The 257,411-nt window shown below is 40.6% G+C and overlaps 13 protein-coding genes across 18 annotated transcripts; 7 read left to right on the forward strand and 6 right to left on the reverse strand.

Moving 5' to 3' along the window:
• Positions 1 to 3,070: 3,070 nt before the first annotated feature.
• Positions 3,071 to 51,038, forward strand: LOC117542456. The gene is made up of 58 exons (XM_034210148.1): positions 3,071 to 3,124; positions 3,209 to 3,230; positions 3,563 to 3,679; positions 4,358 to 4,615; positions 5,352 to 5,621; positions 6,326 to 6,589; positions 8,828 to 8,946; positions 10,714 to 10,963; positions 11,259 to 11,519; positions 11,609 to 11,869; positions 12,536 to 12,787; positions 12,975 to 13,235; positions 13,327 to 13,590; positions 14,388 to 14,645; positions 14,752 to 15,009; positions 15,333 to 15,590; positions 16,149 to 16,409; positions 16,509 to 16,766; positions 17,480 to 17,740; positions 21,478 to 21,744; positions 22,311 to 22,574; positions 22,882 to 23,139; positions 23,231 to 23,494; positions 23,825 to 24,085; positions 24,823 to 25,083; positions 26,278 to 26,547; positions 26,985 to 27,245; positions 27,851 to 28,111; positions 28,626 to 28,883; positions 29,507 to 29,776; positions 30,206 to 30,469; positions 31,104 to 31,364; positions 32,115 to 32,378; positions 33,216 to 33,476; positions 33,976 to 34,197; positions 34,735 to 34,995; positions 37,244 to 37,504; positions 37,585 to 37,845; positions 39,486 to 39,743; positions 39,830 to 40,090; positions 40,664 to 40,713; positions 40,872 to 41,082; positions 41,237 to 41,497; positions 41,770 to 42,033; positions 42,131 to 42,391; positions 42,603 to 42,863; positions 43,134 to 43,394; positions 43,496 to 43,753; positions 44,366 to 44,629; positions 44,746 to 45,006; positions 45,478 to 45,738; positions 46,826 to 47,086; positions 47,740 to 47,997; positions 48,452 to 48,712; positions 48,961 to 49,248; positions 49,786 to 50,022; positions 50,127 to 50,192; positions 50,291 to 51,038. The coding sequence occupies exons 1-58, from the start codon at positions 3,071 to 3,073 to the stop codon at positions 50,575 to 50,577; spliced, it is 13,947 nt and encodes a 4,648-aa protein (XP_034066039.1). The 3' UTR covers positions 50,578 to 51,038.
• A 2,275-nt stretch (positions 51,039 to 53,313) lies between these two features.
• LOC117542470 lies at positions 53,314 to 54,661 on the forward strand. Its single transcript, XM_034210170.1, has 2 exons — positions 53,314 to 53,415; positions 53,796 to 54,661. The coding sequence occupies exons 1-2, from the start codon at positions 53,364 to 53,366 to the stop codon at positions 54,488 to 54,490; spliced, it is 747 nt and encodes a 248-aa protein (XP_034066061.1). The 5' UTR covers positions 53,314 to 53,363; the 3' UTR covers positions 54,491 to 54,661.
• A 4,162-nt stretch (positions 54,662 to 58,823) lies between these two features.
• henmt1 (HEN methyltransferase 1) lies at positions 58,824 to 65,310 on the forward strand. 2 transcript variants are annotated; one of them, XM_034210189.1, is made up of 9 exons: positions 58,824 to 58,948; positions 59,192 to 59,304; positions 59,760 to 59,894; positions 60,099 to 60,281; positions 61,281 to 61,464; positions 61,887 to 62,127; positions 62,314 to 62,413; positions 63,476 to 63,633; positions 65,113 to 65,310. In XM_034210189.1, exons 1-9 carry the CDS (start codon positions 58,865 to 58,867, stop codon positions 65,232 to 65,234), a joined length of 1,320 nt encoding a protein of 439 aa, XP_034066080.1. In that variant the 5' UTR covers positions 58,824 to 58,864; the 3' UTR covers positions 65,235 to 65,310. The 2 variants fall into 2 exon arrangements, with proteins under 2 accessions (XP_034066080.1, XP_034066081.1); XM_034210190.1 differs by having other exon boundaries at positions 62,317 to 62,413.
• Positions 65,311 to 65,435: 125 nt separating this feature from the next.
• On the reverse strand, positions 65,436 to 99,839 carry fam102bb (family with sequence similarity 102 member Bb). Of its 2 annotated transcripts, none has more exons than XM_034210192.1 (11): positions 99,564 to 99,839; positions 95,748 to 95,868; positions 94,787 to 94,816; positions 94,227 to 94,343; positions 93,070 to 93,116; positions 92,014 to 92,108; positions 75,400 to 75,498; positions 73,040 to 73,268; positions 70,603 to 70,739; positions 69,498 to 69,567; positions 65,436 to 68,329 (listed from the first exon to the last, which is right to left on the reverse strand). In XM_034210192.1, the coding sequence occupies exons 1-11, from the start codon at positions 99,707 to 99,709 to the stop codon at positions 68,287 to 68,289; spliced, it is 1,134 nt and encodes a 377-aa protein (XP_034066083.1). In that variant the 5' UTR covers positions 99,710 to 99,839; the 3' UTR covers positions 65,436 to 68,286. The 2 variants fall into 2 exon arrangements, with proteins under 2 accessions (XP_034066083.1, XP_034066082.1); XM_034210191.1 differs by having other exon boundaries at positions 75,400 to 75,501.
• Positions 81,820 to 91,354, reverse strand: LOC117542484 (myosin heavy chain, fast skeletal muscle-like). Of its 3 annotated transcripts, none has more exons than XM_034210187.1 (3): positions 89,715 to 91,354; positions 85,829 to 89,683; positions 81,820 to 85,584 (listed from the first exon to the last, which is right to left on the reverse strand). In XM_034210187.1, the coding sequence occupies exons 2-3, from the start codon at positions 86,348 to 86,350 to the stop codon at positions 83,461 to 83,463; spliced, it is 2,646 nt and encodes an 881-aa protein (XP_034066078.1). In that variant the 5' UTR covers positions 86,351 to 89,683; positions 89,715 to 91,354; the 3' UTR covers positions 81,820 to 83,460. The 3 variants fall into 3 exon arrangements, with proteins under 3 accessions (XP_034066078.1, XP_034066079.1, XP_034066076.1); XM_034210188.1 differs by having other exon boundaries at positions 81,820 to 85,510; positions 85,550 to 85,584; positions 85,829 to 91,354; XM_034210185.1 differs by having other exon boundaries at positions 85,829 to 91,354.
• Positions 99,840 to 101,300: 1,461 nt separating the features above from the next.
• Positions 101,301 to 111,991, forward strand: LOC117542487 (calcium-binding mitochondrial carrier protein SCaMC-1-like). Its single transcript, XM_034210193.1, has 10 exons — positions 101,301 to 102,000; positions 103,230 to 103,356; positions 103,460 to 103,547; positions 104,981 to 105,092; positions 108,027 to 108,185; positions 108,511 to 108,663; positions 108,859 to 108,966; positions 109,338 to 109,505; positions 109,639 to 109,789; positions 110,919 to 111,991. The coding sequence occupies exons 1-10, from the start codon at positions 101,821 to 101,823 to the stop codon at positions 111,098 to 111,100; spliced, it is 1,428 nt and encodes a 475-aa protein (XP_034066084.1). The 5' UTR covers positions 101,301 to 101,820; the 3' UTR covers positions 111,101 to 111,991.
• A 446-nt stretch (positions 111,992 to 112,437) lies between these two features.
• On the reverse strand, positions 112,438 to 114,390 carry LOC117542471 (transmembrane protein 69-like). Its single transcript, XM_034210171.1, has 3 exons — positions 114,280 to 114,390; positions 113,630 to 113,674; positions 112,438 to 113,524 (listed from the first exon to the last, which is right to left on the reverse strand). The coding sequence occupies exons 2-3, from the start codon at positions 113,672 to 113,674 to the stop codon at positions 112,754 to 112,756; spliced, it is 816 nt and encodes a 271-aa protein (XP_034066062.1). The 5' UTR covers positions 114,280 to 114,390; the 3' UTR covers positions 112,438 to 112,753.
• A 1,053-nt stretch (positions 114,391 to 115,443) lies between these two features.
• On the reverse strand, positions 115,444 to 119,374 carry tm4sf4 (transmembrane 4 L six family member 4). The gene is made up of 5 exons (XM_034210172.1): positions 118,886 to 119,374; positions 117,675 to 117,764; positions 116,998 to 117,143; positions 116,510 to 116,687; positions 115,444 to 116,180 (listed from the first exon to the last, which is right to left on the reverse strand). Exons 1-5 carry the CDS (start codon positions 119,054 to 119,056, stop codon positions 116,166 to 116,168), a joined length of 600 nt encoding a protein of 199 aa, XP_034066063.1. The 5' UTR covers positions 119,057 to 119,374; the 3' UTR covers positions 115,444 to 116,165.
• Positions 119,375 to 120,473: 1,099 nt separating this feature from the next.
• On the forward strand, positions 120,474 to 124,330 carry LOC117542476 (glutathione hydrolase proenzyme-like). Its single transcript, XM_034210177.1, is given in 5 exon segments — positions 120,474 to 120,704; positions 121,969 to 122,122; positions 122,207 to 122,240; positions 122,243 to 122,359; positions 123,949 to 124,330. Coding segments are annotated over 5 exon segments (624 nt in total). The 5' UTR covers positions 120,474 to 120,604; the 3' UTR covers positions 124,168 to 124,330.
• Positions 123,269 to 149,354, forward strand: tm4sf18 (transmembrane 4 L six family member 18). 2 transcript variants are annotated; one of them, XM_034210174.1, is made up of 12 exons: positions 123,269 to 124,155; positions 126,076 to 126,228; positions 126,306 to 126,393; positions 127,424 to 127,601; positions 128,624 to 128,780; positions 129,162 to 129,344; positions 129,619 to 129,703; positions 133,878 to 133,973; positions 143,943 to 144,167; positions 146,729 to 146,797; positions 147,304 to 147,446; positions 148,884 to 149,033. In XM_034210174.1, the coding sequence occupies exons 2-10, from the start codon at positions 126,163 to 126,165 to the stop codon at positions 146,770 to 146,772; spliced, it is 1,122 nt and encodes a 373-aa protein (XP_034066065.1). In that variant the 5' UTR covers positions 123,269 to 124,155; positions 126,076 to 126,162; the 3' UTR covers positions 146,773 to 146,797; positions 147,304 to 147,446; positions 148,884 to 149,033. The 2 variants fall into 2 exon arrangements, with proteins under 2 accessions (XP_034066065.1, XP_034066066.1); XM_034210175.1 differs by lacking the exons at positions 123,269 to 124,155; positions 126,076 to 126,228; positions 126,306 to 126,393; ... (2 more) ...; positions 129,162 to 129,344; positions 129,619 to 129,703 and having other exon boundaries at positions 148,884 to 149,354.
• A 4,213-nt stretch (positions 149,355 to 153,567) lies between these two features.
• Positions 153,568 to 163,231, forward strand: cp (ceruloplasmin). Its single transcript, XM_034210173.1, is given in 25 exon segments — positions 153,568 to 153,877; positions 154,754 to 154,998; positions 155,082 to 155,234; positions 155,237 to 155,293; positions 155,499 to 155,672; positions 155,753 to 155,844; positions 156,008 to 156,170; positions 156,267 to 156,405; positions 157,081 to 157,220; positions 157,678 to 157,818; positions 157,912 to 157,956; positions 158,563 to 158,777; positions 158,981 to 159,119; positions 159,214 to 159,426; positions 159,612 to 159,816; positions 160,025 to 160,164; positions 160,279 to 160,407; positions 160,633 to 160,739; positions 160,906 to 160,961; positions 161,121 to 161,192; positions 161,592 to 161,683; positions 162,278 to 162,417; positions 162,509 to 162,565; positions 162,831 to 162,936; positions 163,037 to 163,231. Coding segments are annotated over 25 exon segments (3,207 nt in total). The 5' UTR covers positions 153,568 to 153,716; the 3' UTR covers positions 163,063 to 163,231.
• Positions 163,232 to 219,908: 56,677 nt separating this feature from the next.
• Positions 219,909 to 222,820, reverse strand: LOC117542457 (protein FAM111A-like). The gene is given in 4 exon segments (XM_034210149.1): positions 219,909 to 220,041; positions 220,272 to 221,235; positions 221,238 to 221,333; positions 222,787 to 222,820. Coding segments are annotated over 4 exon segments (1,227 nt in total).
• Positions 222,821 to 250,198: 27,378 nt separating this feature from the next.
• LOC117542482 (protein ANTAGONIST OF LIKE HETEROCHROMATIN PROTEIN 1-like) lies at positions 250,199 to 251,702 on the reverse strand. Its single transcript, XM_034210183.1, has 2 exons — positions 251,219 to 251,702; positions 250,199 to 250,757 (listed from the first exon to the last, which is right to left on the reverse strand). Exons 1-2 carry the CDS (start codon positions 251,542 to 251,544, stop codon positions 250,523 to 250,525), a joined length of 561 nt encoding a protein of 186 aa, XP_034066074.1. The 5' UTR covers positions 251,545 to 251,702; the 3' UTR covers positions 250,199 to 250,522.
• Positions 251,703 to 257,411: the final 5,709 nt, after the last annotated feature.

Raw genomic sequence — 257,411 nt, forward strand, 5'->3', positions numbered from 1 at the left:
GTGAAGAGTCTGCAATTATTTTGCCTGCTCTGCTGAAGAGTTCCTCCAGAGAAGGCAGTGAGCAGCCGATGACCTTCTGGGCTGTGTTGATGACCCTCTGAAGGGCTTTCCTGTCTTTTCTGAGCAGCTGGCACACCACGTGGTTAGGCAATATGCCAGGACACTCTCTATGGAGCAGCGGTAGAAAGACACCAGAAGCTTCTCCTCCAGGTTGTTTTTCCTGAGGATCCTCAGGAAGTGGAGTCGCTGCTGGGCCTTTTTCACAAATGTTGTGGTGTTGATAGACCAGGATAGATCTTCAGCAATGTGTGTGTTGAGGAACCTGAAGGCGGGAACCCTTTCCACACAGTTGCCGTTGATGTACAGTGGATCTGGTGTTGTGCTGTTTTTCCTGAAGTCTATAATGAGTTCTTTTGTTTTTATGGAGTTCAGAACAAGGTTATTATCTGAACACCACACTGCCAGTCTCTGGATTTCATCCCTGTAGGCTGACTCATCTCCTCTCTCATCAGTCCAACCACGGTTGTGTCGTCCGCGAACTTGACGATGGTGTTGGTGGGGTGAGTGGGGGCACAGTCATAGGTGTACAGGGAGTAGAGCATGGGGCTCAGCACACAGCCTTGTGGTGAACCGGTGCTGAGTGTGAGGGTGGAGGAGAGGTGAGGGCCTATTCTCACTGTCTGGGGGCGGTTAGTTAGGAAGTCCTTAATCCATTGGAAAATGTTTGGGGAAAATCCTAGGTCAGATAGCTTGGAAACCAATCTTCCCGGGATGACTGTATTAAAGGCAGAACTGTAATCAACAAAGAGCATCCTCACATAGCTCCCCTGGTGTTCAAGGTGGGACAGTGCACTGTGAAGAACAGTGGCGATGGCATCCTCTGTAGACCTATTTGCTCTATACGCAAACTGATTTGGGTCGAAGGTGGGTGGGAGAATGGTTTTGATGTGCTGCAGGACCAGCCTCTCTGAACTGAACTGAACCATTTGCTTCAATTGGACCAGAGCTGCTAAAAAAAAGTCATTTGTAACAAATGAAATCAAACCATATGTAAATAGTATTGATTTATACAGCAACTAAACCCTCAATGCTTTTGTTTTGGGGTTGGCAATCATTTTTTATATCCAGATTAAAAGCTAGCTACATTTGTTTATATACCCTTACCTATGTCTAGGTAACATGTTGTTTTAACAGCATTTAAATGACTGGATTTCAGTAGGCTGTTAGACCCTGTGTCATAACCAATTTCAATGGTGGACAAAAACGTCTCTTTTTCACCCTCAACAGAACTTTCATATATTCAATGTCATACAGATTGATCACCTGGCCTATGGCTATCTGAACTTTAATATTGAAAACCTTTTGCGCTGTATTTATATCATTCTTAGGAACAAGTTGCATCATGATATGCTTAATACCTGTGACCTGTAACAGTGTCTACCTCTGGACAATATCACAGCCATATAAAAATACAATGAAATATCAAGGTGTTCACATCATTTGTCCTTTTTTTTTACTGACTTTAAGCTTTAAAATTGCTCTATTGTTTAACTGGGGCAGCTTAAGTTCCCCGGCATTTTAATGGCCCATATCCACTTTCTTGTTGACTTCCTTTTTTCTAATACACGAGGAGGGACTATGCGGTGATAGCCCTTTATTCTCCCATGATAAAAGATCCTTTTCAGCCCTGCATTTACCCTACATGAAGCTAGCTAAGGGATTACTCTATCTAGGAGGAAATTATCTTCACTTTTCTTTTAGAATCCTTACCAAACCTCCAAAAGTTAAAAACGTGACTTAGTAACAGCACCAAACATGATGTGTTTTGTAAGTACATCCCATTGAGATAGAGTCCAAAATCCCAAGTTTGCATTCTTGACTTCGGTTTCAGTGGCACTTGTCTCTTTTGCCAGGGCGGCCCCTCCCAAGCCTTTATCTCTCTGCTTCAGGTCATTCACAGTGTTCCCATGTATTGTTACAAGGATGAAAAAAGCAGTTAACACAGAAACAAAGCATGTGAAGTCACAGCATGCCTACAGATTTGTGATACTTACAGTAACTTGAATGCATTTGGGGGAAGGATGGAAAAAATCAATCTACATGTGGACCTGTGAATAGAGACTATATACAAACACAGGGAGACAAATGATAAATGGATGAGATACACAATGTTTTGACAGTTTTCATCACAACACCAATCTCTTGCTGGGGGTTGATCCTGTGTTTGAAAGCATGTTTCTAGGGCAGGGTTATGTCCATCAGGAAAGTAAACTGTGGCTTCTGAATACAAAAGTCATGACTTCTGCGATAAGATCTATTTGAATTGGATCCCCATTTTATGTGTTTCCTAAGGTACTTTGTTGTTGCTGCAGTTTGATTTATTTATCTTCTTATTAATTTTCTTTGTGACGATTTAACCTTCAAGATTTATGGTCCATCTACATTTTTTGTAATCAGATTATGATATTTTCTCATAATTTAGGAAAGGCTTATAAAATGATGATACTTGTGTTTTCGAGCTTCTAAACAGGATGAAGGACCCTCACAACATTAGTGAAACAAAGGTGTACACATTGTTCAAAAACGTATATGATAAACATATTTTAAAGTTTCATTATAGATGTTTTACAATAGATTTTGAGACTGTGGAAAAAAGCTAAGACTTTAAACTTAGAAACTACAAGCAACACAGGAACACATTAGTGTTGCTGTCAAACTTGTTTGCATAAAAAAACACAATAAGCAAGCAAACAATCAGTAATGAGACCTACTAGCCTTGATGGAGGTTTTACAAAATGATAGATTTGAGAAAGGAAATGAGAGATATAAAGAGAGGAAGAAGGTCAGAGAGAGAGAGAGAGAGAGAGAGAGAGAACTTAACATCACCAAACTCTCATCCTTCCACCCACCAGGTTGCCTGGGGCTGTTGGTGGGGCAGCCTGTCCCCATTTGGGGCTCACTGATTGGTTCACATGCAAGCGGGGCTGAAGCACAAAAGAATCCAGAACACCTTTTGTATTTGTCCCCCTTGAATACTAAACTAATTGTAATCCCGCTGTCAATGTCAACGATGGGATTGTTGGGAGCCATAGGCTTTTCCTTAGCCTTGGTATCTCTAACTCAGGTATATCATTTTATATCTTAACAAAGTGGATTTAACTAACATGTGTATTACATAGTTTGATTCAAATGTGTTTGTTATTTGCAGATACCTCATAGTGCTGCACAGGGTAAGTGAACTTACGTATATATATCTGTAATATATAAAATAATGTTGGCTTGTCATTTAAAGCAAAGTATTATATTATTAATATTTATACTTGTGCAACATTGATGATATTGTGTGTATTTGTGATGTGTTTTTGTTGTCTGTATCCAAGCTCATCCCTTCAGTGTCATGTATTTCCATCTCTTTCAGAATGCAAAATCTTGTCAGCAGTGGCCACAGGTCCCTCATCAATTCTGGTAAAATGGGAAAAGTATCCTCAGGCAACAAACTACTTTTTGGATTTAAGGGTGACAAACAGTACACGCAATGCACCAGTTGTGGTGACCCTGTCAGGTACCTCGACAGAGAAGGATGTCTATGGTCTGCTGCCAGGAACTGACTATAAAGTGACTCTCAAACCCTTCGTGTTCTACTTTGCGATGTGTGTGTCTACATATGAGGCGTCCACAGGTAAATAATTCAAGACATTTGCGTAGAATAGTTTTAGTGCCTCTTAAAGGTAGGGTATGTACGTTTGAGAAATCGGCTCGAGATACACATTTTGTTATATTCCATGGAATGCTCTTAACATCCCGATAGCAATGAATATCTTAAGTGCTTTGACAAAAAATCCATAAAAAAATGTCATCTGTGGAAGCTGTAGTACTGTAAAAAGCACGACCAATCATTTTAGCCGGCCCGGCTAAAATAACTGGATGGCCTACCTGCCTGTCATTCTTCCATCTGTGCACACACTTATCTCGTGCCCTCATTGGTCATGTGCGCATTCGTGTGTGTTGGAGGAGGGGCTCTGTAAGGAAGTGGCAGATTTTCTCCGGTCGTGTATTTTCAAATTCTAGCGATCTCGAGCCGGTTTCTCAAACTTACATACCCTTAAATTGTGAGAAATACTGAAATTATTGTTGTTTTTGTTTGACGGTGACATACAATTTTACCAAACGTAATAAAAGATAGAGAATTTAAGAATCCCAAAACAGTCATTTGAAAAGAAAGGAATAAAATGAGCGGTATCACAATGAGTACATTCATATTTCATCTTTACGCGCAAAAGGGCGCCATTACGCACGGATATAACGTACATTTTAACATCCTTAACGATGTTTTTTCTCTATTGCTCTTTCTTCACAGTGCCCGACACAGCGCAGATAAAGATTGGCACGCCACTGTCGAGTACTTCAGTCAGGGTGGAGTGGACTGTGGTTCCCTCGGCGTCGCGCTACTACCTTCTGTTGTACCAGGCCACAGGACCGGTGGTCAACGTGACCTCCACCGACACCAGTGCTGTGGTGCAAAACCTGAAGCCCTCCACCAACTACGACTGCTACGTCTTCACAGCTAACAAGGCCGGCATGGGGAGCAAAAGCAAAAAGAGGACCATCACGACCTGTGAGTGATCCCTTTCTGTACATGTGGAGCCTAGAGGGGGAGGATGTAGATAATCTAAAGACATAGATACTCCAAAAGTGACTTGTGTTCCCCTAATGTTGTGGCTAATAATGACAAAGCAAATATGTAAATCTGGTTATCTTATTATTTTATAGTTTTATTTTTCCTTATTTTACCTCTTCCAGTTTGCGTTAATTTTAAATGTTGCCTTAACCCACTCATTCATTATATCCACATTATGGCTGATATTTTGTGAAAACACCAATGTTAAACCCCACAAACAATATCGTTTCAATACATCGTGTACAATGATCAATGGCAAATGTGTAGAACTTTTCCATGAAATCAAATGAATCTGGATGATTCCAAAAACTGTTTCTGTAAAAACCAGCAGGATGGGAGTAGAAGTAATATGCTCAATTGCATCTGAGCAGATGGTGCTGCTGAGATTTTTAGTAATCTTTAAATTCCTTATCTGCATAAACAATACAATAATTATATTTAAGTTAATTGTATTTGGGGGAACAACGCAAGTTTAAGACTCAAATATTTTAAAACCTTGGGAGTTTTTTATACAAAGTACGTATTTCTTCATGTTTTCTGATTAACATGAACATACCCTTTAACATGGCTGAATGTGTAATTGGCAGTAATAGCAGAATATGAATAAAACAATTAACAGTGACTCTTGGATCAATGGAGCTGTTTCAGACTAACAGCTTATATCTTTCTGTAGTGGTGCAGCCCCCGACGGGCCTCACAGCAACATCCACCGGCCTGGGAACAGCCAGGGTCACGTGGCAACCGGTGAAGGATGTTCTGATATACCATTGCACCGTCCAGGACATTGATGAACCCAACATCCGACCCGCCTCGTACAACGTCTCAGACACTAAGCTGGATGTTCAAGGCATCCTCCCATGCTCCACCTATCTGATATCAGTGTCCTCATTCAACAAGTTTTTGGTGCCGAGCGAGTCCACAGAACACACATTCTCCACCAACAGTGAGTCTACAGAGCCAAGACACTTTCAATAACTTGTTGATTATGATCTAGGTCAGCTTTTCTTTCAGAGGCGTTCCTTTCAGACATGCAGAATATGATCCTCAGGGGAAAAAGGGTTCAGATACCCTGAGAACCTATTATTTAACGAATATTAAATATACAGTGTATACATCTTCATAAATATATATTTAACATTTCCACGTATCAGATACATGTGTGTATTAAAACCACACTCCAGTACGGATTGGTGTAGAAAATAGGCCTTGAATGATAGGAAACTCAAATAGTCCCCACTATTTAAAGTTCTATAGTGATAAAGCTACATTGGAAACAACAAGTCCATGTTAAAAACGGCAGGAGGAGAGCTTAACAGATGTTTCAGACAGTTACATTATGATGCTTTAAAGTTTTTTTCAGTTAATAAGTTCTGTGGTCTGAGAAACCAATTTACCATTTTATCACGAGGTGTTAACATGTAAACTTTTACATGGAAACCTTTGTTTTGGTCAGAAAATTGTATAAAAGCAGTTACATAAACATAAAATAGATACTAGAAGGAATTATGTCTGGTTTTGCTTCCTAACAATATATCTAACAGCTCCTTTCTGATGTAAAAAATCACTTTACTAGTTCAGCCTTCTTTTTTTCAGTTGTTTTTTCATGCAACATAGAAGAAACAAACTAATGTCCTGTGTTACTTACAGAGCTGAGACCAGTTTCAGAAGTTTCCGTAGAATACGCCTGCTCGCCCCAATCTGCCACGGTGCAATGGTCGGCAGTGTTTGGGGCCGACTCCTACAAGGCCTCTGCGATTGGTGAAAACGGCACGGAGCTGACGTGCACCAGTGTGAGCACCAGCTGCCAGATCACCAGACTGAGCTGTGGCCAGAGCTACGACGTGCACGTTACTCCTATGTCAGAGAACTGCAAGAACAAGATGAACGCCACCTCGACCAATTTTCAGACAGGTGAGACCCATCAATCACAAAGAAAAAAGCAATGATCAATTAACTGACATACATACATACATACATACATACATACATACATACATACATACATACATACATACATACACACATACATACATACACACATACATACATACACACATACATACATACATACATACATACATACATACATACATACATACATACATTCATACATACATACATACATATATACATACATATATACATAGATATAATAGGACATGCATTCTGGCATATTTTCTTCAAGGTCCTTTTGATAAGATGATCAATAGAGATAGCATGGCAATCTCAAAACCATCCATCATTCAGAGGTATATTTGCAGCCATTGCTTCAAAATGGGCGCCATTGTTTTTTCCTCCAATGACTCAGCATTAACTGTTTAGCTGTTGTAAATCTCACCTCACATTTTTTTATAGGCTGAGTTACACTCCTCATTACATGTCAAATTAAGTCCATGTGTTGAATCAGCGGAGTGCCACTTTAAATAGGAAGCTTTCACACTACAAGGCTGACCACTATACAAAGTTTAAATCTCAGTTAATAGGACGATCTACATTACCCTTGAATCATTACTTTTTTTCAAACAAATGTGTTTTTATTTGTTTATTTCTGTTTCCCAAATAGCACATTTATGTACATTTACATTTTAAATACAATTGAAATGAACAGCATGTCTTACAATAACAAAAAATAGGTATGAAAACATATAAATAATGGTGAGAAAATACCAAAAGGTCAACAAAAACAACCTAGAAACTCAGCACTGATTTAAGTTATCATTTCCCATAAATGAAGTGATCCAACCAACCAGTCAACCAACCACTAAATGCCACTCAACTGACTGAATGGCTCTGCGTCTATTCAATGATTGGATGACGAAAATGTTTACCGCTCCACCCTGCTATCTATTTTGTTGCAGATAGTTGATCCCTTCATCTCACATATCACTCTATTCTGTTAGAGTGCTCAGTTGAGATTTTCTGTCCAACCCCACCCCTGAGACCACATTGTGCACCGCCAAGCTGTCGTGACTTGGGTGATGCCTAATATGATTTAATTGTTCAAGAATACAGGCATTTAATACTTAATAAATAACTCACTCCGGTGACCTTAGACCTTTTTGGCCCAACAAGCTATTTAGATTTAGAATTGAGTCATTCTTACTATACTGCTTTTGTTGGGCTATCATAGGCCTCGATGAAGACTTTGTTTTACTAGTGTTCCACCAATAGGGGTTTTTCAATGACCTCTATCAATATATAGAGAGCATTTGATCAAATACAATAACAAATTAGATTATTTTTCTGTTTAGTTGAGTACTTACATGAATGATCAACTTGAATAAACAATAGTGGATATCCTAGCAGTTTTCTCAATAAGAAATATTATAAGAAATAAATATTCACCTTGTGAGCGCAGCGCACCCTAAAGAACATTATTTGGTTGACTTATTGATCTGTTAATGCCACTAGTTTAACGTTATTTTTGATTTGTGCAAAGATCTACATTTGAATTTTGATATTAAAATGACACCAACCTCACCACTGATTAATAATTACATTAAAAAGTTAGGTATTTTAAGAAAGTAATACATATTTTGTCAGGTCAGGATATGTTACACATCAGCTGCTTCTATACAAATGTTCTTACATTTTAACAAAGATGAACTTTCAATCTATTAATTCTGACTACGGTCATATCAATCAGGACAGGGGTCATTAGGGAATAGCTGTTTACAACTTTCCACCCCTTTCCAGTTTTGTAGTGTCTAAATTCACACGTTTATTTGAATACATCACTGTGTCTCCTTGAAAACTGGGTCTCTCATTGAACTCCACTGTCTATATCATATTGTGTTGTGTTCAGGCTCCTAAGAAAGAGCCTGTGTTTGTGCTAAACCTGAAACCTCATACAGTGAAAAGCAACACTGCTGTGTAATCTTCAGTATCAGGGCGTTTTAACCTGAAAAGGGATTTGAGAAGCTCACCTTTGATGATGATATTTAAACCCCATTTACTTCTTCTTTTAACCTCTCTTGCCTTTTTAAATGTTATAATAGTTAATCTAATGATTTTAATCTATCAATCTTTCAATCTATCAGTCTTTCTATCGATCAATCAATCTATTGGTCTATTTCTCGATCTCGCTATCTAGGATAATTTAGAAAAATTAGATTTCACAGTAAATAACTGATATCAATTTCCTTTAAGCTCCCTGTCCTCCCAAGAACCTGCAGCTGGAACGAGATTGTTCCAGCACAGGCATCGACTTTTCCTGGGATCACACAAACAAGACAGAACACTACAGGGCCCAGTCAGTGGACTCCGAGGTACTGTATTGTGGACTAAACCTGTTTGCAGATACAATGTTTGATGTACAATGATTAAATAATTTAAGAGCATCCTTTGAATTAAATAAAGAAAAGGTTTGACATGTTGCCTATTTGGTCTCTCACTGAGATGATCACTATCAATATCACTTTTGTGTTTTATATGTTATAAAGCTACGGCCAACAAACAGTTAGCTAGGTTTAACATAAAGACTAGATACAGTTGGCCATAGCTAGCATAGCGCTGTCTGAAAGTTAAACATTCACCTTTATGGCACCTATGAAGCTCACCAAGTGACTTTTTTGTATGGTTTGTTGACTTTAATCTGTCCAAAAACTGCCATGTAAATAACAAGTTGTGTTTTTTAGGCGTGCCTCACTGTTTTCTAGCTGGAAATGTGATTCCTGTAGTCTTAAACAATGTATGATCAACCTTTGGACCAAGACTAACTGTCTTCCCCTAAACCAAGCTAAATGGCTGCTAGCTTGAGCTTTATTTGTATCAAAACAATGGGGAGAATGGTATACATGTGCTCATCTACTGTTAGCAATATGGCACATAGCCTACTGTTCATATATGTCCACAATTTTTCAATGATATCTGTAATTTAGTGGTCAAAGTTATTTGTAATCTCTCTATAGGGATTGGTCCAGGAGTGTTTGACTGAATACAACACATGTTATTTCACACAAACAGTGTGTGGGCGACAGTATTACTTCACAGTGTACTCTGTCGGAGAGCATTGCAACAGCGAGATCAGCTCTACAGTTGACATTCGCACAGGTATGAAAACATTGTCACACATACACATATCATGTTTACAACAAAACATCACATGTACATTTGTCCATTTTCTTTTTAGTTATTTTATATAATATCCAGAGTTGGGAGAAGTACTCAGATCTTATACTTGAGTAAAAGTAGTACAAGAGTGTAGGAATACTCTGTTACAAGTAACAGTCCTACATTGAAAATATGACTCAAGTAAAAGTACAAAAGTATTTGCTTCAAAATATACTAAAAGTACCAAAAGTAAAGTACTTAGTAGATTGGTCCATTTCAGAATACTATATGTTTTGATTATAATTATTGATGCATTAATGTGTTTATCAAAGCTGGTAAAGGTGTATACTTGGTATACTGCAGAGTAGCTTGTGAATTTACTCCAGGTGTAACTAAAGTCTGATTTGAGTGTTGATTATATTTCACATCATTAATCCAAATCTGCAAAGTAACTAAAGGTCTTAAATAAATGTAGTGGAGTAAAAGCACACGATTAACCTCTGAATTGTAGAGGAGTGGAAGTACAAAATAGCACAAACTGGAAAAACTAGTTCAAAATTGTACTTAAGTATAGTACTTCAGTAAATCTACTTACTAGTACCTACTATGATTATATCCCCACCAGCCACAAAAAGGCAAATAAAAACAAAGACCAGATAGAAAAACATTGTTTTAATTGTGAATGAGTCTATAGCAATTTCATTTCCAGAATTTGAAGTTGCTGAACTTTTGTACAACTCAATTTCAAACTTTGTTGAATAGCTGAACCGAGCTCTGGGACAGTGTTCCATTGTCATGTCAGCACCCCCTGGTGGGGTCTCTTAAAAAAACATTTCAGATGCAGTCCTATTTCAAAACAACACTATATATTTAACATTCCTTAGCTTGCATTTTTTTGTAAGTATCCTTTTATCAATTCCAAATAAAAACTGAAAATCAAGTAAAATAACATTTGCCCGTTTCCAGCACCTTGTGTTCCCCAGAATATACAAACCTCAGCCGACTGCAACTCAGATGTTCTGCTCAGCAAGTGGGACCTCGCCGAGGGGGCTTTACGTTACACTGTGGAGGCTTTTGGCAACAGGGAAAATGACAACTACTACAACTGCACCTCACAGTCCAACAGCTGCGCTATACAGGGCGTCAAGTGTGGAGAGTACTTGACCATCTTCATCACAGCTTTTGACGACGAATGTGCCAGTCCAAAGACGCTGGCGCCTGTGGCTGAGACAGGTGAGAAGAGTAGTGCATGCTAAATATAGAATATGATTAGCAGATACATTAATAATAAAAATAAGCTTTAGTACAAGAGGTATAACTTTTTAAGGATAAAGGAATGTGTAAGGCTTCACTTCCGTATGATTGTGATTTGGGATGAATTGGCAACCTTGACTCTGATCACCTGAAACTGTGCAAAGTGTTAAAGGTGGAATTTATTTGCATGTTGTATTGTAAGTCGCTTTGGATAAAAGCGTCAGCTAAATGCAATGTAATGTAATGTAATGTTAATTTGACCCCTCTCCTCCAGTCCCATGCATTCCTCAGAATGTCACAGCCGTAAAGGAATGTGGAGCCGACTCCATCTCGGTAACCTGGTCAATGTCCGGCAGTGCGTTATTCTACGTCGCCATGGCGATGGACAATTATGGCGTCATTCACAGCTGCAACGCCATGGATTTGATGTGTAATATCGAGGGGATGAAGTGCAGCACCAACTACACGGTGTACGTCATCTCCTCCAACTTCTTTTGCAACAGCTCTGTGAGCGAGATGATCCCCATAGAGACAGGTACTGTGAGGCTGATGTTTTATTTTCTATCAGTTTCATTTCAAAGTAGCCAAATAATGTCTTGTTTCTTCACCTTTATTTCATTCCAGCTGCTTGCCCATCGGACCACATTACTGCCTCTCTGGACTGTGCAGCCAACGAGGCTCTGATTTCGTGGCGCGGTCGGCCCAATATTATGTCCTACACCGCCACCATCTTGGATGAAAACCAAGGGCTCCTCAGCTGCAGCAACACTAATACCAGCTGTAGAATACCCAACCTGAAATGTGGCCAGCTCTACACTGTCACGGTCAGCCAACACGATGGCATGTGCCCCAGCATGCCCTCTGAGGCCATCCACATGGAGTCTGGTATGAACACGTTCAGCTCTAAAACATGGGATTTATATATGTTAAAACATCATATTTTATGTTATCATTTATTTCATATAGTGGTATGAAACGAGAAAGAAATACCTCAGATTATGTACTTAATTGCAGTTCTTTAATAAATGCTTTTACTGTAGGTACATTTCCCCACTGGTTGGTTAATTTGATTTCTTATCACAACAATTTTGCAATTTGTAAGAGAGAAAACATGTATTTTCTTAATTTGGAAAACTTGATTTAAGATAATAATAGGTCAGATACAGCATGTAGTGCTGACTCCTAGTTGCCAACAATAAATCAGTTGAGTGGTAGAGGCTTCCTTCTTATATTGATGAAGTTATATCAGGCAGTGTAGAGATGAGCCTGACAAGAGGAGTCCTGAGAACGGGCGCTGTACAAAGGATAAACCTTTTACAAACATGTCTCTGGTGCCACCATCCGGCCAATCCTTTCATCCATCTTACATTTGTTTTCTGGTGTGTTATGTGCATTGCAGCACAGATTGGCCACATCATAACTGCCTATACATTAGCCTCTACATTGCGAAGTCTCTGCTTTACCCTTTGCCTGGACACAGTGTCTTTATCAACCGGCATGTAGAAAACATTTGAGGAGCGTACTTAACATTTCTATCTTTTATCTGTCTAGTTCCTTGTGGGCCCAATGTGACTGCCGATTTAGACTGCAGGTCACAGGTACTGACCCTCAGCTGGGATGCAACAAGTAATGCAGAAGGCTACACAACGGTGGTTTCAAACAACAATGAGACAGAGACCTACATCAACACGGAGCCCGGGCTGATGCTCAGCACACTGGAGTGTGGACTCGATCATAAACTGAAAGTAACATCCTTCAACAGCACCTGTGTTAGCCGACCCACAGTGTTGTCCAAGAGGGAAAGTAAGAGTTGTTTCACCTTTTGACATACATAATATGTCTTCAATCAATCATAAAAACGTGTAAAGCATGCAAGTTAAGTTAAGACTTAGTATGAATGTATGGCTTCTGGAATGTGAGCAGCTTTCTAGGACTCTAATTTCAACAATTTCCTTAAAATGTGAGCTAATGTGAATTTGTTCTCCCTCAGCACCTTGTGTGCCCACGGATGTGATGGTGACAAGAACCTGTGGGAAGACTTCTGCAAAAGTAAAATGGAACGAAAGCCGTGGCGCCCTGCACTACGAGGCAGCTGCGGTGGATGAAGCCGGTCAACCCTTGCTGTGCTCGTCCAATCAGACTTCATGCACGTTGGAGGGCCTCGTGTGCAGCCAGGTTTACAGTGTAGGGGTGACCGCCACGGACGATACCTGCACCAGCAATAAGAGCTCTGCTGTGATACTACGGACAGGTATAGATGAGCAGGAATCCATTTCTAAGATGTGTTTATCCTTTTTACAGTCCATGTCATACTCTTCCATGTGTTATTGCCCCTTGCTCAGTGCCCTGCCCTCCCGCTCAGCTCAACGTCTCTGTGAACTGTGCCAATAACTCTGCCATGTTAACCTGGAGCAGCAGCCCCAATGCAGTGTCCTACACTGGCAAGGCAGTGAGCGCAGACGGATACGTTGTGAACTGCGGCGCAGGAATGGAGCTCGGTTGCCAAATGGATGATCTGCATTGTGGCATGGAGTACACCTTCACTGTGTCTGCCTCAGACGGCGAGTGTCAAAGTCCTGACAGCAAGCCGGTCAACAAAACAACCGGTGAGATGGAGTTTTAGTCAGATTATTTTTCTTAAAAGTCATTTTCTCTAGGCGTTACAGTGCACCTCCATCTTCCTTTCTTTCTGGATGAGTCCTAAAAAACACCCTCTTCCTTCCCATATTATATATTTACAGGGTGTATCTGCGTATGCTTTGGAAAGCTCTGTGACCGTCTCAGCCCTAGGTCTAAGTGCACATTCAGTATAATAATACAGCCATACAATATAATTTCACTTTATTTGATGCATGTCAAGAATGAAGGGATAGAATTAGCTATTCATGTTTTTTATGATTATTTGTATGTTGGTCTCAAACCAAAAACGCAGAACATACTACAGTATATAGGTTATATATAGTTGTACATATTTTCTAGTATAAGATTTAGATTGGCACACAACACTAGCGCAGGAGTCAAGGCACCACCTCTCAGTGAAGTACCAAGTTCGAGCAAGTCCCAACGTAAAGCTCCAGAACAAAACCTAAATGGGCTTTGCTTTAATGGTGTGCCAACTACTTTTTTTTAAAGGTCAAGATAGTATTATTGTATCTGAACCAAAAGGCGCACCTGTGCCATTGGAAAAATAAGACAAGAACTAATACTAAATATTCTCACTTGACTAACCTGGAAACGTTACAGTCTTGTTTTATTACTTACTATGAGCATTATGTCTGACAATGAGTGTGTTACTAAGGCAATAAGATGTGTGCGGTGGAGCTCTTCTACAAATTATTAATTATTTTCTTAAGTGTGTGTGTGATCAAACTGCCACTAAGTCTCACTTCTTGCCTCCTATCAGCCCCATGTGCTATGGAGAGCGTGCTCAACAGCCTGGACTGTAGCACCAACAAACTGACCATCAACTGGGCTCCGGCAGGCATGGCGTTAAACTACAGCGCCACCGCCCTGGCCGGAGACGGAACTGCTCTTCACTCCATAACAGAGGGTTCAAACTGCTGGATGGATTTACAGTGTGGGCAGCAGTACAATGTGACTGTCAGAGCCATCAGCAGCACATGTGAAGGACAAAGCAGCGTCCCAGAAACAGTTAACTCTGGTAAGCAGTGGGCCTTTTGTAAATGCAGCAAACTAAAGGTCATGATCTCTTGACGGTAAAATGTTCGCTTTACTAATTTTTACTACCAACATCTTTTCTCTCTCAGTTCCTTGTGTACCTGTGAACGTCCAAGGCGTAGTGGAGTGCTCCACTAAAACGCTGCAGGTGTCCTGGGATACAGCTGCCGGCGCAGATTCCTACAGCGCCACATTAAACGGAGCGGGAGGTTTCTCTTATTGCGCTACAGCTGGGGATATCTGCGTCTTCCCTGATCTGGAATGCGCTCAGACGTATACGTGTGGTGTTGTGGCCCTGAATGACAGGTGTAACAGCTCTGAGAGCTCCATAATCTCAGCAACAACCGGTAAATGCACTTTTTTAGTTATAAATAAGTCTGTGTCTCTTATTTTGGAAAATCAGTGTAAAAGCTTTTACTGTATAATGTCTTTTTTTCTTGAACTTCCTTTTGAGAATGTTTGTGTTTCTGGAAGCATTTAGAGCATAACATTTTCAATATGTTATTGACTATTTATTTAAAGCCTGGTGTGTTTCAAGCACAGGTAATGCAACAAAGAAAAGCTAATGCTTAGATTAGATCTGTCAACATATACAAAAAGTGCAATTCCACAAGTTACTAGTTTTCTGCTCATGCTATACATACAGCTTACATCTCCCCCCCTCTTCCAGCTCCCTGTGACCCCACAGATGTGGCAGCCCTTCTGCATTGCAGCTCGGGCGTGGTGGATGTGACCTGGTCTGACAGTGCCGGAGCAGATAAATACACTGTCCTTGCTGAAGCCAACGGACACACGGACTCCTGTGAGGCCAGCAGCTCTTCCTGTGAGCTGACCCAGCTGCAGTGTGGGGGGGACTACACTGTGACCGTGCTGGCAGGGGACGGGAAGTGCAACAGCTCCATACACGCCAAAACCAACGTAACAACAGGTAAACATACACACAATTAGGAGTGATGATGAGGAGGAGCAGTTTCATTTACCTGGAAACTGCTGCTGATCATTTTGAGTTTATTGACGATCCAATTTTAGGGTTTATTTTCTGTTAAGTCACTTCTTAAAATTATATTTATATACAAAGGTATTTCATACATTTTTTATTAATTGATTATTTTTACTTTTAATTTTGCCTTATTTCATTATTTGGTTTTTCTTATATACACCTCTGTTTGGTCAAATGTATATAACATATATAGACAGTTTAAAAGTTGTAATCATTGTTCGATTGCTGTGTTTCAAACTTTGTTTTGAAAAATTAAATATAAATTAAGTTTAGCACTATAACAATTATAAGCATTATAATAATATGTGAATGACGATTGCTAAAATGAAGTAAAAAAACAACCCACCCGATACTCTCAGAGATCTTCTGAAATAACCCTTAAAGACGGCATCTGTTTGTTGATGAGATTAGTTTTGTAGACTGTATCTCAACAAAAGCTTCCTCTCAAAAGACACATTTAATAACGTGTCACAATCCCCTGCCCAGCCCCCTGTGCTCCAGAGATAATTGACTACTCCCTGGACTGTTACTCCAACAATGCTACGGTCACCTGGGTTAAAGACGAGGATGCCATGAGCGTCACAGTCAACGCCACCTCCACCCAGGGACAGAGGACGTCCTGCAGCTCCACCAACAGCAGCTGTGTCCTGGAGGTGCTGCAGTGTGGACAAATCTACACCGTCCAGGCCGTCGCTCAAGGAGTCCAGTGTGCGAGCGAACCCAGTCCTTCTTTTCAGATTGTCACAGGTAATTGAGTTCTTTTTTAGTGGTGGGCTGGATAAAGTGTTCAGGAGGTCATTCAAGTATGAGGTGTTCAGGAACTGACTGCACTCCCCTCTTACCCAGCGCCCTGTACCCCTACAAACGTGGAGTACACATACTCTTGTGTTACTGGCATCGTCTTCCTGAGCTGGGACGAGACTTTGGGAAGAAAGAGTTTCCAAGCTGAAGTGTCTTCTGGAGACCACATGGTGTCGTGCAGCACCACGCAGACCGACTGTTCCCTGACATCGCTGCTCTGCGGGCGCATGTATGACGTGAACGTGATCGCTCTGGCCGACCACTGCAACAGCAGCGTGCCAGGGGGAACTCAAATACAGACAGGTAGGAGAGCGAGAAGGACATGATGGGATCTAAAGGGTGGTGGATGACACAATGTATGTACTTAAATAAAATGTTCGGGTACCTGTACTTTATGTGATAATATAAATGTTATTCTACATCTACTCTATTACATTTTGGAAACAAATATTCTACTTCTAACTCCACTCCACAATTAAGTTATGAATTACTTTATAGATTCAGACTAAAAATACAAAACATAAATTAATCCTAATCAATTATGATTATTATTATAGGTTTACCTAAACGCCAGTGTATAAGGTAATTAAGATTAGCCCCTCCTTTACCAGCTGCAACTTTAAAGTGTATAACACATTAGTGTTTCAATAATTATAATAACAATATAAAAATGATTAGCTTTAAAATAGAAAATACTTTAAATCAATCAAAACTTGAAAAAAGTCATTATAAGCAGGCTGAATTTGGTAAACATCCAAAGGGAAATCCATGCGATGAGGCTGAGTCGGTTAAACATATCTTCATATCATGGTGTACATTTATAAGTAGGAAATGATGACACAGTTACGGGAAATAGAGCGGGTAAAGGACAGTGTTAAAAAGTATATAATATATAATGTGTCAACAGTCTACAAGATGAAAAGTGTTGAATAAAGAGACACCTTACTAAAAAATACAAGTAGGTGTAAGCAATTTGCTTTCATTAAATTATGTTTCTTATTTTGTTTTCCCATCAGCCCCCTGTGCTCCCATGAATGTCAGTTCCTCGCTGGTGTGTGACAACAACACGGCGGCGGTGAGCTGGCAGCTCAGCCCGGGTGCGGTTCACTACAATGTGAAGGCGATAGGCAGAGATGGCGATGCCAAAGAATGCAACACTAACAGCACTAGTTGTCTCATTCCCAACATGCACTGCGCCCAGATCTACCTGATCACTGTGACCCCCTTCTCTGATGGCTGCCAGGGCATGTACAGCTACCCACACACTTACATTGCAGGTGAGCTGGAAACATGAAGTTTGACAAACACAAATGGGCATCAAGTCAGTCCTATGTCATTCTATTAAATTAGAATGCAAAGTAGTAAAATACAAATACTAAACGTGTGATTCATTGGTTGGTTAATGAGGCATACTGAATGTTGATGCAGTTCCTCCAGATACCACCATTTGTCAGTGGTGGAAAGTCACTAAGTATATTTACCAAGTAATTAACTTAAGTACAATTTTTCTTTTCTTTAGTATCTTCATTTTAAGCTTTTAACTTTACTTCAGAAGTGAATATTGTATTTTATACTAAACTACTTTTACCTTAAGTTATTTTAGCTATGCAAAACAGTAGACAAATAAATGATGACGTAGTGTGGATGAAAAGAAGACTTTGTTAATCCTGGGAGGAAATTCCCAACAGCAGTATATTGATGTGATTAAAATTAGCTGCACATTTTAACCTGTTAAGCCCCGAGCCTGTTTTCCAGGTCTCAGGCTCGAAAATGACATTCCCAGAACAAATGACCATATCTTCCGTTCTAAAAGGGGAAAATTAATAATCTTTTTTGTCAAAGCAATGATAAACCTATGAGTTGGATGTAGAAGAGTCAGAATCAATATAGATTTATTTTTATTTTAAAGTAAATACAGATTGAACATAGTAAAACAAATTAAATTATTTTGTCCGTCCAAAAAAAAACACATTACTTGTAGTGAAAACCACCCTTGAATGATGGGAATGGGATAGCAGACTAAAAGCTTTAGGAATACAAACTATAACATATAAGTACCCTGTTTAAAGATTGATGCAAAACAAGTTAAATTTGACCTTTTTAGAGAGATTTAGCAAAGAAAACCCACTTCTGGGGTCATTTGGGTGGATGTGACCTATCCCTGGCCCCTTGGTCGATTTTGATGATTGACATCTCGTTTTAACCGCTAGAGCCAATGGAATCGAGGGGAACTTCCACATACACACACACGTTATCAATTAAGGAGTGAGAGTGACGCGTAGCCAAAACTGGAAGCTGCGATCAACTCTGGTGGCTACCATTACCAGCTAACATTTATTCTCCGATTTTTGCATAAAAATTGAATTATGGATTATCAATAATGTTTTCAAAGTGACAGACACATTGGATTAATAATAACAGAATAACAGCTAAAGGTGAGCATATCTCCATGCAGTGGCGGTTCTAGAACATTTTACGTGGGGGGGCAAAGTGGGGGCAAGAGGTCATGCCAGGGTGGCATGGGAGGGCCACGTGGTATTTTATACTGTATATAACCTATTTATTGTTAATTCATGCCCTAACACAAGTGTTCTTAATGCACAAGAGAAACAAGGTGTTCAGACAAACAATCGGGTGCCCTTTGAGTCCCCCAAGCTTACCTCAACCATTTTAAATGAAAGGAAACTACAAAATGTAATTTAAAGCAATGAATTAATGGAACAGGTTTTTTTACATTACAATGTCAAACTAAATATATATTTAGTTTTTCAAAAATTGGTTTTCTTAGTATTAGACAGACATATTTGTATGTCCTCACTAAGCATTATTACATATTAATTTAATATCAAACAAATCAAAATGGCCAATTATCCCAAAATGTTGCTGCTAATATAATCATATTGTCAACTTTAACTGATCAAAAATAAATTCTGAAAAAATACTTGAATTATCTATGAAATTGCAATATTGTCCCTCAGTTTGTTTCAACCCCGTCACGCCATACCATTTACCCTCCTATTAAAATAATGGATCAGTCCATGTGTGATCTGCATTGAGGGAATTACATCACAAAAGTGTCCGTTTCTTCTCTTACCTATATTTCAGTTTTTGTATTTTCAGATTAAGATTGACAAGCTCAACATTTCAATTTATAATTAAGTACACAAATGACATCACCCATCTCTTCAGAGAGCTGAAGGTGACCTGTGCAGCAACACATTTCAATCAATATTTGTCAATACTAAGAGCTGCTAGATTGTGCTGCTGTAATGGAATATGTAAGGAGAATAAGAACATACCATGTGGTCCAGCTGGAGTTTCATCTGCCTCCTGATCCCTGCCTCTGTTCCTCTTTCTGACACTTCATCTTTATTCCTCACATACATTTCTTCTTCTTCACTAATGTCTTCATCTCCTCCTCCTGCTCTGACCCTCCTGGTCTCTTCATCTCCTCCTCTTCCTCCTGCTCTGACCCTCCTGGTCTCTTCAGTGAACTCTCTTTTCCTCTTTCTGTTCGTCCTGATCACTTCTCATATGTCTTTGTGTTGTTGTTATTGAATCACTCCTATACTCTGGCCTGCAGGAGTCTACTTGTGAAAAGCACTGGTACAAATGCTTGTATAACTTTACACGTTAGGGCCATGTAGCCTAGCTAATATGTAGCATATCATATAACATCAGAAAGTATTGATCAAGCGCACACAGGCAGCTGTGTTTGGATCCAGTTTTTACAGTAAAGGATGTATCCTGGTTTCATTGATCTGGCCTCATTGCTGTGATGTGTAGTTTACGTGGATTTAATAGTAGGCTACCGCGTAGTTTAGCAAAGTGATCGATCTCCCAGCTAACGCTGTCTGCGTAGTATTTTGTAACGTAACGCCCCAAACAGCGCCCGTCTGTTAAACGCTATCGATTCAAACGGCAGCGTTTTTATTAATATTTAGTTTCAAGCTCTCGTCCTTAGTAAAAACAAAACTAGTGGAAAGGGAAATGCTCCCAGGGGAAGCTGATCCATAGGTGCTGGGACAGCTCGCTCCCTCTCTGCAGCGGTGTGAGCTGCGGTCTGTGTGAACGCCGCTCCGCAGTTTAATGCAGGGCCGTAGCTGCGTTTTTAACGGGCCTAAAATTATATTTAAAATTATTCACTTTTAACTAATGTAATGCTTGTTTTGTTGCTTGAGAAGCTTGTGGAAATAGTGTAGGTTTGTTTTAGTACAGTTTTAGGGAAACAAAAGTTAGGGGGGCAGCTGGGGGGGCAAGGCTCTACAGTGGGGGGGCAGCTGCCCCCCCGTAGATCCGCCCCTGTCTCCGTGTTTGGCTACCTAAAGCTACATCGTATGTTGTCTGCATTTGCTTCTCCTGTCACGAGTTCTGATCGCTCAGTGATGATAGTTATATTTCTATAATCTGTGGAATCTCAGGATATTAGCTAAGCTTGTTTGTGCAGATCCGATAAGTATATCGATCGGTATAGCTAGAGTTCTGTGCTAAGTGCGTTAGCATGTTTTCGCTCAGGGCTCATTTAGACCCATCTTGTGAGACTTGTTTTGTTTCGGTAAAAATGGTTTGCATCATCAGTTAGCTGAGTATCTTCCCGTTTGGAGGTTATGACACATACACTCATAGTTTTTTAAATATTAAGAAGTGTTGTGTTTAAAAAAAAGAAGAAAAAAGACCCGCTGAGGGGGTCTTTGGGGCTTAACAGGTGATGTGCACAATAATTATAGCCTAATTTTATAATGTTAATATTATGAAATGGGCCATTCTGCATAACGAGAACTTTTAGTAATTGGGATGGAAATACTTTAACTTAAAATCTTTTTAAGCCAATAAATGAATATTGGTAATACTGTGTAATATTATGTGTTACTATAAGTGTTCCTAATAAAAGTTCAGTGTGTTTGCAACATGCCACAGGTATCTTAGTTCTTGTATTAGATTCATTATTTAACATTGTTGTTGCCTTGTGCCCACTCAACCAAACCCTACTCTCTCTTTCTCCTCCTCCTTTAAGGCCCCTGCCCCCCCACCAGTGTTCAGGTGTTCCTGCAGTGTGTCGGTAACATGGGCGTTGTGACCTGGACAGCTGCCCTACAAGCAGACCTGTACGTGGCCACAGCGGTACCCTCTACTGTGGGTGGGCACAACAACACCTGCACCTCCAACGGGACAAACTGCTCCCTCATGGACCTCTACTGCGGCGAGACGGCCGTTGTCACCGTGGTTACCATTGAGAGTGGCTGCATGAGCGAGCCCAGTCTGCCTTTTACTTTCCAGTCAGGTCAGAGAATGTATACGTGGATAATTAACGAATACTTACACAGTGTTATTTTGGATTACTTACTATGAGAAGAGTGCATGGGTTAAATGAAGACTAGAGACAGAAGGATATTAAAGGAGATTATTAATTTCTTCGAGAGCTGTCATTTGGATACAAGGAGCTTTTTAATGAGATTTGGACAGAGCCAGGCTTTCCTAAAATGTCCATTTATTTGTGTTTTAAATACTGTTTTCAAAGCTGAATAAAATAAACAGCAATTTCCCTTTTTGGCTTTATTTATAATTTAGTAATTGTTTGGATAAAAAAGTGTATTCTTACCTAGTAGAAAATAACATTACTTGAATTCCCAAAATTCCACTTCAACACAGACTTTGTCAATATGTTAATATGAAAAAAATATTAATTTGATCAATGTGTTAATATGAGAAATTGGTTACATGTTTATTACGTACAAGAACATCTTAATTATTGTTCTATGTATTGTTTGAACTGTTATCATATTGTTGCTGATCTGCAGAAATACGTAAGGGAATCACTTCATTTACAGTTTTTTCTCTTGTTCTCAGTCATCTGCCCACCCACCGGACTGATGGGATTGACCACCTGCAGGAACAGTGACATCAGAGTGGGCTGGGACCCAAGTCCAGAAAGTGGTGTTGAGTACTTCCTGCACTCTCAGGAGGATGACGGGGCCACTGCCAACTTCACCACATCCATGACATCCCATGTGCTCGCTGGGCTAAAGTGTGGCGAGCTGTACACCCTAAAGGTCGCTGCCACTGACGATGAGTGCACCAGCGTCTTCAGCGAGCCTATTCAAACTGAAACAGGTTAGTATAACGTAAAGACCTGTCTTGAATGCTGACTTACAACAATGCAGAGCTAAAAGCTGGTTGTATATCTGTGAATGTAGTTTTTTAAATCCTATTTCTGTTAAGAACACAGGGTGAAATGTTGGTATTTCTGGTTTTTATGCACCCCAAAAATGGATCAAACTTCCCAAAAACCTGCAGTCTTCACCAACGCTGAGTTGTTCTTGTTCTTCTTATTAAGTGTTAATGTTGATGTAAAGCACTTTGAAGATGTGCTATATAAATAAATGTACCTTACCATACCTTACCTTCTCTTTCCTGCCAGCTCCGTGTCCTCCCACCAACCTGACTGCCAGAGCCTACTGTGGCACCAGCTCTGTAACGCTGTCCTGGGCACCAAGTATCTATGCTATATCCTACACCGCTACAGTGACCGGTCCCCAAGGCCATGTAACTTCCTGTTCATCCAACACAACAACCTGCTCAGTGAAGCTGGATTGTGGACTCCAGTACATAGCAGTTGTGTTTGCTTTCAGTGAGACGTGCAACAGCAGCCTGGGAGAATCTCTAACCTTTGACTCTGGTAAATGATACCTGCATATGTCCAGGTTGCTCTGAATGTTATGTAGCTCAAAACCAATGATTCTCCCCCTCTCCCCTTTTACTTCCCACAGCTAAGTGTCTGCCTGACAGTGTGGAAGCAGACCTAGACTGCACCGCCAACTCCTTCGCAGTGCAGTGGAGGGCGAGAGTTAGCGATGTCGGTTCTTACACAGCGATCGCCATCGGCAGTGACGATACCCGTGTAACATGCAACTCCACCAGCACCAACTGCAGCATCCAGAACCTAAACTGTGGCGTCACCTACAGCATTGTCGTCACAACACCATCAGTTAACTGTGGCACCATCAGAGGCTCCGACTACATAATGCAATCAGGTAGCAAAAGAGCCTGAGTCTCAATCTACATAAAACTCACTACTCCTTAACTTTTCTTAACCTTAACTTCTGCATTCTAACATAATACTTCTCACATTGCAGATATGATCACAATTAAGAAACTCTGTGTCATTTAAGTCTGCCCTCAATAAACACCATCTGAAAAAAGCATATTTTAAATACAGCTTAATGCCTATAACCAAAAAGCTTTATAGTTTATAGATTTATAACAGAAATCCTGTTGAGCTGCAAGATGTGCACAAAATGTGCTATTTAAATAAAATATATGTATTATTTGACTCTCTAACTCCTTCACCTCTTCACCCTCAGCCCCATGTAAACCAGATGGGGTGTTGGTGGATCTGCAGTGCAGCACTGACATGGCGGTGGTGACCTGGGAAAACTCCGGGCCAGACCAGAGCCAGACGGTGTCGGCAGTGGACAGCAGAGGGATGACCTCCACCTGCAACTCCAGCAGCTCCAACTGCACCTTCGACCAGCTGAGCTGCGGGGAGAGCTACGTCATCAATGTGGTCGGCCACACAAATACATGCAGCAGCGACCCAGCTGTTTCAAAAAGGCTCAACACAGGTAGTTAAAGCTTAGCAAAGGACAACGCACAGTCCACGCTATTGGAAATTCATGGTCTCCAGGACTAAATAATCACCATGTAATCAAGAGCAGTAACAATACAAATATAGGTATGCCAGTGTACTTAAAAACACTTACAGGTACTACTGTATCGTAATGCTTTTTAAGCTTGGTTGGTGAACACAATGTGATGCAACTAGTGTGATTACAAAAAAAATGTCTTCCCCGCAACACTAAGAACTCAACATTGGTTGAATAATCAATAATAAATACATATCAAAGTCTTTCAAAAGTTGCAATCTACAAAGCAAATAGCATCTTATTCAATAAACTCTTCGTATTATTTGTATATTAATCTGGAAAGTAACTTTAAGGTAAATGTAGGGGTGTAAAAAATGACAACCTTTGCCTCTAAAGTGTAATACCAAATACTATCAATATAACAATTGTTCAAGGATTACACCAGAAAGCTTCTATGCTTGTATCACTTGGTTACTTAATAGAATAGGGTACAACAATAGTTGAAGGAACTTCTCAGATATACGTTCAAAAACATTATAAAACTATAGACGGAGACACTATGTAAAATAGGGAGAAAATTACCCAAGGTCATATGCAATGTCATTAGAAACACTTAAATAACACTATTCCATCACTGATGCTGGCTTAACGTTGCTCGATAGCCACAGAAAACTGACATTAAAGTGACCCTGCCTCATATCCCCCCCCCCCTCCAGCTCCGTGCATTCCCACCCACGTTTCTGCACAGGTGGACTGTGGGACTGGGATCACCGTGGTGATGTGGGACTCAGCTCAAGGGGACACATCTTACACCGTCTATGCTTGGGGAAACCTCGGCCACAACGCTGAATGTAACAGCACGGACACCAACTGTGATTTCCCTAACCTGGCGTGCGGGCAGGACTACTCCATCTCAGTGGTGGCTCGCCATGAGTCCTGCGTCAGTTTGCTCAGCGAGTCCATCAACGCCTCCTCAGGTAATGAAACAAAAGCAAATCAGCTGATAAACGGTGACGGAGATGCTGCATGTGTCTCTGCAAAGTAACGCAATGCCTGAAAGGAAATTAAAGTTAAATAACAAATGCAGTCATGAATATTTACAACATAGCCAGAACTTATGAGAGAGACAGATTTGATGAATTTGAGCTGATCAGCCTTGGCTTTATCATATTAGGACACACACATTTTCCCAGATTCTTTGCCAACATGAGCTACTAACCGTAAGCTACAGGATACAATGATTTGTGAAAATAACTTTGACTTTGAAAACCTGAAGCCGAGTTGGCATTACATTTCTTGGACAGGAAACTTCCTTGAAAATGTGCAATACAGGGTGCTGAACAATACAATGAATTTAGCAGAAAAATAAGAAGTTTTTATTGGATTAAGGATTACATTTATGAAGCAGTCTAATGATCCACTATAGCTGACATTGATAAGCTTTATCAATAGTAATTTTTTGTCAGGAATAAGAACACACAAATGGCACAGTCTAAGGATTCATGACTATTACTGTTTATGTTGCGTGTGATACCACTTTACCTTTTTGGAGACTTGCTGACATAAATTATTGGGCTAATAAGCAACCTCTGTATCATTGTGCTGAAAAACACATTTTCCACTGTTTCCTATGGTCGCCACTAGGTGCCTCTAAACCAGGATCAATAACAGAAAACCTTTATTCGTTCAGCCCCCCTAACCCTAACCCAACAGAGGGGACATTTACATTGTTACGGAAAAGGTAAAGAGCCAAAATAGCGAAATATTAAATAAGAGGCATGCATAACATATTTGAGATAGAAATTACACAAATAAAATGTACTAAAGTACCCATCCAGGTGGACACCCATAAGTATGGTAACTGTTTTATAAAATGTATAAAATAAGTGTAGCATGTAGAAGTAGTGAAATAGCAGCCAATTAACAGTAGTGAAAGTAAACATATATATTGCAGAGTTATGACAGATTCTGTTACAGTAGTTGAAAAGTCTAACTAAGAGAAAACAGCCAGTAATAATAATAATTATAAAGCAGTATTTACGTGTTTTAGTCTTTAAAGAGATTTATTTTATTTAGAGAAAGTGTCAGGCGTGTTAATAATTCCCTCAAAACTCATTCTTAATTTATACCATACACAGCAATTGTGTATTTAAATGTCCCTCTCTGTCCAGGTCCTTGTCCCCACAGCGGTCTGCAGGCGACCCTGGACTGTGACACCAACACCGCTGTGATATCGTGGACGCCAGGCAGCGGCATCCTCTACTACAAGGCCTCGGCCTCTGTCCTTGCCTTTAACGCGGTGGCCCCTCTGACCTGCTCCACCAACGGCTCCTCCTGCAACATCAGCTCTCTGACCTGCGGACAGTCTTACAGGTTGAGAGTCAGTGGGCAGGGACAGAACTGCCCCAGTCCGGCCCAGGACTGGCTGCAAATCATCACAGGTGTCTTCTTATGCTTTGTAGAGTTTGGCTGCCAGCTACTTTCATCTTATTTTTTCAACTAGATTCGTTTTTAAACGGTATATTGACTTCTTTGAGCCAACCATCCTATTATTTGTACCCACAAAAATCTTGAATTCATCAAAAATATTTCAACCTTTTTAAACGACTTTTACCAACTTTGTTAGCTGTTTTAAAAATAATTTTCACAACAGTTTGTCTAATTATTTCAAGCATCATTTTATAAAATATTATTCTACTTAAATACTATTTACCAATTGCTTTGATCCTCTTACTGTTTGGACATGAGCAGAGAAAAATCAGTATCTATCTCTTCAAAAAATATTTTAAATCTATTCTTTAATACAGATTTACTCTTTTATCGCATGTAATGATGCATTTAAACTAACTAACTCGCCATTCTTCTTTCCCTTCTCCAGCTCCCTGCCCTCCAACCAATGTGAAAGTGAACTCTTCCTGTGAATCGAACAACATCTCGGTGTGGTGGCAGGCCTCAGAGGGCTCCGTGTCCTACACAGCCGTGGCCGAGGACGAACAGGGCCGTAGCTGGTCCTGTTACACCAGCAGCAGCAGCTGCCAGATCTCTGGCCTGCCCTGTGGACAGCAGTACCACGTTTATGTTGCTGGTGTTGACGAAGAATGCATTGGAGCCAAGAGTGATGTTAAAGTGATTCATACAGGTAGGTATTATAAAGTCATATTTGGTGACTTTTAACAACATGTGTGAATCAACTTGTGAATCAAGATGAGTTCATTCACATCTTCTTCATGTTTCACATACATTCCTTCCTAAATGTCGTTATCTCCTAGTGGTTTTATCCAAAAATTATCTGTGCTGACAGAATAGTTTGATGCTATAACCAGAAAGTACAACAATTACATTTAGACTAAATCCATATAATACATTCCTGTACATTTTCATTATTGTTTAAGTATTATAGTATTATATTCAACTTTTCATGAATAACAGAATAATCTGCTAATATTATTACTATTTACAGACGTATAAATGAGTTGGACAAAATGTTTCAAACGTGTTTCAAAAATATGTAGCAAAGCTTTAAAGTTTGGTTCACAATGTGCATATGCACTAAAGATTATTTATAACAACTGTTAGTAATAGTTAATTTTAGATATTTTTATTTCGATTCCAGCTCTATTTCATTATGTTTTGTCATAGTTCATTGGTATTGTTATTGGGAGATTATTTGAATAAGTTCGCTCATGCAGCTCACAACACGTGAGGGTCTGGCTCGTCTCTAACCACTGTCCCCGTTCTGTTCAGCTCCCTGTGTGCCACAGAACGTACAGAACGACCTGGACTGTCTGTCCGGCGTCTTAAATGTGACCTGGCAGTCGACGGGTGACGTTTCTCAGTTCCGCACCTCCGTGGTCAGCAGCATAGGACACGTCAGCACCTGCCAGACGGTTAAGCATCACTGCGTAGTGCCCAACATGCTCTGCGATCTGACCTACAATCTGACAGTGGTGGCTCAAGATGAGGCTTGCAACAGCTCCCATAGCCCCACACAGCAGGTCCTTACAGGTGTGTAAACCAATATATCAGCTCTTTAAGAACAAAAAACCTCAACAACTGAATTCAATGAGAGTATAAAGTTATTCAAAGGAGCCAAGAGTGATGTTAAAGTGATTCATACAGGTAGGTATTATAAAGTCATATTTGGTGACTTTTAACAACATGTTTGAATCAACGTGTTATCAAGATGAGCTTATTCACATGGCGTCTTCTTCATGTTTCACATACATTCCTTCCTAAAGACAACTTTATGTGGGATTGTCCTTATTTGGCGTCGTAGTGGTTTTATCAAAAAAGTAACTGTGCTGCCAGAATAGTTTGATAGATGCTACAACCAGTTTGTATTAAATACAAAACTTTGTCTATTTGAATAAAAAGAGTCTGTTTTTACATTTTTGGTATTTGGCTGTTATTTTCATTTTAGAAAATATTCTGTCCATTATATATATGTAATGCCGCAGGACATTTTAGTTTTACTGTCTTCTTCTATCCTCACCTCATCTCCTCCTCTTCTTCATCTCAGCTCCGTGTCCTCTCCTGAACTTCCTCCCCGCTGTAAACTGTGCCACCGGCGTTGTATCTGTAACCTGGAACAACAGCATGTCAGGGGTTGTGTACACGGTGACGGCGGTTGATGCTGCAGGTCAACGGCAAAACTGCAGCGGGTCAATCGGCTGTGATCTCACCACGCTGCAGTGTGGGACGGACTACAACGTCACCATCACACCCTCCAGGGACGGATGTGTGGGCAGAGACAGCCCCACAAAGATGATCAAGACAGGCAAGGATCAATATTTTAGTTTTACTTAAATAAAGAGGTACATACTGTCGTGTCAAATGTTCATATAATCATTTAAATAATATCTATAGATTATGTCTCATACTCTGATTGCCTTTTACTCGTTTAAATAGTATTTTTAGCCCTATATGTGTTTAACAGAGACATAAGTTTAGGATTTACATTTCAGGAAGGGCAAAAGGTGGATTTGCAAATGGTTAAAGGACTGGGGGGTTTTATGGTTTAATGATTGGGATGTTTAGATAATGTCTAAAAGAATTGATGGGTGGGACCAGTTGGCTGTTTTCTCTACTATATAGTGTGACTGTAAGCTGTGTTCTGGGTGCAAAGCCATGTTATCCTTTGAGGATGAAGTTGCTCTGTTCCTGCATTTGAGATCGATTTAAATTGTATATAGACTTTCTTTATTACTTTATTAAATATAGCAAAAGTCAAACTTTGTCCGTTTCTCTTAAGGGATTTAGAATTTCCTCCACACTGTTCTTTATTTTTGGGATATAATAATTTACTCTTGATCGATCCTATTTATGTGTCTTCTTTTTTGACACCGTGAAAACAGTCATGTTGAATAAACCTAACCGCCACCTGTTCCTGGTTCCCTGCAGTCCCCTGTGTGCCTCACCTGTCTGAAGTGGAGATCGACTGCCTGGCAAACTCTGCCTGGGTGATGTTTGAAGAGTCTGCTGGGGCTGAGGAGTACGTCATCATCGCTACCGACAGCCAAGGCTACGAAGAGACTTTTGAGTGTAACTCGACGTCAGAGGGAATGTGTTCGTTGCCGTCGCTGATGTGCAACAAAAATCTCACCTTCACCCTCGAGGCCCGCGACCAGCAGTGCCCCAGTGCACAAAGCAATGCTGTCATAACTGAGACAGGTAGAGAAAAGAAAGTTTGAACACAGTCATACTGTGCTGTACAGGCTGAAATCAATTGAAGTGATTGGGGCTGTGATGAACAAACAGTTTTTGAGCGTGGTGCCATACACACGCTGTTTTTGGTTGTAATATAAATGGTATTTCAAGCAATAACTTTGTCTTCATTGGAGAGCGCATCTAGTTAATCAGAGTAAACAATCCCTATGTGATGTTGACTGGCAATAGTCACCACAACTGTTTGAAAATTGATACATAGTCTATACATAGAGGATTTATTGGTAGAAACTAAGAAGATATTAGCTACTTTTCTGAGAAACCCCCACTAAAGTTTGATATGTTCAGTGAAGGATACTATCTGTAGCATCATTATCCTAATCTAATGTAGCACTGTAGTTGTTGTTGTATCTCACAGTGTTACTCCTTCCCCAGCTCCCTGTCCTCCTTCGGACATTAACACATCAGTGGATTGCAACACTGGCACAATCAGCATCGACTGGATGACCATTCCTGGTGCGGTAACATACACGGCTACGCTGGAACAGATAAACGATGGCACCACCTACTGCTGCACCACGCAAAACCACAGCTGTAACATCACCGATCCTCCGTGTGGAGAAATGTTTATTTTGCTCATTGTAGCTGAGGGACGAACATGCAACAGCACCCAGAGCGAAAGGAAGATCGTCAGGACAGGTATATAAACTGAACATGTCACATCATGCATACACTACTATTTACAGAAGGCGGTTAAAGAAAGTGGAATTTAAGGTCACATATTATGCAAAATCAAAATGTTCATGTTTTTTTACATACATATTTGTCCCCTCTGTGTAAATTGATTCTGAAAGTTTCAGGAAAAAAGATTCCCTCTCTTTTTGTCCTGATCCATTTATATAAAGTCTGAAAATGAGCTGATCAGATTTGGTCCACTTTGTGATGTCATGATTTTTTGGGATGTGTAACCATTAGCCAATAACCAACTGAGGTACCCCCCCCCCACCTTATCACCTGAATCTCCTCCTAGAGCACCAATGTGTTTTTTTAACCAAATATCTCTCAGAGGGGCGTGGGGAGGGGCTCCTTATTTTCATCTAAAGTAACAGACAGAGAATCAGCACTTTTGAAACAGGCCTGAAACAGAGGGGATTATGGGATGCTGTAATGATCTGTTTGGTATTTGAGAGACATGTTTTGTATATATCTGAGACCTATAATATATTGAAGAAAAATAGTATAATAGGGGACCTTTTTTAAAGAAGAAAAAAATGATCAGGTGTAAAAGAAACAATTAAAATGCTACATTTCTAAATTGACCTTTCCCCGTCAGAGCCATGCATTCCTCAGAACCTGAAATCCAGTCTGAGCTGCAGCAACAACGTGGCCTCCATGTCGTGGAACTACAGCAGGGGAGGACAGGTTTACAGAGTGAGTGCCGTGAGTACCGATGGACATGTCGACAAGTGCAGCTCCTTCGAAAACCAGTGTGATCTGACGGGTCTGAGCTGTGGAGAGTATTACACAGCGACTGTGCTGGCAGAGGACCAGGACTGCCTGAGCAAACTGAGCAACAGCGTGACAATCAAGACTGGTATGTTTAAGCTATAACTGCTAACTTATGGATACTTCTTAAAGTAAGGCAAGGCAAGTTTATTTATATAGCACCTTTCAACACAAGGCAATTCAAAGTGCTTTACAAAAATGAAAGACATTAAGAAAATGGCATTTAAAATCAGTCATTAAAAAGAAAAGATAATAAAATAAACATTAAAAGAAAAAGTACATGGATAAAAGTTACAGTGCAGTTTAAGATGTGAATAGTTCAATTAAAAGCAGCGACAAAAAGAAAAGTCTTCAGCCTGGATTTAAAAGTAGTCAGAGTTGCAGCGGACCTGCAGGTTTCTGGGAGTTTGTTCCAGATATTTGGAGCATAATAACTGAACGCTGCTTTACCATGTTTAGTTCTGACTCTGGGGACAGAAAGCTGACCAGTCCCTGAAGACCTGAGAGATCTGGATGGTTCATAATTTAGCAGGAGGTCAGAAATGTAATTTGGGCCTAAACCATTCAGTGCTTTATAAACCAGCTCAGTATTTTGAAATCTATTCTTTGACACACAGGAAGCCAGTGTAAAGACTTCAGAACAGGAGTGATGTGATCCACTTTCTTAGTGTTAGTGAGGACTCGAGCAGTGGAAGATCTTGGAGTGGTTGTTATGATATCAAATGATCTCCAAAATACATTTAATATCATAATCGATTAAGTTCTCAGTCATTCAAAACTCTAAACTAAACTCTGTAACAACGACTTTAAGCCACACATCTTTGTCTCTTCTTGCCAGTGCCCTGCACTCCTGCAAACGTCTCCTTGGCGGTGGACTGTGAGGCCAACACTCTGACGACGTCCTGGACAGAGAGCTCAGGAGCGGACTCGTACATCGCCACGGTGCAGGACAGTTACGGACAGACCACCAGCTGCCAGGCCATGAACAAGGGCTCCTGCAATGTGACTGGGCTCGGCTGCGGTCAGATCTTCCATGTGTCTGTTGTCTCATCTGATGGGTACTGCAACAGCCTGTCCACTCCTATGGAGGACACGCCTTCAGGTAGGATGGAGACAGACGTGTACCGTACGTTTCGAAGAACATAAACAGATTTTAAAGCATGCAGAGGGAAAAGATGACACTTAAAAATACAGTTACAGTTGAGCTTCTTTTGAACCTCTATGGTTTATAACATTAATTGATATAATATAATTGTGTGTGCTAACCACACACTTAAAAAAAAAGAACTAATAACTTTAGCTCATACAAAGCTATATCTACAAAATGTAAATACAATTGTGTATTTTAAGCTGTTTTGCTTTGTAATTATCCAAACCACTACTACATTTGTTTTTGATATAGAATTATTTCAGTGCAATTTTAACTTTAACTAACAAGAATACATATCATATTGCTGGTAGTATTAAAGCTTTAGACAATATTAAAGGTAGGTTAGGTAAGAATGGAGAAACCAGCTCGAGTAAGCTAGAATTTGAAAGTACACAACCAAAAAAAATCTGCCCCTTCCTTCAGACTTCCTTACAGAGCCCCTCAACACACATGAACAATGAGGGCACGAGATGGAAGGCTGACAGGCTGACAGGCAGGTAGGCCATCCAATTATCTGCCGCGGGCCGAGGCAGATAATTGGATGAAATATTTGTATATATTTATTGTCAAAGCATTACATTTATTCATTGCTATCAGGATGTTAAGAGCATTCCATGGAATATAACAAAAAGTGTTTCTGAAGTCAATTACCTACCCTACCTTTAAGTACTACAATCACTGTATATTTATGATCATCAGTAAGCTTGTCTTTCTTTTTTCGATTTCTTTGAAGCAATGTAGTATGTTTAAAGCACACTAAAGTTGTAACTGTCCTACCTCTCGTCTCAGTTCCCTGTAAGCCGAGACTGATCCAGGCAGTGATGAGCTGCTTCATGCGGACGGCCACGGTGATGTGGTACCCGGCCGATGGAGCTCTGTCGTACACGGTAATGACCTCCACCGCGTCAGGCCACAACGTGAACTGTGAGACCAACACCACCAGCTGTGTGCTGGAAGGGCTGCTGTGTGGCAACAGCTACTCTGTGTCTGTGACGGCTTTGGGATGGTCCTGCTCCAGCATCGCTCACATGCCAGGACAGCTGGTCACTGGTGAGGGATAGCACCTCACAAAGCTACATGCCTAAAGTCCATCCACTCAGTTTTGTGTTTTAAATATTGTCAAACATAATAAACAAGGTATTCTCAGGTTCCTACAAAAAGTATGGAATTGTATTTTAGTTTCTCCAGGTCTGTACAGTATTCATAAGAGAAAAGAGTGTACAATATAAATGTATTCCAATATTTGATTTTACATGACACAGAATTGCAGCTAAAATTATATGCTTTGACCTCGTCTGGGCCGTTTTAATGTGCTACAGTACCTAGTGACAATCTTCTGGCAATTATTTGGCTACTTAATAGCATAGGCTACAGTTTATAGTCAGAATGTCACATACATGTCAGTTAAGTCACATAAACACCCAGCTATGTGTACTAAGATATTACATATGGTCCTAAACATATACAAAGAAGAATAGAAATGTAGGGACTTTGAAATGGAAAGTGTGTAGGTAGTAATTTGTACTCATGAACACCTTCTCTCTCCCAGAGCCGTGCATCCCTGAGCAGATCACCACTGAGTACAGCCTTTCCATCGGCCAGGTGCTGTGGGACATGACTGCTGGGGCTGATTACTACACAGTGGAAGGGGTGACAGATCAGGGCCAGATGGTCTCCTGCGTCACCAACGACACTTACTGTGCCATGTACAACTTTGACTGTGGCCAGATGTACAATATAAATGTCACAGCAAACAATCAGGTCTGCCAAGGCACGTCAATCTCGACCGAACCCTCTTCAATAACAACGGGTAAGAAAACACATTGATGAGTTTTTGCATTGTCAAGGTTCTTAACGGAGTGAGATCTCTCTTTGATAGTCTGCACTGATAGTGTCAGTATGAGTGTTAGGATCTAGGACCTTAAAATTATGTTTAGCAAATGAGTTTTTGACAGGAAGTTCAATTAACAACTGTTTTTCAGTCAATTTTCATGTAAACATGCCCAACTTTTTCTTATTCCAACTATTCAATTCTGATGGTTTGCTGCTTTTTTTTTTACTTACTATCACTAGGTTTTGGGGTGTTGGTCAAACTAAACAAGACATTTGAGAGCATAACTTTACTGAATTAACTGAATTAAATGAGGAATTAATCAGCAGCATAACCATGAAGGAAAGAAAAAGTAAATGTCGCTTTTGGCACATTTTAATATCTTTTGATATTTCCAATTGTTTTAATGTATGTAGTACAGATGAAAAATTGTATCTGCATCCTTTAACTTGTTCCGTCTCCTTTTTTTTCCATCAGAGCCTTGCCCACCCCAAAACGTGCAGACCACTGTGCAGTGTCAGAGCGACGTGGGGGTCGTGTCGTGGGAATCCAGCTTTGGGGTGGTGGGCTACGAGGTCAGCCTGGCCGGACGCGACGGCCACTCTCTGTCCTGCTCCACCAACGAAACGTTCTGTACAGTGGAAGGCCTCCACTGTGGAGTTGTCTACTACACTAACGTCATCGCCATCGGAGAGACGATCAACAGTGACGAGTCCACTACTGTCCTGCTGGTCTCAGGTATGCTGCTGTCAAACACTGGCTTCATTATAGTAATATATTACACAATGGAATATACTATATTATATGGAATACTCTTTGCCCTTGCTGACTGCTGTGAATCTGATCAAGTATTTCAAGTGAAAACATTAGAGGATAATAATTATACATCTGTTAAAAAAAATTCAAACAGTCTCTTACATTTCTCTCAGGTAGAAAAGTAACAACATTTGGTTTGGAAACACTCACATGGCAATATTTCATATACAAAATAAAAACCTCTTCATGGCTTGAATCACCAACTGGGTAAAGATAAGAGCCCTGTGCTTGGTAACTGAGCACTATTTTCAAAATGAAATGTCTTCTGTTGATTCTCTGAAGACTAGGGTTGGGAACCGAAACTCGGTTCCAGATGAGAACCGATAAGAAAATGCCGGGTACCGGGTACCCATACAAAATACACAATTTCGGTTCTGCTTAACGGTTCCTAAACGCGGTAGACCCTGTATTCCAGCGGGTCCGTCTGCACCGCGGTGCTGCGGTGACCCGGTGGAATACAGGGCGGACCTGGAGAATCACAGAACGGCCGGTCGTCAGCGGGCCGTTGACGGCCGGCTCGGTACGCTGACGGCCGGCACCGCCCTTCATTTTTTTAAACGGCATCATATAAATTGCGCTGACAGGCGACAGAGGTCCACAGTTGCCCCGCAGCGATGCTCCCCCCGCCCTCCCGTAGACATTTCACGAGCTCAGTCACTTCATAACACCAAAGATAGGTCGCGGTAAACACTCTGAAGTGAGGCTCCACTACACTAAAAAAGAAAAAGAAAAGGCAAAGTGTAATGCCTGTTAATAGCTTGCCACAGGCATAGCTCAGTTAAAATAAAGCACAGCTATTGTGCAATATATTTGTATTGCATGTATATTTTTTAGTAACAATTTCAGTTAAAGCTTTTAAGAATAAATATATTTTTGTTATCTAAACGTTTGACCTCTTTATTTTACAATTTTGGAATCGAAACGGGGAATCGATAAGAACCGGAATCGATAAGCAGAACCGGAATCGAAATCGGAATCGATAAATTTCAAACGATACCCATCCCTACTGAAGACTAACACTGTAAAACAATATTTTGATGACTGTTTTTTTCTCCTTGTGAGATAATTTTTTTTTTGAGATAATCCTGATTTAAAAAGGAAAGTAATGTGCCAAGGAATGTACTTCAGAGTAGGGGTGGGCGATATGACGATATATATCGTTGTGACGATATTAGGTCTCCACGATATGCTTTTTCTGAGATATCGTATCTATCGTGATAAAAAAAAAAAAAAAGAAATTGAAAAAAAAAAACTATAAAAACTATAAACTTTTCTCTTCAGTTATGCTAAAGTATTTTATTGCACTTCAAGTCTAAAGTTTACATTTTAATTGTTTGGCACTGACTTTTCCTCATTGATGTTTTATGTTTTACTTAGTTATGTTTTACCCTCCTTTTTATGTTTATTGATGTTCACTGCTAGTGCTACCTCAGAAAGTTCATTTTTATACTGAGAAACTGTGCCTTGAAGCCATATCAAAATGTTGAATTGTTCATTCAGGGATTCATTTCAGAAATAAAACCAGCTTGAAATGCTATTTTGGTCTGTTACTCCTTTTTGTTTTAGTTTCTGTTGCCTTGTAGGTGCTTGTACTGTTAAGTAACTTGAAAAATAACCATAATAACCGACATGAAAAATATCGTGATATATATCGTCTATCGTGATACTGCTTGAAAAATATCGTGATAATATATTTTTCAATATCGCCCACCCCTACTTCAGAGCATGCAAATGTAGGAAACACGGAAAGATAGCATTCAACAATACAAACAACAATAATAAACATTTAAATTGCATATGTTTTGCAGTAGTAAATGTATCTTTGTATCCTAAAGAATGCACCGAATGTACATATAATTGTCCTTTGTTAGAGAGAGAAAACCTCCTCAGGGTTGATTCGCATCTATTTTTATTGATAGTGGGCATTCCTAAATTACATACACGGCTTCCCAAAAGATTTGAAAATATGCAAAAAACGAACTTTTAAATGGCAGTAGGCAGGCCCCAAACTAAATCCTTGCATTGAATATTAAGTAATTGGATGGTGTTAACATAAGCGCATCATTTGCAGTTGATGTAGGTCTACTAGATTTTGTGTGAAGATCAATGCAGTGTGATCAATGAAATTGAACCCATATCCTATTTGTCTTTCCGTCCCTTCTGTGTCCAGCTCCCTGTGCAGCTGAAAATGTCGAAGCTAATTTGGATTGCGACAACAACACAGCCAAAGTCTCCTGGAGCTCAGCCAACGGAGCAGACTCTTACACTGTGAACGCCGTAGAAGATGAAGGCCACGTAGCTTCATGTGAGACCGATGAGCTACAGTGTGTTCTAACTGGTCTGCACTGTGGTCACACGTATAACATCAGCCTCACATCCAACAGCGACCACTGCCAGACTGAGACAACAAATATTGTCACCTTAATCACAAGTGAGTTGAGAAACATCTAATCTCTACGTAGCTGGAGTTGAGTGAATTGATCTCTGATATTTACTCAACATGTTGTGCAGGACCCTGTAAACCGCTGCATGTTGCAGTAGACCAGCAGTGTGGGAACAGCACGGCCAACATGTTCTGGGAGGAAGGCAAAGGAGTGGAGCTCTACCTGGCTACTGCCACCTGCAGCATGGGAATGACCATGCAGTGCAACTCCACCAACTCCACCTGCAGGTTCTACAACTTGAACTGCGGAGACACATGCACGTTCTCTGTGACTGCGTACACTCACATGTGCTACAGTGACATCAGCAGCACTGTGGAGATCCAGACAGGTAGAGCTCATTATTCTCAAATAATTAAATGGTTAGGTTGTCCACTGATGGATTCAGGGATTGGGTTTTTGGTAACATAAAGACGAAGATTGTCCACCCTCATCACAGTTAGAAAAAGTGTCCTCTTAGTTGCTTTTCAAGAAGTTTCTCTCTACTCTATTTATTTTCTATTTATTTATTTTGCATGCAACAGTCCAAGAAAGAAAAACGGATTCAGGTGTCTAATTTTGGCAGTATTTAATTAAAACTGTCGAACCAAAATACCCAAATTGTAATAATTAAAAGATATGTTATGTTTCATTGTGTCTAAACAATTGGTTTATAATAGTGGATTAATTGATAGGTCGATTCATCTATAACAATATTAATAATTGATAAATAGTTTTAATAGTTCTCGAGTGAGGGAACAATGAAGTGTGAGATGGGCCGGAGAATCGGAGCAGCGGGAGCGGTACTGCAGTCGCTTTACCGCACCGTTGTGACGAAAAGGGAGCTGAGCCAGAAGGCAAAGCTCTCTGTCTACCGGGCCATTTTCGTTCCTACCCTCACCTATGGTCATGAAGGATGGGTCATGACCGAAAGAACGAGATCGCGGATACAAGCGGCCGAGATGGGTTTTCTCCGCAGGGTGGCTGGTGTCTCCCTTAGGGATAAGGTGAGAAGTTCAGTCATCCGGGAGAGACTCGGAGTTGAACCGCTCCTCCTTCACGTCAAAAGGAGCCAGTTGAGGTGGTTCGGGCACCTAGTTAGGATGCCACCTGGGCGCCTCCCTAGGGAGGTGTTCCAGGCACGTCCAGCTGGGAAGAGACCAAGGGGTAGACCTAGGACCAGGTGGAGGGATTATATCTCTTCGCTGGCCTGGGAGCGCCTTGGGATCCCCCAGTCAGAGCTGGTTGATGTGGCCAGGGAAAAGAAAGTTTGGGGCTCTCTGCTGGAACTGCTACCCTGTGACCCAACCACGGATAAGCGGGAGAATAATAATAATATATTTTATTTATAAGCGCACTTTTCATTTGCGTAAACAAAACTCAAAGTGCTACAAAATTAAAAATTAAAAAGGGTGAAACAAAACAACAAAAACAATAAAAACAATAAAAAAACAATTTAAAAACAATTAAAACAACATAATAAAAGCTGTGACATTCATGCCGGCATGGCATAATGTGGGGGATTTAAAAATCTAGTTAAAGGCTATTCTAAAAAGATGCGTTTTTTGGCCTTTTTTGAACGCCTCCACAGTCTGTGGTGTCCTCAGCTGGTTTGGGAGGGCATTCCACAGTCTCGAGAAGATGGATGGATGGATGGAAATAGTTTTAAATATTTCTTGAAACAAAATTCATTTATTTTAGCATTTAAAAGATGAATAATGTTCAATAATACAGTATAAAACTTTTTCTATACATTGTACAAAACAAATCGATTTAATATCTAAATGTTAAACTAGGGCTACCGGTTCTATGGAGATTTGAAAAACCCCTACTTTAATTTTCTGATATCATTTTTAATCAAATGTATTCATCTTTTTAAAAATGTTTTGCCATTTTGTCTCCTACATTTCTGTCTGTCACCCACTTTTATAAAGACACCCAGACAATTCATCTTAGGTTTTTGTAATTGATAAAGAAAATGTTGTTCTCCAGAACCCTGCCAGCCAACTGGCCTGACAGTCAGTGGGTCATGTGACAACGATACGGTGGTGTTGGATTGGTCGGCGGCTAAAGGTACGTCAGGCTACGTGGTCACCACCACAGGAGATATGGGATACACCTCTGCTTTCCAAACCGACGAGACAACGGTGGAGGCTGAGCTGCCGTGCGGACAATCATTCACCTTCACTGTAAAAGCTCAGGGTGACCGATGTGACAGCGCTGTGAGCCTGCCTCAAGAGTTCCAGACATGTATGAGTCTCTTTTATATTTTTGATAATGTGGTGTACAATATATTCATATAAAAATGATGACGTAACAATACATCTTCTTCTCAGCTCCCTGTGTGCCCGTGCATGTCCAGAGCTTCACATCGTGTGAGGACAGCCTGGGCTCAGTTAGTTGGGCTGAGAGCGATGGGGCGGACTCTTATTTGGCCATCGCAGTTGGACAGGAAGGCCACACCCACATGTGCACCACAAACACCACCAGCTGCACCTGGGACGACCTGCACTGTGGGGACTTTTACACCGTCCACATCATCGCCAACGACTACATGTGCAGCAGCATGCCGAGCAACAGCACAACATTACGAATGGGTAAACAAGCTTTTGTACTGTGCACAGCTAGAAGAAAGAAAAAACTGTCCTTAAATGTGAAGTCAAGGATTTTTTTTTTAACAGGGTGTGTTAAAGGCTAGACATTAACATAAGCAACATTTTTTTTTAAAACGACAGAATGGAAAGATATGTTTGAAATGAACGTAGAAAATTAAAAAGTTAAATACAATTGAGTGAAACCTGCTTTAAGTGAGGCTCTGAAATAATCTTAAGCTAAAAAGCACATGCATCACCAACACATCTGAAACAATAACAAACACACATTTTTTTACTCCTAGCTTTCCTAAATGATTATTTGTGTTCTGTTTTCTGTGTTTTATATAATTACAATTTATTGGCAGGGTTTTAAATGTTTGTAAGAAAAATCAAGACTTCCGATTAATCTCCTTGGTCTCAGTGAAATTGTAACATGTGTTTAAAATTATGTTTGACCAAATTACTATAATTTATTATATTAGTCAAGATACTAATCAGCAGATCAATGTAGAATGATAATAGTGTTTTTTTCTTTGCAGCCTTAATCACAGCTAAACTTTTGTCTTCTGCTTTTAGCGCCGTGTATTCCTCAGAATTTGACAACCTTTCTGGACTGCACTACGAAGGTGAATATTTTACTATCACAAGCCATTTCTCTCAATGTTCATCCCTAGTAAAATTGTAAACTTTTCTGTCTACATTTCTGACCTTCTGAAAGGGTTTGAATATATAAACTGAAAATGACTGACGATACTAACTAACTATATTATTATCTGTTTGTAAGGTGGGATCGCTGACCTGGAATGCCAGTGACACTGCTGAGTTTTACACTGTGACGGCAGAGTCCAACAGTGGCCACAAAGTGCAGCTCAGCACCACCGACACCTGGACCTTCATTTCTGAGTTTGAGTGCGGCCAAGAGTACTTCCTGTCTGTTCAGGCGGCAGACTCTGTGTGCACAAGCCGACCAAGTCAGCCATCAACACTTGAGTCAGGTAGATTACTATTTTCTAGTTATACTCTATTTTATAGCAGTATTTTATTGAACATTTGAATGACTAATATGACTAATTATTTCCTTATATTCTGTTATCTAGTTTGTTATTGATTGTTAGCTTTAAAACGTGTTGTTTTCTGTTCTCCCCTCAGTGTCCTGTCCGCCCATTGGTGTCTCCAGCTTCATGAACTGCGGTTCTAACATCGCTGTAGTGTCTTGGACCGCCTCGGCTGGGGCGAAGTATTACACCGCCACGGTGACGCAGGAAGACGGCCAATCAATTAGCTGCTGGTCTGACGGCGAGCAGTGTGGCATGCCAAATGTCCAGTGTGGACAGAACTACACTGTAATGGTCGTCGCCTCCAACGAGGAGTGTAACTCTGACCCCAGTGAGGCCGACACACTGCAGTCAGGTGAGACAATTTTATCCTCTTCTTTTATGCCTTTTTTTATTCAGCAAACAAGGTCTGCAAATACTATTGGTCAAGTTTATTTTAGGTGACTTTAAGGGTATTTAATGTTTAATTGTATTCAAAACGCTCTCAACTGTAGTTGTTTTCTATTGCCCATGCATGTGATATCAGACATCTTTAAAATTAGGCTTCTTTAGATGATCTCAAATGTTTTGTATCTCTGTGACTAGATAATTAAACGTACCCCATTCTCCTCCCCCTGCCTTTTTCAGTGCCGTGTGTTCCTACTGACGTGGAGGTGACGATAGACTGCTCCAAAAATCAGGCTCTCGTTGGCTGGAGTGCCAGCGAAGGGGCTCTGTCCTACAAAGCGACAGCTGAGAGCGTACAGGGAGCCTTGTCCTCCTCCTGCATCAGCACAAACCTGACCTGCACCCTCACCAACCTGATTTGCGGGCACACATACTCCGTCCAGGTGGTGGCTGAGGAGGATATTTGCTCAAGTTTACCCAGCCCAGATATAGACTTTGAATCAGGTAAACAAATGAATGGGCATGAATCACCTTTGGATGTTTACTTGTGAATCTGTTAAAGTGTTACTTCAGTCCTCCATTTCTTCCCTCCCTCTCTCAGTTCCCTGCACGCCCAGCATTGGCTCCGTGGCTCTGGACTGCTTCACAAATTCGGCCCTTTTGAGCTGGACTTACGCTGAAGGCGCCCTGGCCTACACTGCGACAGCCCAATGTCCTGACGGCCAAGTTTCCACCTGCCACTCCAACTACACCAACTGCGAGTTGAAGGGCCTGCAGTGTGGTCAGACTTATGATGTCACCACCGTGGCTTCAAATGAGAACTGCAGCAGCCCTCCAAGTGCCATGAAACAGGTTGAGTCAGGTGAGCTCTCATATTAATAACACAACATGTTTAGACCATCCTTTCCACTGATATGGATGTGGTCTGAGACATAACTGACTTATTAGTTGACAATTCAGCCAGGAGAGGTTAGCCAGATAAAGATTTCCAGGTTGCTGTTAAGTTACTACAGAATATAAAGTCTGTTAAATCAATACATCTGACTATTCCTTCTCTCCCTTTCCTCCTCCAGTGCCTTGTCCTCCTGAGGATGTTGTGCCTGTCCTAAACTGCTCCACCAACACAGCCCATGTGTCGTGGCAGGCCAGCAAAGGGGCTGATTTCTATATTGTCCAAGCCTTCGGCATGGAAGAACATGAATCTGTTTGTGAGACAGAGACACAGTCGTGCGTCCTACCAGAGTTCATGTGTGACTTCACCTACAACATCAGCGTGATTGCTGCCAACAGCATCTGCAATGTCTCAAAGAGTGACGTCTCGCATCTGCAAGCAGGTGAGGAGGATTTAAGAGATTTAACACATTGAGGCCTTGGAGCAGGATAGGAGAAAAGTGAATATATCTAATTGTATTCTATATACAGTACCCATCCTAAAAACGGAAAGAAAGAAACACGTAGATCTTATGGTTCTGAATTCCATAAGGCTGAAACTAATTTAGGCAAAAACTAATTCTTGGCAGGACTGATATTGCTAACAAAAGATAATTATTGCACCTTTTCTGATCCTGAATCAAATCAAAATGATTGTTTCTGTGCCTGTGCAGTGCCCTGTGTTCCGCAGCAGGTGGAGGCCTGGTTGAATTGTGAGTCTGGTGCTGTGGCTGTCTCCTGGGAGCCTTCTAAAGGAGCATCATCATACACCACAATTGCCCAGGGCAACGGGGGCTACGAGTCAACGTGCAACAGCAGCACGACAACGTGCGTGTTCGATGACCTGCTGTGCGGCCTCAACTACTCCATCACTGTCAGCGCTTCAGATGATACATGTGGCAGCGCTAAAAGCTCTCCGTTGGTGATCAACACAGGTAGAATACCTGTAATAATTAATGTTATATTAAACCTCTTTTTATACATGTCTATGTTCACACTTGTCTGTGTGTGTGTGTGTGTTTGTGTGTGTGTGTAGTGCGGTGCATACCACAGAATGTGAAAGCAGAGATGGTGTGCAGTAATGACACAGGTGTGGTGTCGTGGGAAGAAGGAGAGGAAGTGTCCTCCTACATGGTGCGAGCTTTTGGGCCCGATGGTGACAACATTAATTGTAACAGCACAACAACCAGTTGCCAGCTACCCAACATGCATTGCGGCCAGCTGTACAACCTCACAGTGACAGCTGAGGATGGACAGTGTGACAACAGCAACGCTTACCTCGACCTGCAGTCAGGTAAGATTATCAGTAGGGTAAGTGGCATTTTCTATGCCTATAGAGTTGAGTGAAACAGTTTTTTATTGGTTATCTGACACTAAGTTACATTTAAACACTTTTATTATCTATTTTTAACTAACCATAGATAGTTAACAGTTTAATAGGATTGTTTTGGGCTGTTATTATTAGTAATGGAAGGTCAGTCTCAGATAATAATACATTTGGTCTGAGAGAACGTACTGTAATATAACAGCAAAACATGTGACAGGGCAGCCTAGAGATGAAGATGTTTCATAGACCTGTCCTTTCGGGACCTGGTTAAACACCAGTTGGTAGAATAAAACGTTTTTTATTGGTAAACTTAGAGCTAAACATGTGTGGCCACCAATGTTCCCCTTTTTGCAGTTAGTGGACTTGATGGGTGTGTTAAACTTGCTTTGGAGAATAAGTATGCAACACTACAGTCAGATGAGAATTATCTGTTATTTATATCTCTTTTCCTCAGGATTTTCTCAGGAAGAACAATTTAGTGTTTGATATTTGCTTGATTAGACAGAACATTCCAATGTTTAGAAATATTAGTTATAAAGGAACTATATCGCCTCACTACTCTTTTTCTCTCTCTCCCAGTACCTTGCAGTCCGACTAACGTCAAGGCGTCCCTACTCTGCGACTCAAACTCTGCTGCAGTGACATGGGAGCGAGCCAGTGGAGCACTCACCTATCGTGCAGTGGGCGTGACAGAAGATGGCAGCCATCAGACTGAATGTAACAACACCATGACCTTCTGTGACCTGAGCGACCTGCAGTGTGGACAGACCTACAATGTGAGCGTGTACGCCCAGGATGAGTCCTGCTCCAGTGTGGAAAGCAACAAGGCTTACGTACGAACAGGTATTGTTAACATCTTGTGAAGGCTTGTTGTGACTTTATACAAATAGTCAGAGTATTATGTATTGTTTTATTAATCTTTGCCTCTCCCTGCCTCCCCCCTTTTCTTTTCCTTTCAGCCAATTGTCCACCCCAGAATGTGGTCGTTGATTCACAATGTGATGAAGGCACCATCGTTGTATCTTGGTCCCCCAACACAGACGCCCAGTACTTCCATGTGGCGGCAGTGAGCAACACAAGAGCGAGACTGTACTGTAACTCCAGCGGCACTGCCTGCACCATAAAGGATCTACCATGTGGACAGAGCTACAACGTGACGGTGCTGTCTGTGAGGGATGGCTGTGAGAGTAAGCCCAGTGCTGTGGTAGAGACTTCCTCAGGTAAACCTCAAGCAGAAACCCACTTTTTTGTCAATTCACTGCAATTTATTAGCACAATTGTCAGGATTTAGGACTGAGAGTAGGACAAAATTGCCAAAATAGGCATTGTCAAGATTCTCCACAAGGGGGAATAGCTGCCCAGTTATTTTCAGACCAAAAGCAAGGCTTTAAATCCTGCGCCATCTGACGAAAAGTAAATACATGGGTTCTACAAATTAAACACATGCAGCTACTGAAGGCAATACGTTTTACAACTACCTTTCTTGAGACCAATGCTCAAGATATTTAGAAATAAATATTGGCCGAGAACCAGCGATGGGATTACAAACGAAAATAATCAGTCCTTATAGATGGTGGATATCCACATGAACTACAGCTGCTGTTGTTATTTTGAATGCCTGTACAGTATATGATACACGTTATCCGCAGATGTAAAGTGTGAAGGTGTAACGTTCTGATTTCCCTCCACAGCTCCATGTGTGCCCAGGAACATTGAGGGCCGACTGGACTGTGTATCCAACAATGCCTGGGTGACGTGGGACGCCTCAGAAGGAGCCCTCAGCTACTCTGTACTGGCCACGGGGGTCGGAGGTCACAACTCCAGCTGCACTTCCACCAGCTCTCCCAGTGCTGTCCCTGATCTTGAATGTGGGACGCTTTACACCATCCACGTCACTGCCGTCAACAAACACTGCCGCAGCAATCACAGCGCCACCTTTGAGCTTGAGACAGGTATTCAACATGATTCTCTTCTCTCAAAATAACAATTCAAAGTGCTGGCTTGTTGTCTTTAAAACTCTTCTAGAAAGTAATCAAGTAAACATTGTATCGTATTAATATATTACCAAACACACTCTTAATGTTGTCTGGGACATAACTGTTACACTGACATCACGGGTCTGTGGTTCCCACCCTTTTTAATATTTTCAATAGCTTCCATGTCATGTGACTCCATATCAATGCAGCATAATACGATAGTAAAGTTCTGGACTATTTCATCAAAACAATGCATTAAAACACTAAACACAACTTGTCCTTTGACCCCTTGATTGTTGATAATATTGATGAGAGCAGCTTCAATTCAAATGTTTCCAGTATTCGAGTTATGGCAGTTAGTTTCGGTTTTATTTGTGAAATGAATAGTGTTAGATTGGGAGGTGAGAACAGCATGTTGTGGGGGAGTGAATAGTTTAATGGGAGAGTTGATAATTAGGAGTTAGGATTCCTTTACAATGAGTAGTGTTCCCCCCACTTTACAGCTTGTTGATCAAGCAGAGATGTTCCCTTCTAAAACCACAGATTGTTTAATTGAATAGTTGTCTGTAATAAAATTGTTATATAAAATAATAATTTTTGAAGGAGAACAAGGTTTTTTCTTCACTTTTCTATCCCTTGAATCATTGTGTAACCTCTCAAATTAATGTTATGACCCATTGGCCCCTACTGTATGTTGAGAGCAGATTGATTGTTTGAACTGATCATCTGCAATATAGTTTTTAATTTTAATTGGAGCTTTATAATATATTATCTTATCAAATGTACATCTGCTTACTCAAAGGGAAAAAATCATCAGTGATATCGAAAGGAATATAAAAGTATGTGATGGTTTTAAAGGGCTTATGAAGGACTAATGCTATAACTCATAAAGGCTTATAACATGATGCCATTTCTGAAGGTTATGAAAGAACAAGACATTAGGAGAATACCAGGCTTAACTGTTCTAAAATGTACTTGACTCTGACTTATTTTATTGAGTATTTCATACTGCTTGTGTTTGAATCCTCACGCTATCCTTTTTCTTATGCGTCCTGTCCCATAGGTCCTTGTGCTCTCTCATCTATTAGCGCAGTGATAGAATGCAACAGCAGCACGATCCTGGTTGAATGGGAAAAGATGGACGACACACCCCTCTACCTGGTGACCGCTGAGGGCCACGACCAAACCCTCATTTCCTGCAACAGCTCCTCCAACTCCTGTGTACTGCCGGATATCCACTGTGGCATGCATTATAGCATCATAGTATCAGCTTCTTCTGATAAATGCAGCAGCCTCAGAAGCCCTCCAAAGAAGATCAAAACTGGTAATTAATTCGCCAGTATATCTAGAACTAGCGTTTCTCTTAGTCCTGGGTCAGTTACTCCTGGATGTGTTTATCCTGTTTAGTCAACCACATCCTGTTTTTATTTAGAAAAGTTTTATTTAAATAGAACGACGAAAGGCGTTTTAGTCTTATATTAGTCAAACCTATTTCACGTATAATTGTATTTCCCTTATTATCCTATCATAAATACAGATACTCTTCTTATTTGGTTCCTCCTGACTTGGCTCTTTGGTGATTTGTATTATGCACAAATATTAAACTACCGAAACCCGACCACACGACAGACAGAAAGGGACTTTTTAAATTGAAATAAAATAAGAAAAACTCTATTTATAAGAATTGTATGTAAAGTAGTTATATGCAAAACTATTTTACAAGACATGCTTGAGCAGGGCATTTGAAATTGCCTCAAACTATACATAAACTCAATCTAGTCTATATACAGTAATGGATAGATTATTGGCAATGCAGTGTGTCAAGTTTTTCTAGTTGCCAGGGGTATTGTTATTGCTGTTGTTTCTTTATGATATTTATGTGAAATTAATTATTTCGTGGACACCCGGGAAGAGATAAAGCAGCTTGTAATATAAAAATAAAACAGAACCATAAAACGTTTTCTCTGCCCTCCTTAGCGCCCTGTGTCCCGGACAATGTGACAGTGGAAGCATCGTGTGAGGAGAATGGGGCCACAGTGATGTGGGGACCCTCCCCTGTGGCGAAGTCGTTCCTCCTGACAGCAACAGGGAGGGACGGACATGTTGCAAGCTGCGACACCTCAGAGAACAACTGCACCCTGACTCACCTGCACTGTGGACAGCTCTACAACTTAAGCATCACTGCCAGTGGAGACAACTGCACCAGCCAGCCCAGCACCTCAACCTTCAGGACAGGTAGAGACACGATGGGATATTTGTATTTATAGGACATTAAAGTGGTATATTGAAATCTGACAACAAGACAATTGAAACATCAAAGAGTGGAGGTAAGGAGGATTTTCCGGCAAGACATTTTCTATTATGATACTCCAATATTCATAAGTTATCAATTTTCAGGGTTTGAAAAAAAGCTTTTACTATCGTTTACTATTATTCTGTATATTCATCAATATAATTAACAATATGTACCATTTAGCTGCTACTTTCTACAGTTTTGTTTCTACTTACTACACTGAATTTTACTGGACTATACACTTTACTAGTTACCTCTCCTAGTTAGATGTATCTCTCCCTTTCAAATCTTAGCCAACAAGGATGAGTTAACATTATTGCCAAAAATGTAGAACCTGCAAACCAACTTTTCCTGATCAAATCTCTGATTGGAGTTATTTCCTCTCTGTGGTCGCAGTGCCCTGTGAGCCTTCCGGTCTCGCAGTGGATATGGATTGTGAGGCCAACTCTGCCATGCTGTCTTGGGATGCCAGTGAGGGCGCTGTGGAGTACTTTGCCTGTGCCCAGTCTATGGATGGAGAGGCGTTCTACTGTGAAAACACTGCAGCTTCCTGCACCATCGAAGGCCTGAAATGCGGAGGCGTTTACAATTTCTCTGTTGAAGCTTCAAACGGCGTCTGCAACAGCTCGTTCAGTCCACCTCTGCAGGCGGGAGCAGGTAAAACAAATTGATATTCACCATAATGGGTCAAACTAGTTGATTTAGTTCATTTTTACACAAATAAACGTAATTGTTGAGTGGTGAATATATCAAAATGAGTCCTAGCAGAAAGTACAGAGAAAAAGTGTATGTCATGTTTTCAAAGGGATACATTTAACAAGTAGTTGCTCTGAAGAACAAGGGCTAGAAATGTTTTCTTGGCTAATTTAACTGGTAAAATGCTCAACTTATCTCTCCCTCCTTAGCTCCATGCCCTCCAACTGGCGTCAATGTCAGAATACAGAAGATAGACCAAGGTCACTGGGCCATGACGTCATGGGACAGCGTCAACTGTTCTGATGTTGAGTACCAAGCGAAGATAACCGGCCGAATCCAAAACAACCCACAGTCCCTGATGGATGTCTCTTCTTACTGGCTGCCCAGGAAATACTTTGAGTTCCCAATGCCTTGCAGCACCGCTTATAATCTCACTGTACGCTCCAGAAACGCAGCTGCAGCCAGCGGACAACCCAGTGCCTTTAGTGGAGTCACAGGTAATGCTAGACTGCAATTAACCCCAACCTTATATACAATAGAAGATTCATTGTTTTTTTTAACTTATAAATATTTTTATTAAAAATAATCTTCCTTTCTCTTTTGAGTTTAGATTTACGTGGAAAAAAGGTCAACACTATACTCTTCTATACTCTATCATTTATTTGGAGTATACACACATTAAATACCTTGCTTAAAACACACTAACATGTAATTAGATATACTGAAAATAGTTATTTATGTATTTGTCATAAATACAAATTTGGAGGCTGATGTATAGCAATTGTGAGAATATAAAACATATAAGAGAAGTTTTAATTGTTGACAAATTATTAACATTTTTAAACACTAATTTGTCTTTATATCAGCTTAAAACTAGTTATTTTCTGTAACACAATTACAGTATGACCATTTATTTATGTTGGTAAACTACTTATTAATGTGAAATGGGCCTGAAATTAAGCCTTCAAATTATGATCGATGTTTTAAATGTAACAACAGTCATTATTTTAACTTCATTTCCACTGTGTTCCCAGTCCCCTGTGCTCCGCAGAATGTGCAGTTCACCGGTGACACAGACTCAGCCGAGCTTTCCTGGGATGCGTCAGTGTTTGCCACGAGATACAATGTCTACAATTTGTCAGGGGAAGATCGAGTTGAGCTTTGTAGCACCACCGGGCTCTCCTGTCAGCTTACCAACTTCGATCCTGACGCCACTGGAGTAACGGCCAGCAATGAAGAGGGAGAGAGCATCCTTAACCAAGATATTACAGGTGAGACAGGCAGGGCCAAAACATCAGACATGAAATATCTGCCTGGCTCTCACAGAAAAAAATAATGAGGTGTGTGTTTAATGCATATTCCTCACCTTCCTTAGGTCCAGCAGTAGTTCGCAGAAGAAGAGATTTGCAGGACAGTGCACGCTATGCCAGTTTAGACAAAGGTCAGTGTAGTGTTATTACTGTACATCACCTTGAAAAAGTATGTACTATGATCTGTACTATAAAACAACTGGTAATATCTTACCCATCTTTCTCACAGATCTAAAAATCCCGAAAGTGCTGAATGTAAAAGTAAGTGGACTTTCCTTGTATGTGAATTGGACGTCAGTGAAGGATGCAACCGAGTACAAAGTTGTGATCGAGGAGCAACAGAAAGACCAGCAGGCCAATCAGCAACCTAGAGTGAGAATCGTGCAGGGTAATTTTTACAAAGAGAACGACCTCAAGCCGCGGACCAACTACTGCATCAGGCTGGCAGCCAAAAACACCGTCAACCAAAGTGAATACTCCAAGCCAATCTGTAGAACCACCGGTGTCTCCTCATGAAAAATCATAGATCCACTTAAATGGACACTGGACTCAGCAGAAATATCTTCTTAATTGTTATATGTTTGTTTTCTTGACTCTATAGCATCCTTAACACCATTTGAAAGGTTCAATCTTTAAGAAACTTTAAAAGGAAAATTGTAAAAAAGAAAGTTATTACTACAAAACTACAAAACAATGATTCTGTTTCATCTCAAGAATGCATCACGATCAAACCAGGCGAAACATTTTAGATTTGAATGCTTATGAATCAATTGTTTTAGTAATAGCATATATACTTTTTCATAACTGTGGCTGGTATCCTAGAATAACAAAGTATTGCTGAATATTGTATTTATCAAAAATGGATTTATTTTTAAGATTGACCATTAGATTCTGTGGATGATTGATAAACTAGAAAAGTAGTATACAAAATAAACTGGTAATTTATCAAGCAATATTTTTCAAAGCCATTCAGTATATATTCTTAATGATGTCCTATGTGTCTTCTCACTTTGTGAACACTTTTACAGATATTGAGTAAAATAAATCTGTGAAACATTAAAATATCCCTCTGTGTAAACAAAGATGTTTGAAACCTTTCTTTAAAAAAAAAAAAATCTAAACTTAATGTGTGTGTGTCTGAATCCATCCAAAACTAGTGAGCTGAAAAGTTCTTGCAATCTAATAATCCTATTCTTGAGTTGAGACATTTATCTCTTAACTCCTTTATTCCAATCATCTTTCATGTTTCCTTCCCTCTCTATCTCCATCTTGTTCCTCCCCAGACACCTTTTCCCATCAGCTTTTTAAAGGTCACCTATTATGCAAAATCCACTTTTTCATGTATTTTATATATACATACAAATGTGTCCCCTTTCTCTCAATTTGTCCTGATCCATCTGTACAAAAACCTGTCGGAAAATTAGCTGAGATTTTGGCCACTTTGTGTGCAACCATTGGCCAATAACCAACCAAGGTAACACCCGCCCAACTTATCACCTGAATCTCCTCGTAGAGCACCATTGTGTTTTTTTTTTTTAAACCAATCATCTCGAAGAGAACCATGGGGTGTGGCCGGTGTGGCAGTTCATTTGTATTTAAAGCTTAAGACACAGAATTAGCACTTTTGAAACAGGGCTGAAACAGGGGTTTATGGCATGCTACAATTCATGATATGTTTGGTATGTCGAGCCAAACACTTCAGAGACATGTTTAGTATATATCTGAGGCCTCTAATATATTGTTGAGAAAGAGTATAATAGGAGACCTTTAACTTTGAATGATCAACTATTCCATTACCATTCACTCTCCCACAACATGCTGTTCGCACTACATCCCTTTTGAACTACCACTTTTCATTATGCATTCCACAAATAAAACCAAAACTATCTGCCATAACTCGAAGGTTGGAAACATTTGAATTAAACCTGCTTTCATCAATATTATCTACGCACAATGGGTCACAAGGTTATGTGTGACTCCACTTCGAGCGATATAACTATTAACAAAGCACTTATATACTAATAAAGGACTGGCTTATCTAAAGCTAGTTGAGTAGCACTTGAAATGTTTGGCTCTATGAAACCTGATGTACTTATATGATTCTGTTTTCTTCAAGGTTGTGTCTTCCTGGTCGAATGTACTTATTGTAAGTCGCTTTGGACAAAAGCGTCAGCTAAATGCAATGTAATGTAATGTAATGTTGAGTCAAAGAACAAGTTGTATTTAGTGTTTTTAATGCATTGTTTTAATGAAACAGTCCAGAACTTTACTGTTTTGTATAAAATAGAAGGTTGACTACAATCCAACAATATACTACTTGTCCAGTGTAGTAATACAATGCTGCATGATTTGGAGTCACATGAAGCCTATTGAAAAAATTGCTGAATTTGAATTAAAGTATTCATTAAACATTTTTTAAAAGAGGGCAAAAACCATGGCAAAAACCCAATAAAAAGAAAAGTGTCCAACTCGTCCAATGTATTCATACCCAATGCTGCATTAATTTGGAACATAATTGTGTACCAGGCCAAGCAGAATGTGTATGTATGGATAAGGTAAGTCAATAGATAAGCAAAAAGCAACAAAAAAAACAACCACAATAAATAACATAATTCGTGATAAATTACCAGTTTATATTTCAAACTTAATATCTGGAAAGGTTTGGAGCACTTGTATTAGAAAGTGAGTGCATAATAAAACATGGTTGAGCTGAAACAAAATCAAATAATCTCCAGTCCTGAGAGCACTAGTTTTTGAAGGCTACTGACCTTTAATATCAGAAATCAGAAACAGGTTTATTGCCAGGTAGGTTCTATGAGATGAGACAGAGCCGTATAATAGGGCTCTGAGATGAGAGTAACAAATGCGTCACTTCCGGGCAAAAATAACGGCTCCGCCCACCTTTTGGGGAAAACAACGCTGTCAGTTGAACGGCGGTCAATACAAATTCTGAAGTTTTTGCCAATCCGATCAGAAATTAAAGAAAACCGGAGATTTTTGGATCTTCAAAGAGCCCGATTACAATGGCCAGACAGGCAAACTATTACATTAAATCATTGGAAAACGACGATCGGGCTGGTTAAATTAAAAGCAGCAGGCGGGGCTGTCATTTCGCCAGCTGTTGTGCGAGGCGGAAAATAATTGTTTTATGATGCCAAAAAGCTGCTGTGTCGTGTATTGCACCTCAAACATACAAAAAAAACCCGGAGTTACGTTTTTCTGTACTTCCTCTAAGAAAAAGGGACAGTAAAAGAAGAGCTCTGTGGCTTCAGGCTATTCACAGAGGACGAAAATCACAATCAATGGGACCCGGCCAGTCAATACTGTACGTCTGTGGTAAACACTTCATCACAGGTAAATGATGATGCTAACGAGGCTAATATCAATCGTTGAAGTAAATAGATGTAATGTTAAAAGTTTAAGAAGTGGAAGTAGATGCTGTATTGAAATATAAAAAACGGACAAACCAAGGAAATTAGCCTGCTGCCTGTACACACAGGGTGACATTAGAGAACAGCTCATTTGGCTCAGACTGAAGCAAATTTATCAATTCATTTAAAAGTTCAAATTGGTGAATATTGAGCGAAATGGGGGGGTGGGGGGCGGGTCATTATCAAAACAGTCATTATGGTAATTTTTTTATGATCTACATATTTTATAGGCGCAGTGAACTTAACCAAAAAACTGTCAAGTTTGTCTCTGTATTTGGCTAACACCTACCTTCATGGTTTAAGGATACCATGTGAATGACGGCGAGCATCCAGATTATGTTCCATCCATATTCCCACAACGACCATCGTCAGAAGGCTCTAAGAGGCTAAAGCGATACCAAAGGAGATATGCTGTTTCTCAGCATGAGGTCCTGCCAGCAAAAAGGCAGCGAATAAAGCCACCTACAGAGGCTTCTCCTTCTGAAACCCCTGAATATTTTAATACAGCCTATCCTGAAGCCCCTTTCACTGAGGATTCACTTCCTCAGCCCTCTGATGATTATGAACTGAGTGACACGCCAGCATTACATAGGCAGCAGGTTTCCATTGCCATAGAGGTTGCCAATCTCAGGAGAGAAAGAGATGAGGCAAGAAGAGAAAGAGATGAGGCAAGAAGAGAAAGAGATGAGGCAAGAAGAGAAAGAGATGAGGCAAGAAGAGAACTCCAGAACTGGTCTAAGGAGCGTTTGTCTGTTCATGCTATTAAAGGAAACGACAGTGCATGCAGGGCCATGACTGGGCTCAGCTGGTCAGTTTTTGACTGTCTTCACCGATATTTAGTTCAGTTCATCAAATCATCACCAAAAGGTTTTAGATTGTCTACCCAGGACCAGCTCTTCCTTTGCTTGCTCAAGCTACGCCAAAATCCATCGATTGCTTTGCTGAGCCAAATACTACACAAACCAGAACCCACCGTCCGCCACATATTCCAACGTTGACTGAATCTTTTGTATGCGAAAATCACTTTCCTCATTCACTGGCCTGACAGGGAGTGCATCACCCAAACCATACCACCAGTGATGAAGGCCAACTTTCCGCGCCTCACATCAATTATAGATTGCTTCGAGATCAGAATTGAACATCCAAAAGCCCTTAAAGCCAGGTAAAGGTGCCAATATTTATGGGTTAGCCAGGTAGCTTTGACAGTGTTCGTACACAGGTCTGAATAAGTAATACGAATGAGTTTGATCATTTACAGGTCTTGTTTTTTTAAATGTATTCTCAGATAGAGGGATGCTTATTGTACCCAGCCGCTGCATGCATCATATCAAATATTAAATGTATTATTGAAAACAAATAAAGGTCCATTAAAGGTTTGAAATCTTAAACTTGAAAATGAGTCCTGTTCATCTAACCGTGTTTTTGTTTCTTCTTTTCAACAGGGCAAAATCATACTCTAATTATAAGAAGTGGACTACAGTCAAATATTTCATAGTGTGTAGTCCTGCAGGAAACATCACCTTCTTGTCCAAAGGTTGGGGAGGAAGAGCATCAGATGTCAAGATAGTTAGGGAATCTGGCTTTATTTCACCCCTCTACCACCATCCTGGGGACCAGGTAATGTTTCATCTTACATAAAGTGCACATATTCTACACTAACAGTTCATCACATGCATTTTCTTGGTAATCATTATGGACAAGTGTTGTTATTTACTGTTTGACTGCAAACATTAAAAGCAAAAGGCCTACATCTTATGCATTACTTGTTTTAGATCTTGGCTGATCGGGGTTTTACTCTGAAAGATGAGTTTGCCTTACTTGGTGCCAGTCTCGAAACCCCAGCCTTCACTCTCGGCAGGAAACAACTCCCAGGCAAAGACGTTGAAGAGTCAAGAATGAAATCAAAATTTCGAATTCATATTGGTAAGTATACATTCATTATCCACAGACTGGTAAACTATTGCACATATCAATATGATGGAAAATAAATTAACTCTTTTACTAAATTAAGTTATATAAAAAACAGCACTAACGGACTGTAGCAAATTGTATAACAGTGCAAACAAAGTACTTAACAAACAATTACTGAGAACAATGGTAAAATGTGAAGTTTTATACTTGAAAATATTTTGAAACAACTGATGGGTGAACAGAACGGGTGATCGGTGTGCTGAAGCGAAGATTCCACATTCTGGATGGGCCGCTCCCTGTTTGCTTCGTAAAGACCCTGCGGGACGAGATGGAGAACAGGGATGTAGCCACCATTGACAAGATAGTACATACCTGTGCCACCTTGGTCAACATGTCAGGTAGCATTGTGTTCAATAAAAACAGACAGGGGGATGTATAGGTCAAATCAGTCCTGCTGTCTTTTCTCTTTGAGTCACTTAGTTTGGGCCATGGCAGCAAAAGAACAACTCTTCAATGACTATCCTTCAGCTTTTTAAATCGACCTTACTGCTCTGCTCTCCTTCCAGGAATGACAGTTGACACCACGTAATTATTCTGTAAATGTAAATAAACTATGTATTAGGAATTGTCTTAGCTAGTATTAACCTAACAGCCACCTAACAACAAATGCTCGCAAATGTTAATGAACTATAATTATAAATAATTGTTTAGGTTTTGTGTTTTACCTGAAGCTCCTGTTCTGTGTCTGACACAGCACTGTCTGTTGACTCCTGAAATTGTTATACATAATTTGTGATTATTTGTATTGTTTCATAATATTTGTGTGCCATGTATTACATAGTATAAAGATATAACAGACAGTGTATTTGCAGTCTCTAAGGAAAATGTTTTATACCTGAAGCTCCAGCTCTGTATCTGGGATTGTGGTTCCCGCCAGCTGTGGGTAGATGTGCCTGGCCCAAAAACGGCTAATGGTGTCCACTGCCTGACACTGAAAATCTTCATCTTGTTGGACACGGAAGATAACGGTTTGCTTTGGCGTCCAGGTGATGAAGTCTGCATAGGTTGTTTTGCACACAAACATCTGCATCTGCACCTGTAAAAAAAAGAGGAAGAAAAAGTACAGCATAGACTCCAACTACTTACCTGCAATTAACAAAACACAGATAATACAATTCCTTATGAGTTGTTATTTATTGTATTACCTGGGTGTAGTAGCTGTGGTTGGTCCTCAGCGACAACAAAGTGTCCAGATGTCCTCTCTTGTCTGCTGGCCAGTGATCAGCTGACAAATCACTATTCCACTTCAAGGGGCACTTTACCTCAACCACCCCCTTTCCACAGCAAACGCAGTGTACATAAGCATCACAGCTTACACCAATGTAGGGCTTCTCTCTGCACACTCGGAAGCCTGCCCGTTGAATACTGATGCTTGTGTGGGGTTTATATATGTCACTGGAGATGTTAAAGTGGGTGCTGTATATGCAGTTGTAAGACCCAGTGCATACTTGTATGTCTCAATTGCATCTTTTTCGTGTTCCCTACCCCAAATGATGCCTGGTGTTTTCAGCGGATTTTTGCGTGACTCTTTCTGCACAATATCCCTCAGCAGTGATTTTGATGGTTTCTCAAGAGATGTGTGGATAACTCTGTGTGCTGATGTACCTGTTACCCTCCCAACCCTCTGCTGGTGCCAAGATGAACATTCTGCCTGGTCTTTTGTCTCTTCCTCTATTGCCTGTACCTGATCATCTGAACATTCTGACAGATGTTGGTACCAAGGCTTTGGTTTGAAAGGGTCTGCAAAAGCCTTGAAAGTGCTCAGACCAACAGGCAGTTCTCCTGAGGCAGACAGCATTTCCAAGAACTGTTGTTTATTTTCTTCATTCGCCATTGGAATGACCCTGCAGTTTGTTCCTGTGTCCCTTTTTTTGGCTTTGTCTCCATAGAAGTCTATATTGATGACCATGTCTGCCTCAACTTTTTTCGTGCAGACTTTATTCCAGGCACAGGCGATGCTGGTTGGTGCCACACTTGTATATCCAAGACGAACTGATGCCTCCAACTTAAAAAGCAGGGCTCCGACATGGGAACAGCTTTCTCCTAGTCTAGAGTAAAAAATATATTTTTTAAATAAATACTTTTTCACCAAATAACAAAAGCATTTCTTCCCTTCTGAAGGATTACATAGGTGGCATTGTGACTGTACTATTAGTGTTATGCAGTCAGCTTACCCTGCCATGCAATCACAGTGAGCAGCTGTGACCTCTCCAGTCTTGTTAACAGCAACCCAGGTGTTGTGGGGTTTATCTGTAACTCTCCATGATGGCTTTACATGGGTCTTGAAGACTGTTGTGTCAGCACAGGGTTTGTGGTGAAGAACCACATCCACCCAGCCACTGGTAAAAAAGGTATGTGCTTCCAGAGACCTGAAGTTCTTCATTGAACTTGCTGTGTAAATCCCTAGAGGACAAGTTAGCAGACACACATCTCTAAACCTGCTCTGTCACATCTAAAAACATTTAAAAAAAACATTAGTAGTACAACCATGGGCAATGATAGTGAGATTATAAAGATAGACTATAACATAAAATCGTCAATTATCAACCCTACCTATAACTAGATGCTATCATTAATTAGCTTGGTAAACCCCCTATTTAACACGTTATTGTATAACACATATTTATAGTTTAAACAGTAACGCAAATTGGACAGACTATTACAACGGACAAATAATGTGTCTTAATGACGTCCTATACAAACTACCTGGAGATTCAATGAGGTAGTTATAGATGTCAGGATATGACACCTCAGGCCATTGAGTCGGATCATTTGTCCACTGGTCCACCGGCAGACTGAATGGACATTGATCGCCTACTGCTTTTAATTTAATCATATATCGAGCCCGATCGTCGTTTTCCAATGATTTAATGTAATAGTTTGCCTGTCTGGCCATTGTAATCGGGCTCTTTGAAGATCCCAAAATCTCCGGTTTTCTTTAATTTTCTGATCGGATTGGCAAAAACTTCAGAATTTGTATTAACCGCCGTTCAACTGACAGCTTTGTTTTCCCCCAAAAGTGGGCGGAGCCGTAATTTTCGCCCGGAAGTGACGTAGGTGTTACTCTCATTTTTAGGCCTACTAGGAATTTGACTTGATGTGGTGCATACATAAAAAACAAGAAATCTAATATAAAACAAAAAATATTTTGCACCGTAATAAAATATAGTTAAATAGCAATACAAATAAAGCAGTAATTTACATGGAAATAGAATATTAACCAAGGTTACCTCTACTGAAGGCCAGCTGATACAATTATACAAATCCTGCTTCCAAGTAGCATTTTACACAGGAAAAACATAATGTATTATTGGTTGGGAAAGACCACAGACTCAATAACAGCGCCTTCTTGTGGACGGCGGGGCTGCCTGTGGTTAGCTTAATACAACTTGAAGTTGAAGATGGAGCCAATGTTCACTCCGGCGCTGCACAGACAGAGACATCAGTTTGTCATCGATTTTGTCAAGAGGAAGAAACCCAAAAAGGTAAGTAAGTGAGAAACACACTTTATCCAACATTTTCTAACGATATCGCCGTAGCTCTTTTCTGCATGCACCGCACGTGAGCTAACCTTAGCTTTATTCGCACAACATAGCTAATTCAATTTATTAGCATTCGGCTAAACTGAGTTTTGTTTTATGTTATAAAATTAACATTAGTTATGTGACTTCTACGGACCAGCTTACACTTAAGTCACAAACATATTGTTTCTCCCTGCTCCACCACAGGTGTTGGACTTGGGCTGCTGTGAGTGCGTTCTTCTGAAGCAGCTGAAGTTTCACCGTGAAATTGAACTGCTGGTTGGACTGGACATCGATGGTGTCCAAATAAAAAAAAAGATGTAGGCTACGTTTATTTAGAAAATCAAAATGCATGAGTTAAATATCTGGGGAGAGCCTTTATTGATTATAAATGTTACGATATGGCAGATTTATGCAGAGGTGAAAACAATTATTGGTCGAGTTTATCAGCAGAAAATGTAAATATTGGCTGGATGTAGCTTTTTAGATGTGAATACTTTAAAATACATTTGGATATGAATTGTACAACCTATAGAAAATGTGATGGCCATTTTTCACTTTAAAGTTTAAAATGATCAAACAATTTGACGATTATAACACTAAATACAGTTATTTGCAACCCAAGATGTATGCAAATGCATCTCAAATAGTGAAATTGATGGTCACTGCAATGCACCTTTCCACCACCATGCATTTCACTTTATTGTTGTTGTTGTTTTGATCAGTTATACTGTGTGGATTTATAATGTGTGCACCTTGCTTGTATGTCCTTCAGGCATGGATTAGCTCCTATATCAACTGACTATCTGCAGCCAAGTTATGATCAGCTGCGCATCGAGCTGTACCAGGGCTCCGTCACTGAGAAAGACTCACGCCTCAGAGGATTTGATCTGGTGACCAGTATAGAGCTGTAAGGGAGTGTGTGGTTGTTGCAGTTCAATGTCTTCAAGGTTCCTTCTTTAGCACCTGTTAGTATTTTTGTTTGTAATTTACCTATATGGTGTTGTCTTTTTCCGCACTATGTTCACCTAACCATCTATCGTTGAGGTGTTTCTATCTATCAGTCATTCGACCCATGATCTGAACCCCATGTTTCCTCCCTGTCTGTCTGCAGCATTGAGCATCTCACTCTTGCTGATGTGGAGCTTTTCTCTGAGGTGGTGTTTGGTTACTTGACCCCTGAGGCGGTTATCGTCAGTACCCCAAACTCTGACTTCAACCCCTTTCTCCCTGGACTTGTGGGTTTCAGGCACATTGACCACAAGTTTGAGTGGACCAGAGCAGAGTTCAAGTCCTGGTAGGCAGGTTTCTCATTTTCAGACTTAGAGTGTAGCGAACAGCACTACATTGATCGTGTTGATGAGGATGGTAGTGACAGGGAATGTAAATGGATACATTTACTCTAAAATACAGCAGCACTGTACACTGTAGATATTTGGTATTGTGGTTTTTATAGTATATTTTTTCAGATTGTATTGATATTTTTATGTTATGAATGTATGTTTTTGACTTTTGCATTACTTTGCCTGCATTTTCTATTTCCTCTTATGTTTATTGTATTCAAGGCCAATTATTTCTAAGAGAAAACCTACATGGCTACCTTATTCTGATTCTATATACCAGTGGCGAATCGTGTCTATCACAACTGGACCTTCTGTAGACACACACACACACCCCCCCCCCCCCCCCCGCACCGTTATAATATCCGTCTTTTCACTGAATTGCAGTCTTGAAAAGGGTACTCGCAACAATTCTGCAACTACTTCATCTTCACCTGTTGCACAAGAATACGCCCATTGGCTACAAATCAATATATGATTGGTTGATCAAACTGTCAGTCCAAACGTACGCTCTCATTCAGTGCAACGGCCAGGGCATTCTATCAAGGATGTAGAATACCTTGGTTGAAGGATATTCTACCCAGAGACCCAGAACAAGATCTGATTGGTTGCTTTCTTTTCTAACACAAAACCACTGAAATGCGTAGTGCATGGTCCGAGAAGGACAAACAAATCAACGTAACACTGTAATATTACAGATCAACAACACGGATACCATTCTCATTTAATCATTTTATATACATTTTATTTATATAATTAAATTGATTTTTTTGTTTGTTTTATCTGAGTGTTCCAGGGTATTCTCTGAATACCTTGAAGGCCCTGACGGTTCGCCACTGCTATATATATATATATATATATATATATATATATATATATATATATATATATATATATCCCCTAATGAAGGAAAGAAGAATCTAACTGTATTTTGTCAACATTACAACCCTCCTTAGGGCTATGAAGGTGTGTTTGCAGTACGGTTATGGGGTGGAGTTAACTGGTGTTGGACAGGCACCTCCAGGTCAGCAGGAGCACGCCGGCTTCTGCTCCCAGATCGGTGTGTTTCACCGTCTCGGGGGCAAAGAGCGTTACAACATGTTTGATGAAGATGCTGAGGATGTGTTTTCATACACTCTTGTGAGTAAACAAGAGGCAGATATCCAGTCTTCAAAGAAACAACCTGTTGCTATCTAACTGAATAATGGTGACTTTGTCCCCCTCGTTCCCTCCCTGCATATTTCTGGCTGCCCATTATTTCCACTACAAAGTAAAGGCAACAGAAGTATAACATGTTTTTTCTCGCTTGGTTGTTGTAATTTATTATAATGTATTCAACTTACAAAAGCTTTCTGGTTGTCAGTGGTTGTTTACAGAATCCCTTTAGGCTGGTAGCTCATTATTAGATCAACGTAGATTGAAGTACTGATGAAACGTCTTTACAATGACCCTTCTCTTATAACTAACCTAAACTGCATATAAGCCTGAGGCACACATACTTCTCCTTGATTTTTTATTATTTATCTTATTATATTTGAGTAAAATAGATGTTTATTTTTCAGCTGTATAGTATAATCTACCCCAGCCTGCATGACAACAACATCTTGCGGAGGGTCCTGATGTGTGAGGTAGTTTACTGGGCGGAGAAGCTGAAGAGAAGATGGATCGCAGAGGAGACTGGCGAGAGGGATGACACAGATGATCTGTGCCAGGCTGAGGGTGAAGGGGGGGAATGCTTCAGAGCATCGGAGAGACATGTGGACACTGAAGAGACACAGACGGGTGAACAACGGGCCTTAAAAGGTTGTATACAAATTTGGTTTGAAAATCCTTGAGGTGATTTTTGTCAAACCCTTGTGTGTGTTTTCTCTAATTAAAAGATTTCTGCAGGATATCATTGTGCCTAGCAGCTTAAGTTACAATGTTCCTTAACAGATAAACAATTAGTCACACACAAACTTAATCATTTTCTTAAAAAACATTTCACAGCAGCATGTGGAGCAGAGATGAAAACCCTGGTGGATCAGGAAGAGGAAGATGGAGAGCTGTTTTGGAGACACAGCAAACCGGATTCTGACAAATGGCGCAGGTGAGTTTCCTAAAGCAAGATGAAGATGAGTTATAAGCAGGGGTGCACATACATTTTGGGGTGCACATACATTTTTTGCCCTGGTTCTCAAAGGAGCATCTGGAGATGTTGCTTGGTGCGCATCCTTAAAATGAAATAAACCGGACCTTTTGAGGGGTACTTGACTTTATGAGCAGGGGGGGGAGGTGCGCTAGTGAGCACGCAGCAGGGTTGTGCGGAGCGCATAAAGCAGACCCTTCACGCGATAGCGAGGGGTAGAGCGAGGGATCGCAGATGCCGTCGTCCTCGTGGACGGAATTTTACTCGCGAATTATACTTTGGCGACCGTTAATATACCTGGGCGGCCCGCCCAAGTAAAGTCTATGTGTGGGAAACCCTGCTATCTTACCAGTTCTTATGCAACTCGCAAATACAACTCTCTCTCTCTCTCTCTCTCTCTCTCTTTTTTGGCGGGGGGTGCGCACCAGTTATGTGCAGCCCTGGTTATAAGGCCGTTTCTGGAATGCAGATCATGAACACAGGCCTTGTTCATGGGTCCTCTCTACTTTTGGCTGGCCGTGAAGATGCTGCCATTCCTGATATACAGTTGTTTCATACATTACATGTTTATCCATCCATGTTACCAACTATTAAAACGAATCAATGTGCCCCAGTAACCTACTGTAGTCTTTCAAACTCCTATATATATAGAATTAGAATTCTGTACAGGTTTTTTTCTTTTTCAAATTTGTATTATTTTTGTTTTAACCCAGTATTACTGCCTAGCTGCAGAAACAGATTAAGCTACACCAAATGAACCATTTAAAACTTTTTTTAGAATTAGTTTCCAGTCTAGCAGCAATTGCAGCAAACTGATTGGTTTAAGAAAAGTTGATTTGATTTAAAAAAGCTTTTGATAGAATACGACGACAGACAAAGCTTCATTTCGAAAACCTCAATGGGAGTTTGAAAGTAAAAGAAATCTAGCACAAATGTCATTATTGATATCCCGGTTGAGAAATATTTCTAAAAATCTGGCATCACCTTATCACCGATAACGCCCCCCTTTGTGTGTGCTGGCAGGCGTGTGTCTGTCCCTCTGGCTGTGCTCTGGTGCTGCTGCCCCAAAGTCAGCGTTCTGAGTGGAAGTGTCAGTAATCTCAGACTCCTCCTGATGGATGAACCCGGAGTTAACCTGAGCCAGGACGGCTCTGCGATGCTCCTGAATCACCAGGAACAAGGTAATGTTACCAACACTTGTGTCTGTGTAAAACATAAATATTTACACCTAGGAGGGAACTTGACCACCATGTTATAACAAAATCTGAGTATAATATGTCATAAAAAAGTCACTGTGAACATCAACTGGACCAGTAATAATAAAATGCTAAAATGTATTTGTTTCCACTTGACCCAAATGAACTGCAGGAGTTAAAGCATCTTTGTTAATTAAGTAGTTCACAAAGTTTGCCCAATCACTAATCTTACAATTTAGCTCATTACACTTCCAAACAAAAGGCATCATGAGCAGAATTGTATTGTGTGTGTATTAGGGCTGTCCCGAATACCATTTTTCGGGCTCCGGGTATTCGGTAGTAATCAGCAGCGAATATTCGGTGCGGAGAGATTTTTTGTTGTAATAAAACATTTTTTCATAACACACTCCGAATCCGAGACACCTGACAACACGCTGTTAAGCAGAAGCGCAGAAAGAGCATACTATTACGATTTATATTTATTGTCTCAGTACTCTCTACATTAAAACGAAATGTGTCCTCTGCATGTAACCCAGCCGCAGTGCAGCGCCCGGGGACCAAATCTGGTTCCAAATTCCGTCTATAACGTTTTACAACCTGAAGATACAAAACACATATTTCTGTTATAACAACAATACTTTTAATAACATAGCCGTAACAGTAGGCCTAACAGTGTAATACTTGTTACCGATACAGTATTTAAATAAGTGAAGAATGAAAAATAAATGAACGAACTGTATGCCAATAATTGCCTTAGCCCCAGATGTTCCCACATTTTCACTATTCGGATACAATTGAAAAACTAATATAAAAAACAATTCGGTTGCTTGCTTGCAACTATTTTCCAAGCAAAGTAAGTGCACGATTTAATCATGTGTAACGTTAGTTTAAACGGCGGATAAAGCAGCTTCATTATGGCAACTTGACAACAGCTAAGCTAAGCTAGGCTAGTACTTACAGCATCCGGTGACTTTTCAGAGTTGTTGTGCCACCGTGGTAGGCCAGTTTCTTGTCGCATATTTGGCACACTGCCTTCTTCTTACCGTAGTCCAATTTAAAATGGTCCCACACAGCTGAAGTCTTCGGCATTTTGTGTTCAGGTGTGTGAAACGAAGTGAAGCGTGCCGTATGCGTTCGTGACTGTAAGTGAACGCGATGTCAGGAGCACATGCTGAGATTGTATATATTTTAACAGTGCAATTCAAAAGTATAAATATAGTATAATAATATGGCAATTCACCTTTATTGATGGCATACATTTAGAAAAAAAAAAAAAATATTGAAAAAAAACGAATATCCGAATAATGAAATTGAAACCTGAATAGTTGGCCAACGAACGAATATTCGGGTACAGGAAATACACATACACACTATGTGTATTAACTGCGGTGCTGCTTATTCTATGAATTTCAGAACTCAAGGTTGTTCTGGTTGTGACAATGTTCCTTCATGTGTGTGTTTCAGACCTTGATGATGATGATGATGAAGAAGAGCATCGTGCTGATTTGGAGGACAGCCCATATGCAGAGGCCCGCCAGTGCCCCCCCAGCGCTGAACCAGAGGAAGACTGGGAGGCAAATGTTTGATCTGAAGTAGGTGACTTCTTGAGTCAGCAATAGTTGACCTTGGTTACTACTGGACAGTCTAAGTGTATTCACATAACAGGCCTTTAGAATAGGAATAAGCTGAAGGCTCAAATGTAAATTGTAAAATAAAAAGTGAGAAGAAAAAGGTCACATTGTAATTGTTTTACATTATACCCAAGTTGAAGTGCAATCTAAAAGAGGTCAAGGTTTTTAACAGTTTAATTCAACAGTGCCATGTACACATTTGAAGCATCCAGTATACTCGTATAGGAAGCAAATGTTGGTCAAAAGCACAAGTCTGTAACAGGAAACACTGGACAGTGTCATAACAGCGCAGAACACCACTTCACAGGAGAATACACTTTACAGTTTTATATAGACAACAGCTTCACAGAAGAGAAGAAGAAACCATGTCTGTAACAACATGTTCGGTACCAAGATGATCACAGGTAAAACTCAATATATTTTATCTAAAAAAAGAAAATAAACTTCCAATAGTTGATATTTGGTTACCATAAATCATAAACTTAATACTGTCTTATGTAGTGAGAACATTTCTTTTCCAAACAATACAATATTTAGCAAAACTATGGCACAATATCAGCAATTTATGATAAAAAAAGAAAAAGTTTTCTTTTATAGATGAGATTTCAACATGGGACATTTACACCAAGCCAACAATGAAAAACACAAAATGAAAACATGGATTTACAGTTACATCATACACGGTGCAGATATCTGCTGTTAACATGACGACAAAATGTTTTCCTACATGCTGAATAGGCAAGCAAAATGGTTCCTTCAATGTGTTCAATATTCAGATTAAAACAAAATGGCACAACATCAAATTAGGACATACATGAATATGTGTCAAGTTCTGCAAGCCAACAAAAGGACGTCTTAATCATGCAGAACACACCAACGTAAAAACAGAACACTGACGTATAGTTAAAACACCATACACTGATGAAGCTTGTGCGGATATTGATATAACAAGTATAGTTTATCTAGAAGAGGAGGTATCCTACCTCTACTATGGCTTATGACGGGAGACAGAAGATTACAGATACTGTACGGTCTGTTATCACTAGTTATAAAGCGGCTAATATTCTCATTATGCATAGGGCTGTCAAGATAATAACAGTGTGTTGTGTACTTTGGCTGATTTGCTTATGAACTGAATACATTGTGCACCTAATCTCCTATTAGGCTGGATGACATTTTCAGTAGATTTATATTGTTTGATGATATTTTAGCACTAATCGTTTATGTATTGATTGCGTCGGTTAATCAGACTGTTGTCAGATCTTACAGTCCAGATGTTCTGAGGTAAAGATACACATTTTTTAAATCTAAAAACAGGTGCAGTTGAGTATTTTCTTCATGGCAGTGGATTACTGAACTAGTCCTTCACTTTACAATCTTTCTCTGTACAATCTTTGAGTGATACAAATTACGATATGCGTCAGTTACACAGGTTGAATTGTTAGTACGTCACAGGATCTTCCATTTGTTCACAGATGGTAGCTTCCTGGTCAACAGGCCAGCTCAGAAAGATGTAGTTAACCTCGCTAAGCAGTTATACATTAGACACATAGCAGAAAAGCTGGGCATTAGATATATGCCCTTTTTTATAGTCGTTTTTATCATAGAAGCCCCTTTTTATGCTCTCTATTTACAGCCCTACAAAGGCAGACAGCTGTCACTTGAGAAGAAAGGCAAACTGCTTAACAGACAACACAGTTGTAATACCTTCATTTGAACAATTAAGGCGGATTATATTACCAATAAAATGAGTTGCCATAGGATTAAGATTATACAAAAAAGAGCAAAAATAAAAACAGATACTGTACTCAGGATAATCTTTAGGGGATTTTGAGAGGAAACAGTTTGTACCATCATGTGTTATTTCAGCTTTATTTTCCTTTTAAACTTGTTTGTTTACTAAAATAATCTTTGTTAAATGTTTATAGTCTTTAGATTATATAATATAAATGTATTTGTTTGTTCTGTTATAATGTATTTATAGTGAAATCATTTATATGTGATTTTAAGGTAGCTTAGTAATACCAACGCACCTAAGTATAAGTAAAAGGCAAAGATGGAGGTAATTAGATCTGCTGAGAGAGTGAGATCAAGAAACTGAATTACTTAGATGTCAGTTATTGTCCTAAAAACCCAAGTTCTGAACAAATGTATTGATTCTGCGCTTGCCTTTGTAGGGCAGATTATTTCTGCAGGATTATTTCTGCAGGATTTACCAAAATAGTGCTCAGCAAACAAATACTAAGTCAGCAAATTCTTATGTTCTCCCAATTTCTCTTTGAAAGTACCTATACAGCAATTCTTACAAGAGATTGTGTTACTGCTAATTATAAAATGTGCCACACACACACACACACACACACACACACACACACACACACACACACACACACACACACACACACACACACACACACACACACACACACACACACACACACAGTCCACTCATCAAATAGCTGATGCCTCTTCTTTGTAGTAAAATATTCTCAATTTCCAAAACTGTTATCAGAGTGCCAACAACTACAACGTTTAAGCAGCGTATAGGTGAATATTAAAAAGAACACCCTATTTGAAAAGGAAGCCTAAAACAAACACTGAGAGACTAAAGGAATGTATTGAAAGCGCATTGCATACTCCTCTTCAGTGTGAATTTCAGTGCCATGATGCACACCAATAACTTGTCTTCTTCAAGTTCCTAAATGTTTAAAATGGGTTTGGTTTGAATGCTCACTGATAAAGTGTGACCTCAAAAAGATTAGTCTAGAAACACCTAGAAAATGAGGCGTGGACAGTTTTCGTTACATGTTATTTTTTCAATATCATATCTGTATGTTCACCTTCTCTGGGAGCTACAGTGTCGAAAAAGACATATGAACACAGGAGGGCGCTGTTGTCATGTCAACCGTTCAGAGTGATCAGGCCCGCTGTAGGAATGCAGATTGATATCGACACAGGCTTGCCTCGATGTCATCGGTGTGAATCCCCATCTTTGAGGCTGCGGGTCTTAACGCTTTATCACCACCTGCTCATACGCTCCAGCACCAACCCTGGGATAACCGGAAAAGACAAAGTTAACTTGCATATCTCACCAGGTCATTATTTAAATATCAGTAAAATGCACTAAAAGTTGGGTTAACTTTCCTCTGGTAGTCAGCTCTTTATTATGTTAAAATATGTTTTAACCTCTCACCTGCCCCTCAGTGGGTGGTTGTGCTGTTTTATATACTGGGCACCATGCCAGGCTAAGCTATTCTCTACCTCTGACCTAACCTACTTTAAACTAGGGCTGCTCAATTAATCGTATTTTAATCGCGATTACGATTATGGCTTGCAACGATTACGAAAACAACGTAATCGAAGTAAAACGATTATTTTTTATTATTACTTTTTTTTTAAAATTTTTTATTATACTTAAAGTTCAGGGTACTCAACTGTTAAAAACATACTGTTCATATTTTTTTTTCTCCAATAAATGGACGTTTTCAAAGTCAATGAATAATCACATTTAATAATCGCAATTACAATTATTGACCCAAATAATCGAGATTATGATTTTTGCCATAATCGAGCAGTCTTACTTTAAACCTGCCTTCAACTCCCACTCTACTCAAACAAAGAGCAGATCTCAACTTGACCCAACCTTATATCTGCATTGTGTCTGCTTGAGTTAAACTGCTGTGGCTAGCCTCTGCTGGCTGATGGGCGGTATTATCTCAACACCATGGACCACTCAGCACTACAGAAGTTATCCATACTTATCTAGCTGCATGTGTCTAACAAATAGCTACTTGTTTTAGACCATTCTTCGACCTAGCGCATCTTTTTAAAGCCTTGGATCCTATCCACAGCCAAGCAAACAGTAGAGATCTTTCAGCATAACAAAATCTACATTGTTTCAGCTAATGTCATGTCTTTAGATTTGCAAGTATCTAGTCGTAAAACTGCAGTACTGGACAAGTATGACAGCAATAAAGGAAAGGTTTATTATAACAAATCTTGGCAATATATCAGCTAGTTGTGTCAGTTTGAAGCTAAGTGCTGGACAAACTATCAGACTGATATTGGCATCCCTAGAGAGCCATATGACAATAAAAGCCTCAACTAATAAAACATAGTTATTGTACTCCGATCCGGAGAGAGTTCCAAGTGCCATTACCGGTTGACCCCGCTACATCTCCTATGAGCAACAATTGTTTTATAATGACTAAAGTTCACCTGGTAGGGAGGTGATGGCTTCCCAGCGCCGTGCTTCCCCCAGGGCCGACGAACAGGCGCAAGCCTTCCTCTGAAACAGATAGAGTAGCAGTAACATGCGGTCAGTACTGAGAGTGCCCACATCCTCCTGTATACCTTTTGTTATGACGAGCAGCCAGTTGCTAGGCAATCTAAAAATAATCATGTATTGACAGCAGCTTTCTTTTCCTAGCTTTGAGATGGATGAAACCTTGGAAAGAAAAACAATGCCTCACGCCTCAGAGTACGACTGAGTCATGCTGTGGCAAAATACCACGAGCTCATTACTGTCATTCAAGTAGCTGTGCATTTTACACATAGAGACATACCACAGACTAGGGCTGCGACTACTGATGACCAATACTATCAGCTCTTTTTGATTAGTTGATAGTCAAATAATAAGTCGGCAACTATTTTCATACATTCATTCAGCATTTGAGTGAATTTGCATCCAAACATTTGCTCATACCAGATTCTTAAATACATTTTTTTGCTTCTCTTTCATTTATATCATTGACAGACAAAACATAAACCCATTATAAACTTGGGTTCCTAAATTGGATGAGCATTTTGCAAACTTTTCTGTCATTTTATTAACAAAATAACTTATAAATTCATCAAAAACCCATAAAAAAGAGAACATTTGAAGGATTGTTAGATGAAGTCTGGTTATTATTTTTATTTAAAAAAAGGGAGAAATGCAGGGTCTGCTTGAGACACATTCCCAAAGACATCCTCATCAGTCCAGAACTCTAGAGTATTACATTTACAATTATTAACAACAGAGAAAAACCTTCACATGTCTCCAACCAAGAAGCTAGAGTTAGCTTATGTTTGGCTTTTTAACTTAATAAATACAAATAAAAAAGCCGAACGATGGTTTTTTCCTTTGAGTAATAGATGGATGGCTACAGAGTATAAGAATACTTCTGAGTTTTGTTAGCTAAACCATTTAGAGACGATGTCCACAATCTGCCAACAGCACATACACAACTATGACTACCCAAAGAATGAAATCCTGCAGATATGGCGGTAGCGATAGACTTGATAAAGGACACCATGTTGTTTCTCTGGATGTGTAGCCTACCTTCAGCACTGGAGTCTAGTAGGCTTGGTGTGAAGTCTTGACTCTGGAGAATCTTTTCCACAACATCGTCAGCATCGACCCGCGTGTCGTCCATTCTCTTCAGCTGAGACTCCATGGAGTCCTGCTTAACAGGGTGTCTGAGGGGAGGATGTACCAGAGTCATTTTATGTCTGATTGGCCATTAATGGCTTCCACTTCTAACACATGATGCTGCTTGTGTGTTCACTAAGTTTTTAGTCGACTAGTTATCACCAAACAATTTGTTTTTTGTTGATATCAACACACTGTTTAAAATCACTTTTGTTGCCACTAATATTACAAACTACATTATGGTCATCATGGCAAAAACATGTACTACTCTAATGACATACTCTACAACTACTTTTATTTATTTTATTTTATTTACGTCATATTAACCTGACTTTTTCTACATGTTTTATGACATTTTATTACTTACTTAATTATTACTGGCTTTAGGTAATATTTTATTTTAAAAACAAATATACTGTCTTATTCTATGACAATCTATACCTTGATTTTATAAAAATACAGACCTAAAACTTTTATGAGAATATACTATGGTTTTGAATGACAATATATATTGTGTTTTGACATAATGTAACTTTTTCATGGCATACTATATGATAGTATAGATTTCAATAATATTTCTGCAATCTATTTGATGAATGTTCTGTTTTTTTAATTTAAAGGAACCATTCAACATTTTAGGAAGTGTGCTTTATCATCTAGAGTTAGATGCCAACACCGATACATCTCTTGTGGGTAAATAACTGAAGGGTTGAAGTAGCCAGCCTGTCTTAGTCTGAAGTAGGGATGGGTATCGTTAAGGTTTTAACGGTACTACTACTTTTATCGCTACCGCTTATCGGTCCGGTCTTTTAACGGTACCCGTATCGGTTCTTTTGGAGAGAAAAAATAAGGTAAACAAATTGTGAACAAAACTAACATTGCTTTTTATTTAAATTAAATACATAATATTTCACATCAAAAGAAACAACAACGTTTTAACAAATCGTATTAAATAATGTGATGACAGAACTGTAAACAGAATAGCTGAAACTTTAACAAACTAAATAACTCAGTTACCTCTAATCATTAACCCATGTTTGTATCATTGAGTTAACTCCGTGTGTTGCTGCTAGCATACATAACACCTGACGTGGAAACGTTACCCGTGGATGGAGCTACAAAGCTACTAGAAAGACAGTGGAACCCGGTGCATTCCTCCGTCTGAATGTGGAGCACTTTTGCTAAATGTTTAGACAAATTGCTCGTGTTACTGCCCTTACATGCTAAACTCTTATTGCACTTTAGGCAACGAGCATCGAGACGGGTAGTTTAACCACACCTCGGAGCGCGTTCTCTCTGCCATCTCCTCAGTGTGTGTGTGTGTTGCTGCATGTAGCAGCTGCGTGTGTGTGTAAACTGCCCCGCCCCCTCGCAAGCAGGCATTTGCATTTTGCAGTCTTTTTGCGTATTAGAAACGGAGTTGGCGACACTAAAACTGCAATATAATGTTTGTGTAGCAATAATACACATGACATATATTTTTTAGATGTCTCCAGTACCGATAAAAAGACCGCTAACGTCGGAGCTTAACGGTACCACGGTCTTTAATAATTCAGCCCCGGGGCCCGTTTAATACCGGGGCTCGGTACCCATCCCTAGTCTGAAGGTAACACAATGTGCCTACCACCACTTCTAGAGCCCCCCAATTAACACATTCATTCTAATTGGTTTCATTAATAAATCCAGGACTTAAGTGTAAAAGAAAATCTGGTTTTAGAGGGATATGAGCCAGACGATCTGTTGGTCGGTGCAGTCATTTCATGGAGCCTTGTTGTCATGTGAGGTTGTCGTGCAGCCAGTGGTTTCATATTTTATGTGGAGATCTGAGAGTGGTATAGATTGTATCTCTCTCTCATGCTACATGCCACAGTGTCAGAGGAATTTAAATAGAACAACATGACTGAAAGTTGGTCTTTGAAGAGATTGGCTAAATATGAAGTGCAGCTTAACCCATAAAAGGTAAAACCCTCACCAGTCGTGAGTCTGAACAGCTTATGGTCTCATGGTTGGACATTTTTAGATCACACAAATACAATGACTAACGTTTTCATAAGTACCAAAAGCCCCCTACTGACACCTCATAATGAAACCACACTCTTCCGCTGTTCTGCCTCGCTGCTTTCTACAGCTGCTTCCTGAAATGTGACCGTCTCAGGTGGGGTTTTATCTAAAGTTTGTTAGCTTCCTTTAACTAACGGCTTCTATGTTTTGTAATCATTACACACAATAAAGAGATTACAATGACTTACTGATGGTTTCCTCTATTAAATAGGCCTATGACGATGATTATTATCTGGATGTGCTTTAAATCAAATAAAAGTTATATTTCTTTACTAAAATGACCTACCTGTTGAGGCGTTCACAGGACGAGGCGCTCCGTACAGGTGTCCCCGCTGGGTTGCTAGTGGTTGCGGGGGGGACCGGGTGTTCAGGTAGAGCTGGACAGGGTCTGGACTCTCGGTCGTCGCTTGGCTCTGGGATGCTACCGATGCCCGTCGAGGCGCTGCCCACTGAGTGGTTTCTCCGGTGGCTGAACTCTGACATGCTGGAGGAGCGGGAGTGACCTGTGCTGTATCCTGAGAGATCAGGGGGGGAAGCCGATCAAAAAGAAGCTAAAACTCGAGACAAAGTTGAGGGGGATGGAGATTCAGGAGATCAGGAGATCTGACCTGTAGGTTCACCAGTAACAGTGACCTCTTTCACATTGTCTTTAGAGTCGACTTAGGGTTCACTTTTTTTAGGGTATATTTATCATACTCTCTAAAAGTCGGTATGAACTGATCTCTGACCAGCAGCTAAATGTGTTCGATATAATGAGAAGCACATTTTAAAGCGCATTGGATAATTGTGCTATATAAATGCAGCCAATTACCCCTTCACTAGGTTAATGCATCTGATTGGACAGTCATGATAAGATCCTGTACATAATACTGCAAATGTGTATTGTATTGTAGCATTCCAAATATTTCAAACACCAGCTGCAGCAGTTTAACAGCAGTGGTCTAGAATGCATTATGCAAATATATTAGGGATGCTCCGATCGCCAATTTCGGGGCCGATCGCCGGAATCAGTATCGGCCGATACCGATCGAGTGGGCGGGGCCTAAATGGAAGATTTAAACATCACTTTAAATCTTCCATTTAAAGTGATGTTTAAACTCAGTTAATGGGGCTCATTCACTGGAGCTTCCACAAACAACAATCAACTTAATTATTACATTCAAATGATGTACATTATTCAAGTTTACATTCACTTTGGATAATAACACGGGAGAAATGAGCGGAAGCGCTCTCTTTTCCTCTCTCCCTCTCTCCTGACAGCCTGTCAGTATCTCATGCAGCTCACTGATCCAGTAATGAGTGACCCGACAGTGAGGAATAAATATATTTATAATAACTAGTTTAGCTTGTTCCAGAGGTAGATAAAATAGCTAAGTGTGTTAGGTCTAACTCTTGTGTGTTTCGTCCCGCTTACCGGTTCGGCGGGCGGAGCTGCAGGATTTCTGCTTCACACACGTTGCATACCGCTATTTTACTGTCTTTTTCGGACACCTTAAAATAATGCCAGACCGGTGAAGCCATTTTGGCGAGCTTGTTTTGCCGCACACAGAGAAAAGTGTCATGTATTTTACGTCATGCGATCGGCTCTCGCGATCGGCATGTTTAGAGAGCACCGATCGATCGGTAGAGAGTGAGTATCGGCCGATCTCGATCGGTGACCGATCGATCGGAGCATCCCTAAAATATATGTACACACACATTTACATTTTTGCTTTTCAAAAAGACAACAATTGTAGAAGATAGATGTTCAGCCTTATATCTGAATTAAAACATGAATTTGATATTTACATTGATCTGCTGTTCATATGAGGAACCAAAACAGTATTTATCTGGTGAAACCCCCTTTGTTGGGCTGTTAGATTTTAATTGCAGTGTTAAAAGATGTTGCACTTTAGTAGAGTTGCGGTGACATGCACACACTGGCACGACTGCAGGAAGGAAGGCTGAGGCATCCAGAATAAAAGAAAAACACTTCTCACAACTTGTTTTCAAGAAAGCATAGCATCTCTCCCTTTTTTTATTATTAGGGTTTTTATCTTATATTAATGTTGAGCATTTTTTACATTATTATAATTGTCATATGTTATCAGCCCATATTTCCTCTTCCTGGTTCAACTGTGTAAAATGCTTGACAAAGACTTGTGTGGTAAAAATTGCTGTATAAATAAAGTTTATAATTACAATATCAGTTTACTCCCGCCATGATAGAGCAATCGTCTCACACTTATATGAAGCAGGAAATAGATTTCTAAATGTATAATCAAGAGAGCCATTCAAACTGCTCTCAGTGCATCTCTACTTCCTCTCATCTTTTATTGCAGTCATCTGATCCGTCTGTAATGGAAACTCGAGCCTCAGGTTTGAACTGCTTTGGTGGAGTGTCACTGGAAAATCATTTTAATCGCTTCCCACCTCTCTTTAGTAAGAAGCTTTTCTCCCTTGGAACTTACCACACATTTTCTCCAGTAATAACAAATAATTGTAGGGAAAAGACCTGTGCGTTATGAAGTTGAGGCTGGCATCTAGTTTAGACAGAACTACATACTTTATCTGTAGAAAATGGTATGTATAACTGCCTAACATCCATCTTAGGTCAATAACATTAATCTTAAAAACTTGACCTGTTTCTGATGTGGGGTCCCATACCTGAGAGTTTGGACTGTTGGCTGGCGTAGCTGGATGTTCGGGAGTGGCCACAGCCCCCGAGTTCATCGGAAACAACAGGACACTTCCCTTCTCGACTCTCTGCTAGATGAGAAAGAATAGGGGAAAAGACACACTGAAAAACAAAGTGCTGAAAGAGTCCAGACAAAATGTTAAGTTAAAAAAGCTAGATCAAGCTTTTCTTCAGCCTCCTCGAATCAGAAACTTGGGCCTAACGAGTTTTTAAACCATTGCTCATTATCAGAGCTCAAAACACCAAAGGTGTGGCATATATAGTTGTTGTGAAAGGAATAAGGCCCCTTTTCAAATATGACCTAGATTTAGTCTCAATTTAGACAACAGAAACAAACCCAGTTTTTCTCATGTTACATTACATGAGTCATCCATATTTTGTAAAACCTTGAGTTTTTTAATTGCTGTGTTGATTTATATCTTATTTCTGCCAACAGATACAAAAAACTGAGAAAGCTCCACTCTGCCTCCTACACACTTCCTGCAGCTTTGCGGCTATATTATTCAGATTCAGTAATTTCTTTGAATGGGTGACAGATTGAACAATGGGAAGTTATTGCAGGTATCACAATTTTAAAGGACTTATTTGAAGAGGGTAGAATGATGTGTTTTGATCAACTAAGATTGGAATACAAACTAACACAAAACACACTTTTTTAGGTTCCTACTGTAGCAGGACGGGGGCAAATAGAACAAAAAAATCTATATATTCCTTCCCTGTTCAAAGGGGAGTGGCTCAACAAGCCACACCTGAGAGCTGGGGGAAGCTAATCAAGACAGTAGGCTTGTTTGAGACAAGCGAGACCTGCGCAATTGCGATCAACGTCTTGCTAGTGCGTTGCATGATGGTTAGTCATTTTGTCCGACTTGCTCTGGAGGCTCGCCTACATGAGACGTTGAAATCTCGTGGGACAAAGACGCCCGCAGCCTTGAGAGCGAGGCGCGGCGAGGCGGCGCGGTTCCTCTCCACGGGCTGCGGAAGCGAAATGCTTGATGGGAAACGACTCGCTGGTATCTCGAGCTGAGCGCTCATTGGTGGGTTTTTCCACGTGCTGCTGATGAAACTCTCCAATTGGCTCGGCAAAAGTTTGTTGTTGTTTTGTGTCACTTTTACGTCGCCACATCCATTCCCATTTTTCATCATTGTTCCACAATGTTTATCATCATGAAATTAATATCTATATATGTTATACTTTGCACTGCTTACCGTTTTCATACTTTATATATCTTAGCATATTCATACACACTGTTCATACTGCTCTCAGGCTGCTGTGTATATCTAGTGTATTCATACCCCTCACTGTTTATTCATCATTCAATTCATTCTATCTTTTATTCTGTCTATTGTGTACATTACTTTTCACTTTACTGCTTTCTGCACTCCTGGTTAGAAGCTAAACTGCATTTCGTTGTCTCAGTACCTGTAATATGTGCAATAACAATAAAGTAGAATCTAATCTTGAGCAGGAACAAATGTATTTACTTAGTACATATCTGACATTAATGATTAAACATGTGTGCATTCTTTATAAATGCAAACCGAGTCGAGCCGACTCCGGAGGTGGCGGTATGCACCTTAAAGTTGTTTGCAATCTGCCAAAAAACTGAGAGAAGAAGAAGAACAAGCCGACTCCGAGCTGTCCGACTTCAGGCGAGCTTTTTGAGACCTCCCCCGGCTGCGATCGGCTATTCTCGTCTACTTTCGAGGCGAGCCGCAGCTCGTCTCAAACAAGCCTAGTAAGTCACACCTGAGAGGTGTGGGGGAGGGAGATCTTAAGGCCGCTACACACCAACCTGGGACCAAAGAACGCGTACCGAAGGTGTCCCGACTTTTACGTCCGCCTACGAACACACTGCAAAGACTTCAGTCGACGAGTGGCAATAACTGTCCTTACCAGCAGGCAGCGGTAGTGTGTATTCGTCATTCAAAAGAGGCAACAACCGGAAGACAGACTGCGTTATACACCGAGAGAAGAAGAACAGACTGCGTGATATAAACAAACAACAAATAGCATCTGGGTTCCATTTTCACTCTCTCTCTTCGATCGAAAACATGTATCGTACGGTACTGGCGTTATCAGCAATTGGAGTGTTGCTTGCGGCTGCAGAGATTAAGAAGCGGAAGCGAACAATCAGGAGAAACCGCACTAAATGGGTGAAAACATGGATACTACAGCGAGAAGCTCAGGGGGCTTTCCCGAACCTGTGTCGAGAGCTGTCCCAGGAAGATGGAGACAAGACCCTGAACTACGGCAGGCCACCCGGCACCAATATTCCAGCTCGAGCCAAGCAGCACAGGGATGAACTATGCCAATATTTTAACGGTGTCGTTGCAGTGCCTTTTCAGTGGGATAAGATATAGCAAATATGTCTAAAGAACTGTACAATGTAAACAATCGACAAAAATACAATACGATAAAAATAGTGTGTAATACAATTTTTGAAAAAAAAGGGAAAAAAAGAGTTTGCCAAATATGTCTAATGCTGTGTTATCAATGGCTGTAGTATCAAGGTACGAAATAAAGTTTTATATTGCCTATCCTGCTATTTGTATTTATTCTTTTAATCACACAGCGTTAATAAAAAAATTGCCTACATAACTGTCAGTTGCAACCGTACATTATTATTGGTTTAACTACTAACAGTATATTTTTAACACATTTTAAAATGACCATCTTGAACAGCTACAACATTAAAATACTTCTAGGCAGATTGTGGAGGATAATGGGAGAAAGAATAGAGGGGCAGACAGAAACACCCATCTGAATAATGGCCACTACTTGCAAAATATACATTTTCATGTGATGCTCACAATAGGTAAATGAACAGTGGTAGACAGTAGCTCTGTCGGTCTGTGTGTGCCTTCTTAATCGTTTGTTTTGGTCCCTCACTTCCGCTTCGCTTCTCATGCACTGATTCGCTAAGCTGAACAGCCAATCAGAGTGATTTATTTGGCCGACTTTCTTTGGCCAACTGTCTACCGATTCAACAAGTTGAATCGGCCGCGGGAGGTGTGAAAATTTGCCGTAAAGAGACTACGGTGCAGTACACACCAACCTGAGTAGGGCGCCGCGAATGCCCGACTGCCTCTGACTCCCAAAATCGGGTTGGTGTGTCAGGGGCTTTACTCCACTGCAGAAAGAGAACATGAATGGAAGTCCAGTTGTATTTTCGGGACCTTTTCTGGTCAACCAGGCTGTTTTTGCGTGTCACTGAACCAAGGAGCTGGTGAGGTAAAACAATTCACCTTCCACATCAGTTAACCTGCATTCTCTGTGATCTTCCCTGGCCTGCTTGGACCCTCCTGACTGAACTCTTCATTGCGTTGGGGAACTCCAGTTCGAAACCCGCTCCCGCCCCACTGCGTCAGGCCGTTGTGTCCTTGGGCAAGACACTTCACCCGAATTTGCTCCTGTGGGTATTGTCCACAGTAGATGACCATTACATGTATGATCTGTATGTGTAATGTGTATTTGTAAAGCGCTTTGAGAGTCTTTGATAAAGCGCTATAATAAATATAAGGATTATTATTATTATTATGAACTCTTCATTTAGTGGGAATGCTGACACAGCATTCCAACTATCTGTTATGCTACGCACAAAATTATTTATTATTCCGCCGGGTTATTTTGCGTTGCTTCTTCTCCATTGAACATCGCAGAAACTCCGTTCAAACATCAAAACGTTCAGCTCGGTCGGGAATCAATGGCTTTTATCATTCATAACTTTCAGAATTCCAGAGATACATCCCATAATACATCCCATTTTTAACATGGAAGTCAATGGAGAAATTCTTCAACTTCAACAAATCTTCATGCAACTTCAACTGCTAACTGCTCCTTCATACTTTCACTCAGAAACCTCATTCCAACTTTAAAATGTCACACATCTTTCTGACATTATTCGTGTAACACAACTTTTAAATCTGGTAAAGAGGCCTTCTTCAGATTTTAGAGTGCGTGATGTCACAGCTAGAGTGGAGGACAGATTTAATGTTGCCTTCATATTTTCTTTTAAACCTGCCATAATTCCCAAAGCCTACATTCCTGAGACATAATTTTTCATGACAAACGTATGAAAACATCTCGTACATGTAGCGTGAAAAAATAAATAAAATTAAGCTAAATAATTAAACAAAATGCCTCTTGAGGGCATGAAGTGACAACAACTTTCAACATGTCTCCATTAAACTCCATTGTAAATTCAGCCTCATCTTTCCCCACCACAGCAGCCGCACACCTTTAGTTAATCTGCCAAAAAGGCCACATTATTAACCCGAAAGTATACAAAAGGTACACTTCAGATGCTCAAGTTCCTTGACATGCTTCACGCTTTGAAATGTCACCGATATCTGTTACGGTTCTTCAACAAAACATTCACATGTAACAGGTTTATCTCTCATTCAGAACAATGAAAATGCTTTCCTCTCACTGATCACCATGGAAACCTTTGATCACCATGGAAACCTTTGATCTCTGGACACGTCGTTAGCTTAAATATAAACACCTGTGTCATGGAACACAATGTAATAACTCCAATTGACATAATTAGAGCAGCAGACTAATGACGTGGTCACTGGAGTTTAACAGACTGTCTCAGCCTATTATTTTCCGTCTGATGGAGACTTCACACTGACTTCAACATGTTCCACATATTTTAGACATTATTGGTGACGTATACTTTTAGTTCTAAAGTTTTCAGTTCAAATATTCTGCTGCTTTTTCATGCATTTAGACTTTTATTTTCTTGTTCTTATTTCACATTCAAGTCCCCTCTATGCATGAACCCTTAAAGTACTCAGCCACACCACTTATATACCACGTGCGACTGTTGCTATGTCAGTTAATCTTTCAAATGCAAGGTTGTTTGATTCAAGCTCTTGTAGTCAATATGTCAAGGTATTTATCCCTAACATTTTCTCAGCTAACTAATGACACACACTCAGAGGATCTTTATAAACGTTTTAAGTATTGCACATCTTTAAACATGACTCTTATAAATCACTTTTAAAACCAGCGATGCACTACAGTGTCAGCTTTTCTAAAATAGAAACTTCAATGTTCAAATCTTTCTAAATGATTCTACTTTTCAAAGACTACAAATAATCCCAATAATAATCCGATTTTCAATCTTCCAACTGTTGATATTTTTTGGTCAATTAACAAACCTGTTACAAATGTGTTGTTCAACAAATTTGAGCCTTTGCCACATTTATTTGAACACCATGGAAACCTTTGATCTCTGGACACGTCATTAGCTCAAATATAAACACCTGTGTCATGGAACACGATGATGTCATAACTCCAACTGACATGCTCAGAGCAGCAGACTTCAAATAATGGTTAATGGTCCTGCCCTACATCAATTATGGGGTGTCATCATATGCCGTTTCCATGGAAACGCATGCCTTGCCATAAAACACGATGTCGCTGCAACTCCAATGGACACGGTCCGATCGTCCCCCAAACTTCGCTTGTATATCACCGGTCCATGCCTCAACAGCTTTACGCCAAATCTGAGATCTCACCATGGGCTGTTGCCATGGAAACTCATCCCTCGCCATAAAACACGATGTTGCTGTAGCTCCAATAGACACGGTCCGGTCGTTCCACAATCTTCACCTGTATATCAACTCTCCATGCCTCAACAGCTCCACATCAAATATGACATATGCCGTTTCCATGGAAACAGCACCACACTTCAGATAATGGTTAATGGTCCAGCCCTCAACAGCTCTACGTCAATTATGGGGTTTCATCATATGCCGTTTCCATGGAAACACATCCCTTGCCATGAAAGACGATGTCGCTATAACTCCTATGAAAATGTTCAAAAAGTGCTCAAACTTCACATGTGTGCTAACAGTCCAGCCGTGAAGACATCTACGGGACAGTTTTGAGATTTCTTCAAATGCCGTTGCCATGACAACACAATGCTCGCCATGAAACACGGTTTTCTCATAACTTCAGTGAAAATGCTCCAAATGGCCCAAAACTTCACAGGTTTGGTAACGATGCAGCCATCAACGCATCTAAGCATATTATGGGATGTCATCAAATGCCATTGGCATGGCGACAGATCATTCAACATCAAGTTAGTTCAAACGTTTGCAGTTCAAATATTCTGCTGCTTTTCCAAGCCTTTTTACTTTATTTTCTTCTCTCATCACACATTCAAGCCCCCAGTGTTCATGTATCATTTCAATCTAAATTATTCACTTTCTTCTTACACAATACATTTCAGCATAGCAGTTTAGCGTCAGCTTTTCAGCATAAAGCATTCCCACTAGCAATTTCTTCAGGAATTGCATTCTCTAGTTCAACATGTCATTACCCAATCGGTTCTACGCATGTGCGAATACGCCGCTTATTCCCATGATGCTTACTAAAGTATGTTGAGGCAATTTAAAGCCCTTTTTTAGGGATTTAAATCAAATGTTATCTTTGGTTTGATTAGTTAAAAAATAGAAGACTTAAAAAGTTCCTTATTCGAATAAAATACCTCTTGTTTTGGTAAAGAATGTCTACAATAGGGTGCTAATTTAGTCATTTATTAACAAAGAAGAGTTAGTTAAATGCTTGCATAGCTTAAATAAAGTAATTGTTAAAGTCATTCAATGAAATGTATATCAATATATACTATATTTATTCAGCATTGGAAGACTTAATCAGATCCTTTACTTAGGAAAAGTACTAATTAGCACAATTTTTTGCTAAATGTACTCCCAAGTATCAAGAGTAAAAGTACTCTTTATGAAGAATGGATATTTTCACAGTAGTATATTATGGTAATTGTATTATCCTGTTTTTATAAATGTAAGAGCATTCAAGCATTGTAGTTTGACAATGTGGACCAAATGTAGATACTACAAATACTGTGTAGATTACTGGTGCAGTACTGCAATATACCATATCAGCATATCAGGTATTTTATATGTGCTAAGTAACTAGTAACCGTGTGTTAAAATAAATGTAGTGGAGTAAAAAGTAAAATATTTTCTTCGGAAATGTAGATGTAGAGATTTGCTCAATGAAGGCTGAATACAACCAATATTTGTATTAAAATGTCTTCTTAGTCTGGTACACAATTATATTAATTTGAACACTGGGCAGCAAATGTGGTTGCACTCTGCCACTTTCAGAAAAACATCCATCACAAATTCTTGAAATTTAAATGGTTGATGACTCAACATTTATTGAATAAAGAAAATTGACAAACATGAAAATAAAACATAACAATAATGTGGTATTAGTAATATTACCACTAAAGCTACTCAACGGACCATGTGTTGAGATTGTTGACTAAACTTCACCTTTCCTGGGACTTTGACAAGGGACAATATGTGATCGCTTCTTCTCACTTTTGAGAGACAACCTTAGGAATTTAGTGATAATTGAAAGAGGTCCAGCTACAGCCTGCTTTCCAACCATCTTCTCAAATAGCTTCTTCTCACTTTTGAGAGACAACCTTAGGAGTTTCTCAACTGTCAGGCTCTCTTCTAAAGCCAGATTCTTCTTTTTGCTCTGGATCTTCTTTGAGGCTCTGGAGAAACAAATATGTTCCTTCTTAATGGCCTCCTCCAGTCTGCCGTTAGATCCTCTGTCGCCCTGAAGCTTCTTCTCATCAATGTGCAGTTGAGACTGACCTTTTTTTTATTTTATTGGTGACGCTTTGCCCAGCACCCATACGTTATCAATCAATCAACATTTATATGGCCCAATATCACTAATTTTACATTTTTCTCGGGGGACTTTACAGTTCGTACAGAATATAAATAGCATAAAAAGACACCCTCTGTCCTTAGACCTCACATCGGACAAGGAACAATTTCCAAAGAAAACTGACAGTTACCGCGGGGGAAAATGGAAGAAACCTTGGGGAAAGCAATAGCGGTCGGACGTGCAACAGATGTGTGAAAATTAAAACATTTAAAATACATTTAAAAAAAATACATAGTCAAAATTAAAACAATAAAAACATATTTGCGTCTGTGCCAGTCGCACACTAAAAATGTCCTTGGACGATAATTTTCTAGTGTGCTGTACAATTTGACTGGAAGAGATATGGACTGAACTCTGGGCGTGGGTTTCCTTGAGCATAGCTGAGCCTCTCATGTCTGACTTGGAGGGCAGTGTGAGTCTTGAGCAGCTCACGATACTCAGCGTTGATGTCACAGTGCCTCCTCCCTAGATTGGTGTACTCCTGCTGCAGGTGGTAAAGCGCCTTATTGCTCTCATCCAGGGAATATTTCTGCTCCCTGAGCCTGAACTCGGAGTCAATGATGTTTCCGAAGTTGTAGTTTGTCTCTGCACATTGTTTTTCCTGAAGCCTGGGGAAGATTTCCTGAGCCTTCTGCAGAGACAAGGTCAACTTGTTGTTTTCCTCCAGAGTTGTGATCTGCTTCTTCAAAGCTTCTTGAAGCTCGACGCGGTGCTTCTCACACCTGGTCCTTTCTTTTTCCAAACCGGAGGAGATCTGATCAACAGTATGGTGCAGCTCAGAGTTTCTTGTCTTTTCCTGTTTAAGGGCTTCTTCGAGATCGGCCTGTCTCATCTTGATCTTTGATTCCTCTGCTTTGAAGTCATTTACAATGCACTGTAGATTAGTGATGGTAAACTGATTGTCAGAAATGCTATCATTTTTCCTTGACAGCATCTCTTCATGGCCCGCAGAGAGAGAGCGGAGTTCAAATCTTTCTCTGTCATATTCTCTCTCCAGGACAAGGAATTTAGCCCTGATGTCAGCATTTTCCATCCTTAATGTCTGCATGTCGTACGCAGATGCATCTCTCAGTTGAGTGAGGATTGAAAGATGTCCAGCTGACGCCTGCTTTCCAACCATCCTCTCAAATCGCTTCTTCTCACTTTTGAGAGACGACTTTAGGAGTTTCTCGGCTGTCAGGCTCTTTTCCAAAGCCAGGGTCATCTCAGACAGCTCTTTCTCTTGGCTCTGGATCTTCTTTGAGGCTCTGGAGAAACGAGCCCCCTCCTTCTTAATGGCCTCCTCCAGTCTGCTGCAAGCTCCTCTGTCGCTCTGAAGCTTCTTCTCTTCAATGTGCTGTTTATTGAGAGCAGCCAGTTCACTTTGCAGTCTTTTGTTCTCATAGGCGAGGTGTTGGTTCCCCCGAGTCAGACGGGCCAGTTCTTCTGCTTCCTTCTTCTGCTGAGAGACAGCAGCCTCGTAGTCCCTCTGCAGTCCCTCTAAAGCCAGGGTCTTCTCAGACAGCTCTTTCTCTTGGCTCTGGATCTTCTTTGAGGCTCTGGAGAAACGAGCCCCCTCCTTCTTAATGGCCTCTTCCAGTCTGCTGCAAGCTCCTCTGTCGCCCTGAAGCTTCTTCTCTTCAATGTGCTGTTTATTGAGAGCAGCCTCCAGTTCACTTTGCAGTCTCTTGTTCTCATAGGCGAGGTGTTGGTTCCCCTGAGTCAGACGGGCCAGTTCTTCTGCTTCCTTCTTCTGCTGAGAGGCAGCAGCCTCGTAGTCCCTCTGCAGTGAGCTGCTTTTTGTTTCCTCCTCTTTGAGGTCTGAGGCACACTTATTCACTCTATCCTGTAGTGAGGTAACAATGCTGACCTTGGCTACAATGTCGCTTTGGAGATTCAGAACATTTGACCGCAGGGATTCAATGTCTTTGTCTTTTTTCAGACTTTCCTCCTGCCGCTCAGTGAGGCGGTCCTTTATTGCTGTAACTGAGGCAGTATTCAACACAAGCAGCTCTGAGATTTCTCTTTGGTGCTGGCTGGAGGATGCGTGCTGAGCTATCTGGAGCTTCTCAATCACCTTCTTGTCTTCTTCAAGCTCAGAAGTCATTATAGTGATTCTGTTTTTCAGCTTTGCTTTGCCATGCTGCAGCTCTTTTTGTGACTCTTTCAGATCAGCGTTTATGATCTGTATTCTATCACAAAGGGAATTATTTTCATATTGCTCATACTTCAGAGCCTTTGCAAAAGCGTCTTTTTCTTTTTGCTCATGCTTCAGGGCTGCTTTGTGCTGAGCTGTAGATGTTTTCTCCTTCATCAAGGCCTCTTCAAGAGCAGCTTTGGCTTTTCTCTCCTCGTCCAGGGCTTCCTGAAGACCAGATGATTTGTCATATCTCTCAGATCTTGCATTTCTCACAGATAATTTGTCAGATCTCTCAGATCTTTCAGAATCCTCTGTCTGTGAAACATAAAACAATTATTATTGTGTTGTCTATGTGCAGTGTTTTTTTATTAAGAAAACAGAAGTGGAGTTAACTCTGCATCAATAGGGGTGAAAAAGTATGCTGTGATCAATTGCATTAAAGATGATTTACTATTTTGATATTTATTTTTTGGAAAAACTTTAGTAAAGAAACTAAAGCTTTTTTACAGTTTTCATGAGTGTAATTGTACACATGTGTGCCACTGAATTTCATTCTTACCTCATCAAAGGAAGTGTCTCTGTAGTTTTCTCTGTTGCTGGAGATGGAGGTCTGCTCCTTAATATCTTCCTCCACCTCCTCAAGAATTACTTCCATTTCATACTCTGTCTCATCAAAGTTCGCAATCTTGTTGATTTCGGACTGTTTCTCATCACTAAAGTCCAAAATGTATTCGTTTTCAGACTCTGTCTCTGCTGCAAATTCCAAAATCTCTTCCATTTCAGACTCTGTCTTATCTAGGTCAGACATTTCTTTAATTTCGGACTCTTCCTCATCATGAAGGTCTTCGAAGTCTTCATCCACCGAGTATACAAACTCTTGATCCTCCTCAACTTCCTCCTCCACCTTGTTTGCAAACTCCTGCACTCCTGTTTCCTGCACCTCCTCCATGGTTTCCTGCACCTCCTCCAATGTTTCGTCCTCGATCTCCTCCTCAACAGAACTGTCCTCAGAGGGACAAGTCTTTCGGTGCCATGGAGAGTCGTTGTACGTCATGTTGAAAACTGATCTTTCTCTGTCCATCTTATTATCGTGAAGAAATGGCTGCTTCTTACTGATAATGTGAACTCGATGTGGCTGGGATAAAACCTGGCTTGTTATCGTCCTGCACAAACGAGTTGTGTAGCTATTTAACCAGAGAGCATACTCTCTTGCAGCCACTGTGATATGACATCAGGTTCAGTATGACTTTAGAGCTGAACATTCCGCAATGTGCTTTAGTCTTTCTACATTCCATTTCAAAGTATTCCACATTCCATTTCAAAGTATTCTACATTCCATTTCAAAGTATTCTACATTCCATTTCAAAGTGTTCCACATTCCATTTCAAAGTATTCTTCCTTTCCTCTCCTTGGTATGTAGACATTCTAAAAGTATGGAGGAAAGTATATTTTAAGTCACCTGATAAGCAAAGTCCTCAATGTCTTTCCCACAATGGAACTCCTGCATGGACTTGGTTTTATACTGGACAATCAAAGATGATTAACAAAAGGCCTTACAAATGTATTTATCAATGCATCAATTATTTGACAGGTTTAAAATAAACAGACTTCCATGTAGCCTTATGCTGCGTTCACACCGGACGTGATGTGAATATTTGCTTTGCTCTAATCGCATCGCTCTAAACCAGGGATGGGCAAATGGCGGCCCACCTCCTCTTTTTGCGGCCCTCAGATTAATTTATAAACAACGTAATTAATAAAAACAAAAGAAACGTTTTGTAGTACTGATACCGTCCACTAGATTCCTAGTTACGTCGCGAGCCGCATACATGATTTCGTTCAGCAGCCAAATACTGCAAAAATAATCTGTGACGCGTTTGTGTGTATTGTGTTTGTTTCCCGGGGAAACACTCACAACAAACACCGGCTGTTGTTATGCCTGCTGTGACGTTAAGTTACCGCGTATAATTATGCCGTTACAAGCTTAAAAGTTGTATTTATCATCTGAATTTGGAAAAAGAAGTTTAATATTCTAAAAACCAAGACTTTGTTTATTTGAAATCAGATGAAAACAAACTGTCACGGACCCTGCCGTGTTATCTATGATTACTATACGCGTACATTCATAATTTCAGCAGAGTGCGGGTTGACATTCCCCTTATTGTGGAATAAAGTGAATGCAGAGACAGGCTACAAGTGTCTTAGCTAGGTTCAAGTTAGACAACTAATGTCTGGGTTAGTGTTCATGAATTCATGTTTATATCATCCTAATGGTTAATCTTGATGCACACACATGTTCCATGCTTTCCAATAGTTTAACATCGTTTTATTCCACTGTTTAATAACCTGTGCAATACAAACATGCCACTTGTAAAAAATTAAACAACATTTCTGTGAACTGATATGTTTAGTGAGCTTATTAGAGGATGTTCCTTGAAAGGTTGAAAAATGTCAATGAAGATGTCAGACTTAATATTTGTTAATAATTACATACAATACATGGAATTTGTCCGTGTGTTCCAAGTGAATCTGTAGCTCCCTGGTGGCCAGTACATACATTATGTGGTCCCCACCACCACCATCCAGGTTGCCCATCCCTGCTCTAAACGCTCAAGTTTCAGCGCAGCTGTCAGCTGTGTTTACTCCCATCATTCAAACAAGACGCGCTGGCTAGGGGGCTACAACTACAACAAAATGAACATATTTTACCGTGATTTAATTGTAATACACGTTTCAAAATGAACGCATCAACCGCTTCATGCGCGCCGTCGGAGCGAATTTGCGTCTGTCCGCGTCTCTGCATTGACTTTACATGTAATCGTGCCGCCCCCAAACATCGCATCGCGTCCGGTGTGAACGCAGCATTAGACAGGCCAATTATTGGCTGATTTGTCAACCATTGAGGATATATTAACAGAATAAAAAAAAAAATGGTTTATTGATGATAGATTTATTAGATAAATTAAATGTGTATGCAACAGCAGTGGAGGCCTATACGACAGTCCACTACAAAAGATTGCCAGACCTCACTTAAATGTACATTCTTGGTTTTGTAATTTTGTTTTACTTTCAGAGAGCAAGCACTGCACTGGTCCTCGATGCATAGCCTGAGCCACTTAGATATGTGTTTATCTGACAACTAACATGAGGCATTTAGTACAGAGATATATAGACGGAACAGCTTCTGTACGTCGTGTTTCTTCACTGAAGTGCCCTTCTTTTTCTGCCTCAGGCCGTGAATCGGGTCTTATTATTGGTAGGAGACCATCCGGACTCACCTCCCCGTTAGCAATATAAACTGGCTTTGATGCGCTCCTGCTGCTGGTTTATTTTCTACACCGCAGGCCACTGTAAAGTGAGGCAGGTCCCTTGATAATTGTTTACATTGATGGAACTTAAGGGTGACTTGGAGATACACCACAAAAAAAAAAGAAACACAGGAGGACAGACATGTGAAATACACAGACCAATTAGTTAGTTTACACCAGGGGTGTCCAAACTACAGCCCGGAGGCGAAATGCGGCCCGCAGACCATTTTGAATCGGCCCCCAGCTAATTCAAAACGTATAATGAAATATGGCCAACTTAAATATACATGTTCAAATATATTACACAGTATTCATGTGTAAATAAGCCCAATTTTCAAATAAATTCAGTCAATTAAAGTTGAAAACAGTTGATGAGAAAAAAGCCCAATAATAAATGCTGTTATATGCCCTTCATATTTCCTCTAATTATAAGCAATCTGAAGCTTCTGTTTTAAGGAATCGGCATGCCAACACTTATTGTAACAATAACAATAAATGAAACCCTATGGAGAGCTTTGATGTAGGCTGTTTTTTTTCTTAAACGCATTTTCAAGTATCAAGAATAATTTACCTACATTTGATTGATTTTTCCAACTTATAACTGAACTTATGAGGCAATATACCTCACCTCTAGGGAGTGGCCCAGCCCTTCGTATATTTGTCTGTACTGTATGTGAAAAAAATAGTTTGGACACCCCTGGTTTACACCCTTTTCGTTAAAACCAAGAATTTTATCTTTCCAAAGTCAAGATAGCATGGATTTATTAAAAACTATTTATTTTATTTTTGACATTCCAAGCTTCTAAAAATATATTGTAAAAAAATCAATCAAAATAAAAACCCATAATTCCTCCTAATCTACCAAGCGACTGATTTCAATTGATACTGCTCACACAAATGAAACACACCTGCTCATACACTGCAAACATCTACAGCAGGGCTGTTCAATTGGCGGCCCGCGGGCCAAATCCGGCCCGGGGTGATATTTACTGGCCCTTTGAGTATAATGTTAAAAAGTAATCTACTTTTTTTTTTTGGGCCAGAGTGCCTTTATTCCAGAGAGGGTGTTACATTGAGAGATAGAGGGGAAGACATTGCCTGAAAACCTCTGGGGGCTCGGGTTTCTAACCCACCTACTAGCTACTGTAGTGACAACTCCTGTCATTTATTGCATCTCTGCGTGAATGATTAGATCATTTCACCTAAATTAAATCAAATGAAATGATGTTGATGGTTAACTTAGCTTCACATGTACTGAGTTCTGAACTTGCCATTTAGATCTATAAAGGCCTTGGGGCTATGTTGTTTGATTTAATTAAACACAATATATGCAGTCCACTATGCTGTATTTACTGTATCTGAAGCTCTTATTTCAAGCCATCTTTTTCCCGGCCCCTTGCTTTGGATCATTTTCATCAACCGGCCCCCATTCCAAACTAATTGAATAGCCCTGATCTACAGAGACACAATGAGTTTGATGTGAAAGAGCATCGCAGCAGACCAATACACACGTGGTCTGCGGATGCTAACACACAACCCCCATAGACAGAATTGCAAACACTCCTATTTTTAACCATGTAAGAGCCTACAGGGTCGGAGCAGATTGTAGCTAATCTCAAAGAGAACTAGTTTAAATAATACATGAAATAGCCGCGCTACACTCTGAAACCTGCAATAGGAACAACATTGCAAGACACACAGAACAAGAGCAAGAGGGATGAAACTGGGGAGGGACATTTAGCTGGATAAGAACTATTTGTATTGTGCTCGATGGGTGGGTGATAAATAGCCGTCATATAAAGCATGGTTGGATCTTTCCACAGAAAAATGATGTAGAGCAGTTTAAGGTAAACAGGGTGGCGTGGGATATTGTGATAAATACACATTATTATTGCAGTACACAATTATATAAAAAGTTATGTTTCCTTGCCATTCCTTGTGCCCTTGCAAAGCCACATAATATAACTTTACCGGAAATCCACACCACAACGATGAGATGATGTTGAAGAAATGCACCCATGAGCAGTGAGTTTCGACAGCTATGTGGATGGGATCTAATCTAAGATTAGATTTAACCTTTTGATTTCAAGTCAAAGGGTAAGGAGGAATATTTAGGCTCTCTGAAGGTTATTATGGATATGTCAGTTTCAATCCAATGTAAATCTACACCGATTATCAGCATGAGCTTAACATATTAAAGGAAGGAAGGTCAGGTTGTTACATTATTTGTTAAACATATACAAAAATGGTTGACCCACCAGTCCAGCAGCAAGTCCTAGGTTTGATTCATAGTTGGCTGGACCTTTGCTTCATGTCAGTCCCCTACTGTATTATCCCATATTACCTGTCTCTCATTTCATTTCAAACCTTTATTTAACCAGGTGAATCCCATTGAGATCATCGATCTCTTTTTCAAGGGAGATCTGCAGCAAGTAGGTTCCACATGAAGACATCAAAACAGAAAACAACAGAAAAACTAAAAGGACATCATATAACATAATTACAATTTACATACCTATCGACAATGACAGGTACCAACAGTATCAGATTGCATAGCATCTATCCGAGCTTTAAAAACATGCAGTGGAATCATTTGCTCAATTTCCATTCTTTTTGCAGACTGTTCCAAGCAAGAGGAGCCGCGCACCTAAAAGCTTTCGTACCCAAGTCAGTCCTAGCACTTGGCACATGTAACAAAACCACATCATGAGATCTCAGGCAATAGCTACTTGCAACTCTCCGTGTGATCAGAGAGCAGATATAAGATGGTAGTTTACCCAACATGGCTTTATATATGAACGTGTACCAGTGACTGAGCCTCTGAACAGTTAGTGGCATACAGGGTACAGTGATGAGTAAGTGCTTTACAATTAGTAACAAATCTTAGTGCACTGTGATAGGCGGCATCTAACTTGATCAGGTAATGGGCAGGTGCATTCATATAAACCAGATCACCATAGTCCAGCACAGGTAAAAAGGTCACAGTGACTAGCCTTTTCCTGGCCTCAAGCGAGAAACAGGACTTGTTTCTGAAAAAGAAACCTAGCTTCACCCTCAACTTTCTAAGCAGATTATTGACATGAAGTTTAAAAGAGAAGCAATTATCAAGCCAGATACCAAGGTATTTATAACAGGTAACCACTTCAAGTACTTGTCCTTGCGTAGTAACAATATCCAAAGTGGTCTCTGGTGTCTTTTGAAAATAGCATTACCTTAGTTTTATCAACATTTAAAATAAGCTTAAGCTCAGAGAGCTGAGTCTGAATAATATTAAAAACAGCCTGCAATTTAAAAAACCAGTGACATTTAAGAAACCGCCAAAACAAATATACACATTAGAACCCAGAACTCCCATCAAGGGCCTGCTAATGTTTGAGAAAGCCAATGGGATGGCTAAGCAGGGCTGAGGAGTGTAATGTGGCGTGATTTGTCTCACCAGAACATCCTTTCTGTGAGTCGCCTCCTCTCCTCTCCTCCAGCAGGCTCTCTCCATCACCCTGGATCCCGATCACTGTGGCTGTGGAGGGGGGCCTGGTGACACGGAAAACAAAATAAGCCTTTATTCTCCTGAATCGTATATATTTCAATGTGTCAATTGTTTAAAAGTCAAATGCAAGGTGAGAAAGACAAAAACAGGGAGAAAAGTGGGGAGGAAATGAATGAGTTGAATGATGATTATCGTGATTGATCAAGTACAACACGATTAAGTTAGCTGATAACATTTAAGCATTCAGCAAGACTACACATACCAGATACTCTGTACTTAAATACATGCTACAAAGAAGGAAAAATAAAGCTGTTGTCATTCCGGCTACTGAATCATTTTTAGGTCAATATTTGCCCTTGGGTTAGGCAGCTTTTTCCTTTCTGTACACACACGGACCTTTACAAAGAAATCATATTTCTACAATTTCTACTAGGACACTTAACATTATAATGACTGTATTGCACGATGAAATCAGTCAGTGTGTTTGACATGGGAAGGGCCTAATGTACCAACAGTTCTTTGTACTTGCACATTTCGGGATCGTTTGATTCCCATTTATTGTTTCCAAGAGGTTGAAGCACGGTGTCGGGAGCTGTCAATAGACTTCTTGGATCGGCTCCCAACCAAATGTGATCAGCAGCAGAATTTGTCATAACTTTGGCACATGATACAGAATATTTTCTTCTTTAAAAGATTTTTTTTGCAATCGTTTCATGTTTGATAGTGGTAGTAAAGATACAGACGGGAAATGTGGGGAGAAAGAGAGAGGGAGGGGTTCTGATATTTCAAAGAGGACACCGCTTTAAATTACAGTCCGGTCCAGTCTGGCTCAGGCGGGAGAAAAGCTGATTTCACAGGCTTTTTTTTGCCCAAAACTTTAGCAATTAATTAGTTTCTAATTAAAAGTGAATCTCAGACACCAACACTGACAGACGTAGGAATACAGTTTGAACAGCAGAGCGAATCAGATTTGGCACCAAGTTGAAAAACATGACTTTAACTTACGTTTTAAAACAGGGGTCTCCTGACATGAGCTGTGTACTGATGATGACCTATGAAAAGAAAAATAGACGTGTTAATAATTTCAGGTTTCACTAGCATTCAATGCTTCCATTAGCCTGGATTCTTATTTAAACCTTTTGGTAACCCTCTAATACTACTACACAAGAATCAACCAGCTGCAATCTGCACTCCCTGATTTACTTAAAAGACTTGATTTGATTCATTAGCTTTCTCACAAACTAGGAAATATTCTACAAGACCTAAAGCAAATTATGGCTGTATTTGCCAATAGTTTTCCATGTTTTTCCCCCAATGGTTTATTTCCTGCTACAAGCTAACAGACTACCTGTGTACCTACCTATTCGTTGTTGTAAGCAATGCTATACAAAAACCTTTCACCTTGCCTATTTATTAGTTAAGAAAAAAAGATCAGGCTTCCAAACACCAAGGTTACCTCTTAAAGAAGTAAATCGGAGAGTGGACACAGCACCGTGGCTTCAATGGGCGCTTTCACACCGGAGTACTTTTCCCAGGAATAGTTCTGATAGTTCTTGGGATTTTGCGTTCACACCAAAAAGATCTGGAACTAGAACCTAGTTTTTGCAAACCTTTTCACCCCCAGATAGTCCCTGCTAGAGAGCAGGGACTTTCCTGGGGAGAAAAAGGTTCCAATTTCTGATTGGCTGGGCGAATTGCAAACCACGCCCTGTAAAACTCTGAAAGGTTTTGTGAAGCCGCCATTTTATTTGCTCGCATTAGCATTATTAGCATTAGCCCAGCGCACCAACGGAGAGAGACTAACTTATGGCAACACAAAGGAAAACATGGGAGCGGTGGAGTGATGAGGAGGTGCCGGCGCTTCTGGCGAATTACTCGGAAGGCTTCAGTAGAAGCTGATGGCAGCTTCTACTGAAACCAGTCGGACTGGCCCAGTCCCCAACTCCGGGGGACTTCGGGTGGCAGTATACGGCGTGAAGTTGTTTGCGGCCTGCCAGTAAACCCAAAGCAGAAGAAGAAGAAGTGACGTCAGCAGCTTCATTTGCGTAATCCTCCCTCAGGGACTTATTCCGGTGTGAACGCGATCTACTAGGACAGTTCCGGGACTAAGTACTGGGAACTAAGTACAGCAAAGTACTTGGTGTGAAAGCGGCTAATGTTACCTTGAGAATGGAGTTATCCTGGCGAGTATTTTTGGTATCGTAGCCTTCCAGCAGACATCTGCGAGTTGTATTACCTGAGCCAGCAAACTCTGCTAAATTCAGATCTGCAAAACCAAGCTGAAGGAGAAAGAATGACACATGGTGAACTTTGTTTCCTCTCAGGAGACTGACAATTTGCCCAGTAAGCACTTGGATGTAAAATGTCAGGTCATCAGAGAAGATTCAGGGAAACTGAACAATGTTAACACTTTTGATGAACAATCCTTCTTCGCTGACATCTAGTGATCCTCTACAATATTCATATTTAGTTGTGGGGAAAAAGCTATTATCTAGACTAGAAAGTCCACAAAAATAGGTTTTGTATGCTGAATAATTACTAGCAGATAGTGAAAGGGAGAACACATTACTTAATGAGCAAACCTGCAGGCAGTGAAGGCCATCTGTTTGCTAAGGGCTCACATGGCTATCTACATAAATGTGTCAGATTCATGTTAATGCAGATGACCTGGAGGTTGGGTTAGGAGATGGGGGTCGGATGACGTAAGTAAATGAGTAGTTACCTTTGCAAATGCTTTTCCACCTTTCAGCTCCTGGAAAAGAGAAGCATAAAGACCTTGATTAAACATCTAAACTCATGATTAATTTAAGCACGATTGAGGTTTGTAATAACCATTTCCCTAGGAAATGTGTTTGCAATTCATTTTCAGTTGCAACATAATTTAATTGGCAAAGAAAATCAATGTTATCACAAAAAATGAACAAAACAGAAATGGCAAAGTGTCAAGTATTAATACAATTACAAAAACAACTCATGAAATCAGGTTATGGAGTAAAAGATAGACCCTTGCACTTTCTGTGTGTTTGTGCAAAAATATTTCAAATATGCTACTATACTCAAATGACATGGACATTTTGCTGTTGGGTCTAATGGCAGCAGCTGCTTGACCTTTACATGTTTATAACAAAAATACTGGAAAAAATGGGGACCAGCAGTGAAGGCAAAATAACATAGGTTTTTCTTGGTACTTGACATGTTCTTTGTCCTAAAACGAAGAGGGCAGGGCACGCCAGAAATAGCTTGCAGCTACAATGTTGAAATACAAGACGCATTTAATCAGGAAGGCTTATTCGGGCTTATATATTCGTTATATCGTTTGAAAAAAACAGCAGACTAATGTTTAAGATGAAATGTTAAAGGATTTAAACTGAGAAAAAACTACACTGTGATGTACTCTTCCAATTGCTTGCTAGCTGCGTTTTAGAGTTCATATTTCACTCTCATGTTTCGATTTGCCCTAAAATAAATGTAACCAATACCATGATTTAACCCAGCTACAGCAGTTCTACTAGCAAGGATGAGACTCTCCTCTCTGTTGCACACTGAGAAGAACACAGGGTTTCCTGTTTGCATTAAACACATGCCTTATGCATCTTTAACTTGTTTGTTTACATGCAAAGCATCACGGTTCAAAAACACTGAGGTTTATATATATATATATCTCAAGTTTGGACATACTGTACCTTTCTGACAGACACACGGCACACACAAGGGTCCAGTACACCCGTCCCTGCATTGGCACTCATCTTGCAGGGGAAAGAGAACCGTTTCTTCCATCGTACACTGTTAGCATGCACTGGCTCCCTGTAAAGGAAAACCACAAAAACCACAGTCACTCACTTTTTGTAGTCCTGATAACATCCTCAAAATAATGTAATTCCTACTAATCAGCCCATAACTATGAGATAACAAGTAAAACCTCTTATGTTGAATTCATCCTCATATCTCTCTCCCTGCTAAAGGCTAATGAGTCAAGTTGCCTACTGTAGGCGAGCTCATGTGCATGGGGTTTTTTCTGTCTACTTAATTAACTTGTTAATTCATTAGTGTTGTGGAATATTTTCCAAGGCCCATAACTTTGACCCAGTGCATCAGTTCAAACTGTCCTGACTGAGCACAGGCACCTGTAACCTTGGCTGCTGTGCTCTCAGTGTTTTGTCTCCCTGTTCCTGCCTGTTGGCGTCAGCTGATAGAGGTGTTATGATTCTATCTTGTTATGCAGCATGTTGATGATGCTCTCTGAACTAGCTAAATACATGGGTCTGGGGTAGAGTTCTTCAGAATTGACGTGGCAACTCTACCGTGAAGTCAGAACCTCTGACTCTTGGACTTGTGATGTGAATCCTCCGGCCGTTAACTCCAAATAAACCATCATGTGTTTGACATCAAAGCTACTGCTCTTCCCGTGTCTCCTTCCTGAGTAGGTGACTCCCACTGCATAGCTACACAGAAGTTTCCTCTACAAATAGTGTCTTGTTTTAACAATTGATTAGTTTGGCTGCTGAAACCAAAGGTGACGGGGACAATTGCAGCCCGTTTTTGGCAAGAAAGTGAAAGAGAAACATATCTGCACATACCCCCATCCCCGGCCAATAACTAGAGGGAAAAATGAGTGTAGCCGTCTCAGTGAGAGGATGAAGTGAAAGAGAAAGGAGCGTGGATGCGTGGGCAGCATTACGATACCCCAGATGGCCTCTTTTTCACAGACGTCCTCTCCTCTCCCACTCACCTAACCAGCTCCCTGCTGTCAAAACAGCCCACATGCCATTCATTTAGATGAAATGTGATGGATTTAATTCAAACAGAGCTGTTGAATTACTTCTCAAATGACATGCAACCACTGACATACATTTGACAACAGTATGCAAAAGATATAGAGGCAAAAAGCTCAAAACAAGGAATACCCAAGGATAATGTTGTGGTGAAAGACGGCAAAATACTTGAATGATTACCAGGGTGTGCAGATCCCTGTTTACAGAGTTAAGACTGACTGCTTCTAAAGCCTGAGCCGTGCACTACATCTATTCCTCACTATGAATACAAAAAGCAGCAGATGCGTGACTAATGTTTTACAAATGCTGACTTCATCCTGGGGTTGATACATTTGAGAGTGAACTCCCAGAGTCGGAGAGGGAACTCCCAGCCAGCTGGACACTGTGTGCTTCGGGAATGCATGCAGTGCACTGTAACTCACAGCACTTCTCAGTGCAGCACAATCCTATTAGTCGGTGTGGGTAATTGTGGTTTTAATCACATGCGGAGGTCACATCTCACATCTCTATACGCGGGTCAGATATCTTGTTAAACTACAGCTGCTCTCTTTTTAAAAAGCAGCTGCGGTCAGGTCACATAAACACATTGTTACACAGAAACAATGCTGTAAACCTAATGACAAGCCAGACCAAAGGGAAAAAAGGCTGCTACTACAACACTCTGCACTTCCCTTACAGTCACAGTTTGGGATGACTCAAAGGAGTGTCAGAGGAAACATTGAAGCTTGGGGGTCTAACTGCAGCAGAAAATGTGATTTAACAACACTCAAATTCCTCTGGCTAGAACATTTCAGATCCAGAACATAATGTTATGATTAGAATCTCAAACTTACGGACGTCATTGTCTGGGTTAGAGGATTAAATAACCTCTTTCAGCTCCATTGGCTGCTCGGATGTGACAAAATGTACCAGGGAACTTGAGGTTACATTAAAATGTCCTTTACCGTCATGACCTTAGTATCATCCTGATTCACAAAGTCGGACACACTGTGCTTTTTAGTCAAACCATTTTATAAGAGTTATTTACTGTAGAGCACACACAGGGCTGGTTATATAATCAGGGTGAAGCCATCTGATCCCTGCAGCCTTGCTCCAAAACAGTGCTTTTCTCTTAGTCAAATGTTAAACAGACATCTTATTTATGAAAAAAAGCAAAAGCGGTTACAGAGAAGATGACAGTCTTTGCTTGACTTAACTTGATGTAAATGTAGTAGAACTATCATGATGCTACTGTAGAACAAAGTGATAGTAAATAATGATAAAACGGCCACTTCTTTGAATGGACAGTTATGCTAGTTCCCTTTAACAATTGCTTCAGTGAAAGAGTCCTGTTTTGTATTACATAAACATTATCACTTTGCACATTCAGCTACACAGAACAATACTTACAATCTTAGCTCAAACTATATTAATGTATCAATCCATCTATCGACAGAAAAAAGCCTGATGCACACATTGATCCTTATTTTCAAGGTAAAAAGTTAGCTGTTTCTCTTAGGATTCTTCGATCATAAGTTGAATATCTTTTTGAATCAAGGCTGCAATATTTATATCAAATCAATAGACAGATAATGCATCTGCAAATAATTGTATCATTCATTAATTCTTAAAGCAAAGCATTTTTAAACCAAAGAAGCCCTCAAGCTTCTCAGTTATGATGATTTGCTGCTCCCCTCTTTGTTACAGTAATATATTCAACAATGCTAGTATTTTTTTTAACTTGGTGCTTCTGACCATTTTCTGAAACTTCATAGACAAAATGATTGTTCAACTATTCAAGCACATAAACTGAACATCGATGAAAATCGTTGCAAAACTAACCCATGTGTGTTCTTTAAGGCACAGACTTTAACTTGTACTAATGAGAGAAAGAAAACCTAAAACAGGTTACAGAAGAGATGACCACCTTCACTTGCCTCGACAGTCAGAAATGTTGGCATTTATGACACTGTGGACCACAGGCTGATTTTGAATAATGGGTATGGGGTCTCTTCTTGTCATGACAAACGTTTCCTTAAAACCTATAGTGTAAGCAACCACTTTGAGTAACCTAGAGTAAACTATTGTGTCACATTATTCCTACTAATTTACACGAGAAGACATTTCCACCAATTAATTGGCACAGCATTGTCTTACTGCTTATCACTGTATTATGCGCTGTGATATGCGTTGTCCTTGCATGTTTTCTGATCAATAACAGGTTGACAACGCAAGACAAGCAAAGCGGCTTCTTCAGTGATAACTGTATGACCAAACCGAGGCTAGAGACAGTGGCAGTCATTTGTATCGATTAAGCATCAATAGACGGAGGAGTCATGTTTAGCTTGGTGGCAGTTATGTGAACAGTCAGCTGGATGCTCAAATCGATTCCACAACCAGCGAGGAAGTTAGCCTGGACACGAAGAAAATACCTGACGATAAAGAGGGTATTTCAGGGCACTAACCACCACACATGTTGAAGTGTGTTTACACCAGGCGATGCCAACACGTTGTCTACAGTCCTGCTTCATTTAGAAAACCCGTACTTGAATGCAACGTCCAAATAGGACAACTAAAAACACCGACAAGTGACTAACGTTAGCTAGTTTCTGGACATGTAGCATGTTAGCTGGTTTGCTAATAATGCATCATAGTAGGCTGCAGCTCCTCAGCTACTTTAACCTGTAGGCTACAGATAACAGGTCCAGTCAGGTTTTGCACGACTGAATTAACACCAAACACCCTCACCGAGATGACTCCTCTGAAAACCCGCCGTCCAGCAGCCGGACTTTACAGAAGAGGACACCGTTCACAAAGGGGACCGAGGAGAGCTCGTCCAGCTCAAAATCCACCTTGAACTTGAATTTCTTCTTCTTCATCATCATTAAATCCATACACTGATTCAGTACTCTAGAGAAGATGCTCAAATCTCGCCCGTCGCTGACATTACAGCCCCATTGTGTCGGAGTGTTGTGCTGTGGGAGGAGGACGTTGAAGCTGCTGGGGACAACCGTCTATGTGACACTAACGAGGCAGGGGAGAATAGCTACTTCCTGGGGAGATTTTCCAAATAAAACATTATGCTTTCACTTGTACTTGTATACTGTGTGTTTACCTGTGGTGGAAGAAGTATTCAGCTACTTTTAAATGGCATTACTAAAGTGTAATAATACTTTAACATGAAAGTTAGAAAGCAATTATTTAACGTGTGTTTCAATGTAATGTTGCAGCTGTTAAAGGTGGGTCTTTTAATTAGTTTGAATACCGTCCTTGCCTGGTGAATGATAAAGTCATATTTCAACCAATATTAGTACATTTATTGTATTACATGTTGTATCAACTATATCAATGATACAATGATACAACATGTATCAAGATGACGTGCTAATTATAGAATATCATTTAGCTAAACAAGGAATTAAAGCTATCAAAATAATGCATAAAAAGAACAATATGTTCATATGATGAGAAGTAGAATATAAATCCATCACACTTGTGATTAAATGCACTACTCAAGAAGAGATACATTTCATCACCACTGGATTGATTGCATTTGTGTCCCATATACTGTATCTGTCTTCCTTTTATTTTTGAAATAAATGAGGATGTACACGGATGGACACTGACGACAGTGTAACTTGACTAGAGTTGGATAAAGCCCGCCTTCTCTTCAGTCGCCCCCCGGCGGTCAATCTGAGAACCAGCAGCACTGATTTGACAGATTACAACAACAAAGTGAAACCAGCTGCTGTTATGTAACATTTGTCGCCACGTCGTGGTATCTTCAAGGCACTGCAATTAAGCTTATACTCAACTGCACTTTTCACATCAGTTAATTGTAATCCTTTATTTAAAAAAAGAAAAGTAGAAAAAGATAACCATATAACATGTTTTATTTATATTTCTTACAACTTTGTAGAACACAAACTGATACGATTGGTATAACTGAGAGAAAAAGAAGAATGATATGAATGAATAGGCCTACATACATAAGTAATGATTATAACAATAATTATATGCTGGTTGATAACATGATCAAACCATTAATTGACCATACTAGTATTCTTTTTTTTGTTAAATATTTGTTTTAACATTTATGTGTGTGTAGGCTCACATGGAGGTGGCTAAAACTGCATTTCACTGTGCAATCCTGAATTCTATAATGACTATAAATCCTTGAATATTCAAAAGATAAAACATTTGAAAATATAACCTGCATAAACTTGAATAGTTAGACATAGGTAGGCTATTATAGCTACCATGTTCATTGCTATTCCAAAACCACCTTTAGTGCAGAACATTAGTTTGTAAAAATCTTCGATTGATAATCAGAATGTAAGATTTTTCTGAAATGCAAACTTAAAGTGGCTGTGGGATATGGACTCCTCCTCCCCCATCTCTTCCTCTTGCCTTCAAAGTATTGGAACCTCAATTAAAAACTTTTGGGGACATGTTGCCAGGGCCAGCTGCCGGATTCCTGTGTGTATGACTCACTGAACTGAACCAGACTGCCCGCATCGCCTGCAATCCTCTATGGGCAAGAACCGTACCCGTGGGCAACTATATTTATGAATATCCATATTTGCGTGTGCGTGGGTGTTACACTGCAAACACTTAATTATAATTATTATATTTAGCGAGGGTTTTCCCGCTGAAGGGTGTGTCTCTTTAGTGTGTGTGTGCGCAATAAAGGAGGAGGTCTTCGCAGGCAAACTAAACCCGAGTGTCGCCACCCTTCTGCTGCCAACCTACCTCATCTGCAAAAAGCCTTCCGTAAATATATCATAACAAATACATACCGTATTCTTTACCCTCCGACTTATGCGGACTTTTGTTTACGACTCGGTCTGCGAGCTGCACTGCGGAAATCTCTCTGAAACAACACGGGACGATCCTGCTGCTTCAAACCAGAAGTGCAAGCCCCAGGAATCGGGTTGTGTGTGTTTCCACAGCAGAAGTTTAATTTGGCGTCTGTGTAGAGCCTGTTTTCATTCTCAGTTCAACAATGTATCAAGTCGTAAGGAAGCTGTTTTTCACGGACTGTCAGTGTGCTGAAAATGCGTCGAAAACGTACGATGATCTGTTCGCCAAGCTGGACACCAACAAGGATGGGAAGGTGGATGTGTGCGAGCTGAAAGCAGGCCTGGCCGCTATGGGCATCAAGACTGGGAAAGGAGCAGCTCAGGTAGAGCCACAGACACAGTAAACAGCATATATTTAGGCCTCAGAGAGAGACAGTTGGCACAAATACTTTATGTAGTACAGCATTCCTAACAGACTCCAATGATGTTCTAGTCACCTTAAGTAACCTTAAAAAACAAGGCCTCAGTGAGAGATGTACTGCTAAATATTACAGATATATTGTACTTCATTATTTGTTATACTTCAGGACTGCAGCTAACAACTATATTTAATTGTTTCACTGTGTAATGTGTTGATTGTGTTTTACATTATTTGAGTAATCTTTTAGTAGCCTATGCAAAATGTGAATAAAGGGGTTGAACTTATTGTAAGAGAGTTTCAGAGCCTCAATTTCAGTCTTATTGTCTAGGCATTTCTCTTCCTTCCCCCTAAAAATAACAAATAACCCGGAGCACACATTTTTCTTAACAATCTAGTTTTACTACAAAAATAACAGAATGCGCTGGCTGGTAAAGAGCTGGGAGGAAGATGACACAATCTCTGACACTGTCTCATGGTTCAAACTGTAGGTGCAGGTGGGCTTTTATTGTGGGCTTGGGCTAGGAAGGTCCCACCTTTGCTGAACAAATACATTCCTTACGCTCATCAGTGGGTCTGATAACGGTACAAGTATGAGTCAAGGAAAAGAAGGAGAGGTCACTGCTGTGTGTGGCCAGGTGTTGTAAAACAGGAGCTCTCTCTATCCATGCTAATCGTATGATAAAAGGTAATACACCTGCGCACTACGACAGGTTCCTTTAGTTTCAGGAGGTGACATGGTGGACAGTCACGAGTGATACTTGATCTTCCATACTTTGGAATTTGTTCTCATTAATATATTTCTAAAGCTCATAACACACTTTGACTTTTGAGACCATTTAATAGTAACAATAAATGCCAGGTTTAAGTTTATCAAGTAACAAACAGTGTTGCAAAACTAAAATAAATTATGTTTTGATATCAAACAGTCTTTCTACAAGCAAGGATAGTCTTTTCATGTACATCATTCTTTAAAAAGTGAACCATTTCAGTTGTAAATGAATAAAAGCAGGAAGTATCGATTGAATGGAGATGTTAGTCTGCCACCAACTGTCTGATAGAAGCAGCTGCTGTATAACTGGCAGGATTTAGCAAAGCCTCTCCCTCCACCAGGTGAGGGGGTCAGAAAGCCGACAGACTCTGAAACTGCTTTACAGGAGAAACATGATTTCTAATATTCTTTGTTTTCTTTAGAAAATGGTTTCTTCTGGAGACAAAGATAAAGATGACGGTCTCGACTTCAACGAGTTCTCCAACTATCTAATGGAACACGAGAAGAAGTTACGACTTACCTTCAAAAGCTTGGACAAAAACAATGACGGTATGGGGTTGTTATCTAATCGAGCAAAGTTTTAACAAATGTGGAAAATGTAAAAGCTGATTTTAAATTATGGAATTTTCAAATTAGTTTTTATTTTCAACAGGTCGAATTGACTTTTTGGAGATAAAGCAGTCCCTAGCCGATCTGGGAATGGACATCAGCAAAGATGAGGCGCAGAAGATCCTTAACAGGTATTATTACTGCTCACTATGTAGCTACTGTTAATTTAGGAAGCTCAGTACAGTACCATGTGCTCTAAAGAGTTAATTGAGCCTTAATTGCCACTTCCTAGAAAAAAAGGCTCTTATGTTCCTCTTACTTGAGGATCCAAGAAATACTACATGTACCCAAACTGAAAGTGAAAGAGAGATATTTGGTGAAGAACAGTGTAAGACACTGATAACAGGTTTGGACCGGCTGACGGCACATGATAAAGAGCTGGCAACATGTGTTGAAGAACATATCAGCACATGTAGGAATAATGAGAGAGTTTTTTCTTAACTTTGATTACACAATTGTGCATACAATTGTTTCTGTTAGCTTCTTTACTTTGGTTGTAAAACAAAGGTATTGTCCAGATGAGAGCAAAACATGTTAAGGCAGACCTATGTAAATGTGATGCTAAAACACTGTTCATTTGGTTATCATTATCTTTCAAAAAGATACAGTATTTGCAATGCAATTATATGTTTTGTACGTACAATATTTAATACATCCCGTTAAACCCTTCATATTGTTCTTTGCTTTGCAAGTTAGGCTGGGTTTATGCAATGAGCTTTACACAGTTGGTTCTGTATTTGCATAAACATAGAAGCAGCAAACATGCAGTGAGACAGTGAGACCTAGAAAGAGAAGGAAAGCAGGATGTGCATGACAGTGAATCACACAGAAAGAGAGTTTGACCAGCAGAGCTGATTTAGAGGAACATTTTATAAAAGATGAACATTTAAATCAAACCAGGACATTCATTGATTACAGAAGAGACTGAAGTAGATTTGAAGGAGACACATGGTTTCCTTGTTTTTTGTATTCATTTGTCAACTATGCAAAAATAATCCACCATATTGAGTAATGCCATTTTTACAGTTATTGTTGTTGGAATGCATGACTTAAATTTCCATAACCTGTGACCTATTTCTTGTTCGCATGCTCCCTTGCCACTATCTGTTTCCATTAAGCTTTTGCCTCTGTCTCCCTCTATCTCTGACTTGTGATGTAATATATATATATATATTTTTATAATTGTGCATTGCTGGATAACATTTACATTTTGTTTGCAATGTTTCTTTACATTCTTGTTGTTCCAGATTGAGTGTCAGTGTGTGTTGCCGTTTTAGGTGCTGAGCATCACATAGCAGCCAACAGTTAGAGGCCTTCATGTCATGTGACTCCTCTATCCCTCTCTCTACTCACTTTCTTTCAGCTCTCAGCTACACTGTATCTAATGACATATGTTAATGAAGGTCAACCAACATAAATATGTTTAAGATAAATTAGATTTACTGTTAAAACCCTAATTGGCAGTGTTTGCTTCAGTTTTGTATTTTCTGATTTTCAATAAAAACAGCATAAACGGTGAAAACTATTTAAATGAATCTTCTGCTCCTTTTTATTTGTTGTACAGTATTGATGTGGATGGCACCATGACTTTGGACTGGAATGAATGGAGGGAGCACTTCCTGTTTAACACAGCCACCAACCTGCAGGAGATTATCCGCTACTGGAAGCACTCCACGGTATGTGTGTGTGTGTGTGTGTGTGTGTGTGTGTGTGTGTGTGTGTGTGTGTGTTGGTGTGTGTGTGTGTGTGTGTGTTGTGTGTGTGTGTGTGTGTGTGTGTGTGTGTGTGTGTGTGTGTGTGTGTGTGTGTGTGTGTGTGGTGTGTGTGTGTGTGTGTGTGTGTGTGTGTGTGTGTGTGTGTGTGTGTGTGTGTGTGTGTGTGGTGTGTGTGTGTGTGTGTGTGTGTGTGTGTGTGTGGTGTGTGTGTGTGTGTGTGTGTGTGTGTGTGTGTGTGTGTGTGTGTGTGTGTGTGTGTGTGTGTGTGTGTGTGTGTGTGTGTGTGTGTGTGTGTGTGTGTGTGTGTGTTGAACATGGTGATACTCCTAGAGCTAAAACACTGACCAGAAAAAAAAAAAAAAAAAATGTAATTTACAACTAAACATATTGTATCTTTTAGTTTAATGAGGTTTCAATTAATGCATGGTGCTTCCAGTTTAGGAGACATTTAGCAATCACATACGTACTGTCTATAATCAACAGAGGCTTAATTAGAAGCCCTGAAAATGATGCGTACTTTAAGCATTTAAGTCTTCATTTTGCTCTGGTGCCTAGACCAATCCGGCCAGATCGAGGATGCTCTCACAATGAAAAAGACATCTCTAGTTAGAAAATTAATGTTAATTAACATGGAACACACGTGGAGGCCACTATCACAGACATTTTTAAGAACCAATTCACAATAAGGGAAATTGTAAGAGACAGTTGTCAGCTGATGCTGGATTCGGGCCACACCTTGGCAACAGATCAGTAGTAACTCTAATTAGAGGTGAGAAAAGGAGCGAAGGAGGTTACATTACATTACATTACATTGCATTTAGCTGACGCTTTTATCCAAAGCGACTTACAATAAGTACATTCGACCAGGAAGACACAACCTTGAAGAAAACAGAATCATATAAGTACATCAGGTTTCATAGAGCCAAACATTTCAAGTGCTACTCAACTGGCTTTAGATAAGCCAGTCCTTTATTAGTATATAAGTGCTTTGTTAATAGTTCTAACGCTCGAAGTGGAGTCGAAAGAGATGAGTTTTCAGTTTGCGCCGGAAGATGTGCAAGCTATCTGCCGTCCTGATGTCAATGGGGAGCTCATTCCACCATCTTGGAGCCAGGACAGCAAACCCACGTGTTTTCGCCGATGGGAACTTGGGTCCCCCTCGCAGCGAGGGCGCAACGAGTCGTTTGGCTGATGCAGGTTGAGATAGAATCTTGAATTGAATTTCTTGGAAAAAAGGTTGTTGTTTTACGTGTCAATTTATACAAGATAAAATAATCCTTTATAAAACCGCATTGGGAAATTCAGGTGTCAAACTTATTAAGAACATTCTGGTCCTGTTCCAGACATTTTTTCTTAGAGAATATCAATATCACATTATTTATACAATATCACACTATTTGAGATGTCTGGCTTTATAGAAACCATCTGGTACTATGGTTGCATGTCTGAGCCGCAGCCAGCTCCAGTCAATGGCCGACTAATCTCTGACGTTTGCTTCCTCTGTTCACCCACACAGACCTCGGAGGTTAAATAAACCTATGGTTGCTAAATTGAGGCGGAGATAAGCTTATTTCAGGAGGATTATCTTGTCCGTGGGTTGGGACAGGTCACTGAGAGAGGAAGTGAGTCAAGAACAGGACATGAGCGAGGTCGCTGAGATGAAGCTTCGGTGAGACGGGAGCAGTGGCTGGTAACGTCTATGGCACTGAGAGCGTCCCACCATCTCGATTGTTACTGGCCACTCGGGATTCAGCATTTAAATCAATTTATGAGGGTTGTGTAAAGGATCCTGAGAAACAGAGTTTAGGAGGAAGCTTGTGCAAGACTGGGACTATATTGCAGCAGATCAGCATCTTAATCGAAGGCCTGGAAAGCCATGGCTCTGCTGCACCGACAGCAGCAGGAGCAGCAGCGAAACTGGTTTTTCATCAGCTTAGAAGATGATGGGGGGATCTATGAGGTGGAGGTGGACATGGTGGGTTTGTGTTTGAGTGTGAAAGCCATTGGTTGTCAAAACATTTTTCTATGGATTAGCTCTTCCGGAATTGTCAGACAGTTTTAGCTTCTCACAGATACTGAAATATTTGGCCCATTCATTACGAGAAATTGGGATAATTATGTGTAGGCGCTTCAATGTTGCTCTTTGTCCACTAGGGAGCGCTCTCAGGTTTGTCCAATACAAATCTTTTACACCAAATCTAAATTAATGTTAGGATTCTTTATCTTATATCCTTCCTTAGTTCATTAGTTTGTATGTAAGCTATTTTCATTTTCTACACTTTGGGGGGAATGTTTTTTACCACCTGCACCATTGTGATGCAAATAGACATATTATAATGTCAGTTTTTTGTTGGGACTGGAACATAATAGGTTTTATCTATTTCCGATCAGATCATGCGGCATTCCTTAAAATACTAAGTCTGAAATAAACATAAAATTATAATATTACCAAAGCTATATTTTCCAGGTTTTTTGCAGGAATGTTACTCTCCTATATAACAAAACACTTTAATCTAATTGTACCGAAACAACAATTATAAAGTGGCATGCAATGACGTCATTGATCTCACAGCATGGACCTGAAGTTATATAAGACTCCAGATAAGGACGTGCAGTTTGGCCAGTACCGCCGGGCATTAAGTTCAAAGCCAAGCTGCTAATTGTGAGGTGAAACTGCGATTAACCTACAATTAATCTGAGAAGTAAACGTTCATACTGTAGGTTTGAAATTACTTTTGAAACAAAACAAAGCTCTGAGGAAAACCCTAAATTGTAATTCTGCAACACATTCATGTGCATGAATCTGTGTGAGCGTTAACTCGCTCCTTGTTAATGTTAAGAAACTGAACTCACAGTTTAAACAGCATTTGAGTGATATGAATATGATGTGTGTAGGTGCTGGACATTGGGGACAGCCTCTCCATCCCAGATGAGTTCACAGAGGAGGAGAAGACGACCGGCATGTGGTGGAAGCAGCTGTCAGCGGGGGCCATGGCCGGAGCCGTGTCCCGCACAGGAACCGCCCCGCTGGACAGGATGAAGGTGTTCATGCAGGTGGGTCAAACGTTTTTTCTGTCATGTAAAATGAATATATGTTTATTTATACATTTATTTTAATATATATACTTAACAAAACCATATTTACTCAACAGTTGTAATGGGTGTATATATGCTGAGCTATCATATTATGATCAAATTGAAAAAAATCTAAACAGTGAGAAAAGTGATAATTCATAATTCTCCTCATTTAGGGGGTTCAACTGTTTGTAATTGTTTTTGATGTAGCCTAAAGTGTAAAACCTTTAACACTGCATACTGTTAATGTACTTACTTTTGAAAGTGGTGACCTACAGTGCAATGTGTGTTTTGTAATGTACAGGTGCATTCTACCAAGAGCAACAAAATCAGCCTGGTTGGTGGTTTTAAGCAAATGTTAAAAGAAGGAGGCGTGGCGTCTCTGTGGAGAGGAAACGGTATCAACGTACTGAAGATTGCCCCTGAGACGGCCATTAAGTTTATGGCCTATGAGAAGGTAAACACAAACTGAACACAATACCTTCGGCAGGATGTCGCTGTAGATGTAACTTTTGAATGTCAAAGATCCTTATATTCGTGTATGTGGCATTGTATAAAGACTCCCTAAGTAGCAATTTCAGCTAAAGTGTATTACTTCTGACAATAACAAGCATCTGTATTCATTGAGTTTTCATGCATCACTCGTCATTAGTTCAAGAAGATGCTGTCCAGTGAACCAGGAAAGGTCAAGACCCACGAGAGGTTCATGGCTGGATCGCTGGCTGGAGCCACAGCACAGACTGTCATTTACCCCATGGAGGTAACACCTGTGTTCACTCTTTGTTTCATATCAGAGTGTTAATAGTTAGATAAAACTTATTTTTGAATCCCTTTGATAATAATAGTTATTTATTTTGTTAGGTCTAAATTGTCCTCTGAGCATCATTTTCCTCCTGAAGTCGTGCATTTTTCATTCTCCTGAAAATAACGACCAAAGAAAATAAAGATAATGCAGTTTCCTTCCTTTTTTGTAAAAAATATAATGTTTCAAAATATAATTTATAAATTGTTCAGCTACAATCAGACTGAAAGCTTCCGCTCCTACTGTATTGTTAGCCTTGCCGGCTACAAAGCGTTAGTAGCAGTGTTGTCATGTAAACACGGCTTGACTGATAATCTTCGTCCCTGCAGTTGATGAAAACCCGCCTGACCCTGAGGAAGACCGGACAGTACACAGGAATGTTGGACTGTGCCAAGAAAATCCTGAGGAAGGAGGGAGTGAAGGCCTTTTACAAGGGCTATGTTCCCAATCTTATAGGTATCATCCCCTACGCTGGCATTGATCTGGCAGTCTACGAGGTTCGTGGAAAATGAAAGCTCTTCCTACAACATCATCTGTCATTAAAAGCACTTTCACTTGTTTTATAGATGACATTTTGGATTTTGTGAAAATAACAATAGTCCTTTCTTAAACACTTCCTTCTCCCACCAGAGCTTGAAGAACTTCTGGTTGGCCCGCTACGCCAAAGATTCAGCCAACCCCGGCATCCTGGTGCTGCTCGGCTGCGGGACCTTATCCAGCACGTGTGGTCAGCTGGCCAGCTACCCCCTGGCTCTGATCCGCACCAGGATGCAGGCACAAGGTAAAGAAAACCAAATCCCATTCAGAATTCTGTCAAATGTTTCTTTAGCGCTACTGGTAGGCTATTTACCAAGTCTTCCCGTGATCTTACCCAGAAGTGATTTCAATGATCGCACAGTTGTTGGATTATTTTCAATACAAATTAAAACAATACATAAATTATTTGAGCAGTACATGTTGTTTTATTGGTAGAGAAAAAGCACTGCACTACTTTAGCTAAAGTAAAGATTGGGTATATTAAAGGTGGGGAAGGTAAGTTTCAGAAACCGGCTCGAGTGCACTAAAATTTTAAAGTACACAGCCGAAAAGAATCCGCCCCTTCCTTCAGACTTCCTTACAGAGCACCTCCTCCAACACACATGAACGCGCAATGCACGCCCAATGACGGCACGCCCAATGAGGGCACGAGATACATTTGTGCGTGCACGAGTATCTCGAGCCGGTTTCTGAAACTTACCTACCCCACCTTTAACTAAATATGTCAGCCTGCATTCATATATTTTAATTAGCTACATGGCTATTTGTATGTGAAGTTTACTCCCTTGCGTCTTTACAGTTGTGGGTTACTCACATCACTTTCATATTGCCCTTTTCCAGTTCTTAGCGTGAAGCTAAAATAAACAAAAGCCAGATATGTCCCTTTTGCTGTAATTAATGGAGGCTAAAAACCCTGGCATAGTGAACATTAGAATTGCATTCATCAAGTGGACACAAACTATTCTGAATATTTGCTTATGTTGCTTCGTATATATATTGGACGTCTAATATTAACTAAAAGGTTTGCCATGTCAACTTTATAGGGTGTTAATACAAATGTATGTCAATGATATACTTACAGTTTTTTCTGCTGCCCACAAGTGGTCAAAACTAGTTATCGCAGCTTAATCCAAGGGTTCTTTACTTTCTACGAATGGCGTTTGGCACAGCAAACCTTATCACACACGATATGGGTTCTATGGTGGCTGATAGTAATGAAATGGGCGTAAAGTTAATGGAAGAAAAACATCAGCATTACCTGTGTCTCAAGGTCAAATAAGTACTTCATGGGAAGGTGCATACACTTCACACTCTCTTTTACCAAAATCCAGCTTTTATTTTTTGTGGTGTTTCCCATTTCTGTATTTCCTCAGCTTCTCTTGAGGGCTCAGAGCAGATGCCCATGAACCTGATGGTGAAGAAGATTCTGCAAAAGGAAGGCTTCTTTGGACTTTACCGTGGCATCCTGCCTAATTTCATGAAAGTCATACCAGCAGTCAGCATCAGCTACGTGGTGTATGAGCACATGAAGTCTAGCCTAGGCATTCAAAAGTAGGCAGCAGAGTAACGTGTGTCAGAAGTGTAAGAAGATTTGCAACAGTTTTTTTTCAATGTCAGATCCCGTCCATTTGAACAGATTAGGGAATCTTGTCATGTTAAGAATGTGTTTACCTGTAGATCACCAAAGTCTCAAACTGCTGCAAGTGGAGCCGTTGTAGAAGTTTTTAAGTGATGCTGGACTTTGGCAAAACTGTTAAGCCATTCAAAAAGAAAACATAGTTTACAAACTCCTGCAGTGCTTACACAGGGCTAATCATGATTAATAAGACTTCTACAATGTTTCCCACTGTATGTTCTTTGTCCAGCCTGCGTTTACCTGCGTGCACCCACAGATTTAAGTGCACTGTCAGTATCGGGGCCCACATAGCGTTGGATATTAAGAATCAAAAAACCAAAGATGCTTGGAGAGGTTTTGTTTGTTTCATTGTTTTTTTTAAATGGCAATGTTTTTGTATCTGTCACTTTAAGTTTGTATCCTTTCTATGTCATTGGTTTCCCTAATATTTTTACCGAAAGGCACACTTGCTCATTTGGGTTAACACTTTTATTTCTATCTTTATCAAAGAAAATTGGCGTATTTCACTTGTTAAGACACTTTATATAGTTTCCCAAAATAGGGTGTGAGTGGGGAGTTTTTCACTAAGAATCTGAGGGGAACTTTTGAAGTGAAATACTGTATACTACGATGATTCACAGGCTCGTATGTTTGATATTAGTATGTCATTTTGTGGGAAATGTTGAGAGGGAATGTAATGTGCCTAAGTGCTTTTTCTCAGATATCTGTGGACCTCCCCCCCCTTCATGTTTGCCTTGCCTTTCTTTTCAAATGTGGTTCATTATATGCTGGTGTTTACATTAATAAAGACATTTGAATATAAAAACTAAATGTGTCGTCAGTCTTCTATCAAATGTATTGTAATGATTACACTTGATGTTAATCCTATTTATGGCACGACATATTGAGGCAAGCGTAGTGGTGATATCAAAACATATTAAGTCTGATAACTTGTATTGTAAACCCAGATGTACTCAAGGTGTTGTGAGTCTGACCCCTGAGGCTTTAAGTACAGATTACTCAACTAGGTAATAGCATTTCCCCAGTGATCTCAATACTCCTGACTTTAGCCGTCTGATCCTGGCAACGTAAAAGGACACAGTAACAGCAGCTCAGCTGATTTGTAGCATTGCTCTAATGAAGTGACTTTTTTCTTATCATAAAAAAACATCTTTGCCTATTCCAGAAAATTGACAATTTTAAGGAGTCAGTTTTGGTTCTCACTTTTTAGACTATAAAATGCTATAAGGAGCAAAAAAAATACAAATACCATCATATTTCGGATGACAAAAGTGCATTTATTTAACGTTCATTGACCTTCAACATTTTATTTTCTTCAGTTATTTTATTGTGTGGCATTTACTGATACTCTTGTAGTAGTTTCAAAATACAAATGTTTAATCTGAATTATTTGAAACATTGTACACTAACCAATAACGTCTACACAGAGGGCACGTCTTGATAATCTTCTGCTTTTACAGAAGCCAGTTGAGCAGGATCTATAAAATACACAATTGTGGTATCTGAAGGCCTGAGATTAGGACAGAAAAACTCCAATATCAAGGACATATAGTTTCTATATTTGCATACTATTTAATCTGAGAATAGTTTTTTTTCTGGGTATATTCCATTAATTAGAATTGTACCCAGAAAAGAAAAAAATGCCACGATGGTCAGGACAGCGCGCAGGGCTTTGAACCAGCTGGGGTAAGTGGGCAGCAGAGCCAGATCATAATGCAGCGCTATTCCTAGCCCCATGATAACCATGGTGGCTGCAGTAACAATGCTGTCGCTCATCATCATGGACACACAGGCTAACAGCGAGGGAACCACACTGTTGGACAGATTTATCCAGTCAGGTTTGGCTGGGCTACTCTCAGGAAGAGCGAATCCCCAGCGAGCCCCGCCCACGAAGGAAAGGATGGAGGCGCCGTAAGCTAACTGAGCATAAGCCAACTCTGGATAGTAGTTCTCAGTCACAGCCATGAGCAGAGTGGGCGTGACAAAGGGGAGAAGCCCTGCAAATCCAAGGTATAAGGCAGGTTTGGGACCCTTCCACAAGTCCTTCATGTCATAGCGCAGCAGATCCAGCTCTCTGGGAGGTTCTGGGAGCTGGGGGCGCTTCTTCAGCCTCACTGCAGAGGAGTGGAAATGCTGGTTCCTCACGATAGATGGAACTGCATGTGTCTGGGTCCTTTGGAAGAACTCAATCTTCCTGGAGCTGAGGACAGAGGAAGATTTTGCTCCTCTGTCGTCTCTTGCTGTTGAGGCCCAGCAGGTCTGCAGGGAGCTGGATCCACCACCAGAGGCTCCGGGGAGGACTGATGTCCAGCCTCTCTGTGCAGGACCTGCCCAATGCAATACCTAAAGATAAGACATTTATGTTAAGATTACATATGATTCACCTATAATGATACATTAAATAAACATGAGCAAACAAGCTTTTGAAAATCATAAATGCTTTCTCACCTGCTTGGCTGCAAAGGTGCTTCTTTTAAATATAAGAGAGAGCATCTGATGTAAAAAGTAAACAGAGATTTGGTTAGACAGAGCAAAGCCACTCAAAGCCTAAATAAAGACTCAAATGGAATTTAAAGTATGAATACAAAGTACACTGTTTCTGTTTCACTGTTTTCGATAATGTATTATATCTATTACATTTTTTTTAAAACACACTTTATTATGATTGGCATTACCAAAAATTGTGTTTTTGTAGTATTTACATTGGACCAAAAATGTCAACAGCTATTATTACTATTATAAATATTGTTGATATAAGAATGTTGATACGATAGATGCAAAGCGTATTTTTGTATAGCTGCAGTCTACTGTTTTCTAGTAAAGGTACATACAAAAGAACATATTTAATCCTCTAATGACTGAATTTGGCATATAGAAATCACAGCTATCTACATGTGTTTCCCTACCCAAATACATTTTCGGAAACAACTGTCCAAATGTGGAATATGATCTAAAATACAGATCTACTCAGAAACCAGTCTGTCCTTCACCTGTTCATCTTCCTCTCTCAGATACACTAACGTTACACCACTGGAGCCTGCCTTAGCACGTAGCTAACAATTTAAGCTACATTCACGAAACAAAGATCATACAATTACCTCTGTTTTAAATTGAAAGCATCATAATCTACTGTTATTTATTCCTGGGGTCACTCAGAAGGTAGTGGAACACGTTGGTACGCAGCCTAATCCTTCCGTGTTCCACAAGAGGCGCCCTGGAACTACAGTTCCGACACAACACAGAAAGAGCACTGTATTATGTTTCGAACTGGACGCGTTATATATTTTTTGTAAGGCAAGTTTATTTATATAGCACCTTTCAACACAAGGCAATTCAAGGTGCTTTACAAAAATGAAAGACATTCAGACAAAGACATTTAAAAACAGTCATTAAAAAGAAAAGATAATAAAAGAAAAATACATGAATAAAAAGTACATGAATAAAAAGTTACAGTGCAGTTTAAGATATGAACAGTTCACACAGAAGTTCCACTTTACTGATGAACACAACGGCTCAGTTTCAATTAAAAGCAGCGACAAAAAGATAAGTCTTCAGCCTTTGTAGGTGTTAAATAAATATAAATTAACTGCTGAACTTGTTCGAATTCATAAACATTGGGCAATCACGGATTATACTAAAGTCATAAATGGAATTCCCCATAATAACTCCCCCACCTCTACAGACATAAAAAAGAAAGCACATTTTAGTTCTTTAATTTTTCCAATTTAATATGTATTTTTGATTTGATTTTCTGCAGGCTTTAGGTAAAAAAAGGGGCATGTCTTTATAAGACAATATTACACTACAGCTTAACAAACAGAATTGTATATATAAAGTGCTTTGCCAAGTATTATTACTACAATGGACAAATAAAAAATACTCCTGTTTTATTTGATGTTATTGCTTTTTATATTTAATATTAATACTGGTGAAAAATTAGCAGTTTTCAAAAAAGCTATTTAACATTTCCAAGAGTTGTCAATAAAATAGAAATCTACTTTTTCATAAAGATAAACTGTACATTTTCTAAGGGAATAAGCAATTAAGGACAACACAAATGTTGTATATTTGAACAGGATGTGTGCTGGGAGGGATGCAGCATCGTTGATATATTGATATTTTAAACATTAGGGAGGCCATGTCTGGATAATGTGCGAGCCCCAGCTGTGGAGTTACAAAGTTTCCTTGTTTTATAACGGTTAAGGATATAGAGAAAGACAAACTGGTTCAAAGTTACATTCAGTCTATGAGTCTCATTTAACAGCCATTTCTTTATTTTTGACAATGCAATGATTATTAGCTAAGGTTAGATAAAACTAAAAACAAACATATTATTTATTACACCTTTTATGTAGAATGAAATCAGATCAGTCAGCCTTACAGAAAAACAGTATGCTTTAATATCAGATTAGATAAGTGAGTGCCTCATGAGAAGGCCTACAGTGTGTACAAAGGAGAAGTGAAATAAGCCACATAACAGTTACTTCCATGCCTAAAGTGAGCAATACGTTTAACATATAAGAAACATTTGAAATAAAGTAACTTTGCTTCAGTACTTTTGATTCGAACAGCAATAAATGTGTCAGTGAGAAGTGCACAATAATTGTATCAATAGTGCGGATGCATTTGTCTCTATTACCCTTTAACCCCCAGCAGGGGGCAGTCAAACTACATAAACATATTTATCTAAAGGTGGGAACTATCTTTAGTTCTAACATGTTGCTCCCTGTGTTTAAGTTTAACTACTGTAGATAAGAAGAAAAACATTTAAAGTAATAGCAATGTCTCCCGATTGTCCAATCACTTTTCATACATAATCCTTAGAATAAGAGCTATGTCATTTCACCAGTGTTGTCATATATAATGCGCACACACAATGTAATCAATGAGCTCATGGCACAAAGCAAGAAACCACTGTCATCCTCTCAAATAATAATAAAAAAGGAAGCAGCCGCCTGCAGACTGTCACAGCTGTAGGCAGGGCTCAGACGGCATCGCTCTGAAAGACAAACACCAACATTTTTATTACACTGAAATGTAATAATGTAATCCATCATCGTTTACTAACCCCAATCCTCAAACTGTACTCAGTTGCATAATTTACTGGTTAATGAACAATTGGACTTGATTCCAAAAGTAGACGTAATCTGGAATTAATTGGATTAATTAGTGGATAGAATATGCATTAGGGTTTTCCCAGGAAAGGATGTTTTTTTAAATCCTGCCAAATACAATCCTCTTTTTGTATTAAAACTCGTCAAATTATGTTTTATATTATCGATTTATTCACACAGATTAACTCGACTGGACTCATCATGTGATACTGACCCCTCCACAGCAGTCCCCACACAGACATGCCAGCAGGCCGTTCACCACCTGCACAGCACACAGCGCCATCTGGATCAAACCCATGACCAGCAGCACGGAGAACAGGGAGAGATGCCAGGACACCACGCCAGGCGGCTCCAAACACTTCGACCAGATATCTTTGTCTGACAGGTAGTCACTGGAGTGGGAAGGTGAAGAAGAGACAAAAGGTTTATTTAAAAGGTTTTAGGAGCTTTTGTTTTACTGTGTGGTAAGAAATCAAATGCTACATTGGGGAAACGGTAAGCATCTTTGATGAAATAATTAATGAAAGAAGTTTGTCATCAGACTGACACTGGAACTGACCCTTTAACTTTCTTTGGATGGTAAAATGATGTTCACTTTCTTTGATCCATTATTACCCACAAACGTTATGTTAAAGGTATAGTTTGCTTTAAGAAGAGTGCTTGTCAAACAGCTTGATACTTAATACTGGCTGTGTGTCTTACCCATTTGAGAAGGGTGTGTCCCATGTTACTGCTTCGGTATTGTTAACCACACATTGAGGTCCTTCATTAATAGCCACAGCAGAAACTATAACTGAGTAACCAGCCCCTGCAACACCGACAGCTGCAAACAGTATGGAGCTCAGCATCTACACAGAGAGGGAAAGAGATAAGAGAAGTTACTCATATTTGCAATCAATACCGTTCTCGTTTCTAACTCCTGTTACTACAATGGAGTTTTTATTCTTTCACTGTGCAGATAACAGGCTGGGTGAGGGTCACCAACAGAGCATTGACAACACAGAGCTACTGAGGTGCGTGTGTGTGTGTGTGTGTGTGTGTGTGTGTGTGTGTGTGTGTGTGTGTGTGTGTGTGTGTAGGGGTGCTGCTTTCCACACCTTCACATTTTTTAAGTATTGATCAGTCTGTGCCGAAACAATGCCAGCTCTCTGTGATAAAGTCATGTGAAACTCCCATTAGACTCATTTCTTGTTACTGTACTGGACATATATCACAATTACCTCACATCAATTTGTGTTCAATGTGTGTGTGTTTATGCTTTTTGGTATTTATTGCTCAGTAAATTATGGAGGGTGTGTACATAGTGCAATTGGGTTTGTTGTAGAAGTGATGAGACTTATGATGGTGAGAAGTTAAACAGCAGTGAAACATCTCCTCACCGCAAATCTCCGCCCGCAGCTTTCATTGCCACAGCAACCACAGCAATCATTGTTCTTCAGACCCAGAAAGACCAGAGCTGGGAAGATCATCTGTCACACACACACACACACACACACACACACACACACACACACACACACACACACACACACACACACACACACACACACACACACACACACACACACACACACACACACACACACACACACACACACACACACACACACACACACACACACACACACACACACACACACACACACACACACACACACACACACACACACACACACACACACACAGATATAAAGATGATGTTTAGATAATGCCCATCTGCAGGAGGAAATGAAACTGCTGAATGTCCCGCAATAAACATAGAGATATGAAATACTGTAAAACTAGTTCCTAAACATATTAATGATGCGCCCACTATCAGCAGCATTATCAGATGTTTAAAAAAATATGCCTTTAGATTAAGTTTAAATACACTTTCTTTCACATTTCCAAACATAGTCTAGTAGCTTTAAATGGATGGATAGATTATTTAATAGCATTCCTATAATACTATTCTCATGTATTTTCTAATGTTTCTAATGTGAACTAGCAGTGCAGTACATGAGATCACCACATCCTTTATTTTTAAACTTACACAATGAGTTGATTTTCTGTTAATATTTCGATAACATATTTTTTTCTAAGGTACAAAATGTTATTCGTTCTTCAATTACAGTATTCTAAATGTGATGGCTTTCTTTTTGACTTGTATTATATCTAACTGCATATATTGAGGTCATTGACTGCTAAACAGACAAAACGAACAATCTGGCGACTTTCAGAGCTAACATATTATAAAGGGCATATTTCTTCTATTTTCTGAAATATTATAGAATACACAATTATCAATTATTCAAGGCACATTTAACTGCAATGAAAATAGTTTTTAGTTGACGCCCAAATACATTTCAATAATATTATCTATAATCTATTTTCATGAGAATACACAGACATACTGACACTGTCAACAGAAGCCTCACATATCACTCCAGTAGCAATAGATTAAATATCGAAAACTACACACACATATTCAGACTTCTGGAAGAATCCAGATTTCAGAGCAGCAGCTGATATCATAGTGTACATCCTCTACTACACAATGCCAGATTCCCCCAGCTTTTACTCTCAGTGTTGTAACGTTAAAGATACTCACCAGCACTCCAGATCCCAGAATGCCTCCAAAGTACCAGACTTGCTCTGTGATGTGTTCTTTCTCCACAGGTTTCCCCCCAGGGAAGAAGAGCAGGATGTTGCACAGCACACACACAATCGCCAGAGGCATCAGACTGATTCCCAGACACTTGGCAAAGTTGCCTGAACACATTCTAATGCTTCAACCTCCTCTACTAGGGAAAACTACTTAAACTATCTCAACACTCCACCTACACTGGCAGCTTTGTTTTAAACTCTTGTCCAGTCCTCAATAATAGTACTCCAGCAGCTGGCTGAATATTAGGCCTATATTTATCAGCAACTGCAGCTTCCACACACCTTCTAAGAGTGTTTTCTAATACTTCTAAAGCTTGGTTCGTCTGAAAGCTCTGTTCACTTCACTTGATATTTAAAAATGAGCTTGTCTGCCTGACCTGTCCCTATTTGGCTGATGCTATGGTTGAGCCTTTATAGCCCACCCTTCCCTCAGTGATTCACTTTTATAGCAGCTGTAATATGGCAGGATCACACACAAACTCGTACAAACACACATGCACATGTATGCAAACACACACACATTAATGCTGGGTAACACGCCTGTGTGTGTGTGTGCACACACACTGGCAAAGACACAGTGGTTAATGTTCTACTATGTGTTTGTTTATATGGAGACAGAGAAGGAAGTGACAGACAGTTGGTCGATAAGCAGAGGCCTCAACGCTGATCTGCAGCTACCGCAGGTTAGTGAGTAACAAAACAAGACTTCAAAGTTTAGGACGCTCCATTAATCAACTCATATTTACTCATAATGTTTCACGATGTTACAGGTCGACAGATGTGAATCAGATGTGTGAAACATAATATGTTGAAACAATGTTCTGCATTTATCACAATAAAACTTCAAAACTGCACTACCTTCCTGGATATCACTTTTAATCACAGATATAATTAGTTTGGCTAAGCAAATTGGTCATATAGTTATCATCTGTAGACTTGAGTTAACATTGATTAAATAGACAAACGTCATAAAATCATTGATTTTGAATGGATTACATTTGCTCTTAGTGCTGTGAAAAAGACAAACACATGCACCAAAATGAGTCATTAATCTGTGAACATTTGAACTAAATTGGTTTTAAACGAATCCTGCCTCTGCTTGCACTGACGATTATGATTTTTACTTTCATTTGTAAGTTAAAAAGAAGAAAAACGGGGTGTTGATGTTATAAAATAATACAAATCTCAGACAAATGGTTTGCCCTTGTCCCGTTGGAATTAAATAAAATGTCACATATATTTGTTAAAACTCTCGCAACAAACCTGAATTTAAACAACAGTTTGTAAATATGAGTAGGCTAGAGGTTAGTTTCTTCAGAACTGTTGCTATCCAAACTTTGTCCTGTTCTCTGAACTATGGGTGATCCCTCTTGAAGTGTTTTCTTTTTACCTGAAGATGAATGGGAATATCAGCCTAGAACAGGATGCAAGATTGAGGTTTTAAAATTTGAATTAAACTAAAATACATTTCCACATTATTTTCTGCTGAAACTTCAGCATCCATCGATGTATTCTGTAATCACGTTCTTTGCTGCCGACCTAGTTGAGACAGACTCAATGGATTACCGATTAACAGATCAGAAGCCGAAAGTTCAATGCGGTTTAATTTTGTTCAGTAATTGTGCCTTGTTGTTTTCAACAGTCGCTGTTTTTTTAAAGCGCGATGGATACCGACTTGTCTTTCTGCTCTCGTCGGTCTCCTGTGGTGTGTTTACACGGCTGCGCGGCGTCCAGCCAGCCGATAGCCTCCAGTTTAGGACTCGGTGAGTGGAAAGCAGTTGCCATAGAGATTCAAAATATTTGATGGCAAAATGACAAGCATTTTATTAAAAAATCTACTAATAAATAATAAACCGAGAACAAAGCCTGGGATATTCCACAATGAAGTTGCACCATAAAAAGAACAGTCCATAAAAGGAAGAAGTTAGTTAGTGCATTGAGTTTTGAGCTAACTCAATGCTAGCAAACTAGCTACAAAAGCACAACAATGCTAAGAGGGAACATTTGAGGATCAGAAACAGAACATTTGAGACCCTAATAAAGTGCATTATTGGCACTGTGACATTTTTTGAATAAGACATTTTCTCATTCTTAGACCACACAACTATTGTTTTTGATGCAATATCTTATAATCATTTAACCCTCAATGGCATACTGTTGCCCTCAGGCAACAAACCACTTTTTTCGACCTCACACTGGCCCTCCAAATATATATATATATTTTAAATATACACAATGTCACCTGACATGCTGGTGTCCAATAAAATTAGGGAATTATATGGGTGTGGCATTTTGTCTGGGGGTGGAGCAGTCCTTTCTGCAAGCAAAGCTGCAGGGGACTCGGGGCCACCAAGGTAAGATACATTAAGATACATTTCACTTTTTAACATATTATAAATGTACACAACTTAAATAACCATACAAATCTCCCTGATCTTAATATTACATTTTGGCTTGTTTTTCCAAAGCACTCTATTCAGAGATTATAGCAACAAATCCTAATTTTAAAAGTCTGAAACTGAGGAATGTTTTGGCAGTTTAGCTCGAGACAATAAAATGATTTGTCCAACTACTAAGCGTTTCACCACCTCTAGCCAATACCATTAATGCAGTAATACATGCAACCTCTTATCTATGTTTTATTCATGATTTAAAAATAGATTCAAGACTGCCAATGGTTCTTGATAATACTCATAGTAAGGTATTACAGATTGGTTTAAAAATGACAGCCCGGCATTCACAGGCAATACATTTCATATTCATATTGTTGCTTCCTCAGATGCACAGATGTTCATATAAAAGGCTCATTCTCTCTTTGCAGATGTTTAATCTTTCCATGTGCCTATGATATTTAAGATACCAATTTAGATTCGAGCAATTTAATTTGTGCAGCTTACAAACACATTTTTGGAATGAAGGGTTACAAAGTTGGATGCATTGAAAACGTTTAAAATAGAACCCAAACTGTTTGCACTGATAAATAACCGTGCAACATTATTCACACAAAGGTTATGTGTTTGTGTCCAGACATCCTTAAGCGTGGTGGCAATGCAGCAGATGCTGCGGTTGCGATAGCAGCAGCACTGGCGGTAACAGAGCCATGCAGCACTGGACCTGGTGGAGACGCCTTCTGCTTGTTCTACAACGGAGAAACCGGAGAGATCACAGGAATTAACGGCAGGTGGAGAATCTTCTCTCTCCGCTGTTTTTTTCTTTCTTCATATTACAGAGTGGTTAGCTGAGACTCTCTCTGTGTCCTTCTCAGTGGTCGTTTGCCCAGGGCGCAGACCTTGGACTTCCTGGAAGGACTGGTTACACTGCGGGGGCTCCTCCTTCACCTTCTGATGCCCTGAATGTCACAGTACCAGGGGCCCCTGCATGCTGGTGCGATACCGTGCAGCTATTTGGAAGTCACAAGGTTGAACTGTGTGTATGTCTTCTTGTATCTACACTGAACAAAAATATAAACGCAACACTTTTGTTTTTGCTCCCATTTTTCATGAGATGAACTCAAAGATCTAAAACATTTTCTATATACACAAAATAATAATTTCTCTCAAATATTGTTCACAAATCTGAAAAAATCTGTGATAGTGAGCACTTCTCCTTTGCCGAGATAATCCATCCCACCTCACAGGTGTGGCATATCAAGATGCTGATTAGACAGCATGATTATTGCACAGGTGTGCCTTAGGCTGGCCACAATAAAAGGCCACTCTGAAACGTGCAGTTTTGCTTTATTGGGGGGGTCTGGGGGGGTCCGAAAACCAGTCAGTATCTGGTGTGAGGGGTAGGGGTAGGGGTAGGGGTAGGGTTAGGGTTAGGGTTAGGGTTAGGGTAATGTTGTGAATTGAGTGGCCCATGGTGGTGGTGGGGTTATGGTATGGGCAGGCGTATGTTATGGATGAAGAACACAGGCCACTCGATTCACAACATTACCCTAACCCTACCCCTAACCCTACCCCTAACCCTACCCCTACCCCTACCCCTCACACCAGATACTGACTGGTTTTCGGACCCCCCCAGACCCCCCCAATAAAGCAAAACTGCACGTTTCAGAGTGGCCTTTTATTGTGGCCAGCCTAAGGCACACCTGTGCAATAATCATGCTGTCTAATCAGCATCTTGATATGCCACACCTGTGAGGTGGGATGGATTATCTCGGCAAAGGAGAAGTGCTCACTATCACAGATTTTTTCAGATTTGTGAACAATATTTGAGAGAAATTATTATTTTGTGTATATAGAAAATGTTTTAGATCTTTGAGTTCATCTCATGAAAAATGGGAGCAAAAACAAAAGTGTTGCGTTTATATTTTTGTTCAGTGTATATGCAATACACAGGTGGCCAAAAGCCCATTAAATGTAATGCTTTAGATGACATAAACAAGCTAAACATAAACACTGCAAGTGGAACCACATTGACACACACCACCAACACATCTGGAAGTAAGATTCTTAGTGTGTTTCAGACAGTGGTGTTAAAGGTGAATCAATCTATCATTGAATGCTGTGGAATTTCCCTTTTCTTCAAACCCTGTTTTAGTAAAAACAGGATTACCTGGGCCATCTCGGAAGGGTTTCTACATATTATCCACCAAATGTGGGCAAGATTTTAGGAACACAGTGTGAGTTTCACTTCACTAACAAAACAGCTCTGCCTGCTCACATTTAAAGAAGGGTATTAGACAAACACAAAATGTTTACTACTGTGCGGTTTGTGGCCTGAGCATGTGTTTTGGAAAACTTTATGTTGTTAGCTAAAATAGAACAGCTCAACCGAGTAGTTAATAGCCCTACATTATAAAGTAACCAGTGAAATATCCTCTTATTCGCAATGATGATTCTGATTATTAGATGGGTTTTTTTCCCGACTGGAAAACCTTTAAAGGAAGTGACAAGTTTCTAGTCTCCACATATTTCTTGTGAAAACAATGACTCACACTTCCTGCTCAGTGAGGTTTCCTGTGAGGTAATAAGCGCGTGTTTCCTCTCCCCATTTCCCTAGCTGTCCTTGCAGGAGGTGCTGAGCGGGGCATCAGAGCTTGCAGAGGTGGGGTTTCCTGTTGCCGAGGTAACAGCTCACCACTGGGCGAAATGGGTGGCTGCTCTGAGAGATGATGGGAAGGAACTAGGCGGAGACCTGCTAATTGATGGTCATGCTCCTAAATGTGGTCAAGTATTCAGAAACCCTAACCTGGCCCAGACCCTGAAGGTAAATCTTTAAACTAAAACAAGCAAAAAACACATGTTAAGGGTCATATGAGGAGCATGAAAGGTCCCCTATTATACTGTTTTTCATCAATATATTATAGGTCTCAGATATATACAAAACATGTCTCTGAAGTGTTTGGCTCCAAACACCAAATAGATCATTGTAGCATCCCATAATCCCCTCTGTTTCAGCCCTGTTTCAAAAGTGCTGATTCTCTGTCTGTTACTTTAGATGAAAATAAGGAGCCCCTCCCCACGCCCCTCTGAGAGAGATTTGGTTAAAAAGAACACAATGGTGCTCTAGGAGGAGATTCAGGTGATAAGGTGGTGGGGGTTACCTTGGTTGGTTATTGGCTAATGGTTACACTAGCCAAAAAACATTATGACATCATAAAGTGGCCAAAATCTGATCAGCTAATTTTCAGACAGGTTTTTATATAAATGGATCAGGACAAAAAGAGAGAGAATCTTTTTTCCTGAAACTTTCAGAATCTCTTTACACAGAGGGGACACATGTTTATGTATAACAGACTTGGAAAAGTGGACTTAATAGGTCCTTGCGAACATAGTTGCATGGGTGTGTGCAGACTAAGTAACATTCATAAAACGAGGTTCAATCTGTAGTTTCCTGTCAGTTTCCCTACATAACTATGTCTGACGCCCACCATTTGGGTGCGGTCCGCTTGTGTGTCACTATAAAAGCATGCGCTGATCGATGCTCGTCTTTATTACTACATTAAACACTCACTCTTTAGTAATTCAATAAAGCAGGAACACTGCCAAGCCATGATAACCCCTGCACTCCCTCACACTCCCAGACCTTAGGAAAATGAAACAATAGGAGTGACCTCAGCTTCATTGATCGAGGGTTTCCATGGCACCATAACGGTCATTCCTCAGCAATGACGGGGTGTGTCTTTTTTGTGCTGAAAGCTCACACTCACATCATCCTGTTCATTTGACCACATCACACCAGTTCTGGCTTCCCTCCACTGGCTTCCTGTCCATTTTAGAGTCCATTTTAAGATTTTATTGTTTGTTTTTAAATCTCTTAATGGGCTGGCCCCAGAGTACATCTCCGACCTTTTACAGGTGTACATCCCCTCAAGGGCTTTGAGGTCGGCTGATCAGCTGCTGCTGATAGTCCCAAAAACAAAGAAAAAGACCAGGGGAGACCGAGCGTTCTCATCGGTAGCCCCCAGGCTCTGGAACGACCTGCCCCCTCATGTGAAATTGTCGCCCACTCTTGAAGCTTTTAAGTCCCGCCTAAAGACCCACCTCTTTTCCCTCGCCTTCATGTGCCTTGTATTTATTCTTATGTGTGGTTTTTTATCTATTCGTGTAATATTATATTTTATTATAATGTTATGTTCATTGTGAAGCACTTTGGCAAACCCTCTGTTTTTAAACTGTGCTATATAAATAAAGTGGATTGGATTGGATTGGATTTGCTATCATGGATTGGACTTTTAGAGATAAACAATAGTGGGCACGTAACCCGCATATTTCCAAACATTTGGACTACCTATGTTGTAAATGTATTATCTTTTCGATTTACACACGGCATCTATTGCACGTCTGTCCGTCCTGGGAGAGGGATCCCTCCTCTGTTGCTCTCCCTGAGGTTTCTCCCATGTTCCCCTTTAAACTGTGGGTTTTCTCCGGAAGTTTTTCCTTGTACGATGTGAGGGTCTAAGGATAGAGGGTGTCGTTTTTTCTCATACTGATATTCTTTACACACTGAAGACCACTGAGACAAATGTAACATTTGTGATATTGGGCTATATAAATAAACATTGATTGATTGATTGATATATTTCAAACTGTATACATGCTGCATTACATCATATTTTAACGTTTGTGTTTTATACAGTTTTATTTCATGTGGCTGGATTGAAAAGTTGACTGAATTCATCAACAGGAGCTGGGAGAGCATGGCAAACCAGCTTTTTACCAGGGCAGAGTGGCCCAAGCCATCGTCAATATCGTAATCCAAAATGGAGGAGTCATGACACTGGATGATCTCAGCAGCCATGACAGTGAGGTCGTCACCCCTATTAGCACAGAATACAAGGTGATTTCCGCAACAACTTTTCTGTCTTTTCTTTGACTACTTGGTCAGCAGCATGAATGACTCAATTGTGTGTCCAGGGTGTGCGTCTGTGGGAGCCTCCTCCTAACAGTCAGGGATTGGCTGCCCTGCTGCTACTCAACATCCTGGACAACTTCCCTCTCAAAGGTATATCCTGGCATGCTGACGTGCCATCAATTACTGCCTTATACAAGAGAATCTCAAATATAGATATTATTCTTGTAACATTGGTGATCAAAATGGCGTTTGGCAGTGTTTACTGATGATTTATCTGCTGAAATCAGAATGACCTAGATTTCCAATTCTCTACCATTCTCAAGTGCTAAAGAAAGGGCATTGTCCTGATTTTCCAAGATGGAAAATGCACCAAGCAGCTCTCAATACTTTAATTATGAGCCAATCCTCACACCCAAATATTGATGATTTGCCCCCCTCACTTTGTGGAAACAATTAAGCATAAGCATGCTCACATTATCACTCATAATAGTCTTGGTTTTATTTGTCTGGGAGAGGATGTCCTGCTCTTTATATTCCCCCCTCTACACATTACAATGGAGGAGGTTGTGATTCCATTGATGTGATTCAAAACATTCAATAATGACACTTAAAAAACACTGCAACAAACAATGATCCATTTCAGTGAACTTTTCACAGTCCATGGATTATTTAAAGCTCTTGAGATATTCGCCCTGGTTCACCCGAAAAATAGTCAGTGGGATTTTTCTATTGGATTTTGGACTATTGCAAAAAACAAGCTCTGTGGAAAACAAATATGTATGCACTACTTTTTGTTCAGTAAGATACTCTTCACAAATAAAAACACCTTTAATGCTATTGGAAGCCTAATGGCAATAGCTAGCAAAAGCAAGCTTATGTTAGACTACAGTTAATATTAAACAACGGTTGCATGACCTAACCTATACCTGACCTATAACATTGCTAACAGGCTTAAAAAAAAGAAGCTTTAGCTGCTTTGACAAGTTTGTACAGATGGATGGTTGTTGAAGGTTGCCACACTGTTGATGTTAAAACTACCACAATGTCCAATATACATTTGTCTGAAGTTGCTATGATATTTTATTTACTTCTTAAAGAGGATAAAACCAAAAGTCACACAAAAAATAAGTGTCTGTTGATGATATTGTTCGATTTGCACTCATCTGTTGTGTGTGTGTAGCTGCAGGCCACAACAGCTCTGACTACATCCATGTACTGGTGGAGGCTGTGCGCTTGGCACAAACAGATGCTGTGCGTTACCTGGGCGACCCTGACCATGTGACCATCCCTTTGGAAACGTTGCTGGACAAGAGCTACAGCCACCAGCGAGCACAGCGCATACGCATGGACAGGTGTGTGTAAGTGTGTCTGTCTGTTAGTACCAGTGTGTACCAGTCATTCTCTGTTGACTTTAGATAGGACTGTAGACTTTTACTCCCCCCCCAACCTTAACGTCCATCCCTTCATACCTTGGTCTCTCCTCCACTGTTCTGTTTGCGTGTGTGTGTGTGTGTGTGTGCGTGTGTTTGTGTGTATTTTTTGGCAACAAAATATATTTACTTTGCAGTATCGTAGACTTTGAGCCTTTGGCCTTCATCAGTTCTAAAACAAATAGACAAACACACTTAAAATGTCTTGAATAACATAATGATATCTTTATACAAACACATACATATGTTTTTGCTGTGTACAAATACATATCCCAATCATACACATGTCATAGGTTTAGTATCACCCCAAGTCAACCATAATCATTTGAATAAAGCGTAAAATAAATGTGTATCAGAACCTGATTACCCGCAACTATGTTTACATGTATAGTATAAAACAGCTTACTGGTAGAAATCAAGCAAAGGCAGTAAATAAGAGATCATATTCACATGCACTGCAATAACCTGTAAAACCTGTGTTTACATGCTGACAGTCAGATTATTAAGTAAACTCCCTATGACATTTTTAAACCAAGACTGGCTTATGGTTTAGAAGTGCTTTATGGCACCTGATGCTGAAGAGTATTTTGTGTCCTGGTCTTAAAATTAGGAATGATAAGACAGGTAGTGATAAAGCACACAATTATTTAGTTTTTAACTTATAACTTGTGCAGTATACTAAATATACAATTTATTTCAATTTTTGAAAATATATTTACATGTCAATACAATTATTTATCTTTCAGTGACTTTATAAAAAGGGTTTCTATAAAGCAGTTTTTGCTGCACAAACATGCTTATTACAAAAAAGAAATTCCTACAGTTAGATGGCCGGATTGAAATCACCCTGATGCGTTAATGCTACATTTTAACAGCTGGTGTCGGCAGATGAAAACAGCAGCAACATGATTAATCTATGCATGTTTTTAATTGTGTGTATTTTTCTGCAGGGTCATGGAAGAGGTGGAGCCCGGCTTGATGACAGGAAGTGACACAGTCTATTTTTGTGTGATCGACAGCCAGGGCAACGCTTGTTCATTTGTCAACAGCACATACATGGGCTTTGGCAGTGGGCTGGTCCCTAAGGATTGTGGATTCTCACTACAGGTGACTACAGGACACATAGAATGGATTGGTGTCTTTACTCCTCAATGACAGTAACCAAATATATTTAAGTTGTGGACAAAACAAGACATGTAAGGAAATGTTTAGACCACGAAAAACACAAGGAATGAAACAAGATGCATTTTTTTAAACATTATGATCCCATTATCACATGGTATTGTTACATTCTCTTACAGACCAAACCTATATGGAGACGCATTGCTGTAGTCAAGTAATATGTAACAAATGTAATATCCATGGAACACAGAGAAGTAGAATTCATAGTTTGCTTTTAAGAATCACCCTTAAACCTTAAAACTAGATGAGGATCTAGAAAAAATGGATGTGTGTCATTAAATGAGATTTCTACGTTATTGCCCACAGAACCGGGGTGCCAGCTTTTCTCTGCATCGTGGCCATGTCAACTGTGTCGCTGGAGGGAAGCGGCCGTTTCACACTATAATCCCTGCACTTCTCACTGACTCTGCAACCACATCAGAAAAACCAGTCCTCCTTGCTGCGCTGGGGGTGATGGGCGCTTTGATGCAACCGCAAGGACACGTCCAAGTATGATTGAGAATAGACTGGGCTGAATAAGGAAATGCAGAACAATATCTATCAGATGAAGTATGGGAAATATGTCCCTGACATGTTTGTTTTTAATAATTTACTTTGTATTTGACCGCAAAAGTTGCTATTGATTATATTTTGGTCACACTAGATCAGAAAGTGGAGAAATCCAAATTTGAGACACTTATGACAAAATCATAATAACCTGAACGTTATAAACAAGTTTAATGTGTTTATGAGTTATGATATGATATTGCTCTTCTGTGTTCAGGTGTTGCTAAATATGTTGGCGTTTGGGATGAATCCTCAACAGGCTCTAGACGCACCAAGAGTCTATGTACAATATGACCACACAAGTAAGTATACATATACGAGTCATTGAAATGTTGTGAAAGAAGTCAGTCAGTGTATTACATTACATTTAGCTGACGCTTTTATCCAAAGCGACTTACAATAAGTGCGTTCGACCAACAAAATACAAACTTGAAGAAAACAGAATCATATAAGTACATCAGGCTTCATAGAGCAAAAACATTTCAAGTGCTACTCAACTGGCTTTAGATAAGCCAGCCCTTTATTAGTATATAAGTGCTTTGTTAATAGTTCTAAGATGTGTAAGCTATCTGCTGTCCTGATGTCAATGGGGAGCTCATTCCACCATTTTGGAGCCAGGATAGCAAACCCACGTGTTTTTGCTGATGGGAACTTGGGTCCCCTTCGCAGTAAGGGTGCAGCGAGCCGTTTGGTTGATGCAGAGCGGAGTGCACGTGCTGGGGTGTACGGTTTAACCATGTCCTGGATGTAGGAAGGGCCAGATCCATTCGCAGCATGGTACGCAAGTACCATTGTCTTGAAGTGGATTCTAGCAGTTATCGGAAGCCAGTGAAGGCAGCGGAGGAGCGGCGTGGTGTGGGAGAATTTAGGAAGGTTGAAGACCAGACGAGCCGCTGCATTCTGGATGAGCTGCAGAGGTCGGATGGCACATGCAGGTAGACCAGCCAGGAGGGAGTTGCAGTAGTCTAGGCGTGAGATGACGAGAGCCTGGACCAGAACCTGCGCCGCTTTCTGGGTCAGCATCCTCCTGATGTTGTAAAGCGTGTATCTGCAGCAGCGGGTTGTAGCAGCTATGTTTGCAGTGAAGGACAGGTTGTTATCTAGGGTCACACCCAGATTCCTTGCAGTCTGAGTCGGGGAAACAACAGAGGTGCCAATGTTGATTGTTAGGTCAAGAGTGGGACAATTTTTTCCCGGAAGGAAAAGCAGTTCAGTCTTGTCAAGGTTGAGCTTGAGGTGATGAGCAGACATCCACTGAGAGATGTCAGCTAGACAAGCAGAGATGCGTGCGACGACCTGGGTCTCTGAGCGGGGAAAGAACAGAATTAATTGGGTGTCGTCAGCGTAGCAGTGGTATGAAAAACCATGCGGGCTAATGACTGTTCCGAGCGAGTTTGTGTACAAGGAGAAAAGGAGGGGACCAAGAACAGAGCCCTGAGGGACCCCTGTAGTTAATTGACAAGGGTCGGACTCGGGCCCTCTCTAAGTAACCCTGTAGGTGCAGTCTTTGAGGTATGAGGTGAGGAGGGAAAGTGCAGAGCCTGAAACTCCAAGTGCTTGGAGAGTGCGAAGGAGGATCTGATGATTCACCGTGTCGAATGCAGCAGACAGGTCCAAAAGGATGATGACAGAGGAGAGGGATGCAGTTTTGGCAGTGTGCAGTTCCTCAGTGACAGCAAGGAGGGCAGTTTCTGTGGAGTGACCTGCCTTGAAACCAGACTGGTGCGGATCCAGAAGGTTGTTCTGATGGAGATAGCAGGAGAGTTGTCTAAAGACAGCGCGTTCAAGTGTTTTAGACAGGAACGGGAGGAGAGAGACAGGCCTGTAGTTTATAACATCCGACGGGTTGAGAGTGGGTTTCTTTAGGAGAGGGTTTACTCTTGCCTCCTTGAGACTGTTTGGAAAGTGACCATAAGTTAGAGAAGTGTTGATGAAATGGGTGAGAAACTGTAGAATATCAGGAGCGATAGTCTGAAGGAGGTTTGAAGGGATAACAAAGTCGCTTGACAGAAGGGAGGAGGTGGAAGGGGCGTTGGGGGGGTCCAGGAGGGAGGAGAAGATGGAAAATAGTTTTTTGGGATTGGAATAGGAAGATTGGATCTTATCTTGAAAGAAAGTGCTTTTTGCCTGAGAGATCGAAGCAGAGAAAGAGGAGAGGAGAGCCTGATAGGTTAGGAGGTCGTCACGGTGTTTGGATTTCCACCATTTCCGCTCTGCTGCCCGAAGGACGGTTCTATTAGCACGCAGTGCATCATTTAGCCAGGGAGCAGGAGGGGACTGACGAGCCTGCCGAGATGTGAGAGGACAGAGAGAGTCCAGAGAGGATGAGAGAGTGGAGAGGAGAGAGGAGAGTTTCTGCAGCAGAGTTTTGAGGTAGGAGTTGGAACGAGTCAGAGGAAGGGAGGGCTGAGAGCACCGATGAGGCAAAGGTAGAGGGGGAGAGGGAACGAAGGTTACGGCGGACAGGTGCAGGATGGGAAGAGATTAGTTTGTTATGTTTGGAAAGTGGTAGAGAGAATGAAATGAAGAAGTGATCGGATGTGTGGAGCGGGTTTACAGAGAGGTTAGAATTAGTGCAGTTCCTTGAGAATATGAGATCAAGGACATTGCCAGCTTTATGAGTTGGTGGGGACGGAGACAGTGAGAAAGCAAAGGCGGTTAACAGAGATGTTAGTTCGTCTATCTTCCCTGTCTGGAGGTTGAAGTCTCCGAGAAGTACAGCGGGAGGACCAGTTTCAGGGATGTGTGAGAGGAGATGATCTAATTCCTCCAAGAAGTCCCCCAAGGCGCCTGGTGGACGGTAGAGAACAACAATGGTTAACTGTATAGGATGGGTTACTGTGACGGCATGGAATTCAAAGGTGGAAGGAGTGAAGTTAGGTAGCTTGAAGAGGGAAAAGCTCCATTTGGGAGAGAGCAGGAGACCAGTGCCACCTCCTCTGCCAGTGGGTCTAGGTGTATGGGAGAAGGAATATGCTGTGGAGAGAGCTGCTGGGGTGGATGTGTTGGATGGAGTAATCCAGGTCTCAGTGAGAGCAAGGAAATCCAGGGACTGCAGGGAGGCGTAGCCAGAGATGAAGTCAGCCTTAGGAACAGCTGACTGGCAGTTTCACAGGCCGCCTGAAACTAGATGTTGGATCTCAGTGGAGCATGTGGGATAGACGAGAGCAGGCCGGTTATATCGATTACGAGATACACGGGGCCAGTGATAATTGCGAGAAGACACAAACAGGAATGGAGAAAATACACATGATTATAGCATGAGGGGCTAAACAACCAAAGAAAATAAAACACCAGCGATACTTAGCTCAATCAGAGTAGGATTTGCCTCCTCTTTGCCTCCCTCGTGACTCCCGCAGGACTCTAATGTCTTTGTCAGTCTTAGAGACTCCCGCAGGACTCTAATGTCTTTGTCAGTCTTAGCCTGTCTGAGGCTCCAGGAAAGTGCTACCTAAAATGGACACCTGATTGCTGAGTTCTCACAGCTGTGGGGCCATGTCCCTTTAATTAGTTCACTCTCTGCAGCTGGTGGCCCTCAAAAGGAAATCTAGACTGGCTTCCTCCTGACTTGTTATTGTCTTTTAAGTGGCCCAATGGTTTTACAATTACATTAAACCCTAAGTTATAAAGTTACGAGTTTAACCCTTAATACAGTTACACCTACTCAATAAAGCTCTTAGTATTCTACAAATGTTTAAATCAAAGTTAACCCTAGCAGTCAGTTAGTTCAGTTTTAAGGTTTCAGTCAAATTACTTGTCCCAAGTTTCTGCCTGACAGATACTGTAGCGGTTTTGAGATTTAAAATCACAATTTCAGTCAGATCAACTACAGAGCATTGATACAGAGTACACACACTGAAACAGAGAAGTCTAAAAGCAGAATGTTACTCACACAATTCTAGAAGTCTCCAGTTGCTTTCCTGTCAAAATCGAGTTGCACACTGGCAGGTCAGTGATTAGGATAAGATTTAAATACAGTTTCTGGGGGGGAAGTGGGGGGAGTGGCCACAGATCACAGCTGATGGGCCTCAATCGAGACTGGCTTCCTCCTGACTTGTTATTGTCTTTTAAGTGGCCCAATGGTTTTACAATTACATTAAACCCTAAGTTATAAAGTTATGAGTTTAACCCTTAATACAGTTACACCTACTCAATAAAGCTCTTAGTATTCTACAAATGTTTAAATCAAAGTTAACCCTAGCAGTCAGTTAGTTCAGTTTTAAGGTTTCAGACAAATTACTTGTCCCAAGTTTCTGCCTGACAGATACTGTAGCGGTTTTGAGATTTAAAATCACAATTTCAGTCAGATCAACTACAGAGCATTGATACAGAGTACACACACTGAAACAGAGAAGTCTAAAAACAGAATGTTACTCACACAATTCTAGAAGTCTGTTGCTTTCCTGTCAAAATCGAGTTGCACACATTCTATGCCTATGTAAAGCCTCATATTCAGGTTACATTTTCTGTGTGTAGCTGAGCAGTGGTCTGTTAATCTGGAGGAGGGCGTCAGCCAGGAGGTAGCTGAGGAGCTGAGAAGAAGGGGCCACAAAGTCAACTGGCCAATCACAGGTAACCTTTGTTATTTATTATTATGTTATGTCACTTACAGTTGCAAGAAAAAGTACGTGAACCCTTTGGAATTACCTGGATTTCTGCATAAGTTGGTCATAAAATGTGTTCTGATCTTCATCTAAGTCACAACAATAGACAAACACAGTCTGCTTAAACTAATACCACACAAACAATTATATGTTTTCATGTTTTTATTGAACACACCATGTAAACATTCACAGTGCAGGGTGGAAAAAGTATGTGAACCCCTAGGCTAAAGACTTCTTCAAGAGCTAATTGGAGTCAGGAGTCAGCCAACCTGGAGTCCAATCAATGAGACGAGATTGGAGGTGTTGGTTAAAGCTGCCCTGCCCTATAAAACATACACACCAGTTTTGAATTTGCTATTCTTAAGAAGCATTGCCAGATGTGAACCATGCCTCGCACAAAAGAGCTCTCAGAAGACCTACGATTAAGAATTGTTGACTTGCATAAAGCTGGAAAGGGTTACAAAAGTATCTCTGAAAGCCTTGATGTTCATCAGTCCACGGTAAGACAAATTGTCTATAAATGGAGAAAGTTCAGCACTGTTGCTACTCTCCCTAGGAGTGGCCGTCCTGTAAAGATGACTGCAAGAGCACAGCGCAGAATGCTCAATGAGGTGAAGAAGAATCCTAGAGTGTCAGCTAGAGACTTAAAGAAATCTCTGGCACATGCTAACATCTCTGTTGACGAATCTACGATACATAAAACACTGAACAAGAATGGAGTTCATGGGAGGACACCACGGAGGAAGCCACTGCTGTCCAGAAAAAACATTGCTGCACGTTTGAAGTTTGCAAAAGAGCACCTGGATGTTCCAAAATATTCTGTGGACAGATGAAACCAAAGTTGAGTTGTTTGGAAGGAACACACAACGCTATGTATCCAAAGGGTTCACATACTTTTTCTTGCAACTATATGTCACTGCTTCAGAAAGTACACAGTACCCTTTTTATTCAATCATTCATAAAACACCAATGAAAAATAACCAAACGGGCGAAAAATACCGTAAAGATGACTAAAAATTGTAATGTACATGCACATGCATTATGTTGCAGACAGGATTTGTTTGATCTTTCTTTTCTCTTGCCCTGGAATCATCCTAGCTGGTTTAGCTTTTACTCTATGCCTTTTTTTTTTTATGGCGTGAACATGGTATGCTTGTTATTACCATTCGATTTTGATCCCCCTACTATCTTCTACCTTTTTAGTTCTGGAAGATCAGCACCCCTCAATTAAACTAAATGTCAAATACTGGGATATTTTGGTTAACAGTGCATACTTGTGATAGATAAACAGATAACAAATGAAACATCAACATTGGCTCAACACATTTTATTTATTTATCTTTTCATTCAAACACACAGGCCACAAACGGTCTCAGTTTGGGCGGGGACAGATCATCACAGTGGGGGATTGGTGGAACCCATCTGTCAATCAAACTGATCCTCCATCCAGGGTGCTGTGGGCGGGATCTGACCCCAGAGCAGACGGATGTGCTATTGGATACTAAACAGAAGCGACCTTCTCTACTCTTCTCTGTTTATGTCAGGGCCGTATTCATGGAGTCAACATGGGGGGGGACCAAAAATTCAATAAAAATTTGAATACTAATTTCCTGCCATTCTAAAGGAAAATACATAAAAAATCACTAACACATTGGATACTTTAAAACCTGTTAAACCCCATGCCCCTGCCCGTGGGGGCAAAACACAACAATAATCACGAAACTGTGTCTCAGGCATGGGTGTAGGAAGTATCCTCAATGTGGGTGGGACAATTTGACGCGGGGTATGGGCGGGCGGGGGATACCTAACCTCCTCTAGGGGGGTCCGGGGTAGTGTTAATTTCGTCAGCTATTTTTTAATTTAGTTTTAGTCTTAGTCCCGTGTTAAATTTCCTTTTTAGTTTTAGTCATATTTAGTCACCTTCATCCTGTTTTTATTTAGTCAAGTTTTAGTCGACTAAAAGTCTGAGCATTTTAGTCTTATTTTAGTCGACTAAAACAGTAAACATTTTAGTCAAGATTTAGTCGACTAAAAGTCTGAGCATTTTAGTCATATTTTAGTCAATGAAAACTAATTATTTAGTCTACTTTTTGTCAATAAAAACTGTTGAGTATTTTTTAGTCATCAGATTATATAGAACATTTCAGTCAAACAAACTAGCCAAAACCAATAATTTGTCATTTTAGTATATATAAATAAATAAGATTATATCTTGTCCTTATTTGATGAAAAACTCAGGTTGAATGATTAAGAAGCTTTGCAGAGAGTATCTGCTCAGGTTTGTGGTGTTTTAACCAGCTGTGTTTTGGCCACATTGCTTCCCTTCTGATAAAACAATGCATTCGCTTTTTTTCTCCGCCTCATTGTAGTGAAAATGGGCCCAAATATCACATAGTTTCTTTCTCCCAAGCAGTGGTGGCTTTAGACTTTTTCGTTGTCAGTAATTTTGACGGATCGTAACATTTCCGTCATAACCCATTATTATCCGTCGAGTGCACAATTTATCAATCACTCGCGCTGACGGGGGGATATTCGGTTAACGCGAGTGCGACCACTGCTCCCAAGCCCTGTTGCCATTTCATTTTCTGTTAAATAAGGTTAGTTAGACCATGAGTTAGACCCGAGTCTTCCTGACAGTTCACAGTGTGCCGCTGCCCGGTGTAATTCAAATCTACCGCCGCGCGCACCGCAGACACACACAGCTGCTGCCCAGCCGCAGCCCCGGAAATGGAACTGCTGGGAGAAAAACTGACTATCAGAGATTTAACGTTATCTTTGATAATATTTCGTCTCCTCATTTTTCGTCAACGAAAGTAAAGAGAGATTTTGGCATAGTTTTTATTTAGTGAACTACATTTTCGTCTCGTCACTTTTCGTCAACGATATTGCATGATGATTTCGTTACAGTTATTGTTTACTGCCGTCGGTGCCGTCTCGTCATCGTCTCGTTTTCGTCATGGAAAAAAAGGTCGTTGACGAACATATTTCGTCATGGATTTAGTCAACGAAATTAACACTAGTCCGGGGGCATGCTCCCCCGGGAAGATTTTTTTTTAAATGTTGAAGTTAAAAGCATCAATCTGGTGCACTTTGAGAGCAACATTAGGGAATAAATCTATGGATACATCTCAACAACACCCATGTGAAACAGAACTGAACAGATTTACTTTTTCTTTATGCATATTTTACAAATCACTCCCTTTTTAAACTGTAGTATGAGTTGGAATGATTTCATACCTGTTATTCTCTTATTTTGTATAACTATAATGATCATATAAAGGTGTGCCTTGGAAATACTTGTTTTGCATCAATCTTGATACAGGGTACTTATTATATGTTATAGTTTGGATTCCTAAATCTTTTAGTCTACTATCCCATCATCCAAGGGTAGTTTTCACAATAAGTAATGGTTTATTTTTTGCACGGACACTATCATTATACATTTCTTTACTATGTTCAATCTGAATTTACTTTAAAAACATCTATATTGATTCTGACTTTTTCTACATCCAACTCACAGGTTTATCATTGCTTTGAGAAAAAAGATTATTCATTTAACCATTTTTAGAAGTGAAGATATAGTCAATTGTTCTGGGAATGTCATTTTCAAACCTGAGACCTGAAAAACAGGCTTGGGGCTTAACTGGTTAAAATGTTTTACCATAATGTCTAATTGTGCATTGTATTACATCGCCCTATTTTATCTAGTTTAGCTTTTCTTGTTTTGTTGTTTGTAATGGCAGAGATTAGGGATGAATAAAGTACAACTATAACCATAATCACATTAAAGCATTTCAATCCATAGAAAGGTCTGTGCCACACAATTTCAGTAGAAACAGGAACACTTTATTGCCCTTTTGTTTTACAGCCACGACTCGCACTAGCTGTTTGCCGCTCATTCAAAATCAAAAAGACCCCCAACTTCCTCCCAGACACCCGCCCAAAAAGCCCAACCCTCAAGTTAAGGACCCAAAAGCCTTTTTGCGCTTATCGTTGGCACTGATAAAAGACTGGCATATTCCTTCAAGGTCCAGTTTCTTCTGGTGCACATGACATATGGCCACATTATTCAGCCTCGTTTGACTCATCGATGATCTAAGCCATGTCTTAAGCCTCCTCAGGGCACTAAAACTCCTCTCAGCCTCTGCAGAAGAGGCAGGGACGACCAACAGAAGCCTTACTAAAGCTTCCACCTGACCGAAGAGACCTCTCACCTCTGGCACCATTTCTCGAATAATGCTAGCAACATCTGAGCTTGTTTCATAGGTGTAATTAGCCCCAAACATGGCCAGCTGCACCTGCAGTAGTCTTGAATTCAATTCAGGATACTCTTCTACCACCTTGTCCATGTCTCCGTGTAGCAGCACATTTTCAAGCTGCTGCAGCTTGTGGAATCCAGCTTGTTCAAACCTCTCTATGAATTGAGTATTCACTGTGTCCAAGGCATTGTAGAATTGGACTCTGTACAAGGACTGGAAATGGGATGCAGCCTGACCGGTGTAACGCTTTGTAGGTTTGCGGACATGAGGGATCTGAATTGGTTGTAGGTCCAACTTTGTTGCCACAGCAGTTGCTTTCGAGAACAATACATCAAAATGCTCCTCCGTTCGTTTGACCTGCATGCTTGTTTTGACATGGTCTACAGCCTCCAACATGCCTGAAACGGTCTGTTTCCTAAGCTGCAGGGAGGTGTTCAGGCACTCCAAATCCCCCATCAGGTCTTCAGCCATTAAAAGGCCGAGCACAGTGTTCCCTTTAAGAAATGTTCCATGAAGATCATTGGCCTTGGCTGAAGTTTCAGGTGAGCTGCATGATGCCATTTCTTCAAGGGCCATCAGCACTGACTCATACTGCTTGAGAACTGAGCGGATGGCAGGGGTACGTACAGTCCACCTGGTGGGACAGAGAGGCTTCAATGAGGTGAAAGTTGAACCATGCTCTGATTTTGCGATATTCTGGAAAATCAACTTGAACTTGCCAGATTGATTAAAGAAGCCCCCCAATTCATGGACCAGACCCATTGCATCTCTTACTAGTGGAGAGGCTCCACAGGCAGCCTGCGTAATTAAGTTCACGCAGTGGGGACCACAGTGACAATACACAGCCAGCGGTTGTTCTTTCCTTAAAATGACTTGTACTCCCTGCAATCGTCCAGCCATGTTTGCGGCACCATCATAAGTTTGTCCTCGGAGTTGAGACAGAGGAAGCTGAAGGCGCATCATCACATCACATGCCATCTTGGCTATATTTTGCCCTGTTGTTGATGACACTTGGTAGATTCCCAGGAATTCTTCCTTTGGTTGTAGATCTGCATCTACAGAGCGCACACATATTGACTCCTGCTCAACTCCTGATATATCTTGGGTGCCATCAATGATAATTGCGAACTGGACCACTGGCATTGATGTTATTTCCGACACAATTTATTTGATGATTGTATTGGCCATCACCTTCAACAGTTCGTTCTGCAATTCCGGACTGGTGAAATCGAGGGAACCTTTTAGCCAGGAGGTCAGCTCTGCATCGCCCGTTGCCTTGTACTTTAGAAGCTGGCTTAAAATCCCACTCTCCTTCTGATCGCCTCGAAAAGCCAGACCTTGCCGCAGGGGGGGGACGACATTTTGAGTGTATCTGAATATTGGGGGGTATGTGTCCCCCCCAATGTATATGGTGAATACGGCCCTGGTTTATGTAATATTCAGATATATTGATCACGAAGCTTTCTGAAGGCAAATCCCTACATGAGAAATGTAGAACAGTAGTTTTAAACATCTTGCAGTAAAATCATCCACAGAAATCTCAAAACTCTTTTCCAACTCAGGTTTATGACATTGTCATAGCACAACACATTACAGCTTCATGAATTAGATTATAATTACATCTATGGTTCATTTATGAGCTGATGCACTATTACTACGGAAATATAGATAACCACATTGGAAAACAAATCTTTGTGTAACATATCAGATATGTCTTTCCTTAACCCTGCCCTTTTTTTCAATAGATAATTACAAATATAAATGATGGGACGGAGTGGCGCAGTGGGCTGTGCGCTGATAATCAGATCAAGGGTGGCGTTGGGGAACTCCAGTTCGAAACCTGCCACCACTGCGCCAGGCCGTTGTGTCCTTGGGCAAGACACTTCACCCGAATTTGCTCCTGTGGGTACTGTCCACAGTACATGACCGTTACATGTATGATATGTGTGTAATGTGTACTTGTAAATCGCCTTGATGACTTCGAGATGTGAAGATGGGCGGAGTGGCGCAGTGGGCTGTACGTTGATCATCAGATCAAGGGGGCGTTGGGGAACACCAGTTCGAAACCCCCCTCCACCGCCGCTGCGTCTGTAAAGCCGTTGTGTCCTTGGGCAAGACACTTCACCCGAATTTGCTCCTGTGGGTATTGTCCACAGTACATGACCGTTACATGTATGATATGTGTGTAATGTGTACTTGTAAAGCGCTTTGAGAATCTGGAAAAGCGCTATATTAAATGTAAGGAATTATTATTATTAATTTTTAAATAAAAGACAATGATCATTTTACGTCACCAATAAATGACAGTTCCATCTTTTTTCTCTAGGTGACATTTAACAAAACCTATTGAGTGGAGGAAGTGTACAAATCTGACGTGAACCAAGTCAATCAGTGTTATGTCCTTTTTCATACTGTTCCACACTTAAAGTGAAGCATATGTACTGATTTAACAGTCTGTATTTCAAATGATCTGTGAAGTATGCTGGATCTATTTAAACAAATGCCAAATAAATGTAATTTATTTCTAAGTGATGCTAAGTTTATTAGACAGTTCACGAAATAAACAGGTGTTGTTCTTTTACATTTGCAAGGCGTTATGGATCTATTATTCAGTAATATACATTTGTTTTAACAATAATTGAATGTATTATCATAGACTCCAGATGTTATTGTCTCCCCCCCTGACTCCCTAACCTTTTCTGTAGCCATCAAACATCGAGTTTAATGGTCACATTGCCATTAAATATTATTTTGCCCAGAGGAAAAAACTATTTCTATTTCTATTTATTTGAGTAATTTATCTTTTTTCAATGTTTTTTCTCTCTCTTTGTTATAGTTGTTTTATTCTCCTTACGATTAGGGAATGCCTTTGCCTAAAAATGATGTGTGAAAATAAAATACTATTATTTGCCAGCCTCGATAAGATTCGGTCTGCCAGCTCAAACCATAATAAGCACAAAAGATATCTCGCAGTTTATTATGCCGATAACTGGTCAATTAGCTGAGGCTTTTCCAACTCCACAAGTGTTTTTGATGATTATACTGTCAACCTTCAGGACATGAGTTCATGATATGGTACTTGGCTTCTGATGCTTCTATTGCATATCATGTTTTTTAGTCTAAATGAAGTGTGTGTTTTGCCCTTGTGTATGTTTAACTTTATGATTTAGTAAATGTTTAAGCTGTCAGGAAAGGCCCCCTGTAACCCATCTAATTACCAAGCAGACAGGACAAATACAGAGACAGAAACACAGGATATTACAAGATACTGTATGCAGTTTTAGGGGTTATAAGAACATATAAAACAGCTTGCAAACCTCTTGTTCTCTGCAGCAGGCAGCTCAAATAATGATTCCACTTCAACACTAATCTCTTAAAGTAGAATCTTAATGTCGGACTTTGTTTCACTGTTGATCTCCTTACAGCTCCAAACCGCACCTGGTACCAACTGTTTACACCTACTGTATAAAGAGCCATGTGTTCAGTCACTCAAACACACGTGTTATTCTTAATCTGTCTTAATTAACACTGGTTGAAGCAGCTCGTTAGTAGCCGGTCTGAGTTTACAGCGCCGTTTATCTGGATGTGGGACATTCCAGCTGGATTTTGAAGCAGCTCACAACATGCTGGGCCCCTGAAACACACATAATAACATACAGTGTTAGTAGCTTTCTGACACAGCACTATCAGCAGTCATGTTTTGCCCCACATAGACCTGCTGAGCTGTTCTATCATTCTGACCTAGAAACAGGGGGCCTTGCCAAAGGGGAATATTGAAAATATGTCATTGGATTGGATTGGCATATACAACTAATCTACAAAGTTAATGCTACATTTGAAATGTGGAACACAACTATAAATATTCGGCAATGAAATAATAAAAGACAAAAATTAATGTTATTAATGAATAATTAATTAATTACCCCATAAGTCAGGTTTATGATGTTGTCACATTACAGCATTGTAGCATAACACTTTACATCTTCAAAAAGTATCTTTTTATAACGCATCTTGGGTTCAAGCTGTGTTTATAAGCTGCACTACTTAATTTGCACTTAAATATAGAGCAACATATTGGAAAACAAATGTTTGTGTGACATACCGAAGCAAACCTCAGCTCTGCCTGTTGGTTGATATAACTATCTGTTTCCATGTCTTTAATTAGTTGCTGCTTATCAAAAAAATAGACAAAATCTTATAGACAAAATGATCAATTATTGATATTTCTGAGTATATATAAAAAATATACTGTGCTACATATTATACATGTGAACACCATGTGGATAAAAGGGGATACAGAAAAAAAAGCACTGTTGGTATTCTAAGGAAATTAATACTTCAGAATTCTGTGTGACTAAAAGCCTGTGGAAAACACACACACACACACACACACACACACACACACACACACACACACATACCATGTATACATCACTTCAGGGGACATTACATTGACTTTAATGCATTTCCTGGAGACTTATCCTAACCTTAACCATAACCAACACATGCCTAACCCTAACCCTTACCCTTAACCTTACCCTAACCTCCCGCAGAGAAACACCCTGAAATAATCCCTTAATAAAGTATTTTTAGGCGTGTCCCATGTCTCACCTGCACCACCTCTCTAGACCTCGGCCTGGGTTTTAAACACTTTTAGGGACACTTGGTTGACTTTATTTTAATATATTTATTATTATTATTTTACATATTTGTTTTATATTATACATATTTGAACATTTTGGGTTGATGTGATTTTTATTACCAGCACTTATTTTTAATAGCACTTATTTTTAAAAGCACTTTTATGTATTTATTTTATTATTTTTTAACACTAATTTTACCTGCATGCCGATTTTAAACAAAGTCAACCTCGGTCCTTTTAGCCAGATGTTTTTTAACCCACTTACCAGGTCTTTTACCAGATGCTGTGGGACGCAGCCTCGGACGCTCCACCGGGGGAGACCCCCGCCGCATACGCTCTGTGCTGCAGCCACTGCTCTCTTTTATCACTTTTATTTCATTTTTTAAAAACATTTTTAACCCAGACCAAACAGGGCTTTTATAAACCTTTATTGGTTTTACTACAGGAGTTTTTAAATAGGTTTTTAAACACAAAATATTGACCCGAGAGCCCGTGCACCACGCTGTGCTCCCCAAAACCCTAACCAAGTCTTCACCCTAAAATTAATGATTCCCCTCTCATGGGGACCTCCAATTTGTCCCCATAAGGGAGGTGAGTCCCCACACTTGACTGTGTAAACAGATTTAGGTCCCAACAAGTATAGTAATGCTAGACCACAACACACACACACACACACACACACACACACACACACACACACACACACACACACACACACACACACACACACACACACACACACACACACACACACACACACTTCCTATGAGTGTGTTTCCTAGTGCACATTGTGTCATGGTAGAACCTCCTCTAAGGAAGGAGCATCTGTTCAACACCCCACACACCACTAACACACACACACACACACACACACACACACACACACACACACACACACACACACACACACACACACACACACACACACACATACAAATAGCTGGCATTCGTCACTGCTTCTTTTTGTTTCCTGGCTCCCCAGCTGCTCGGACCCTAACCCTCCCCTCTTTCTCGTGCTCTCCTCAACCCACTCCAGTTCTCTCCTCTCCTCACTGCAGTTGTGTGTGTTTTTGGGTGAGCGATGTGTTGTTCCGTGGGTTTCGCCCGGTCTCTGGGCCTGGCCCTGCTGCCTCTGGCCCTCTGCTGTATCGTGGCCAACCTGCTGCTTCTGTTTCCCATGGGAGAAATCACCTACATCCAGCAGGACCGCCTGGCCAGCTACATCTGGTACTTTGGTGGACTAGGAGGAGGGGGAGCACTGGTGAGTAAACAACTGCCTTTATGTTCTTATATGATGATGAGTATTTGTTATATGTTTTGGTATGGTCACATTTTCTTTGATAGAAACTTTTTCAGTTTGGGTCATCATCTGGCTTCTTTAGGTCAAAGTTAGTTGTCTGAGTTGTTGGGCATGTGCTCTCTAAACACCAGGTGCTGGTCATGCAGCAGTGACTTATTTTGAAGAAAGATAACCACATAGTAAGGTCCCATTACTTTACTTAAATTAAATGGAGAGCATGGTAATCCTTTCTTTAAAAGCTATACTTTAGTATCATGGGATATACTTTAACAGCATGAGGTCCAAATTTACTTTTTTTATTTGATTTACATTAAGATGTCTCTACCCACTGCAAATTGTTTATTTATTCAGTTTGAATGCTAATCAATAATAGAAAGTACATTGTTTTCTTGGTCTGAGTCAAGATATTTGACCAAACCCTGATTTCAAACTTGAAATATCATGGCTTTTTTCTTCTGTATACATACGTGCAAAATTTGTCTTACCCTTTATAAATAAAATAAAAAACCTTGACTTTGACTTTACCATAATGAATACAGAGAAGTTGAAATGTTTCATATTGATGCAACACGGCAGCATCTTTCCAAACAAATAATCTGAAGGGATTATTTTGCCGGGTAGAAGAGGTTTAACAGTATGGAGAAAGTTTTAACAAAGTTCAACTGGTACCACGTGGTTAAACTCATCACTATTGGTTGCACTGGAAAGAGAAATTAACTGAAACTAATAAGTGACTGTTTTTATTGCACTAAAACTAAAAAGAAAGATTCTTTAACAGTATTTCAGCCATGTGACGCTAGAGCTCAGCACCGAAAGTACTTTTGAAAAAGCATCAAAATAAAGCAGCATTCACTGAAAACTAACTCTGCTACATGTAGATACACTGTACTATGACGTCGACTCAAGCCTTACTTACTTTACATCCATAATGCTTTTTGTTGCAAGTTGCATTTATCTGTATGCAGACTCATAGAAACACGATTTTTAGGCATTTTTTTAAACAAATGTAAATGATTTCCCCTTCAACCACTCAGTCTGAGTGTGCCTGCAGTTGCTCATTGAGAACAATTAAGTGTTGTGTGAATTCACACTTAATCCGTCTGCTACATGCTGCTGATCTGATGGGTTTATGCTCTGACTGAACTGAAAGGAGCTGTTCTTAATTAGTTTTTTAAAAAAGACAGTCTCTCCTCTGTCCTACCTTAAACCAGATTAACCTCGCTGACCAGACTAGCACTTGTTTTGGGTATATACAGCTTCACTCTGTAAAATATTGTGATTTGTTTTGGTGGTTTGTAAGAGAAAAGAGAGCTGATAAACAGTGTTGCACCAAACTGATAGATACCATATCTAAACACCAAACAACTCTAAAAAGAAAGTACAATGTAAAAAAGAAGCTATACGTGACCAAGCATTTGTCCTCTACAATACCATATCAACTTTCTGATGCAGAAGAGGGACAATTTAGTCCTTCTCACTTAAAAAAATTACACTTACTTTAGTTTGTGCATGTTCTTTTTGCATATGTTATTAGAAGTATTTCTGCAAGCACTTTTTCCATGCTGTTTTTATGTTTTCCTCTTTGGGCTTTTCCTTTCTTCTTGGAAAAGACAGAACATTTCAAAGTCAAAGAGCAAACTGAACCCCTCTGAGAGAAATCTATCTTTAGCTTCCTCCCTTCCTCTCTCCTGCTCTTCCTCCCTCCTTTTTCCTTGTTTCTCCCTCTTCCTTTCTCACTGTGTGCACTTCCCTCTGTATGTTCAGTATCTCTATTTTGCCCTTTTATGTGACGATGCTCATGATCTCTGAGGCCTTGGGAACTTCCGCCCCCTCAGTTGGGACGTGATTTAAAGACCGTGACCGCTGGGAGAGAGACAACAGCACAGGAAAGAGGAGGAAAGGAAAAGGGAGGGAGGGAAAGTAAAATAAAACAACCTTGAAACAAACAAACACACAACACATGTATTTAAAATCTATGCCTTTCTCTCGCAGTAAGGCCATCCAACTACATAACAACAAATGTGATGAATGCTCTTGTTTGACCACTTATTGTGGCTACTATCAGAATAATTGTCAATTAATTTATGATAGATGTATGTATGGTCCCAGGAGGGGTAATCCTAAGGATTTAGTAACCCCTAGACTTTATATGTAGCTTAAAAACAAACAACAGTCAAATCTCGTTATGCTAACGTAGCATGCTTACCGTCTAAAGCTGTATCCAAAACAACACCAACACGTTTGCTATGTGCTGTTTATATAGATTTGAATTTGTAATTGTTTTGGTTTAGGATCTATATTGATCTGGCTTTTATTGATAGGAAATGCTTCAAGTAAATGCAAAGAATAGCAGGTTTAATAAGACTGAAATATGAGTAGCTAACGTAGCTTTAGCATTTATATATTTAGTCCTACTGTACTACTTTCCTATCTTAAACATATCAATGTATATAATATCCTTTAATGACTTAAATTAATTACATATTAAATGCTGCTGTTCATAAATGTCTCTCTGCTTTCAGATGCTGTTTCCTGCTGTGGTATTTATCACTCTGGGGAAATGTAACTGCTGCTGGAATGAGAGCTTAATGGTAAGCGACTTACCAAACTATCAATAACACTCAAAATCAAGCCTGGACTTCATTTGATGTTCATTAATTCTACACACAGACCAATATTATCAGATGTTTTCCCCTTTTCTTAAATCGAAATATGAAGATTGTTTGTCTTTCACCCCTTGTGTCTCTTCATAGTGTTCCCCTTTTACTACTGTTTCTCAGTAAACTGCACAGTTGTCCTTAAGCCGCCCATACTGTCGCTTTATGAGGTGGAATGCTAATGCTAATCCAGCAGTGATAATTCAACAAGGGTCCCATTGTTTGTCAATATTCAACAAAGTAAGCTTGGCTCCCACCACTCAAGCCACAGGCACAGCTGTGTGTGTGTATTTCACAGTGGCCTCTGTATCTGACCTACAGTATGAAACAGCTAAATTAAACAGTTTACATTTAAACAGACAGGCAGGCACACATAAATTGACAAGGGCATCTAAACACATTCACTTTTTAAATCACTGTGTGTGTCTGTGTTCTCGCAGATGTGCGGTTCAGTGTTGGCAGCTGTTGTCGGTCTGGTGGGATCTGGCTACTGTTTCGTCATGTCAGGGTTCGCCTTGGTGCAGGGTCCACAGTGCTTCACCTCGCTTGGATGGTCGTACCCTTTTGCAGACCAGAGCGGCAGGTAGGGAGATACTGCACTGTTTGTGGTGGCATGGGTCTCTTCATTCATTTAGTCTTTAAAAAGTCAAAAGAATTGTGAAAAATCTCTATAAAAAATGTCACTGCTTGTGCTCCTTACATTTTAGGGCATTGTTGATTAAAAAAAAATTGACAAATGATTATTCATTATAAGTATTGTCGATTAATCACAAGTCAATCATTTTAGCTCTAATTTGTTTCTAAAGAGTATACATACTGTTGTTGACGCTCTCTTCTCTGTTATCTCAAATAAAATGAACCTCAATTATAAAGGTCATTAATACATTTAAACATACTGTATCTAGGTTAACCCAAGTTCAACACATGGTAAGTGTAAGAACATCAACTGCACCAAACCATATAACAACACTTAAACAGCTGCTATAATGCTGTGTTTTTTACTTCTGCGATTTGGAATACAAGGTGCCCTTATATAGAAACACTGGACTTTGCCTCCACCAGTTTTTATTTTTGCATTCATTAAAAACATTGTAATGTGGCATCGCTTATTTTTTTATTCATCAGTGTGTTCTGAGAGACAATTCTTCCCCTTGGTATTTCAGCACTCGAAAACGGGTTTATTGCCAGGTAGGTTCACACATACGAGGAATTTGACTTGATATAAAATATAAAACAAAAATCTCCATATAAAACAAAAAATCTAAAGAATCTTTAAGGACACTGTAATAAAATATAGTTAGATAGCAAGAAAATAAAGCAGTAATTTACAGCGAAATAGAATGCAGTGAATTATAAAATATGAAATAAGAATATGTGCAGTAAGCAATATTTGAGCATTGTGTGCATTAATGTAATGCATATAGAGTCTACGTTGTGGCTGAGGTAAAGTGTCAGTGTCAGCCGGGCCTTGTTTAAGAGGCCGGTAGCGGAGGGGAAGGAACTGTTCAGGTGGCGAGAGGTTTTGGTCCTGATGGAGCGCAGCCTCCTGCCAGAGGGGAGGGGGGTGAACAGTTTGTGTCCAGGGTGGGATGGGTCGGCCACTATCTTCCCTGCCCGCCTCAGGGTTCTGGAGGCGTGCAGGTCGTGGAGGGATGGCAGATTGCAGCCGATCACCTTCTCTGCAGAGCGGATGAGCCGCTGCAGCCTGCCCTTATCCTTGGCTGTGGCTGCGGCGTACCAGATGGTGATGGAGGAGGTGAGGATAGACTCGATGATGGAGGTGTAGAAGTTCACCATCATTGTCTTTGGCAGGTTGAATTTCTTCAGCTGCCTGTCCTGGGCGATGATGGTGCCCAGGAAGCAGAAAGACTCCACAGCAGTTACTGGGGAGTCACACAGAGTGATGGGGGCGGGTGGGGCTGCGTTCTTCCTAAAGTCCACAACCATCTCCACTGTCTTGTATTTAGAAAAATGCAGCTGCTGTCTGTGTTTGATTGTCTATTGTCTATCTGTGTCCCAGGTATCTCTTACAACCAGAGACGTGGTCACGGTGCCTTCAGCCGGTTCACATCGTAGAGTGGAACGTGACTCTGCTGTTCGTGTTGATGGGCCTGGCTGTGCTGGAGTTCATCATCTGTCTCTGTCAGCTGGGAAACGGTCTAGTCAACGCCGTCTGCAGACCCTGTTGCTACAAGCAGGAGTATAGTCTTAATGCTTAAATCAACAGACAAACACAGATACACCTGTAAGTAGTAGGCTCTCCTGCTGAGACATACGTGCACACATAAACAAATCACACACTCTATTGTATGCACACATACAGGACATCAATGGACATCAATGGACACAAATAGACACGGCATTGTCTAGACACTGCCTCATTGCCAAGCACAAGTGTATGTGTGTGAGTACAACTAGGGTTTACTAAATGTCTCCTAAACTGGAAGCACCATGCATTAATTGAAACCTCATTAAACTAAAAGATACAATATGTTTAGTTGTAAATTACATTTTTTCTGGTCAGTGTTTTAGCTCTAGGAGTATCACTACTGTATGTTCATTAATGTTTCACACAACACAACACACACACAAACACACACACACAACACACACACCACACACACAACACACACACACACACACACACACACACACACACACACACACACACCACACACACACACACACACCCACACACACACACACACATTATGGAAACTGGCCACCGTCAATGGAATCACTATGTTATAACCTTTAATTTGCCCTGCTTATTGACAAAACTCACTATGCAGTCATTGATAATTATGGTCCTCTGGTGCAGCCAGAAAACAAGTTTTAAGACAGATTGTATTAATATACTCTATAGAAACGTAGAGGATACAATTAACTTTGTTGAAAGAAGACTTAGCAGAACAACATGTACAAATGGAGACAAAGTAAATCAGCGTTGGAAAACATAATGGGAGATTTCACTAAAGTAAGTATTGGTGTGTGTGAAGCTTTAATTTTTTTTTTTTAAAGAAGACAAAGAACTGTCTTTACACTCAATATACAACTGTTTCATTAGCTTATTTCAAGAAATGTATGTTCAGTGTCAACGTTGATTGCTTTCTTAATTATCATTGTGACGGGGCTCTAATTTTCCGTTCACAAAAACTGGCCTAGTCGGTTGGGTTACGCTCCAAAACTTTATTTATAACAGCAACAACAAAAATAGCGAACCAGCACAAGTTAGAAAACAAAATAAAATCCACAAACAGGCCGTCCATCACTCATTAGAGTAAACATGCTCTGGGTTGCCTTCTCTGCAACCAACTCCCAAACATGTCCCAACTGTTGCCTTCATTGCAACATTCTTCCGAGTGACACAGTCCAAAAAAACCAAGGAACCAACACCGTCCCTTTTGACCCCATAGCCCCTCCCACAGGCTCACCGTCAACAGGTGACACAATCAACTCAAAACCACATTTCAACAAAAGAATCCGACCCAAACATAAACAGGTTAACCACCTGTTAACATAATCATTCCCCATAATTAAACAAACGTAAAATAAATAAGAAATTGCATGGTTCATTTGACGGAAGAGAGCAGGAAATGTTTGGCTGTCAGTGGCGGAGTCAGTCACTCTGTGACCCGCTCCGTCAAGGCAAGGCAAGGCAAGGCAAGTTTATTTATATAGCACTTTTCAACACAAGGCAATTCAAAGTGCTTTACAAAAAATGAAAGACATTAAGAAAAAGAAATTTAAAATCAGTCATTAAAAAGAAAAGCTAATAAAATAAACATTAAAAGAAAAAATACATGGATAAAAGTTTCAGTGCAGTCTAAGATATAAATAGTTCAATTAAACATTAAAAGAAAAAGTACATGGATAAAAGTTACAGTGCAGTCTAAGATATGAATAGTTCAATTAAAAGCAGCGACAAAAAGAAAAGTCTTCAGCCTGGATTTAAAAGTAGTCAGAGTTGCAGCGGACCTACAGGTTTCTGGGAGTTTGTTCCAGATATTTGGAGCATAATAACTGAACGCTGCTTTACCATGTTTAGTTCTGACTCTGGGGACAGAAAGCTGACCAGTCCCTGAAGACCTGAGAGATCTGGATGGTTCATAATTTAGCAGGAGGTCAGAAATGTATTTTGGGCCTAAACCATTCAGTGCTTTATAAACCAGCAGCAGTATTTTTGAAATGTATTCTTTGACACACAGGAAGCCAGTGTAAAGACTTCAGAACAGGAGTGATGTGATCCACTTTCTTAGTGTTAGTGAAGACTCGAGCAGCGGCGTTCTGAATTAGCTGCAGCTTTCTAATAGATTTTTTAGTGAGACCTGTGAAGACACCATTGCAGTAGTCCAGTCTACTGAAGATAAAAGTATGGACAAGTTTTTCCAAATCCTGCTGTGACATTAGTCTTTTAATCCTAGATATATTCTTTAGGTGATAGTAGGCTGATTTAGTAACTGTTTTAATGTGACTGTTGAAACTCAGGTCAGAGTCCATGACTACACCTAGATTTCTGGCTCTATCTGAACATTGCAGACTGAAGCTCAGCGCTAACTTTTATACGTTCTGACTTGGCTCCAAAAACCATTACCTCAGTTTTATCTTTGTTTAATTGGAGAAAGTTCTGACACATCCAGTCATTGATTTGTTCAATGCACTTACTCAGTGTTTGAATTGGAGCATAGTCTCCTGGTGAAATTGTTACGTACATTTGTGTGTCATCTGCATAGCTATGGTAACTTATTTTGTTGTTTTTCATTATCTGAGCCAGTGGTAGCATGTAGATGTTAAAGAGAAGAGGCCCCAAGATGGAGACTTGAGGAACCCCACATGTCATATTTGTCAACTCAGATGTGTATTTACCTATAGAAACAATACCTATAGAAACAATCATTATTAAATGTATTTTATACATTTCTAAAACCCAACAACTACACTACTGTTGTTTTGCATGAACAGGTAATACTACAATTGAAGTTATCACTCTATATTCTTAAGATGGCCACCATCTTTGTATCATGATGTTGGACATGACACGAGATGAGCTCTTGTGTCATTGTTGGGTTGTTGTTGCAAGAAGAGATGCACATTATTTAGTTGTTTATCAGCATGATTAATTTGAAAGTGTCCTTTCTGTCCTGTTTGATTCTGTGTTGGATAATTTAGAGATAATGAGCAGATTTTTATTTGTGTGTTTGTACATTTGTTTTTATTTTCAGAGCATTTTGTTGTAAATTGTTTACGTCTTTCCGACGCTAGACCAGTGTTGACAAACATTTTATATATATTTTAGTGACATATTTTTATAATGTACATTTGTTTGTGCTACCTTGAATAAAAAAATCTGAAGTTTCGAGTAAGTCATTAAGCTGACCTCTGTTAACAAAAACAGGTTGAATTGTGTGTGTGTGTGTGTGTGTGTGTGTGTGTGTGTGGGGGGGGGGGTGTCTGTATTTTTTGGCAACAAAATATATTTACTTGGCAGTATTGTAGACTTTGAAACTTTGGCCTTCATCAGTTCTAAAACAAATGGACAAACACACTTAAAATGTCTTAAATAACATAATGATATCTTAACACAAACACATACATACATATTATTTTGCTGTGTACAAATATCCCAATCAATGTGAATGCCTGCTTGAATCCCCTGCTGAACTGCTTTCAAATTTTAACATTAAATTAAATGTTTCCATCAACTTATCTGGCATTCAACCAATGTAACTTTTGTTCCAACTTGTTCTTACAGAGGAGGAGGGTCTCTGACACAAATGTACCGTAAGTCCATGTGTGTTCAGTCCTGGAGTTTCCAGAATTGCTGGGTATTGACCCACATCAGGACTGAAAACTGAGTAAATGTGGTCTGAGACCCCAAGAGCCAAGCCCATTACAAAACGTATTTTTAGCAAATTAATCGGAATATTAACATAGTTGATGCAGGAAGAAAAAGTTCCATTTATTTTCATAGCATAATTGAATACAATTACTTAAAGGTGGGGTAGGTACGTTTGAGAGACCGGCTCGAGATATGCTTTTTGTTATATTCCATGGAATGCTCTTAACATCCCGAAAGCAATGAATATCTGAATACGGCTCAAATAACTGGATGGCCTACCTGCCTGTCAGCCTTCCATCTGTGCACACACTTATCTCGTGCCCTCATTGGTCATGTGCGCGTTCGTGTGTGTTGAAGGAGGGGCTCTGTAAGGAAGTGGCAGATTTGTTCCGGCTGTGTATTTTCAAATTCTAACGCACTCGAACTGGTTTCTCCAAAATGACCTACCCGACCTTTAAAGAAAAATACAAAATCATAAACCAGTCTTCAAAGCCGACTTCACTAAACTGACTTCAGAATCAGATGGAAGCCCTTCAAATGAGTGCTGAAGTCATAAACTACTTAGTTTGGAAAATTCTTTTACCTATTCTATGTCACATTTGGACATCATCTTTGACCTGAGGCCCTTCATCATTGGCTTTTCATGAGAACACTTGAATTGTAGCCACATTTCCAAAAGTACAGAAAAAAAAAAGTCAGTGGTAAAATATGTTGATCCCAAGTGGATGTTGCATAAAAAAACGTTCTGTTCTGACATAAGTCACTCTATCTCTGTGACAGGTTGTTTCTGAATGTCAATGACCCCTCTGCCCTGCTTGGCTGTTCCCAGCAGTCATCACATGGGGTATAAAGACACACAGAGGGGCAAAAGTCCCTCAGACAGACTGACAAACAGCTCTCAGTTGTCTGCACTGTTGTCATTATCATTATACTGTATTCCTCATCATTGAACAAAAATAATCTTCCTGCAGTTTTGAAGTGGACTTGCTGAAGTCTCAGCGCTGCATCTTCAAAATGCATCGGTTGGGATTAAGGGGAGTGTTGCTGCTCTGTTTTGCAGCAGCATGTGTGTCTGGGATGAGGAGAGAGTACTTCCTTAGGATAGAGGAAGTTTCTTGGAACTACGCTCCAACTGGAATGAACATTATTCAAAACCGCACGCTGCAGGAGGATGAGTAAGTACATTCACAGTACACTGCCTTCTTTATGGTGGAGTCAGCCAGTCAGCGCTAACTGATCCAAATAGGAAAAGCAAGACTCCTCATTACTTAAAGAGATAATGTAATCTCCAATTTCTCGGTCCCTTAAATATCCATTACACCTCCATTACATTATCTCACTTAAACTCCATGGATATTTACAGTTTACCCCTTCGATGTATAAATATAAACTTAAGTAACTCTATTTCAGAAAAAGATCTAAAACAACATTTTGATTATTTAAATTTTAGATTGTTCACAAGTCTGTTATTTGTTATATACTTTTTGTGCAAAAGGCATTTTACTTTACTTTTTACTTTTAAAAATTAAAATAAATCTGCCTGTTCAGGCTACTCTTGTTCTATATTTGAATTATTTATTTGTCCTTCTAATATCTCTGGTCAACATGCTTTAAAACACAAACTGTACTCTCAAATCGACTAGATAGGATACATTCAGAAACAGAAATAAATCTACATTTTTATGTAATTAATGAAGAATGTATCAGGTTCATGAAGGCCTCACAAGACACACCTTGAATAATCTCAGCAGAATGTTTGTGTCCAAAATATTGTCAAGTCCATTAAGAGTGTACAGATAAAAAAGTTATTTAGTACACACTGTTATCTGGAACATTTGAATATCACTGAGTCATGGTTAATGTTATTAGTGATGTGCTTTTCATCACAAATAAAATCTCCAATTTGAATGGCTTGATGAGCAGGTAGACATATATATTTTTAAGCATCTACTTTAGTATTTTTGTGTTTTTTTCAGTTGCTTTAGCCTATTACAGGTTTTTGAGATATTTTAACTGTTATCCATCATGTTCCCCATTCTCTCTCTCTGCAGAGAAGCCTCAGTATTTTTAAAAAAAGGCCCCCAGCGTATCGGCTCCACCTACAAGAAGGCCGTGTATAAGCAGTACACCGACTCCTCCTACAGGACAGAGGTGATAAAGCCAGACTGGCTGGGCTACCTTGGACCTCTGCTAATGTCCGAGGAGGGAGACACTGTCATCGTGCACCTGAAGAACATAGCAACAAGGCCTTACAGCATCCACCCACATGGACTGAACTACAGCAAGGGCAATGAGGGTGAGGAATGAATGAATCATAAGGCAGACTTAATAACAGAAAGATAGATATGTGACCTTGTGAGCTTGTTTCTGTCTCTTCAGGCGCTCTTTACCCCGATGGTACTGGTCCAGAGCTAAAGCGTGACGACTCAGTGGCTCCAGGTTCCATAGTAACGTATGAGTGGACCCTCCCAGAGACCCACAGTCCAACACCAGAGGACAGCAATTGCCTGACCGAATTCTACCACTCCCACGTCAGCCCACCAAAGACATCAGCGCAGGACTGATAGGACCCCTCATCATCTGTAAGAGAGGTACAGGAACACTTTAACCTTATGGTATCTAGTGGTAAAACTAAGTACATTTACTGCTGCTTAAGTACTATTTTCAGGTATTTGTACTTTTATTTCCCCCTTTGTATTGTCCCCTCTATAGCCACCCAATTTTTTATGACCTTTTGTGAACTTTCCCCTTCAGTACATTAATGCATATTGTACCTAAATGTCCTTTTCTCTGTAGGAACTCTGGACTTACATGGAGACAACTCAAGCGACTATCTGTACGCTTTGCTGTTCATGGTGGCAGATGAGAACTTCAGCTGGTACCTTGATGAAAACATCAGGACGCACATTACAAGTCCTGCCAAGGACCTGAAGAATGATGAAGATTTTATTGAGAGCAACAAAATGCATGGTGAGGGTGAACATCCTAGTCTACATACAAATACCCATACCCTTCCATTGAATACCTTTAACTCTGAGTATGGATTACAGGCATAAACGGTTTTCTGTACGGTAACCTGCCTGGACTGACCATGTGCCAAGGCAACAAGATCCACTGGCATTTGATTGGCTTAGGCAATGAGGTAAATATTGAATACTTTGTATAGGTCTTCCGGTTGCTGTTGCTCAAATTAAATGCTTTTCAAATGTTTAAAAACTATTCAAGGATGCAAGTCAGTTTGACGTAATGTCTTGGTGTTAAGCATCTGGTCTGAACTCAGTTTAAATGTAATTTATCTCCAACAGGTGGACATGCATTCGGTTCATTTCCATGGCCAGATCCTGACCGTGCAGAACCACCACACAGACACAGTCAGTCTTTTCCCCGCCTCCAGCACCACAGCTGAGATGGTAGCTGACAACCCCGGACACTGGCTGCTGGCTTGCGGCATCAATGACCATTTGACAGGTGGGCTAACTTCCCCCATTCTTATTTTGATTCAAGCAGGATGATCTTGCCACAAATGTATAACTGTGCAGTATTTTCTTTTGTTGTTTTGTTCAGCTGGAATGCAGGCTATATTTGAGATCAAGAAATGTTTTCCCAACGTCCATAAACCCCAGCCACACGGTGAACTCAGACCCTTCTTCATTGCTGCTGAAGAAGACATCTGGGATTACGCTCCCATCCCACCAACTGATGGGTCGGTTACTGTACACACACACACACACACACACACACTCACACACACACACACACACACACACACACACACACACACACACACACACACACACACACACACACACACACACACACACACACACCACACACACACACACACACACACACACACACACACACACCACACACACACACACACACACACACACACACACACCATGTATACATCACTTCAGGGGACATTACATTGACTTACATGCATTTCCTGGAGACTTATCCTAACCTTAACCATAACCAACACATGCCTAACCCTAACCCTTACCCTTACCCTAACCAAGTCTTCACCCTAAAATTAATGATTCCCCTCATGGGACCTCCAATTTGTCCCCATAAGGGAGGCGAGTCCCCACACGTGACAGATTTAGGTCCCCACAAGTATAGTAATGCTAGGCCACACACACCCACACACACACACACACACACACACACACACACACACAAACACACACACACACACACACACACACACACCACACACACAACACACACACGCACGCACGCACACACGCACACACACACACACACCCACACACACATGCACACAATTTCACAAAAATGTCCATGCTGGTTCTTGATGTATAGAGTCATCAGTTAATCATGTGTACTGTGTCACTGTGTGTGTCTGGCTGTGTAGTGAAGCAGAACAGTTTGTAACAAGAGGTCGATACCGTATTGGAAGCCGCTATAAGAAGGTCCGCTATGTGGAATACACTGACAACACCTTCACAACAAAGATGCTACGCAGCCCAGAGGAGCAACACCTTGGAATAATGGGTAATCCAGGATGTGCTGGAGTTTTATAGATGTTTCAGATATTAGGTATTTTATGCAACCAATTGGCTCGTAGGTAATGCTAGCCATTATTGTAATCACCTATTACTGTATTCTGCAGTTTACTGTTTTTGTTGTTGTTGTCTATTGATGTATTGAATGTAGTGACATTTAATATAATTGTTGTACCAAACGAAATGTTGGGTACAACAATTCTCTTCTCTTCTGACCTTTAAGCATTGTCATTAAAGGCATTGATCATTTTAGTCCTTGTTCATATGTTGGACCTCTTTCTTTGCTGTCCTGGAATCCATTACATAACAGGACTAGGGTTCAATGCAAAACTTTCAAAAATATTTTAGAAAGATCTTGTTACCACAATGAGATATCTCCATAAAAAATGAAAACCTAATGCTCCTACATTTCTAACATGTGTGATTGTATCCATCCATGTCTGCAGGTCCAGTGCTGAGAGCTGAAGAGAAGGACACTATCAAGGTGGTGTTTAAGAACAAAGCCAGCCGGCCTTACAGCATACAGCCACATGGTGTTCAGTACAGTATAGAAGACAGTGGGACGCTCTATCACAATGAACTGGAAGGTAAATACAAGCACATATACACACACTTTTATCTGTGCACAAGACACAAAAATGAAATCCATTTTTTTCCCCTCCTAAATTTCTTCTCCTCAGAGTCCCATACAGCAAAGAAACTACGCGAGTTGAAAAAGGAACCAAGTGAGTAAAAAACTTGAATTAATACAATACCAGCCTGAGGTTAGCGTGAATTATACTTATCACCAATTATAGACTGTTGAAAAGGAGTACAAATACTTTAGTTGCAGTAACATTACCATGGGCTTTGAAACCTTGAGTTTGTCATTTTGGTCATTTTGTTCTTTTCCTAAAATGAAACAAAGAGGGTGGAACTGAGTACAACCAAATGCCAAACAAGGCAATGTTATTCAGCAATTACAGTTTAATGTGATGCACATGAACACATTGTGAGTGGGTTTTCAGACAAAAAACGGACAAAACCTAAATTGTACAAAACTTTAGCAGAGACATGTCAATCACAAGAAAGCCATGGCCTAAATCATATGCTGCTTTATCTTCTATTTTATTCTCGAAATCTATTTTTTTTAAATGAACAACTTGCTGTATTGAAAACCTCGTTAGTAATAAATCAAGTTTTCTCATAGACTTTGCAATTCGACTTCTTCTTGCAACCACTGGAGTATCAGAAAGAATGCCAGCAGGGGGCTTCTTTTTTTTTTAAACAAGGAGGTGGCCCCTCTTACCCTTATAATAACTACGTTTCTCTATATAAATCTATGTAATCAGGAGTAGTGACCCCTCTGCCAGCTGCTCTAGTCAGACCCGGGACAATCTACACCTATGAGTGGACAGTGCCAGTGGGTGCTGGTCCAGTGCAAGGGGAGGCTGACTGTCTGACCTATCTATACTACTCTGGAGTGGACCCTGTTAAAGACACCCACTCTGGGTTGATGGGACCGCTCCTCATCTGTCGACCTGGGTCCCTGAAGAAAGGAGTCCAGGTGAGAAGCTTGCACAAAATAATTTGTTTGATTAGGTCACATCGTATTGTGTCTGTTATTCTCAGGTCTGATCGGACGTCTGCTGTGTTGGGACAAAAAGGCATTCTAGAAAAGGAGACTTCAAATCAAAATGACTTAAATGTAGCAATGAAACCATCATTTGACACCTTTCCTCTTTTTATTTCCCTCTTCTCCTCATGTAGAAGAACTATAACAAAGAGTTCCACCTCATGGCCACAACATTTGATGAGAACCTGAGCTGGTATCTGGACGAGAACAAGAGAACCGTACTTGGTCCTGTCACTGTTAACGACGCCTTTATAGAAAGCAACAAGATGCATGGTGTGTAGGAGACACACATTCACACCTACTCACTCAACCTGTAACTTCCTTATGCTTGGCCCCATTTGATGTTTGTTTTATCTCATATTTTTAGCCATCAATGGCTTTGTGTATAGAAACCTCCCAGGTCTGACCATGTGTAAGGGGGATAAAGTAACGTGGCATGTGTCAGGACTGGGTACAGAGACAGACGTCATCAGCCTTTACTTCCAGGGAAATCGCTTCATCTACCGCCAGAACCGACGGGACACCATCAGCGTCTTCCCTCACATCTCACACACTGTCACTATGGAGCCAGACAGCATGGGTATGTAGATCCCTCATGCTGTACACAGGCACACACACTGTCATCCTACAGTGTGCTTGTAAGACAATTCAGGGACATTGTTACAACCTATAAGGTTTTAAAAAGCTCAACACGTGTCTGGTGTTGATATTAGGCATGGCCTGTGTGTGGTATATTACTTTACATATGATGTGTGTGTGTTTCAGGTCAGTTTGAAGTGGTGTCAGCTACAGTTAACCAATATCGTGCTGGAATGAGAGCTAACTACACGGTACAGAAGTGCAGCTTGTTGCAGCGTCAGGGTGAGATTATGCTCCACTCAAAAACCTACTACATCGCTGCCATGGAAGTGGACTGGAACTACTCTCCAAATCGTACCTGGGAGACTGAGATGTTTCGCGGACCGGACAGGTACAGAATCACCTACACATGTACAGTATAACCAAAGTAAATCACAAATAATGGGTACAGAATATCAACAGAAAATTGTCTGTAACATTTGCATTCAAAGATAGATGTGAATGGACACCATGCACTTCTCATATATACATTTGTGCAGTTCTTGTTATATTTTAACATTATTCTACACATCTGAGCCTGTCTCTCTCTCACGCTGCAGCCCTGCTCCTGCCTTCCTGGACCAGCAGGGTGGGTTTATAGGCTCCAGTTACAAGAAGGTGGTCTACCTCAGGTTCACCAATAAAAAGTTCACTCAGCAGATGGAAAGAGCAGCTGATATGGAACACCTCGGTATTTTGGGTAGGCTTTCAGTACATTAAAAATTCAAAAATTGTGATTATAAAAATACTTTCAAACATGCTGTATTTTCCAGCGTGATTTTTCTTGAAATAACAACACTTTTCCTTCTTCCAGGTCCAATGATTCATGCCGATGTGGGAGACAAAGTTACGGTGGTTTTTAAAAACATGGCGTCTAGGCCTTATTCCATCCACGCCCATGGAGTCAAGACAGAAACCCCAGATGTCCATCTCACCCAACCAGGTAGAGATGTAAAATATCAGCTTAGAAAGAAACTGAACATTTTCAATGCAAGTTTTTATTTATATATTCATTTCATTATTATTTTTGTTATACAACTAGAGCATGTAGCTACTGTATGGCATTTATTTCTAAAAATATCAAGACCGTTTTATTTGGCCTCAGTAATCTGTGTCTTTTCCTCATCCTAATTCTGGATTCTATAACTTGAAAACATGTAATTCCCAGGCGAGACTCACTCGTACTACTGGTACGTTACGAAGAATACAGGACCAACCCCAGAGCAGGAGCAGTGCACTGTGTCGGCATACTACTCCACTGCTGATGTTACCAAGGTAATCACACACACACACACACACACACACACACACACACACACACACACACACACACACACACACACACACACACACACACACACACACACACACACACACACACACACATTTACACACACATTTACACACATAAACACACTTATTTTGTCTCACTGCCTAACAGGACATGTACAGCGGTCTGATTGGTCCGTTGGTGATCTGTCGTCGTAGCTGGAGCAGGTGAGTGTCCCTGCAACTTAAAAAACAAAACATTTGAACTACCTAACCTAGGTCATTCTTATTCATTTCATTGAGTTCATATAATGCGCTTGTGTGATTTAGCGGGGAGTATGTTATAGTGCTAGTGTTCACTTTTATAAACAATGTTCCCTTCTCCAGGAGTTTTGGTGCGCGGAAGGAAGTGGAAGAGTTTGCGCTTCTTTTCCTGATTTTTGATGAGAATGAAAGCTGGTAAGTGAAGACTAACCTAAAACTAACCTAAAACTTTGTAGTCCTTTAGTAGCACACACATATAAATTCAAAACCAGATCCATATCATTCATTGTATCTAGCGACGCAAAGGCTGTTTTTGATTTAAATTCTGAGGTAGTGTGCCTGAAACCTATTTTGCCTCTTTAATGGCATGGAATGGAATTTCAATTGTGCTATAAAAATAAAAACCAAACACTTTAGTCTAGACACTATTTCACAGATAATCAAGATAGTCCACAGTCCAACTGTCAGCATTTAAAATGGGAGTATATCATCAGTAGAAATAGTTCAACACCTTTTGGGTTAAATTAAATTGCCCTTTATAAAACACATCTCTTTCAAATGTTTGGCAATTTATCGTTGCTGTTGTTATTCCAGGTATCTGGACGAAAATATCCGGACACACATCAGAAACCCTCGCCCAAACCTGAAGGATGATGAAACATTCATAGAGAGCAACAAGATGCATGGTGAGACAAATATGTGCACAAAAAAAATGGCATCATTTTGAAAGATTGGATATTTTTGTTTCATCATCTAATATAATGTGCATTGTAAGGGAAACTTCTGCAGCAATGGAGAGTCAGGACTCAGAGAGACACGAGGAGAGTTGGAGCTTTGATGTCAAACAATGATAGTTTATTACAAGTCAACGGCCGGAGAATTCATATCACAAGTCACAGCAGCAAAAGGTTCTGACTGCACGGGTGGGTTGTCATGTCAATTCTGCCCAGCCTATCTCTCGATAGACCTTTTAACTAGTTTACAGAGAGTTAATGAGCATATTGGGGAGACGTAAACATCTGGAGGAGACACAGGAGATGTCTCTCACATCTGTGGAGCTTAGAAAGCCAGCGTTCTCACAGTCGTAAACTCCCCTATCAGGCCATAAAACTGACCCTTAAGTGCTGGAGCACATTCCTTAAAGGAGATAACAGAATATTGGTTGGTTATTAACGTCAACAGGCAATAAGGTTAAATATCTAGGAGTAAAGACAGAATTATTCCCTCACATGCATAATGTATTCTCAATAAATGTTTGTTTCTGTTTTCTGTGTATACAGCCATTAATGGTTACATGTATGCAAATCTGAATGGTTTGAACATGGAGGTGGGTGATAAGGTGTACTGGTACCTGATGGGAATGGGCAACGATGTGGACATACACTCTGCCCACTGGCATGGACACAGTGTGGAATATAAGGTATGCAAAAAACACGAACATGCAATACACCTGCACAATCGCACATTTTACAAACTGGTAATCATAAATACCAACTCTTCTTTCTCCCCAGCTGGGTGGAGGCCCTCATCGTACTGATGTGTATGAGCTGTTTCCAGCCACCTTTCAGGTAAAACCACCAAAAAAGCCAGATTCAGCTGATTCAATTTGTCTTTTGAAACTTTAAAAGTGCTTCTTGTTTTATTTGAACACCAATAAGTTAGGTGTAACTTCAGTGATCGGTGTAACCCCAGCAATTTCGTTATTCATCAGCTGTTTTATAGATACATCTTTAATCCTTTTAACAACGTAGTTATTTCCTTAACATACATGTTCTTTATCGAAGTGTTAGTTTGCCAATCTTTTTTATCTTTGACTATCTTCTCCCTGTTCAGACAGTAAAGATGCGTCCTCAGTATCCAGGTACCTGGCTGCTCCACTGTCACGTCACTGACCATATTAAAGGTGGCATGGAGGCGATGTATACTGTTACCGAGAAAGGTAAGGGAACATTTGGGAAGCAAGACACATTTGCTCTGTGGAAAATAGTTATAACATCAGGATACTGTACAAAGAAAACATGTTGGTTTGTCTTCAACAGCAAAGAAGACAGGACTATTTGGCTGAACTTTTGAAAAAAAAGGATCAAGAAAGAAGACAGCAGGTCAAGCTAAAGTTTTATTCCAGAATCAAATTCAGTAATTTGGTCTTGTTCCATATTGCGTAAATGATTGTAATGTCCCGAAAATAACACCAAACCTGTAAAACTACAATAAAGAAAAAAATGTAAAAGTGTTATGACAGTAATGTGTGTCCTGTCACAACAGCAGTCAGGCAGCAGGGGGCACTAGAGCCTGACAGTACATTGCCTTGCCCTTTGAATTGTTTGAGGCAAAGAAGAAACTGTGACAGGTGGATTTTCTGTTTACAGTATCATCACTTTAATGGACTGAAATGTAGCAGTGGTAGCAGTCTGTGTTCTGCATGGCGTGATTGCTACAGTGTTGTAAATCAGCTCAGATGTTGCTGACCCATCTGTCTGTAGCTGCTTCATGCACTGTGATGGTCTGACTTTCTAGAAACATAGTAGCCTACACTTGGTGCACTGCATGAATGCAAGACTAACACTTGTTCTGCTCGTCGTGAACCATGTTCAGATTAAACCCAGGAAGCAATTTATTGCTGTGCTAAAGCAATAAAGTTGCATGTTGCCACAGACCTGGCAATTCCTATTTTCATCCAGATGATGTCACTGTGATCGAGGAAGTTTGAATCAACATACAACTCGAAATGCACTGATTTATGGGGCTTCAACATGCAAGGTCCACGAGTCCTGTCCTCAGATTACCCTAGACTTGGATTTTCAAATAAATCTGCAGTTTGCCACTTTCATTGTTCTATAGGAGATTGTGAGGATTAACTATCATCACCTAACACACACACATTAATAACAATTAGAAACACACACACACACACACACACACACACACACACACACACACACACACACACACACACACACACACACACACACACACACACACACACACACACACACACACACACACACACACACACAACACACAACACACCCACCACACACACACATCACACCACACACACACACACACACACACACACACACACACACACACGCTGACCGAGTGCAGATCAGTGTTATGTAAGCAGTCCTCCATTAGCTGACAAGGAAATGGAATTTAAAAGATTCAGACCATGAAATGTGGCCCATAATGCCAGTTCTGATCTAAACCTGTACTGAGTCTCAATGACGAGCTCTGTCATATCAAACTATGAAACTCTGCCTGACACTCTCACTCTCAACCATGGTGGCTTTACCAAAAGCCAACATAGTGTGTGTCTGTTTCTAGTTGTTGTTGAAGCAAACATATTATATATATATAAAGATAGAGGTGAGATTTGATGAAGCCAGGCTATCAACATGTGAGGCTAAGATATTCAAAATAGCCAGAAATCCAAAATGCTAAGATGTCAAATGAACAGATTAGTTATCCAAATTTGTCTTGAAGGGCTCACCAGAGGGAAGACCATGATGTTTCCCAAATACAATGTGTTCACCAATAAGGTGGCCATGTTTGACATTTCAGAATCAGCTTGTAAGAAACGTTTTAAAATGTGGCCCTTCCAATCTCAACTTAAAAAAAGTAATTCATAGGAGCTCACATTTTTGCAAAGCGTATGGAACAATCGAACGGAACAATCGATCGCCATCCTGGCTGGATCCACCATTTCTGTTTTGTGGCCTGGATGGCTTTCGTTGAGTATGAGAAGTGTCCTGCGTTCTACACTCAACTTTTTTAACACTGTGAGTGCACCATCTGGGTATAAAGTGCATGAATGGTGCTATACTTCACATTGGGACAATAAAGTCTGTGATTGGAACTCACTTACACACTCAAAACATCAAATGTAAGTACAAATGTAACATTCCGACAAAGTACAGCTCTCATGGCCTATACTACAAACTTGTTCACATCTTTAACACATTTTAACAAAAGATGAGAAAGAAGGTAGTCCGGCAATAACATCTTTATTGAATTTTAATATTTTATATAGGGTATCCATTTTCTAAAATAACCTATTAGTTCATACTTATCTTTTCAAGATGATATAACATATGTCATACTGGAGCTATTGAGAGATAAATGGGTCTCAATAAGATGTCCACTAGACAGAAGATGGCATTATATTAATAAAGATGAAAGGCTAAAGTTTCTAACTAGGAGTACAGACAAATATAGGAAAAAATACTTGTACCTATATTTTTGCTGGTTCGTCATCACCTCCCATGAGGACTTGTTATCTTCTTAAAGTTAATTTACAAGTGCTTGTCAAATGTGCATCTATTTTGGAGTGTGTAATTCCATTTCATGCAGGTGTCTTTTAAAGTGAGAAGCAGACCGCCCAGTATCAGGCTCTAAAAAAGTGCCCTGTTAAAGAGCTGCTGATACAAATGCTTGTTCTGGCTCTGCCTGGACAGAGGGCCTATTAGGTCTGATCGCCTGTGACATCAGCATGTTGGAAGCAGATGGCTTGTGGTGCCTGCAGTCGTATCTCTCTCCCACACCAGGCTCTCTGGGCACATTCGACATAAGCTTAATTAATGATGTGATAGCTGCAGAGGTGTTAAAAAGAGCATGGAGACAGGCGTGAATTCCAAGAGCTAAACTGGCTGGTAATACGATGTGAAGGGATTTCTTACCACTTGCTTTCCCACATGCTCTCCCTTTCTCTTCCTGTCTCTCACACTTACTCAGATCGACCCAGTTGGAGCTCTACAGCATGCTGTGTGTAAGAAACAAGTTGCAGATCTAAGAACTAAACAAAGCAGATGTTTTCTGAAGGCGGTGCTTTCTGTGAGATCTCACTCTACTAGCAGCCTGTGTTTCTTAAATATATAGAGCTAGTCATACATGTGTCAAATATGCAAGTCAATTTGGATAAATAAAGATAAGCTTTTCGATCTCAGTTTTGTGTTACCTACTTGTTTGGCAGTAATCAGTAATAACAATGGTAATTAAGTATGTATGTAAAAGAATCAACAAATATTTGATTCAGCTTCAAAACCAAGTTAGACAACCACAGTCATGATGACGGTGAGGAGGGTGATCATTCACTTCCAAACAGACTTCTAGCTACAAAAAATATATACATTTTAACCACAGAAAAAAGTCTTGTTACCCCTACCACGCTGGAAAAAAACATACTTAACCCTTGTATGGTGTTCGGGTCTCTGGGACCCGTTTTCATTATTTAGCTAAAGAAAAATGATATGATAAATCATTTTATCAAACCCACACTCAATTTCCTTGGCTCATTTTCTGTGAAGAACATATATCAGAACACATTTTCAATGACCACCCACTGTACACCCCCCCTACACATTTATATTACGTACAGGATGTTCGGCCCGAGGCTAACAAAAGTGTGAAAATTGTAGGTCCTGTGCACCTGTCTGGGCCTTCTTTTTGTGTGTGTGTGTGTGTGTGTGTGTGTGTGTGTGTGTGTGTGTGTGTGTGTGTGTGTGTGTGTTAATGTGTGTGTGTGTGTGTGTGTATCACGGGTGTGTATGTGTGAGACTTTTGTGTTTCTGCCCCTGCCATTCCCGCACAAGGTTGCAACATTGTTGATAAATTCAAGCCCCGACACCTGTCTGCTCTCACATTCCTGCATTATGTTTTGCGGGTACCAATCTTTATTTTTTTCACATTCTTCGCCAGTTTGGGTCCTTATCACAACTGATCTAGATGGCCAAACGATTCTTTGCTCAGAGGGCCTTGCAAATGATTTTGGAAGAGAGAGAACCATTCGATGATGATGTAGAGGAAGAGGAAGATGTTTCAGAATGTGAGGATCACATTTCTCAGAATTCTGAGTCTGACAGTTACTTTGAAGAAGAGGATGAGATTGAGCATCAGCTAGTTACAAAAAAAAGACGAGCCACAGGACCAGCCGGTCAGCGGGCAAAAAACCAGTAGCACTTTAAATCATTAATGTGATCTAACAAAAGAGAAAAAAAGAGAAAATATTAACCATATATGCTGTTTATATTGCTTGTGAGATGAAGTAAACATCTGTTGAGTATTAAAAAGTACATAAAATTGTTTGATTGTGTTGAATTGAAGCCCAAAAAGGCAGCGGGTCCACCAGACACACGAACACTGGCTGAATAACAAAAATATGAACACCACACAAGGGTTAAGCACTTGTTTCTATGGAAACAGAGAAGGTCAGGTGTCAGGGGACAGCATGTGTGATCTCCATGAACCTCACGGTATGTATTTACATCGAAACACACCAAATGAATTCCTTGCTATACCATGTAGAGAAAAACAAAACAAACCTGTCAGCTTAATAAAACATGAAATTAGGCCATAACATCAGCATATATTTTGTAAAAAAATTAATTGCTATATAAATGATTTTCCCAGGTGGCAGTTCTCCAATGCTGGAAGCATACTGTAGCATGTTGGGACATCCTGCACAATTGGAGGTCACAGAGTTATATCATTGTTTTTATGGGTAATCCTACTCATTGTGCCTTTTAAAGGTTATTATGAGTTGGCCTCTCTGAAGAACCAGCACCTTACCGTGGTAGAGAGGTTTGTGTGCCCTGATGAACCTGGGGGCTGTGTTGTCTGGAACCTTGTGTTCCTGGTAGGGTCTCCCATGGCAAATTGGTCTCAGGCAAGGGGCCAGACTAAGATTGGTTCAAAAGACCTCATGAAAGAAAAACTAAGAAGTGAGGATACCCGGCCCGGAGGAAGCCCGGGGTCCCCTTCTGGAGCCAGGCCCAGAAGGAGGACTCGTCGGCGAGCGTCTGGTGGCCGGGCTTGCCACGGAGCCCGGCCGGGCCCAGCCCGAAAAGGCAACGTGGGCAACACCTCCGCTTCTCCGTCCCGCGGGCCCACCACCTACGGGAAACATCGATGGGGTCGGGTGCGCTGCCAGAAGGGTGGCAGTGAAAGCGGAGGGTCTCGACGGACCAGACCCGGGCGACAGAAGCTGGCTTTGGGGACGTGGAATGTCACCTCTCTGGGGGGGAAGGAGCCGGAGCTTGTGCGGGAGGTGGAGCGTTACCAGTTGGATCTGGTTGGGCTCACCTCTACGCACAGCGTCGGCTCTGGAACCTTACTTCTGGATAGGGGTTGGACTCTATTCTTCTCCGGAGTTGCTCAAGGTGTGAGGCGCCGGGCGGGTGTGGGGATACTCACAAGTCCCCGGTTAGGTGCTTCGTTGTTGGAGTTTACCCCAGTGGACGAGAGGGTCGCCTCCCTACGCCTGCGGGTTATGGGGGGGAAAACTCTGACTGTTGTGTGTGCTTATGCACCCAACAGCAGTTCAGAGTATACGGCCTTCTTGGAGACCCTGGAAAGAGTCCTGTATGGGGCTCCTGAAGGGGACTCTTTAATCTTGCTGGGAGACTTCAACGCACATGTGGGCAATGATGGAGACACTTGGAGGGGCGTGATTGGGAGGAACGGCCCCCCTGATCTGAACCGGAGTGGTGGTTTGTTACTGGACTTCTGTGCTAGTCATGGATTGGCCATAACAAACACCATGTTCGAACATAAGGATGCTCATAAGTGTACGTGGTACCAGAGCACCCTAGGCAGAAGGTCCATGATCGATTTCGTTATCGTATCATCGGACCTGAGGCCGTATGTTTTGGACACTCGGGTAAAGAGAGGGGCGGAGTTGTCAACTGATCATCATCTGGTGGTGAGTTGGGTCGAGTGGCGGGGGAAGCCTCTGGATAGACCTGGTAAGCCCAAACGTGTAGTTCGGGTGAACTGGGAACGTCTGGAGGAGGCCCAAGTTCAGGAGGCCTTCAACTCACACCTCCGGCGGAGCTTTTCGGGCATTCCTGTGGAGGTTGGGGACATTGAACCAGAGTGGTCGGTGTTCAAAGCCTCTATTGCCAAAGCCGCGACGGGGAGCTGTGGTCTCAAGGTCCTAGGTGCCTCAAGGGGCGGTAACCCTCGAACCTCCTGGTGGACACCGGTGGTCAGGGAAGCCGTCCGACTGAAGAAGGAGGCCTTCAGGGATTTGTTATCCCGGGGGACTCCCGAGGCAGTTGCAAGTTACCGACAGGCCCGAAGGGCAGCAGCCTCATCCGTGGCCGAGGCAAAGCAGCGGGTGTGGGAGAAGTTCGGAGAAGACATGGAGAAGGACTTTCGGGCGGCACCAAAGTTGTTCTGGAAAACTGTCCGACACCTCAGGAGGGGGAAGCAGGGAACCATCCAAGCTGTGTACAGTAAGGATGGGACGTTGTTGACCTCAACTGATGGAGTGTTAGGGCGTTGGAAGGAACACTTTGAGGAACTCCTGAACCCGACAACTCCGCCCTCTATGTTAGAGGCAGAGCTGGAGTATGACGGGGGATCAACACCAATCTCCCGGGGGGAGGTCACTGAGGTCGTCAAACAACTCCACAGTGGCAAAGCCCCGGGGGTGGATGAGATCCGCCCGGAAATGCTGAAGGCTCTGGGTGTTGAGGGACTGTCATGGTTGACACGTCTCATCAACGTTGCGTGGAAGTCGGAAACAGTGCCGAAGGAGTGGCAGACCGGGGTGGTGGTCCCCCTTTTTAAAAAGGGGGATCAGAGGGTGTGTGCCAATTACAGAGGCATCACACTACTCAGCCTCCCCGGGAAAGTTTACTCTAAGGTACTCGAAAGGAGGGTCAGGCCGATTGTCGAACCTCAGATTGAGGAGGAACAATGCGGATTCCGTCCTGGTCGTGGAACGACGGATCAGCTTTTTACTCTCGCAAGGATCCTGGAGGGGGCCTGGGAATACGCTTATCCGGTCTACATGTGTTTTGTAGACTTGGAGAAGGCGTATGACCGAGTTCCCAGGGAGTTACTGTGGGAGGTGCTGCGGGAGTATGGGGTGAGGGGGTCTCTACTCAGGGCCATCCAATCTCTGTACTCCCAAAGCGAGAGCTGTGTCCGGGTCCTCGGCAGTAAGTCGGACCCATTTCCGGTGAGGGTTGGCCTCCGCCAGGGCTGCGCTTTGTCACCAATCCTGTTTGTAATATACATGGATCGGATTTCGAGGCGTAGTCATGGGGGAGGGGGTCTGCAGTTCGGTGGACTAAGGATTGCACCACTGCTTTTTGCAGATGATGTGGTTCTAATGGCTTCATCGGTCTGCGACCTTCAGCACTCACTGGATCGGTTCGCAACCGAGTGTGAAGCGGCTGGGATGAGGATCAGCACCTCCAAATCTGAGGCCATGGTTCTCAGCAGGAAACCGATGGACTGTCCACTTCAAGTAGGGAATGAGTCCTTACCCCAAGTGAAGGAGTTCAAGTATCTCGGGGTCTTGTTCTCGAGTGAGGGAACAATGGAGCGTGAGATGGGCCGGAGAATCGGAGCAGCGGGAGCGGTACTGCAGTCGCTTTACCGCACCGTTGTGACGAAAAGGGAGTTGAGCCAGAAGGCAAAGCTCTCTGTCTACCGGGCCATTTTCGTTCCTACCCCCACCTATGGTCATGAAGGATGGGTCATGACCGAAAGAACGAGATCGCGGATACAAGCGGCCGAGATGGGTTTTCTCCGCAGGGTGGCTGGTGTCTCCCTTAGGGATAAGGTGAGAAGTTCGGTCATCAGGGAGGGACTCGGAGTTGAGCCGCTCCTCCTTCGCGTCGAAAGGAGCCAGTTGAGGTGGTTCGGGCACCTAGTTAGGATGCCACCTGGGCGCCTCCCTAGGGAGGTGTTCCAGGCACGTCCAGCTGGGAAGAGACCAAGGGGTAGACCTAGGACCAGGTGGAGGGATTATATCTCTTCGCTGGCCTGGGAGCGCCTTGGGATCCCCCAGTCAGAGCTGGTTGATGTCGCCAGGGAAAAGAAAGTTTGGGGCTCTCTGCTGGAACTGCTACCCCCGCGACCCGACCACGGATAAGCGGAAGAAGATGGATGGATGGATGAGTTGTTCTGTTCTCTGCACTAAGCATAATAAAATTGATCGGAAACTATCTTATGTGATGAATTTCCCTCTTTAAATCCAGTGATTAAACTGGATTGAATGAACACTGAGCTAAGGAAATGACTACAGCTGGGTGCCATAAAGAGTGACTCCACCAACGATCATATTTCTCAGAGTAATACACTGACCCTCCACCACCTCATTTTAAATAGAAGATATTATATTAACCTCAAGTAGATAGAAAGTCCCTGCAGCATTATTCTTCAATCTAAAACATATCTTTCATACTGAGCATGAGGCAAAATGACATACATTAATTCTACTGTAAGTGATCACACAAGCTAATGTTAGACAGATTTTGGGAGGTATTGCTTCCTTTTCATTTGTAATAGCTAACAGCACATTAGTTTACATTTTTGTAATATTTTGTTAGAGTTACTTAACACTTTCTATTGCCACATTCTGATGGTAAAAATGCCAACAGTCTTTCACATATTGATGCCGCACTATTGCAGCTCATCCCTGCATGCTGTAGTCTGTTTACCATTTTCTGTCGATCAGAACTAGACTTTTTTTTTTTTTTTGTGCATTGGTCAAATTGCGTCAGGAAGCATTTTTACATTAAGATTACATTACATTTAATTTAGATGATGCTTTTATCCAAAGCTACTTTAATTAAATGCAATAAACCACAAATATAAAAACTCAGAAAAACAAGAAAAATGCAGATGTATTCGCTTCAAATAAGTGCAGGTGCATTAGTTGCAAAATGGGGTAAATTGTTAAAGTGAAATTTTTTTTGTTTGGTTTAATGACCAAGGATCAAGAAAAACGGTGGGTTCTCAGTTTGCGACAGAACATTTATAGACTTTCTGCTGTCCTGATGTCAATGGGGAGCTCGTTCCACCACTTGGGGGCCAGGAAAGGGTGGGTCAAAATCGCAGTTATCGAGTAGCAAGCTGATTTTCTTATGCATTGCGAAGACCAATTGATACACGTTGATACACCTCTTGAAAATTGAAAAATTCATTGAAGAAATTGAGGTGTAATATTGAGGCATCGGTGCTTTACGATACTACAGTCATGAATTAAAAAGAAAAATATGTAGACATGTGAATCTGTGATTTTTAACTTTAAAAGCTGCTGTAAAAGTTTTATACAATCCAGCAAGCAAACAAATGAAGAAACAAAACCAAAATATCATATGTATGTAATAAAGCACCCTTAAGAAAGGGATTTGGAAGATTTGTGGTTAAGAAGTAATTCTGTTAGAAAATTGGCCCACTTTGGAAAATCAGAGACTTGGTTCATCCCTTAAGGCTCCTCTATCGTTAAAAAGCTATTATCCTTCTTTACCAAACGTGTCCTTGACTTGGAACATTTATAGTTGAGGTTTGTAGGGAATAATAGAAACGTTAATTTGATCCTCAAATCTCTGTATCTGCGCCATCCATTATGTGTGCAACAAAATTACTTTATTTATTTTGATTCTTAACATGATGCTAAAGGAAACACAATGTACACATTTCTCGGATGCACTTCTTGATTTATATAAGAGCTAATTTATTGCTAACTTTATTGTATCGTTTTTTATGACCTTGTTTAATACTTGTGTGTAGCCATGGTAATGCAGCAACATTTTGTATGGTTGGGTTTTGTTGTGCAGCAGCTGCATCAAGTCAGCTGTTCATGCTGTACATTAAGGACTGGACTCTGGGGTGGAATAACAAACATTGAGCTAAATAATACAGGACAGAAGATATGTGATTGTTGATCCGACAGTATTTTTGAATAAACATTGTTTTAAAATAAAGCAAGAAGTTTGTTTTTGTTTATCTCTAAGGGCCTTTGACAGGGGTTAGGGTAAAGCCAATGTAGTTCCTCTGAACAATAAAGTTCCTTATAGAATCAGTTACCGATTTACAGACAAACAAACAAATAACATAAACACAAACATGCTTGTCTTGTATTTCTGATCTGTGACTCGATGATTCAGTTGTTGCATTTCCATTCAGCAGGAAGGCCGTTTTGGATCGCTCTCATTAACTCTAGAAAGCTGTCCGCTATCACACACCGCACCAGAATATGAGAGAAAATTGGCACCTTTGCCCCCAATGCCGAGAGAATTAAAATGAGGTGTTTAAAATGTTTGAGACTAGACACTTTTTCATTGATTGTAAAGTGGAGCAAGAGTTTACTATTCAACCCCTGTTTGCTTCAACCTGACTTAAACCTCAAGGCCTTGAATCGCTTTCTTGTTTGGAAAACACAGAGAGGTGGTGATTGAGTTTCTAAGCAGATCATGTTATTCAATTATCAGCATCAAAGGATCCCTGTCAAATGAATACTAAAATCTAGGCATAATTATCATCAACAAATCAAAGCAACCTCAAGATAGTAGCCTCTGTCTAACATCAGTCGCTATAGTTGGTGCCGAACAATGAAAGAATGCTTTCTTTGTTAATGCATGATTGGTACTTATGTGTTATTACAGCCCCTTTACACAACCATCCACTAACAAAGGTGTTTTACTCGTGTTGCCTGATATTAACATTCAGAATTCTTACTTAATATATTTCAAAACACACTCAAAAAGTACAGGTAGTAACTATTCAAAGACATGTGTGGGTCTTCAGAGAGAAGAAGTGCCGCAGGAAGAAAGAAACGATTTCATGAAGTGCTTCTTGTTTTCATTTTATAGAGTTCATCTGAAAGTAATTATTCCCAAAATTTTAGCTTAAGCATAATTCACAACTCAAAAACGAATTAAAACAAAAATAAAATGGAGAAACAAGTGGCATTAATTAAATGCCATTTTAATTAAAATGAAGAACTCCTCTTTCATACAAATAAAATACATCTTTAGTCATAAACAAATACAGCTTCAAATATAATATAATGTGTTGGACCAATAAACAAAGTGAATTAAAAACATAGAAATTACATTTCACTTGCACAGCTAGTTTGAGAATGCTCAGAATTACTCTCAATCAGAAAAGTTAGGACAGCAAAGTCTCAAAATGGCCTAAATAACAGAGTCTTTACACCCTCATGGCTAAAGAGTCTCAAATGTACCACGCTTCTCTCAGTTCTTAATCCGGAGCCAGTCCTCACACCCTGTGCAACAGGTGATCTGATCTGCCCTGCAATCAACTCAATGGGACAATCCGCTATAACAAATGAAACAAGTAGCAAAGAAGCAACTGCAACATACTCTGAATGAGTCAAAGTCAACCAAAAAGCAGAAATGGAGGTCCTTTGGGATATATTATAACCCCCACATGGTTGTTTGGCAGGTGTGTAAGAATTCACAAGAGTCCACAAAACGAGCTTTACATTTCTGTGCTCACTTTTTGAACAGGAGTCCCTGTTTGGAGTGAAACAGCTTGTATTTGGTTTTATTGGTTTAATATTAATGTGTAATTCCATCAACTGGCTTACCAAGACTTTGTTTCTCAGCTAGACATACAGCAGTTGGTGTCATGCAGCAGACAGTGAACATAATGAACGTGTAAAGGTAGTAGTGAGTCAGAATAAAATGAGATGAAAAGTAAAAAGCTCAATTCAACATTGATACTGTGCCACCATTAACATAAATCAGAAGCACTGTGATGTAGGAGGTAACCCATGGTTGACATGAACTAAAGGCCTGTCTGTTCTGTTCTGGTCTCCTCTCTGTAATAAACCCCCATGGTCGACTTAACTGCATGTCAACACGTTCACCCCATCTGGCTATTGGCATTTCCCAGTGGGTTAAGAGCAGCGAGGTGTGCTGGGTGGTGCCACATAAATCACTGTAGACTGTAGAGGATGTGACCATCATGCAAAACTGATCACAAGAGTCAGAGGGGGGGGGCCTTGTTCGACTGTTGAGACTGTATGTATGTGTGGGGTTTTCTATGACTGGCTACAGATCACACACACAAACACACACTTGTCTTGCTGTGTGCTCCTTTATTATTGATGCTCTCCATATCCCCACATGCATCGCGGGCCTGCACTGTATATTATAACGCTGTTAAATGAAACATAAATGGATGTGGTGAAATTACAATAACATGCCTCTCTGACTTTGCCTCTGACAGTGAATCCTGGTGGTTTGGGGGCTGAGCTGCTGCAGTTGAATGGGCGGTAATAACTTATAACTAGTATATAGCAATATCTGTCAGAGATATCCAAAAGCCTCTTTAGCGCTGAAGATATTAATATGCGAATCATTCATTCTCGCCCCAATATAAAAACCTAATTGAGACTCCTTTGAGATTTACATAATTCATGTTTCTGCAAGCGGTGGTCCGATTTCAGATGTCTTGGGAATCCAAAGATCTGCGTAATTACAGTATGAGGAATGGCCGACCAATGCATCAGACAGAAGTGATTTTCTTGCCATGGTTCTGCTTATTCTATTGCTCTTTCATTCTTCAGCCTCCCCTCCATACTCGGTACCTGGGAGATCAGACAGACACATTATTACTGCTATTTTAGAGCCTTACCTTGAATAGGTTTCCTTCTCAGAATAACAATGGACTGGTGGCCAGATTCTATAGTTTCCATTGCACTGAAGGATAAGAGGTATGAATAGCAAAAGTTTGTTTATTATCTCCAGGGCAGGCAGTTAGTATAGCAGACATGAGTCTGCTCTTATCAGTGTGAGGCACAAAGAGCTGGAGCTCTGGGGTGAGAAGGGGTCAGAATGTGATCCTCTCCATTGTGACAGTGGACGTGGTGACAGACATACAAACAGTTGGATCTTTTCATGACTGTGTAGCGAGATAAACAGCTTTAAAGTTAATTTATTTGCTTCATGCTTGCGAAACTGTAAACTGTGTAAACTCCTTCTCGAGTGTCAACCACAAAATATTTGGCTGCATTTCCACTGCAAGGCAAGTGGAAATGTGGCTCTTCTTAACCGGCTCTAATTCTAATTCCATAAGTTGTGTATTGTACCTGGTACCTGTTAGGCCTACTTGGTTTAGGACCACCTTGTTGGGGGTTCCATGCAATCTGAACCAATGCTACAAGGTTTAATTGAAACAGAGAATTGTCACTTGTTCACGTGTACAAACAATGCCGTACAACACTAAAGGTGTTCATCTGTTATGTTTTTTATTAAAAGGATTCAGCGAGTGTCCCTTTGAAGAAGATTTCACCACAGTTTCATACGCCGCTATGTCTTTCAGCTGACTCCCCCACCAACACATGCTGTCCTTGGTTCATTATATAGAGACAAGTACCTGGTACCTGTTATCTGAACACATTCAGAAAAGATAAAACAGCATATACAGTAATCTGGGGTTGATATCCAAGAGAACATTCAAATGGGGACATACCGGTGGCAGCACTAGACAGTGAGTTATGAGCGTATTCAATCCAGGGCAGATGTAAGCTCCACGAGGTGGGATTCCGGGAGGTGACACAGCGAAGTGCAGCTCCAAGGTCCTGATTGGCTCTTTCGGCCTGCCCGTTAGTCTGAGGATGATAGCCTGAGGAGAGACTGACAGATGCTCCAAGTGCTCGACAGAATGATTTCCATACCTGAGATATGAACTATGGCCCTCGGTCGGAAACAATGTCTGTTGGAATGCCATGAAGCCGGACCACATGATTGACTAAGAGGTCAGCAGTTCCAGAGGCTGTGGGGAGTTTAGGAAGAGGCACAAAATGAACCGCTTTGGAAAAGCGATCAACAATAGTGAGAATGGTCGAGTTACCCTGTGAAACCGGGAGGCCGGTAACAAAATCTAGGCCGACTCCAGGGACGACTAGGGACTGGGAGAGGCTGGAGTAGACCGATAGGAGCCTGGTGTGAAGACTTGCTACGGGCGCAAACAGTGCAGGCCAGCACAAAGGCTCGAGAGTCCGCTTCCATAGAAGGCCACCAGAAGTGTCGTATCAGGAGGGATAGGGTCCAACTCACACCCGGTTGGCAGGCAGAGCGGGAAGCATGGGTCCATAGGAGAACCTGTGAGCGGACAGAGTCAGGTACAAACGGTTATCTGGACCATTTCCTGGATCTGGATGGTCTCTCTGTGCCTTCCTCACTGAGTTCTCAATCTCCCATGTTACAGCGCCCACCACTCTGGTAGCGGGGATTATGGTGTCAGGAGCTATGGGATCCTGATCTACTGCAAATTGCCGGTACAATGAGTCAGGTTTAAGGTTTCTAGAACCAGGTCGGTAGGTAAGGGTGAAGTTGAACCTCCCAAAAAACAATGCCCAGCGTGCCTGACGGGAGTTTAGTCGTTTGGCAGTTTGTATGTAGACCAGGTTCCAGTGGTCTGTCCACACAATGAATGGATGTTCAGAGCCTTCCAGCCAGTGCCTCCATTATTCCAGCGCAAGCTTTACAGCAAGCAGCTCCCTGTTGCCAACATCATAGTTGCGCTCAGGGGTTCACAGTCGAAAAAAAAGCACAAGGGTGAAGCTTTTGGTCGGAGACTGAGCGTTGTGATAGAACAGCCCCCACACCGGTGTTGGATGCATCAACCTAAACAATAAACTGAAGAGATGGGTCAGGGTTCCTAAGAATAGGAGCCGAGGTGAAACATCTCTTCAGCTCAGAGAAGGCAGCCTCAGCCTGAGTAGTCCACGAGAAGGGGATTGCTGGGGAGGTGAGTTGGTTGAGAGGACCGGCAACACGACTGTTGTCTCTGATGAACCGGCGATAGAAATTGGCAAAGCCCAAAAAACGTTGGAGCTGCTTCCTGGTGGAAGGTTTGGGCCATTGTGCCACTGCTTGGACCTTCTCTGGGTCTGTTCTCAGCTGACCTTGCTCAATGATGTAGCCCAGGAAATCCACTGAATCCACGTGAAATTTGCATTTCTCTACTTTGACAAACAGCTTGTTCTCGAGGAGCCTTTGTAGAACCTGCTGCACATGTTGGGTGTGTTCCTCCATGGTCTGTGAGAATATCAGGATATCATCAAGATACACAAATACTGAACGGTTCAGGAAGTCACGGAGGACATCGTTCACAAGAGCCTGGAAGATAGCTGGGGCATTGGTGAGTCCAAAGGGCATCACTAGATACTCGAAATGGCCTAGTGGGGTGTTGAACGCCGTCTTCCACTCGTCTCCTTGACGTATGCGGACCAGGTGGTAAGCATTCCTGAGGTCGAGTTTTGAGAAAATTGTGGCCTTCTGTAGGGGTTCGAAGGCTGAATTGATGAGGGGCAATGGATACTTGTTCTTGATGGTGATGTTGTTAAGGCCCCGGTAGTCAATGCAGGGGCGTAGGGAGCGGTCCTACTTGGATACAAAGAAGAAGCCTGCTCCGACGGGGGAAGAAGAGGGTCTTATGATGCCAGCAGCCAGTGAGTCTTTGATGTATGGCCATGGCCTCACGCTCAGTTCGGGACAAGTTAAACAGGCGACTGGATGGGAGAGATGCCCCAGGAAGAAGATCTATTGTGCAGTCGTAAGGGCGATGAGGGGGCAGAAAAAGAGCTCGCTGCTTGCTGAAAACCTCTCCCAGGCTATGATAAACCGGAGGGACAGCGGACAAGTTGAGTGGCTCCTGCTGAACTGGGGGAATACCGACCTCTGCTGGGGGAATTGCAGACCGCAGGCATGAAGAGTGACATAAGGAACTCCAACTCCTTACTTGATTCTCCGACCAGTCCATGCGGGGGTTGTGCAGTTTTAACCATGGCTGGCCCAGAACTAGGGGTGTGTGAGGGGAGGACATGACGTGGAACTGAATCATTTCATGGTGATTACCGGACAGGACGAGCTGTAGGGGTTCGGTGACATGGGTAACGTGTGCCAGGAGCTTCCCATTCAGACCTCGAGCATTGAGAGGAGCTGTCAGAGGTTGAGTTGAGATGCCGGCTGAGGCAACCAGTTGGGCATCCAAAAAACTCTCATCAGCCCCAGAGTCCACTAGGGCAGGCAGAGAGAGACTGTTGATTTAACAGCAGTGTGGCTTCAAGTGGCTTGCGGGTCTGGGGGGTTGAGGAAGAAACAGCCTTGCTCACCAGTATCCCCACCTTTACTGGCGAGCACCCTCTTTTGGGCGCTGGGGGCATGTGTCCACGAGATGACCGGAGTGAGCACAGTAGACACAAAGTCCTTCTCTTATTCTCCGGAGACGTTCTTGGGGAGTGAGTCGGGCTCTGCCTAGCTGCATCGGTTCCTCTGAAGACAGGAGAGGAGAAAATACTTCAGATGGAGCACTAGGACTTGGGAAAGTCTCCGACCTGAATCTTGCGAGAGGAGACGACAGGGCGAGAGGGGAGTGACCTAGGAGATCGGCTGGCTCTTTCCCTACAGCGCTCCCTAAGGCGGTTATCCAGTCTTATGGCTAGGGAGACCAACTCATCGAAGTTAGCTGATTCATCCCTCACTGCTAACTCATCTTTAACAGAATCAGTTAGCCCGGTTTGAAAAAACCTCTGCAGCTAAGGTCCTAAATTCCACTGAGTATTCGGCTACACTACGGGAGCCCTGTCGCAGTGAGAGGAGGCGTTTAGTAGCGTCCCTACCGACGGGGTGGTGGAAAACTTTCTTCATTTATTCTGTAAACAAAGGTTGGACTGACTCTCCCATACAGCTGATGCCCAGGCTAGGGCGCTACCTGTAAGTAAACCTATCATATAACAAATCTTAGCTCTGTCTTTAGCATAAGTAGACGGCTGCTGCTCAAACACAAGAGAACACTGTATTAAGAAAGATTTACATGTCCCTAAGGCACCTGCGTACCGCTCTGGAGTGGGAATGTTTGGCTCATGTGAAGGGAGAGCGGGCTGGGCTGGAACCGGTGCTAACTCTTGTGGGGGAGCTGGATCCTCAGGAGCAGGCGGAGCAAGATGAGTTGAAACCAGGTTGAGGTGATGTCCCATCTGTGCTACGTTGGCGGCTAGTGATGCGAGGTTATCCATAACCTCTCTGAGCATCTGGTCATGCCGGCCCACGAGGACGCCTTGGTTGGAGAGAGCCTCACGAATTGGGTCTGGGCCTGCTGGGTCCATGGTGGCCAGATTGTTCTGTTAAGATTATGTTTTAAACAGGACCCAGGCGCAGGCAATGACTGAAGATGTTTAAATGGTTTATTGTTTCGGAGACTCAGGCAGGTTTGGTGATTATGGAGGTCCGGAGTGGAGGTAGTCAGTTCTGGCTAGACTGATAACTAGGCAGGCAGGTATGATGCATGAAGAAGCAGGCAGGTTGGCTGAAAGCTCTGGTGGATGATGGCCGAGGGCTTGCACTGGAAACACAAGAGAAACTAGTTACAAAAAGTACGGAATTACACGCAGACAGGATAACTGAATGGGCAGCCAGGAGGATGTAATACCACTGGTGTAGAAAACAATCTGGCGGTGAGTTGCTGGGAGACTGGAGTAGATAAGCTGTGTCCTGATTAGATGATGAGGGACAGCTGAGTCGGACGGCCAGGTGAGAGCAATCAGGCTGCTGCCTGCAAGGGAAACCACACCCTCTCCACACACACAGGGGAACAAACAGGGACACAGTTTGGACCGTGACAGTCTTTTTCTCAAACTGATGTCCATTCATCATCATCTGCTACCTTCCTCACTAAGGCACAACAGAAGGAAATATTTCATCGTCATCCAAAAAAACGGTCCTCAGATTCTCAGTTCTTTGATGAATGAACTAATTTGATGGAATGCTTGTGTTTCTTTTTGGCTGCTGTCTTTCTGTGTTTTCACATGCATGACTTTCTATTATTTTCCTAAGCCTGTCTTTCCTGCCTATCTTGCACTCTGTCTGTGGATCTGCTCCTGTGCATCCTGTCTGCCCAGGAGTCTGTCTCGGTCTCCCTAAAGAATTAGATCCCATGTCAAAGGAAATCAATTTGACAGGCAGACAACTCTGAAATCATCCTAACGGCACTCCTATGTTCCTCTATACTGCTGACCTTTCACATCCACAGTATCAGCACTTATTCTGTCAGAACAGCAGTTTCAACCGGGATCCTGTTTACTCTTGAGTCAGAAAGAAGAGACAGAGGATAAGAGACTAAGGCGACACAGACACTTGGCTTCCTTCCTTATAATCAGGATTTGTGACTGCTGTTGTTTGATTAAAAAGAAGCAAAGCATCAAGAGTAACAGGGCGCTTCAGCACAACACATGCTTTGTTTAGTGAAACTGCGTCTGAGGTTAGACATCTTTCACAGAATGTCAAACTCAACTAGCCAGGATGTCTACAGATTCTCAGCATGATGTCATTGAACGATTACAGGTTCCTATTGAGCAAAGAATTGTGTGCAAGGATTCATTTGATCTTTCCCACAATCTGAGCATTTAAATGTCACATTTCTACATGTCAAGTCATGGAAGTAGAACAAAGGTATCAGAGATACATCTACATCATCAGCTTTATTGAAAATATACCACTACCAATGTTTCCACAGAGGTGACTGGTATCGTACAGCACTGAGACACAGATTTGAAAGCAGCATAATGACAGAGTTATGTGAAACATTCAATCGACAGATACATTTGTACATCAGATTTCTCAAGAGAGCATGGAACGTGTTGACCCGTGCATTACAAAACATTCAATTGCACTACACCACCTTCGTTTTCTAAGCAGCATACACAAACAATCATTATAAGCAACCTGGAGCTTCTGGAGGCTCACGTTAACCTTATCTGAACACCAAGAGAATTTTCTAGCCAACATGTTAGCTTGTCAAATCAAATCAAATCAAGTTTTATTTATATAGCACATTTATAAACGATTTTTGGTCGAGCCAAAGTGCTGTACATAAAATAAAAATAGCCTACAGTAGAGACACTTTACAGCAAATACAACAGCACAGATTGTTCAGAATATCAGTATGAGAAAAAACGACACCCTCTATCCTTAGACCCTCACATCGTACAAGGAAAAACTTCCGGAGAAAACCCACAGCTTGTGTATATAAGACACACACCGCTGTATACATTCATCATCATCAGCCATTTAATCTGTGATGATGTGTCCCAGATACTTTGTTTTACAGCCAACAGACAGCATGACAGATAGAATAATGGAAAAACAAGGTTCGTATCCCCTTTTGCTCTGCAGATCATTACAGCGCTCTTCTTAGCATTGTATTTAACATCAAATTATAGAGGCTGTCTAATATTGTTCACTGACCATGACCCTACATCTAAACAGGAGGCCATTTATGATACTTCAGGGTTTACTGACCTAACATCCTTTAAAAGTCAGCCTCTTCTTAATTCCTGGCCACCCTCTTTGTTCTTCCTTTCAAGTTTAAGTGAGTGAGTTAAACACTTTAACAAGAATTGAAAATAATATACCAACATCCTCAAAAGGTGGATAACCCTGTTCAGAATGCAAGGTTCAAGGCTATATGGAGGTTATACTATTTTAAATAAATTACTTTCGGGTCTTTTCTTGTGGAAAGCATAAAAACACAAAATCACCTACCGTTTTACAAAAAATAAATGTTCCTTTTTTCCAGTTTTTATCGTCACCATTTCTCTCCCAAAACAACCCTAATGAGCTTTTCCTGATGCCATCCGTTACGTTGAGATCTGGTCAGGGAATTAGCATGGTTATGGTTAAATAAAACCAGAGCTGACATTGGTTGGAGGATACAAACAACAGTCTTGCATGCTTTTATTGCGATTGCTGCTTCACCTAAAAACAGTTTTTTTCCATGAGTGGATTCGGAGACAATGGAACCCACCCACTCCTGTAAGCAACAACACACAGACTGCATAGTTGTTTAGTCTCTTTTCGATGTTGCTTCTCTCTCTTGTCCTATTTTCCTTTATTGTTCTTTTGAGTCTCTTATGGTCATTAAGTGTCTCTATTTAGTCGTTGTATGTTTCTTTAGAGTACCCTCCTTGGTGGTGCATGTGTCTTTGAGTGATATTGGTTTTAGGAAAGCCAGAGGGGGGCCTGACACTTTGAGACCTTCTAAGTCCTGCTATGCAAGAAAGAGAAAAGTTAAACATCTCTTTTTAAAACAGCAAATATTTAATCATCAAAAGCTAAACCTTATTTTCTGAGTATGCACAGCAGCTTGCTGTGAAAGCACACGCTCTCCAGCAGCATAATGTATGTTGTATCTGCTTTCAGTGAGAATACCTCTTTATTTTACTGTTGGTCAAGAGGATAGTCGGCAGAAGTCCCAGAAGAATTAATTATAAACCTTTTACAAAACAATCTAATGAAAACCTGTCAATCGTTCTGCTCGTTTTTGTGATTCACTCGTCTCTCCATCTCATTAGAACAACACAAGATTCATGTTTAATCCCTATTTCAGTCATGTTCACTTTTAGAACAATTTACTGTATCGTTGACCACACTCAAGGACTGGAGATCAGGGAGAGAAAGCTGCAGAGCGAGAGAGAGTTCACAGAATTATCATGCTGTATCGGTGATTCTGATATTCTGTACATCAGGGAAAACACACATCTGCGATCCCCTCTGCAGCCTTGACCTATACTTCATAGCACTTTCTCATTGAGATTCATTGGAAACATTTGAGTTGGCTTACTTTTCCTGGATGGTTTCACAGCAACAAGTTGAATTCAAAATCAGTTTTACAGAGCATCTCAAACATTGTCATTTGTCTGTATGGTATGCTGGAGAGTAATTGGTGTGCTGTTCGGAGGAACCAGACAAAGTTTCAGAAATATTGATGTGATAGTGTCTGGCACAACTCCATTTAAACTAAACTAGGGTACATGTATCGACTGGTGATCTTCTTTGTTTATACAGCAACACCTGAAACTGTCTGATGGAATTAAACTTCCATGGCGTAAAGCACTGCAAAGCACCCAAATCGCTCAGGGACCTTCTATCTCTGCACTTTCCTGGCTTCTGGCTATAAATATGAGGAAATAGAAGGTGAATGCATTATAAGACGGAAATCAAAAAGCTGGTAAAAATGACTAGGACAGGTGGCAAGCAGGTCTGCCCACCAGGGAAGGGTTTGCAATTTTCTATCAGGATAGACTCCCAGGAACTTTACCACAATTTATTAATATTTTATTTTTCATTTACCTTGAAATGTCATGGCCCTGTGAGGTTTCTGTTGGAAGACTACCAATGGTCATGCACTTTTCAGCCAAGTGTATTTTTTGTAACCAATTTAAAAACCAAATGTTCATGAGTACATCAGATTTAACCAAAAGTTAGGCGCTGTTATATGGAAGCAAACAAGAGACAGAAGTATTTGAATTTTATTAGACACCGAATTTATAGCATTGAAAATAATTACTTTGAAAATCATGTATCTGAATGTTTTTGCTCCGAATTTACCTATGTGAAATAAAAATGTAAAAATTCAAGTGAAAAAAATTCGAATGTTCAAATTCAGATCCCAAAAATTCGACGTCAAAAAATTCGATTTCAAAAAATTCGGTGTATAAAATTCGATGTCAAAAATTGCGGTGCAGCATCATCCGGGCTACTCAGACAGGATAAGCAATCGAGCCCTAATGCAATCAAACTGACTTGGCCTATCAGAGCACGGCTTTGTCAGTCATGTGATCACAACAACCCGGGAGAAAAATGACGGAGAACAGCGGGGCTCGCCGCTCGGGTAAGTTGTCAGTTTGTGCTCTTTATCTTACAAGCAGTGAGGGCTCGACAGCATTTGTATCTTACATTAGCTAGCTAAATGAGTGAAGTAGCCTTGTTGTTAGCAAGCTCCGTAGTTATCATTAATTGAAGTGAATCACAACGTTACCGTGTCCTTTTGTGTGTGTGTGTGGGTTGGTTGGTTGGGGGTGACGGTTTGCAAAGTAACGTAACGATCACTTCGGTTAGATAGGTCAAGTAGACCATGCTACACTATACGAAATACTCTCTTACAAAAGCCCTGCATTTAAACATGTTAATGTTACTTTAGTAAAAGTATGCTAGTATAATTAGGAAAGTGTTGTTAAAGTATTTAAAGTAGACACAAGTTATACTATTATATCATTTGATTTATTGTTATTACCGATGCACGAGTTGACTTAACTGTTGTAGTTGGAGCTCATTTTGAACAATGAGCTAACTAATTATTACTTTCATAATGGTGTAATGTGCCGACTATTTTCTACATTAAGAGGTTAATAGATGAAGGTCTGGTTTGTTCAAAGTCTCAAAATAGTAGGACCAGAGCCCTAGAGCTCTGAGTAGGACATGCTGTCATAATTACCCAGAGTCCGAAGTGACACCTTTACAATGTTAAAGCTGTTAGATAAATGTAGTGACGTAAAAACTAAAGTATTCAAGATAGTGTAGTGGAAAAGAGATAATGTTTTTTTTTAATGTTACTAAAACAACATCTCTTGTTTTGGACTGACAGTAATGATTCAAGAAATAGTAAATAAATAAATACACACACACATCAATCTGTTGTGGATGGAACACAACAAATGGTGCTCTTACCTGTGATGCCTCCTCCAAACATTATAACCACACAGTATCATTCAAACTATAAGTAACAGTTCTAGCTACTTGACTTTAGACAAAGAATTCAAAAGACAAAATCAACACAATTTATTGAAAAACCAATCTTTATTTTACGGTGCCTCTCCTTTTGTTTGTATTATTAAACCCTTTCAATCTAAAAAACTGATCAACTCAACAGTTAACTTTATATTTATTATTGTCCAAAGCATCTAATAATAATAATAATAATAATACATGGGACTTTTATATAGCTTTGCATGAAACTCAAAGACTATTACACAATTTTGTTCCCCTCTCATATTCACAGGATGGATGATTAGAGACTTTGGGGGAAACCTCAGCTTTATGAACGTCCTGTCTGTTGGTTTGGCCGGAGAGGGCTGAGGGTCTTTCCCTGCGAGGAGTCCTCCTCGCAGGGAAAGACCCTGCAGACCTGATGGAGAAGGACCAGGCCTGATGGAGGAGGACCTGCACCAGCTGCACCTACAGAACTTAGCCCATGCTGGGCATAGCTGTTACCACCTGCACAGGCCTAGCCTGTCAATTAACAGATTAACATTTAGTGTAACTTATGTATATTATTTCGTTTTTATTTAAAAAAAAAAATGGTGATGGTTCATGCTTGATAACTTTTAGTTCACATTTCAATAAATTGTATTTGCACTCCTTTTGTCCGTTATTCTTACTGAAACTGTTAGATTACACATTCACATCTGACTGAAGATTGGTACCATTTATTTATGACGTTCCAAACTCCGCGGTACAAGGCACAAGTGATATGAAGCTCATAAAGTGAGGCAAATGCATTTGATCAGCTGACTTTTTTTTTTGCCAAACTTTATAGGCCTGACAATAATCACACTGTTTCTGAGGTGCAACGTAAAACACAAAACAACACACAAATGAAGTTCCTGTTGGACTACAAAACTATTCTCTGTCTCTTAATGTCCTGTACTGCTCTTAAATCTCATCACATCAGCTTCTCCTTTCCCTCTTGGATGTTCTTCTGGACCCTCAGAGAAAGAGAACATGGTGAAGCAGTCCTGTCTCTCAGGCGTGTCCTTTCCTAACAGAAATATCAAAAAACATATTATTGCAGAGCAAGTGTGTTATTTAAGAAAGAGGTGTGTTTGTTTCTTCAGGGGCTATAAATATAATGATTTTATTTTTTATTTGAATGTGTACTACAAAGATAATCAGGTTATGAATAAACCGTTCTAAATTCATCAACATTGAAATAAATGTATTATTAAAATAATATTTAACTGTTATCAAAACTTAGTGCAACTGTAGAAGCTTGCTCTGTCCGGTTGTCTCACTGAAAGACAAAGGGTCGCAGCTCTCACTATGTGATGTTGCTTGGTAAAATGTAAATGTAACCTTTTGCTAAGAAAGTACACTCAACATCACTGATGTGTAGGTGATCTAGTATTCAACCATGTTTAATGGCATGTATATCAGTGTATTGGAGTCATTACTTTATGCATTCTTTGTAAAGCATGAAAAAGGTGTACCTTGGAATCCGTGCTGAAGTTCTCTGCTGCTAGGACTCCAGATCTGTCTCTCCTCCTCTGGTCCAGCCTGTCTGGATCACCTTGAGGACACTTTGAACAAACAGATGTAAAGTTACATGCGTGGCTTACAGACTTCTTTACATGCAAACAAATGTTTATCTTCTTTTAAAAACAGGTCATAATCTTATTGTTATACTTAAGAAATGGCTGGATATCACAGTCCTTATACTGTATCAGTTTGATTGAGCATTATTGTGTAGGTCCTTTTTATTTTACTGTTACTTTGGATGAGGTTTTCATGAGTCAGTCAAATTAATTTGTTTTCATGCCATATTCATATGTATCACACACATAGGGGTAAGACACAAACCTATTGAACAAATGCAATGCAATGGATAAGCTTCATTTCCACTGAAGTCACAGATAACGTCATATATCATATTTAAACAAATAATTTCCTTGTCACTAAAGCATTGACTACGCTATTCATCGTCCTTAAATGCAGGAATTAAGTTACATGTTCCGTTGTACAGCCACGATAAGGCTGTTTCTCAAGTGTGAGGATAATACAATTAAAAGAGGCATTGGTAATAATATTAAAAACAACAATGTTTGGGTCGTTCGTCGGATAGGCGGTTAGCTGCAATAAATAACTCCAGTTCAACAAACCATATTACAATATCTAAGGGAGCGTTATTATCTTGAAATGTGACGTTCATATTTTAAAGATACACACATTTCATTGTGAGGTTGATTTAATATACACTAAGCCTCTCTTCAACAATACGTTGACGTTAGCTAGTCTATTTTATGCTATAGTAGAGCATAGCGAATTTAAATGAACCTTAACAATGCATACAGTAACCTAAATAGCAAACTAACTATCTAACGTACAAGGATGACCTTATTTTAGCAACCTCGCACAGAAGCCTTTTGGTATATAGTAGCATCCCACTTAATGTTTTACACTCTTGGATGCTACGCATAGCATCGTTAGCACAGATGGAGCTACGATTGCTCAAATGCTACCCCAACTCTAAACATTCATTAACGTTAGCTTAATAAAAACACCAGTAACATAACATAAAGTACGCAGGGTTGACTTACCGAAGAAACTGCATTCATGGACGGTCTGTTTCAACCGCAGATAAATCCTATATTTGCATGACGAATAGTCCACCAGGAGCCAACACAACAAACATGGCCGAGTTCAAGTAGTGTTCTCCTCATGCGCTGAGCCGCTGTAGCATCACGGAGCTCACGGAGCTAGCAGAGAGGAGCTAGGAGCAGCAGTCCCGTTGTCATGAAGGGGGAATCTAACTATATACAGAATATGTTTTTGTAGATCCAGGCTAGAAACATGTTTCATTTTTTAAGTTGGACATTTTAACAAAGGGTCTACGGGAATTGCTCCCATCTGCATCCATCGCCTACAGTTTGCAGCATTGGGCTTCACCGCACTGTCCCGGGGTTTGCCGCTTGGCTCTGATAGGCCAGAAGTCGGTTTGATTGCATTAGGGCTCGATTGCTTATCCTGTCTGAGTAGCCCGGATGAGGCTGCATCGCAATTTTTGACGTCGAATTTTACACACCGAATTTTTTTACATCGAATTTTAAACACCGAAATATTTGACGTCGAATTTTTTTCACTTGAATTTTTGGGATCTGAATTTGAACATTCAAATTGTTTTAACTTGAATTTTTACATTTTTATTTCACATAGATAAATTCGGAGCAAAACAAATTCAGATTCATAATTTTCAAAGTAATTATTTTCAATGCTATAAATTCGGTGTCTAATTAAATTCAAATACTTCTGTCTCTTGTTTGCTTCCATACTGTTATTTGTGTAGAGTATATCCCATTAAATCAATCTGTACGTACTGTATTCCATGTAATTGTCAACCAGGAAGAATAAAGAGTTAAATGGTCGGGGTGGATGAGGGGATCTAAAGACACCAGGCTTTAAACTAGGAGACAGTTGATTTTATTTTTATTAGCATACCCAGAATCCCTTATGTACCTGTAGCTTATACATGTGTAGATGTGAGCTGTCAGGTTCATTTAGTTTATTTTCTGTTCAAACTGCAACCCAATAGCCAGTACATTGTTCCAAGTTATTTGAAAGTTATACATTAATGACATTTGTAATTAACACAGTATAGCCACAACTTATTTTTGTAGTATCCTTTGTCAAAATACATAAATGAATACCAATTGTGTTTAATGTTATATAAATTCATATATGTTTTGGGTGATACAGCTTACATGCGTGATATTACAACTAAAAGTGGTGTCCCTGTATTAGCATTCCTAAATACATATCCTCTGCCTTTAGTAGTGATTATTGTCGCCATTTTCAATTTTCTTACTTTTTCACATTGCACACAGTTTCCATATAACATTGTTATTTGGCATTGTGTTCAAAAGCAACTGCTGCAAGCGGGATATGGTAGCTATGAAAGGAGCAGTATAGAAAAGCTGACTGAGAGAAACAGAGAGCTTGGGTTTCCTCTCTCCCCGGGCCCCGGCTCAATGCAACATTACGACAGAGTAAAAAGTAGGACCCTTAAGAAGCAGCCCAAAAAGGAGTACACATTTAATTCCGTGTCTTCCTTAACGGTAAGATTGGTCAGAGAAGTTATCTGGGGAGGATGGGAAGTAATCATTTGATGAAAGTGGAGCTCCGAACCCATTATAGACTCTGGAGTCTAGTGTTTTAGGTGTGCTGTTTTCTACCAATGCACATGATGTGATGTGAATAGATGTTATATTTATATGAATGATTTTAGCTCATTTAATGTTACATTGAACTCCCTCAGCACAAACCTTGAGGAAAGCAAAATGTTAGCATGTTCAGGTTCCCATGAATTAACGTAACTTACAGTATAAACTCCAAATAAATATCAAATTGAATAGTTTTCATTTTATTTTGAAATGTTTTCTCTCAAAACAGATATGTATGCTGAAGAACTGTTAGGTTTCCCGAGAAGTGACTGGAGATGAGAACCCGCTATGCAAGCACTACAACTGAGACTGTGGTGAAGTGTCAAAAAGGCTTTATTTTGTCCACGACACTGACAAGGAGTTGACGAAGCACACATAGAGGGAAGACGTGGAGCTGGGCTGCTCAAGAGGGGAGGCTGGACGTGGCAGGCAGAGCGGCTGGAGTATGTGGATCTGGAACAGGAAAAACAAGCAGGATTAGGAAATGATCTCCCTTCACTAGGAGCATCAAAAAGTCACTAGGAAAAAACACTAGTAGGCCTGGACGATAGTTTACCACTGAAGAATAAACGAAGAACTGGCGAAGTCTTAAGATGGGAACCAGGGTTTTAAGCAGGTGCAGGTGAGTAGTGGCAATCAGTGAGATGAGCAGCAGCTGAGGAGGTGAGTTGGCGGGAATCGGAATGTAGGTAGCCACGCCCAGCCAGGGAGACAGACACATTGACAAACAGACAAAACAAACACAGAAAGGGGAAAAAGGAGGAAGTACTGCAGATCCTCACAAGAACACCAACAATAATTGTCAGATGCACTTTCTAATTTGGATATTAATATGTGAGCTAAGAGATATTTTAACGTTTGTTTGTTTCTGTTCTTGACTTTTCATGTCACTGCTTATTAATTATGAAGGACTAATTGTATAATACAGATAGAGGTTATTGTGGGTCTATGTCCAGATCAATTTAGTATCAATTTCTTCAAGCTTAACTTGAACAGAAAGGTTGGGTCATTGCAATTGGCTAATCTGGGCAAAACATTGGACATAAAAAGGAAATAGTACTCTGGTGAGCATTAATTACCTCTCGTTTCTCGATGGGCTTTTTGTTTAATGATCAGATATTTGGAGTTCCCCCTGTACAGCAGAATAGGTGTTGTTATAATGTGTTGTTCCCCTCCATGAGCTCTCTCTGAGAACTTGACCTTTTTTGGAGAACTGGGAAAAATTGAGCTGTCTTGGAGGATGAGCTGACCTTTTATCCTGAGATCTCCTGTTTGGATCTCATGCTGCTGAGTTTGCTTTAAAACACTTTTGTGACTCATTCAGTAACAGTCCAGTGCTGTGCTGTCTCTTGCTGCAGAGTGGGTGTGTGTAATGGGGTTTGGTGAGAAGGGTCCCAGATGGACCAGATAACCTCTAATCACTCCCTAAGAGGGATGAAACTAAACTTTTATTGTGCTAGATCAAATGAGAGGAGGGAGTCAGATTTTCTATTTCTCCCTGAACTCTTGACAGGTTTTCTGACTTTCCGAAACAGGCTGGATGTCCCACAGTAAAGACAGTGCTTTTACTTTACCCAAGTGATACTTAAAAGGCCAAGTGTCTAGGATTTTGGTAGGATCTATTAGCAGAAATGGAACAAAGTATACATTCATGAATGTATTATCACCTGAAACTAAGAACTGTGTTGTTTCTGTTAGCCTCAATTAAGCCCGCTTACATAGGGAGAAGGCCCTTTTTTATGGAGTAAACCAAATTGGCACCACCATGACTGCCATTGGTGAAATTGCCTGTTGAATCCCATGTTCTCCGAGCTAGGCAGCGCACGAAAACTGACAGGTTTGTCTTATTTTACAGTTTGTGTACTGATAGGCAGTCTAGATCCCAAATGTATGCGCACAAACACGTTTAATAACGGTCCTGTGAGTACATAGGATTGAGTGGCATTGGGCCATAACAACAAACTAAATAACCTTTGCTCTCCTCTTCCTTTTTGGAGGATCCACGCTAACCTTCAGGTTGGGAAACACCTGGAAGGTTCCTCTCTAGAGCTACTGTCTGTTCTTGACTACTGTAGAAACATGTTGCTGCAAAATGTTTCCCCATGTCTATTTCGATGTATAAGGGTCATTCAACAGACTGAAATAAAGTTTTAGGTGACTCTATACCAGGGGTGTCCAGACTTTTTTCACCGAGGGCCACATACAGAAAAATGTACGTAGGGCTGGGCCACTTATAGAGGTGAGGTATTTTGCCTCATACATTCAGTTATAAGTTAGCGAAATCAATCAAATGTAGGTAAATTATGCTTGTGAGTGTTGGCAGCTCATCCCTTAAAACAGAAGCCTGAGATTGATTATAATAAGGAGAAATAGGAAGGGTGTATTTCAACAACACGTTCTCATTCCTAACTCGTCACATATTGACGATCGGGCCCCCCCTTCACGTCACCTTATTACGCACTGAGTACCCCTCGAGTGTCAGTTTTCAACGGACAGGGCGTCCGGTTGGGGCCCTTACCGATCATCAATATGTGACGAGTTGGGAGTGAGAATGTGTTGATTTCAAGCTTGTTATGTAAATAATTAATTGGGCTTTTTTCTTATCAACTAAGATATAGAAAATGTTTTCAACTTGAATTGACTGAATTTATTTGAAAAGTGTTCTTATTAACACATGAATACTACTGTGTAATATATGTTTACATTTATATTTAAGAAGTACAATATAAGACAAGCACAAGTTTCATTTGTGGGCCATATTCCATTATGTCTTTTGAATTTGTGCCGATTCAAAATGGTCCGCGGGCCGTAATTTGGACACCCTTGCTCTATACCAGTGGTTCTCAAACTTTTTCTGTCATTCCCCACTTTGAACAGGTGGGCCTTTTCAAGCCCCACCTGTTCCTCATAGCTCCAATAAAATGGTAGGCCAAGCTTAAAATTGTCAAATGTATCGTTCTATAACAGGGGTCTCCAACTTTTTTTAGGATGAGGGCTACTTTCAAAAAATAAAACAAGTCGTGAGCTACTTTTACTCCTCTTTTTTGTTTTTTTGCAGTGTATATATTTAGCACATTTTAACATTATTATATGCTACCTTTAACCTTTGAGTGCTGTTTGGGTCTGTGGGACCCGTTTTCAGTGTTTACTAAAATAAAATGTATGCAATTTAATTATTTGAACCTGCTTTATTTGGTGGTGGACGTCACATCCTCTGGGTCCAGGAAGATTTTTTTTAAATGTTGAAGTTAAATGCATCAATCTGGTGCACTTTGAGCTAGGGCTGCTCAATTAATCATATTTTAATCGCAATTACGATTTTGGCTTGCAACGATTATGAAAACAACATAATCGAAATAAAACGATTTTTTTTCTTTTTTTAAATAGGCTTTTCAGTTGAATTATACTTAAAGTTCAAGGTAATCAACTGTTAAAAACATACTTTTCAAATTATTTTCTTCAATAAATGGATGTTTTTCAAAGTAAATGGTTAATCGTTTTTAATAATCGTGATATCAATTATTGACCCAAATAATCGAGATTATGATTTCTGCCATAATCGAGCAGCCCTACTTTGAGCCCAACATGAATTGATGGATACAGCTCTCAACACTCCCGACTGCAACACTGTTGTGTGTGTCTGTGAGAGCATTTCACGTGTCTATGAGAGATTTTTTACCAGTGGCGAGCCTGTCTCTGAGGGCCTAAGATATTCTACAAAATAATATTTAAAAACATTAAAACAAATTATATTTTTCTTTATATATTTTTTTAAAATATGTTTTTAGTAATATTTGTCATTAGTTTTACCAAAAATAACTTGATTAAATTGTATTTAAAATAACATTTCCAAATAAATAAATCCTTTGAATCTGCCTATTCAGTTTCTGTTTGAATGTGAAGGGTTAAATGAAAGAAGCACCTCTCTGCGAGTTACTGTGAAGAGAGGAGCTGATTGGACGTCCAGCTATGAATTCACAGAGGGCCAGCTATAGTAACTGAACGAGAGAGTAATGTCAAATGACAGTACAATTGACCAATCATATCTTCCCTCTAAATGGGTGGGCTTTATTATTGCGGACTTTATGACAAGTTCCGCCCGCTGTGAAACGTTTCTTGTTTCCATAGCAACAACAACTGTCAACAGCGTAGACTCGCCTTCAAAATAAAAGCATGCCCAATTACACTCAATTTTAAAGAACACAAATTGGGTTATCTACAGGTGTTGTTTTGTGTGGTAGAGGGTCGCTTTCATCGATACGTTTTGCACCCCGGGCGGGCCGTTGTTTTGATATTCCACCAGTGTGAAAAAAAAGAAAAACATTTTTTTAAATAATTTTTTTTTTTTTTCTTGACCCACCTATCACATCTCTGCGCCCCACCAGTGGGGCGCGCCCCACACTTTGAGAAACGCTGCTCTATACTAATGAGAATATAGTAAATATTACATTATCATTAACACAGGTAGCCTTTAATCTGCTGCTGCTCTTGATTAGCAAGATTTTCTGTAGTTTTTTGAAAATTATTTTTAAACCAGAGAATTTAAATGACATGTAGTTCAAATATGCAAATGTTTGAGCTCCTAATTGTTCACTGCAGACGATTGTGGCTAAACTCTGTTCTGCTTATCCGAACCTCCTGAGGAAAACACTGATTAATCTGCCTGCCCACAGCAATAGTTTATCCGTTTTCTTCGGGGGTCATCTCTTATCTTGTACGATGGTGCTGTGAATCACAAGGACATACTGAGGACAAGTGGACAACACAATAAGTCATGTCACAAACACTAGGTGATAACATGTTGAGCTGAGTCTTTAACATACTTGTTTTTAAGTTATTCTGTTTATATTAAACCCACCCCACATTTATGTTTGGATCTCTTTCACCTCTATTAATAAAATCTGTTGTATTATCCATATCGAGAATACCTTTCATGTGTAAAACCCAATTGTTTGGATGATGTGGCCAAATGCATGTTTTCGAGAAGTAATGTGTACATTCAATTCAATTCAATTCAAAACCTTTATTTATCCAGGTAAAATCCCATTGAGATCAATGATCTCTTTTTCAAGGGAGACCTGCAGCAGTAGGTTCCACAAGAAGACATAAAAACATAAACAACAGAACAACAAAAGGACATCATACAGCAAAATGTACAGAGATTACAATTTACATATTTAACCACATGTACAGGTACCAACAGCATCTGATTTTGTAGCATCCAACCGAGCTTTAAAACATGTAGTGGTACTAGCTTGGTAATTTTCCATTATTTTTGCAGACTGTTCCAAGTTAGTGGAGCTGCACATCGAAAAGCTTTCTTCCCTAAGACAGTCCTAGCACTTGGCACATTTAATAAAACCACAGCATGCGATCTCAGGCAATAAGTACTTTCAATTTGCAGAGAGATCAGGGAGCAGATATAAGATGGTAGTTTATCCAACATGGCTTTGTAAATGAAAAAGTACCAGTGACTGAGCCTCCGTACAGTAAGTGATGGCAAAACCGCCTTGGTATACAGGGTACAGTGATGCGTAAGTGCTTTACAATTTGTCAAAAATCTCAGTGCACTGTGATACGCAGCATCTAACTTGCTCAGGTAATTGGCAGGTGCATTCATATATAACAAATCACCATAGTCCAGCACAGGTAAAAAGGTCACAGTGACTAGCCTTTTCCTGGCCTCAAGCGAGAAACAGGACTTATTTCTGTAAAAGAAACCTAGCCTAACCCTCAGCTTTTTAAGCAGGTTATTTACATGAAATTTAAAAGTGAGACAATCATTGTGGTGGCGTTTTAATCCTTGTCTACCATTTAATAGCCACCTCTATCGGGGTTGTGGGTTTTGACGCGCCTCTCTTTGTTTCCAAACAATTCAGCGGAGATCGTAGTTGAATCAGATGAGCTTTATTCACTGATCCACACGGTGCATACAGGAGGACACATTTCTTCGCTTCATAGTAACTCAAAAGTGTATCATTTTCCAAAGTAACAAAAAGAACACGATCAAAAGACTTTTCCATTTCCCCGTCTATCACCCCCAGCTGTGTCCTATCAACCTACCATATATAGGCATACCCATGCACGTGATACTGACGCACATATAACAAATAATAAGTGAGCCTTAAATTAATGCATTTTAAACCATAATGTGACTCACAAAAATAGCCAATAATTTACAGTATAATCTAATTTATATTATTATTAAGCCCAACATTCAGACAATAATAACAAAAGGTAAAATGGCTCTAACATACCAGCCCCTAATTGCTTATTACATAGCAATTACCAATAATAGTACATCAACAGAGTCATTTTAACAAAACATAACGTCCATCCGTAGCATATTTGTATACTTAAGTCCATAGTATATTGTATACTTTCAAGTCCATGTATATTGTATACTTTCAAGTCCATGTATATTGTATACTTTCAAGTCCATGTAAGACTAGTACTGGAGTGTGTAGGTCTAGTACTAATTGTCTGTAATGGTCGGCGTTCAAAAGGCAGCCTTTGATGGGGAGGGGGTAGGAGACCAAGAGTCTAGTCCTTTGGTCTAACAGTCAGAGGTGCACGTGACTGAAAGGCTAAGGCTTAGTAGGCTCAGTCTGTCGCCTCCAGGAGCAGACATAACTTAGTTATGGGTCTTTCGATCGTACTTGTCTTGGTTTTAACCAGGACACTCCTAACAAGTCCTTTTGAACCAGGAAGGGTCTTAACTACGCGTCCCAGGAGCCAAGTGTTCCTCGGTGCGTTCTCATCAATGATGACGACCAGGTCTCCGGGGGTGAAGTTTCTTTTGATAGTATTCCATTTGTGCCGTTCTTGCATCAAAGGAAGATATTCCCTGGTCCAGCGCTTCCAAAACAGGTCAGCAAGGTACTGCACCTGTTTCCATCTTCTCTGTGAGTACAGATCCTCTCTCTGAAAGAGTCTGGGGGGCAAGATTGGATTTGTTCTTAACTGAAGTAGGTGATTAGGTGTGAGGGGTTCAAGGTCGTTTGGGTCGTTTGTCACTGTTGTGATTGGCCTATCGTTCATTATTGCCTCAACCTCACACAAGGCGGTGTGCAGAGCATCATCATCCAATGTTTGTTCCTTCAGGACAGAATGGAGGATCTTTTTAACCAGTCGTATTAGCCTTTCCCACACTCCGCCATGGTGAGCTCCGGAGGGGGGATTGAATGTCCAATCAATTCCTTCTTTGAGTAGTGTTTGCTTGATTTTGTTGTTATCCAGTTGTTTTACAGACTCCTCCAGTTCCTTTTGTGTGCCGATGAAGTTGGTGCCTCGATCTGTTCTGATGCTCTTTATTGTGCCACGACGACAGATGAATCGACGAAGAGCGTTTATGCATGCAGCTGTATCCAAATGACTGGCAACTTCCAGGTGGACAGCACGGCTTACCAGGCAGGTAAAGATTACACCCCATCTTTTGACATGAGCTCGGCCACGTTTCACCTCGATGGGTCCAAAATAGTCTATGCCTACATGAGTGAAAGGTGGAAGATCAGGTGTTATTCGATCAAGTGGGAGATCGGCCATTTTCTGCTCTCCAGCTCTAGCCTGTAGGCGTCTGCAAAACACACAGTTCTTTATGATCCTCCTTGCTGAAGAGTTAGCAGCGGATAGCCAGTAACGTTGATGGAGTTTGGAGAGCATGTGACCTCTTCCTGAGTGACCAACTTGATTATGGATGTGGTTTAATATCAACTTGGAGATATTAGAATGTTTCGGTAGAATCATTGGATGTTTGACCTCAGTTGGCATAGCCATCTTTCTAGTTCTTCCTCCAACTCTCAGAAGCCCGGCATCAATGATAGGGTCCAGCTTGTATAGGGAGCTTCCTCTATTGCACTGTTTTACTTTTTCCAGCAAGGCAATTTCCTTTTGAAATGCTGTCTCTGCTCGTGGCAAATAATGGCTTTTTCAGCATTTTCTGTGTCCTCTACTGAAAGTCTTAGTGCATTAGCTGTAGGCATATTGAGCAGAAGCATCTGATCCTTCAGTCTCTTTCCTTTATCCTGCCTTGCTCCAAGATCAGTGGAGTCATCTTTTCTTTTTTCTCTCATCTGCAGGAGGATTGTCTTTAATTTCATTATCCATGCAACAGCTCTTTTTAGGTCATTCCATGAAGAATAATAGTCCAAGAGCTTACTTGTTGGAGTTTTTTCCATCTTACATGTGATAATGCTGGTGACAATCGCTTCTTTGCGTACTTCAGGGTCATCTGGAAGGAGAGAACCAAGTTCTTTTGGAATACTTGGCCACTGTGCTTCAGATTTCTTCAAGAATTCTGGACCCTGAAGCCATCCTTTTGAACTGTAAAAGGATTCAATGCTCAGTCCTCTTGAAGCGTCATCAGCAGGGTTGTTTTTGGTGTCTACAAACCGCCACTGGTTCACTTTTGTGAGGTTATGAATAACAGCAATCCGGTTTGCCACGAAAGTGTGGAACCTCTTAGTCCCGTTTCGAATATATTTCAGTACTGACTGGCTGTCAGTCCACAATACTGATTCCAAAAGCTCTCCTTGTAGCTCTGATCGAAGCATTTTGTCCATTCGTGCAGCCAATGTAGCAGCAGTGAGTTCCAACCTTGGAATTGTCATGACTTTTAGTGGGGTAACTCTTGATTTTCCCATCACAAAGGCTACGTGTACCTCCTCCATGTCATTGGTGAATCTCAGGTAACTTGCGGTACCGTATCCTTCTTCACTTGCATCACAAAAGGTGTGTAGCTGTGCAGTTTTCACTCTTCCAAAGTTCTTGGGTTTTACACACCTGTCAATTTGGAATCTTGCCAGCTGGTCTAAATCCTTGAGCCATTTCTGCCATGGTTTTGAGAGTTCCACCTGAATTTCTTCCTCCCATCCATATTGGGCTTTACAGAGTAATCGAAGTATTTGCTTTGCCTTCAATATGAAAGGGGCGAGAAGACCAAGAGGATCGTACACAGAGCTGACAGTGGAAAGTATAATCCTTCTTGTAAGGGTTTTGTTGTTCACAGTCACACGGAAACTGAATATATCATTTTCAATGTCCCAGTACATCCCTAGTGCTCTTTCATGTGGCAGCTTATCCCTGTCCAGATCCAAGTTTTTCACCTGTTTAGCCTTGTCTTCATCAGGGATGGATTCTAGCACCACTCGACTATTACTTATCCATTTCGTCAGTTTGAATCCACCAAGGGAACACATTTCTCTGAGAGACCTAATAAGGCTTATAGCTTGATTTTCTCTTGCTAGCGACTTGAGGCAATCATCCACATAGAAATTTGATTTGATTGTTTCTGCCACTTCTCCATCAAATTTGCCACAGTTGTCCTCAGCTGTTCTTCGCAATGCAAAGTTTGCGCAGCTTGGAGAGGAAACAGCTCCGAAGAGATGGACCCTCATCCGGTATTCCTCCAGATTTGTGCTGGTTTCTCCTTCAGGCCACCACAGGAATCTCAGCAAGTTTATGTTCTCCTCGTTTACACGCACTTGGTGAAACATCCCCTCAATATCTGCCATAATGGCGATGGGCTCTTGACGGAACCTGAGTAGAACACCAATCAATGAGTTTGCCAAGTCAGGGCCCTGAAGGAGTACACTGTTGAGGGATTTGCCTTTATAGGATGATGCACAATAAAAGACCACACGGATCGTTTTTTTACGTTTATGATAGACACCATGATGGGGGTATATACCACACTTTGCCGTTTTCCACATGTAGATCGTCCGATGGTACTTTCTCTGCATATCCTTTTTTGATAATGTCACTCATAAAGCCTTTATACTCAGCTGCATAGGTCTGATCCTTCTGGAATTTCCTTTTTAGTGACATTGCTCGTTGCTCTGCCATTTGGCGGTTGTTTGGCATGATAATGTTTGGATTATCTAGAGGAAGAGGTAAATTGTAGTGGCCATCTTTAAGAGAAACCGAGCTTGATACAATCTGCATGAACTTTCGGTCATCAGCTGACATTTGTCTTTCCTCTTCATACTCTTTCTCTGGAAAGTCGTTAATATATTGTCTTTCAATTAGCTTCTCAAGGTGAACAATTGAGATCCTGTTCACTAATGCCACAGGGGTTTCATCATCCAGATCTGTGGAAGCATTAAGTGGACCATTAACGACCCATCCTAACAGTGTTTTCACTGCATATGGGCCATTTCCTTGGCTATTTATAACTCTCCATGGTTCCATAGCCTTTGGAGTATTTACTCCAATAAGAAGTCCCACGTCAGCATCTATTTCTTTTATTTGGATGTCCTGCAGATAAGGCCATTTCTTGAGGTCCGCCTGGGTGAGAATGTTTCTTTTGGTAACAGGGATTTTGTTCTGAGTGTAAACCTTGGGCAAGTTTATATATGTGCCATCTTCCATATGTCCCACTTCTAGACCTGTTACCTCAAAACTCCTGACTGTTTTCTCTGTTCCCATCGTTTGAAGAAGGACTTCAGTTCTCCGTCCTCTAGCACCAAGCCGCCTCATGAGCCCTTCTGTGCAAAATGTGTCGGTACTACCAGGGTCCAGGAATGCATAGGTCAGTATGCTTTTATTTCCATGGCAGAGTTTCACCTTCACTGGCACTATGGCAAGTATGCTGTCTTTACCAGCCCCGATTCCTTCACCTTCTCCTACTGAAACAAGAGCACTGCTGATGGATGTCTCATCAGGCCTTGCTCCCCCACTCTGCTGCTCTGCCTTACCATGTTTAAAGTTCTCAGTTTCAGGCTTTGAAGATCTTTTAATGTGCAGAATAGTTGGGTGCTTAGCATGACAGATTTGACAGGTCATTCTCCTGTTACAGTTCCTGCTCAAGTGCCCCACCTTCAGGCAGCCAAAGCATAGTCCCTTCTCTTTCAGAAACTCAATTTTAGCTTCATGAGATACTGAATGTATTTTATGGCATTCAGCTAAAGGATGTTTACTTGTACAAAAAGTACATGAGGTGTCATTGTTAGTGGAGGAAATGTAGCTTTTAACAGGATATTTGTCTTCTTTGAGTTTCTCTGCACGCCTGTCTGACACTATAGCCACTGTGGTTGCAAAACTGCTCCCTTTGCTCTTATTTCGATATGGATCAACAAGAGTCTTGGTCTTGAAAGCCGCCTTTGTACTGTTAAGTTGATCGGGAATGTCACCAAAGAGAGGGTCTTGAAGTATTCTAGCTTGTCTTTCAATAAATACAGCAAGGTCAGGTAATCTTGCTCTTTCATGGCTCCGCTCCAGAATATCACAAGCTGCTGTTCTCCACTTCTCCCTTAGTTTGTAAGGTAGCTTTGAAAGAATGAGCTGTAGGTTGGATGGCAGGTCCAGCTCCTCCATGTTCTGCAGATCCCTCATTGCATTACAGCAGCCTCTCAGAAAAAGTGCATAACAGTGCAGTGACTTTCCATACTCTGCCTTTATAGTGTTCCAGTTGAGAGCTTTTCCCATATATGCGCTTGCTATCTTGAGCTCATCTCCAAAATGCACTTTTAGCAGTCTCTTAGCTTCAGCAAAGCCACTATTAGCATCCATGTGAAGGCAGCTTCTCACCAGTTCCCTGCAGGATCCCGAAGTATATTGTTCCAGGTAATATAATCGATCCTGGTTACTGGTGGTTTTCTCCTCAATGCTATGTTGAAATGCCCTCACAAATATTTGATAATTCAGGGGATTGCCATCAAAGACTGGGATTTCCCTAGTGGGCAGTGATGCTTGTTTTTGTTGAAGTACAAGTAAATTAACAATGTCATTTTGTCTTTGCATCACAGTCAGGAAATTGTCATTAGTATTTGTCCCTGTAATTCCTGCATCTCTAGCTGTTTGTTGAGAGCTTTGATTTGCATTATCAATATTTTCTGGTGGTCTTGGTTGTTGGTGTATAAGCCTTTGAAGTGGTGTCTTGGGAATGGATCCGAACTCAGCAAAGGAAATTGGAGACGGCTCTGCATCCATTGACATATGTGTTTTTAATCTGTAGTCCTTTAAATAGTCATTCATGCCATCATATTTTCCTTGTGTTGGATTTTGTGAACCAGTCTCAAAGTGCTCCAGGACTTTCATTTTTGCATCAGATTCAGCTAGGCTGACTTCCATTTCTATCCGTTCGGATCTAGCTTGCAGTTGAGCCTTTTCCATTTCAAGTGCATGCTTTTCCTTTAATCCTGCTGCCCGGGCAAGGAGGGCAGCTCTTTCTGTGGCCATTTTGAGGTGGATTGAAGAAGCAGAAGAAGTTGCTGATCCTGCTTTTGAGCTCCTCCTGGTTGATGCATTGGAAACACTGTCATGGGGTTCAATCAGTATCTGAGGATCCATTTGAGAGCTTTTCCACGTTTCCACATCCTTAAGGAAATTCGTGAATGCAGACATTTTTGGTTCATACCAATCTATTCTCTCAGTTTCCCTTATTTCCTCAGATAAAAGCATTTGAACAATTCCATGACATTCCATAAATTCATTGAGTAACATCTTGAACGTTGCAACAGCTTCATCCACCTTTTCCACATCTCCACCTCGCACCAGTAATGGGTTAATTTCATTCATTCTGCGGGTGCATGCTCCAAGTTTTCCTCTTCGCGATTGGCTGAGAGTTGTATATCTCTCCTCTGCCGCGGCAACATCAGCTGGAGGTATATCAGGATCCATGGTTTATTTAATTTTTTCTTCACTTAATCCACATGAAATAAAGTCATTAATATTTCCAAGAACAGCTCTTCGCGAGTCCTGTTTTTGTGCCAAATATTCCTTTAACGTCCGCTTCCTGGCTGCGTGATAGTTCGTTAATGCATTTCATTGTTTAAGCATTCCAACAGCAATTGCGGATTATCTTCAGTAAGCATCAGGATATCACTGGATGGATTTCCCGTTTCGTTTTGTCAAACATCCGTAACTATGCACACATCAGTACTTGCATTGTTTGACGAAGCGATCCCGTTGTAAACAGCGTCTCATTCATAAGTTCCGGGCCGGCGTGGTTTACTCACGGCCTCCTCCTCGGCACTTTAGAACGTCCGTTCGCTGTTTCCAAAGCAGAGCTGGAATCCACACGAATCCTGTGCTTGTCCTTCGAAGTCTTTATCCACAGTTTACGGAGTCTTTTGACTATTGTGGTGGCGTTTTAATCCTTGTCTACCATTTAATAGCCACCTCTATCGGGGTTGTGGGTTTTGACGCGCCTCTCTTTGTTTCCAAACAATTCAGCGGAGATCGTAGTTGAATCAGATGAGCTTTATTCACTGATCCACACGGTGCATACAGGAGGACACATTTCTTCGCTTCATAGTAACTCAAAAGTGTATCATTTTCCAAAGTAACAAAAAGAACACGATCAAAAGACTTTTCCATTTCCCCGTCTATCACCCCCAGCTGTGTCCTATCAACCTACCATATATAGGCATACCCATGCACGTGATACTGACGCACATATAACAAATAATAAGTGAGCCTTAAATTAATGCATTTTAAACCATAATGTGACTCACAAAAATAGCCAATAATTTACAGTATAATCTAATTTATATTATTATTAAGCCCAACATTCAGACAATAATAACAAAAGGTAAAATGGCTCTAACAATCATCAAGCCAGATACCCAGGTATTTGTAACAGGTAACCACTTCAAGTTGTATTCCTTGCGTAGTTACAATATCCAAAGCAGTCTCCGGTGTATTTTTAGCTTTAGCTTTAGAAAAGAGCATTACCTTGGTTTTATCCACATTTAAAAGAAGCTTAAGCTCAGAGAGCTGAGCCTGAATAATGTTAAAAACAGCCTGTAATTTAACAACAGCCTCGTTAATCGAGGGACCTGCACAGTACATAACGGTATCGTCCGCATAAAAATGTAAGGTTGCTCCTTCGACATTTTCACCTAAACTATTAATATAGATAGAGAATAATAGCGGACCTAAAACTGAACCTTGTGGTACACCATTAGTGATGTTTAACCACTCAGAAGACAGCCCATCAAACTGAACACATTGGGACCTTTCAGAGAGGTAGTTCACAAACCACCCTACTGCATGGCTGGACATGCCTATACTGACCAGCCTTTGCTTCAAAATGTGATGATCGACGGTATCAAACGCTTTGGATAGGTCAACAAATAGAGCTGCACAACTCTGCTTATTATCTAAAATACTCGTAATAGGCAGAAGGTCCATGATCGATTTCGTTATCGTATCATCGGACCTGAGGCCGTATGTTTTGGACACTCGGGTAAAGAGAGGGGCGGAGTTGTCAACTGATCACCATCTGGTGGTGAGTTGGGTCGAGTGGCGGGGGAAGCCTCTGGATAGACCTGGTAAGCCCAAACGTGTAGTTCGGGTGAACTGGGAACGTCTGGAGGAGGCCCAAGTTCAGGAGGCCTTCAACTCACACCTCCGGCGGAGCTTTTCGGGCATTCCTGTGGAGGTTGGGGACATTGAACCAGAGTGGTCGGTGTTCAAAGCCTCTATTGCCGAAGCCGCGGCGGGGAGCTGTGGTCTCAAGGTCCTAGGTGCCTCAAGGGGCGGTAACCCTCGAACCTCCTGGTGGACACCGGTGGTCAGGGAAGCCGTCCGACTGAAGAAGGAGGCCTTCAGGGATTTGTTATCCCGGGGGACTCCCGAGGCAGTTGCAAGGTACCGACAGGCCCGAAGGGCAGCAGCCTCATCCGTGGCCGAGGCAAAGCAGCGGGTGTGGGAGAAGTTCGGAGAAGACATGGAGAAGGACTTTCGGGCGGCACCAAAGTTGTTCTGGAAAACTGTCCGACACCTCAGGAGGGGGAAGCAGGGAACCATCCAAGCTGTGTACAGTAAGGATGGGACGTTGTTGACCTCAACTGATGGAGTGTTAGGGCGTTGGAAGGAACACTTTGAGGAACTCCTGAACCCGACAACTCCGCCCTCTATGTTAGAGGCAGAGCTGGAGTATGACGGGGGATCAACACCAATCTCCCGGGGGGAGGTCACTGAGGTCGTCAAACAACTCCACAGTGGCAAAGCCCCGGGGGTGGATGAGATCCGCCCGGAAATGCTGAAGGCTCTGGGTGTTGAGGGACTGTCATGGTTGACACGTCTCATCAACGTTGCGTGGAAGTCGGAAACAGTACCGAAGGAGTGGCAGACCGGGGTGGTGGTTCCCCTATTTAAAAAGGGGGATCAGAGGGTGTGTGCCAATTACAGAGGCATCACACTACTCAGCCTCCCCGGGAAAGTTTACTCTAAGGTACTCGAAAGGAGGGTCAGGCCGATTGTCGAACCTCAGATTGAGGAGGAACAATGCGGATTCCGTCCTGGTCGTGGAACGACGGATCAGCTTTTTACTCTCGCAAGGATCCTGGAGGGGGCCTGGGAGTACGCTTATCCGGTCTACATGTGTTTTGTAGACTTGGAGAAGGCGTATGACCGAGTTCCCAGGGAGTTACTGTGGGAGGTGCTGCGGGAGTATGGGGTGAGGGGGGTCTCTACTCAGGGCCATCCAATCTCTGTACTCCCAAAGCGAGAGCTGTGTCCGGGTCCTCGGCAGTAAGTCGGACCCATTTCCGGTGAGGGTTGGCCTCCGCCAGGGCTGCGCTTTGTCACCAATCCTGTTTGTAATATACATGGATCGGATTTCGAGGCGTAGTCATGGGGGAGGGGGTCTGCAGTTCGGTGGACTAAGGATTGCACCACTGCTTTTTGCAGATGATGTGGTTCTAATGGCTTCATCGGTCTGCGACCTTCAGCACTCACTGGATCGGTTCGCAACCGAGTGTGAAGCGGCTGGGATGAGGATCAGCACCTCCAAATCTGAGGCCATGGTTCTCAGCAGGAAACCGATGGACTGTCCACTCCAGGTAGGGAATGAGTCCTTACCCCAAGTGAAGGAGTTTCAAGTATCTCGGGGTCTTGTTCTCGAGTGAGGGAACAATGGAGCGTGAGATGGGCCGGAGAATCGGAGCAGCGGGAGCGGTACTGCAGTCGCTTTACCGCACCGTTGTGACGAAAAGGGAGCTGAGCCAGAAGGCAAAGCTCTCAGTCTTCCGGGCCATTTTCGTTCCTACCCTCACCTATGGTCATGAAGGATGGGTCATGACCGAAAGAACGAGATCGCGGATACAAGCGGCCGAGATGGGTTTTCTCCGCAGGGTGGCTGGTGTCTCCCTTAGGGATAAGGTGAGAAGTTCGGTCATCAGGGAGGGACTCGGAGTTGAGCCGCTCCTCCTTCGCGTCGAAAGGAGCCAGTTGAGGTGGTTCGGGCACCTAGTTAGGATGCCACCTGGGCGCCTCCCTAGGGAGGTGTTCCAGGCACGTCCAGCTGGGAAGAGACCAAGGGGTAGACCTAGGACCAGGTGGAGGGATTATATCTCTTCGCTGGCCTGGGAGCGCCTTGGGATCCCCCAGTCAGAGCTGGTTGATGTCGCCAGGGAAAAGAAAGTTTGGGGCTCTCTGCTGGAACTGCTACCCCCGCGACCCGACCACGGATAAGCGGGAGAAGATGGATGGATGGATGGATACTCGTAATATCATTTACCACTTTCATTGTGGCAGTGATAGTGCTGTGTTGCTTTCTGAAGCCTGACTGATGTTTAGACAGGATGTCATTTGTACATAAAAACTCCTTTACCTGTTCACTCACTAGGCGTTCAAGAACCTTAGCCAGAACTGACAATTTAGAGATGGGTCTATAATTATTTAATAAGGTGGCCTCCCCTCCTTTTAGCAAAGGCAGGACATAAGCTGACTTCCATACTTTTGGGATTGTGTTCGTGCTGAGAGAGAGGTTAAAAAGAGTAGTAAGAGGTGGAGCAATAAAATCTGCAGCTATCTTTAAAAAGAAAGGTTCTACGTTGTCCGGACCAGCCGGCTTTTTAGGATCTAGCTTGGTTAAGACTTCACGAACAACATCAACAGTAAAAGGAGTAAAACTGAAAGGGTTTTCCAGACCACATTGTTCTGAGTCACCGACTGTGGTGTTCACAGAAGCAGAATTAGAAACAGAATGAAACAGAGAGCCACAGGACACAAAATGCTCATTAAAACAATTTAACATGGTAGCCCTAATCGATACATCTACTAAACTCTTGGAGATTAGCAAATGCCATTACGCTTTGATTTAAATCCCTATCAGATGCACATTGGGACAAATATTTGAGCTCCATTTGAATGTAAATTCATTCTATAGTCAACCAATTGACCGTCTCCCTGCAGGGAGTAAAATAATATATGTATGAGTCTTATGTGTACAGAATACCAATGTTGTATTATGTAATGTAATGTAAGGGAACATCTATTGGGAAATAACAAAGTGAGGTTTTAACAAAAATGAATCCAAAGGAATGAGACGTTCACTAAATGTCAAATTATTTCAAACTTAATGAGAACATCAATAAAATACATTAATGCTTACCAATAGCAGCATTCCCTAAAGGTTAGTATACCTTCAAAATCATATATAGCTATAAATATGTATTAATACAATTATGGTTTCAGTTGGAATGTGAGTCATATTGGGTTTTAAAGTGTGATTTTCTGAAAAAAAGGTTGTGTAGCTCGATTATAATAAATATAAAGGTTAAGAAAATGTCATCTTGTGTGCCTCTGCAGAGATATTCTGGGTACAGTGTGACTCAAAATATGTGACTGAAACAATATTTAAACATAGCAAAGTATGGGATGCAGTTTGTTGTTCATGGAGTCACAGCCCAGATGACAGACACTTCACCTGATCTAACACAGAAATAACCCTCTAAAAAAAGACCTTCAACTTCATTAACTGTCGAAAAATCCTTAGATTAACTTCAAATGGTCCACACCGTTGCCTTGAAGCAATTTTTCCAAAACATTAACCAGGAGAGCGTTATTCATCATCATAGATTACTTACTTACAGCCGCTTCTTTTCCATGGGACTCTGCTTTGAGCACATCAAGCACATTGGTAAACAATGCTTACACTTTCCCACAATGCACCTCTCCTCTCATAAAGCGGTGCCGTATAACCCCCTGAAATATGCTATATAAAATTCAAGCAGTGAATGACATAAATTCTGAAGCAGGAAACATAGCATGGTGTGAAAAGTTGCAAGTATGCACTGCTAACCCGTGTGGGTAATAATACATTGGATGGTGATAAATAGTGACCAGATTTATAGTGAGATGTAAAAGATAGATAACTAAACTTAATTTTAGCCTTGCCATTAACATTCATTTTGGACATTTAAACTTGTATTTATGCATTAAACATTTTGTTTAAATGTAAATGTAATGCATACAAAGAATAGTTAAATAACAAGAAGGAAATAAAAAGGTTTAACTTATCTGCATTGCTTTGTTGTTGTCTTGAAGCATTTAAGGTAGTTTAACAGCACCCACACAGAAACGACTCTGCTAGGCTATGCCAAATGTCCTACAATTAGCTATGGACCAGTTTCACCTGGGGATAGGACATCACTGAATTGTAATTCTGCATCTTTATTTTTCTTGCAAAATGTAAATTCAAGCTGGCTTCAATGATTTCCATTGCTGCTTCGAGGAAGAAAAGAAAAGCAAAAAAAAAGGTGTGGTCTTTGTTGTGTCCCGTCAAGTATGTTAGTTTGTTATGTATTTGTCATGTTTGTTTTGTTTGTTTCACTTCCTGTTTTATTTTGTACTCCTTGTCTCATTCCAGGTGCCTTTACTTCTTTGGTTCTTGTTTCCCGCCATCGTCGGCGTCTGCCCCGCCCCTGATTGTTTCCACCTGTTCCCACTTACCTCTTGTATATATTGTCCTGTCTCCCCTTGTCTGTTGTCAGTTCGTCATGCCAAGAAGTCAGATCCAAGCAGCCATAGAGAGACCTGGGGCCTGTACTACGAAGCTGGTTCAACCTAACCTGGATATGTTTGAGTTAGCCGGTTGGCCTAATCCAAAACATACGCGCTCTCGCTAAACTGTACTACGACGCTGGTTATCAAGTGGATCGCTCAAGCCAGCCGTGTCCTATCTAGTTAGGTGCGCGTTCACATGAAAGGGGTGGTATTTGGAGCATTCGACCAATCACAAACATGGAGAAGCGCACTGACAGCGCAGCGTCATACTTCCTGAATGAAAAGTGAACTTTAATACTAGTCAAAAATGAAGAAGTTAAACTTTAAACATCCATGACTTAAACACTTTATCCAGGATAAAAGCCACATAGCTGCACCTGCAAGGTGAATACAGCTGGGAAAAGAAAAAGTGTTTGAATGCGTACATTAACAGGTTTATGATATCACTGCCCCATCTAAGACACGATCTGACTTTAATTACATTTGACTCGAGTGTTTCGTCAACTTAATGTGTTGCTTAAAATAATACTTCTGCATACAGTATGTGACACTGTGAGTGTTGCACGGCCAGATACGGCTCAGCTGACTCAGATAAGAAAATATATGATACATTATGAAGTGATATGCCGCGGACTGTACTTAATGTTACTCTGATCCGGTTACTTAGGTTGTGGCAGATATTTAAGTAAGCTTTCTTAACGCTAATGTTATAATAGTCAGATTGCTCTGAAGATGGGAGGTGATATTCTATTAATGTTCACGTTCACACAGTCGGTGATTTTTGCCGGCCGTCTTTCCTGCGACGGCAGCTTTTCTGTATTTCCTTTCTCTTGTAATATGACTTGATCGCTTTAAACTCCGCACACTGAGCTCTGATTGGTCAGCAGGCAGTGCTTTCACTGAGTTGAGCTCTTAGCCTGCAACCTAACCTGGTCCCGACCAGGTTAGCCGCTAAGCATAAGTTACCATGGAGATCTAGCCTGCTAAAAAGAGAACCAGCTTCGTAGGACCGGAAAGCCGGAGTTTTCCCTGAATTTAGCCGGCTAAGCGAAAATCCTGCTTCGTAGTATACCCCCCAGGTTAGGTTGCAGGCTAAGAGCTCAACTCAGTGAAAGCACTGCCTGCTGACCAATCAGAGCTCAGTGTGCGGAGTTTAAAGCGATTAAGTCATATTACAGGAGAAAGGAAATACAGAAAAGCTGCCGTCGCAGGAAAGACGGCCAGCAAATATCACCGACTGTGTGAACGTGAACATTAATAGAATATCACCTTCCATCTTCAGAGCAATCTGACTATTATAACATTAGCGTTAAGAAAGCTTACTTAAATATCTGCCACAACATAAGTAATCGGATCAGAGTAACATTAAGTAGGCTTCAGTCCGCGGCATATCATATATTTTCTTATCTGAGACAGCTGAGCCGTATCTGGCCGTGCAACACTCACAGTGTCACATATGCAGAAGTATTATTTTAAGCAACACATTAAGTTGACGAAACACTCGAGATGTAATTAAAGTCAGATCGTGTTTTAGACGGGGCAGTGATAAACCTGTTATTAACAGAGAAAAAGTGTTTGAATGCGTACATTAACAGCCTGTTAATGTACGCATTCAAACACTTTTTCTTTTGCCAGCTGTATTCACCCTTGCTGGTGCAGCTATGTGGCTTTTATCCTGGATAAAGTGTTTAAGTCATGGATGTTTAAAGTTTAACTTCTTCATTTTTGACTAGTATTAAAGTTAACTTTTTATTCAGGAAGTATGACGCTGCGCTGTCAGTGCGCTTCTCCATGTTTGTGATTGGTCAAATGCTCCAAATACCACCCCTTTCATGTGAACGCGCACCTAACTAGATAGGAAACGGCTGGCTTGAGCGATCCACTTGATAACCAGCGTCGTAGTACAGTTTAGCGAGAGCGCGTATGTTTTGGATTAGGCCAACCGGCTAACTCAAACATATCCAGGTTAGGTTGAACCAGCTTCGTAGTATAGGCCCCTGGTCCCGACCAGCATAAGTTACCATGGAGATCTAGCCTGCTAAAAAGAGAACCAGCTTCGTAGGACCGGAAAGCCGGAGTTTTCCCTGAATTTAGCCGGCTAAGCGAAAATCCTGCTTCGTAGTATACCTAGGGGCGGATCTAGACAAATATTCATGGGGTGGCAAGAGGGTGGCAGGAGATTTTGAGGGGTGGCATACCCTGACAGAAGTATATGCTGATTTAAATCGCAATCATATCAATCAATTAGGGGTGTAACAGTACACGTACCCGTACTGAAATTATTCGGTACGGGCCCTTCGGTTCGGTACACGTGTGTACCGAACGAATATAGCGTTAAACGTAAAAAATTGAGAACATGAACAACTTTCTGGAAGTAATCTCAGGTATATATCATAGAGCGACCAAGTCATTTCATTGGACGAGAGGCATACTATGAGAGCTGGTCACAGGGATGCGTTCAAATGTAGTCAGTAATTTGAGGAACTGTCGAAATGGCAAACGCAGATAAAGTTGAGCTGAAAATCCTCCAGCATCATTGAAGTCTCCGGTTTGGGAACATTTTGGTTTTGCAGTTACGTACAAGGATGACGGACAAAGACAGGTGGACCGAACCAAAGCTGTTTGTCGGCATTGTTCAACTAACATTGGTTACGCGGCTGGCAATACATCACACTCATTTGAAAAGGCATCACCCGAATGTGAATATCACCGGTACCAAAAGAAAAAAGACTGAAGTGCAAACCCAACTCCCACTAGCATTTAAGCCTCCACCACTCGCTAAATTTCAGACCGAGCCAAAGCTATTACAAACGCCAAATATCCTTATGTTGCCATGTTAGCAAAGCGCTACCTGGCTGTATTTGCTACCACTGTCCCTAGCGAGAGGGTGTTCTCCACAGCAGGAGACATTGTTAGTGCCAGCAGATCTGCCATTTTAGCAAGCAATGTGGACAAGTTCATCTTTCTTTAGAACAACATGAAAATACAATGACAAGCAAGTCCTAATGTCAAGCTGGCTGCTTAGGTACTAGTACAGTTCAAATACAGATTATTTCAGTTCATCGAAATGCTGCACCTTAATGTTTATTTTACTATATTTTGTATTTATTTGAATACATTAGTCACAGTTTAATAATAATTAAAAAAAATATATGTAATGTTTTGTGATAATTTTTTTTCCTGCTGTACCGAAAACGTAACGAACCGAACCGAACCGTGACCTAAAAACCGAGGTACGTACTGAACCGAAATGTTTGTGAACCGTTACACCCCTACAATCAATGTTAACTTGGAAAGCCACAATATTAATATTTTAACTCAATCACATAGGTGATATTATTGTGGCACATCAGTAAAGCCTTACATATAAGGTGGCAGACGTAATTTAATGAATTTTAACTGAACAATAACTGAATGTCAAACTGGAAAGTCCACTGAGACAAATGTAACATTTGTGATATTGGGCTATATAAATAAACATTGATTGATTGATTGATTGAATGAGTTTGTCTCACTCTTAGACCAGGGGTACCAAATCTATGCAGACTGCTGCAATAAGTACATTAATTAACTCTCATCGATGTTTGTCTGAATGAATATGATACTATTAACAATCATATTATTCCTATCAGCTGTCAATCACTGTTAATAAATAATAATAATAATAGATTTAATTTGTTAGCGTTTTTACAGGTGCTCAAAGACGCTTTACAGATATAGTGAAGAACTGTTATGATTCACATATTCATTTATTATTGAATAAACTATATTTTTTGGAGGAGTTAATGATGAATGTTCATCAAGATGCTTGCTCACCCTCCTTCAAATTTGAAAAACAAGTAATTATATCATTATTGATATACAGTTACAACCTTGACTTTACATCAGAAAGAACAAACATTAAAGAAGTGACTAACTGCATCAGTTAGGGTTAAAAAACGTGTATTCAGCTAAAACATCGCTGCAGTTATTATCCAGTGGAAGGTCCTTACCTACTGGCCTAGTTAAATCAAAGTGGTTACTTTCTGTTGGCTGGGCAGTGTAGTTTTACACACCGTCTTATTTTACTTTCTCAGGACTTAAAACTGTTTTTTGGGGGCAGACCCCCTCAAAGAAAAAAAGATATACACGCATACAAGGTCATCATCTTAACAGTTTGTTATTCTCATCGAGTCATCCGTGAGCAGAGCATCAAGTTGGCATGTCTATTACAGCTGAATGCGGCGATTACTATTTTGTTCAGCAAAACGCCTCACAAACTTATTAAGATCAACAGCTTTAGTGCGTTTTGATTCAATGCTGAGTACAGCCAAACTTGACATTCTCTTCTCTGTCATTGTAGACCGCAACTACCTCATTCCTTCAGTGCTTGGGTCCGAAAGGCTTCTCGTTTTGCGCCGTCTCCCCATTCAAGTGAATTCGCCACCGATCATATTTCCACTCTCGCGCCAGGACCGGAGGAGCGGTTACATGACGTGCATCTTGTGCTGCATTCACTTGCACTCGGACATTAGAGACTTTCTCTCATAAATGTCCGATGAGCCACAACTTTTCTTTCAAAACAAAGATGCCAACTGGGGTGGCAGCTGGGGTGGCAAGGCTATTGTTTAGGGTGGCAGTTGCCACCCCATGAGTATACCCCCCAAGTACCTTTTGTGATATCCTCCATGAGAGCGTTTTGTTTTGTGACTGTTTTGTCATTCCCTCTGTAAAGAGTGTTTCTTTGTTTTTGATCCATTAAAGTTTATTTTTCTTCAAACCTTTTCGTCTCCGGGTTGTGCAATTGAGTCCTCATATCAGTGAGTCACGGTTCCTTACAGTCTTGGTTACAAAATATTTGCTTTGGCCAATCTCAAAAAGAGACAGCAGGTATTTGAATAATTGATCCACATTATGATAAACCTGGTGTATGTAAGAGTAGCTCATCAATATTTCATGGGATCCATGAATACATTAAGTGTGATGCAACTTTGAGCCAGCAGCAAATAAATTATGCAATTTAACGCAGCTTTAAAATTTAGTTTCTATCAAGTTTACATCAGGGTTGCCAATTAAGGTAGGACAGTTTGTCAGATAACCATACAAAAGCTTTGCCTACTTAGATGAGCCTGTTAACTGTACATTATAGTAAAACAAAAGTAATTTAAACCTTTATTTTAGAAACGGGGTTGGGTGAACTTAAATGTATCATCTGCATCAAACAATAGTGGAAAATTGGAGACTGAAAAGAAAATCTGTCTGTTTTTTACACTAAAGAGAAGACAACTCAGCTTACATCAAACAATTAAAGGAGGGGAGGCTGTGGCTCAGTGGCTACTGGCTAGTGTGCTGGACTTCGAATCAGGGGATAGCAAGTTCAAGTCCCACTGCAGTCAGCATGTCGTTGTGTCCCTGGGCAAGACACTTTACCCCAAATTGCTCCTGTGGGGATTGTCCACAGTAGGCTACTGAATGTATGTTAGTCGCTTTGGATAAAAGCGTCTAACAAATGACATATGTATAGACCTTGTACCATAGCCACAAAAAGAGCACCAGTTCCAATTCTGAATTTAAACTTCCAACTGTTCCAAAACACAATTCATTTTATTGGAGGACAAAAGTAGGCTTATGGCGCATTTCCACTGCAGCGGGTAGCCCCGTTTAAGCGTCCTTAATCGTCCTCAAGCGGCCAGGCCAGTTTTTGGTGGCCTTTCCATATAGCGTAGCACCGGCTAGCGGGTACTTTTTCCCTCTTTTTCCGGCCCCATAAAATCGTGGTTCTATCAGGCCAGGGCCAGGGCTGAACTAGTGACGTCAACACTCTCGACTGCTGATTGGTCAGAGAGAATCGTCACAAGATCGCGCGCGAGATCATCCCAAGCGTCGCATATAGGCCTATATCTTGAAGCAAGCTTGCAGCATTTTTATACACAGCATTTTTAAATACATCGCTTCCACATCCTCCATTGTTGTGTGTATTTTGTGAGTTGTGTCGCATTGAAGATGACGCCACTGCAGTTTTACCCAGCGTTGCTCCGCCCAAAAAGCCCGCCAAAAAGCCGATCGCCCCGCCTACACTGCGTTGCTACCCCAGGTCCTAAACTGTAATGGAAATGCGCCACGGCCTCGGACGGCCAGCGAGGCAGCCCGAGGTCTGAGCGAGGACGCTTAGGGACGCTTAAACGGGGCTACCCCGCTGCAGTGGAAATGTGCCCTTAGTGTACATGTTTTCTTTAGAAAATATTTTGTTCAGAAATGTATAAAGTATACAATTAAAATATGCATTGCTTTATATTAATAAAGCATTGGGCCTATTGTTTGCATTTAACCACAGGTGGGAAGTAACTATAAGTACATCTACTCAAGTACTGTACTTAAGTAATGTTGAGATACTTGTACTTTACTTGGTCATTTTCATGTTATGCTTCTTTCTACTTCTACTTCACTACGATTCAGATGTAAATCGTGTACTTTTACTCAACTAAATGTATTTTGTACCTTTAGTTACTTTACAAGATCTGAGTACTTCTCCCACCTCTGCATTTAAATACACATCTCTCTGAGCCAATAAGAAATGCTGGATGCATTTAGCTCATCCACACAGTAGCTCAGTCAGTGGCCTATCAGAGCAAAACAAAACAAAAACAACTGAACTGTACAAACGGAGCAATTAAAGTTAATTTCACGCATCTGCAGTTTGTGATCCAGCAGACACCGAGACATTAATCATAATTAGTTGAGAGGCTGAGATACCCTCAAGTCCTATCAATCAGCAGGCCACCTCTGGCCCTGACGCAGAGCTGCAGAGTGTCTGCACTGCTGAGCAGGTCCTGAGCTGTCAGCAGCTCTTCATTGACGAGTATAATGCCACCTGCGGCAAGAAAAGGGCAGCAAGGACTGTCATCAACCTTTTCCACCCAGGCAACCACCAGTTTCAAAAACCCTCCTCTTGGAGACACGAGCCGTCTGTAACGACCAAATCCACCTGTTGTTTTAGAAGCTTCTTGCCAAGAGCTGACACCTGACTGACACCAAGTCCTCCGGTGATTCACCCAGTGCGAGCCCACAAAAGCAAGTTAGCCTTGTTACTGTCAGAGCTTATCACACGTCATCAATTATTTTTCCTTTTGAGAACGGCCTTGCATCACAATTTGTACAACATTTTAACTATACTGTGTACATTTTATCTCTAGGTGTAATAGCTGCTAATGCCTTTAGTTAAATTATATTGCATTGCAGTAAAGATCAAACAACTAATTGAGTCCGGTGTTTCCTACTTTTGTTTCTGCATGTCACACATTTACAAGTTAGCTGTATGCTACTCATCTCTATTAATGTTGACTGCCACCTGCACTCTTTTATTCTCCACACTTTTCTTACAATAAGAAAAGAAAATGAACGCCTTAAAATGCACATAACTAAATGCACTAATTGGTAATCTGGTTAACCAAAGCACACAAAAGCGCACAATGTTAGCAACAGATTGGAACCTTGGGAAATCCCATTGGGAAAAGTGCAGCCAATGAGCTTAAACCAAAGAAAACCATGCAACAACCTCGATTTTTCTTCATCTCTCATATTAAACTAGATAAACATCTTACATTAAATGTTTAGTGAGACAGTGACAAACAAATATGCAGCACCTGTTAAATTCTCCAACGCCTGCTCTTGTAGAACTATATTACCACCACATAAGGGGCTGCATTTAATTTGTAAATGTCTTTCATCATTCATTTTTTGGAAATATTTGTACACCTCCTTATTTGGAACATGTGAGTCCCAATGCACTGCACTTCTTGTCACCATTATCTCTAATGTTGCTCTGGAGAGGGTCTGTAGACACTCCTGTGCTTCCTCTGTGACAGCACCAGCTGCTTCTGTTCACCTGCAACTTACAGTATGAGCCTCACTAAGGTGTACCACACCGGAGGTTCATGTTATAGTGTAACCTTAGATCCAGCCTCCACCGTGTAGGTACTCACGTCAACCAGTAGAAGTCATGCTGTAATGAGGACTATAAACCATAGCCCCAGGTCCAATTCTGAATTGAAACTTCCAACTGTTCCCTAACTAAATTCAATTTATTGTAGGACAAAAGTTGGCTTCGTGTGTATGGTTTCTGTAGATAATATATTTTTCAGAGCACAGTTTTTATTTTCATATTCTGCTTTTGATCTACCACCATAATAAGAGAACCATGTCAACTGATCTTGAAAAGCGTGGTGATGTATACAAATAGGGTTTTTATAAAACAAAATCCAACTAACCTACACAAATCTTATTTTCTCCTCAATACTCAATACTATTCTGATCTTTCATCACATTACATTGCACCACGAAAAGAGTTGAATTGTATCTCAACATGGAGTACTACCGGCGGAATTGGTGGCACTGTACTGATACTGTACCTGCTGAGACTCATCCCTGTTCTATGTCCCGGACCCGGCCCACATAAAGTGTCTTGCTGCGATTAAAAGCAGCCTTTGAGGAGGATACATGACATGCTGGTGTGCATCACATGACGCACAGCTGCAACGCTAGGCTTAGTTTTCACTCTTTTTTGACGCTATCCTTATGTTAACTTCATGCATCATTTGGTGTCTCAAAAACTGCATACATTTATGTTTTGGTTCAATTATCCTCAGAACCTTTTTCCAATTGTATTCTAATTAATAATATAAATGAATAACAATAGTTTTTTGGAACAGGTACTTTGTAATCTTGATAAATGAAGGAAGTTGAGAGGTAACGCCATATACTTTTTCCAGTGCAAAACCGCATTGAAATAAGACTTTAATAGACTCAGAGAAATCCTACTAAAATCTTCAGCAGGGAAGATGGATGGACTGTGTGTGAAGACGATGAGCAAGATGAACAGGGTCTATAGATATCTATATATTTCTGGAATACTGTCTCAGCCCAGTCATTGTTCATTGAGGCGGTAGAAAAGCCATATCAAACACCAGTGACAGGGGCGTACATCTTGAGAATGTGTGTGTTTATTTATGACTCTTTGTGTGTGCATCTTTTACCTGCCCATCTATTTGCCTGCTTTTCCTTAGTATGTTTTCTATCAATCATCCCTGTTTGCCAGCTGTCAGGGTATTTCATTTATATATGTGGCTCATTGTTTGACAGCACAATCTGTAATAAATCTTTTGTATTTTCATCTATCTCTCTGAGCAATTCGCAGGATGCAGCCATATTCTCCAGTTTGTTGACAAATGACTTATAGAGGCTTAATGTGTTGTGTGCTGTGCTCAATATATTTCCAATGTAACATGTAAATCTGCTAATGCAGAAGACGAACACCAGTTTGTTCTTAAAGGATGTGCTTGTTCGGCTAACAGAGTCCTTGCTACACTGTGGTGTTGTGACATTACGCTGGCCTGTTTATCCCTGTATTATGTATATTATCACACACTCTAAAACACTGATTATAGTGTGTTTTTGCTCTGACCGTTACTTATTGATCAACCATATTCGAGCCGTAACATCATAACCTTTTTCAGATGAGAAAACGCAAAGTGCTGGTACCATAAATCATAAATGTACCTGCAGCATAGAGAAGTCCCGGGTTGTTATTTCAGCACATATGGAAAGAAAATGTTATCCCGTGTTACAGTAAGACTGAAGGGTGAAAATGGTAGGAAAAATTCACCGTCTCCTGCTCTAGGACTTCAACATTGCCGTATTAGTGTTAGTACTTCAGGTTCAAGTATAATTGCTTGATTTGCATAGCGTCACCAGCTTTAACAACCTCCACTTGCCAAAGAAACTGTTTTTCTGCTCTATTTTTGGTCTTTTGGTTCTTTTAGAGGGAAAAGGTGCGAGGCTACACACATCGAATAACATAACCCTAAATAAAACAAATCAGTGGCAAGAAACAGATTTAGACGAGATCAGCTTTTAATAAAACACAAACAGAATACATTGGTAGGGAAGGCCAGGACAAAATAAACACATTTACCACTGCAGAAATATATGACATTGAAATAAAAACAAATATCAGCTCACCCTTAAGGAGCTTCCAATACATGTTACAAGAGAAAATAAATGAAACATATAACAAAAATATGACATTCAGTCCACTGCCTCAAAAAAATCATATTAAATACATTAATATATTCCACAAACGGTGAGTATGCAGTACAATCAACATCAGAATTTGGTTTATTGCCAATTAGGTTAATTTGGTGTACAATGGTGCATACAAAAACACAGTAAAGTAAGGGAATATAAGCTGTCCATTCTTGTGTATTTAGCCCCTGATTATCTAATCTTTCTAATCAATCTCCATTGAGTCATCAGTAGGGTTGGGTATCGTTTGAATTTCCACGATTCTGATTCCGATTCCGATTCTACTTTTCGATTCCGGTTCTTAACGGTTCTCAATTCCGATTCTTTGAGGGGCAGGGTAAAAAAATGATACATGCTTCTTCCACCAAAAAAATTACATTTATTCGAGAAACTTTTACACAGGTTAGTTTACAGTAATATTCACATTAATCAGTCTGTTTATATTCACTGCTATGTAACTGTAACCTGAGAACCACTGAAGCTACAACAGTCCAACTTTTAAAGGAAACCTCCCCATTTAAAAACAGTTCTTGTTGAGAAAAACAAGCATATCTGCCTTCTCAGGCATACCGGGAAGAAATGTTTGAACATTTTAAAGTAAAATGCTTCAATCTGGTGCACTTTAAGCAGAATTACTAGAGACTAGATCTAGGGGGTACAACTCTAAACACCCATATGACAAAGATCGGTTTACATTTTAATAATTAAATAAGTATGTGAACATAACCAATAACCTACCATAGCCAATAACAAATACATGTAACGTATTTTATTTTTGTTGTTCATTCATATCTTATTTTACTATTTTATTTATGCATATTTTTTTATCTCTCCAGTTTAAAACGATATGTCTGGTTTACTGTCCTATAGAATACATTGGAATGATTTCAAACCTGTTTTATCCCAATAATTATAAAGGAGTGCCTTGGAAATATGTGTTTACATAAATTGTGATCAAAACGTTTGAGACCTACTGAGATAACTTACACTCCCATGCTCACTCGCACTTTGGCTGTGAGCTGCGGGTGCCAGATAATCCAACATCCCCCATTTTCATCACTTGCAGCGCCCATCGTACAGGGCAAATGAAAAGTGTAACCGGGATGAAAAGGGTGTTACATTTACTTAATTATGAATGTTGTTACATCAAGGCCGAAAATTAGGATGAGCACCAACGGTCAAAACGTTTTTTTTTCCTCCCAGAGCTGTCAGCGCAGCGCCTCCACAGATCTGGTGCCCTAGGCGAACATCTATAACGCCAGTGCGACGGGCCGGCCCTGGTCTCAGGTTACGCTGTAGGAAGTGTAGGTATAACCATAGGGTACAACTATAGATATATATAAACCTATGATATAAACACGTGTTTATATCATGGTTTATATATAATATCTATGGGTACAACGCTACATTTCCCGCCCCGCTGCAGTCATACAGTAGGCTACGGAGAGCGGCGAGAAACATTTCCTCAGGCATCGAAAAGCGGAACCGAAATTCACATGTCTAAATGATGCCGTTGGAATCGAAATGTTGGAACCGGTTCCGAACCGGAACCGGTTCTCGGTACCCAACCCTAGTCATAAGTCGGGGTTGAGTATCTTTTTTAGGACTGAGTTTCCCTTTGCTACTTTCTGAACTCTCTTCAACAGCTCCTCCTCCCCATTCTCCCTCAGTTTACTCACAAAGTGTGCAAAGGGGGGTGCTAGTGGACTAAACGGCGCATAATAGTGCGCTGCATTTGAGCTTCAGATGAGGAGGTGAGGCCCCCTCATAACTGCATGAACCCATATGGCACAATACAACTCAGACTGGCTTACCTGTACGTCAATCAAGTGGCAAATGCCATAGTAAGGATGGATGATAGGCTAACTTTAAAAAAAAAAAAAATTCAATGCCATGCGATCTACCCACACTACCTTTGCGATCAACGTATTGGGCACCCCTGCTCTAATTGATCCTCAACAGCCTTCTCCCTGGTTTCTATCTCAACGATAGATGTTGGATCCAGTTTTTTTACTCCTCCATCTGGGTGACCAATGACACAGGCGTCACCATTCTTAGGCATTGGACCAAACTTCTTCAGGAGCCCTGGTGGCACCTTCTTTTCTGTGACTTCAGTTGTGTCTGGGTTGTTTTTCTTGCCGACAGGCTTAAGCTGAAGTATGGCATAATCAAGGTCATCATGACAGTAGCGGATGTTAAGGTCAGCCAGATTAAAGTAGTGGTAATTTGTGTGCTGTTCTTCATAGTTAAAGAGAACAAACACCTTTGTACCATCCTTCAGCGTTTTGTTTCCTTCTTCAACACAATCTTCAAACAGGTGTGCATTAGTCAAGATGAAGTTGTCAAACAACACAAACCCTGTTCCAGTCTTAAATGGAGTCACAATCACACAAACTGACTCTCCCAGTTTAATCAGCTCTCTGACTCTGTGAACGTCGCTGAACGACTGTTGGATCTTTCCAAAGTCTTCCTTCCTCAGGTCCAGTGCTTTCTTTTCAAGACACAACTTGAATTATTTTCCATGCAGGTTATCAACACGTTGTGTACATCCAGTGCTTTTCATTGGATCCTTGTTGTCAGACAGAGTGAAGTTGCCAAGATCATCAATGAAGCGTCCATCTCTTTTCAGAGCGTCGTCCACTGTCATCTCCCTACCCTTCTCCCCATACACACACAGATACTTGAACCTACTGAAAGCATGGCTTCTGATAAACGGCTTTGTTCTAGTGTTTTCTCCACCTTCTCTATCAATACAGAAGACAGAATACATTTCCTTTGACTGTATTGGTTCCTCATTTTGGCCTTGGGTCTCTTCAATCTTTTCTTTTTCATGCGATAAGATCAGACACACATCTTCCCTAATACAAGTACAAGGTAAATGTGTTGCAATAGCAAGTTTCTTATCTTTTTCTGAATCACAAGGTTTTCATCTGAAAACTGCTCATCATATTTGTTACATGTTTTTATCGCCCGCAGCACTGTTCCGGGTTGAACACAGTCTATAGCCGTGTTCACACCGCATTACTTTTCCCACTTTAGTTCCGATATAGTTCCGAAATGTCGCGTTCACACCAAAAAGAGCCGAAACTAAAATTAGTTCATCAGAACCTTTTTTACCCCCTTTTGCTGCTAGAGAGCAGGGACTTTCGTGGGTGAAAAAGGTTCCTATGCTGGACGGAATGCAAACCACGCCCCGTAAAACTCCCACAAATGTTTTGTGAAGCTGCCATTTTATTATCCTCGCATTAGCATTATTAGCATTAGCATTAGCCCAGCGCACAAACGCAGAGAGACTAACTTATGGCAACACAAAAGAAAACATGGGAGCGGTGGAGATGAGGAGGTGTCGGCGTTCTGGCGATTTACTTAGAGGCTTAGAAGCTGCTGGGAGTCCCAGCAGCTTCTACTGAAACCAGTCCCCAACTCCGGGGACTTCCGGCCGGGGACTTTGGGTGGCAGTATACGCCGTGAAGTGGTTTGCGGCCTGCCAGTAAACCCAAAGCAGAAGAAGAAGTGACGTCAGCGGCTTCATTTGCCTAATCCACCCCCAGGGAAGTATTCCGGTGTGAACGCAATCTGTATTTAGTTCATGAGAACTAAAGAGTTCTCATGAACTAAATTCTCATGAACCTTTGTGGGAAAAGGTGTGAATGCGCCTTATAGTGTATTCCTTGGGGTCAGAAGGATATAAATGTCCGGGCTGCAGGAAAACCAGAGTAAGAAAATGAAAGTAACATCTACTTGTTGATAAAATAAAAAGGCAGAATGTTTGTATGTGCACTGTATCACAGTTTACTCACAGTGGGGTCAGCATCGTTCTCCTTCTTTATTCTCTGTACCATGATAATATATATCACATGGACCAGTCTGAAAAAAAATGAGAAAATAATATATAGATGTATTGTTGTTACAGTAATGAACTTCACTCATCAAATCCATGTGTGAACAGATTTGACCTTAAAGGAGTTTTATTATTACTTATTTATGACAATTAACCCTGCACAAGTTTTTGTGTAAGTTAACAAATATTTTCATTTAGTTTTTCTGTTGTTAAAATGCAGCCCAAATGTACTTCAATCATCAATCATTTTCCCGTATTTTTATTCTTTGTTTACCATTGAGGCATGTGAGAAAAACATATTTAAGAGTTCACGGTAAAATGTGGTGAGAAATATTGTTTACAAATGGTCTTTTTGCCATTTCATAGAAAACACAGTTCGACCCCAAATAGTTTTTGAAGCTAGCACCCTAGGAGAAGGTCCTAAATCGATTTGTTATCGTAACATCGGACCTGAGGCCATATGTTACACTCGGGTGAAGCTGTCAACTGATCAGCATCTACAAACCTGGCAGTCTGCAATGAACTGGTGGTCTCCTGTGAGCACTGGTCACTTAAAAATAAAAAAAATAAAATTCAGAATTGTTGTGTGTTTAGTGTATCAGTTTACTCACAGTGATCAGCATCCTTCTCCTTCTTTGTGCTCATTGCACCTGTACCAGTCTGCAAAATGAGAAAAAAGATTCAGATGTATTGTTGTTACAGTAATGGACTTCACTCATTAAACATCTATCTAAAAGGTACAGCAACCTGCTCAAAATGACCTTTACCAAAGTTGAAAATGTTCAATTTCTGCTCATAGTGGCTTCCAACTTCTGGGAAGAGCAGCAAAACCTTTTTAGGTCAGTAATCTTATCTTAGATGATTAATCTTTATGTTTTGTCAGGTCACAGCCCTCTTTAGTGAAACATGTATAATCTCGAATTGTACAGGTAATATTAGACACATTTGCAGCTTCAGTGTGCTATTTATTCAGTTTAATTTATTTTCTGTCAACAATGTAAATGGGATCGAAGGTAGTGGTGAACTGGTTAAAATGATAAAACCTCATTAAAACACAGCATTCAACAAGACTGTCTTGAATCCATCAGCTCTGAGTCCTATACTACTCTCAAGTTGAGTTCTTGCACCTGGTACTCTGAGGCATCTGATTATACAATTTTTTCAAAGGTTTCAGGTTTGAGCCCATCTTCAGCTTAGGGCTTTACACTCAAACCACCCTGCAGTCCTCACCGCAAAACCTCTGTTGTTATTTTCCTCTCTTTATCTACAAAACAATCTTTTCCATTGACCCACCCTCGTGGGTCCATTAGATAGAAGACGATTCAAGTGCTTTTATTTTTCCCTATGTTGTTGAACTTGAAACTGAAGTGTATTTTTGATCTCTATGTCTTCCAACAGCTGTATAGTTATCTCCCGTTTTACTTTGTCCGCACCAAATTACTTGTTTTTCTTAAGAAACTGAAGATTACACAGATTTTCTACCATTTGTACAACAATCACATCATATACGGACAAGCAGAAAGGTTGAGAAGAGGAAACATGCTCTCTCCATTAGCAGAGATTAGGACAATTGAGGGGATTCAGTCTTCTCTTGATATAATTAATTTGACCAGATGAACGCTGTGCTCTGATAGTTGGTATACTGCAGAAAGCTTTAAGTTTTCTATTATGGACAGGTGTGGCAGCACCCCTGAGATACACTTGTTTCTGTTTTTCCATATTTAACTCAAACCAGTGGGCTCGAAAGAAAGAAATGGTTCTTTCCTTATTTTTCCCCCCGTGAAGTGGTGGAAAGTAACGTCTAACTTTAACATATTATTAACATTTTAAACTGTATACCCCGGTTATCTAGGCCCTTTTTGTTTTTTTTGTCGTTGTTTGATGTATATGTCACACTGTAGGACCTCGAGAAACGATATTTCGAGATTTCTGGATGTACAACATGTAGAATTCTTGACAATAAAGCTGACTTTGACTTTGAACTTCTATTCAAGAACTGTACTTAACCACAACTACTTATACAGCACTAACTTTCAGAGGAAACTATTGCACACTCAACTAGGAACTAAACTTGTTAAACTGTTTCGGAACATGAGATTGATTTCTCTAATGTCAAAAAATAATAATAAGATGTCATCTACATAAGATTAAATGCAATGGTTCATTCCTTTGTTCAATATATCAATGGGAATGTGTTGATTCCTTGGCTTGAGCAAGTGGTGAACAAACTGATTTGCAAAACATGTGATGTGAGTTTCTACTCTATACTGATTGAAAGGTGTGTGCATGTTGGGATGAATACCACCCAAGAGTTTCAAAAGATTTATGGACATGCAGATTTCTCTCACATAGCTGCTCTTCTGAAAAACCTTTAATGATTGGTCTCTGGATTCAGCTGGGAGATCGAGGGTGAGGAATTAGAATCAGAAAATGGAGAACATTTGCATAATGAAGTTTAAGTGAGCGCTCTGAGGCAGAACACCACCTATGACCCTTCCCTCCCTCGTATGTGACTGAGGACAGGGACCAGAGAAGAGACTGCCCGTGAGAAACACTCAAGGTGAAAGAAATAAACGTATTTGTTCTACAGGCTGCCTTGTGAGTTTCCCTGATCTATTATAACTAGCAGGAATTGATCAGATATCACGGGTTGGTTGACTTATTCATTTGCTGAAGACATTTATTAAGGTGTCAGTCAAAACTTGATATCAAAAGCTCACAAAAGGAAAACTGGGGTGTAAATGAATTTGCTGGTTTAAGCTGTGTCACATCTAGGCTCCTGTCTTCTCACCTAAACTAATCAGAAACACACTATTGTAACAAAAGGAATGCAAATGTGTTATATTTTGTATCTTTCTGTTTAACAGTCTACACTGCATAGGACTTGAATCATTTTTTGAATGAAATACCCAAAGTTGCATTGTCAATGTTGATTATAGGGACACTTTCTCACACAAGCTTTTCTTAAATAGTTTTTACTGACGTCTCCTCTTGGTTCTTTTTCCCCAATAAGGATATAATGTGGGTTGTCATATCTATCTAACGTGTTGTTTGATATGATATGATAAGCCTTTTGGTTATAGTGCAGTGAAATTAAGCTAAAGTCATTGGCTATTTGCTAAACCTTTTCAAGAAGAGCAATTGTGTATAGCCCTAGTTTAACTAGTCATATACAACTATAGAGAAAAGTTACAGTCCAACTATCACCAGAAAGTAAGAAGAAAAAAAACATGAGCCGCAGACAAATTCAGTTTTATATCAACAACCCTTTCAATGTAGATAACTGAATATAAATGCCTAATCTGTAGGGGGGGGGGGACTATTACAAAACTTGAAATATGTGTGTCCATATTCTACTGGTTAAGTGTAAGGTCCATTCACGAAGGTAATTGCCCCAAAGAAAAAATAACCTCACCTGTTCCCAAATAGCTGTCCTAGAGCAATCAAATACCTTAGGAGCACATTACTGTGCCCACTCGGGTAAAACACCCTGATGGAGGGGGTCGTCTATATACCTCGGTCCTAAGCCATTTAGTGATTTAAAAACTAGCAGTAGTATTTTAAAATCAATTATTTGGCAGACTGGAAGCCAGTGTAATGATCTCAGAACCGGACTGATGTGATCCACTTTTCTAGTATCAGTGCCACTATTATGAGCCACTTTTCTTTCTATATTGTAGCCTGATGTGCACATTGACTGTCAACAAAACAGTTTCTCAGTCCAATGCTAAGTTAGTGGCAGGCCCTGTGTGACTAGAGACTATAAGGCAACACAAAACCCAAACATATCCTTAATGTTACTCAAGGCAAATATATGTAATATAACCGTTAGACTGCAGCTAACTGTGGGGCTACAAACCCCTCATACTGTGAGTTAATAACTTGAGATGGTTATGTTGTCTAAAGGGGAGACAATCATTATGGTATTAGGCCATGCAAATACAGGGTCAACTTAGTGATAAAATAAGTGTTGCATAATATATATTCTTGAATAATGTTATTTCATAAATAGTTGTTAATGTAATGATTACATGTTCTCCTTATTCAGTTCCACTATCAGATGATGCTGATGGTGATGACCCTGAGGGAGAGATGCAGGCAGAGCTCAGTGGACAGAACTGGCAGGTACAGAGGAAACTGTTTCAATAGGCTATGACTGACACTGAACAAAACCAAAGGAAATGTAATGACAACAGTATACGCAAGCTATGTTCATGTTCTCTCAATAAGTTATTATAGTTATTGATCAGAGTTTAATCACAATGCTGGTTCTTATTCAATACCAGCAGATGCTGAGGAGGTTGACAAGACAATTCAAGATTCAGGGTCCAGCACAAGGGAAATTGCAACTGAGTAGGGCAGCAACGTTGTAGATATTGACGATACATCCGGCTCCCTATTGTTGTATGTAGGTTATTCTTGTTTTTAGAATTAATTCAGTAATGGTGTGTGTGTAACACAAACATAATACATCAGTGGATAGTGTTTCTCAAATGAAGGGGGAACATAATTAAATAAAGTAATGTATTAAGACTCAGTGCGAGTTACTTTCTTCAAAAATACACAGACATTGCAGCACATCGTTTCACGTCTTTGCACAGCCTTTCTCAGCAGTAGAGTAATGTGTTGGTGAACCTTTGTTTCCTCCTGACAGAAGCGCTCACTTAAAAGGTATACTCAATTCAATAGCTTTATTAGCATGACCTCAGTTACATATAGTATTGCCAAAGCTCTGTAGTTGCAACATCTATACAAATATACAATACTCCCCCTTGTGGCCAAAGGCGGACACAACTCTTGTCTTCAGATGTATGCTTGAGTGCAGCAAAATGTAGCACAGTGACTATTTTGTCAACTAAACATCATAAAACAATACATATTTTAGTAAACGGGACATTACAATCTCCGCACATTAACTCTATATTTGCCTCTACCATGGTGCCAAAATGAAACGAAATAAACAATAGGGGTTGCTTCTTCACTGAACTTCTATATACTGCATCCCTCCATATCAAATAAACCATAAACAAATACATAAAGTCGTGTTCACTGCAGCGATCTATTTTACACACAAAACTATGAAAACTTGGTGATATACAGTGGCGTTTTCTCCTGGAGACCAAGGGAAGACAGGCTTCTCCTGTTTTTTCAGCCTTTGTTATAATTTTGATAGGCTAATTAAACATATATATTCTTGTCTGTGGTTGTTTTTGCGTTCAGGGCAAACAAGGGGTGTAACATTATTTTAATACCAAAACTATATTGAAATAGAGTCTCGCTTGAACAGCAACTGCGTAGCTGTAACATTACTGGGTTATTAGGTGATAACTACCAAAGTAAAGTAACTTCAGACGCAGACGTCACGTAGCTTCTCAGACGAGAGGGGTGGCGACGAGAGTGTCACGTTACTTCTCTCGCGGCATAGTTCACGGCATGGTAGGCGACGATCGACACATTAGTGAGCTCAGTGAGTTCGTTCATTGGCACAAATCACACCTCATAGAACAGTTCTGACGGAGAGCACCAACAATTGCAGTACCCATAAGGAGCCGTACACATGCCGCAGTTTTTGCGTGGCTGTGTCTTTAGTTGAAAGCCCAGTGGCGATCTGTTCATCTGTCATACTGATCATACAGTCAATAACTTTGTTGTTATTAGCATCTGGTTAGCTAGCTATGCTAACGAATATAAGAAGCTTTTTCTACAACCAGTGAGGTAAAGGCACATCTTTATATGATCATTATTTATAAAAAAAATAAGAGAATAAAGTAAACAGGTATAAAATACTATATGACAGTAAAAAAAAGTTGTTAATAAACAATAATACAGTTTGAAAGGGGAGTGATTTGTAAAATATCCATAAAGAAAAATAAATCTGCTTACAGTTCTGTTTCATATGGATGTTGAGAGATGTTGCTCTCAAAGAGCACCAGATTGATGCTTTTAACTTCAACATTTGAAAAAATATCTTACAGGGGGAGCATACCCCCCAGACCCCCCATAGAGGAGGTTAGGTTCACCCCACACTTAAATAATGCCCACATGGATAGGAAACTAAATAAAAAAATGTTGGTGGTCCTGCCACTATACCATGCACGTGAATGCATGCTCGAGTCGTGGAAAGATATCTGGATGAAGAGGTTGCTTTTTCTTTGCACAGCATGAAAGAAAGGCCAAATTAATGGGCTGTGATTTTAGTATTTTTAAGCAGAGGTCAATTATTTTTTGTACGGCCCTCGGAGGATGTTAGAAAAATTTAAATGGCCCTTGAGAGGAAAAAGGTTCCCCACCCCTGCCGTAGACCTATGCCATGAGAAAAGAGACAGTGAAAAGAGAAAATTATGAACTGTGTCAAAGGTTGAATACCTAAGAAAATTATTCCCCAACAGCTTTGACGGTGGCAAAAGATTGTGTCCAGTTTGAAATTACGTGAGAAAGCAGGTCTAACAAAACCAACTTAAAAGTTCCCTTTTTATAATTCTAATCAATATTCAACGTGCCGAGGACAGTATAGCCTTTAACATATGTTTACGTAACAAACATAGGGTCATCTTATACTTGGCAACAACAATTCACAAGTTTTTCCCGCTCAAATTCAATATAAAGTGTCAAGGACAACTGGAGCGTACTCTGAGGATGATAGCAGGGTTTTAAGATGGCCCCTCTTGTAATTCCCTCAACAGTCTCCTTTCTGCTTCCACAAGGGGATTTAATATTCCTCCTGATACATATCAATTATCACCACCAAGCCACCTTGGAGCTTCACATTCAATAAAAAATGAGTGTCTCTTAAACATTTTTTTGTTGTTGTCCTTATCATACTGGACAAATGTGTTCGAGGAAGATGATGTATAGGTTCAAAGTTAGACCAAAGCACTGGTGGGTTTTGCACGCCACAATGTCTACAAAGACTATTGCTACATCTCATCCCTACCTCGCCGGCATTCAACCCTTTAGTGATCAGATAAGTGTACAAACTTAGATCACTGGGCTTTGCTGCTCCGCTGATAACATCTTCTGCAGCATTATGTAGAAGAAACTCCATAAATAAGAGTTTCTCAATCGGGAGTACACATGCTGCAGAGCAACTATTTAGAGTAGCGCAGAATGCTGGGCATTTAACATGCATTTAAACAGTCCTTCGGCCACTCGATGACGTAGTATACTTGAAATAGTTGCTCTGCTGCAGTTTTACTTGCGATTGAGAAACGGCCAGAGTCTCTAAAAGACTCATGTTTTATTGATATGATGCACACAGTTTGAGTTCCTCTCTAAATTGTAAAGACTAGTACCCATCCCACTGTAATTGTAGTTGCAGCAGCAACCTGGCTAGGTGAAAGACACAAAGTAGATGCAGGAATGATTTTATTCATCAAGCCACCAGCATGTATAACACAGCTTACCCTGTAAACTGGTCATTTGCACTTTGATAGATGTTCACAGTTGTAATGTGCTTAGTCTAACCAAGTGATTTTCTTTGCAATGTGATATCTATGGATCCTAAACATTTCTCGTTTAGGTTTTGCTTCAGACTCATCATAATCACCACCCACACTGTGATTTTGCCCCGCACAGCATTAGATGTGTAGGCGTAGCTCGACTCAGATGACATACAGTATTTATACTCATCCATACCTGCAACATCCAGCCTCTAGTGCCGTGCATTAAATTCCCTCTACACCCCTGTGTAATTATGCAGTCTTTGCTCCTGTAATACATCAGTAATGCTGTTATGGCCCAAGGTCAGAGCAGAGGGGGCTTGAAGCCAACCCTGAGATGGATTAATAGTCTCCAAGGCTTTGCTCTCCCTGAGACACCGACACATTTTAACAAATCAAGAAAAGACCCCTTTTTTAGGCTCCTCACTTTTGAGGAGTGTGGTGAAAATAGCCTCTGTTTCTGTGAGTGATGTAGTGTGTAAAGCATTAACCAGTCAAATCCACACCACATTATCCCAAATGTCAGGGAAAAGGCAGGGCAGATGCACAGGGGCACCATTTGTTTGAGGAATCAAAATCCAAAAGAGGTGTTACTTACTGATAAGAGCATTTTAGAAACTAGTTATCACATGTCATTGTTGTGCTTAGTGGGGGCTTAGAGCTTTAATGCAATTCATCCATGGGTGATTCTGCCTCTCACTCCTTTTCACTTCCAAATAATCACCTAATCGTTCAGCCTTGTTCCATCTCGAAATTCAGATTAATTCTTGTTTTCACTGCTTTCCAATCAACAACTAAATAATCAGCTGTTAAGTCTAATTTTGCCCGAAAAGATGTGTAGAATGCCACGGCTCAGCGTGTCATCCAACTTGAACTTGAAAGGAAAGTTGTTTTGGCTTTGGGCTTCTTGTTCAGCCAAGGTTCACTTGAATACACACCCTGAATAAAAAGCTTGTTACCACGCCTCCAACACCTCCCTCTGTGATTTGTGGCCTTGCTCCAGTTGAAATTAGTTGTTTGCAGCTGCAGTCTATGAAGCATCCAGGAGTCTCAGGTCTTCTGGGTCGGGTCTGCTCTCTGTTCCGAGAATAACCACTAAACATGGAAAAGCAGCTTTTAGTTATTATGCCCCAACAATTTGGAACAAACTGCCTAAATCATGCACGTCCGCCGAAACACTTCCTATTTTTAAAACTAAAAACGCACCTATTTGCCTCTGCTTTTAATTGAGCTGCCCATACTCACACTACAGTATGCCTTGTTAGTCATGTATTCTGTACCTGCTGTGTTTATTTATTTATTTATTTAATTTCATTACCTTTGCTTATTATGCCTGTTTTTAAATGCCTTTTTAATATAGTATTTGTTCTTAAATGTCTTTTGCTTTTAATCTGTAGAGCACTTTCAATCGCCACGTGCTGAAAAGTGCTATATAAATAAAATTGCCTTGCCTTGCCATAATGTTCGCTCACTTACATTCTGCTTCGTCATTCTATACCATACGGGGGGTTCTGAATATATCAGTGATTTTAGCACATTTCGCTGCCTTTTTGTTGCAGGATGGGGGTCCATCCTTCCATAATAATTAACCTTGCCGTCAATTTCAGTCGGTCCAGTCCACACTAATATAAACAGCAGCGCGCTGGTCTCGTGAGAAACGGAGAGTGGAACAACCAATCACATCTTCAATATTCTCCTGAAATTGAAATGTGCCCATTCGCGGCCGAGGCTATATACAGGACGGTCCTGTACACAACGCCAAATGGCTATATACAGGACCGTCCTGTACACAGCTCTCTGAAATGGCTATATACAGGACCGTCCTGTATACAAGCTCCGAAATGGCTATATACAGGACCGTCCTGTAAACAGCTCTCTGAAATGGCTATATACAGGACGGTCCTGTGGATAAGATATCTGAAATGGCTATATACAGGACCGTCCTGCAGCTAACGTCAAATGACTATATACAGACCGGGCTATTATAGCATGCTTAAGCAAGTTTCGCGGGTGGTAATGTAGGGATAGGATTCACAGATAAATATTCTCACGACAACATTATTTTCAATGAGTTTCCCCTCAATATAAAATTGTGGCAATTAAATCTCTTTCCATGCCAATTGCTTAGCTTTTTATGCTGATTTCAGTATTTTTTTTGGCTTATCTTTTTATGTTGTTTCAATCATTTTCTACTTTATATTTTCCAATGCACAATGTTTTACTTGTAAAGGATATCACTGCATACTTTAAAGACTACTCGGTTTTATTAAAACTGAAGGTTTTTTTTTAAAGAATACGCCGACATTTCGTTGACGTGTAGTGATTTTGCATTGAAAGCAACACAAATCATTTATCAGCTACGCCGGCATTTTTATTTTAGAAATCTGAGAAACCGTATTTTGAATTGTATGTAGTATGCTGTACATTTTTGTAATTTATCCTGCTGTAAACGTTAATTGTACACCAATTATATCCATATTTTTGTAGACTACATAAAAAGCGACTCGATTTTTCTGCCGATAAAGACGTGAAAATCCCATGAAATGTCAGGTTTCATTTCTAAAATTGGTGAAGGTCACCCTCTGGTTTCAAACTGGAACACCTTTGATACCTTATCTTGTCATTTCGTAAATCCAAGTGCTGGCCCCTTGCCACAATACAATCTATTTTTACCAGGCAATTAAATTAATATCACATTACATTAACGGTAGTTAGGTTTTGAATTTTGCCTGTGATCAATCTGTTATTGTCGTTTTTGCTTAGAATACTATATATACAAATAACCAAATTAGTGGCAATTTATAAGTTAACGGGTGAGGCGTGTTAACACCGGTTGATCTTCAGCGCAACCTTTTAAACATAACAAGTATTAGCTCTTCCATGAAGCTTGTCTACCGCTAGCAAATTATTTTTTTGTTATTAAAAAATAAAAGTTAATGCCAGTGAAGTAATATTCGGAGAATCAAAGCCGTATCGACCATGCTGCAATGATTTTCATGGTTGAACCCGTTAAAGCTGGTCCATCTTTCATGTAAGAGCTACTAGTATACTCAATGTGAAAGAGTGCACGTTTCCTAAAAGGGTACGTGGTTTCTAATTATTCTTAATATCAAATAAATTGCTCGTTAGTTCTTCACTTTGATATGAATTCTTTGAAATACCAATCCGCAGTTGTCAAATACCGGTTATGTGTACCAAGTAGAATTGTCAATATTTCGATGAAGAGAACTAGTTGGATACGGGCCATATTACAAAGCTATCTTACGTGCGTATATATTTTTAGCTCATCCGCAGATGTGTAGTCCGACAGGGCAGGTCTTTCCGAATTTGTTTTTATTGTGGAATAACATCAAAGGTATTTAATAAGTTCATACACTGATTGTTCAATTTTAATATTCGGATGAAAGATCATTTCTCCACCAAAAAGGACAATGGTTATTTGAGAAAAAAGAAAGTAAAAGAATTCAACAAATTAACGTATTTATTATATAACAACACAGAGTTCCCAGTTTTTCTTGAATATATCATTTGGCATTACGTCTATTATCACAATGATCACTACAGTCATACCACCAATTAAAAGTAAGACAAACACGATCAAGCAAACTGGTGCAATCTTACTTCATAGACAAAGTGTTACAACTATAAAAAAAAAAAACATAAAAAACTAGTCGTAACTATACTGAGTGTAATCTAGGTATCGGTAATACGGGAGATCCGAGCTCTCTAGGTTTCCAGTTACGTTTAGCGCTATATTGTGACGTCAATCTCAGAAATGTTAGGCAACGTCACATTGTCGGCGATCTGACACGTCAGTAAAAAGCTCTGTGGATTATTGAAACAACTACATCAGCTTTCCGCGATCAGCTTTTTTACGTTTTTACCGACGGTTTTTACCGTCTTGTATATAGCCATTTCAGAGACCTTATATACAGGACCGTCCTGTATATAGCCATTTCAGAGGGTTGTGTACAGGACGGTCCTGTATATAGTCATTTGGCATTGTGTACAGGACGGTCCTGTATATAGTCATTTGGCGTTGTGTACAGGACGGTCCTGTATATAACCATTTTGCGTTGTGTACAGGACGGTCCTGTATATAGCCACTCCCCCCATTCGCTAGTCTGACAGATGAGTGGTTCTCACTGCGCCTCATACCGGTGCAACTTCACAAATATATGCCGCATTAATGGATTTGGCCTGCAGTCACCGCATCTGGGCTGAATTAAACACGTATTATTTTTAGTCCTGTGTGTTTAGAGGCCATGTCAGCAGGCCACATCATATTATGCCAGCGTTGCGTTCACAAGACATACAAGCCACAAACTGGCAATCGAAACATGCTACAACCTGAGGAACAGTGAATGAGACGTACACAGACACAGACACACCCACACACACAGCTGATCGCCGTGCAGCAATCAGCTGTTCCCGAGCAGAGAGAGCTGCTAGACACAACTCTTATTAATCCCCGTATCTGGTACGGAGGCGAGACATACATTATTCACACGCTTATCCACACGTACGTTATTCACACGTTTATCCACACGTACGTTATTCACGCGCATATACACGTACGTTATCAACACGCATATCTAAAATAGCACTTTCTAAGCTACGCCGCCGCCACGTGAGCGCATACTTTGAGCGCACCTATGATACGTCGCCGTGACGTCTGACGTCTGACATCGTCGTGACGTCGCCTGTATTCTACGTCAACCCATTCAAAATTGATGGAGGCGTTGGCGTACGTTGACACGTCAGTGCTCCGCTCAGTTAGCTTAGTTATCTGTTCTTTGGCACAAGTCACACCTCACAGTTATCTGTTCTTTGGCACAAATCACACCTCATACTGCACCCCTGTCAGACGAGACATGTACCACGTGATGACAAGTTAGGCTCGTGTTGTGTTCAAGTACCCTGACCTTGGCCAGGAAAAACATGCACTCGCTTGTTTAATTTGTTTGCGGTCGAGATTCCTTTAATTTTTTTCTTTTTTGCGTGTGTTTTTTGCGGAGGTTCCCCACCCCTGGTCTATGGCCTTGGGTATTGCCAACTCTCACGCATCTGGCGTGTGACACACGCTTTCACTCTCAATCTCACGCTCTCACGCTGCCCAAACTATTCTCACGCCAAAACAAGAATACCGAAGACTAGAAACGGTTTTGAAAACGTTTGTCACGTAGTGATCGTCTTCTCAATAGAACATCTTTGATAATGTCTTCTGACCAATCAGAATCAAGATAACGGCGTTGTGTTGTTGCAGGAAGTCCCGACGGAGAATACTTTTGCTGTAGTACATCTCTATATACATCGATACAACATTACGTGTTGATAGAAATCAACATGTAATGAAATAAGACCCCACGGTTTGATGATTGATAGGTGTGTGGGCTGTCTTTCATTTTGACACACAGGAACAATGGGAGCTATCCGCCCTTATCCACAATGTAAAGTAATTCACACAGCCTCTTCCCTCTTCTCTCTGGAGCAGCAGGTTCAGCTTTCAGAACAAAGTAACAAAAAACTAAAATGGCATTCATTTTTTTAAATATGTCGTGTAATAATAGATGTATTTATTTTTCTTCTCAAGAGAGTACCAGAATGTGTATTTTATGTTAGTATTTCAAAAAATCTCCTGGGGGAGAATCTCCCCAGACCCCCCTGCAGGGGTTGGGTTTTCAGCATGTCAACTCTTTCACTTGTGGGGAAATTGCAGGATTGGCTCCAGGTCGCCCTTTTTATTTACTACATGACAAATGTGCCTTTTTATTTCATACAGTTCAATTTGGATTGAGGAAATAATCTAAACCTCACGCGTGGCGTTTCACTGTCAAGGGGAGCGTGTATGTAATTACATTGCAAATACTGACTTGAGACCCACCACTGTATGGGTTAGCCCTACCATAGATTACCCGACACAAATACTCCGTGGCCACCACTGCCGACCCGTATTGCGCATGCGCAGATCTAAGATCCAGTAGAAATTATAAAAAGTAAAAGTTTGCTGCTTATTGTTCTACTAGGCCAAAATAGAGTCAAAGAGTATGAGAGTGAGAGTGTGTTAATTAATATATTTGGCAGTTTGGAGTAAGTCTGTAAATTTGTTTGTGTGTGTTTCATGTATAGGCATCTCACGATAATTAATTTTGTTGGATACATTTTCCCGGAAATTATTGCAATAAACGATAATATTGTCGGCACCGTTGTATGACCATTTTAGACCACTGACATAATGATAATATATAATAATAATTCAAGTACATCCTTTCAAACTGCTAGTCACATCTTCACAGTGGCGGTTCTAGACCAATTTGACTGGGGGGGGCCAGTTATTTTCTGAGGGGGGCACAATAAATGCAGGACGAAAAAGAGAACTAGACAGTATGAAGTAATTGCGCATAATAAAACAATGCAATACAGTTATTGGTATTTGTTTCAGTACACTTATTTATTTCAGATAGATCTTATAGTTATTACTGTTAGCTTCAGCTTAAGGCGAGACACGGCAGGCAAAAACATCGTTTTTCAAGTACTGGTCAATTTTGAGATTTTGTGCTATTTTGATTCCATAACATGTTTTCTTTCAGGTTTTTGGAAGGAAAACGTACAAAATACACATTTAAGTGTTTATTTTACTATAGTTTGTCTATTTGCGTCTGTAGATTTCTCCTAAATTCACCAAAAGTTAGCATTCTAACGTAACATAAAGTACCGCGACCGCTGTGTGCACCATGTCAACAGAGATATCGTTGGAAAGCTGTGTCTCTCCTGCACAATCTCATCAGATCCAAATATGGTCATTTTCTTTGTATCAGCAACCAATCGTGAAAGCACAAAGGGGTCTTAAAACCAAGAAACGAAATCTCATTGGCTGGTGTCAATTTCTGACAACGTGATTCGTTCAGATGCGTCACGTGGTGTGCTAAAACACTTCCTGGTTAGCTTTCCGCTAGAAATTGAAATCTCAAAATGGCAAAAGAACGGCGAAAAAAACGTTCACAGAGAAGACGACAACAATTGTCACTTGCACGAAGCAAGGTTATACAAAAAACAAATGACCCCGAACATGAAATACCTTCACGGAGTGCGTCGATGCGCAAGCTATCATCCAAAGAACAGGAGGGTTTAGCTAGCGCCTCACTGCAATCTTTAAAGGTCGTTTTCTCAAAATGAGTTTTTTCTCCTACTCTGAGTTCGAAATTTCAACTTCAGTAGCACATAGAGACACCAAACCTTCCAGTTATACTCCTATCAATATTATGAAGGCTTTTACAGAAGGGTTTGTTCATATATAATTCATAGCCTGAATTATACAACATTGTATACCTAAAAACATGGCGAAAATGGATATTTTAGGGCTGTTGACAGTATTTTCTGATTTGTGGAGTGATAAAAAGAGATATCCAATATTTCTTCTGTAAAAGCCTTAGATACTAATATGACTACAAAATGAAACAAGAATTTTGAATCTGGCTTTATCCAAAGTTCAGATTTCACCTGGGGTGTCTCGCCTTAAGTTATAGTGCAATGTTTGCACTAACACCATATTTATATAAAAATAAAGGCAATGAACAGTTACATCTCTACTTTACATAAGGATGTCTGCACAATCTCACATTACAGCAACAAAATCCTGCGGTTTTTGGCAAACCGAGTACCAGAAAATATACATTTAAAAAAAAAAAAAAACTTTTCATTGTTAGGGGGGCCACAGGGGGGTCAGAGGTCAGTGTACTGGCCCTCCCTAGAACCGCCCCTGCATCTTCATGTAAATGGCAATTTATCGAGTTCATTTTTATTTATCGTACGATAAGTCAACTAATTGCTTATCGCGACAGGCCTATGCACACAATAAAACAGTGGAAACAAACATGTGTTTGACTTTCATTAGTGAATGAAACTGTGTGCCCTTTATAGTCTGTGTCCAATATTGTGTATTTGTTTATTGTATATATCCTATATATATGCTAAGGTCCCGCTACTGACACGATAGCAGTCATTTCGTGCGCATATGTGTAATCAAACCCATGATACCAAAATCTCACTCCAGCCAGGTACCCAAAGTTGGCAACCCTGGTATTGCTGCTATCTGTTTTAAGGAGGGGCAGCTTGGGCGCATTGTTGTTGCCAGCTTATGACCGAGCACAAGCTGACATGAGATAGTTTATTGTTCAGGGACATCTAGAAGCCCTTCTTTTTAGGAACGTAGGTTCCCTGGCGCACGTTCTTTTCTATGGACGACAGCTCTAGTTAGATTCAGGGTCCATATTAGTTTAGTGATAAAGAATGTTGATTATTACACTCCGAACTAGTTAAAACCTGGAACTAGTTCTTCAGAATTGATTGATTGATCGTGGCCCGTGACTCTTGTGAATTCTCCGGCCGAAGCTCCAGCTCTCCTCGTGTCTCTTTGAGTCCTGACTCCATTGCTACAGAAGTTTCCCCTACAAAAGCCACATTACTATGCCAGATACATTTTCCTGAACGATTATGATGAATACGAACTGACAACAGAGGTCTGCCATGTCGTTTATAATCAGGTGGGTGGTGATGCTGTTTATGCTTGCAGCACTGCAGTCTTATCAGATCACTAATCAGGCATAAGGCTGCTTGTAATTATACAGCCCACCTCCTGAATGCAGCAGGAAATAGCAGCAGAGAGTCATCCCGCTCTCCACCCGCCTCTTCTCTTACCCCTGATGGCTGCTGCTTCATCAATAAAGTCTCTTCATTCAGATAACAGCCCATTCATACATAATACTCTATACCAACCTTGAGTGAGGTTCAATTTAATTATCATTCCCGAGTCTTGGAATAGTTTTGCCTACATGTAACATTAGAGACAAGCAGAAATCCCCCTGATATTTAGGCAATTATGAATTCTGTGAGCATAACTGATACAACATTGTTTAAAAAAAATGACAGCCATTTATGAAGTAAACTCTGGGGGACCTGTGACCGGCATATCAATTAAAATGCTTCTAGTAGAGCTGAAACCTCACAAATCTTGTTATAATGATCAAATGGAAAATAACTTTGTACATTAAAATGACTGCAATTAATGGTAAAAAAAAACAGGCCATGCATACACTTTCAAGAACTAATCCAAACTCCTCTATACAGTATCAAGAAGAAAGGGTTTAATTTGTAGCTGATTTATCAGAAGAACAGTCCCAGAGTCTGACAGCAGAAGGCTCAGATTCCCTCTTTTATTAACATTCAACCGACTTCTTTATTGCAGCGCAACTCAAGTAACTTATTTGTCGTAGAAAACTATTAAAAAGAGTACTTAACATGAGACATTTTTTGTCCTTTTTTCAAATAATAATAAGTACATTGAATATTAGCATCAAATGTATGTTTCAATTCTCCTCTGGATTTTAAAAACACATTTTTAAACTTCAAATACATTTTTAAAGAAACATTAAAGAGACTAGCTCATTGTTTTCTATTAACACAATGATAACATTATGTTTATTAATGTAGCTGGCAGAATGCCTTCCAATTATGCAGTAAAATGTTAATTGCCAAGACATTTAACTTTAAAAGCAATATGATCTTGGAGCATTATTAATTACATTTTTTCAGGACTGGCTGCATTTGTCAGAAGTAGTTCATGGTCAGTTTGATGAACTTACCCAGTTCACCTCTGCAAGATGATCTTGATGTGGCACAAATCAACCCAGCCTCACAGGTGTGTTGCATCAGTGCTAACGAGTCGGTGAGATCCACATACTGTAAGCCAGCCTTGATTCACCCCTTATATATATCCTCTACACACAATCTACCAAAGTACAGGTCAAACTGGTGTCATGTTAGTTCTTATAAAGTATAATGCTATCAAAAATAAATTCAAAATAATTGAGAGGAACATCTGAATTTTAAAGCATATCTATTAAAATCATTAATCCATTCAATGTTTAAAGTCACATGCGTTTTCATGATAAGAAGTCAGCCCAGATCCCAATCAACATGTACGAATACTTCCTTCAAAGTGACTTTTAGAAGTATATTGAAGAGTGAAAGTAAAATACTCAAAAACACAGAGGGGGTGTTTCTCAATCGAGAGTACGCTTGCTTGGTAGCACATGTCTGCCGAGCATCTTGCTTCAGAAGCGAGGCAAGAATACTTCCTGGCATTCGGAAAACAAAGAGTGGAACAGGCTAGCAAGTGTGCAGGTGTGCGTCATATGAGAGGCCCGCCTTACATTTCCCCCCACAGATTTGGGGATATTGGTCCGTGCGCAAAGCATTGTGTGGATTTTAAGAACACCCAGCGTGTTTCTCAATGTCGAGGAAGGATGCTCCAGAGCCACTATTTGAAGGATGCTACGCCATCGAGTCCCGCAGAAGTACTGTTCCAATGTCCAGGATGCTTGGAATTCTACCGAGGCCGGCTTCCTACGTTGCGGGAAATTTCGAGGCTGCACATGTGTATCCTCCGTGGTCTTTAAATCCCCACAATGCTTTGCGCACGGACCAATTTCCAAATATTTGGCGGAAATCACGCTCCATTTAAGGAGGGGCCTCGCATATGACGCACACCTGCACACCTGTTCCACAATTTTTCGTTTTCCGAGGCTAGGAAGGATTCTTGCCTCGACTCGGAGGGACATGTCCTACCAAGGAAGCGTCCTCGACATTGAGAAACACCCAGAATATGATTACCTCCTTTGGTGTTATGATGCCCTTATTTAAAGTTTGCAGGCATCTCTCTGCTTTATAAAATCTGAGTTTGCAAAATTGTCTTGGGACGGTGTATCCAAATTTGGAGTTGAGTCTGGACGGATTAGAAGTAATTAAAGTGTGGAAACAGCTCTATTGAAACTCTAGGTCCTCCCTAAAGAGCTATTGCCTCAGTGGGTCCTAAATACCCATTAAGTATGTTTTAATTGTTAATCCCATGCTAGGGGAATTATGTTTGCATTAGGAGAATGTATAAGATTCACAAACAAAAACAAGTGTGACTTGTTCATATAACTGGTGGATGGGGATAATGTCTCCCATGACATGGAAGCTGTTGAAAAGTCTAAATAAAATGAATATGCATATATCCATATGAAATATATCAATCTAAACTCCAATAAGAAGATACTTGACCAGTGTACAAGGCTCTATTGATTTTGAGAAAAAGTTATTAATCTAGTAAAAAATATAAAAGATAATCAAAGTCCACAAAACTAAAAGTGAAAACAGTCAACAGGTAGCCCAAAAGCTAATAAACAGATGTGTTAGCCTCAGACAACACATACATTGGCTACCCTGGTTAGCATTACAGTGATCAGGGCCGTTTCTTCCTATATGCGGACTATGCGGGGGCATAGGGCCCCCGCGGCCACTAGGGGGCCCCCAAGCTGAAAGTATTTTTTTTTTATTCATCCGAAAAACAAAAAAAGTTTAATTCATACACACAAAGATGAACACAATTAGTAGAAGCGGGAGGGCTGAAGCATAGCTTGTGGAAAGTAGCCCTCCCGTGCATCATCCTAATACAGCGGCATTATTGCGTCAAAAACGTATAGAAATGAAGGAGTACAAACAAATTAAGAAAACAAGAGAAAAAATTAAATAAAAGTTAGGGCAGGAAAACAATAAATGCATATATATATACGAAAACTAGATATAGGGTCATTTTCTGCACATGTCAATAGCAGTTTCAACTATCTTTTTTTGGAAATTAAAATACTATGTATAAATATATACATAGGTACACATGCACTTGGCAAATGAATAATAATAATAATATATGCATAATTGCATATAAACATTGTGAACACTTATTTTCAAGTGACCTTTTTTACATTCATATGTTCACGCTGTGGTTTGGAACTGCTTTTGAATGTTATTAGGCCTTTTGTTATGGAAAATGTTGTGCATAATCAGTACTGTTTTAAGCTTTACTATCTCAACACATTTTAATAGATTGAGTTTTTTTAAATATGGGAGTTATGTGTTCATATTTACCAACACCACAGACTATTCGTAATACTTTTTTTTGGGATGTTATTATTTTTTGTAGATTTGTTGAGTACGTGTTTCCCCATATTTCGGAGCAGTATTAAAGGTAAGGGAGAAATAGACTGTTATAAAGAGTATATTTTCTTCAAGAATGTTCTTAGTGTGATATAAAATACCTATTGTTTTTGACAGTTTAGTCTGTACATAATTTATATAGTGCTTCCAATTGAGTTTTTCTTCAACAAGCAGTCCTAAAAATGTACATGCACCAACTTTTTCTATCTCTGTATTGCAAATCCGTATAATGCAGTCATTTCTACTCTCAGACTTTGTATTGAATAACATGTAATTTGTTTTTGCCACATCAAGGGATAATTTATTAACTGCAAACCAGTTACATAGTATTTTTAATTCTGCATTCACAATTTTAACAAGATCGCCAAGATTATGATGGGAGCAGATAATTCAAAGTTCAGGTTCAGCCTCAATATATTTGGGGAGAATTAAAATGAGCCGTCTTTATTTGCAGACAGCCAAGCCCCCTCCTGTGAGTGTTCGGTGAAGCATTATATGCTTCCAAATCCAATGTAGGATATAAACACGACTAAACTGCAATGATAGCAAAACTGTGGCTTGGGTTTTTGGGGTAATAAAGTCTAAATCAGCCTATGTATCTGTATGATTATTATTACTTTTTGTTTTGTTACTTCCCATTGTAAAGCGTCCTTGGGTTTCGTGAAAGGCGCTATATAAATTGAAATTATTATTATTATTATTATTAAATCATCGTTGGGCTGACAGCTGAGAAAATGCTGCATCTCTTGCATTTATTGACATAGAGGAGCCTTATTGTTTACCTTTTTAATATCATTTTTTGTAATTTTCAATTGCTTGGTTTTCGTGAAATTAGCCTGTTTTCCTATTAAAGTGTAACAGATTGATGCATCTCCACAGATCATCTTAAAGGTCCCATGTCATGCTTTTCCGGTTATTACCCGTCCCCTTGTGTGTTATGAAGGTTTTTATGCATGTAAACGGTCTGCAGAGTCAAAACCCTCAAAGTACACCCTGTAGCGAGTAAAACTCTAACACAGAAAATATCTCCCCAAAACGCCTCGTTGGAGATACGTCACTGTCCATTGATTCTTCCGGGTAACTCATGATTTCATGCGTTACCCGGAACCAAATGGACCAATCCGTGGAGCCGTTACGTTACGTCCGCGGAGCCGTTACGTTAAGCCCCCGCTGATTGGATTCTCTCTGAAGACCCATTCTCACAGCGTTTATCAACCTTTTTCTTACTCAATATCAAGCCACACTTATTGTTTTTACTTCGGCTGTGACTTTGTGTGTGCTCAGGGTGAGTTTGGCTGTGTTTCGCTGTGTATCGCTAAACAAGGAAACCACACCTCCACGGAGCTCAGCTCGATTCACAACGTCCCAACCAATCAGAGCACACTGTGCTCACAGGGAGAGTGGGGGCTGGAGCTATTGGAGCTACAACGAGCCGTTAAAGGCAGAGAGTGAAATTCAGTGAATACACATAGTTTACAGAGATGCTGTATGAGAAACCAAAGTGATTTTGGAAAATTGCACAATATAAATCTATTCTAGTAGACCTCAACAACGGAATTATGATCAGTGGAAATGGCCATGACATGGGACCTTTAAAGGCTTCGGAATCCCCCCATTGTAGTCAAAACTAGGGCCCCCAAACAGCATCTTGCATAGGGCCCCCAAAAAGCTAGAAACGGCCCTGACAGTGATACCACACAAACAACTGCACTATGATAAAAACGACAGTATTTGACGATTAGCTAAAGTCTGTCAATATTTGTTTATTCACAAATGTCAGTTAAACTGCCCGGGGTTCTAGAAACAAAATGTTCAATAACAAACCCAAGACAGAGGAAGAACAGTCAGACTTGGAAGAAAAAGCTTTTCACACGACAGCAGTGTTTCATCCACACAGGTGCTTTCACTTGAGCTCATTAGACCAGAGGCCTGTACGACGAAGCCGGTTCAACATAACCTGGATATGTTTGAGTTAGCCGGTTGGTCAAATGCAAAACCTACGTGCTCTCGCTCAGCGGTCCTACGACGCGGGTTATCAAGTGGATCGCTCAAGCCAGCCGTGTTCTATCTGGTTAGGTGCGCGTTCACATGAAAGGGGTACGGTGGCCGGCAGGTGCAAACGCGGAATAACGGCCCAAAACGCATACATAAGCAGGAAACAGCTGCAAATAATGAAATGAAAAACAAACAAACCCTGAAAACAAATACAACAGAAAAACGCTGCATTTACAGAAATGTTGCAAACTAAATACAACACACAAACCCCGAAAACAAACGCAACAAAAAAACGCTGCAAATACCAAAATGATATGCAAAGTCCAAAGCACGTACAAATCCCAAAACACATACAAAAAAAACATTCCGGAAGTGCTCCAGGCCTCTAGGGGGCGCGCTACGTGGAACAGATTGATGTCTGACCAGACATAGAGAGAACGAACAAGAGTGATGGAAATCGAGAGGAAAGAAAGTTCATTTAAGTGGAGAAAGATATAAGAAGGTAAGTTTTGTTTTAATACATAAAGCGTCATATTTATATAGCTAGCGTTAGTGTGCCTAACTACTACACCAGCTGAGGAGAGGAGAGCTTCACGTGAAGAGAAGATAAAGTGAGGGAAGAACATTTTTAAAAGAGATGACAAATCAAGTGCAGGCAAATAACACGGGCCATAGTGAGTACCGCGGAAAAAGGACATTTGAATTCTTAGCAGTTTGTTTATATGTATATATTTGTGTATAGATGTTGCAACTATACAGAGCTTTAGCAATTACCTGTAACTATGGTCATGCTAATAAAGCTATTGAATTGAGAGAGATGTGACAACATGTGAAGAGGGACAAAGTAATGACAGGAGAGTAGTGTGCATTAGACATGCTCAAGAACAAATATAGAGACATTCAAGGAGAGAGAACACAGATTCAACGGTAAACATGATGTATCTTTCTATTTATTTAGCTAACCACTATTTAGACTATGTGTTTTTGATTAACTTGATTAAATGGATTTACTACATCAATGTATGTCTTTTCAGGCCGCCATGTTTTGTCCTTTCTGTGGCCAGCATCTGGGGACAGTTCAAGTGTTCTGTGGCAAACATGTACAGTTTTTGGCAGAAGTTGAACACAACAGTAAGTTCACTTTTTTTATTGTATCTGTTTCAAATGCAAGAAATAAGGATTCAACACACTACTCTGTTTAGAATACGAATTGGCAGATGCGTATCACTAGTTATCAGCATGAAGGACACATTTTTTCATTGTCTGTTTATGTGAAATATGTAGAAGCCATCATTAAATTGTAGACCAATGCATGATTAAATACACAAAACAGCTTATATTATACATTCATAATTGTGTATTAGTTCTATCTTTATAGAGAACATTATATATTTAGAATCAGATTTTGAGACAGTGAGCGGCTGGGAAAGTCACACCACCATGGGGCACAAACAGTTGCTGACGTGATGTTTTCTTCATTCTCAGGCATTCCATAAGGAGGGTCAGGAACTCACGCTTGGGACCACCATTGTCCCCTCCATCCTCAGTGTGTCCCTCATCATCAGTGAACTTAACTGACATCTCATGAGAGGGATCGAATGAGGCACCTTTGAAGCCGCGGATTGCTCCATCGCACACACTGGCTCTATTAATATTGAACCTGCTGCAAGATGTATTTGTTATTTTTGCAGAGAGTTCTGTAACAATGTGTGCTGCAGTCAGGTATTCTGTGCTGGGAAAGACAAAGTGATGTATTGTAATATTAAATGATGAAGCTAGTAATAAGATTTACAGAATAGAATAGAAAAATTAAGTGGTAATAGTAACAATTAATACCTTTGCTCCATTGTGTCTTCTGGCTCAGACTGGCTATCAATATTGATAAGTGCATACACAGTTGTGTAGTTGCTGCAGTGAGAAGACAGTTGAATAATTACTTTCAAATACCTAATATATGCATGACAGTCATATTTACAAAAGGATGTCGATCCTCTTCCTGTTTTTTCAATACATTGGGTTCTAAACTGACAACAGCACTTTTGTCATACTCCTGCACAATCCTTGTAAACATTTGAAATGGATGCAACAAAATATATCTGATCTTTGAAAAATATTTGTGGGTGTTTTTTGTATTGTCTTCACTAAGATGTCAGATGTTGTGGGTGTCATTTGGAAATGTATAAAAGTATAATTGTTCTGCTTCCTGGCAATGTTACCCACTGTGATTGGAGGCTATACAAACAAACAAATGTAAAATAAAGATACACAGCAAACAACTGTGTCACGATGCAACTGTCAACCTCGTTTACCTGTAGAAGTGGTTCTGACCCGGGGCAGACTGGACCTCTTCCTGGAATGGGGTTGGTGCTCCATCCTATTTTTACCCAGGAAATAAGTGCACACAAAGGTATTTATTGATTTCATGTTCACAAATTCAAACCTACATGGTATAATTACATTTGTAATTAGTCTTACCCGATCAGACGCTGGTTGTGGGTGCCTGAGAGGTCTGATAAAGGTTAACAACAAATATATTCAAACTACTGTACTGTTAAAACATTCTGCTTCTTGTGGCACAAAATAATATGTTGACAATGTTTTATTTTACCCTGCAAACTGTTGTCCATTTGTGGAGTGCTCACTTTTGGAACATTTGGAATGTCCCACACCTGCATACAACACAGAAATGACTGACTGAAATAAAATAAATTCACTTTAATTAAGAATAAATGCCACGATAAATCCAAACTGACCAAGGTACATTATATTGTTGACCGTCCTTTAACTCTCACATTAGGATTTACATTGAAGCACAATAAACCAACTCCTCTCTGCACCTATAATATATCTATATGATGTCAAGAGTTACATTTAGGTGCACAGACAGTGCTGTCTCTTGACTTGCAAGCTCTTTCACCAAACAAGCTAACGCTAGCTGGGTAAATATGACGCTCTTTGTATCAAAACAAAACTTACCTTTTTATATATCGTCTTTTTCCACTTCGATCAACTTCGTTTCCTCCGGCTTCAATTTGCAGCACTTTTGTTCGTTCCCTCTATGTCTGGTCAGACATCAATCTGTTCCACGTAGCGCGCCCCCTAGAGGCCTGGAGCACTTCCGGAATGTTTTTTTTTTGTATGTGTTTTGGGATTTGTATGTGCTTTGGATTTTGCATGTCGTTTTGGTATTTGCAGCGTTTTTTTGTTGCGTTTGTTTTCGGGGTTTGTGTGTTGTATTTAGTTTGCATCATTTCTGTAAATGCAGCGTTTTTTGGTTGTATTTGTTTTCAGGATTTGTTTGTTTTTCATTTCAGGATTTGCAGCTGTTTCCTGCTAATGTATTTGTTTTTGGCCGTTGTTCCGCGTTTGCACCTGCCGGCCACCGTAAAGGGGTGGTATTTGGAGCATTCAACACAAACATGGACAAGCGTACTGACAGCGCAGCGCGTCATACTTCCTGAATAGAAAAGTCAACTATAATATTAGACAAATATGAAGACGTTAAACTTTAAACATCCATGACTTAAACACTTTATCCAGGATAAAAGCAACATAGTTACACCTGCAGTTTGAATGCGTACATTAACAGGTTTATGATATGATATTTAGGAGCAGACTAGGTTCCAGGATAAGTTACCGTGGAGATCTAGCCCGCTAAAAAGTGAACCAGCTTCGTAGGACCGGAAATCCCTGAAGTTAGCTTGCTAAATGAAAATCCTGATTCGTAGTAGCCTACTGGTTACTGGTTAGCCGCTTAGCACAAGTTACCATGGAGATCTAGCCCGCTAAAAAGAGAACCAGCGTCGTAGGACCGGAAACCCAGAGTTTTCCCTGAAGTTAGCCCGCTAAGCGAAAATCCGGCTTCGTCGTACAGGCCTCTGTAGTCAGGATTCCTAGCATAGGTCCAGCCTGAACACAGGTCTAATCAGAACAAGTGAAACACCTGTGTGAGTGTGCAGCGCCTGTAATTGCCTTCCTTCAAGTCTGCCTCAAGCCAGTGCTTCTCTCTACTATTCCAGTGATATTGTTGACCAAAAACACATACTAAAACATGGATAAAAGTAACTGCAACATGTTGATTCAGAATTAGGCTCAACAAAGAAAGGACTGTTATAACAAAGAAACTGAAAAGGTCAAATGTTCTTCTTTCCTCTGTGCAATAGCAAGTTTGTCATCAGTGTTCAAAGCTGTAGCCTACTGTATCTTTGTTTTAAGGTTTGTCTATTATATCATAGCTTTCTGTAAAATATAAACATTTGGTCAAGCTCTTCTGAAAAACTCTTTCCCCATAACCTGACTTAACGGGCCCTCCACACTACAAGCGTTTCAGGCGTAAAATTACGCCTCTAGCGCGTCTGCCCATTCACTTTGAATGGGGTGACGTCACGTCCGCTCACGTTTTCGCCGAACTGCATCACGGGAAGGCAAGCGTAACTTTGAGAGCGTCTCGCGCGTAAAAAGTTGAACAATGTTGAACTTTTTACGCACGAAACGCTCTCTCGGTTCCTGACAAGTGAGCGTAAGCCAATCAAATCCCGTTTCAGAAAATCTGACAGCTCAAGCCGTAGCCAATCAAAAACCGCGCATACGCTGGGAGAGATATCCTGAGATATCCCGCCGTTCATGTCTATATTTGAAATAAAATGGACGAGGTTATAATCGTAGCGGTAGCGAATCACCCTGTATTATTTGATGTGACCCTGTTCACCTACCGGGATAGAAACCAGAGGAACCAGGCATGGAAGGAGGTGGCAGAGACAGTGGGGGAAACTGGTAGGTTTTCGCCTGTTTGGGGATTTTATATCCAGTTTACTTTATGTTAACATATAGCTAATGAAACATAGCCGGTATATTTAGCATAAAATAGCGCCATAGACATTAATCACATACATGTTAATCATCCGCTGCCACATCATAGACTATATTGCATTACATTAATGCACACAATGTCATACTCCTTTCACATTTCTTAGTTTTATATATATATATGCAAAAATTCATTCCTAGCATTCTATTTCCATGTAAATTACTGCTTTATTTAATTGTTATCTTTTTGCAATTTAACTGTACAATACATGTTGTGTTTTATATTAGATTTCTTGTTTTGTATATATGCACCATGACATCAAGTCAAATTCCTAGTATGTGCAAAGCTACCTGGCAATAAACTTGTTTTTGATTCTGATAAAGTGTGACATGTAAAACCTTGTATGCAATTGAAAGGGATTTGGTTTTCATTAATGGAGCAATCATTTTCTGAAATTCAAGAAATTAACTGTATTCTTTCATTTTCATTTTATTAGACGAAGTGTGCAAAAAGCGGTGGAAGTCCCTCAGGGACCGATACCGCAGGGAGAGGATCCTGGAGAAGGAAGGGAAAAGTAGCGGGGCAGGGGCTTCCGGGGGATCTAAGCCCTGGCGTCTCGCGGCAGTAATGAGCTTTTTAAAGCCCTTCATGCTGGACCGTGAGACGTCCAGCAATTTCCCCCGGCAACCCCTGCCTCCACCCACCGGAGCAGAAGAAGAGGAAGACTCTATGGGTGACAGCCTGGATGACAGTCTGGAAAGCCAGCCAGAGCCAGGTAGCAGTCAGCCGGCCAGTCAGCCGGCCAGTGTGCCGGCCAGTGTGCCAGACGGTGTGCCAGACGGTGTGCCAGCATTCCGGGGGAAGAAGAGCAGGGGAAGGGAGATGTCCCCTTTTGAGGAGAACCTGCTGTCGGCCGTAGGCCCGATGCTGGCCATGCCACCACCCCCACCACCAGTGGTGGAGGTGGAAGACGAGGACCTCCTTTTTTTAAGGAGTCTCTGGCCTGCAATGCAAAAGCTGAGCAGGACGAGCAGCATGAGACTGAAAATGAAGCTACAAGAGGCGGTCCTGGAGGCCACAGAAATGGACATTAATAATTAATTAATTAATTAGATACTGATACACATTACATCTTTTTACACTCATCACACACATCACATAAATAAAAGTTATTTAAAAGTATGTTATGGCTATACTGTGTCTTGACTTGTTCATGTGGTTTGTCAGTTACAACATACCAGGAGCTTCTTGTATATCGATATATAATGTGCTGTCTTCTGTAATTATTCAGGTGAAACCCTGATGAAAATTATGAGTGGTTTATCACTAAAAACAGGGCTGAAGGAAAAAGGTTGTTAGTTATATCATGATATCAATTCAAGAAACATGTTTATTAGGAATGGTTGATTTTAAAATGGCTCATTTGGAATATTTGCTTTTTAAAGAAAATGGGTAGCTCTTAAAAGAGCTTTTTGGTTTGGAGACAAATATGGGCCTACACCACATTTGCCTGCCATCGCACTGCCCCCTCCTCGTTGAAGTAGGAGCAGAAGGTCTCCCGCTGTTGGATGGATCGCCGTGTGGCATTGTTGGAGCCCATCCTCGGTGCATCACACAGGGTTGGAGTAACTTCATCCGTGGACCTTGCGATAGGTGTGCGTGATGGCATATCAATGGTCTTCCTGCGGAGGAAGTTATGCAACACACAGGCAGCCTTCACACACAACTCCGTCACCTCGGGGCTGATGGTGATGACACGCCTGAGCATTCTCCACTGGGTTGAGAGGATGCCAAACGCACATTCAACCACCAACCTGGCACGGCTGAGGCGGTAGTTAAATAACCTCCTTTCACGGGTGAGGTGACGTCCAGGGAATGGACGCAGAAGGTTGTCCAGCAGCGGAAATGCCTCATCTCCAACGAAGACATGGGGGAGAGGGCCCCGCCGCTCTGATCCTGCGATGACGGTGTCAGGTGGTAGCTGCAGACTGCCGTCTCGGAGGCTCTCTCCAAATGCAGAATTCCGCAGGCTCCCACTGTCGCTGCTCCTCCCAAAGCCTCCAACATCCACTACCACACGACGTGCTTCCCATCTATGGCACCAACACAGTTGGGAAACTCCCAGCGCTCCTGGAACCCAGCAGCGATGGCTCTCCAATCCTCCACCTGTGGTACCGGCATGCACTCCTCGACCAGGGCGGTCCAGATGGCCCCCGCAACCTCCTTCACAATGACTGCCACTGTAGAACGCCCGACCCGATAGCTGAAGGCTATCGTCGCGTACGAGTCACCAGTTGCCAGGTACCTGAGAAAAAAAGATATATACATGATTACAAAATATATTTATTCAGACCCCACACACTCACAGACCACAGATCCCCCCCTCCACACATTGAACACAGACACACACATTGAACAGACACACACACATTGAACAGACACACACATTGAACACAGACACACACACATTGAACACAGACACACACACATTGAACAGACACACACATTGAACACAGACACACACATTGACCACAGACACACAGACACACACATTGAACACAGACAGACACACAGATCCCCACACACACATTGATCACAGACACAGACACACACGCCATGTACACAGGGGAGCAATACTGTGTTTACCTAGATATCTTAATTAATGTTACCCATCTGAACTAAATCACAGACTTCAGTCATCATTCGTGCATTCTCTCTCCTTCTATACAGAGTCAGATTAAAGAAGTAGAAATACACAAAACGTACCGTAGGCAGATGGCGAGTCGCTCGGCGGGGCCGATTGACATACGCAGATGGGTGTCCACCTTTGTAATCAGTGGGCCCACCTTTCCGAGCAACTCGTCGAACACCTCCTTGCTCATCCTGAAGTACCTCTGAAAAAGGCGGTCATCGAGACGGAGCTCCTGGACGAGAAGGTGGTATTCCCCCCTTTGTAGACGCTTTCGGAGTATCGGGTGTACCCAGAAGCGACGCACACTACACGGCCTCATGCGAGACAATGTATACACTAAATGCAACCTTGCACACACACGAGTTACCCTGCTTACCCTTGCTACAACACCGGCATCCATTTTAGCAATAGTGGAGAAGAACCGGGGTTTTTCACTTTGTATGTCCGGGGCGGGAGATTCACATGGAGATTCTGATTGGTTGTTGGTCGCGGGGCTCGAAGAAACGCCCCAAGCGTAAATCTTGGGGCGTTGGAAGCGAATTTTACGCTTGTAGTGTGGCCGGCCCGTTAGGTCTCTGCATGGTGACGCTATGAGCTAGTGACCATCGTAAATATTTGAGAAGAAAGCTCACATAATTTGCAAATGTACCATGCCACCAGAAGGAAATTATTGTACTCCCATTTCTCACATATAATGGAATTTAATGGGAGGAATTGTATTTCCATTTAGGAACTGTAAATAATTCACATTGAATGGGACACATCGAGTGTCTTCTGACTACATCTGACGACTTGATTATGTCTGGCTCTGTTTGGTTGTTATGCCCTACTAAAAGTGAGGTCAGTTGTTTCAAAAAAGTCATTTATAGAGGCTGAACACATTGAGTCAGGCTGAACACATTGAGGCCACAGGCTGAACACATTGAGGCCACAGGCTGAACACATTGAGGCCACAGGCTGAACACGTTGAGGCCACACGCGCCAGACATACACACCTGTCGCTGCTGTGTGGAGGAGATTTCGCAATGGAGGAGTCCCGCGGCTGAAGGCCGCCATCCGCTGGGGAGACCTGCACAGCTGTTTTCTGCTTCTGCCGGTGCGGAGGCCTGATCGGGGGATATCGCGGAGAAACCGGAGTGTTGCCACACTGCTGGTTGCCTATTCCTTGCTGCTGTCCGTGGTTTTGTTTCGGGAACTTCGTGGATGCTGTTGTGCTGCAATGGGAAAATGGCAAATGTCGTGTTTCTGCTGTGCCTTTTTTGACTGTGCTGGACAATGAGAAGATCGGTAGTCATCCTGAAAAATCTGCTGGATTCGGGTCTGTTCTGTCGCCGGCAGTGGACATCCCCTGTACAGGTTCGGATGGGTTGCACAAACATTTGCTGGTTGCACTGTCGCGGACATTCATCTCGTCAAATGTCTGTCTTTCTCACTTGCCTGCCACGATGGTCCTTCAGAATTGTTTTTTGAACTCTAATCTCACTTTCGCGAAGTTTTCTGGTGACTCTAAAACAGTTGACAATGTTTGTGTGTTGATTAAGAGGAAAAGGTGCTTGGTATTTTTATTGTTGTTGCTATCGGGGAATGTACAGCCAAATCCGGGTCCACCTAGTACTTTTAGTCAAATAGCTACTCCTGCTGATTTTATTTCTAGATCGGGGTTAGGTTTAATTCATTTAAATGTGCGTAGTCTGTTACCTAAATTAGATTTTGTCCGTATTTGGGCGAGTTCAACTGATGCTGATGTCATTGTCTTATCAGAAACGTGGCTTGACAAATCCATCCTGGCCTCTGACATTTACATAAATGGTTACAATGTATATCGCACTGACCGTCCTAAAAAAGGTGGTGGCGTTGCCATTTATGTGAAAAATAAGTTTTGTGTAACAAATATGGTTTCCAAATCGGTTAGTAAACAACTGGAATTTTTAGCTGTGAATGTCGAAGTCACAAAGGGTCAACAGGTCATGGTGGTGGGTTGCTACAGACCCCCCTCAGCTGTCAAGGACTCCTTATCTTCACTGGCAAAACTGTTATCTCAACTTTCCTACAAGGAAATAGTGCTGCTTGGTGATTTTAATTGGGACTGGTTAACTTCTGTGTCAGAGGACTTTAAAAACCTGTGTACCTCTTTGAACATTACTCAGATTGTGGATAGTCCTACTCGCCCAAACATTAAGTCCCCAAATAAATCCTCCTTAATTGATCTCATTTTAACAAATGTGCCACATAAATACTCATCTGTGGGAGTATTTGCTAATGATGTGAGTGACCACTGTGTTGTAGCCACAATTAGGGACACTAAGATCCAAAAAGAAACCACGCATTATCACAAGGAGAGATAAAAAACACTTTGTGGAGCAGGGTTTTTTACATGATCTGTTTGATTTTGATTGGGGTAAGATCAATCTGTGTGCGGATGTAGAAACTGCATGGTCTTATTTTTATCTTGGTTTTATGAAAATTATAGATAAACATGCACCTCTGCGTAAATTCAGAGTGAAGGGTCGAGACAATCCCTGGTTTTCCGCTGAACTGTCCAGTCTCCTTCATGAGAGAAACAATGCCTGGGCTAAGGCTAGGAAATCAGGCTCAGAGGTAGAATGGCTACGCTTTAGGCAGCTAAGAAATAGCTTCACATCACAAATAAAAAGTGCTAAATCAAAGTTCTATTTGTCAGTTACCACAGAAAATCTGAATAATCCTAGGAAATTTTGGAAAGCCATACAATCGATTTCCACTGGTGATATTCCAAATGAGCTACCTCCATGCCTTACCATAGAATCTGGCATTATATCAGACAGGGCTACTATGCTCAATTGTTTTAATAAGCATTTTGTGTCTTGTGGCTCGCTGTTTGATTCTGTCACTGACTGTGCTTCTGCTTCTGTGAACGCTCCAATCCTTGAACAATGTGGTCTGGAAAACCCTTTCAGTTTTACCCCTTTTACTGTTGGTGTTGTCCATGATGTTTTATCCAAGTTAGATCCTAGGAAACCGGCTGGCCCGGACAACCTAGAACCTTTCTTTTTAAAGATAGCTGTAGATTTTATTGCTCCACCGCTTACTTCTCTTTTTAACCTCTCCCTTAGCACAAATACAATTCCTAAAGTATGGAAGTCTGCTTATGTCTTGCCTTTACTGAAAGCAGGGGAGGCAACTATTTTAAATAACTATAGGCCAATTTCGAAATTGTCAGTTCTGGCTAAAGTGCTTGAACGACTGGTGAGTGAGCAAGTAAAGGACTTTTTATGTATAAATGATATCCTGTCGAAACATCAGTCGGGCTTCAGGAAAAAACATAGCACCATCACTGCCACAATGAAAGTTGTAAATGACATCACTTATTTTTTAGATAATAAGCAGAGTTGTGCAGCTCTGTTTATTGATCTCTCTAAAGCGTTTGACACCGTTGATCATCGCATTTTAAAACAGAGGCTACTCAGCATTGGCTTGTCCAGCCTTGCAGTGGGGTGGTTTGTGAACTACCTCTCTGAAAGGTCCCAATGTGTACACTTTGATGGGCTCACTTCTGAGTGGTTGAGCATTTCTAATGGTGTACCTCAGGGTTCTGTTCTAGGTCCACTTTTATTCTCCATTTATATTAATAGCTTGGGTGATAATGTGGAGGAAGCTACCTTACATTTTTATGCGGATGATACTGTGATGTATTGTGCAGGTACCTCAGTTAAGGAGGCTGTTGTTAAATTACAGACTGTTTTTAACACTGTTCAGACTCAGCTCTCAGCGCTTAAGCTTCTTTTAAATGTGGATAAAACCAAGTTAATGCTCTTTTCAAAAGCTAAAAAGTCACCAGAGCCTGTTTTAGATATTGTAACCATGCAAGGAAAAAAACTTGAAGTGGTAACCTCTTACAAATACCTTGGTATCTGGCTTGATGACTGTCTTTCTTTTAAACTGCATGTAAATAACCTGCTTAAAAAACTGAGGGTTAGGCTAGGTTTTTTTTATAGAAACAAGTCCTGTTTCTCTCTTGAGGCCAGGAAAAGGCTAGTCACTGTGACCTTTTTACCTGTGCTGGACTATGGTGATCTATTTTATATGAATACGCCGGCCAATTACCTCACCAAGATAGATGCCGCCTATCATAGTGCACTAAGGTTTGTGACAGACTGTAAGACTTTGACTCATCATTGTACCCTGTATACAAGGGCAGGGTTGCTTTCACTTACTGTACTGCGGCTAAATCACTGGTATCTTTTTATTTATAAAGCAATGTTAGGGAAACTTCCGTCTTACATCTGTTCCCTGATCTCACAGCGTATTTTAAATGGCTACTGCCTGAGATCTAAAGCTGTGGTTGTATTACATGTGCCAACTGCTTGGACTGTATTAGGAAATACAGCTTTTAGATGCGCAGCGCTGCTAGCATGGAACAGTCTACAAAAGGAATGGAAGCTAAGCGGTTTGATTCCATTTCATGTTTTTAAAGCTAGGATAGACGCTATACAATCAGAAAATATTGGTGTCTGTAAATGCTACTAGTATACAAACTGTAGTATCATATAATGTCCTTTGTTTTCTGTCATGTTTGTATTCATGTTTGGAACTAATTGAAGCAGGTCACCATTGTAAAAGAGGTCTATGATCTCAATGGGTTTTATCTGTATAAATAAAGGTTTTGAATTGAATTGAATTGAATTGACCTAATTAAGAGTTAGGAGAGAATGTCATCATAAAAAAGAAAACAGATATTTCCGTCTCCCGAGTGTTACAGCCATTTAGTCAGCCGTCTTTATCTCTACTCTGCAGACAGAAGCATAGTAATACTCATCAATAATGTCATGCAGTGCATAAAGAGAAGCCTATCCTGAAAAGTTTAGGGAGAACAACAATCTGTGATGTACATTTATGTAGATTTAATTTAATCTAGACGGGAAAAGTTTGCTGGGTTTCGGCTTCATTTAACAGGAAAACAAACGACGACAGCCGGCTCTAAAAACTGTTTTCCCAACGCCAATTCTGCTACTGTAGAGTTTTGCCACTAGGATTTTAATTTACATTAAGGCACTCCAAAGATTTCGGATGTCCACCATAAAGTCAGGTATAAATGTACTAATACATATTTGTTGTAGTTAAAGTAGTTAGTAGTTATAATTTCAACATTTAGATTTTAGAAGCAAAATCAGTACTTCTGACTGGTAATGACCATTTTTAACAGCAGGGTACACAAGCAGGGTAAAGCAGATAAAAGGCTGCACATGACTTAAATCGGATCAAAGACTCAGAGATGGAGTGGGAGTAGGTTAAGTAGCTGTTTATTCAATAATCTGTATTATTTTGTCATGTTTTTTAAGATCCAGACAAGTAAAATTAAACACCTCCCAGTATTAAAAAAAAAAGCAATTTTTATTATCATGGAGGAGGAGTTTTCCGGTAAAACTGAACCATTGTAACCAGATTGTTTTCACTCAAAGTCACACAAATTAGAATCATTCACAAATACAGCATTGTTACATTATTGTTGTTACAGCAGTTTCTTTTCTGCTGGCTCAGCACAAACTAATCACTGCCAGCCAAAACAATGGAGCAGGACTCAGAAAATGCCCATGTCTTGTTCCTGGCTGACAGTAACTACCAGGCTGTGATTACATTCACACTGGGCCATTATTCTGTGATTTGAGGAAATAGTTTTGTGTTCTTAACGACTGTTACCAAGCTGGGTCAGATATGTCACATGGATATTCCACACTTAATCACCTTCTGGTAAGAAAAGAACAAATCTACAAGCTTAAACCAAAATTGTGTTATTTAATAAAGAGTTATAGCATTTAGCAGAATCATTCTTATTTCCAGCTGGAAGAGTCCTGCACTAGTAAATAGTACCAAGATCTGAACAAGTTATACAGAAAAGCAATGACTTTATACAGGGTAGAGACACAGGAAGAGGAAGGTCACAGCCAATCAACATACATAGTGATTACATTACAGAGTATTGAAGAGAGGTGGCTAGACGGGGTTAAGCCTGGACATGTTAAGTATAACCGTATGATAATTTACCTGACAATGGTCCGAACAGAAGGTTGCCAGTATTTTGTATTAAAGGTGTGATAAAAGCCTGGGAGTGGCAGCCGTAGTTTACATATAACTGAAACATTTAAACTGTGAGAAAATCAACGGAAGGCAGAAAGTTACAGTGACATAATTAAATGAGACTTGTGATACATTTGTACAAACCATACTCTGATTTTACATTTTCCAAAAAAATGTAAGCATAAAAGCAACAAAAAGATCAATTAATGGGTG

The sequence above is a fragment of the Gymnodraco acuticeps genome, unplaced genomic scaffold (assembly GCF_902827175.1).
Source record: "Gymnodraco acuticeps unplaced genomic scaffold, fGymAcu1.1, whole genome shotgun sequence".
Lineage (NCBI taxonomy): Eukaryota > Metazoa > Chordata > Actinopteri > Perciformes > Bathydraconidae > Gymnodraco > Gymnodraco acuticeps.

Excerpts from the sequence above, each read along its gene's own strand:
- LOC117542456 (XM_034210148.1), top strand. The coding sequence starts at position 3,071 with ATGGGATTGTTGGGAGCCATAGGCTTTTCCTTAGCCTTGGTATCTCTA. Across the intron at positions 3,125-3,208 it reads CCTTGGTATCTCTAACTCAG|ATACCTCATAGTGCTGCACA; the intron begins GTATATCATTTT and ends TGTTATTTGCAG. Across the intron at positions 37,846-39,485 it reads CACTGTGGAGATCCAGACAG|AACCCTGCCAGCCAACTGGC; the intron begins GTAGAGCTCATT and ends GTTGTTCTCCAG.
- LOC117542470 (XM_034210170.1), top strand. The coding sequence starts at position 53,364 with ATGGGACCCGGCCAGTCAATACTGTACGTCTGTGGTAAACACTTCATC. Across the intron at positions 53,416-53,795 it reads TGGTAAACACTTCATCACAG|GATACCATGTGAATGACGGC; the intron begins GTAAATGATGAT and ends TCATGGTTTAAG.
- henmt1 (XM_034210189.1), top strand. The coding sequence starts at position 58,865 with ATGGAGCCAATGTTCACTCCGGCGCTGCACAGACAGAGACATCAGTTT. Across the intron at positions 59,895-60,098 it reads CTGGTGACCAGTATAGAGCT|CATTGAGCATCTCACTCTTG; the intron begins GTAAGGGAGTGT and ends GTCTGTCTGCAG. Across the intron at positions 63,634-65,112 it reads CCTGAATCACCAGGAACAAG|ACCTTGATGATGATGATGAT; the intron begins GTAATGTTACCA and ends TGTGTGTTTCAG.
- LOC117542484 (XM_034210187.1), bottom strand. The coding sequence starts at position 86,350 with ATGGACAGAGAAAGATCAGTTTTCAACATGACGTACAACGACTCTCCA. Across the intron at positions 85,585-85,828 it reads GAGACACTTCCTTTGATGAG|ACAGAGGATTCTGAAAGATC; the intron begins GTAAGAATGAAA and ends TATGTTTCACAG.
- fam102bb (XM_034210191.1), bottom strand. The coding sequence starts at position 99,709 with ATGGATTTAATGATGATGAAGAAGAAGAAATTCAAGTTCAAGGTGGAT. Across the intron at positions 70,740-73,039 it reads TCCTGTGAACGCCTCAACAG|ACACCCTGTTAAGCAGGACT; the intron begins GTAGGTCATTTT and ends TCCTCCCCTCAG. Across the intron at positions 69,568-70,602 it reads ACTAGACTCCAGTGCTGAAG|AGGAAGGCTTGCGCCTGTTC; the intron begins GTAGGCTACACA and ends TATCTGTTTCAG.
- LOC117542487 (XM_034210193.1), top strand. The coding sequence starts at position 101,821 with ATGTATCAAGTCGTAAGGAAGCTGTTTTTCACGGACTGTCAGTGTGCT. Across the intron at positions 103,357-103,459 it reads CTTGGACAAAAACAATGACG|GTCGAATTGACTTTTTGGAG; the intron begins GTATGGGGTTGT and ends TATTTTCAACAG. Across the intron at positions 108,186-108,510 it reads GGATGAAGGTGTTCATGCAG|GTGCATTCTACCAAGAGCAA; the intron begins GTGGGTCAAACG and ends TGTAATGTACAG.
- LOC117542471 (XM_034210171.1), bottom strand. The coding sequence starts at position 113,674 with ATGCTCTCTCTTATATTTAAAAGAAGCACCTTTGCAGCCAAGCAG. Across the intron at positions 113,525-113,629 it reads GCACCTTTGCAGCCAAGCAG|GTATTGCATTGGGCAGGTCC; the intron begins GTGAGAAAGCAT and ends TCTTATCTTTAG.
- tm4sf4 (XM_034210172.1), bottom strand. The coding sequence starts at position 119,056 with ATGTGTTCAGGCAACTTTGCCAAGTGTCTGGGAATCAGTCTGATGCCT. Across the intron at positions 117,765-118,885 it reads TTCTGGGATCTGGAGTGCTG|ATGATCTTCCCAGCTCTGGT; the intron begins GTGAGTATCTTT and ends TGTGTGTGACAG. Across the intron at positions 116,688-116,997 it reads GACACACCCTTCTCAAATGG|TGACTACCTGTCAGACAAAG; the intron begins GTAAGACACACA and ends TTCCCACTCCAG.
- tm4sf18 (XM_034210174.1), top strand. The coding sequence starts at position 126,163 with ATGACACTGGATGATCTCAGCAGCCATGACAGTGAGGTCGTCACCCCT. Across the intron at positions 126,229-126,305 it reads CTATTAGCACAGAATACAAG|GGTGTGCGTCTGTGGGAGCC; the intron begins GTGATTTCCGCA and ends TTGTGTGTCCAG. Across the intron at positions 128,781-129,161 it reads ATTGTGGATTCTCACTACAG|AACCGGGGTGCCAGCTTTTC; the intron begins GTGACTACAGGA and ends TATTGCCCACAG.
- LOC117542482 (XM_034210183.1), bottom strand. The coding sequence starts at position 251,544 with ATGGATGCCGGTGTTGTAGCAAGGGTAAGCAGGGTAACTCGTGTGTGT. Across the intron at positions 250,758-251,218 it reads CGACTCGCCATCTGCCTACG|GTACCTGGCAACTGGTGACT; the intron begins GTACGTTTTGTG and ends TTTTTTTCTCAG.